General features: G+C 37.4%; 2 protein-coding genes across 8 annotated transcripts; one reads left to right on the top strand and one right to left on the bottom strand.

Annotated features, from left to right (window-relative positions):
• Positions 1-12,854: 12,854 nt before the first annotated feature.
• DENND3 (DENN domain containing 3) lies at positions 12,855-128,062 on the top strand. 2 transcript variants are annotated; one of them, XM_056823010.1, is made up of 23 exons: positions 12,855-13,369; positions 39,310-39,589; positions 46,965-47,080; positions 48,575-48,717; positions 52,497-52,608; positions 55,234-55,353; positions 66,418-66,636; positions 69,663-69,787; positions 73,582-73,737; positions 77,271-77,367; positions 82,407-82,510; positions 90,253-90,455; positions 92,001-92,522; positions 100,905-101,164; positions 105,801-105,971; positions 108,747-108,876; positions 110,269-110,376; positions 113,501-113,640; positions 115,458-115,618; positions 117,171-117,307; positions 121,698-121,816; positions 121,918-122,055; positions 124,859-128,062. In XM_056823010.1, the coding sequence occupies exons 1-23, from the start codon at positions 13,262-13,264 to the stop codon at positions 125,057-125,059; spliced, it is 3,870 nt and encodes a 1,289-aa protein (XP_056678988.1). In that variant the 5' UTR covers positions 12,855-13,261; the 3' UTR covers positions 125,060-128,062. The 2 variants fall into 2 exon arrangements, with proteins under 2 accessions (XP_056678988.1, XP_056678987.1); XM_056823009.1 differs by having other exon boundaries at positions 117,168-117,307.
• Positions 128,063-158,388: 30,326 nt separating this feature from the next.
• On the bottom strand, positions 158,389-278,450 carry SLC45A4 (solute carrier family 45 member 4). 6 transcript variants are annotated; one of them, XM_007488390.3, is made up of 9 exons: positions 278,068-278,206; positions 221,190-221,296; positions 217,477-218,105; positions 180,976-181,164; positions 176,267-176,446; positions 172,999-174,071; positions 170,471-170,570; positions 168,533-168,744; positions 158,389-164,924 (listed from the first exon to the last, which is right to left on the bottom strand). In XM_007488390.3, the coding sequence occupies exons 3-9, from the start codon at positions 217,718-217,720 to the stop codon at positions 164,565-164,567; spliced, it is 2,358 nt and encodes a 785-aa protein (XP_007488452.1). In that variant the 5' UTR covers positions 217,721-218,105; positions 221,190-221,296; positions 278,068-278,206; the 3' UTR covers positions 158,389-164,564. The 6 variants fall into 6 exon arrangements, with proteins under 6 accessions (XP_007488452.1, XP_007488453.1, XP_056678985.1 ...); XM_007488391.3 differs by having other exon boundaries at positions 277,980-278,114; XM_056823007.1 differs by lacking the exon at positions 278,068-278,206 and adding an exon at positions 224,638-225,543.
• Positions 278,451-288,358: the final 9,908 nt, after the last annotated feature.

The following is a 288,358-nucleotide window of genomic DNA, read 5'->3' as shown; positions in this document are numbered from 1 at the left end:
TTGCTGTGAAAGGAAGTTTTCATTTATCAAATATTTTAATACATGACATTTTCATAACACAACATGTTACAAAGTACATTTCAATAGTAAAAGCAGAGGTGTCAAATTTGCTACTGGTGGGCATTGAGGCCAGAAAACTCACAAAATCTGTATGAATCAGATTGAAATATAATTGGGGAATGTTTGACAGAATAAATAAAAATACAGCACAATATAGATAATGTTAATTTCTGGTCTTCCAAGTCAATATGCTGCTCACAGGGATTCTTTTCTAGAGTATCTATTTGAATTTAATACTACTGGACTGTAAAGCATTTTATCCAAATTATTTTATCTGACATTCTGAGCAACCTTGTAAAGCAGGTATTACAGAGATTATTATCTCCATTTCCCAGAGGAGGAAAATGAAGAATGGAAAAGTAATTTTCCCAAGTTCACATGACTAATACATGTCAGAGGTAGGATTTGAATCTAGGTCTTCCTGACATGAAAGCCAGTCCTCTATATACTCTATCACACTCTCTTCCCTGTCGTAGGTGATACAAAGGTAAATAAAACATAGACCCTGCGTCTGGGAGCTTACAGGTTCATGGGGATGGTATTTCATGGTGATTTTGTCAATTCAGGTTGTCTATACACATTCTCCCTTCATACCTCCAGATACTAAGCAAAGGTAATTCATATTCATCTCTAGAGAGGATCCACCTAACATTCTTCTAGGTTACTTCTCTCTTGGAGGACAACAATAGGGTACTCAGGGTACGCATCTGTTATATCTCACTCTCATGACATAATCGGTCTTACCTTCTTTTCTCACATTACTTTTCTTCTGTGGGATCCCCTAAGCCACTTCTTGAATGCAAACAGGTATAATCTATAGTTAATTCATACCCACCATGCATTTCTCCATCATGAATATGGGTTACTGCACAGTTCTTTTAGTGATCCCAAGCAATCCCTTGGTAGAAAAGATCCATTTAGTTTACAAACAGTCCCCCAACACATGCTCTGTATTTCTTGGACTTGTAATGTTTCCTGGATTTCTTATATGACTATCTTTCTAGGTTGACTGTAGCAGTCCACCCCTGGCTATGGGCAAGGGGAACAGTTGGTATGTACAGATTGCCTTAGAAGAGAGCATGCTCAGTCATGAGCATGCTCAGTATTGCACATGGCTGGGAAGGCCTCTGACCCTTGACTCCAGCTTCCCCCAGGTTAGGTGGGAACACAGGTTTCTTTGTGCTCACCTGGTTAAGAGAAACCACACCTATACCTTGTCATTAACCAATGAGGATCATCCCTATATACTGTGTATATTTGCATATCAAAGACTATTTAGCCCAGCAAGCTCCGCCTCTCTCTCTCTTTCAGGAGCTGATGGCTGTCCTTGGCCTCTGGCCAAGCTCCATCTTTAAATCTTCTCTATCTCTCTTTCATCTCTCCGACCTGTGTGGCATTAAATGTGGATCTCTGGACTGGTAAAAAGCCTACGGAAGGGTCCTTTGATCAGAGCTTAGCTGTGGCTCATGGAAAATTAATAAAGACTCATTCCTGCCACCTTATATCTCTAATTTGACTCCTTCATCCCCCTCGTGGCATCTAAAACTTCTATCCTGTCTCTATCTTCCTACCTTAAAGCTTCTCTCCCCTCTGAGGAAGCTTTATTGACTTTAATAATATTCTTCTTTATACTATTGCTTGTTTGCTTCTCTGGTCATTCATGCTCATATTATCTGCAATATGCATCCTGTGAATCTTAAAACTGTTCAGCCTCTACTTCAGAAGATTTGGTTAAGCTATTCCCCATTTTTAACAATGGGGATACTTGATCAGGAATGTGTTGAGAACTTTAAAGTTACTCCACCCTACTCAGACAATGCCTTAGGGGAAGATAAAGTTGCAAACTCCTGATTAAACAATGAAAAGTCCCTAACTTATACCTTATAGTGAAGCCAAATCCTTAAGCTAGGTGGTCTATTTTTAGATCTAATTTAGATTTAGGTCTACTTTAGATCTAAGTACCTTTAAAGGTTAAATTAGTCACTAAAAGGTCAAGCAACTTACAAAAGGCAAGCCTAACAAAAGAGGTATGAAGTTTTAGTCTAACCAGAGAAGGTGAGAACAAAAGAAGACAAGAACTAGGAATGGGCAGTCCTGGGAAAAAGCCATCTACTGTGACTGGTAGATGTGAAAATTTAGGGGAGGTGACATAAGAGAAAATTTCTTTAAAAGGAGAAGGATTGAACTCAGTGGAGGAATTCAGGAGTTCAGTGGAGGACTAGAGCTTTCTTGAGATGATTTTGTGGTGAGTGATAAAGACTGACTCGCTCTCCCTTAGGCTCAGGTCTAGGCCATTTGGCCTAGGCCCTTTCTACTATTTTCTCTCTCTCTCTCTCTCTCTCTCTCTCTCTCTCTCTCTCTCTCTCTCTCTCTCTCTCTCTCTCTCTCTCTCTCCCTTCCCTTAATTCCTTCATTTACATTAATTAAATCTCCATAAAACCCAGCTGAGTTGGGTATTTTCATATTCGGGAATTTTCCCATGGTGGCCACTTAATTTTAGATTTTAAATCAAGGCACTAAAATTTATCTTTACAGTTTGGCCGAAACCTTTACAGTTTTGGCAATTCACAGTCTTGGCAAACCACATTTTCATGGTTACAATCCCTATGATGGACTTCTAAATTTCTTTACATAAGAATGTTTTCTTGCTGTACAATGCTATTCTGTTCTGTCTTTTGAATGCAAACACACACACACACACACACACACACATATACACACAAACACAATAAAAAAAAATCTCATCTTGTCTCTTCCTAGCCATTTGAACACTAACTCCTTAAAGATAAGGACTGTTTTGTTTTTCTCTTTAAATTCACAGTGACTAAACATCATACTTTACATATAGTAAGCACTCAAAAAATGTTTTGTTGGCTTAAATAAAATGGTAAAGCTTGGAATGCCAAGGAATTAATGTTGTGGGTTACTTGTTTATTTTTTTCAATGGATTTTCAGGTCTAGGTCTTCTGAGGTATCTTAGAGCTCATGAATGAGACTCTGTGACATTCTGTGGCTTAATTCAACCAACATAGTATCATCTTTAAAGAGGAACAGCTATAGAACCTTGCTATCTATAAGGAATCACTATTCTGTTTTGACCTCATGTAAGGTATCTTCGACGACAGTGGCAAATACCACCTCACAGATCTATTTATGGTATATAGAATAATAAACCGTGCCCCCAAAGGCTCTAAATTATACATACCTTTTCACTCAAAAATATCACTACTAAGCCTATTCCCAAGGAAGTCAGTGAAAGCAACTACTTGTATGTACATATATAGTAGTTCTTAGAATCTCTTATAGCTGAAATGGAAATTGAGAGAGGCCAATCAATTAGGTAAGGGCTAAACAAATTCTGGTATATGAATGTGATAGCATATCATTTAAGTATAAGAAACAATGAAAGGATCATTTCAAAGAAACCTGGGAAGACTTGTATGAACTAATGTAGAGTGAAATAAGCAGAATCAGGAGAACAATTTATATAATGAAAAAATCATTGTAAAGGCAAACAACTTTGAAAGTCTTAAGAATCAAGGCAATGACCAGCAATGACTTCAGAGAACTCACAATGAAACAGATTACCTCCTAAGAGAGGGAATAGATTCAGAGTACAAATTGAGGCATAATTTTTTTTAACATAGTCAAGTTGGGAATTTGTTTTTTTGAACTCTGCAGATTTATAACAGGGATTTTCCTTTCTTTATCAGTATGGGGATGGGTGGGAGAGAAGGTAGATTTTTGTTGTTTAAAAAATAAAATTTAATTTTAAATTGTTTTTAAAAATTAAAATATGAACTTCCCAGAAAAAAAAAACCCCAACAACACCAGATGGACTTTGAAGTTATTAGAGTTCAAATTGCACTTATGTAAAAGTCCCTAGTGGCTTTAGTTGACCAACTCGTCAAAAGGTTCTGGCATCATGACCACATGAGTAAAGTAAGGGATACAGCTGAGCCCAAAAAGATTCTGTGCCTTTTTTCATCTTAAATCTAGGAGAACTACTTTTCTGTCAGACTGAATTTTCTATCCAAGAATCAGAATAAGCAAGTAGTTCATCCCCAGAGGTTGACCACCCATGGGTAATTAATTCTTTGTCCATAGAAACCCATGAGACAATTTTTAAAATTTTTTCATTTTTTTAAACCCTTACCTTCCATCTTAAAATCAATACTAGATATTGGTTCTAAGGCAGAAGAGTGGTAAGGGCTAGGCAATAGGGGTTAAGTGACTTGCCCAGGGTCACACAGCTAGGAAGTGTCTGAGACCAGATTTGAACCCAGGACCTCCCATCTCTGGGCCTGGATCTCAATCCACTGAGCTATCTACCTGCCCCAAGACAATTTTTTTTAAAAAATGCAAAATTGCTGTCTATTCTGTCACTTCCTTCCACTTCTGCACTTATGACAGCAGAATAGTGAAAATGGCAGCAGAGAATATTAAGCATTATAGATTATAGCCATAGGTTTAGAGTTAGAAGGAATATTAGAAGTTATTGAGTGAAATCACATCCAGTCTTACAAAGTAAGAGTTTGAGGAAGAATTTGAACCCAGGTCTTTCTGCTTCCAAGTACAGCAACTTGCCTATTATACCATACAAAGTGTTAAGGCTATCTACAAATGTGAATTGTTGGAATTTTGAATTTGATAATATTATCTAAGAACTCAGTTGACATATGATTAGAGGGAGCAAGGAGGTATGTGGACAGAGCACTGAATCTGGAATCAGAAAGATTTGAATTCAAATATGACCTCAGACATTCACTATCTGTGTGACCTTGGGCAAGTCATAACCCATGTCTACCTTAGTTCTTCAACTCTAAAATGAGGATAACAATAGAGCCTACCTCTCAAGTTGTTGTGAAGGTCAAATGAAATGATATTTGTAAAGTGCTTGGCACAGTGCCTGACACATAGTAGGTGCTTAATAAATACTTCTTTCCTTACATTCTTTTTTCTTCCTTCTTATTGGAGGAATTGAATCATACTAATACTGATATTCTTTTTGTAAGTGAAAACAAAAATATTTAAGAAGTTACAGCTAATGAGAGAAGCAAAGTACTAAAAGTTAACAAGAAGCATCATTTCATATGGTACTTGGTCTCCTTATCTAGTGGTTCTCATGGTGAGCATAAGCAAAAAAATCCCACATGAAGACATACATGTGTGACCTCTATTGAAAAAAATGAAGAGGTAAAGAAATGCTAAGAGCATAATATGATTCTCCAAATGAAATCAACATAATGACTGATTCTTAGTGAGTTTGGTAGACATAAGAGGAAAAAAAGTAATATGGAAAACATTTCACATTAAAAGCTCAAAGCAATAAAAGGACTATAGACTACTCATAATCCTCATATCTATATATTGTTAGTAGCCTTTCTCAAAAAAAATATTAGAAAGTACTGGGTAAGTAGAACACCAAATAATCATCATAAATGAAAGTGACCACATTTACACGGAAAAGAGATGACAGGACATTACTGTAAGACTCATTTCTGAATCAAATATCTATGCATAATTAGTCTGTTGACTAACTAAATCAACAACAAATTAGAATAATAAAGATGAAAAGATTTGCATGAAAAATTATAGCAAACTACTTAAATATGCTTCTGGTAGTGAAAAATGGGAAATGGGGCAAAGCCAATATGGCAAAGTAAAACTGATATTCAATATGAACAACTCTGAAATAATGTCTTACATAACATTATAGAGTGGCAGAACCAATAAAAGGTTGAGATGAAAAAATGTTCCATCCTACAACAACTTAAAAGGTTGGCAGGAAAGGCCTTCTCAACAGGGTGTTATATTACCTGCTATCCTGGGAAAGGGGAAGGAGTGGAAAAGAGGAAACATGGATCACAAAATGCCAGGAAATTATTATTAAAAATTCTATCTACATGTAACCTGGAAAAGAAAAATATAATTTAAAAATATTTTAAAGAAAAAGAAAAAAAAAGAGTCACAAGGCGACACAAAAGATACTGAATAAAGTAATACCTTTAAAAAATTGACCAAATGGAAAAGGAGGTACAAATGTTCACTGAAGAAAATAATTCTTAAAAATTAGAATTTGACAAGTAGAATCTAAAGATGCCACAAGACATCAAGAAATAATAAAACAAAGTCAAAAGAAGTAAAAATAGAAGAAAAATGTGAAATACCTCATTGGAAAAAACAAATGACCTGGAAAACAGATTAAAGAAAGGTAATTTAAGAATTATTAGACTACCTGAAAGTCATGGTCACAAAAAGAGTCTAGACATTATCTTTCAAAAAGAAAAAAGCTATGATCTACTAAAGCCAGAAGGCAAAATAGAAATTGAAAGATCCCACAGATTGCCTCCTGAAAGAGACTCTAAATTCCAGAGTGTGTAGGTCAAGGAGAAATTATTGCAATTAGCCAAAAAGAAACAATTCCGATGTCTTGGAATCACAATCAGGATCACAGACGTTTTAGCATCTTCTTTCTACATTAAAGGATTGGTGGGCTTGGAATAAGATATTCCAGAGAGCAAAAGAGCTAGTATTGCAACAAACAATAAACTACTCAGCAAAACTAAATATAATCCTTCAGAAGAAAAAATGAATATTCAGTGAAATAGAAGACTTTCAAGCATTTCTGATTAAATGAACAAAGATGAATAGAATATAAGATTCAAGAGAAACCTAAAAAGGTAAATATGAAAGAGAAATCATAAGGGATTCAATAAGATTAAACTTATATTCTTACATGGAAAGATGATCCTAGTAACAGCTAAGAACTTTATCATTATTAGTACAATGAGAAACAATATACATGGATAAAGGGTACTAGTGTGAGTAGACTATGGCAAGATGATTAAAATAAAATTAAGGGGAGAAAAATAGGGATGCACTGGGAGAAGAGGAAAGGGAGAAGTAGAATTGGGTAAATTATCTCACATAAAAGAGTCATAAAAGAAGAACTTTTACACTGGAGGAGAATATGAAGAGGTGACAATTAATGTTTGAACCTTATTCTCATCAGAATTGGCTCAAAGAGAATAATTTACAAACTCAGTTGGTACAGACATTTATTTTGCCCTATAGAGAAGTATGTGGGGAAGGGATAAGAGAAGAGGAGGGGGTGTGGAGTTGATAGATAGAAGGATAGATTGGGCGAGATAGGAGTTAGATGGAAAATAGGCTTTAAAAGACAAATGTTATAAATTATTTTATATGTAATTTGAAAAATATTTTTAAAAAGGAAAATGGGAAATGGATAAAGCAATAGACATTGACTATCATTACCACCCTTCCACATAGAAGTTTAATAATTATAATGCAATTACCACAACAAGGAGGTTAAACAAGTCCAGAAACAGCTGCAAACTGTAAATATTCAACCTCTCTACAATGTTAGCCAGCTACAAAGCAGCGTAGCACACAAAACTCACTTGCAAAATGCTAAAAAGTGAGACAAGCACTATTGTCTCCCAAAACAATGAAGAGAGATGGGGTGGGGGTAGGGGGAGTTGGGGACGAGTTTGTAGAAGGGATGATGGGAGATTCATCTAAGTCAAATCATTTTAAGATCATTTATAGGTAAAATTCAAACAGTGGTAAAATGGAACTTACTGGTCATTATTTCAATAGAAATCTCTTTTTATCATGGAAAGGAATTGTCACTATAGTATACTAAATGAATACCTGATCAAAACTGTTTCACTGGTATTATTTTAAGTTATGACAGTGTTGGCAAACCTTTTAGAGATCACGTGCCCAAACTGGTCCCTCAAGCTGCCTGTGAGCCCCCCACATTACCCTAGATGAGGAAGGGAGGAAGTGCTCACATTGGGCTCCTGGGCAGAGGGGCAGGGAATATGAAAAATGCCCTTGGGCTCTGTGGAGAGGGGGAAGGGAGCAGCCCCCTCCAACATGCCTGCTATGTAGTTGCCAACAAAGAGCTATGACAATCCCCTCTCATCATAATTCCTTCCTTCCTTCTTTGCTTCCTTCTGTCTTGCTTGCTTCTTTCCTTCTTTCCTTCCTTCCTTGTCTCCTTCCTTCCTTGCTTCCTTCCTTCTTGCTTGCTTCTTTCCTTCTTTCCTTCCTTCCTTCCTTCCTTTTTTCCTTCCTCTCTCCGTCCCTCCCTTCCTTTTCTCTTACCTTCTGTCTTGGAATCAATATTATGTATTAGTTCCAAGGCAGATGAGTAGTAAGAGTGAGCAATGAGGGTTAAGTGACTTGCCAAAGGTTACATAGCTAGGAAGTAAGCGAGGTTTTCATCATAATTTCTTGTTCTTCCTACTCTCACTCTGCCTTATTCCTCCTAAAACCTGTTCCTTTTATTTATATCTCTTCATTTCTTCTCAGCCTTCTGCTCTGTCCTAAACTATTTCCTCTTCAAAATCTTGACTCCGAAGTCAACCAATCCAAATATATACTACTTTTTACCCTTAAATACTTTTTGCGTATGTCCTATTTCTGCTCATTCCATGTCAAACTCAAAGCTTGGGTTCACCCCACCAGTTAGTCATCAAATACTTACTAAGCACCTCCTATGTGCCAATAACTATGCTAAGTAATGGGAGTAATAAAGAGAAAGCAAAAGACAGTCTGTGTTCTCAAGGATATCACTAGCTAATGAGGTAGACATGAGAACCGTGTACAAAAAAGACTAAATTGGATAAATTGGAGATAGTCTTAGAGGGAAGGCATGAGGATTGAGGAGATTAAGGAAGGCTTCCTGTAAAAGATAGAATTATAGCAGGAACTTGAGGAAAATTAGGGAAGTCAAGCAGTAGCGATGAGGAGGGTGAAAGTTTAAGGCATGAAGGATAGTTAGAGAAAATGTTGAGAGATGGAGTGTTTTGTGTGAGGAAGCTAAGGAGGCCATTGTCACATCAGATGAAAGAGGAAATGGGTCTAAGATGCAAGAAGACTAAAAGATTAGGAGGGAGCCAGGTTACAAAGGTCTTTTGAAGTCAAACAAAGGATTTTATTTTTGATCCTGGGGGTGATATGGAGGCACTGGAGTTTATTGAATAAGAGGGTGACACAATCAGACCAATGCCCTAGGAAAATTAATTTGACAGTCTACTCTCATGCTGAAAGCCACTAGAGGCAGTAATATCAACAAACTGATCAAATAAATTACAAATTCATGTTATCTGATCTTAACTAGGTTCTTACTGCTGTATAATGGCCTTTAGTTATTCCTTAATTATATTTCTATCACACTTACCATAGCAGTTTCAAACGTTATTTTTTCTTTTCAAGCGGCTTATGCCATCACCTTTCCTCTAATGCTTTGCTATGAAAATCAAGGTCATTTATTATAAATTATTCTTCCATATTGAAAACCTCAAAACCTTTCAACAGTCATCCTCTATCTCTCATCCTCCTTTTCTCCATTCTGAGAAGGAAGAAAAAATTCCTCCTAGATGTGTTTGATCCCAGTCCCTCATTTTCAGTCTCTCTCATTAGCTGGCTACCCCCTCCCCCCAAAAAACTACTTACAAACATGCCAGGTCTCCCTCCTTCCTTTATAGTCTTCACTTGACTCTGCCATTCTCTTAAGTTATTTTCCTATATCTTTATTCCCCTTTCATTGCCATACTCATAGAAAACATCATCTCTGTTCATTATCTCCTTTTCTTTTTCTCTCACTGAATTCTCATCCCTTTGTAATCTGCCTTCTAATTTACTTTATGGAAAATCGTCTTTCAGTGATTATCAGTATCCTATTAAGTGCTAAATCTGATGGTTTTTTCCTGGTCTTCATTCTTTCTTTGGTCACTATTGACTACCCCATCCTGGTAACTTTCTCCATCCTTTAGTTGCTATGACAGTACCTTACCTATCTATCAGATCTCCCCTTGGTTCCCTTTGCTAGATAATCATCCATACTCTGCCACTTAAAGAATTATTGTTGTTGCTCAGTCCAATCAGACTCTTTGTGATCAGATGACACCCTCTATGAGGTTTTCTTGGCAAAGGTACTGGAGTGGTTTGCCAGGTCCTTCTCCAATGGATTAAGATAGAAATTAAATGATTTACCTAGAGTCATGCAGCTATTAAGTGCTTGAGCTAGATTCAAACTGACTTGAGGCCAAGCACTCTGTCAACAGAGTCACCAAGCTGCCCCTGAGCATTGGTACTTCCAAAGGCGCTGTCCTTTATCTCTCTTTCTATATTTATCCCTTGGTGATCTAACCTATTCCCATGATTTGTTATCTCTATTCATATCTCAGATGTCATCTCTACTCAGATATCCACATAGATCTAGCCTAAACCATTAAACCTCAGTCATCCTTGACTGTATCCTCTCCTTTATTCCCCATAGCAATCTATTACAAAGGGCTACCTATCAGCTCTCCTTGATCACATCTCTCTCATCCATCCCTTTACTTCACTCACACAGATACCACTAATTCCAGCCTTCATTAAGTCAGCCTTTCCTTGACTATTGTAGTGTCCTAATTGGTCTTTTTTTCTTACAGTATCTCACCTTCCTAATACATCTTCAGTGCAGCTCCCAATAATCTTTCTGACAGTTCTATCTGATTATTATTTCTCTCCTCAAAAATCTCTGGAGGTTCCTAATTACTTAAAGAATAAAATGGAAATTGCCTAGTCTGCCATTTAAAGTCCTTTTCAGTATATTTCCCTTCCAAAATTCCTTCATATTACTCCCCTTGACTCTAGACAAATCAAATGATTAAATGTTCTCCAAAAAAAAATTCCAACTCTGGCCTCCAGCCCTCCTTCCTTATTTCCATTTGTCAAAATATTTATCTTCCTTCAAGGTGCAGCTCAGGGGTTCTTCTTCTGTGTCTCTTTCCTTAATACCCTTGGTGATAGTACCATCTCCCAGGATGTAACCACCTACATTTACAGCACTTGGAGTCCAGTGTCCCCAAAGTCTTAATGCTATTTTTTGTTTTAATAATATAAAAGATCTTAAATTTTAATATCTTAAAACTACACTAAGACTTTGGGGACACAATTCAGTGGAGTCAAACTCTGATGCAAATGATCCCTTTGGGACAAATTGATTTAGAAAACCACAAGTAACATTATCTACTATATATTGTATTTATATTGTGTTTTTTATTTCTTTTGGTAAACATTTGGCAAATTATACTTTAATCTGGTTAATTATACTTCAATCTGCACTTCACAAGCTGGTCTATTGAATCTGAAATCTCTTGTCAAGTCCAGCCTCTCATTTTATTGATAAGGAATCCAAGGGACAGAGAAAGATAAGTTACTTTTTCCAGGTAGCATAGGAAGTAACTGACAGAACTAAAATTTAAACCTGGATCCTCTGACTCTAGAGCTAGCATTCTTTTCACTGTATCATACTGCCTCCAACATATGAATTATGTGACTAAGTGCATGTTAAAGAAAACCCAAGATCTCAGAGCTGGAGGGGACCTCTCTACCTGACAGGGTTTTCCTCTCCAAAATTCCCAAGAAGTGATTTTCAGTCTTTTCTTGGAAAAGAAATAAGGAGAATTCACTATCTCACCAGGGTACCCCATTATACTTTTGGACAGTTTGGTTTGTTAAGATGTTTTCCCTTACAAGAAACCTAAATCTGCCCCTCTACAACTTCTGCACAGTGCAGTAATTGGAGCAGAAAAAAAAATTAGTTTCAGGGAGCAACTAGGTAGCTAGGTAGCACAGGGAGCATCTAGGTAGTAATAGGCCAGGAGATGGAAGTACCTGGGTTCAAATCTAGCCTCAGGCACTTCCTAACTGGGTGAACCTAGGCAAGTCACTTAAACCTGACTGCCTAGCCCTTGCCACTCTTTTCTTAGAAGGTGAAGGTTTAAAAAAAAAAACCCAGAAAAATAAAAGAATAAGCTTCAGATGTGAAGGGAGTAAAGCAAGACCTTACCACTTAGTAGTAATGGTATGTAGACTGTGCAGATCTGGAGGGAAGGGCTCAAATTTTAAATGATTCTGGGAATTTTCCCCTTCTTGGGGGCCTCTACCCCAAGGGAATACTATAAAGCTGCAGGGGCATGTATAGGTGTCTAGGGGAAACCAGGATTATTTGAGGGGATAGGGAGATAGCTTACAATCTCTGACAACTTTGACTTGCTTAAGTCTGAAGGCAAGTCTGGTGGAGTAGATTGAGCTCAACCTGGGAGATTACAAAACCCTGGGAAATGCCCACCAGAATGGGACAGACTTGGGCAGGAGTCCTTTCTCTTTGGGGTTTTCTTTCAGATAAAATAAAGTCTATCGTGAATCAAATGCCTTGTTCTGGGGCTCTGGGCTACTGGCTTACACCTCAATGCCTTCCCCAAATGTCAGTTATAAACATGATCACTATCATCGTTATAAAAACTTGCTGGGTCTGAATTGACTTTTCCATGTCCTTTTTCCTCTTCACCTCACTCTGTACCCTTCAAACTCTGGATTCTTCCTTAGCCTAGTGTGGCTAAAAGAGAAATGAATGGGTTAGAAGACCTGAATTCCTGTCTCACTTGTATCACTGACTTGCTGTGTGATCTTGGGCAAGTTAGTTAACCTCTCTGGGGGACTCCATCAATCAACTGTAAGGATTGCATTAGAAGACCTGTTTCCTGCGTTTAAAGCATCAGTGAACTTCTCCAGTTACATCAACCCTTGCCCTCCTTACCCCGCCCCCAATACACACCTGACCTGCCAGGGAGAAGGAAATGAAGGGGAGGCAGTTAGGTACCTGGGAAAGCAAATGGCTCTGAAGACAGAAGGCATTGAGTTGGGAGGACCTAGGTTCAAACCCCACCTCTGGAGACTCTAAGTCACTTCCCTCCCCACCCACCCTCACCACTTCTAGACTTCAGTTTCTTCATCTACAAAAAGATAGGAGAAGGGCGGGACTAAGACGGCCTTTGAGGGTCCTTCCAAAACAAAATCCTTACTTCTCAGGTAAGGGGAAAAAGCGGGGCTGGAGACGAGCCAGAGAAGGTCCGTGCGCATGTGCACGCACTGCTGTCCTTCGCTTTTCCTCTCTAGGATCTGAGGACCGCGCGAGTCCAGCGGGCGCTTGGGCGCATGCACGCCTCTACGTCTCCTCCCCCTCCCTTCTCTACCTCCTTCCTTCTCCTCGGGTCCCGCCCCCTCCCGCGGGCTCGCGCATCCCGGTCCAGCTGGGCGCGGGCACGGACACTTCTGGATCGTGGCTGCTGGCTCTCCTCCTGCTCCTACTCCCCACCGGCCCGCCTTGGAAGCCATGGCGGAGGCAGGCTCGGTGCCGCCGCACTTGTTGCTGCCCCCGGGGCTGCTGAAGCTATGCGCGCTTCTGGGAGCTCACCGGGAGAGTCTCCACGACCTGGAGCAGGTGAGCAGGGACCAGAATGGAGATGGAATGGAGTTGGGGTCCCGGCGCAGCCCCATGCCTTTTTTGGCTCACACCTTGACCCATTTTACAGAGGGGGAGGCTGAGGCCCCGAGAAACGATCTCTAGAAAAGTCCAGAGTGGTTACTCTAAGTGACAGTCCCAAGGTCACGCAGCGAGTTAGGGCAGAAGATCATGTCATACAGAGAGTAAGAGCAGAAAACCCACTGCTCTTAACACCCGTCTAGGACTTTCGGTAACAAACTTGTTTCTCTCCTTTTTTTTTCTTTTTTTGGGTAGTTGTTATTCCCCCAAATCATCCTTGTAGCAAGCAGCAGTTACAACTTTTCCTCCCCTGGGTTTTTCCGGATGCTCATCTGGTCCGCCCCACCCCAGCCTGTCTCAAATCGGATACCTTTCTTCTCCCATCCCATCCCCCTAAGCTCCCCTGGTGCCTTCCCTACCTCTTCTTCCTTCCTTGTCCCAGGAGTTGTTTATTTTCCCATTGTATAAGCCCTACTAAGTGGCACACTGACCTCGAACCCAGCCAGGATGTCTTAGTCTAGATGATCTCAGCTCAGATAGTCCCTGACTAGTGGGCATCGTAGGGATGCTTTGGGTCACCCGACTTGGTGTGTTCTTAGTGATTTGCTCTCTCTCTCCAAGAAAGCCTTCCTAGCTACTGAAATTCTGTCGTGTAGGATTCCTCACTTCCCAGAAGCATTCCCTCCTCACCCTGGCTTGTCTACTAATCACCTGTATTGACATCTTAACTCCAGGCAGGAAGATTTTTACAACCCCTCCCCCCCCATTGTCCCCACTCTGGCAAGTCCTTTAGGAGTGTGCCTGAGTTTTCTTTGAATTGCCTAAAATTACTAATTTTTTAATGGGTTTTTGTTTATGTGTTTGTATCAAACCAGTGATTTCATCAGGGCTGAGAAATGGGTTGTGGAACTTCCTTCACCAAAGCACATTGGCACACTTTTACAACTAGTTTTTTAATTTCATTTTGTTTTTGAGAGTTGCCTGGGTAGTCCCCTGAGAGTACTGGGGACTTGTCACACTTCCAGTATAGATCAGCCCTTCCTGTCCATGAAGCCAACTCTCCATCCAATATGCAACTGCTGTGTCTAAAATACGAGGTGGGGGAAAGACGCTGGGTGGCTCAGTGGGTGGAGAACCTGACATAAAAATGGGAGGTCCTGGGTTCAAATTTGGCCTCAGACACTTCCTATCTGTGTGACCCAGGGCAAGTCACTTAACACCCCCATTGCCTAGACCTTACCACTCTTCTACCTTGGAACCAATACACAGTATTGATTCTAAAATGGAAGGCGAGGGTTTAAAAAAAAAAAGCAAAACCTACATGTGCTTAATAGATATATGTTGAATTCGGATCTCTCTTGGGTCCTTTCCTTGTGTCTGTTCTCAGAGACTCCATGGTCTCCAAACCTGCCTTAGTCATTGAATTCCCTAACTGAGGTCTTCCCTTAGTCTTTCCCAGCTACAGTTATACAACAAGAAAGGACCATCGAGGATGGAGTGTGTAAATGCCGTGGTTATCCATGGAGATTGGGAAGCATGTAAGAAGCATGTGAAGGATGGAGAGGCTAGGGAAGAGGGAAGGGTTGATGCTCAAAAATTAATTCTGAGGTTGCCTTAGTATGAGAGAACCTAGAAAAGTGACAAGAAGATTGGGGCAACTGTACAATTTCCTCATCTGCTGGATGCCTGGGTTGGACGAGGTGGATTACCTTTAAAGACTTTACATTCTGAGACTTCATTCACTACAAGAATGAGGGGCACTAGTCAAGGAATGAGCCAGGAGCTTTCTTCCTGGCCCTGACACTGGGAACTTGGGAAACTTTGGCAAGATACTTGACCACTGAGGCCTTGGACTTCCTTATTTGCAAAATGAGGGTATTGGGTGATATAATTGCCAAAGTTCCTTCCAGCCCTAGGTTTCTGTGATGCTATTAGCAAATGGTCATGTTCTCTCAATTTTTTTCTTTACTTTTCTCTCTTGACAGTTTCTCTCACAGGGACCTATCTTAGACAGTTGGAATCACCTGCATCAATTTTGCTAACTTGACCCCTGAACTTTAATAATAATGCCCAAGATGTAATATTCTGGGTGGCACAGTAGTTAGAGTGCTGGGCTTGAAGTCAAGAGGACCCAAGTTGAAATTCAGCCTCAGGCACCAGCTGAATGACCTTGGTCAATAGGAGGTAGCTAGGTGGCTTAGTAAATAGAGTACTGGGGTTGGAGTCAGGAAGATCTGAGCTCAAATCTGACTTCAGACACTTAGTTTTGAATTCTTGGGCAAATCACTTTCCTCAGTTTCCTCATCAGTGAAATGAACTGGAGAAGGAAATGGCAAACGACTCCAAGAAAACCTTAAATTTAGTTGACTAAATCAATGTAATATAACATTCCTGGGGGTGGTGGTGGTTAGGGAGCCTTCAGAGGCAGGGAGCTCCGGGTTCAAGTTTCAGCTTTGATATATGTTGACTGAGTGATTTGGAGCAAACCACTTAACCCCTCAGTTTCTCCAGTCACCTCTGCTAGTTACAAAGAAGGTATTATCAGCATTGAGAAAGGAAGCTTCTTATCAGGAGCTCCCTGTGCTGTTGAATCACAGGTTTTATGCCCATCCCTGCCTCACCCCACCCTTACCCCCAGGATAGCAATCACTTGCATTTATCCTTGCCACTTCCTAAATTCATTTACATCTATTGACTCATTTTCATCCTGGAAATATTCCTGTGAGACCTGCATATTTTTTATTGCTTTGTATCAAGATCATGTAGAGAAGGGCAGCTAGATGACACAGTGGATAGAGCATTGGTTCTGGAGTCAAGAAGACTTATCTTCTTGAGTTCAAATTCAACCTCAGACACTGTGTAACCCTGGGCGAGTCACTTAACTGTTTGCCTCAATTTCACATCTATAAAATGAGCTGGAGATAATAGACAATTAATAATAATTAATAAATAACCAACCTCTTCAGTATCTTTGCCAAGAAAATTCCAAATGAGGTCACAAAGTAAGACACAACTGAAAAAAACAACAACAAAAATCATGATTGACTGATAAAAAAAGATAAAAATAAAAAAGGTAAAGAATGAGACTTCGATTCAAGAAAACCTGAGTTCAAATCCTACCTCTCACACTTACTAGTGTGTTACACTTTCTTAACTTCTTTTGAGCCTCAAGTTACCTCATCAGCAAAATGGACAGTGATAACACTTGTGGTCCCTAGCCAAGCTTTATCCAGAGATAACTATGTAAATCACTTTTTAAACTTCAAGCACCATATAAAGTCCATTGTTGTCATTATTATTATCTTCTTTATATGTGTATGTCATCACCCTCTAATTAAATTATAAACTCATTAAGATCAGATTGAATACTTTGCTTTATTCTGTCCTGGTATCAGGGTCCAGAATCTTGTTTAAATATTCAGTTGATTTTAAGTAGTCCTAAAAGGTACTTAATTCAAGTTCAAATTTATTTTACTGATGAAGAAACTGAGGCCCACTGAGATTAAAATGATCTTTCCTAAGGTTCTGGGACAGAGCCTGCATTTGAACTCAGTGATTCCAACTAGGCCCTTATCTATGCAAATAATAAAGAATCCTTGAAATGGTTGGATTATTTAAATTTACATTGCAGATCTCCATTGGACTGGAATCAATGACCAGATCTTATCAAATTTACATTTTCTAATTAGGTGATAAAGTGGCTGGATTACTGTTCCTGGAATCAGGAAGACCTGAGTTCAAATGTGGCTTCAGCCACTTACTAGCTGTGTGATCTTGAATAAGTCACATAACCTCCATTTACCTCAGTTTCCTTGTCTATAAAATGGGGATAACTATAACTTCTACTTCCCAGGGTTCTTGAGGATAGAATGAGATAATATTTGTAAAAATCTTCCTCAAATGTTCTTTAAGTGTTTCATTCATGTCTGAATCCTCATGACCCTGTTTTGGGTTTTTATAGCAGAGATACTAGAATGGTTTGACCTCTCCAGCTCATTTTACAGATGAGGAAACTGAGGCAAATACAGTTAAGTGACTTAACCAGGATCACACAGCTAAAAAGTATTTGAGACCATAGTTAAACTAAGGTCCTTTTGATTCCAGGGCTGATGTCTTTGTGGAAGCTCCAGAGGGCCACATATGCCCATTCTGCTGTGGATTTCTCCAATTTTCTCCTGCTTCCTTTCCTCCCTTTCTCCATTAATTCTCAGAGTTCTTCATAATTTTGATTTCTATTCAAACTTCTTCTAGTACTACTTGATCTTCACCATTCTTCTCTTCTTGCTAATGCCATTCACAAAGCTGGCTATATTGTTATTTTTCCTTGATGGGGTGAGTGGTATGGGAGTAGTAGCAGTATTTTCAGTGTAATAGTTTATGTTCAGTAGTAGCTCTGCTACTGAATCATTTATGCTTGTCATTCAATTTATGCTTTAATTTCATCATCTGTAAGTGACAGTATTTCTGCATTTTTAAAGGTGATTAAAGGTTAATGGAAAATGAAGGCTATAGTCATTAATCAGTCATTCATTTATTTATTTTTAAGCACTTACCTTCTGTTTTACAATCACTAAGTATTGATTCCATGGCAGAAGAGTATTAAGGGCTAGACAGTGGGGGGTTAAGGGACTTGCTCAGGGTCACAAAGCTAGGAAGGGTCTGAGGCCAGATTTGAATCCAGGATTCTCAATGTCTCTCTGTATCTACTGAACTACCCAACTGCCCCCATTAAGCATTTATTAGGCATATACTATATGCCTGGCACTGTGCTGAGCACTCAGGATTCAAAGAAAGTCAAAAGACAGTCTCCTCTCAAAGTATTTACAGTCTGATGTCTATAGGAAAATAACCCCCATTTTAATGGCATTTTACAGTGAGGGATCATAGTAGATAGAGTCATAAGCCTGGAATCAAGAAGATAAAGGTTCAAATCCATCTTCAGACACTTCCTAACAGAGTGGCTCTGTGTAAGGCATAACTCTTTAACTATAAAACAGGAGTAGTTATAACACTTCCAGGGTTGTCACAAGGATCAAATGAAATAAGGTCTGTAAATTGCTTAGCACAGCTTCCTACTTTCTTCACAACAACCCATTGAGGTTAGTAGGGCAAATATTATTGTCTCTATTGTCCCCCTGTAAAGATTAAAATTTAGGGGAGACTGAGGCAGGTAGAAATTAGTTTCTCTCTGCAAGGAATATTATATTTTTTAGAGGTTTATTAAGGATTAAGGATTAAAGAAAATACAGGATAAGGCCATAGGCCTAGATAAGACCTCACCTACATTATGGAAAGAGCCATGTCTGCTCCAAAACAGAAGTCCAAAAAAGAGAGAGCCTCAAAAGCCTTTGCAATCAGCTTAAGTACCTTCTTGATCTCGCCCACCTCAGAATTCCGTGAGATTACAAAGCATTTTGGGGAAGTGGAGCAAGGACTTGTGGGGATTGAAGTCCAGAGTTCAAATCTCAATTTTACATTCCCCCTGTTTGATCCTCTGGGAAGAAGTCTTTCCCCAAAGGATCATAAAAACATAATCAATTTAAAGATTACAATAATTTGAGGATAAGAGAAAAAAAAGAACAAAACCAATAATTGCTGGACGCATTGACAGAAAGCCAGTTAGGGGGCAGTCCCCTTTGGCATAAAAGTATACATACAAATAAATGTTCAATCAACTACCCCCAAAGTTCATTTTTGTGCAGCTTGTGGTCTGGAGGCTTCTTCATGGTGGCTTCTCCAACAGTTCAGTTCTGGATTCAGAGAGGTAGCTTCGTCTTTACCTAAAATTCTTCTCAAAAGGAATTTAAACTTTGCAATTTAAATAATAATTTTTTTTTACATTCCCCCCATTAAGAGGGTGATTGACAAATACAGAATCACTTAAGGATGCATGGCTGAGGTATGAGGTATATGAATCAATTGGCAAGAGAAATTAAAAAGATATCAGAAAAATCAATGTATACAAAAATTTGAGAAAGCAAGAATAAAATTTTCTCATAGGCCCCTATATTAGGGTCCGGTTAAATAATTTTTAATCCCAAAAGTCTGTAGGACAGAATGCAGCAAATTTCACTTACCCATTTGCAGCCAAGGCTACAGGAAGTTGCCATACTATAGGAGAGAAAAAGGACCAGATTTTTATTTTATATCTAGGGAAGTGTCATTTCCTCGTCTGATTTTACCTTCATACTCAGGGATGGAGGGAGCCAGGATGGTAGCCAACCTTTGGTACTTGTCTGTAGGTATTTTCACGAAGAGTGTGGATACAAGGAAGGCCTACATCTTAACGTCTGTCAAGTGTCACAACCCCGAGTCTCACACTAGGTTCAAGTCCTTAGTATTGGCTTAGAAGTGCATCAATCCTACCTGGATTGGTCTTTGATTTTTAGACCTGTGAGCTCTTTTGGCATTATCCAGGTCATCTCTGTGCTCCTTTTTGATCCCGTTCCTAGAATCAGACACAAACATTAATCATAGTCCCACAACAATTATCAATAAATGGCAGGTTCCCATAGTCTAAAGCTGTTTGGGTGCATATTAATAATAATAGCAAGTGTATATATATTTAAACTAATATTATTGTAGAATAAAATTAATATTGATTGTATGTACCTTAAGTACATAGAAATGAGAAAAAAGGGGAAAAATAAAATATTGTAAAAAAGGATAATAATAAAATAAGGAAAAGAGAAAAAAGGAAAAAAGAAAAAAAATTAAATTTAGGAATTCAATGTGTCAAAAGCAGAATAAAACAGTTCCACTTGTCAATGGGTAGTTATCTCTAATGCATGTATAGGATACAGTCAATCAGTCTCAACAGAAGATGCTCTCTTTACATGTGAGCAATGAATCCAAGAGTCCTTTTCTCCAACCTTTATAGATGTTGGAGTAGTTAATATTTGGAATGGTCCTTCCCAGGAAGGCTGGGTTGCTCCAATACGCTGGAAGTTCTTTATATACACCTTGTCTCCTGGGTTCAGGTCATGAAGTGAGAAGTCTAGTGGTCCGGCTTGTACTGCAGCTCTGGATTCATGTAGCTCATGTAGTTTGTGCTGCAATTCCTGTATATAGGAAGCAATAGTAGTATCTCCCCCTAATAGCGATGTATAAGCCGGGGAGAAAGGCTTAGCCCGTATAGGCGGATGTCCAAAAAGCATCTCAAATGGTGAGATGTGTAGGTCTCCTCTAGGCCTGCTTCTAAGATAAAATAGGGCCAGAGGGAGAATTTCAGGCCATTTTAAATGGGTCTCAGTGCATAATTTGCCAATCATAGTTTTAAGTTCTTTGTTCATCCTCTCAACTTGGCCTGAACTCTGAGGATGATATGGAACATGGAATTTTGGAGTTATCCCCAAGCAAGAATATATCTGGTTTAGAACAGAATCAGTAAAATGACTCCCCCTATCGGAATCAATACGTGCTGGCAGGCCAAAGCGAGGAATAATTTCTTTTAAAAGCACCTTAGCAACAAAAGTAGCTAATGCTGAAATTATTAATGAAGTATTTTCTGCTCTTCAGCTGCCTGAAGCCCTAGCTGTAGTCCATTGCTCAGCCCATACAGGTGGCACTGATCTTGTCTCTAGGGGAAATGACCGAGCAGATGCTGCTGCAAAGCTAGCAGCCATAGAAGGGCCTGAATTACTTTTAACATTAACAACTACTGATGACTTAAATTTATCACTTTCCTATAATGAGAAGGATGTGGAAAAATGGAAACAAAAATTCAAAGCAAAACATTGGTTTGCTGTCTTTCTTTCTCCTCTATTTCCCCATATCTACAACTATTATAGTTTTCCTTTTAGTGGGTAAATTTTTTGTATACACTTACAGTTAGAATTTTTTGGGGTGCAGTATGCTTATGTTTAGTGATCAATTGGGGAGACTAGTCCCCCAATCATCATCAGGGGGGATTGTGAATTTTAAAATCTCCATCTTGGTCTAGCACCCAAAAATTGTGCACACCCACACTACACAGGCATGTGCTAGTCAATGACAAATCAGAAATAACTAACTGCCCACCTGGGCTGTCCTAAGCCAAGTTTGAGCCACCGTTGGCACATGTGAGGCACAGGAAGTGACGGAGAGAGCAGACTCCGGAATTCGTTCACTTCCTGTAGACAGGGCTAGACGCCAGTTCGGGTTAGAAGCTCGAACAGGGAGGAGGCCTGCAGACAGCTTCCCTTCAGATCGGTCACGTGAGTCAAGGACTGATTCTTTCCACCTTGGCCCTTTGGGCCTAAACTCCCTCTGCCTTGGTCAGAGGTTGAGTAACCCCTTTCCTTTTTCTCCTCTCTCCTTCTCTCCCTCTCCTTTTCCCTACTCCCATTGTGATTAAACCTCCATAAACTCCATTCTGACTTGAGTGTTTCATTTTAGGAATTTCATAAGTAAATTCCTTGGCGGCCATAGTTCAATATTATAACAATCTTAAAAGGTGAAAATTTTCACCACAACACCCCGTAGAATGAAAAGCATTCATCCTATTGGATGAAGACAACTGAGGTTACAATCTTAATACAAATAAGATCTGGGATTCCAAGTCATATCTCCTGGTTCTAAGTGCAGCCCAATTTCTATAATACTATCTTGTGTTTCTAATAGAAATTAAGAGATTTGAAATGAGTGTCTTTTGGGTCAGCTAAGTGGCTCAGTGAATAGAGAGCCAGGTCTAGAGATGGGGGGTCCTGGGTTCAAAGTTGGTCTCAGACACTTCCTAGCTGTGTGACCCTGGACAAGTCACTTAACTCCCACTGTCTAGCCCTTATCACTCTTTTGCCTTGGAACAATACACTTGATTCTAAGATGGTAGATAAGGGTTTAAAAAAAAGAAAAGAAGAAATTAATGTTTTCATCTTAATGATTCAATTTATGTCTAATTATCTTAGTGGAAAAGCAGTCTTCTGTTAAGAAACCCTCTCTCTTGTTTCTTTCATTTTTCCCAGAATAGAAATACTTCCCTTCCTTTACTCTTCCCTCCTCACCCCCCAGCTTTGTGTTGTCTCACTTCCTTAAACTTGCCAAAATGGCATCTCTCCCATGTCTTTGTTTTGGAATAGGAAATGACCTGGTTTCAATGACTGTACCTCTCACTAGTTATAAAGTTTTTTTACTTTTTTGGCTGGTTATAACTTGTCTAACATAATATTATGATCCGCAGTGGATTGAAGTAGATAGAATGTATCCTTTTGAAGTATTGTTAAGTGGCATATTTAAGAAACTGAAACTAACTGTGAAACCCTCTACCTATTTGATAGAAATAGATGCCAACATTAAGTAGAGAAGCCACTTTTAGTCTTTTTCCTGCATCGTTACGTGGGGGGAAGAGGAGCAGAAATAGCCAGGTAGTGGGAGAAACGGCAGTGGGTCGGCAACCTCTTGGTTTTAAAGCCCCCATAAATGCCATTGTTGATGAAACATTTCATTTGGTTTTGTTTTTATGGCACTATTAATCAGGATGCCTAAATCATTTCCATTTGTTTGGGTGGGATGGCTATTATTCTCTGCAGCATCTTGGGCAAGTCTTCCAACCTGATGCCCAGTGTAGAACTGAAACCCCAAACAAGACCCAAAAATAATTTCCAAAGTCTGGTGCAGCCTTTCAGAGTTATTTTATGGAATGTGCATTTGGAGGCAGCTAGATGATTAAGTGAGCCTGGAAACAGGAAGACTCATAAATGATTTGCCCTTGGGTCACACAGCTAGGAAGTGTCTGAGACCAGATTTCAACCCAGGGCTCTAGTCCTAGTCTCTAGACACCTACCTGCCCATTTATAAATGTATTTAAAAAAAAAAAATTAACCCTTACTTTCCATCTTAGAATCAATACTGTGTATTTGTTCCAAGGCAGATCAGTAAGGGCTAGGCAATGGGGGTTAAGTGACTTGTCCAGGGCCACATGGAAGTGTCTGAGGTAAGATATGAACCCAGAATCTCCCCTTCTCTCTCTTTATCTATTGAGCCATCTAGCTGCCTAACCCTACCCTAAACTTTTAAAGATCTATTCAATGCTAGCCATTATTGTTTTTATTTTTATTATTGAAATTTTTAATATATATTTATATACACATATGTGATATATATGTGTGTATTCATGTGTATGAGTGTATACAGTTTGCCATTTCTTTCTCTAGCTCATTTTACAAATGAGGAAATTGAGGCAAATAGTGTTAAGTGACATACACAACTGGTACGAGTGAGGGGAGAACTAGGAATAATAGTGTCTGACATTTTAGTACTTTATGGTTTGCAAAAAATTTTGCATAAATATTTATTTGTTCCTCACAACCACCCTGTGTTTGGCCCTATTATTATCTCCCTTTTACAGAAAAGGAAATTGAACTAAAAAAGCTAAGAAAATTGCCTAAGGTCACTCAGTAAGTATTTGAAGCAAGATTTAAATTCAGGATTTCCTGAGTCCAAGTCCAGCATTCTTATCTACTATGCCAACTTGCTGCCTTGAACATCATAATTGCAACCTGTGACCTGAGTAGTAGAGGTTCCAGAGCCCCAGCTTTCTGAATAGAGAAGATGAAATTCCTGGAAAGTGTTGAGTTCTTGGTGAATTTCTGGGACCCAACTTTGTGGATAAAGTTATGGAGATTTCCTGGGCAGTTATCTAGTTACTAGAGAATTCAGGCACACAGATCCCTAAGAGGATAAGGGAAAGTTCCTGGGCAAGACTAGCTTTTGGGGGAGAAGATGACTATAAATGTGATCCCCAAAGTGGAAGAACAGCAGGGGACTGAGCCATGATGCTAGGGAACAAGAGACCAGTTCTTTTTGTTGTTCAATTGTGTTGACTCTTTGTGACTCCATGGATCATACCATATCATGCCCCTGTGTCCTCTACTGTCTCTTGAAGTCTGTCTAGGCTCATGTTCATTGTTCTTATGACACTATCTGTCCATCTCATCCTCTACCATCCCATTCTCCTTTTGCCTTCAATCTTTTCCAGCATCTGGTTTCTTTCCTGTGAGTTTTGTCTTCTCATTATGTGGCCAAAGTATTTAAGCTTCAGCCTCTGTATTGGACCTTCCAAAGAAGAGTCTGAATTAATTTCTTTAAGTGTTGACTGATTTGATCTCCTTCCTGTCAAAAAGATCCTCAAAAGTCTTCTCTAGTACCATAATTTGAAGTGTCAGATATGCTCTACTTCTTTTATTGTCCAACTCTCACAGTCATATATTGCTACTAGAAAAACCAAAGCTTTGACTATATGGACCTTTTTGGATAAGCTGATGTCTCTGCTTTTTAGAATGCTGTCCAGAAGCATTTTTTAATTTCATGGCTTCAGTTACTATTTGGAATGGTCTTTGAGCCTGAGAATACAAAATCTGACACTCCTTCCATTTATTCTCCATTTGCCAGGAAGTTATGGGATGAATTGCCAAGATCTGAGGTTGGTTGTTTTAATTTTTTTTTTAACATTAATCTTCAAGTCAACTTTTATACCCTCCTCTTTCACCCTTTTCAAGAGGCTTCTTAATTCTTCACTTTTCAGTCATCAGAGTAGTATCATCTGCATATCTGAGGTTGTTGATATTTCTCTTTAGTTCCAGCTTTTGATTCCTTCAGGCTGACTTTCTGTGTGATAATCTGCATATGTTAAATAATGTGATAATATACAGCCTTGTCATACTCCTTTTTCAATCTTAAACCAGTTGTTTCCTGTTCAGTTCTAAATGTTGCTTCTTGTACCCAATGCAGATTTCTCAAACAACAAATAAGATGATCTGGTACTCCTATCTCTTTGAGAGCTTGCCATATTTTGTTGTAATCCACATAGTCAAAGGATTTAGTGTGGTTAATGAAACAAGTAAATTTTTTCTGAAACTCCTTTACTTTCTCCATAATCCAGCGAATGTTGGCAATTTGGTCTCTAGTTCCTCTGCCTCTTTGAAAACCAGCCTAGTCTTCTGGTAATTGTCATTTTACATATTGCTGGAGCCTGGCTTGCATAATCTTAAATGTAACCTTACTGGCATGTGAAATGAGCACAATTTTTCAGTAATTTGAACATTCTTCTGCATTGTCCATCCTTAGATAGGGACATAAACCGATCTTTTCCAATCCACTGGCCACAGTTGAATTTTTCAAATTTGCTGGCATATTTTTAATATCATCATCTTTTAGGATTTCAAATAGCACAGCTAAGATTCCATTAACCTCATTAGCCTTATTGTTAATAGTGTTTCCCAAGGCCCACTTGACTTCATTATTCAGGATGTCTGGCCGTAGGTCAGTAACCACATAGTGTTGGTTATCTGTGATGTTAAAATCTTTCTTGTATAGTTCTTCTGTGTATTCTTGTCACTTCTCCCTAGGCTTTTTTGCTTCTGTTAAGTCCCTACCATTTTTGGTTTTTATCATAGCTGTATTTTCCTGAAACATTCCCTTGATATTTCTAATTTTCTTGAAAAGATCCCTTGTCTTTCCATTCTGTTTGTTTCTTCTATTTCTTTGAATTGCTCATGTTAAAAAAAAACAACACCTTATTTCTTCTTGCCATTCTACATTCTTTCTTTTTCCTTCTTTTCTCAACTGTTTGTAAAGTCTCAATAGACAACCATTTTGCTTTCTTGCTCTTCTTTTTCTTTATCATGTTTTTTTTTGTTGTTGCTGCCTCCTGTACAGTATTGTAAACCTCTATCCATAGGTCTTCAAGCATTCTATCTACCAGATATACTCCCTTAAATTTATCCGTCACTTACACTTCATATTCATAGGGGATGTTATTTAGGTCATACTTGTATGGTCTGATAGTATTCCCTACTTTCTTCAATTTAAGTGTGAATTTTACAATGAGGTCATGATCTAAGTCTTGTTTTTTACTGACTATATAGATCTTCTCCACCTTTGGCTGCAAAGTATATAATCAATCTAATTTCTATATGATGATTGGTAATGCCCACGTTGCCTTTTGGGTTATTGAAAAAGAGAGTTTGCTATGACCATTGAGTTATTTTGACAAAATTCTCTTTGTTTCTGCCTTGCTTCAGTTTGTACTTCAAGGCCAAACTTGCCTGTTATTCCAATTATCTTTTGATATCCTATTTTAGCATTCTAGTCTTCCATGATGAATGTGACATCTTTTGGGGGTCTCAATGGCTTCCCAGGGTGATAAAGGACCTCGATGGAATGCCATTAGATTATAAGCTTTTTGAGGGCAAGGACTAACTTTTGCTTCATTTGTATCCCCAGTCATTGCACAGTGCCTAGAACATACTAGATACTTAATAAATGTTTACTGATTTATTGAAACCAGGAGGATCCCTTTTTGGCAGCCTTAAATCCATTTCCCTCACAAAGAGAATCTAAATCATAAGGTGATTCTGAGTCTAGAGAACTGTAGAGATCCCTAGGGGGAAAGTGGAACTCACTGGAGAAACAGAAGAATTGTATTGATGATGATGTATTAGTTCCTGTGAGACATTTAGTTAGTATCTATATTTTCTGTGTGGTGAAGTAAAAGCTGTACTGTGCTTGATGTGCATTGCTATCTTGAATGTTTTCATGAGAGGTAGAGATGTTTTACCCACATCTCTGGTGACCTTTATTCAGGAATTATACACTGAGATTTCTCAGAGGAAACTCTAAATAGGGTCAAAACAAGCCAAAGAAATATAATTTTGAGGGGAGGTGAGCACCCCCAAGATTGAATCTTGTCATGGTAAATCCAGAGCTTAACGCACTGCCCATGAGTCACACAGGGAAAAATTGTTTATGATTAGAGCTGTTCAATAGCAGAAGTAGGCTGCCTTTTAAAGGTCTGAGCTCTTTGATGATGATGATGGAGGTATTTAATCAGAGGCAAATTTCCACATTAGGGATGCTGACCTCTTCTTTCCTTCTAAACCATCAATATTGCTATCAGGCTCCCAATTATATATGCTTGAAACATGGCAACCTTGACTTTTTCCATCTCCCTTGTACTCCCTGACAGTGAAATGTCAAGTCCTGTCAATTCCACCTTTGCAATATCTTTTTTATAATTCTTTTTTCCTTTAGTTTCCATTTCTACCTACAAGAAGCCCCCATCACTTCTCTTTTAGATAATTCATTAGCTTCTTAGTAGGTCTCCTTACTTCTCTGTTCCATTCTACATATTTCTGCTATACTTGGGGGCAAGATCGAGAGATGTCGTCTAGATCATGGTAAAGTTGGATGGGCTTCAGAGTGGTTGAGTAATTTACTCCAAAGAGTAATTACTGTCAACTCGGAGGAAAATCTTAGAGGAATGGCCCAGGGCTTTCCTTGGCCATGGGCTGTTCCATTTTCCATCAGTGATTTGGATGAAGACATAGATGGCACATGTATCAAAATCATCTACACACATATAAATAGGGGAAGCATGGTTAAACAGCAAGAGTTAATGAAGTACAAACTCAATGTGAGTAAACAGTGCTATATGGTGATAATTTGAGGAAGGGCTTCAGTAAGAGGTGGTATCCACAGAAGAGAAAGTGAGAATCCCACTATGTTCCATCTTAGACTACATCTAGATTATCATGTTCAGCTCTGGGTACTATTTTTTAGGAAGAGAATGGATAAATTGAAGGGCTACCATGTTTGAGAAGGGTCTTGAGTTCATGCATTCAGGACTGATAGAAGGGGTTCTGCAGAGAGACCTGGTAGCTTTCTTCTAGATCAAGGAAAGAAAGTCTTATGGGAGAAATATTAATTTGTCCTACTTGACACCAGTAAGAAGAATGAGGAAACAATTTTGTAGAAGTTGCAGAGTCACAGATTTAAGCTTGAGTTACAGAAAAACTTCCAAATGTTGGAAAATTAAAGATGGAAGAGATCTCCTAGGTTTAATGGCCAACTGCTTCATTTTCTAGATGAGGGAATTGAGGCACAGAGAAGTTTGATGACTTGTCTAAGATCACAATGGAAGTAAATAGCAGAGCTATAATTTGAACTCAGATCCCAAGACTCCAGTTTGATCATTCTTTCCTCTGCAATTAAAACTATCCAAGAGTGAATATGTTTTCAAGCAAATGATGAATGAATAAACAACTAACTAGTTGGGGCTGTTATAGAGGATATTTTTGTTTTCATGTGTAGGTTGGACTTATTGAATATAAGGTCTGTTCCAACTCTCAGACTGTGGTTTCATTAATCTTTAATTATACAAATACATTTAATGAACATTATTCATTGAGTCCCTACTTGTATAAAACATTTCTTAAAACACAGCTGATTTGTCACTTTGTTGCTCACAAATTCTCTACAGTTCTCATTTATGTTTTTATAATTTATGTATTTATATATAATTTATATTTTAGACTTTTCTGTTTACATACTTGCAAACCTTTGTGGTTTACAAGTCATATTCCTTTGTGAATTAGGTAAAGCATGTTATGCTTAAACAGTTGATATGATTTTGTTGGCATGGGTACTATCTCCACAAAGCAAATTTTAACCCTTTTGTGACTTATGTGAATAACCTCTAAGAATTTCTTTGACTGAAGAATTCATTATTGCAGCCAACCTGGCAACAGTTCTTTCTGATTTTAGACTGCCCTGGGAACACAGACATATGTCAAATTTGACATATGGTAAGAACTGCTAGAGTTCATGCTTAGCTGGCATAGCTTTTGAGGACTTAGGGGCCCCTCCCCACCATAATAAAGCATTGGAATAAAGTAGTATTCTCTTTATATTGTCTATGGGGAAACTGAGGCTGAGAAGGTGCTATATGTTGTTTTGTCCAAGGTCACAGAGTAGGTAGCAAGGAGAATACTTGAGCTGATGCATATTTATTCTTCTGACTGCAAGGTCAGTCCTTTCTCCTGAACCATACTGCTTCCTAAGCTCTAAATTCCTTAGCTTGGCTTAAGTTTTAAATGTATCTGTATGGAGAAGGACAGAAAAATATAGAGATGGAACCTGTGATATCTTCAATACTGAGAATTCTAAGGGTAGTACCAACTCTGCCAATGCATGCCCACCATTTTTCTGAAACTTACAGTCTTAGAGAGTTGATTAGAGCAGTGGTTCTCAATATTTTTTGTCTCATTACTCTTTTATACTCTTAAAAATTATTTAGAGCCCTTTGATTCTCATAAAAATGATTGAGGATCTCCAAATTTTTGTTTATGTGAGTTATATCCAGGAGTGTGCTGGTAACTTTAACAACTGGTTTTCTGATGAAAATGTTATATATATGACACTTCTTTTGGTCTTTTATAAAATCAATCAATAAACATTCATTTTCCAAAATTTTTACTTTTAAATTCTCTCCTTTCCTCCATCTCCTCCCCTACTCATTTAGAAGGTAAGCAAGATGATATTAATTATATATGTGAAGTCATTCAAAATATATTTCAGGATGTATTTTTAAATTTAATCTACATTATTAGTATTTTCCCCATCACTTTCTGAAATCTAGACAATCAAGAAAACAATAAATCTTGATTTATAGTTATAGAAATCAGCTGATTTCTGAGCTGTAAAGGTTTACCTTGATACTGGCTCTTAAGAGTCAATATAATCTGGATCCAGTGGGTCCATGGCTATATCTATTTTATTTATTTTTACTTTTGACAATTAATTATTTTCTTAAAGTATTTTCCCAAGGTTAAATGCTTCATGTTCTTTCCCTCCTCTTTTCTCTCCCCACCCCCTTCCAGAGCCAACAAGCAATTCTACTGGGTTATACATGTATTATCGCTCTATTCATTTTTGTAATAGAGTAATCTTTTAAAAACCAAAACCCAAATTAGATTCCCATATAAACAAGTGATAAATCATGTGTTTTTCTTCTGCGTTTTTACACCCACAGTTCTTTCTCTACATTTAAATAGCATTCTTTCTCATAAGTCCCTTGGGATTGTCTTATATCATTACATTGCTTTTGGTTATAGCTATATCTTTTGATATTTACTCTTTTAAAAACATTTTTATTATTATTATTTTTAAAAAACCCTTACCTTCTGTCTTGGAGTCAATACACAGTATTGACTCCAAGGCAGAAGAGTGGTAAGCACTAGGCAGTGGGGGTTAAATGACTTGCCCAGGGTCACACAGCTGGGAAGTGTCTGAGGCCAGATTTGAACCTAGGACCTCCCATCTCTAGGCCTGGTTCTCAATCTACTGAGCTACCTAGCTGCCACCGATATTTAATCTTATTAGAAATTAAAATGGATATTTTCAAAATGTTTATTAATTTAAAATAGCACCAAGTCCTCATTTAGCATTTCATATTAACAGAGATAACATTTTATGAAAAAAATATTTTCTAAAACAAAAAAAAGTTAGTGAGAAAAGTGGCATTTAAAAAAACCATACTTTTGCAGATCTTTATAATTGAACTACTTGATCTGGATTCTCATATTTGCTTCTGCATTTAGTTTATTACAGTATGTTGTTTTGATTGAAGTTTATGAAGAAGATTGGCTTTACAAAGGTTTGTAAGTTGAAAAAGGAAAGACTTAAAAAAAAACACCCTTCTCTAATCAATACTAAGTAGTGATTCTAAGGCAGAAGAGTAGTAAAGGCTAGACAACTGGGGTTAAAGTCACTTACCCAGGGTTACACAACTAGGAAGTGTCAGAGGCTAGACTTGGACTCCAGGTTTGACTCTCGATCCACTCCTATCTAGACTTTTAATGGGCATATAAAATCTTAGTATTATTATGAATCGAGGACCTTGTGAGATGGTTTTGGGGAATCCTGGAGTCCTTGGGAGAACTTCTTACCTGGAGAATTGAGAGTGTAAGGGATTTTCCCAGGCTCACACAATTACTATGGGTCCAAAGCAGAACTTGCATCAACCTTACCCCCTACTGCTGATCTTCATGGACTCTACAGTGAGACCAGACGTGAAGATTTTCTGTCCCTGCTCACCTCTCTGAACCTGGTCCTCTGGAATCCTGATTGGTTACTGCCTTGATCAGTGTTCTTAAGTCTTTTAGGATTGTCTGGCTTTACAGTGTTGGCATTCCTGCCTATCCATTGTGAAAAGCTCACCCACTTTATATTTCAATTTTTAATTAATATTGAGAGATTCTTTGTGAAGTAAACCTCATAAAGGAATGTATAGTTGTAACTATGAGGAGGGAAATCAGGAATTTCACAGTTAATTAGGTCAGAATTCTGATAAATTGTGTTGGGTTTCAGTCAATGGTTAGAATGGATTGCTTCCAAGAATGATGTATTTATGACCTTTCTTAATGAACAACAACAAAAAATGACTGACTTCCTCTAGTTTGTCACTAGTGAAGGCATGAACTTTGATATTTTTAAGTACTTCTTTTAGAAGCAGAAAAGAATTTTTGACTGAATTTAAAAAGTACTGCAGAAAAATAACCCTGACATGTACATATAGAGTGCATGGTTTGAACCTCTAAGGTATAAATTAATTATTGTCTGAATTCATTTGCTTAGAACAGCATACTTGGAGCTGCTATTATGATGCTCAAATGCCTAGAAATTTTAATTGCTTCATCTCTTTAACCCACTTACATTCTTTCATAACCAAATTTCTTTTTCTCATTATTTAATTCAATTTTTTTTTGTTTTCTAAATTTTCTTCTTTCCTCATCTCCTTTTCCTGCCATTGGGAAAGCTAGACACACAAAACCTGTAACAAAAAATCTTTAGTCAAGCATAACAAATTCCCAAATTAGCCATCTTATTCTCATTTTAACATCCATCACCAGGCCTCTCAAAAATGTTTGGCCTCCTTTAAACTTCTTAATTGCCTTGTGTCTGCACCACACAGATTGTCATTGATCTCTGTTCTTAATTTAGTGCCTAATTCTTTTCCCCTGTGCTAAAAAGTTTGACATAGCTTGTATCCTTATAAAAAATTTCTTAAAATTAGCTACGCTGTCAACAGCATTTGTTTAGTACTTAATATCAAGCCATATCATAATGGTGGAGGATGTTACAGAAGAAGAGCTGAGATTTCATCTTGGTTGTTGTTGAGTAGATTAGTCATGTCTAAATCTCTGTGAGCCCATTTGGGGTTTTCTTGGCAAAGATACTGGAGTAGTTCTCCATTTCTTCTCCAGCTTATTTTTACAGATGAGGAAACTGAGGCAAACAGGGCTAAGTGACTTGTCCAGGATCACATAGCTAGTAAGTGTCTGGGGCTGAAATTTAAACACGTCCTTCTGACTCCAGGCTTGGCAGTATATAATTCTGTCCAATTCACCTAATTTCTCTCAGTCTTCTCACAGATACAACCTCAATTTCTCAATGCTAGCAGAAACCTTTGAGGCCACCTCTTCTTACCTAAATAAAAATGCCATTTTCATCATATTAGACAAATGGTCTTCCTGACTTAGCCTGAAGCTTTGCCTCAGTTTCTTCATCCATAAAACGGGACCCATAATACTTGCATTTTCACTGGTTGACCTCCATGACTGAATGTTTCTCTCCTCATCTCTGCCTTTTTGCTTTTCTGACTTCTTTAAGCCCCATCTTACCCCACTTTCTACAGGAAGCCTCTCCAGATTTCTAGTGTTTTCCCTCTGTTGATTATTTCCAATTTGTCTTCTCTTTATCTTGTTTGTAATTATGTGTTTGCATGTTGTCTCTCTTGTTAGATTGTCAGCTCTGAGAGCAGGAATAGCAGGAATAATAACACTGTAAAGAGAGACAACCCTAAAACACTTAAGAACACTCATCATTGCAGAAGCCAAAGTCTAGAGGACCAAGTCTAGAGAGGTGAGCAAGGACAGAATATCTTCATGGCTGACAATGTTGTAGAGCACATATAAGCCAGCAGATAAAGCTGGCTTGTAAGATAAAGCTGGTCCAAGTTTCACTTTGGGCACATAGTGTAACCCTGGGGAAATCCCTTACCCTCTCAAACCTCTAGGCAAGCATTTCTCTCAAGAACTTTTGGGGTTCCCCAAAACCATTTCAGGAGGTCCTCCAGGTCAAAACTCTTTTCATAATAATACTAAGATGTTATTCATCTGTTAACATAGTCTAATCTTTTTCAATTTACAAACCTATGTGAAGCCAATTTTCTTCATAAACTTGAACCAAAATAACATACTTCAAAGGTCTTCTACCTCTCTTCATATCCTCAGTGCCTGGCACATAGAAGGCAGGCCCTAAATAAATGCTTAATGGCTCACTGGCTATAAACTACATACTATACCCTCATTTTCATGTAGTTGTTTATTTTTATGCCATATCTTTAAATTTATTAAAAGTCTGTACATTAAAAGAAAGTGTTTGATTTTGCCATTTATCTCTTCAGTGGAAACAAATGGTAAATGGATCAGCTTCTTTTTTGTTCTTAAATTCAGTTCCCAGCTGAGGTGAAATTGTCAATTCTGTCAAAGTTCTTCTTCACATTATTTCTTTCTTCACTCCTAGTTTTCCTTGGGAGGCTGTGCAGTATATAGCTCACCAGAGCATTTAACAATAACAATAACAATAGTAATAACTATAGTAATAATAGCAAGTCATCAGAATGGAAACCTATTCTAGGACTGTTTCTTTTGGAACCCATTGTAAAATGTGAAAAGAATAAGATGATGATAATAATTATTGTTATTCTAATAACTCCTTCAAAGACCAACCTGTCTAACACACCTTGGCAGGAAGGGGGAATCCAGAATGCCAAAGGCAGGGAATATCAGCCAGCTGGGATTTCATGTATTCCGAGACTACTATGGTAACTTTGGAGGCCTACAATGAATTGCTTTGTGTTCAAGAACCCCCAAATGTTGATGAATTGGACTCTTGATAATACTGCTGCATGGATTAGCACCACAGTCAGGATGCTGCAACTGTTTTTACCAAAGAAATAGATGGCATAATATGTGGTTGCCTCTGTTTCAACTTGGAAAATCGTCTTGACACAGAAGATAGCAGAAAAAAAATGTCACTCCTTTTTGTCCTGGTACCACAAGAAGTCAAGATGTACCAGAACAAATCAGAAACAACTATCCTTTACCTGCTGCGAGTTCTTCAGTTCAGATGATACTGATCAGTATAGAAGACAAATCCCACATAGGTATTAAATGGAAGGAAGCTATGAATGCTTTCATTGTGTTCTAATCCTAAAGCATACCAAAATTAGAAAGAGATCCTACCAGTTACAAGCAAGGAGTTCTTTATTATTCTTTTGTGAACAATATTCTCAGCTTCAAGTCACACCCGGTATATTTCTAGCCTATATATACTAATCACAAGAAATAATTTCAACCCTAAACCCAGATTAGATGAAATCAGATTGAGCTACTAAAATCGGAAGAAGGAGCAGTTGAAGAATTTGAGGTCATCAATAATCTTTACGTAATGCAAATTCCAGAAACTACCTGATAAAATTTGCTATAACTTTTATCAGTGAATACATTCTCCTGTAATATTTGACAAAGTGTAAAATGATTTCAGGATCTTCATAAAACAGTGTATTCTGTGTCCATTGCAACAGTAAGGACAACAGGATGAAAGGTGGAGTTATCAAGGAATACTCCTAAGGAGAAGCATCCCATAACACCATGGTTAAAAAAAACAACTGGTCCACACAATAGAACACCTGAATGCCATGTTTCCCAATTAAAGGCAACAACCACAAAAAAAGAGTTTCAAAAATAAAAGCATATTTGAAATTCTAGAATTCCTTAATCAGTAATAAAAGTCAAAAGGTAAAAAGATTTCCGTCAGTTGGGGAATAACAATAATTTTGGTCCTGAAGAAGACTTTTGATAATCTCTTAGACAGCAATGTTATCAAATCAGTCAATACTTAAAGAAATTAATTTAGACTCTTCACTGGAAGGTCAAATATCGAAGCTGAAGCTTAAATACTTTAGCCATGTAATGAGAAGACAGAACTCAGTGGAAAAGAGCCTGATGATGGAAAATACGGAAGGCAAAAGGAGAAAGAGACAACAGAGTTTGGATGGATAGTGTCATGGGAGTAACAAATATGAACTTGGACTGACTTCAAGAAATAGAGGATAGAAAGGCCTAGTATGCCCATGGGATCATGAAGTGTTGGACACCAGTAAACAACAACAATAAACCATTGTGGGGCATAAATGTAATGAAATGTACAATAAGAAACAACAAATGCAGTGACAAAAAAAAGAAGCATGGAAAGATTTACATGAAATGATGCTGTGTGAAGTAATCGAAGCCAAGAAAGCAATAGCAATATAATCAGTAACTATAACAATGTAGATGGAAAGAACAACAAACACAATCAAAAACAAGCATTATAAAATTCCAAAGAAGAAACATGACCCCCCAAAATCAAGATGAGACCCACCATACTCCATTGCAGAGAAAGGATATCCATGAGTGTGAAATATTAAATGTATCCTACTTTTCTTATGTATTCATCTGTTTTGCTGATTTTTTTTCTCTTCCTCTTTAAATTTTATATGGAGTGATGCTATGGGGTAAAGGAAGATGGAGGATATTTGGAAAAATTTTGTTGATATTAAAAGCAGAACTGAATTTTTATTGTAAAAGTCAAAAGATTAAGTCAACTTAAGGAGTAAAAGCAATGCAAAAAAAGAAAAAATAATTTTACATCAATCAGAATCTTTACTACAGAGACTTGAATGGTAAGGAAATTAGTGGAAGGAGAAAACACCTGAAGAAAGTAGGTATGGAAATTTTCTGGTGTGAAATTTTCTATATGGTCACAAGAAGCCCTATCCAATGAGAATGTAAACTGTATCAAACATGGAATATAAAGTTTGTGCACCATTAATTTAATGAATGCTAGATCATTTATGTCCAGGAAAATGACTCATTCTCTGAAAAACTGGAAAGCGATAGGGCTGGGTAAGTTCTCTAAGCTGCAAATGATTCACAGCATGCGTTTCTGGCAAAGAAAAGCTTCCTCACAGACATAAGCCCAATTCCTCCTTTAACAGAAGGGTTGTAAATATGCTACTAACAGGTGAGAATGCCAATGGTTCCCCCAAATATAGTCCAGTTGCATGTTCATGTACTTTATACAAAGCATTTACAGCTTGTATCACATAAAATCTATAAACACTTAGAAGAAAATAGTATATTGGCTAAGGAGCAAAAGGGATTTGCCAAAAGGTCCCACTGGGAAGAGAACAATTTATTAGCAATAGAATCATTATTGAACAAGTTACCAGACAATTCAGGAACATTTATACTGCCTTTATTGATAATAGTTTTAAACCCTTCCCTTCCCTCTTTGGAGTCAATACTGTGGATTGGCTCCAAGGCAGAAGAGTGGTAAGGGCTAGGCAATGGGGGTCAAGTAACTTGCTCAGGGTCACACAGCTAGGAAGTGTCAGGCCAGATTTGAACCTAGGACCTCCTGTCTTTAGACCTGGCTCTCAATTCACTGAGCTACCCAGCTGCCCCCCTGCCTTTATTGATTATTGCAAAAACCTTTGTTTCAGTTTAACACCTATGGCTTGTTCATGTTCTGCAAATATATAGAATAGACCAAAATATAGTGAGAACATTAAGAGTTTTTGGCTTCATGGAAAACTGTTCTCTGTTTAAAACATACTACCAACATTTAAACATGATTGCTTAAATTCAGATTGACAGTTTAAGTCCAGTATTGTTTTGTCTTGCCTTAAGTCCATTACCATTTTTCCTCAATAGAAAGGGTGGCTCTCAAATTGAGGAAATCAATCCAAATTATTTTATTAATCATTTAATATGCATGGATGCCAACAAACTCTACATTATGTATGGGTGTGCAGGGAGGACTAGTGCCTCTTGTATGGGGGTTTGCTAAGCTCTTTCCAAAACTGCTTTATCCGCTTTTGGTGTCCGTTGGTCACCCAACTCTCACCTGTGGCTCCAAGAAGCTTTTGGCATGTGCAACAGTCTTTAATAATGGGCTAACCTAGGTTGAGGGTAATTGCTAGGCTTAAGATCCAACAATAAGTTGGGGGATGTCTAACTTGTGCATGTAAAGACTTCTCCAGGTGGGATGGGAGAATGTTCTGATGCCTGTGAAGGCATCTGAAGCATGCACTGTAGGATGCCTAAGAGCTTGGTAAGACACTGAAGATGTCAAGGGAATCTACAGTATTTTTAACCATCACCAGTTGTCCTGACTTGTCTTGCCACTGGACTTCAATGACTCTGGAATAAAGAGTGAGGCTGACAACTCTGTGCAACTCTTCCTCACTTAAATCCATTTCACAATCAAGTCATCACTTTGTGATGTCATTGGTCCTTTTCAAAAAAAGAATGAATAGCATATGACTCCACCAAAAAACACTAAATAGCTTATGGAACCTTCCTCCAATGGTAATATCAAAATGTCTCTTGGAATTGTTAAATGTAAAATTCTTGATACATGCCAAGGAAAGATAGACTGAAGATATTATACTTGAATCCAGAGGCCACACTGAAATAGTAAATGAAGGCACTATCTAATAAATACTTTCGTTTCTTCCAGTCAGGACACTTTAAAGACTAATGACATAAAAGAAAAGGCAATGGTCCTGAAACCAAAAGTTAATGTAAAGAATCATGTGAAGCAATTAATGTCTATATTATACTAGTTTCATTATGCACTTTCAGATCTGTAAAATGAGCCTTTTGCTATTTGGTAAGCATCCTAATAGAAATAAATCTAATATTCATGAAACTGGGAACTAAGATTGCTGTAGAAAGATAAACAGTCCCTTGTCAAAAAGGAGAAGGAAGATGGAGCACAAGAGAAGCAGATTAAAAGCCTGTAGAAATTTTTTTTAAATAACTTACATCACTTTACCAATAGTCATGGCTGGCAAAAGGTACATATCACTGAATATGTTAAATGTATTTGTTTCTAGAGGTAACAGGGAATGGGTGGAGCTTACTGATATCTAAGGGATGACACAGTCAGACCTATACCTTAGGAAATCATTCCTGCAATTGAGCAAAGGATGGATTGAAATGGGGAGAGTTTAATGTAGAAAGGCCAATTTAAAAATTATTATAGTAGTCCAAGTGAGAAGTATTGAGGTAATTAGGGTTTGAACTAGAATTATGTGAGCTGAGAGGAGAGCATTTAGGAGATAAATTGTTCCAGTAGAAACAACAAGATTTAGCAAGAGATTCATGAGATGAGTAAGAATGAGAAGTCAAAAGAGGATTCCAGGAAGTGAACCTGGATAACCAGGAATACAGGAAAATCAAAAGAGGGCAGTGTTTCAGGGGAAAATTAAAGAGTTCTGTTTTGGACAATTTGGGTTTGAGATTTCAATGGGATATCCAGTTGGGGAATGGCCAAGAGGCAGTTGGTAATAATGTGCTTGTAGCTCAGAAAGGAAACTAGGACTGGATAGATCTGGGAATTAACTGCATAGAGATGATAATTGAACACATGGGAGCTGATGAGATCATCATTTGAGATAATATAAAGCTAGAAGAGGAGGGGTCCAGGACAGAACCTTGAGAGACACCCACAGTTAATAGGTGTGAATATCCAGCAAAGGAGACAAAGGAAGAGCTGTCCACCAAAGGAGACAGTTATGTAAATCAAGAGAGGAGAGAGTATTTTGGAAAAGAGGATAATTAACACTTTCAGATACTGCTGAGAGTTTAAGAAGGATGATAATTAAGGCAAGGACACTAGATTTGTCAAATTTTGAAGTGCAGTTTTGGTTGAATGAGTTTGGAAGCCCAATTACAGAAGGCTTAGAATAGAATGAGAAGAGAGGAAGTGGAAGCAACTATTATAGATGATCTTCTTAGGACATTTAACCACAAAAGAGAATAAAAGATATGACCATAACTAATGGGGATTTATGATCTTCCTTGAAAAAAAAGGTTGGTTTAAATGACATCTAGGGTTATTTTCAGCTTTAAATCTATGATTCTATACATTTTGAAAAGTATTGGCCAAATAGTAAAGGGCCATACAATGGTAAATTAAAAAACAAATCACACTTTTATTCCTTTTTTGTTTGTTTGTTTTTTGTTTAGGTTGCCCAGAAAAGGGGAAAGAAAAATCTTCTTTCTCTTGAGCCAGAAGTTCTCTCTGTCTTTGTACCTCCATTTATCAGTAAAGAGGATGGTTCAACAGCTGGTGCCAATTGTAATAATCTGAACAAAACAAGAAGAAGATCTTTCAGAAAAAAGAGAGAGAGGCTCAAAACTGAAAACTGGAAGAGCTCCCAAGAAGGTCAGAAAGTTACCGATATGGAGGATGTTAGTATTCCAAATGATGTGGATCTGAGTGCTTTGCCACAACTGTGCTTTCCAGGTATGACCTCTTTAATAATTAAAAGAAAAAAATTCAGTTGTAAGAGAATTTAAAATTTTTTAAGCTATGTTTTTTACTCATATAAAATAATTTATTGCAAGAAATCAGTATATGTTTAAACAAGGCTCATAGAACCAACCAGCTATTCTTTGAACTCTCTCTCCCCTTTATTCTCTGACATATAACAGCATTGAAATTAGACCAGTTAATAACCCTACAATGTTCTCTCAGTGTTCAAGAAAAAGGAAGAGTCAAACATTGTGGCAAACATCATTTTTGTCTTATTTTAAGAAATTGCCACCACCACTCCAGCCTTTAGCCATCACCACCCTAATGAGTTAGCAGTCATCAGCACTGAGGCAGACCCTTCACCAGCAAAAAGCTTATGACTCAGTGAAAGCTCAGCATTTTCTAGCAACAAAATATTTTTTAAATTAAGGCATATACATTTTAGCCATAACTGTTATACACTTAATAGACTACAGCATAGTGTAAACATAACTTTTATATGTGCTAAGAAACTCATGATTCATTTTGTTGCAATCTTTGCTTTATTATAGTGGTCTGGAGTAGACCTGCAATATCTCTTATCCATGTATAAATGTTAGCTGCTATTATTGTTATTATTACCTAATGTCTCTACTTTCACATATACTACATTTTACCAAATGTTTTGGCATAAAGGAGTTAATGTGTATGTGATTCTCTTAGCTGTATCTTTTTAAATTTGCCTTATTTTATAAACATTTTACATATTTTTATATATTTTTCATCTGTGTCCCTCTTTATGGTAATATTATCAACATTCTATTGCTTTGATAAATGCTATTAAAACTTTTGAGATTAGTTTAAACATCTCAAGAAAGCTTGACAGCTGGTTTGAAAAAGCTATCACATCCCTCCAAATTCTGTTCAACTTTTTTATTTGATTTGATTTGACCATGTTTGCCAAAGCTGCCCATAAAGCAAAGATGTTCATGTAGCAGTTCTAAGCAGAGTTTACCTGCAGACTCACCGATGTCCAGTTTGTTGCTGGACTAGAGTTTGAAGTACTTAGAGGAAGAGGGCCAAGGCTAGGCACCTCTTGTTTGTTTGTTTTTTGTTCTTTTTAAACCCAGAATCAACGCTGTGTATTAGTTCCAAGGCAGAAGAACAGTAAGGACTAGGCAGTTGCCCAGCTGAACAAATTGTTATACATGTTGGTGATGGAATACTATTGTGCTAGAAGAAATGATAAGCAGGATGAGTTCAGAAAAATCTGGAAAGACCTGCAAGAACTGATGCAGAGTGAAATAAGCAGAACCCAGAGAACATTGTCCATGTGTAAAAGTTAAAATTAATTCTAAAATATTAAAATGTTATATTTTAAGGGATTTATTAATGATCATTAGAAATCAAGGAATAAAGAGGATGCAAAATAAAGACCATGTGCCCATGGCTAATTAGCCATTTCAAAATCCCCACTCACCACCGCCATGCTCACCAACAGGGCCAAAAAGAGGCCGAGATCCCTTCACATCCTTGCCTAATATCCCCTGTCTACAGGAAGTACATAATGACAGGAAGTCAGTGGGCTCCCAGGAAATGTAGTTGGTTTTTTTTAGGGTAACAGATTTTCAATTATACACATGGTAACAGTAATATGAGACAATGATCAATTGTGAAAACTTGGCTGCTCTCAGCAATGCAATGATCTGGGACAGTCCTGAAAGACTTAGGACAGGGAATGCTATCCACTTCCAAAGGAAGAACTCTTGGAGTCAGATGGATGAAGAGCACACTCTCTTTCATAGCAGTGTTTTTATGGTTTTATTTTGGAGTTTTGATATTGTCTAAGTGTGCTCTCGTAATGATGACAATATAGAAATGTGTTTTATATGATAATAAAAGTAACATTAAAAAAAGGAAAGAACATTTAAAAAAAAGTTCTTGCCCAGGTTAGATGCCTAGTAAGTGTCTGAGCTCAGATTTGAACTCAGGACATCCTGTGTCTAGGCCTGACTCTCATTCCACTGAGCCACCTAGCCTCCCCACCTCTTACCAAGTTCCTAGAGGTTTACCATCATCCCATGGCTATGAATCAAACTACCAGGGTCCTAGAGGTAACCCTGTGGTAGGGGAAGAGAGGATCCGTGTCTAATATTTATCACAGGAGCTCCTGAGCACCCATTGTTGTGCTTCCAGTTGAGCAAAATCCACTACCATGGTACTTCTGCTCTTCACTAAAAAGTGCTTACTTAATGCAAAAGAAAGAAAAAATAGAATCCATCAATCTATGAACGTGTTTTAAGCACCTACTACATATGTACCAGGCACTGTGCTAAGCTCTGGAGACACAAAGAAAGATAAAAGTACACCCTGCTCTCAAAGTGCTCACAGTCCGCCAGAGGAGACAATATTCAGAACTATGTACAAACAGGATACATATAAGAGAAGTTGAAGACTATTTGAGAGAGAAAGAAAGCATTCAGATTAAAGAGGAAGGGCAGGAATGAACATTTATTTAGTTCTGCTATGCCAAGTGCTTTACAAATCTTATTTCTTTTGATTCTCAGCTATCCCACAAGGTAGGTGCTATTATCATCCCCATTTGACAGTTGAGGAAATTGAAGCAAACAGGGTTAAGTGACTTACCCAGGTTCTCCCAGTTGTAAGTGTCTGAGGCTGGATTTAAACTCAGTTCTTCCTGATTCCATTCCAGTGCTCTATCCACTGTGCCTCCATTGACGCTACAGTTATAGCATATGGAGGAGGACTAGGAAAGCTTCCTATAGGAAGGGCAATTTTGGCTGAGACTTAAAGAAATCCAGGTACCCTCAGAGGCAGAATTGAGGAAGGAGACAGCCAGAGAAAGTTGTCAGAGTCAGGAAATGGAGGATGTTGCAATGGACAGTAGATTGTGGGAGAATCAAATGAGGTAACATTTGTAAAGTGCTTTATAAATCTTAAAGTGTTAAATGAATGCTAGCTACTGTTAGTGGTATTCCTGGGTGAGAAGTACACCAAGGAAGCTAGCTCTCTAAGCTGAAAGTATGGAGGCTCAGTGGATTGAGAGCCAGATCCAGAGAGGGGAGAATCCTGGGTTCAAATTTGGCCTCAGACACTTCCCAGCTGTGTGACCCTGGACAAGTCACTCAATCCCCATTGCTTAGTCCTTACTGCTCTTCTGCCTTGGAACCCATGCACAGGATTGATACTAAGATGGGGAAGGTGAGGGTTTAAAAAGAAGAAGAAAGTGTGTGTATGTTTTGAGTGGAGGGAGTGTTTGATGGTGTAAGATATAAGAAGCTTGGAAAGATAGCAAAGGGTATGATTATGGAAGATTTTAAAAGCAAAATGGGATTTTATATGTCAGTGATAATCAAAACTTATCATACTTGGATCGCTCTCACCAGCAGAGAGAAGGCACACATTTATGGAAACCTGGCAGAAAGGCACATGGGTGGGAAGATCCAGGCAGGGGCTCAAGGCAGTTCGCCCTCTTGGATTATATACTTTGTTGTCCTTGGTCCTTTAAGAACCATCTATACCACACAAAACTGCTTATCTGCTATCTTTGCCCCTTCTGGCCCTTGTCATTTTCCTGCTATGCAGACCTATATCTCTTCTACTGTCAGGACAGTGATTAAGCAGTGACAAGATTTTAAACCTGAGTCACCCTTAATAGGACAAGAGGCAACTCGGTGACTCAGTGGTGACTGGAGTCAGGAAGACCTGAATCAAATGTGGCCTCAGGCACTATTTGTGTGACCCTGAACAAGTCACTTAACTTCTGTTTGCTTTACAAGAGAAGGAAATGGGGAGCCACTTTAGTGTCTTTGCCAAGAAAACCTCTTGGACAGTATGGACACAGAGTCACAAAGAGTCAAACTCAGCTGAACAAAAACAGCCCTTAACAGAGCTCTGAGAAAGTGCTGTGTTATTCTAGTGGTAATCAATTCCCTTCAGCCAGAGCCTGAAAGCCTCTCCTTTTGTCTCTCTGGTCAGTGAAGACAAGCCCAGGAAGTTCATCACTCAAGGTGGCTTCAAGCTGCTTCATTGCAAAGCAGAATTCAGTGAGCCAGTCAATAAACATTAAGGACCTGCTATGTTCCAGGCAGTGTGCTAAGCTCTGAGAATATAGATACAAAAAATACAGCTCCTGCCCTCAAGGAGCTTACAATTAATGTGGGGAAACAGTGCTCAAGAGGAAGCTGAAAGGGAAAGTTGGGGAGGAGAGAAGGTACTTGTGGGGATGGCAGAGATGTCTGAAGGAGTTCAGCAAGGTGGGAAATGAAGAGATGGCTGGCCTAAGCATCAGCCCCAGGGACAGAAGGTATTGATGAAGGAAGGGTGAGTTCCATGGGGCTGATGTGGTCTTGTAGAAGAGGTCCCTGGAGCATGATGGAGACAGTCAAGTTAGGAAATTAATTCACAGCAAGACTTAACAGGTTAAGGGGCAGTTAGTTAGGTGACTCAATAGATGGAGAGCTAGACCTTGAGTCAGGAGGTTTCAAATTTTGCCCCAGACACTTCCTAGCTGTGTGACCCTGGACAAGTCACTTAAACCTGTTGCCTAGCCCTTACTACTGCTCCTCTGCCTTGGAACTTATTAGATTCTAAAAGCCCAAGGGTTCAAAAAACCAAACACAACTCTAGAGAAAGGGTTGAATGGATGCAGAGCAAAGCGTACTATCTTTTACATCTGTGTAGTTATGGTTTTATTTTGGGGTTTTGGTTTTGTGTGAGTGTGCTTTTACTACAATGAGCAATATGGAAGTGCGATTTGCATAATAATAAAAATAAAAAAAACTTAACAGGTGAGCCTTCTCATCAGCATAGGACAAATCTATCCACCTGTTTCCTTAACAAGAAGAAATCATCACTCGGCTAGTCAAGCCTGTCCTCATAGAAGAGCAGAGCCAAAGGGCACTTCTGAGAGGTCTCACCCCTCTCTGGATAGAGCTGGGGGGCAATTTATCAAACTGTAGCAGCCGAGTTTAGCTCTCTTCCAAACAGCAGGCTCTCAGCCTTTCCTTCAGTTAATCTACAAAGCAAGTAGCTCTCTTCCAGGAAGCAGGCTTTAAGCATACAGTTGAAAGCTTCCTCTCTAAGCTGACTCTCCTCTTTCACAGTACCAGCTCTCTCCCAGCTGAGTTTTCCCCACTACGCCCATCTCTCAAATCTGAGCCCCTGGTAGTCAGTGATTTATCTTTCCCCAAGAGGGAATCTCATAAATCCACCTTTCTGATGGGTTTGAAACCAACACTCGTTGTTTAATCTTCATAGTCCCCAAACAGTTATTCGATTGACCCCTTCATCAGTTTTAACTTCTTAAGCTCTAAGAAGAGTCACACGCAGATAAATGAGTGGAGGGACTCCTGTGTCCTGTCACCATAGTCATTTTTCTGCCCTCAAACAGGTCCTTTTAGCCCTTTCATCTGAAAGGCAGTTTTCTGTCCAGATATGCTAACAGTCTATGCCTTTCCTTCATATTTTAAAAGAGAAACTTTCTTCACATGTGGATTTTATCCATTTTTTTCCCAGCTTGGCAGTTCTTTTTCTTCCCCTTTCAGTAGAGACTTTTCAGATGTGAAATAAACAGTACCTTACACTTACACTGATTGGCTGTATTGTAATGTAATTTTTATATTAGCCCCCCAAATATAAAAGCAACTAAGAGCTACAGCAGATAGAGTGCTGGACCTGGCATGAGGAGGAGGAAGACCTCAGTTTAAATCTGGCCCCAAACAGTTGCTAGCCAGGTGACCCTGGGCAAGTCACTTAAACTTTGCTTACTTCTGTTTCCTCATCTATAAAAATTAGGAAAATAATAGCATCTACTTTCCAGGGTTGTTGTGAGGCTTAAATTAAATAATGTTTGTAAAGCATTTAAAAAACTTAAAGTGCTATGTAAATGCTAGTTATTATTATTACTTACCTGTGTATTCACTTTAGATCACACTAAAATACCAAAGAAACTCCCATATACTGAATTTTTTTCTTTTTTTCCAAAGGTGGGGAAAACCAATATTAAAGCACAGTGTGAAGTAAAAGAACTATGTACTATATACTAGTAATATTACTCATTAATATTTGCAAAAACTTAAATCACAAATTAGTACACATGGGAGGTTATTAATGGGATTAATAAAAATTCACATTTGTACGGTGCTTTTCTTTACAACAACACTATGAGGCAAGTGTTGGAATCCACACCTTTCAGAAAAGGAAACTGAGAGAGGAAGGAAACTTCAAAGACAAAAGAGTGAAATTACTTCTCTGAGGTCAGAAACTAATCAATACAGAAGCTAAAACTCAAGCCCTTATCTTGTGGCTCTAAAACTCATTGTTCTTTCTGCTAAGCCACACAGTGTCTTTGATTCACAACAGTTTACAGTAACATCAGTAGCTATAGCAGATAAAAGAAGGTATATTCCTTGTCTAGAATTCTCTCCCTTCTCATCCACCTCCTGGCTTCCATGACTTGCTTCAAACCTCAATGTAAGTTCCACCTTCTACAAAAAAAGTCTTTCTTAAAACTCCCCAATTTTTGTGCCTTTCTTCTGAAATGAGTCTTAAACAAGTCACCTTAACTAAGCACATCCGGAAGATACCCATTCATATTTATTGAGGTTTGCAAAGTGCTTTACATACATTAGCTTGTTCCTGTCTAGTTTGTTCAGAGTTGTTTGCATAGGGTATCCTCCATTAGACTATGAACTCCTTGAGAGCTAGGACTGTCTGCTTTAATGCTTATCTCAGTCCCTGACACATTGTTCCGTTGTTCAGTCATGCCTGATTCTTCATGACCCATGAATCTTAGCATGCTCAGCCCTTCGGCCTCCCACTATCTCTTGAAATCTGTCCACATTCATGTTTGTTGTTTCTATGACCCTATCCATCCATCTCATTCTCTGCCATCCCATCTTCTTGTTACATGGCCAGAGAATTTAGGCTTCAGCTTCAATGTTTGGTCTTCCAGCAAATAGTCTAAATTTCTTTAAATATTGACTGATTTGATCTTGCTGTCCAGGAGAATTTTAAAAGTCCCCTGCTTAATACATGCTAGTTGACTAGTCCCTGCCCTCAAGGAGCTCACAATCTGATGAGAGAAGACAGAATATGAAAGGAAGCTGGAAAGAGTAGGGAGAGGGAACACCAAAGTACCCAACATAGGAGTATCTTATTCTGTGGAGCTGAAATCAGATGAAATTACAGATAGTGACCACAGTGAGTGGAAGTCCAATTTTTACCCTCTAGAAAGGAAGAATTTGAGAGTATACTGTATACTAATTTTAAGTGCTATGCTAATTATGAGTGCCATTTCTCTAAGAATGTGTGAGATACAAGTGACTATGGGAATTTTCTCTCTCTGTCCCCCATTTTCTTATAGGAGGACTCTGTGTAGTTCCTGAGCCCAAAGAAGACCAGGTACATTTCCTGGTTCTTACTGATGTATGTGGCAATAGAACATATGGCGTGGTTGCACAATACTACAAACCTGTACAAGTAAGTTATTTGTGGTTTACATTTTGTTGGTGTTTTGGTAGAGTTTGGGGATTTTCTTACTTTAAAGCACTTTCAAAGAGGAAACAGAACAACCTAAAGATTTTAATGCCCTGCTTATGAGAATGTGGTCTCATTGCTTAAAGAAGCAATAAAATGAGAGTCCAGAGATCCTGGGTGTTTTTTCTCAGCTATGCAATGGACTTGTTGGTGATGGTTTTTCTATAAAATGAGTCTTAGATGTGCCACCTCAACTAAGGCATGTCCTGAAGATAACCATTCACATTTAAAGAGCCCATTAACATTTGCAAAGGGTTCTAACCTATGGTCCATGGACCCCCTTATTCCCCTCCTCTTTGTCTAAGGGGGGTTTAAAGGCCCAAGAATTTAGATGGTAAAAAATCTTTATTTTCACTATTTCTAACTGATATTTGGTGTTTCCTTCAGTTACTTAAAAAGCTCATCCTTAGGAGGGGGTCTGTCGATTTCTTGAGATTGCCAAAGCTGTCCATGACACAAAAAAGATTGAGAACTCGATGTAAGATAAGCATTACAGATATTACCTCCATTTTAAGGACAAGAAAACTGAACTCATAGAGGTTAAATGACTTGCTTTAAGTTTGCCATTTCAGCATCTCTTTCCAAATCTTACTATTTTTACCTCCCTGACTTCTTTCATGGATCTCCTACTCTCTACTCTCAAGGATACCACCCTTATTCAGACCTTCTTGGTCTGGGCTATTGCAACAGTCTCTTAATCAGAACTCCCCATACTAGTCTCTCCTCTCTCTAAGCCATTCTCCATCTAGCTGCTAAAATGATTTTCCCAAAGCTTAGGTTCTCTTCTTGTCACTGCCATACTTAATAAATTCCAGTGTTATCTCATTAAGTCTAGGATCAGATACAACTTCTCTTAAAACCCTATATAACCCAGGCGCAATTATTATTAACCATAGTTCACATGAACCCCTTCATTCTCCCTACAGTCTGGCCAAATTAGCCTTCCCTTCCTATTTCTCACAAACAAGTCTCTCTCCCTTTCTCCAGCATTTTTCCTAGGCTGTTTCTTGAGCACTCCATTCTCACCTCTCCCTCTTAGAATCCCAAATTTCCTTCAAAGCTCAGCTCGAGCATCACCTTCACTATGAGCTCTTTGCTGACCTCCTCACCCCCAGTTCTGTATGCCTTCCTCCAAATTATCTTTTATTTAGGTATTTATTTTTATGCATTTTAATTGTATATATAATTATATGTATATGTATATATGTCATATGTCCATATATGCTTATGTGTATTATATGGTCATTGCTCTTTAGGTCACACAGAAAGTCTCAGAGTCGGGATTCTACCTCACGTTCTATTGGGATGTCCCATGCTCCTGATTTTTGTATTATCTCTCCTTCCTTTGCTTGTCACAAGACACCTAAAACTTATTATCCAGGGAGAGGCATAGTGCCAGAAAAGGTCAACATGTTAATTGTCTCACTTTACTTTCAGGATGAACACTGCTTCTACAATGGCAAAACACACTGGGAATTACCTGGACACACCATGCATGCTGTCGGCTGCTTTGTGCCATTTGCTATTTGTCTTATATCTCGATATCCATATTATAATGCCTTCAGAGACTGTCTTTCATGGTAAGAACTATGGCTAATTTTTTTGTAATAGCATTAGGAATAAAAGTTTTTAAATTGTTAATAACTTATTTAAAGTATTAAAATAGGTGAAGAATATCAGGGAAGATTGTCTGATACTCTGTTAAGTCAAAGGACTGCCTTCTTTTGACTTTTATTTACTTTTTCTGGCCATATTTTGAAGTTATTATTTCTACATGAATAATTTATACAGCATCCATTTATATTTTATTAAAAAGCAAAATATAATCAGCCGTGCAGAAAATAAAATGCATGTCCTAAGAACAGTTTGTTGGCAGTAAGCAGTAATGGAGGAATGAAGTTGATGCCTTGAGCTACATATGAAATAGTCATATTTCATCTATATGTGAAATGGATTGAATTTATGATTATGTATTTCCTTTTTTGAAATTTACAAATATTATTATTTAATGACTGCATGTAGGTTACTGTTAATGGTGAGAAAAACAATGAGCAAATTTATTAATTCTAAAAAGCAAACACCAGTCTATGCCTATAGTAAGAAAGAATGATGAATAAATTCCTGAATTAGGACTCATTTGGTCTTTTATTATGAAGGCAATTCTCTACTATTGGAATATGCATACAAAGTGCCTAATTAGGGGACGGTAAAGCCCTGCTGTGAAATGTAAGACACATGAAGTTAGAATATATTTTCACTTACTCATGTATGTTGAAGAATAAAATGAATAAAATATAATATAAATATATAAATAATATACATACATAACATATTGTATATAAATATAAAATATAATAAAATGAACAAAATAAAATAAAAAGAATTTAAAAACTTGAACCTTTTATATGGAAAACAAAACCAACTTTATTGTGCTTCACTTTGGGGGGAAGGTAAAAATAAAGGGTGAGGGGAGAGGGGGGAAGGAAGGAAAGAAGGAACCAACCATGTCCTTAAGGAGCTCACATTTTAAGGGAGGAGACAGCTGGTAAGTAACCTGCTACAAATAAGATGTATACAGAGTAAATGGAAAGTCATTTCAGAGAGGAGGGCATTAGCAGATAGGAAGAGGACCAGGAAAAATCTTCTCTAGAAGGTGGGATTTGGACAGAGGCTTGAAGGAAGCCAGGTGACACTTAAAAGGGAGAAGAGATGAGACAGAGCATTCTAAGCCTGGGGATCAATCAGTACAAAGACATGGAGGTTGGGGATGGAATGACCATCAAACATCAAGTAGGTCCATATTATAGAGTGCATGGAGACAACTAAAGAGTAAGTTGACTACAAAGAAGGATCTAGTTTAGGAAGAGCTTTAAATGCCAAACAGATTACTTTATATCTGATGCTTGATATCATAAGGAACCATGGAAGTTTATTGAGTGGAGAGATGACCTGGTGAGACCTGCTCCTTTTTTTCCATTTTTTATTGTCATGCAAACACCACTCTATATTGGTCGTTGGTGTAAGAGCAAACTCGTACATAACCAAAATCCCGAAATAAAACAATAAATACACTGATGTGAAAGTTGACTCCAACAGTGTTTTCTCTGGAGGAGGATAGCTTTCCCTGTCATAAATCTTTCAGGATTGTCCTAGATCAGTGCATTGCTGAGACTAGCCAAGTTTTCAATATCTTCCAATATTGCTGTTACTGAATACGATGTTCTGGGTCTGCTTATTCCTCTCTGCATCAGTTCCTGCAGATTTTCCAGCTTTTTCCTGAAATCATTTTGCTTATCATTTCTTATAGCACAAAAGTATTCCATTACCAACATATACCACAGTTTGTTCAGTCATTCCCCAATTGATGGACATCCTGCAATGTCAGACCTGCTCTTTTGGAGATTGCACTTGGCAGCTGAATTGAGAATGAATTTGAGAATAATGAGAATTTTAAGGCAGGGAAACCAGTTAGAAGGCTGACATTAGTCCAGCAAAGAGGTGATGCGGGCCTGAATCTGGGTGGTGATCAACAGTACCAGAGCATGCAGAGAGTTTAAGAACGTTCAAGAAAAGACTGCTAAGTCCTCAATTAAGAGATTATTGGTGCCACTGGAAAGAGAAGTTTTAATTGGATCATGAAGTCAGAAGCTGGATTGTGAGGGGTTAAAATCAAGTGAAAATTGAGGCAGTTGAGGCTCTGGGCATGGATGACTTTCTCAAAGAGTTTAGCTGAAAAGGGAGGAGCAGTATGGATTGTTGCTAGTGGAAATGGATAGATTAAAGGAAAGGTTTTTGGAAATGGGGTAGAAATAGACAGATTTGTAGGAATGGCAGCTAGGAATTGCAGAAAGGCAGGTTTGGTTTTTAGGAAAAGTTTTGTAATTAGAATTTTTCATTCAGCAGGCATCTTTTAAGTGCCTATTGTATGCAAAGCACTATCCACTCTTTGGGGGATATGAAACAAAATGAAAATTTGTTTCCTGGGTGAACTTACATTCTATTGAAGAAGATACAGTAGGATATTTACCGAAACTAATCAGTGCATTTTTAAAATCCTTACCTTCATTCTTGATATGGATACTTCCAAGACAGAAGAGTGGTAAGGGCTAGGCAGTTGGGGTTAAGTGACTTACCCAGGAAATCTGAGGAAGCTAGGAAGAGTCTGAGACTAAATTTGAATCTAGGACCTACTGTCTCTAGATCTGGCTCTCAATCCACTGAGCCACCTAGCTGTCCCTAATAAATACAATTTAAGGAGAGAGAAAACAGTATGTGCTAGGAGGATTAGGAAAAGCTTCTCAGAAGAGGAAGCAACTGAATTGGGCCTTGAAGGCTATGGGTTTTCAAAAGCAGGGATAATTTAGAGGAGTTTCTTCAAAGACAGCAGAACAAACACAAAAGTGAGAGATAGAGCTCATATTTAGTGGGGGAGCAGCAAGTAGACCAGTTTGATAGGAATGTCAACATTGTATGAGGGGAATTATCTGAAAAAAGTCTGGAATGACTTTATCACTTTATGACTTGACAAATTTACTTTATCCGTTATTAAATTAGATTATTCTAAATTAAATTAAACTATTATATTTTAGTTTTTTTTAGTTTCCTTTTTAGGCTATAACCATTACATTTGAAAATTATGTTACTTATCAGATTCAGATCAAAGCATACTATCTTTCACATAAGTTTATTTATGGTTTTATTTGGAGTTTTTGGTTTTATATGAGTATTCTCTAACAACAAAGACCAATATGGAAATATGTTATACATGATATGTAAGTGTAATGGAATACTATTGTGTTATAAGAAATGACAAGCAGAAAAACCTAGAATGCCAAACCTGGAATTGGGAGGAACTGAGTTTAACTTTGATCTCAGATACTTCCTAGCTGTGTCACCCTGGGCAAGTCATTTAACTCTGATTGCCTAGCCTAGAACTGATGACATCTGAATTTAGTTAGAAGCATATTATTTTTCACTTTATTTTCTTCATGGTTTTTTATGTCTTTTTCCACAGCCTGACCCATATGGAAATATGTTTTAGATGATCACATATATATAATTTATACCAAATTGTTTGCCATATCAAGGAGGAAGAGAGGAAGGGAAAGAATTTGAAACTCAAAATTTTAGAAATGAATATTTTAAATGGTTTCTACATGTAATTGGGGAAAAAACCAAAATATTATTAAAAAGCAGTTTTCTTCTGAGACATGCTCTTAGGATAAGGCATTTAACTTTTTCAAATGAAGACACTAAGAGATAAATTTTAGGCTATGATATATAATTGAGACTAATAAGGAGTATTTGGATTTTATTTTTTCTCCTCATAAAATTAACAAAAATTACTATTTTCTTTCAGTTTGTTGGCACAACTGAAACTTTGTAAGGATTTTGAAGTCGATGAGCGAATAAAAGATTTTGCTGCAAAATTGTCTTTAATCCCTAGTCCTCCACCTGGACCACTCCATCTGGTAATTAGCTAAAGAATTAATGATCCTTTTGTGGTACCTGTCATATAAAATCCTCTATTGCAATCTAACTTTGTGCTTCATAAACTAGATATGGTCAGATAAATTAAATGTAATTAAATTTGTTTTAAATTTAAATGTTCAGATAAATTAAATATAAATTAAGTTTGTTTTAAACGTTTATAAGAACTGTATCTAAACCTTACTTGGTGTACTATTTCTTTTTTTTTAACCCTTACCTTCTGTCTTGGAATCAATACTGTATATTGGCTCCAAGGCAGAAGAGTGATGAGGGCTAAGGTAGAAGAGCAGTAAGGGCTGGGCAATGGGGGTTAAGTGACTTGCCCAGGGTCACACAGCTTAGAAGTGTCTGTGAATCCAAGACCTTCCATCTCTTACCCTGGCTCTCAATCCACTGAACCATCTAGATGCCCTTGAAACCAACTCACTCTTACTCAACTTTAATTTTGAGCCCAATTCATTATCCATTTATAGTGTCCTAAATCTATATTGGTGTCCTAACTTAATGAACTGGTCATCCATCACATATCAGAAACTAGAAAATAACATTTTTCATTTATTTAAATTTTCCCTTATAGATTTTTAAACCTAGCTCTTCAGAATATTTTCCATCTCCTCTGTATTTATCCTCTTTGTAACCAGTTATTTATATATTACCTCTCCTCTTAGAATGTGTGCTCCTTGGGGGCACCTGGGTAGCTCAGTGGATTGAAAGCCAGGTCTAATGACGGGAGGTCCTAGATTCAGACACTTCCCAACTAGGTGACCCTGGACCAGTCACTTAACCTCCATTGCCCAGCCCTTATTGCTCTTCTACCTTAGAACCAATATTGGTTCTAAGACAGAAGGTAAATGTTTAAAAAACAATAAAGAATGTGTCCTTCTTGAATTTATTTTTTAATTGCTTTTGTTTTTTATTTTTGGTCATCTTAGTACTTAGCACTGTGTCTGGTATGTAGTAAACACTTAATAAATGCATACTTTTATCTGTCCAACTGAAGAATAATGTATCTCAACGGGGTAGCCCTGTAGTGTTCTGATGATATAGTCAGTATCAATCCCCTTATTTGACTGCAATATAATCTGCAAATGAGATGGACAGTAATTAGATCAGTCCTACACAGCAGTAGCAGAGACCTTATAAAATCATTATGAAAGTTGTCTGCACATGTATTAAGGATAACTGTGATAAAAATGTGAGAAGGAACTGGCCCACTTGTAACAGTTTCTACAGCACTCATGCCCGTGTCCTTTTTTTAAAATGGTTACTCAGCTGACTGAAAACTACAGTTACAAATCCCTTGTGTTTATTGTTGGCTGATTTTTTTCCTAAACATTAGACTAAAATCAAAACATAGCTTCCAAAAAAGGAGTCTTGTGCATATTTTAAGTTCATCTAAGAGTCCTTCCTAAATGTAACCATGGGAGAAACATTATATGGTGCCATTTTGCTTATTATCATTGTGAGACTTTAAGTGAGGATAGATTAAATGTTTGCCAAAGGCTATGTCTACATGATAATAAAATAAAAACTTGGAAGAAGTTAGCCAATATCTTACTTTGTGCAGCATAATTTTTTTAATAATGTGAAAAACTATTCAGAAATTTTTCTTCTTCCCTTCTTTCCATATATGGGCTTTGTGATTAACTATTGGTAGATCATATCTGATAACATTTTACTTTGTTTCATCTTTAGAATTTTGATAAAAACAAACAAACAAAATGATTCTGAATACAGCATTATTGACAAACCCTTCTTCAGGTAGTTGTTGCCATTAGTCAGTAACTAAATTAGTTATTTGATGTTCCTAGTTATAGTTTTCTTCTGTGAAATTAGACTTCATCAGGCAATCCACCTTCAATTAGTAATTAGCTTTTTAATATTTTTTCTTTCTAAAAGACAGCTATCAATATTTCTCTGAACATCACATTTTCATTCTTCAGACTTTTTTATCAAGTATGTTTTCAAGAAATGTTAAATGACAAAATTATAACCGAAATACTTCAGGAACATAATAATTTGATAAATTTGAACTCTGCTAATTTTGTAATGATTAGGACCAGCAGCTAATCTGGTTTACTTTTGCTCCCACTTTGCAAAAAAAAAAACTTGCTAAGCAAATGAATAAAAAGTGAACATTTACAAAGCACATTTAACCTCCTTAAGAGGAAAAAAGGTTTTAAGTAAAATGGGAGAATTCTTTTACATGCTTACAAATAATTTTTACCTATGAGAACAGATTTTCAAAGACTTCTATTTGATAACACATTAGTTAGTCTAGTTTGAATTAATGCACGTGCTTGTATCAGCCAAACAACAATCATTTAGTAAGTGTTTACTCTGTGCTGGGAACTGTGTTTAGTGCTGGGAATTAAAGAAAAGAAAAATCTTTGTCCTAAATGAACTAACATTCTAATGGGAATTATAATGTGGTATAATATTGTGTTTTTTTAGAAATATTCTTGAATCCAGATCTCCTTCCTCTACTACCAGTAGATTAGGGAGATTTTGCTGCTTTATATTTTCTTGATTTTTCAATCTGTCATGCTTATCAGAATCTACTGAGTCAGAGCATCAGTGTTAAACCTTCATATTGGTTATCCCAGGTATTTAACATGAAGCCCCTTCAGATAGTGTTTCCTTCACGAGCAGATCCCGACAGCCCCATCATAGACCTGGACCTTCACCTTCCTTTACTGTGTTTCAAACCTGAGAAGGTATTACAGGTAAGTATCTTTCAAAGCTGGTCAAATTTCATTCTCACTAGTTTAATGCAATGACAAAATTTCTGTATTGTATTATATAATGTCTCTGGGCCTCAGTTTCCTTATCTATAAAGTGGAGGCTTGAACTAGTAGAAATTCTGAGGTCCCAACTTTAAATTCCATGGTTCTATTGCAAATTGGGAATTTCTAGAAGAGTCCTGGGATTCCTGCATAAAACAACATTCAATTTATACCTTATTTGTAGATAACAGGGTCTGCAGGTTTCAGAATAGGGGAATTTAAAGGGTGCTTAGAGCTAATAATAGTGAAATTTAATTATTACTTAGATTTATAACATTTTAGGGCTAGAAGTATTCTTTTTTTTTTTACATAAGCTTCTTCTTTATTTTTACTTTAATTTTATTTTTTCCTCAATTACATATAAACAAAAAATTTTAACATTTGTTTTTTTTTGTGTTCCAAATTCTCTCCCTCTCATCCTTCCCTCTTTCCTTCAGAAAATAAACAATTTCATATAGATTATATATGTGTAGCCATTCAATACATTTTCATATTAACCATGTTGCAAAAGAAAATCCAGATTAAAAAACTCAAGAAGAACAAAGAAAGTTTAAAAAGTATGTTTCAATCTGTATTCAGATTCCATCAGTTCTCTTTCTGGAGCTAACTAGCATTTTTCATCATATCTTTTTTAATGTTCTTAGATTGTGGTATGGCTAAGAATACTTAAGTCACAAGGGCGTATTATGAAACAATATTGCTCTTACTTTGTATAATGTTCTCCCGGTTCTTCTCATTTTGCATATCATCAGTTCATGTAAGTCTTCCCAGGATTTTCTGAAAGCATCCTGCTCATCATTTCTTATAACACAATAATACTCCATAACAATCATATATCACAATCTGTTCAGCCATTCCCTGGCTGATAGCCATTTTTTCTATTTCTAATTCTTTGCCATCACAAAATAAATTGCTATGAATATTTTTGGCATATATATCCTTTTTCTTTTCCTTTTATCTTTTCAGGGTATTTATTGACTTAGTCATGGTGTTGCTAGATCAAAGGATATGCAGTTTTATAGTCTTTGGGATATAGTTCCAAATTATTCTCCAGAATAGTTGGATCAGTTCACAACTCCACCAACAATGCAATAGTGTCCCTATTTCTCATCATTTACAAATGCTTCTAGTGATGGTAACCTTCAGCATGTTGTAGGGATGGTTTGTGAACCTCCCCTACTTGATGTGAAGTAAGGATGTCTTTGCTTTTGGTTGATTATATTTAAAACTAGGCAAGGGGAGAGTCAATCCCATCTTCACAATGTGTAACCAGGGGACCAACCCCATTGTAAAGTCATTTAGAAAAATAAAGGGCTGTTCATGAGGCAATATACTGTGGAAACTCAGGATAGCACCCCCCAAAAAAAACCCATGGCTTAAAAACTTCATCAATTTATTGCAAAAATAAAAAAACTATGGGATTGATGGGGATATGATTGGAGTTGTAGACTCTAAATGATCACTCTGTTACAAATGTTAATAATATGGAAATAGGTCTTGATCAACAATACATATAAAACCCAGTGGAATTGCCCTTTGGCTACGGGTATGAAAAGGAAAACAATCAAACTTTGGCATTTCTGCCACTGAGGTGGAATAGATAGCAGTTGAAAGGTTGGAGTGAAGAGATTGACAGTGAAGTTAGTTGGAGGGGGGAGGGGGACTTGGAGAGTGATAGTTGCTCTTGAGTTACTCTTTCTTGGCCCTCAGAATGGAAAGAGCATCCCCTCTCTGTCTCTGGATAGAAGTACCTCTATTCCTGGATTTTTCCTAACATGTGCTCTACCTGGATTCCTGTGATCATGTCATTGAACAAAGGAATTTAAGGGGAGCGGTTTGAACTGTAGCCCTGGTCTTTAAGGGCATTAGTCCAAAGAGACAGGCCCAACCAGCTCTGAAGGTAAGAACATTTTCTTCCTCTTGCTGTCACTGCTAAAGACATTAAACTTAAGAAAGCTAGCACAGATATAGCATAGACAGGAATTAAAAAAAAACAAAACCCTTCCCCGGTCTGTGAGGCCTGGCCTCAGTTTAAAAGCTAAGAAAGACTCAAACCCACTCTGTGGCAAAGTATAGGACAATCCCTACTCCCTCTTACCCTCATACCTTCCCAATCTAAACTTGTTATTAAATTCATTTTTAATTAAATAATGCAGTCAGATATCTTTAAAAGGGTGAAGGGACCCTGAAGGGAGTAAAGGTTTTTTAGGGGAAAAGGTTCTTTGTAACCTCAAGTACCCCAAATCTTGAGATGCTCATCCATACCTCTCACCCCTTTCTCCAATGATATATCTGTCTGCAGAGTATTTTCTTTTTTTAATTTAATATATTTTATTTGATCATTTCCAAGCATTATTCATTAAAGACATAGATCATTTTCTTTTCCTCCCCCCCACCCCCCATAGCCAACGCGTAAGTCCACTGGGCATTACGTGTTTTCTTGATTTGAACCCATTGCTATGTTGATAATATTTGCAGTTGCTTTTCCTTGGTGTTTCCACTCCCATAGTTTATCCTTTGCTTATGAATAGTGTTTTTTTCTCCTAGATCCCTGCAAATTGTTCAGGGACATTACACCGCCACTAATGGAGAAGTCCATTACGTTCGATTATACCACAGTGTATTAGTCTCTGTGTACAGTGTTCTCCTGGTTCTGCTCCTCTCGCTCTGCATCACTTCCTGGAGGTTGTTCCAGTCTCCATGGAACTCCTCCACTTTATTATTCCTTTGAGCACAATAGTATTCCATCACCAACATATACCACAATTTGTTCAGCCATTCCCCAATTGATGGGCATCCCCTCGTTTTCCAGTTTTGGGCCACCACAAAGAGCGCAGCTATGAATATTTTTGTACAAGTCTTTGTGTCCATTATCTCTTTGGGGTACAGACCCAGCAGTGCTATGGCTGGATCAAAGGGTAGATATTCTTTTGTCGCCCTTTGGGCATAGTTCCAAATTGCCCTCCAGAATGGTTGGATCAGTTCACAACTCCACCAGCAATGAATTAATGTCCCTACTTTGCCACATCCCCTCCAGCATTCATTACTTTCCTTTGCTGTTATGTTAGCCAATCTGCTAGGTGTGAGGTGATACCTCAGAGTTGTTTTGATTTGCATCTCTCTGATTATCAAAGATTTAGAACACTTTTTCATGTGCTTATTAATAGTTTTGATTTCTTTATCTGAAAACTGCCTATCCATGTCCCTTGCCCATTTATCAATTGGAGAATGGCTTGATTTTTTGTACAATTGATTTAGTTCTTTATAAATATGAGTAATTAAACCTTTGTCAGAGGTTTCTATGAAGATTTTTTCCCAATTTCTTGTTTCCCTTCTGATTTTAGTTACATTGGTTTTGTTTGTACAAAAGCTTTTTAGTTTGATGTAGTCAAAATTATTTATTTTACATTTTGTGATTCTTTCTATGTCTTGCTTGGTTTTAAAGCCTTTCCCCTCCCAAAGGTCTGGCATGTATACTATTCTGTGTTTACCCAATTTACTTATGGTTTCCTTCTTTATGTTTAAGTCACTCACCCATTTTGAATTTATCTTGGTGTAGGGTATGAGGTGTTGATCTATTCCTAGTCTCTCCCACACTGTCTTCCAATTTTCCCAGCAGTTTTTATTGAATAGTGGATTTTTGTCCCAAAAGCTGGAATCTTTGGGTTTATCGTATACTGTCTTGCTGAGGTCGCTTTCCCCCAGTCTATTCCACTGATCTTCCTTTCTGTTTCTTAGCCAGTACCAAATTGTTTTGATGACTGCTGCTTTGTAATATAGTTTAAGGTCAGGGATTGCAAGGCCCCCATCATATGTGTTTTTTTTTTCATTATTTCCCTGGATATCCTTGATCTTTTGTTCTTCCAAATGAATTTTGTTATGTTTTTTTTTCTAAATCAGTGAAGAAGTATTTTGGTAGTTCAATGGGTATGGCACTAAATAGATAAATAAGTTTGGGTAGGATGGTCATTTTTATTATATTGGCTCGTCCTATCCATGAGCAGTTAATGTTTTTCCAATTGCTCAAGTCTAGTTTTAGTTGTGTGGAGAGTGTTTTGTAGTTGTGTTCATATAGTTCCTGTGTTTGTCTCGGGAGGTAGATTCCTAGGTATTTTATTTTGTCTAAGTTGATTTTGAATGGGATTTTTCTTTCTAGTTCTTGCTGCTGAGCTGTGTTGGAGGTATATAGAAAAGCTGATGATTTATGTGGGTTTATTTTGTATCCTGCAACTTTACTAAAGTTGTTGATTATTTCAATTAGATTTTTGGTTGAATCTCTAGGATTCTTTAAGTAGACCATCATGTCATCCGCAAAGAGTGATAACTTGGTCTCCTCCTTGCCTATTTTGATGCCTTCAATTTCTTTTTCTTCTCTAATTGCTACTGCTAGTGTTTCTAGTACAATGTCAAATAGTAGAGGTGATAATGGGCATCCTTGTTTCACTCCTGATCTTATTGGGAATGCATCTAGTTTATCCCCATTGCAGATGATATTAGCTGATGGTTTTAGATATATACTGTTTATTATTTTTAGGAATGACCCTTCTATTCCTATGCTTTCTAGTGTTTTTAATAGGAATGGGTGTTGTATTTTATCAAATGCTTTTTCTGCGTCTATTGAGATAATCATGTGGTTCTTGCTGGTTTGCTTGTTGATGTGGTCAATTATGTGGATGGTTTTCCTAATGTTGAATCAGCCCTGCATCCCTGGTATAAATCCTACTTGATCATGGTGAATGATCCTTCTGATCACTTGCTGGAGTCTTTTTGCTAGTATCCTATTTAAGATTTTTGCATCTATATTCATTAGGGAGATTGGTCTATAGTTTTCTTTCTCTGTTTTTGACCTGCCTGGTTTTGGAATCAGTACCATGTTTGTGTTGTAAAAGGAGTTTGGTAGAACTCCCTCTTTGCTTATTATGTCAAATAGTTTGTATAGTATTAGGATTAACTGTTCTCTGAATGTTTGATAGAATTCACTGGTGAATCCATCAGGCCCTGAGGATTTTTTCTTAGGAAGTTCTTTGATGGCTTGTTGGATTTCATTTTCTGATATGGGATTATTTAAGAATTCTATTTCCTCTTCTGTTAGTCTAGGCAGTTTGTATTTTTGTATATATTCATCCATATCTTCTAAATTGGTGTATTTATTGCCATATAATTGGGCAAAGTAATTTCTAATGATTGCCTTAATTTCCTCTTCATCGGAGGTGCTGTCCCCCTTTTCATCTTTAATGCTGTTAATTTGCTTTTCTTCCTTCCTTTTATTAATTAGATTGACCAGTACTTTGTCTATTTTGTTTGTTTTTTCAAAGTACCAGCTTCTTGTCTTATTTATTAAATCAATAGTTCTATCACTTTCGATTTTATTAATTTCTCCCTTAATTTTTAGGATTTCTAATTTGGTTTTCTGCTGGGGGTTTTTAATTTGATCGCTTTCGAGTTTTTTTCATTTGCATTTCCAATTGATTGATCTCTGCTCTCCCTAGTTTGTTAATATAAGCATTCAGGGATATGAATTTACCTCTGATTACCGCTTTGGCTGCATCCCAAAAGGTTTGAAAGGATGTCTCGCCAATGTCATTTTCCTCGATGAAATTATTAATTGTTCCTATGATTTCTTCTTTAACTAAACGGTTTTGGAGTATCATATTGTTTAATTTCCAATTGGTTTTAGATTTGGTTTTCCATGTACCATTACTGATCATTATTTTTATTGCCTTGTGATCTGAGAAGGCTGCATTCATTATTTCTGCTTTTCTGCATTTGTGTGCTATGTTTCTGTGACCTAATGTATGGTCAATTTTTGTGAATGTGTCATGTGGTGCTGAGAAGAAGGTGTATTCCTTTTTATCCCTATTTATTTTTCTCCATATGTCTATTAATTCTAATTTTTCTAAGATTTCATTCACTTCTTTTACCTCTTTCTTATTTATTTTTTTATTTGATTTATCTAAATTTGATAATGGTTGGTTTAAGTCCCCCACTAATATGGTTTTACTGTCTATTTCTTGCTTCAATTCTCCTAGTTTCTCCATTAGAAATTTGGGTGCTATATTATTTGGTGCATACATGTTGATTAATGATATTTCCTCATTGTCTAGAGTCCCTTTTAACAAAATATAATTGCCTTCCCTATCCCTTTTGATCAGGTCTATTTTTGCATTGACTTTATCAGATATCATGATTACCACTCCTGCCTTCTTTCTGTCAGTTGAGGCCCAGAAGGTCTTACTCCATCCTTTAATTCTGACCTTGTGGGTGTCAACCCGCCTCATGTGTGTTTCTTGAAGACAACATATGGTAGGGTTTTGGATTCTAATCCATTCTGCTATTTGTCTACGTTTTATGGGTGAGTTCATCCCATTCACGTTCAAAGTTATGATTGTCATTTGTGGATTTGCTGGCATTTTGATATCCTTCCTTAATTCCAACCTTTTCTTCTTCGGCTCTACCTTTAATCCAGTGATTTACTTTGAATCAGTCCCCCTTGTCCCCTCCCTTGATGTTTCCATTTTTAGTCCCTCCCTTTTTGTTCCCTCCCCCTCCCCCCTCTCTTTCCCTCCCTTTTTGTTTTCCCTCTCCCCCTCCCCGCCTTGGTTTTCCCTTCTCCTTACCCTTGTTGGGTAAGATAGAATTCAAGATCCCAATGGATCTGGATGTTTTTCCCTCTCAGAGTTGATTTCCCTGAAATTAAGGTTTAAGTAAAAAATCCTCTCTTCCTCTCCTTCTTATAGGAGTTTTATTCCCCTCCCCTTCCCACGTTAATCTTTGTGTGAGAAATATTATTCTATTTGGTCTTTCTTTACTCCCTATTTATACATTACATTTCCCCCACATGTTAGTATACATAGATTGATATAAATGTAGTCCTTATAGAAGAGAGTTTGAGTAAAAGAAGAAGATAACATTTTTCCCCTTTCCGTAATATTTACCTTTTCAGGTATTCCTTGCTCTTTGTTTTTCGGTATCAAACTTTCCACAGAGCTCTGGTCTTTTCTATGCAAAAAGTTGGAAGTCTTCTATTTTGTTGAATGCCCATACTTTCCCTTGGAAATATATAGTCAGTTTTGCTGGGTAGTTGATTCTTGGTTGAAGACCCAGCTCTCTTGCCTTTCTGAAGATCATGTTCCATGCCTTATGATCATTCAGAGTAGAACTTGCAAGGTCTTGTGTGAGCCTGATTGGGATTCCTTTATATCTAAATTATCTTTTTCTGGCTTCCTGTAGGATTTTTTCTTTTGTTTGAGAGCTTTGGAATTTGGCAATTACATTCCTGGGAGTTGTCTTTTGGGGGTTTAGTGTAGAAGGTGTTCTGTGAGCTCTGTCAGTGGCTGTATTGCCCCCTTGTTCTAGAATCTCTGGGCAATTTTCTTTGATTATATCTTGTATCACGATGTCGAGTTTGGTGTTTATTTCTGGCTTTTCTGGAAGTCCAATTATTCTTAAATTATCTCTTCTCCCTCTATTTTCCAGATCTGTCACCTTGTCAGTGAGATATTTTATGTTCTCTTCTAGTTTCTTGGTATTTTGGCTTTGCTTTATTAATTCTTGCTCTTTTACACGATCGTTGTCTTCCAGCTGCCTGATTCTGGCCTTTAAAGCCTGGTTTTCCTTTTCACTTTGGTCAAACTGGTTTTTTAGATGCATGAATTTCTTTTGCATTATTTCCCACTTTTCCTCCCAGAAGTCTTCCATCTTTTTGGTCATTTCTGATTCAAATTCTTCATGTGTTTGTGGAGAGTTTCCATTTCCTTTGGAAGGTTTCGGAGCATTTTCTTGTGTATCATCTTCTATCTCCTCTGTATTTTGTATTTTGGCTCCATAGAATGTGTCCAAAGTCACCCCTTTCTTCTTATTTTTCTTGGTATTTTGGGGCTTCTGTGCTTCTGTGGAGTTTGCCATCTCTGAATGGGGTGGATTAGCTTTTCTTATCTCTGTCTGGTGTTCAGAGGCTTTAGTCCTGGGCAGATTGTCGGTTCTATGAGCTTTCCCTGGGTTAAACTGAGTATGCCTTCAGGCAATGACTTTCACTGGAACTGGAATGGAAGGGTCAGACCAGGGGGCCACACACTCCCCCAGTTCTCTCTGTTTCCCTGCTGCTAACGTGTCCCCTCGACTGGGTCGGGTTGCTTTCCGGAAGTTGCCTTCAGAATAGCTGGCCGTGAGGCTGTTTTGTGGGCCCTGAGGGTTGCTGTTGTTTCAGTCGTCCCTGCTCTCTGCGGGGGAAGGGGCCGCGGCTTCCCAGAGCTTCAGGGCAGTGACTTTCACTGAGACTTGGATAGCAGGATCCAGCTGGTGAGGCTGTCTTGCCCGCCCTGAGGGTTGCTGTTGTTTCAGAAGACCCTGCTCTCTGAGAGGGGCTGGGCTGTGGCTTCCCGGAGCCTTGGACTCTGCGCTCCTACCCCTTAGGTCCGAGTGATCTCGGGTTCTGGCTTTTGAGGGGGGCCGTACCTTTTGATCCAGGTCCAGGTCCAGGTCCAGGAGGAGGATTCCCAGGGTCTGTGCTGTTGATCGTTTTGAATTTCGGCGCTTTAGGAGCTTATAGTTTGAGGTCTGTCGGGAAGGGTTTTCCGGAGATCTGAACTTTAGCTTTCTCTAAGCCGCCATCTTGACCGGAAGTCGCTAGAAATATTCTTAATCAGGACCTCATAAGGTGGTTTGCCATATATAGTTTGGGTTTTTTTTTTTTTTGAAACCTTTACCTTTTGTCTTGGACTTGATACTAAGAATCTATTCCCAGGCAGAAGAGTGGCAAGGGTTCTAGAGTTAAGTAATTTTTCAAGGGTCGTTTGGCTAGCAAGTGTCTGAGGCCACATTTGAACCCAGGAATTCCAATCTCCAAGCCTGGCTCTCTGTCCACTGAGCCACCTAGCTGCCCTGTACAGTTTTAATGCCAGCTGCTTGGTATGTTAGAATAAACACTCAAGGGAAACCAGTACCAAACACAGATAGCTAACTTGGTAGCAATTTCTCATTTTAAAACCACTTAAACTTTTTTTTTAAGAAGCCATGTGATTATCTAAAAAATATATTTGTAGATGGAGATGTCCTCACTCCTTTCTGCTTGCCAGTGAGCTTTCATGCTGTGACTGGAAGGGATGGAGGAAGTATGTGTTTTGGGAAGAGCAGGAAGGATGGTTGCCTAGAACTAGCACCTTGGACCAGGAGCTATTGGCTCTTGTCTGCCATCTGAATAGTGATGGTGGAATTCAGGCAGATCAAGAGAGTATTCCTGATCAGACTGAAGCACACCATAAAAGGACTGAGGGAAATAATGGGAAATATTTAGTCTAGAGAAGAGAAAGACATGATGGTTTTCTTCAAGTATTTGAAAGGCTTTTGTTTGGAAGAGAAATGAGCTTCAGGGTCAGAATGTAAACTAATGAGAGGAAGTTATAAGGAGGCACATTTTGTTTCGAAATAGTTCCTAATAATTAGAAATTTTTGGAAGGGAAATAGGCTACCTCAGGAGCTAGGGTTATATAGAGGAGTTTGGTGGCATGATGTATAGAGCCTTTCACCTGAAATCATGAAAATTCAGGTTTAAATCCTAACTCAGACACATATTATCTGTATGATCTTAGACAAATTTTAACCTCTAACTGCCTCAGTTTCTTCTTCTGTGAAATAGGGATTGTTATCTCTAGCTTCTACTATTAAGGGTTGCTGTTAAATGAGGTAAAATTTGTAAATCACTTTGCAGACTTTAAATTGTTGCATAAATATTAGCATTCATTCCAAATCCAGCAAAAACTGTTGAATACTTATTGAGGATATCAATACAAATGGATATCCATTTGCAATATTGCTCAAAGTATGATCAGGGATCCCTATAGGTTCCCTGAGATCCTTTCAGGGATCCATGAAGTCAAAATGATTTTCTTTATAATGCTAAGATGTTTGAATTAACTGGTTAATTTCTAATACAGTTATATTCTAATATGGCTAATTTCTAATCTTATATGAACAGAAAGTCTTTGGGAGTCCTGAGTAATTTTTAAAATTTCAAGGGAATTCTGAAACTTTCAAAACCTTTGAGAACTGCTGAGGTAGAGAGTATTTTTTTCAGAAACAGATTGGTCCAATAACCTCTGAAGTCTTTCCACCTTCTTAAGACTGTATAATTCTATGAAAACATTATATCTTGTTTGTCAGTAGTAACCAGGGTGTTTCCTGTCTTTGTAATGAATTCAACATCTTACATTTCTAGGCTTCTTCTGTTTAAGATGTAATATGCAATAGGAATACTTTAATGCTAGCCTTTTCATAAAATATTATGAGATAACCTATACTTATTTTGCATATTTTGTATTTCTGTATATTATTTTGTAATAAATATGCTTAAATATACTTATTTGGTTAATATTCCTAAGGTGCTATTTTTCTCAAACTCCTTGCATTTACATAAAATTAAATAAGCAAGCACATACTGAGCTCCCTTTTGTGTGTGCCAGTCATTTTGCTAAGTCCTAGAGATACAAAGGAAGGAAAAAACAGTCCCTGTTCTCAAAGAGCTCACAGTCTAATGGAGCAACAACATGCAAACAACTCCGTATAAGAGAAAGGATAAATTGGAGATAATCATCAGATTATCTCCACTTATCTTCACAACACTTGGAGTTATTACTAAGATAGAAAGGAAGGAAGGAAGGAAGGAAGGAAAGAAGGAAGGAAGGAAGGAAGGAAGGAAGGAAGGAAGGAAGGAAGGAAGAAAAGAAGGAAAGAAGGAAGAAAAGAAGAAAAGAAGGAAAGAAGGAAAGAAGGAAGAAAGGAAGAAAGAAAGGAGGCAGGCAGGCAGGCAGGCACTAGTATTCAGGGGTGTTGTAAAAGGTAGAATTTTAGCTGAAATTTAAAGGAAGCCAGGAAGTAGTGATTGGGAGTGAGGGCATTCCAGAAATGGGAAATAGTTAATGAAAATAGCCCAAGTTAAGAAACTCCATATAAGACTCCATCAGTGTGTGAATGGAATAGATTCTCAAAATTATTTTTTCTCCCCCCTAGATCATAACTTGCATTTTAACTGAACAGCGAATTGTCTTCTTCTCTTCGGACTGGGCTCTTCTTACTCTTATTGCTGAGTGCTTCATGTTGTATCTTCACCCTATTCAGTGGCAGCACACCTTTGTACCCATTCTTTCTGGACAGATGCTGGACTTTGTCATGGCACCTACGTCTTTCCTTATGGGCTGCCATGTTGATCACTTTGAAGAAGTTAACAAGGTGAGATGGAGAATATCTGATTCTATCTTTTTACCTACTGAGAACAATATTGCTAGAACTCATGAGCAAATGATAATATATTTTAAAGGATGCTGAACTCTTAAGAAGACATATTATAAAGGTGGAAAGGGAAGATCATCACTAAGGAAGATTAATTTAAGCATATCTTCAAAACAATTAATTTTAAACACATGAATGAAAATTTTACTTTTTTGTATTACAGAAATGGATTGTAATATAATCATAAACAATAATGAGGATATGTAGTAATATAAACCAATTATGCTTCTATAACTCAAACCCTACTTTTTTGCCTTTTTTCTGGTAGACTATTCCAAATCTATTTATGTCCACTTCAATATATAACATTCCAAGTGTAAGACTTAATGTCCAATACTTCAAGTATTATTTTATAAAGTTTATTATCTGACAAAACAGAACCATGTGACTAAGTTTTTCTACCTGCTCAAAAATCCCCACTCCACCAAAACCTCAACAGGAAGGAAAGAGTGAGACAGGGAACTCCAGCCAATTTATATTGTGTCAGCACATAACGAAAGGAAGTGGGTAGGATGCTGGGAGTAGCAGTTTTTCTGGGGACTGTAGTTTTTAGGGTAACAGATTCTAATTATGCTCAAGTAAGTTTTATTGAAACTATTTCCTGGTAAGGAATTGTTTAAAAATTAAAATTCTGGGGGCAGCTAGGAGGTAGAGTGGATAGAATGTCAGGCTTAGAGTCAGGAAGATGAGTCTTCCTGAGTTCAGCTTTGAATTGAATAAGATTCAAAGTTTAGCAGAGTTAGTTAATTTCGGTCGGGGGAAACTACAGTTTTTCTTCTTTCAGTTAAAGTTAATCAGAAAAAAGAAAGTAGGTTTTTATTTTTTATTATTCTTTTCAGGCTTCAGACACTAACTATGTGACCCTGAACAAGTCACTCAACCCTATATATCTTTAAAAAAATTAAAATTCTGTAACAAAATTTAGTACTTAATAAGATAGGTTATGTATAAGGTTATGTATTAAAGTTATAAATTATTCATATCTCACTATGGGCAAGTTCCATAGCAGGTTATAGAATTCAGACAAAGCACACATAAATGGAGAAAAGGTAAACTGGAACTGGTAGTCTGCCATGGCATCAGGAGATCTGAGTTGGAATTCTACTTAATATAGTTTGTTTAACTGTGGGGGAAAAAAATCAATTAACCTTTTTTTAGCTTCAGTTTCCTCACTTGTAAAATTGGGATAACAAATCATTTCTCTCCCAATGGGGAAAGTATTTGTATAAACTTATGTTTTTTAAACTTTTTAACTTTTATTTTAAAAAATAAGTATGAGTCATTACATTTTTCAAAAATCTACTGGGTTTGGTAGGCAGCATGGGATGAAGTCATTTTATAAGTGCCAGCAGTACCATAGGAGGTAAGTTCAGTGTTAGTCATACTTAAGGATATGAGTGATTGAGGTAATTGGATTTAGTTAAGTGTTAGTACTCAAATGCATGATTCACCAGGAAAAAAAAAATGTGTCCAGAAAAGGCCATTCAAATACTAATGGAAGAAACTAAAAGACGTCATCTAGCCTGGGTAATAAAGGAAAAAACCACATCATAGTATTCATGTGTTGTTTCTTTTTTTAGCCCTTAGTGAGAAACACCCTGTCTCCAGAATTTTCAGAAGGGACGCCTATTTTGGCTTTTTAACTGATGGTTAATTCCAGCTGGCTGTAGTTAAGTAAATCCTTTTAGTAAAGGGATCTTTCACATATCAGGACTCTGGAAACTTTCAGAAGTGAAGACAAATATTTTAACTAATTGAGTTCTGAATTTGTTTCTCTAATTTTATTCTCCAGTAGTCTCATGCCAGAGAAAGGAACTAAGTTGAATTCCAACAGCATCTTGGAGATATTTATAATATCTAAACAGTTATGTATGGGGGTTTCCCCTCCTCAACATTAAGATAAAGGGCACCTCTATTTAGCTTCCAGATTTAGAATTTGTTATTCTTCCAAGAACTGTGAGGCCAGAAAAAGAACTGGAGTTTGAAGCTGATATATATATACCATTTGAAAGCATAGTTTTGTTTAAAACTACTGAACCAGAATAATTCTAAACATTTTAATAGTTTAAAGAGAATGTGGAGCTGTGTAGTACAAACTATTTAATTTGTAGGCCTCTCTAATATTTATAAAATTGATCTTTAGGGAGTATAGAATTAAGAAGTGAGCAAGTACAGGCTTGTGTTCCAATGATTCTCACTGATTTTTTAAGTAAAACAATACAGACATTTAAAAATAAAACATGTTTCCTCTGTAATTTGTCTTTCTTTAGAACTCTGCCCCTCTACTATACTCAGGTGTTTTCCACACCCAAAGAGATGAGTGTAGGTCTTGGGTACTATAAGAACTCTGCTAGTTTAGGTGCCAGTTGCAGAGGTCATAGTGATAAAAAAGAAATATTTCAAGTTGTCAAAAATGCACTTAGCAGGGTTCAGAGAAAAAGATTTAAAAAATTCCACCCCAAACACTTACTGGAATCTTTTCTCCCAGTTCAGGGGAGAAGAGGGAAAGGAGTTCAATTTTGTTAATTGTTGCTATCAATAGTTTCTGATATATTAGCATCAAGATATGCAATGGTCTATGAACTAATCTGTTAAAGGTAGTTAAAATTGGGGGCAGCTGGGTGGCTCAGTGGATTGAGAGTCAGGCCTAGAGACGGGAGGTCCTAGGTTCAAATCTGACCTCAGACACTTCCCTGCTGTGTGACCCTGGGCAAGTCACTTGACCCCCATTGCCTAGCCCTTACCACTCTTCTGCCTTGGAGCCAATACACAGTATTGACTCCAAGACGGAAGGTAAGGGTTTTAAAAAAAAAAAAGGTAGTTAAAATTATTGAAATTTTATCTTAGCAAAGACCTTGATAAAATGAAATTCTTCATGGCACAATGTATTGTATTTAAATTTTCAAAGCTATTTATGAAAATATTTCATTATAAAATAACCTTTGATTTTAATACTTATTTAAAAGGAAGCAGATGGTTTGATCCTAATAAATATTGACAATGGAAATATTACATATTCCAAAGTGTCGGGTGATGAGAATGATGATATTCCAGACATCCCTTTACAAGCTGCCCAGACATTCATTCAAAGGTAAAAGTAGAAATGTTATATCTGAAAACTTTAAGAACAAATTTTAAAAGCTTAGATTTTATGGGTCATATGCTTAGGAAAATGTTTTCTGAAGTCATGGATTAGGAGCTTTGGTTTTAATTGGTAAAAATTGCTGAAGTATTTTTTTCTATAATTCTAGTGCTGGTTTAAAGTTCTAAGTGTTTGGTATAGCATTTAGCACTAAATTGTCCCTTAATCGTCAGAAAAGATGAATATATTCCTTCTCTCTAATTATAACCTCTTTGAAGCTTTAGCTAGTCTGGTATTCCCAACCTCCAGTTAGTTGATTCCAACATGGCTAAAACTAAACTTCTCATCTCTCTCTAAAACTAGCTCTTCCTTGTTATATTTCCCTCAATGGTACCACCATTTTCCTATTTATCCACAGATGCCAAACCTTAAATCATGTCTCCTCCTTTAGTTTCCTTTTTAAATCCTGTCAGTCATCAAGCCCTTTATTCTTTCCCCAAAGTTCTTTGCCTAGTTTCTATTAATACCTGGATCTCATACCTCTTGAACCTGGACTGCTGCAATCCTATCCTCTGGGCTCCTTCCTTCAGCTGCTCCCCTTCCAATTCATCTTACACATATTGTCACAGTTATCTTCCCCAAAGGTCATTTTGATCATAGATGGCTTTTCATTGCTTTCTAAATAAAAGTAACAATGTCTCATCTTTGACATTTGAAGCTCTCTCTAGGTTGGCACTAATTTAATTTTATCTTCCACTATTCATTTACCTCTTATTCTTGACTCATATCAAACTTAACTCCTCTCTTGCCCTATTTTTCCTAACTCTTCCCTACCCCTGTCTTTGCTTCTATCATTTTCTCTGCCTAGAACTCGCCTCCTCTGAAGAGAAGAAAGAACTCTGTTTATGCCTTTCTCACCTTATTCCCACATTCTATTTTGAGCATGTTATAGCTGTATGTTTTGTGAATCTCCCATTAGATTTTAAGTTGCTTAACAGCAGACGGTGGTACCTCAGTCTTAGAGCCCAGCACAGTGCTGTATACATGGCAGGCCCTTAGTATGTGTTGAATGAATGAATTTCCAAACATGTCTAACTTGCAGTATATGCCAATGTGTATAGGGGGATGGGTAGAGACAGGAGACTATTAGCAAAGCTCTAAAGTATTAACATTTCCAGGAAGGTCCTTTGCTGTGTACTGCCCTTTTCCCTTTCCCTGTTTGGTTCAGAATTAAGTTTCTCTTTCTGGGGTTTAAATATTATTGTCTACCATTTAAAAATATTGATTTTAAGCTCTTTCCTGTAGTTTTATCCACTTTGAAGGATTTAATTTCTTTTAGTCTGCTGCCATTTCTCAATTATCTTGCTTTTGGGGGTTTAATCTACAGGCTCTTAAAACCTTTTTCAATCCTAACTCACACTTAAATGAGTGTGAGCAGGATAGAGTCTGTGATGTCAACACAGGTTCCTTCTGTGGAGAATATCCAAAGGCAAATTTTGTTTTCTCCAGCTAGCTTGTTAGCTGTTCCAATAAATAATACAAGCCAAAAGCACAGTTGAAGCATATACTCATTGCCATTAATCGTGGTAATTTATAGCTAAAACATGTTCCTTATACTATATTGTATACCATAATGCATTTTGGCTGTTTGAAGAACATTTTCAGTGAATGAAAAAGCATAACATAAAATGGATACTCCATCAGTAGCAAAATTCCAAGGTGCCAGCTGTGGATCTCTGTTTACCTCCCTAAAATGCACTGTTGTCATATGGAAAGAATTGCCAGTGAGACATAGCAAATTGACATTTCTGCCCAAGATGCTACAGAAACAATAGAAAGTCTCATTGAATTAGAACTTGGGCCATTTGTGTTCTAGTCCTCCAATTACTACTAACTCACAGAATGATGTTAGGTACTCATGCATCTTTTTGTGTTTGTCTTTGAAAGCACAAAAATAATCCTTGCCTTACTTGCCCCATATGGTTGTGGGGGAAAAGGAGATAGTGGAAATGAAAATGATTTGAAACGTATAAAGCTCTATAAAATCGTAAAGGAGATTAGCAACTAAATGCAATCATGCCCTTTACAATGTACATGGCTTTCATTTTCTGTTGCTCCCTGAATATCATCTAGCAGATAATAAGTATCTATTATGCATTTTTATATTTAATATAATATTATGCTAATTAGCCAATAAACATTTATTTAGTGCCAAGCAAATCAATAAGAAGCAAAAGATAGTCCCTGCCCTTGAGGAGTTTTACAAGCTAGTGGGGGAGACAACATGCAAATGAATCTATACTAACAACCTAAATAGGAAATAAGAGAGAAGGCTCTGGAATTATAAGGAATTGGGAAAGGCTTCCTGTCGAAGATGGGATTATGTATACATACTCTTATGACATATTCTAAAATTGATTTTTGTTATTTAGCTCAGACCTGTGATTTCATTGGTGTAAGAAACTTCCTGTGATGACACTCCTACTACCAATGCAGATGGAAAACTTTATTTTTCAGTTTACAGCCCTAAGAATTTAAGTCTTTTAAATTTGTTTTTCTTTATAATTTTATTGTCATATAAATTATTATTCTAATTCTGCTAACTTCATTCCACATCAATTTATAAGAGTCTTTCCAGTTTCCCCTGAAACCATTCATTTTGTCATTTCTTCTGTCATTTCAATATTCCATTATGTTCATAAGTCATAATTTAGTCATTCCCAAATAGATGGGTCCTCCTTTAGTTTACAATTTGGAACTACTAGGGAAAGAGTTACTTTAAAAATTTTTTATATGTGACTTTTTTATCTGTTTTTTAATCTTATAGCTCTAGTTTCTTATAAGCTCTAAGAATCAGTCTTGTTCTTCCTTTTCCTTCTCTTCCTCCTCTTCATTCATAACATCAATAGTGCCAGAATCTAAAGCTAACTTTTTTGGTCAATAAAAGAGCATTTAACTTGGTTAAAAAATTAATTTTTCAGGAGGAATTTCTTTGTTTTGACTTAAGATGTTGAGTCACTATCACAGAATTTCAGAGATGGAAAAACCTTAAAGGTTGTTTAAATTGAATCTCATTTTATAAATGAGGATTCTACAATAAGCAAGCCACACTGTAAAAGTAAACTGCCCATTTTTTAAAAGGAATGAACTCCTTTAGTGATTCTTCCTCATCCTCAAGTACTTGAATGATCCTGAAATATACCAAAATGGCTAATTTACATTTAGAAAGTAGTTTGTTTCCAGAGAAGGCCATTTTGTTATTATTAGATTGTAAATTCTTTGAGGGCAGAAAGTGTATTTCCCAAGAAATAGTAGTATGATTCATAATGGGATTTTAATACATTTGTCACATGGTTAAATAAGATCAACATTGTCAACAAAAAGGTGGATTTTTTTTTTGGCTACTTTAAAAATTTGGAAATGTTGAGTATGGGAACTCCTTCCATTCATTGAAGCCCTGGCATAATGTAGTACATGATCTGTGAGAGTTGCTATGGCCAAAACATTAATCACCTTGTGATAAACTTGGTGATGAGCCTCTCTAAATGTAGGCTGATCCCTGGAAAGCAGACATGCACTATCAATGGGGCCTTGCTTACAACCCTTCCACTTCATTTGGACCCACCAGAACAAACATTCTACTGTCCTGACCCTTGAAAACCGAGAGTCATCTCCATGCCATTATGAGTTATCTGAGTTTTATAGTTATCTGATTTTAAAAGAGAGAATGCTACTAGAAAATATAATGGTAATTGTTATCAAAATATAATTTTCTCCATAAAAATCTCCTTTTTTTCTTCTAGGGTAGAAAGCCTTCAGTTGCACTATGATCTAGAACTCTCCCATCTAATGCCCAGCACAGACTTAGGTGAGGTTCAAGCACGTAGAAGGGCATGGCAACAAAAACGGAATTCTGAAATGCAGCAAATTACTTTACAACTAATTGTTAATATCTTCAGGTATGCCCTTATAACCATTTTTAAAAAATGAAAGTCATGCAGTTCAGTCCTGTTTTTAACTATACATGATCATGACGGACCGTGGCTAGATTAAAACCAGGAGTCATCAAGAGTTTGTTTTATCTGTGAATTTCAACCCTCTCTACCAAATCTTTTGAGTATGAATGTTGTGTTAACAAAATTAGGTGTCATATCCTTTTCTTACTGTGGCACTGATGGAATGCTTCTTGGATTCTTAAAAAGATCCATGATTTATTTCATCATTTGCCAGAGCATAACAACTCACGGTGCCTTCATAGATGGGAACACACAATTCATTGCTGCAACTGTCCTTTTGAGCTTTTCCAATTCTTGTAGAAACCATTAGTACTTGTGCCTCATTGGCATTGCCTTCGAGAATCTACTTTGGGTCTCTTTCCTGAAACTGGGGAAAACATTGAAGGACTGAAGTGGGGGGCTTAGATACTAACAATATTAATTGATCTAATTGATTGGTTATGATTTATGCTCCAAGAGAACCAAAATGACATCACAGGTGATATCTTTTGACTCTCAAACAAATAAATTGGATTTAAGTGAGGCAGAATTGTGCAGTTGTTGGCCCCACTCTCTCTTCTACCATCACTGAAGTCAAGTGGCAAGACAGAACTCAAGATGACTGGTCTAATTAATCATTGGCAGTCCGCTGGTAAAAAAGCAAAAATTACACGTGGTTCTTGATCTAGATAAACCAACTCTGAAAATTTGAATTAATTGGAGTCCAATGAGTTAACACTCTTAGGCTTCATTGTTATTGCAAATAATTCTTACATCTATTTTCTTTAATGTCTGTTATCATCAAGAATCTGAGTTTCCATTAGGTGTCTAGTACTGGAGTAGGTTTAATAGAATAAACACCAAAATAAATGACATTTATTTAAAGATGACTGATCAAAATGGGGATCCAGCAGCTATTTCTTCTAATATATAATTTATACCCTATAAAGAAAAATATGAAAAATATTTGACAAAATGATGCAATCTAAATATTGATTGGAAATTTTTTTTCAATCAAATTGATCTTTGCCAGAGAATGTAGACTCGCTCTTTTTCCAACTCTCTGTTCTCCCTTTTCTTTTCCAGCACTTCCCTTTCTCATTCTATAATGCTTTCTCATCCACCAGAGTCCTCTAGCAAAGGAAAAACATTAGTACATCCTTGCTGTACTCTTTCCTGATAGCTCCTGCTGTCACTTTGTGTCCTGTTCCGGGAGAGATCTGTCACTTCTCTGGATGCCACTGTAGAGGTTTCTTACTGCAAACTACTTGAAATGATTATCATCACGTAACTTTTACTAATCTTTACTCACTATACATTTTTGTTTTCCCCAGCACCCAGCATGTCATAGGCTCATAATAAATACTAGTGATTTGACTGACATTTCTTTAAACCAAATAATGATTCAGATGCAAAATTTGAGTATTCAACTTTGTTTATACTGTTTCTGAGTCCCAAATGTACATAGTTTTAATCAATTTCTCATGATTTGTTATTGTTCTGCAAAGGAGCAAAACTTTTAAATAGTATATATTTTACAAAAAACTATGACATTGATAAGTACATACAAATAGGAGGAGAAATTAAGCATGAGAAGTGTTTTTTTTTAGTGTATCTATATAGACATTTGGTCTTTAGTTCATGTTGTATAGAACTTCAAAAATTATAAATTGTTTATCTCACAAAATTTATCTTAAGAGAAATTGTGCAGGTGTTTATCCCCCTTTGCAGATGAGGAAACTTGACTCACAGTCTTATGACTAGTGAATGGCCAAGCCAGGACTGGAATCTAGGTTCTAAAGGCTCTAAATTAGGAGTCTTCTTACTCTATCTGACTGCTCTAACTTCTCTCGCTGTATCTACACATATGTGTGAAGAAGCTCTTCATTTTCAGGGCTCCAAGAAAGCCAGAGTGAAATGAGGCAGTGTATTTACTAGTAGAACTTTATAATTGGTAGCTTCAAAAATAAGGATAAAGCTTTTAAAATGTTGGGACTGCTAAAAATGAGACTTTGTTTCAGTTATGTCACAGTGCCAAATAAAGCTCAGAGAAATCCCCTGAAGAAAGACACTGAAGATTACCAAAAGTCCTAGTATTTAGTTGAGACAAAATGTGATAATATGTATATATACTTTGCATACCTTAAGGCATTACATAAATGCTATTATTTTTTCCAAGCCTAAGGGTAGTAATCAATGACCATTTATTAATTGCCTACTATATTCCAGGGAAACAAAACAGCCCCTGTCTTCAAGGAACTTACAATCTGAGTAGGATGCTTTCTGCTGATAGCAATAGCATCATCCTTCAGTAGGCGATGAAGGAGCCTTCATGCCCAAAAGAGGACCAAGAAGGAAATGCTATCTATTATTAATAATAAACTAGATCCTTCCCTTAATTCACAAGTAGCCAAAATCATGCTCTGCATTTTCCCTCTGTCTAGAAGAAGAGACTGTAAATTAGATTGTATACTCCTCTGATGTCAAACTCAATTAGAACCTGATCCCTGGCCTCATGGTGATTTAGAAAACCACAAGTTAACATCATCTATGTTGATTTTTTCCTGTTTAGTTGTACATTTCTTAATTATATTTTAAAAAAAAACCTTATCCTCTATCTTGGAATCAGTACTAATTTTGGTTCCAAGGCAGAAGAGCAGTAAGAGCTAGCCAGTTGGAGTTAAGTGACTTCCTCAGGGTCACACAGCTAGGAAGTATATGAAACCATATTTGAACCCAGGACCTCTTGTCTCAGGGCCTGATTCTCAATCCTAATTACATTTTCATCTTGTTTGGGAGACACTAGAGGGCAGGTTTACAATCTGTAGGCCAGGAGTTTGACTCCTCTGGAATACTCCAGGATGTATTTTATGACTATATGTATAAATATAGTTATACATTATAATATAGTCTTTTATATATTATAAAATGTATGCATATAGTTTTATATATAAATTTTATATTTATATAAAAATTTGAGGTATGTGTATATAAATATACAAATAAATAAATATATATTTATAAAAAACTGTCAATTCTACCTTCTTAGAATCAACTGAACGAACCAGTGCTCCTTGAGTTCTTACTCTGTGCAAATGAGAATGGGGATTAAGAAAAGGAAAGGACCTTTCTTAGCTTGGAGGAGTTTTATGAGCTTGTTGTTTTTATAAGAAATGCATGTGGAGAGAGTGAAACAACCAGGAAAAAAAAAGCAAATATGCAATATACCATGTAACTGGGAAGTAGGACTAGACTTTCTGAAGAAGATATTTGCAAAGTATACATTTTTCAGTACTGTTCTATTAATATGCAATTTATTTGTTTTTATATTATTTTATAATATATTATTTTATTATTTATAGTTATATATTTATAAGCAATATATTATATCATTAGTATATAAATGTATGATCATATATAAATTATATGAATTATCAATATGCAGTTTCATATATTTTAAGATGTTAAATAACTTATAATTTATTTTCTGTTATTAGAGAAGTAAAAAACCATCTCAATTATGAACATAGAGTGTTCAATAGTGAAGAATTTCTCAAAACAAGAGCACCAGGAGATCAACCATTTTATAAAAAGGTAAAAGTTTTAAATTCATGTTGCAGCTGTAAATATTTATATTGTGTGTAAAATAGATTAATTAAAATTATTTTATTGATATTCTTGATATTTCAGAAATATGGAGATTATCAATAAAATTATTTTAATTATTTGTTAGAAAAGCATATTTCCCCTTTGGTCTCTTTAATTAACAATGATTTTTAAGCTAATTCAACTTCTTTAGCATATTTTTATTTTCACAGAATTAAAGATTTTATGTTTATAAAGGTCTGCTTGTACTCTCATTTTAGAATTTAAGCATCTTGAAAATAACAAATGGGGCTTTCACATGCTCGGGGTGCCTAACAGGGTGCCACAGGAACATAAGAAACTATGCCAACTTTTTTATTAGTTAATCTCGCCAACATATTTTTGTGTTTCTGTATATGTGTATGTATAATTGCCCTTTATTCTAATACCTTACCTTTGCAAATAGACTAAAATAGTAAACAACAGTTTTTAAAATAATTCTTTTCAATTATCATGCATTTATTTTTTTTCTCCCTTCCACCCTCTAGACTCCATGAAAATAAAGAAATAAAGAACTCCTATATGCACAGTTCAGCAAAATAAATGCCTCCATTGGCCAGATCCAATTGTTGATCTCTTAGTTGATAAGAGTTTTAAAATCTTTCAGAATTGTTTATTTTTACATTATTTATGTAAGATGGATAATATAGCAATGTTTTGCATGCTATGTATAATCTATATCAAAATACTTGTCTTCTCAGAGGGAGAAAAGTGAGGGAAGGAATTTGGAACTCAGTATAAGAAAAAATTGTTAAAATATTTTAATTTACATATAATTGAGACAAAATAAAATAAACAATAGCAGTTAAAAAAAGCCCCAATATTTATGTTATATAATAAATGCTTCTCCTTGTTCTACTAACTCTGCATCAGTTCATGCAAGTCTTCCCAGGTTTTTTTGAAGTCTTTTCTTCCTTCATTTCTTATAGCCCAAAAGTCTTTCATTATATTCATATATCTTCCCTGTCATTCTCCAATTGATGAGTATCCACTTACTACCCTTCTCACTACAAAAATAATTGCTATAAATATTTTTGCATGTGTTGGTCCTTTTCCCTTTGATCTCTTTGGATCTCTTTTGAATCCAAAAAAGACTTTACTTGTAGATAGTAATGTTAAAAAAACAAAAAGAAATCATGATAGCTGAAACTGCCACAATACATTACCATTTCAAATAAGAATTTGCATTTCACTACATATCTGGGAAGGGCATATTATCTCAGATTTATAAGTGGGGAAAGAGGCTCCGAAGAATTGAGGCTTATTACACATAGCAGCTAGTAACTTTCACTGTAGGGATGTAAACCCAAGTCTCCTGCCTTTCCAGTCTTCTTATACCTTAAACCCCACCACATACTCTTTCATCCAGTGACCCTGGCCTTCTGACTGTTCCACAAACAATACACTCCATCTCTTGGCTCCAGGCATTTTCTCTGAATTTTGTTCATGCCTAGAAAGCTTTTCCTCCTCAGCTCTGCCTATTGACTTCCTTGGCTTCTTTTATAATCAACTAAAATGTCAACTTTTTCAGTAAGCTCTTCCCAGTCCCTCTTTATTCAACTAATCTTTCCTCTGTTAAATTTTTTATTGGTCCTATACATTGTTTGTTTTGTATATGTTTGTTCGCATGTTGTCTCCCCCAATAGATCGTAAACCCTTTGAAGGCAGGGACTGTATTTTGCTTCTATTTATACCCTAAATGCTTAGCATAATGCCTGGCAAATAGTAGCTGTTTAATAATGTTTATTGATTGTTTAAAAAAATGACTACAAATCAGCTCCGAGTTAGAGATACAAGAGCCAATAGGTATTTATAGATATCCATGAAAGCAGGAAGATATATTTGAAATTGTACACAGAATATAATGGAAACCAATTAAAAATTCCTGTTTGGATATGTTTATGATCATAGCAACAGTTTGGACATTTTTATTCTATTTTGTCTGGTCGAACAAGTTTGAACTGCTCAGACCAGAAATATTCTTTATTTAGAAAGAAGAATGAAGGGATAATGGAAACTAAGATAAGAACCTATGATGATTTAAAAGGAACCCTTGGATGAGCAAACTCTTGTCACTAATAATGGTCTATATCTTCTCTGCAACTTAAATAGAAACCAAGCCCTATATGGACTTAGAAAGCCACAAATTAATATTATCTATGTTGTGCTGTATTTTTATTTATTTTGTTAAATATTTCCCAATTACACTTTAAACTGATACAGGCAATACTTGTGAGTTTTTTCAGCAGGGTGGCCTATGGGCCTCTAGGTGACCCTTCTGGTGATAATTATCTCTTCTGAGAAGTGTCTAGGATAAGAGAGAGAGAGAGCTAGCTTTGAATCCAGTTAAATTTGAGTTTAAATTCTGCCTCTAATTTCTGTTGATTACACGGTATTGGGCAAGTCATGTAACAAATCTCTCAGTGATCTAGTTAACTCTACAAAGGATATGAGAGAGCTCAGCAAAGTGAGAAGCAAGATAGAAGGGGTTGGATTTGATAGTAAGGATTTAAGGAGAGAGGAGAAGTTTTGATGATTTAAAAGATTTCCATACAACAGTGAGAGCCCACTTGAATTTAACAGCAATATGGAGTGGTAGAAAGAGCATTGAACTTGGGGGTCAGGAGACATCTAAATTTGAACCTTACTTTAAAATTTTTTCTAGATTATACATGTGTTATGTAAAACATTTCCATATTGTTCATTTTTGTAAGAGAATAATCATATAAAACCAAACCCCCAAAACATAAACACAAATAAACAAATAAAAAATAATTTCCTTTCATTTGCATTTCAACTTCAACAGTACTTTCTCTGGAGGTGGAAAGCATTCTTTGTCATAAATCCTTCAGAATTGTCCTAGATCATTGTATTGCTGATAGTAGATAAGTCTATCACAGTTGATCATTCCATAATATTGCTATTACTTTGTACAATGTTTTCCTGGTTCTGGTTATTTCTGCATCAGTTCATATAGATTGAACCCTCTTTTGATACCTATTAGCTATGTGGCCGTGGACACGTAGTCTTTGAGCATTAGTTTCCTCATCCATAAAATAAGGATAATAAAGACTTTTCCTGCCTGCCTAGGAAGATTGTTGTGAGGACCAAATGAGATAATTTATGTGAAATGATTTATAAGTTTTAATAAGTATGAATGCCAGGTAACATGAATTTGTAGTGGAGTGAATTCTTGTGATTTTTTTGTGGCTTCTCTTTCAGGGGTTAGTGATTTAGGAGTAAAAGCAGAGAAAGTACATAATGGATGTGAGCCATGAGGGAAGCTCAGCTGTCCTTGAGGAATGGGAAACAAAAGCATGGAGGGATTCAAGGGTGGAAGATAATGCTTTGTTGTGCTAGGTTCAAGATTGTGAAAGAAAGAATGTGAAACCAGAACCAAGAGAATTGACTAGGAGAATAAAGATAGATGGGGCTATAGGTTCCCAAGAGCAAGCACTTAGGTGGAATGAATCTTAGAGGAAGTAGAAGGAACAGAAGAGGTGATCATTCAATGGACTTTCAGAGTTCAGATTTCAGGAGGGTGAAAAGGTTTTGGTGATTTTGAGGTTCAAGATATGTTCTCATGCAGTTGAGAAAGGTAGAAAAGTAGAGGTCATAGAGGTTGTTAATGACCTGGAAGGTTCAGATGTTTGAAAAATCTTTTGTATGACCATGGTACCAAGGATTGGTTTAGGTATTAGGGGATGGATTCTCTACAAGGAAATTTTTTTTATTAATTGGTTACTCTGGGCCAAAACACAGTGCTAAGCATCAAGCAAGCAAATAGGAAAAGCTAGATAATCCTGCTGTTAATAAGATTGCTCAGAAAATCACTTTAGCTCCAGGGCAAGATGGAAAGGCCCATAAGTCTTCAACCTTTAGTAGTGAAGCAAATGTCAAGACTCAGATATTAAGTTACTTAAGTAGTTAAAATGACAATGATAGAGGACTATAGGATACAGAAGCCAGGTAGATGGTAAGACCATCTCACTTGGGTTTTGGAATAGCCCAGGAGAAAGCAAAGATATAGAGCACTCTTCATTGGTAGTGGAGAGTCTTCCTAATGCCTGTTCATTCCAGATTGGTTCTGGTATAATCGAAGGAGAGGAGGATAAGGCACCTGTGATAGTGGGAAGGCTATGCTAGGTTCTGGACTTGTTGAAAAAGAAGAGAATGTTCTAGAAATCAACTGCAAAGGTCTGGATGGATTATTATAGTCAAATTATGTGAACTTCAATGAAGTTTATTGAGAGTAGCAAAAGAGCAAACAGTATGCTAATCCTGGCCCTATGTGGTGGTGTGAGATAGGAGTGGGCATCTCTGGAGAATGGTTAGTGCCAGAAAGTATAAGGGAGCATAAGAGGAAGGGGGAAAGGGTGAGATGAGATGGAGCTTATTGGTGATAGAATGGGTCTTCCAAATGGCAGAAGAGAATTTTGAACCAGAGAGTTGTACTGAACTAAAGCAGGTAAGAACTTAGAGAAAGAGGTAGAAAGGGGAAGAGGTTTTCCCTTGGAGAAATTTAGGGCTTTAGAACAATTGAAGGAAGGAATTTGTTAGTCATGAGTTAGTGAAGGGCCCTACCAGAGGTGTTTCTCAGGTGGGGTCCCTTCAATTAACTGTAATGGGAGAGGAGAGGGCCAGATCAAGGCTCATGGTAGCCAAAATAATCCTTCAATAAAGGAGCCATCTATAATGTCCATCTCCCAAAGTTCCCTTAGTTGATTATCCCCTTTCTGGGATGATTATCTCCCTCCACATCTTCTTTGGTTCTAGGGAAAACAACCTATAATTCTTACTTCTCACCTCAATCATTTGAGTCAGATCCATAACAGCCCTTCTTCATTGTTGTCCAAATGTGGTATTTAATTAATAACAAATGATTATTAAGTGCCTGTGTGCTAGGAACTGAGGTCATTGGAAAAGAAGGAAACTGTGTAACACTTGAATTTGCTTAGTTATAATTAAAATTTTCTTATGTATTTTAGGTGTTAGAGACCTACATATTTCATTCGTTCCTTAAAGCTCGTCTTAATAGAAGTATGGATGCCTTTGCTCAAATGGAACTTAGCACTGAGTCTGAGGAAGACAGGTACACTTTTTTCTTTCTTTTGTGACTTAATTTATGTCTGGGTTTTTGTATCATATTTATAACTTATTGGGATAGTAAATGTAAAAGAAACATTTCTTTATTTTAACTAAAAAACTTCATAGTAAATTTCAAAAACTGTTGTTCTTATCTGAAATCCAGAATCAGATGGAGTAACTATTTCATACTTATCTTAGTGTACTCTCATTTCTTAAGGGATTACTGAATGCATTCAATATCTATTTTAGTTAATCCTCTCAAGGAATTATAACCCAAATCAAATCCACAAAACTAAATGAATGAATGGTAGGATAGACAGTTACTTCAACCCTTCATGTTCTTTCATGCTCCTTCAACCCTTCTAAGCTCTTCTGTAACATAGTAAATGACTTTCAAGAATTCTTTTGGCTGAAAAATACATCTCCCTGTTACCAACATGGATGATGAGTCTTTCTGCATTTAAGTAGGCTAGTCATTAACAATAGACATATGTTTGATCACCAGGATCACAGGGCCCATACTTAAGGTCTTTCTAGTTTGTAGGATGGACCTTCCACAATTTACATTTCCTTAGCATATAGCCTTTGAGAGCTGATGATTACTCCTGTATGATGTTGAGAGGTTCTGCAGAACTCAAATGGATGAAGATTATTACAAGAAAATTCCATTATATATTCCCCCTATATGAAAGTTACAATTAGATGATACAATAAGATGGTCAGTGATTACTTCAAACTTATTTCCATATAGCCCCATTTTAATCCCAAATTATGTTTTTTTTTAATTTACATTGCTTAAAACTATAATAATAATCATCCACTGAAGTAGTATTCTTGGGTACCTTTGTGACTTGACAGAGGCTCTTGGTTCTTACATTAAGAGTATGTCCCCAAAGAATGAAAATTTTGCATCAGACCTTAAAGGACCAGCCTAAGCTTTTTGTTTGTTTCTGTATTTAAAAAAATGTTTTCTGTTAATGACAATTTTTACAAAGCCAAATAAAATAAGCATTTCCATATTCAAAGAAGAAGATTGTATATAAATGAAATCAAAGTCTCTTATATGTTTTGCTTATTTTTCTTCATATCTACTTAATAAATACACTCAAAACTTTCAAATCTTTCCTGCTGTGTTTCCTTCTAGGTATCCCATTATCTAATTTATTTCATTGATAGGTTTTATCCAAGTGTCCCACCTCTTCCCCACCCTCCCTGAACCAGCCTAAGTTGACCATTCACCAGGTGTTGCTTTGATCATTTATAATTAGGAAGAACTGTGTGACTCAGGACAAGTCACTTAACCCTATTTGCCTCAGTTTCTCATCTGTACAATGAGCTAGAGAAGGAAATGGCAAATCACTCCAGTATCTTTGCCAAGAAAACCCCAAATGGTGCCATAAAGAGTCAAACAATCAAAACAACTGAACAAAGAAAAATAGAAATGTTGCCATTTGTATGTGAGGGGAGAGTATATACAACAATGAAATCATGGATCATTGATGTACTGAAGTAACTACTACTATTATAACTATTAATTATTATAATTATTACTTTGGGGTCATTCTTTATAATCTCAAAAGCATTTTTATATACATTATCACTTTCGAAAGGAGTTGGTAGAGATGTTTTTATTGTACATCCAAAGGAAACAAAAATGTTATTTCATGGAACAGCTGGTCAACTCATTTAGTAATAGTTATGACAAGTACTTACAAAAAGACCTCCATGGATATTAATTTCAGTTTATGAATCAACCAACGTTGCTGAGGGTGAAAAGATAGAGAAATTCTATGAATGAAATCTTTTAAGATGCTCCCAATTAAATCAAGGTATATACTTTGATAATACGTGACTTGAGTTCAAAGGTGTGCAAAGGTTAGGATGGTAAGAAATAGATGGAAAGGCATGGTTCAGAGAAAAACAAAGAGAAACCAAAGACTTCTCTTTTATATCTTGAAATTTTTTTAAAGAAAAGAATCAATATATGCTATCTAGGGCAAGCACCAAATAACAGTTTTTCAAAAATAAAGGTTATATTTTTGCCTTGAAGAAAAATAGTTCTTATTGATGCAATGTTATCTTTGAATCACCTATTCTTAATAGGTTAGATCATTTGGCTTATAAGGGAAAAAGATTACTAAAAAGTTAGAAAAAAGAATGCTAATGAGAAAAATTAATGCTGAACATACAATGTTATATTGAGCTATTTAAACAAGTAATAGCCATCAGAAATGGAAATGAATTTCGGTAATGGTATCAACACTGATTGGTGTTATAGTTGTTCAGTTGTTTCAGTCATGTCCAAATCTTCATGAGCCCCTTTGGAGTTTTCATGGCAAAGATACTGGAGTGGTTTCCCATTTCCTTCTCCAATTCATTTTGCAGATGAGAAATTGAGGCAAACAGGGTTAAGTGACTTTTTCTGGGTCACATAGCTAGTAAGTATCTGAGGCTGGATTTGAATTCAAGATGAGTCTTCCTGATTTCAAGACCAGTGCTCTATCTATTGTGCCACCTAACTGTCCCATCAACATTGATTTCATAATTTTATATAGAAGTTGCTTAAAACTATAATAATTAATAATAACACCCTTCCACTAGAGTCCTATTCTTGTGTCTTCTTGTGGTTTGAGGGTGAGTCTTGATTCTTAAACCAGCAAGTGTGTCCCCATAGAATGAAATGAATGCAAAGTGAAAGTTTTGCATCTGGCAATGATCTGGCATTTATGAACCAGCCCAAGTTAAGAAACACTCATGATCAGATGACTGGCCATGTCATTATATCTGCTATAAATATGTTGCTACAAGAAGAAAACCAACAAATCCCTGAAAGCAACTTATTCAGCAAACAATGACTTACTTGCCAAGTGGAGAGAGATGGCACAAAGGCAACATGTATTTATGATGTAAACTTATTTGTATAATCTTGTGAAGAAAAGTAGTAAATGAGCAGTATCATCTCATGAAGGACAAGAAGCAGTGGAGCATAAAGCAAGTGTAGAGAAAGCTTGGTATGAGATCTAACTGAGCCAGGTCATTCCAGGACAAAAATGAAAAAGATATATAAAGATTTTTTACTATCCCAGATATGCTGGTGGATGAAGTAGAAGTGGCAGTAAAGAAGGGAAAAAACAGCTGGACTGGAGCAAGTATATGGAAATGAGATTTCATGCTGGATGGAGACATATGTGTGAAAGTGCTAGGGGCTCCATATGCAATGTACCCTAAGGACAGAAAGATAGAAAAAGCATAGAAAAATCTCAGACCTTAATAATACCCCCCTCCAAAAAGGGACCCCAAAAATCACAAACACTAACCTATATGCCTATGCTGCCAACTCTCCTAAATCTTTATATGGGCCATCTCTGTAGAAATCAAAGTCTGATCATGTCACCTCTTATTCAGTAAACTCTAACGGTTCCCTAGTCCCTTTGGATCAAATCTAAAATCATGTTTGGCTTTCATAACCTGGCCTCTTCCTACCTTTCTTTTTATACCTTATTCCCTTCCATGTCAGTCTGTCAATATGTTTTTGTTAAGTTCTATATGCTATGCACTATAAGACAAGTGCTAGGAATACTAGGAAAACACAGGCAGAAAGAAAGACAGTCCCTGCCCCTGTACATACTCTACAATCCATTGGTATGGGCCTCCTTGCTGTTACTCAAAAATGATACTCCATATCCAGACTCTAAGCATCTTCACAGACTTTCCCTTCATGCCTGGAACTCTCTTTCTTCCTCATTTCTGCCTTCTGCATTCTCTGACCTCCTTTTTTTAATTTAAAAAATAATTTTATTATGAAGATATTTTACCAATTACATGTAATAACAAATTTCCACTCAACATTTTCTAAAGTTGTCTTCTACTCTCCCTCCCCTCCCCTCTCCCAGAGCTGACAAGCAATTCAGCTTGGGTAAAATACATGCATTATCATGCAAAATATATCTCTATATGGTTCATTTTTGTAAGAGAATAATCATACAAAACCCAAATCCCAAAATAAAAATTCAAATAAACTATGGTGAAAAATCATATGCTTTGATTTGCATAGTGACTTCAACAGTTCTTTCTATGGAGGTAGATAGCATTCTTGTCATAAGTTCCTCAGAATTGTCTTGGATCATTGTATTTCTGAGAGTATCTAAGTCTATGATCATTCCACCATATTGTTTTTACTGTGTATAATGTTTTCCTGTTTCTGCATCATTTAACGTTGGTCTTTCCAGCACTTTCTAAAGTCATCTTGCTCATTATTTCTTATACCACAATCCATTACCATCATATACCACAATTTGCCTGGCCATTCCCCAATTGATGTACATCCATCCCTTCAATTTCCAATTCTTTGCCACCATAAAAAAAGAGCTGTAAATATTTTTGTATAAGCAGGTCTTTTCCCCACTTTTTTTTTATTTCTTTGGGATACTAATAGTGGTATTACTAGATCAAAAGGTATGTATTGGTTTATAGCCCTTTGGGTATAGTTTCAAATTGCTTTCCAGAATGGTTAGATCAGTTTAATCCATTCAACAACACATTAGTATTTCTGGCCTCTTTTCAAGCTAAAGCCTTTCCCAGTCATGGAAAATCTCACACAGAAGAAAATGGAGTGGTACAGTGTGGCATTTTATCTATGTGCTGTCCAGAACCAATGAGAAACATAGAACATAAATAAAATATGTCATCTAAGGAATGTAGGGTGGTGAGGAAAGAACATAACAAGGACCGAGTAGGCACTTACTATGTGCCAGGCAGTGCTAAGAGCTTTATAAATACTGTCTCATTTGATGCTTACAGAAAAAAAAATGGTGGAAGAGAAAATGGACTACTTAACTTAGCAATAATGGGTAGATAGCTCCTCTGGTATCCTTTCAATGTCAGGAGCAAGCCAGGAAGGCTTGTGCTGTAGCACAAGAGGTGAACAGCTTATGAATTTTTGGAAGCACACAGACAGAAGTTGCACAGAATGGGCAAGCGTATGGTATTCTGTTTTACAGATGTGAAAACTAAGGCTTAGAGAGATGAACCAATATGGGCAGTATCATACAGTTGGTACATGGCAGGCCCAGAATATGAGTCCAGGTCTTCTGATTCCTGACACCATATTGATTTGGTTGTCTTGCATCAGTGAAATTTGGTTCTCTTATACATAATAAAATACTCATACCATTTATTTCTCACTTTAATAGAAGTGTTGCCCTTATAGTCTAATGTTCTGATGTATATGTGATCTCAATGTAATGGCAGATTACAGTGAGACTATCATCTCCTTATTTCTGAAAGCTATGACTCTCTTAATGCAGCCCATTATTATTACTTGGAGTCTTTTGGCTACAGCATCATGCAGCTAATGCATTTTTCAATCCACTAAAACCTTCAGATCTTTTTTCAGAACAATTGCTTTCTAATCGTTCCCTCCTCACATCCCTTTCCACCCTCCAGTTTTGTATTTGTAAAAGTAAATTTTTTGTTTCCATATACAATATTTTATAATTAACTCTATATTTTTATTCTCTTCAGTTCAGGGGTCATCCTACTTCAGCTGGTTGGTGACTTTTTCTAAAATGTCTGAGCTAAGAATGTTTTTTACATTTTAAAATATAATTAAGCTTTATTTTAAAAGTAAAAGGTATTCTTAACTTGTGGGTGAAAATAGGTGTTTGCTGACCCCTGCCATACTCTGTTAAGAATCTTTTGTATCTTGATTATCATCCACTGTTAGCAGTTCCTTCCAGATTTGTATTATCTACAAATTTGATTAGCATGCCATCTATGCCTTTACTTAAATCACTGATACACAGGAGAACCGTATTGCAGACTTTCTGCCACATGAACTATTAACAACTACTCTTGGAGTTTGGACATCCAGCCACCTCTGAATTCTATTATGTAATTGTATGGTCATGTAGTCTGCCTTTCTCCATCTTCTCCACAATAAGAATATAAGATATTTCATTGAAAGCTTTGCTTAAATCCAGAGAAACCTTAGCCACAGCATTTCCCCACATGCGTTAACTTAGGATTTCTGTAAACAAAGAAAGTTAGGATAGGGCACCATAGCCTGTTCTTGGTAAAACTTTGTTCTTTGAAATTACCAATTCCTTTCTTGGTGTTCACAAACCATTTCTTTTGATAATCCTTCTTAGAATTTTCCCAGAAGAAAAATATAACCATGCTTAAAATATTAAACCTTTTCTGGGTCTGGTGATCAGTTAAGCCAGGAATATCTTAAATTGGATTTATTTAGCATATGCATTCTTATTCAGGGGACCATGAAATTGTGTGTGTGGGGTTTCAATTTAAATTAAAAAAATATTTTAATAGAAAGGGAACTATTTGTACAAAAATAGAGCAGTTAATTTTGTGGTAGCAAAGAATTAGAAATTGAGGATATGTCCATCAATTGGAGAATGGCTGAACAAGTTCTGGTATATGATTATGATGAAATAATATTGTGCTCGAAGAAATGAGAAGCTGGATGCTTTCAGAAAAATCTGGAAAGACTTATATGAACTGCTGCAATGTGAAGTTAGCAGAACCAGGAAAAACATTGTATACAGTAAGAGCAACATAGTTTGATGAACAACTGTGAATGACCTAGCTGTTCTCAGCAGTAAAGTAATCCAAGACCCAAAGACTCAGGATGAAAAATCTGGTCCACCAAAGAAAGGATTAGTAGAGTCTTAACACAGAGCAAAAACTTACTATATTTCTCTTTCTTTTTTTTTTTGGTTTGAGATCTTTTTCACAAATTAACTAATATGGGAAAATGTTTTACAAGATTGCATAAATATGAAATCTGTATCAGATTACTTACCATCTTAGGGAGGGGGAAGGAAAGAGAAAGTGAGAGGGAAGGAGAGAATTTGGAACTTAGAATTTTTTAATGAAAAAATTTTACTTTTTAAATGGAAAAAATTTATTTTTAAATTAAAAATATTTTCCAATTATATACAAAAACAATTTTTAATATTCATTAAAAATTTTTTGAGTTCAAAATTCTCTTTTTCCATTCTTCCCCTCCCTCCATTGAGAAGGAAAGCAATCTTAATATTGGTTATACATGTGGAGAATACAAAATATATTTCCACATGACATTTTTAAAAATTTCAATGGCAGTACCTTAATTTATTGATTTCCTTAGCCAATCCCATGTATTTTGTGCATTTAAAAACATTCTGAGGCAGGTTACATAAACAAACAAAATATCCAATTTAGAGACTTTTAGAGCTAAAGATATTAGACATTTAAACAACTGCTGAGTTTCTGAGTTTTTATTTTGTTCTTTTTGGATACAAGTTTAAACATTATAATAGTCTAGCACCATGTGCATAGTAGGTACCTAATAAATGCTCATTGATCAACTTTTTTTTTTAAACCCTTACCTTCTGTCTTGGAGTCAATACTGTGTATTGGCTCCAAGGCAGAAGAGTGGTAAGGGCTAGCCAATGGGGGATAAGTGACTTGCTCAGGGTCACACAGCTAGGAAATGCCTGAGGCCAGATTTGGACCCCAAACCTCCAGTGTCTAGGCCTGGCTCTCAAACTACTAAGCCACCCAGCTGCCCCAAATGAACTCTTTAATTACATAGTATTTTTTGCCATTTTATTAATAGTTCTAATTTCAATTTCTCTCCTTTAGTCTACTATTCACATTGATCTGTAAGGCATCATAACTTGTTATTCTTTGTTTTACTGCAACGTCTATAAAATATGGTTACTTAAAGTTTGTTTGCTTTTTCAGAATGAATATCATGCTTGTTAGCCCAAGAAGACCAACAATTGAGAAAATGGCCTCTCGAAGATTTCCCCTCCAGCAGTTAGCTAAAAGACGAATGGTAATGAGCATGCCAAATCTACAAGACATAAATATACCTGAATTACCCCCAAGGAATTCATCACTTCGGAAAATAGAAACTGTGAATAGTTGTAAAGGCAATAATACAGGTGATAAAGTGATTTATCTGTGTCATTTCTTTTCCCAAAGAGTGATAGATGCTGCTAAAACTTTCTATAATTCAGGAAAAGATCTTAGAATTTTTAGACCTATATCAATATATGTGTAGTGTATACATATTTAGATTATAAAATTATATATATATATATATATAAAACATATTTTTTAAAATACTCTAACTGAATGACACGGTAGTTAATTATATGAAATAGCTGAATTCATAAAAAGAATTTAGCTTATAATGTCAACTTGAAGTATCCAAAGAACCCTTAGACTGTAAGTTACAATAAAACAGAAATCAACAATTTGACACTTGAAACATTTTGTTTCTGTCTGAGCTGCAGCAAATCATGTACTAGTGTAACAAGGGCTTTTTGTAACCTGGCCCTGGGGGCCAACTATAACCCATATTTTTGCAAGCTTCAGCTTCCTTTCTCTCTCTCTCTCTCTCTCTCTCTCTCTCTCTCTTTTTAAGAGCTTGTGAGGTCTTTCTAAGTATAAAAAAGAGCTGGGGCACTTACCTCTGTCTGGAATTGCTATCACTATGGGTTGGGCTAGTTTTTGGTCTGGGGAAGCCTCCGATGAGGACTTAAGGATGCTGAGAAGTTGCTTTTTGTTCTCTCTGTGGGAAATAGTAGAGGGAGAATCTCAGTTCAATGTGGATCTCTGGAATTATTTCATGAGTGGATGGGACGGGGACTCTGGAAAGATTTGAAAACTGACCTCACTTCCAAATTTCTGGAACTGACCTAGATCCAGGACAATACCAGAAGAATTTGTATTGAAATTTATTGCAGGGGGTAGGGAGTTGGTAGTTAAATTATTATTATTATAATTAGTAATACTAATACTATGACTACTAATAAAAAGGTAAAGAGACAATGACACAAAAAATATACAGAAGAATACAGAAAGAACTTCGGAAGGAGACATAGATAGGATAGTTTTATTACTGTTGTATTAAATTGAATACATCATTTTTTAATACCTCCCATCTTGGAATCAATGCTGTGTATTGGTTCCAAGGGAAGAGAGGCAGTAAGGGCTAGGCAATGGGGGTTAAGTGACTTGCCCAGGGTCACACAGGAAATGTCTGAGGTTAAATTTGAACCCAGGATCTCCCATCTCTAGGCCTGACTCTCAATCCACTGAGCCACCCAGCTGCCCCTAATTAAATACATTCTTTAAGAAACCGTATATGATTTAAGTTCACAGTTTCATATTCATTCTCTTTTTCTTGCCTTTTACATATTTAGATATCCTCATTTATCAACTTTATAATAAAGGAGAAAAAAATTAAATTAAAAAATCCAGTGCCTAGGACAATACCTTGCAAATAATGAGGTGTTTAATAAACACTGATTGATTAAAATGGATTTGAAGGCATTGCCTATAAACAGCATTGGGTCTAGGAACATGGGCTGAGGTTGGTTCTATAGCCAGTGTATGTTAGAATATAAACTCACTGGACAGTTAGGTGGCACAATAATCTAGAGCACCAAGCTTTCTTACTTTTTTTTGTTATTGACTTTTAGTTCCAAAGTTGACCTCCAAATCAGTGTACACATTCAAGATACCAGAAATACATTTTCCACTGGTGAGTCAGTGTGTTCATTCCTATTATGCTGATTTTATCAACCTTCTGAGTAAAGCTATCAATTGCCCACCATCTGATAACTCTGTGCTGCTGGCGAGGTATCTCTACCTTCGAGGACTCATTAATTTAATGCAAGGGAAACTCCTGAGTGCACTTTCAGATTTCCAGAGTCTATACAAAACGGACATAAGAATTTTTCCTGCTGATCTCATAAATAGAATGGTGGAGTCCATGTCTTCTTCGGAGCGTTCCCAAGCTGAAAGGCAGCCTGAGCTGAAAAGACTTATTAGTGAAATCATGGAAAAGCCAAGAGAAGTCACAAAGGTAGATGACCACGTGAAAAACTTTGAGCTACCAAAGAAGCATATGCACCTGGATGATTTTGTGAAGAGAATACAGGAATCGGGAATTGTGAAGGATATCAAAATTATCCACCAGCTGTTTGAGGCATTAACTGTAGGTAAGAGGAAAAATATATTAGGGTTCTCCCAATTTAAACATCTTCTTGGCAGGATGGTACCTATTCAGTTGTAGCTCATTTAGAGGTTCTTCACCAATGGTGTGCTTTCAGACTTTGCTGTTGTTGGAATTGCCCACATTGTAGAAACTAAAGAGATGGGATGCCTTGGTTCCTAAGTCATCAATCCCAAGGCAGGGAGTCAAAGAGGGGGAGTTATAAAGTGGGGTTGGGGGGAGAAAATCACGCTGGGCGCCATTATGGGTCTCTGAAAGTAACTAGCCTCATCAGAAGTAGCAGTTCATCACAGCTATTTCATTAACAGTGTTTCTTGTATCGAGGGTATGATATAAAAAGGAAATGCTACATAATACCAGCTCTCATGATATGTAAGTGGAGAGAAGTTTTATGTAGTCATATTGGATTATGACTCTCAGATAACATGGTAGTCTATATAAGTTAAGACAAGTTCTCTGCATTGATTAGCTATCAGCAGGATTCCTGTGATAGTAATAATGCTTGTTTATTTTCTGTAAAGGGTGTAGTAGTAAAGTTACTGGTTTTTAAAGCAAACATTTGAATCAGAGTTCAAGTCTGAGCTCTTGGAATTACTTAATCGGGTGACCTGAGACTAGGTCCTTAACCTCTGAAATCTTCAGTTTTCTCATCTGTAAAATGGAGTTGAAAGACTAGCCATTGAGGTGGGTTTTAGGCAGCTGGATTGAGTTCATACTGGCTGAACCAATTGGTAAAATGTCACTTTGGCATTTTCAACTCAAATCAGCAATGGCTAAAAAATCAGGGCTTGAGTTATTGTTTTGTTGATTATTGAAACTTAAGACTTAAGTAAAGAAGGTGTTAATAGTGCAAATTAAACTTACAAGTGTGTTGTAGACATTGTTCCCCCACCTTTGCCACCACACCCTTGAATATCTACCAGCAACTCTTTCTCTGCTCTTAGCCTAAAATCTCTGTTCTTTGTTCTTGATATGCTGAAGAAGTAGAAAAGACTGTAGTGCCACCTTTTGGCCGCCAGAAGGTAATGATTAAAAATTTCTTTCAGACCCAGTGAAAAATACCTAAAAATTCTTACCTATGAAGAACAAAGATTATCTGGTTCTTTTTTATAAATCACCTTTACTGCCCATTTTTGCCATTCTAATAAGCTTAGGCCAAGTTGGACCTGATTACAGAGTACATCCTGTATGGAGGATAATAATAGCTCACATTGATAGAGTCTTTTGGCTTAACCCTTTGAGATAAGTAATGCAAATATTACTGTTGCTATTTCACAGCTGTGGAAATTCACCTCAGAGAGATTAAGTGATTTCCCATTTTGTGGTTGTTCAGTTGTTTCAGTCATGTTCAACTCTTTATGACCCGTTTTGGAGTTTCCTTGGCAAAGATATCGGAGTGGTTTGCCGTTTCCTTCTCCAGTTCATTTTACAGTTGAGGAAATGGAGGCAAATAGGGTTAAGTGATTTGCAGTCACACAGCTAGGAAGCATCTGAGATCATATTTGATCCCTAGAATCCTCTTAGGGGGCCTTCCTGGGGGCCTCCGAACCCCAGGCTCAGTACAGTATCCACTAAGCCACCTAGTTGACTGAAGACTTATCAATTTAAAGATCAGTAATCTTTCCACCAAACCCTCCTGGACTAGAAAATTGATAGCCAAGGAGTTAGGAGAGTCAGGTTCTCATCTTAGCTCTAGAGCTGATTAACCAAGTGACTATGAGCCAGATATCTCAGCTTTCTAGACTTCAATTTTGTCATAGGTAAAATGAAGTTGATTGGACTAGATGGACTCCAAGGGAGCTGCTACCTCTAAGAGCTTATGTTTCTGTGAGTGTGTGGGGTTTTTTGGTGTTCTTTTTTTTTAATAGAAAATGGATATCAGTAGAATTGTCTGAATAAAAGTGTCTTTGAGTATTAGACAAGAGGCTATTTTTCATAGTAGATCTAGTGATATTCTTGGAGTCAGGAGGTCTGGGTTTGAATCCCACTTCAAATACTTTTTAGTCATGTAATTATGGGCAAATCACCCAATCTCCTTGAACCTCATTTTTCTCCTCTGTTAAGTGAGGGCAAGTATTTCACTACCTCCTTCACAGAGCTGTTGAGAGGAAAATACTTTTAAACTTAATAAGTCATCATATAGACTTACGCAGTTATTAAGGAATATATGACTGAGTTGCATTGGACTGACAAGAGACTTGAGGCATGGGTACTAATTAGAAAGCTATTACTATAATCCAGGAGATCGGTAATAAGGGTCTGAGCTAGAATTAGAATGTTGGCCGTGCTTATGTAGAGAAGGGAAGATATATAAGACATATTACAAAACTAGGAATGATAAGATTTGGCGATGGATTGGATATACAAATGAGTTAAAGTGAGGAGTGTGGCATGGATGAAGAGCCAGTCAAGGAGACTGAGAAGAGAGCCATCAAAGAGAAAAGAGAAGCAAGGGAAAGCATTGACAAAATACAAAAATCTAGAGCGTAGGGAAGATCCAGAAGGAGAAGGTAATCAGTGATGTCAAAGGCTGCAGAGAATTCAAGAAGGACAATGCTAGAAAAGGCTATTAGATCAGACAACTAAGAGATCATTACTATCTTTTGAGAGTATTTCAGTTGAATGATGAGATTGGAAGCAAGAGTGCACAAATTTTGGAAGAGAATGAGAGAAGAGGAAGTGGAAGGAACCAAGTATAGTATTTCTCAAGTTTGGAAAGGAGTAGGAGGAGATATATAGAATGAAAGCTATCATTGGATTGAGTGATTTTTTTTTAATGATGTAGGAGAAATGGGTATATTTGCAGGAGCAGTGAAGGAGTTAGTAGGTAAAGATTGGATATTAGAGAGAATGGAGATGACACTGAAGGCAGTAGAGAAAAGTAGGCAATTGTTGATAGGAAATCAGAATTCAGAAAGAAGGACTGACTGTACACACACACACACACACACACACACACACACACACACACACTTAACTACATTTATACATGTATATGATATTTGTATAGGCATGATATTTTATCCTATAACAAAGATGATGTACCTTAGAGAAAAGAGAAGAATGCTAAGAACAATGTTTTGGGGTAAATGTTTGCTTAGGGGGAAGGAGAAAGTGAATGAACAAACAAAAGTAACCAAGGAGTGGTCAGATACATAGGGAGAAAACCTGGAAAGAGCTGTGTCACGCAAGCTAAAAGAGAAAGGGGGATATTTAAAAATTGTCAAGAGCTCAAGAACAGGGACTGTTAAAAGATCATTGGATTTAGCTATTTAAATATTGTTGCAAACCTTTAAGAAAGCAGGTTAGAGTGGTGGAAGTGGAAGTGGTTGTGAGAGGAGGAAATGGAGAAAGTGGGTATAACTGATTTTTTTCTTCATGGGACTTAGGGAGAAGAGATCTAAAGAATGAAAGCTAGTGGGGATGGCAGGATCAAGTGAAGATTTTTGAGAAACGAAGGAGACTTGAGTATGTTTGTAGGAAGAAGCAAAGGAATTAGGTAGGGGAGAGATTGAACATGAGTCAGAGGAAATGATCAGAAGAAGAAGCTTCCAAAAAACATGGAAGAGAACGGGACCCAGGGGACTAGTAAAGGACTTGGTGTTGGCAAGAAGGGCCTCCTTATCCTTAGAAGAGAATGGGGAGACCTTGTAGGGGTTTTTAAATGTATGGAGAGGAGGCTCATAAGGGATTACCTCTAATTTCCTCCAAGACAAGAAAGTTGGACAGGATTGGAAAAGCATTTGAAGATAGAGAAGTTTTGGAATAGGTGCATTAGAGAGTATGACAATCAGGTGTGTAAAACATGGGTCATAGAGAACAAGGCAGACTAGAGTGATTGAAGGTCACAGTGAGGATGAAAAATAGGCTTAGAAGAACAAGGCAGAGGGGGAGATGGCATATCAAGAGGTTATGATCAGAAAAAGAAATTTCAGAGTTAAGGATCAGTGAGGTGATGGCTAGTGGAAATACATAAGTATGGCAAAGCTCTTGCATGGCTGAAGTAGATTGAGTTTATAGGTCATGGGAACTAAGAGAGGTGATGAACTGGAGGCCAGGGTGCTTAAAGGGTATTCAGCATGAGTTTTATTTTGAATTCCCCAGGTAGAACACAGGAGTTGAGGTAGAGAAAGACTGTGAACTTTTTTCTTTGAGAAAGAAGAGAGTGACCATAAGTCACAAAGTAAAATGTCACAAAGTAAAATGATGTTCAGGATAAAAGGGAGTTTAACAAAGTCTTGGCACAAACAACAACAACAACAAAAGGCAGAGGAGAGTAGATCCTATGGATTATAGTTGCTGTAGATATGCATGAGAAAGCACAGTAGGGGGAGGAAAAGGAAGTTTTGCCTCAGCATTTGGCAACCCTGACTCACCTAGATTAGAGAAGAAAATTAGGTCATTTGCCAGTCATAGGGTTGGCAAGTACCATTTGACCAAGACCCCCCTTCTATAATCCTAGGATACTTTATGCAGGGACAGGGTCTCTTCTTGTTTTCTCTCCAAATTCTTGAAAACTCAGGGTGGATAGTGAAAGGTGTTGGAGTTAGCAAAAAGTTATGGTTAGATATCTGTTGGTAAATACAGAATCTCAGATCTGGAAGGAACTTCTTTGGCCAACTAGTCCCATATCTTAAAGAAGAATCTCCCTCTACAACATAGCCAACAAAAGCTCATTCAATCCTAGCTTGAAGTTCTCAAGCATGTTGATTGATTAGGTTTTGTTTGAACACTCATATAGGCCTTTATACTTGCCTCATTAAACTTTTAATTTTTTAGAATTGGCCCAGTGTTCTGTCTTATCAACAAAATCTTGTTGAATTAGGATCCCATCAGCCAATAGTGTTAGCTATTTTTCCTAGCTTGTTGCTATCTGCAAATCTGATAAGTAGATAATTTTTGCTTTTTTCCAAGTCATTAGCAAAAATGTTAAACGACACAGATTCCTGAATCACTTTGCTAGAAACTGTCTTCCAACTTGACATTGCATCAGTCGTTTTTATTGGGTCTGGCCACTTAACCCATCCCGCCGTTCTCTATCTTTTTCACAAGAAAATTATGGAAGACTTAGTTAAGTGCTCTACTAAGATCTGAGTGAATTATGTCTGCAGCATTTCCCTGATCTGCTAAAATTAGAAACACTGATTTTTTTTAAAGGGCAATAAAGTTAGTCTGGTGTGACTGTTTGTTTTAAGCTCCAAATTTTCTTCCTACGGCCTTTTCCTCTCCCACTATTAAGAAAGCAAGAAAAACAAAATCCATTACAAACATGTGTAGTCATACAAAATAAATTCCTGCAATAGCTGTGTCCAACAACAACAACAACAAAAAATAGCTGTGCCATCACCTCTTTTTCTTTAGGTGGGTGGAATATTTAATCACAAATCCTCTGGAGTCAGTTTATCATTGTTTTGATCAAAGTCTTTCAAAGTTTTTGTAGCATGACTTGCTCTTGATAAAGTCACAGGAACTCTTTGTGATTACTCCCCTAGATGTTCATTAACCATCTCTTTAGCAATGCGTTCTAGACTTTTGCCAAACATCAAAATCAGAACTCCATTCTCTTCTTGTCATTAAAAATATCACTTTAAAAACTTTTCCAGTCCTGTGATTCCTTCTCTTCCAGTTCTCTACATTTACCTATCCAGTGACTCATGCCAATCCTTTTAGTAGCCTACAGTATAGTACCCCAGGGCTAGATGAATTGCTTTCATCAGGGAGAACTAAGTGGTCCCTTACTCTCTTCTCAGTTTTCTTGTATATCAATTCCCTATCTGTCTTTTTTCTCTCTGTGTATGTTTTCTCCCTTGGCACAGAAAACAAAGAAAATAAGAGCCGTCTCTGTCATCAGTTATCATCCCATCTACTCTGAGGATGGTCTTATCTCTACTTTGATCCTCTTCTAAATAAAGCAACAAAACCCCCCACCATTTTGGTATCTTAGCCTTCCTTGGTCAATGTATAGTATACTTTTGTATTATTCTGATAGGATTATTTCACTTTTTAATTTTTAAAATGTATCTGCTCTTGATTTCATCTTCTGTACATATCTTTTTACTTACATGTATACGAGACAGGGTGAGGTATCAGTGTGCTCAGAGGTGAAGGAAGGGGAAAGGTGGTGTTTTCTCAATTTTGGTAATTAGGGAGAGAGTAGATATGTCCTCATATGAGGCAGTAAGTTCTAAGATCAGGCAGCCCCAGGTTAGGGACTAGGTAGATTCCCCTTTACCTCAGCACTTGATGTCAAGAAGTGTTACCCCCAAATTCCAAGGTGAGAGTCCTTTCCTCCCAGGTCGAGTGATAATAAAGTGAGGAATTTGATTCCAGGGTAGAGCTCAGGTACCAATGGCAGCTGGTGTGCTTGACCTGATTTACAAGGAACTGAGGCATTAGACAGAACATAACTGCTTTCATATGGGACAATAGATTCTGGAGTAAAATCTTCAAACCTGGTACCTGAGAGGAATTGGGCCCCAGTCCCTCACTGTCACAAGATTCAGTGATGGTGTTAAATCAATAACAGGGGCCTGCCTTGGTGTCATCAGAGGCCCCCAATCTGAGTCTCTGATGATGAAGTGCTAATATTTTCACCATGCTTACTCTTTTATTCATGTCCTAATATTTGTTCAAACTATCATGCCACAGTGGATTCTATAGAAAACTCTAATATTATGCTTAATGAAATTGAAGTGAGGTACCAGGTACCTCATCACCATTTTTAAGCTTATAAGTGCCTTGTTGGGTGGCTCTACACAAAGTATTTGGGGTTTTGTAGAATGACCTGAATGTCCTCTTCAAGACTTCCTTTTAGAAGGCACTAGAGCATAGGCTCCAGTTCTGTAGCATAGGATCTAACAGTTCCCATCTTTCCTTATTCATTAAACCGCTCTACTCATTGCCCTCACCTCTACCTGCAGGGCTAACCCTGAGTCATCTAAGTAGGCCTTCTTTTCAATTCTTATACTTGTACCTACTAGCAACATCAGGAACTCTTTCTATTCAGATGAAGATATCATAAAGAAACTGACAATCCCTGTTAAAGAAATGACTACATTTCTCTAGGCCACTGTATAATTAATTTTTTGGCAACCAGATATTTTGGCATTTTTTCCAAGTTTTTATTTGTGGCAGCCTAGAGATATCCCCAAAGTGGCAAGGATAGAGCACAAAATAACTTAATTCCAGACTCTTTCCTGTATGCACCTCACTTTGGCTTTGTAAGTATCATCTGGGAGATACCATCTGTGAGGGTCACAGAAGTTTTCTCAGTTCCCAGGACCCAGCAACAAGTCACACCCTTGATCTATTTCTTCTCCAGGAGAGGCAAAATGGGACTAAAAATACTACTTGATAGATAATAAAGGGAAGAAATGGCAAAACAAACTTGCCAGACATAGCTGACTGATTTCTAAAGGCTTAAAATTATTCTGCACTCTGTGCTAATCCTGTCTATGGAACTGGGTTCATCTCCTCTCTTTTAACTTTGTTCCTCTAAATTCTTCCTTTACTCTCTCCAGTGAGACAGAGACCCCTCTTAGAACTAACCCTTTATAGTTCAATAGGTGGAAAAACTGTGGGTGGGGGTAAGGCAAGAATAAATCTACCTCAAATACTCAGGAGATAAACAAAAGAAGAGCCATCTGTTTACCACCCCTCAAATAGCTGCTGCCATCGATTTTTCCAGAGTTTTTCCAACCATTGTAGAAACTGGAGCTAATGGTTTACTCTTTCACCTTTTCCAGCTCTGTGCACAGACCGCCTCAGATCTCTATTTGAGCCTAAAGCAGATTTGTGACCTTTTTTTTATCATGGACCCCTTTGACAGTCTGGTGAAGCCTCTGGACTCCCTAGAATAAAGTTTTTGAATGTATAATGCATAAAACAAAATATAGGATTACAAAGACAACCATGTAGCTTGAAATAAAAATGTCATTTTTGTCCCATCTGAATTCTTTCAAGTCTGTGGACCCCAGGTTAGAACATTTAGAGATGTCTTTTCAGATTGAATCAATCTGCTTTCAATAGGTTCTAATTAAGGGTCTGCAGAATGGCATTCTCAGAGAATTACTGACTTGAGGTTATGTGGACACAGTTACTGGCCTAGACTCCCTGACCAAGAACATTTAGTGTTATCATTCTAATAGAACTATTAACTTGAGAGTGCACGACCTCAGGTACTCCCTGACCTAGAACACTTGAAAGTTCCTGAATCTAGGTTAAGGACTTGACCTAGAACACTTAAAGATGTCATTTTCCTAGAACTAGGTTGACTAGAGCATCGTTTTGCTGTTTTGCTGTTGAAGCTTTGGGTTTTGTAGAACGTCACCATGGCTCTGATGTTGAGGAATTTCTCTTCGAAATTAAGGGCACCAGAAGCAAATTGACCCTGAAACATTCAGAGATTTCTACAACTACTGGAAAGAGACAGAGGCTGAGGCCCAGGAGGTCAATCTTCCACCGCAGGTCATCGAGCACCTAGATAAAAATGAATGTGTCTACAAACTGTCGAGTTCGGTCAAAACGAACTTTGGAGTGGGAAAAATAGCCATGACCCAGAAGCGCTTGTTCCTCCTTATGGAAGGAAGACCTGGCTATATGGAAATTTCTACCTTCAGAAATATAGAGGTAAGAGGAGTCATGGCAGCCTTGTCATCTCATCTTAGTGTGAGAATAAGTCCAGGGTTCCATATCTTACTTGAAGTTGTCAAAAAGTCTATCACAGTGTAGAACTGTGACCACAAGGAGGGGAAGAACTAGAGTCAAGGCAGGGTGGGATTCCATCACTTTATGAAAGTGTGGAAAAGTTTAGGAGAGTAATATGGTCTCCTACCCTGGGGCTGGCTGTCTTCCTAACACCCTGAAGAACCTTTCTGTCACTAGGAGTCTTCCTTACTTCCCATAGTCCTTGACTGATTTTCTCAGATCCTAACCCCTTCCCTTATAACAGCTAGCAAGGAGGAGGGCCATGAGGAGACTGTGGCAGCTACCCTAAAGATGTTCTTTTTTTTTTAACCCTTACCTTCCATCTTGGAGTCAATACTGTGTATTGGCTCCAAGGCGGAAGAGTGGTAAGGGCTAGGCAATGGGGGTCAAGTGACTTGCCCAGGGTCACACAGCTGGGAAGTGTCTGAGGCCAGATTTGAACCTAGGACCTCCCGTCTCTAGGCCTGGCTCTCAATCCACTGAGCTACCTAGATGCCCCCTAAAGATGTTCTTAAAATGTGAATGGGGTCACCACCAGACTCTTTCCTGGATGATAAGACTTCCCCTTGGAGTATGAAGCAATGGTGCTTGAGTCATTCTTTTAGTAACACAGTGGATGGGGTATTCAGGGAAGTCTATCACTTTGGATGTGAGCCCTTTTTAGGGCTGCTCATTCACCTTTGCTGTCCATCTTTCACCCAACTCTCACTTGTGGCTCCAAGAAACTGTAGCATGTTTGGACAGGGAGGGAGCAAAGTGGATAAAGAGCCAGGTCTGGAGTTGGGAAGTCTGGGGTTCAAATCTGGATTTAGACACTTCTTGGCTATGTGACCCTAGGCAAGTCGCTTAACCCCCATTTCCTAGCCTTACTATTATTCTGCCTTGGAACCAATACTTAGTATTGACTGTAAGACAAAAAGTAATGGTTTAAAAAATAATACTAATCTCAGCAATACAAAGATCCAGGCCAATTCTGTGAGTTTTATGAAAAAGAGTGCTATTCATATCCATAGAAAGAACTGTGGGAGTAGAAACACAGAAGAAAAACACCTGCTTGATCACATGGGTTGATGGGGATATGATTGGGGATGTAAACTCTAAATGATCACCCTAGTGTAAATATCAATAATATGGAAATAGGCCTGGATCAATGATACATGTAAAACCCAATGGAATTGCTCATTAGCTATGGGAGGGGTTTGGGAGGAGGGGAGGGAAAGAACAGGAATCATATAAGCATGGAAAAATATCCTTAATTGAATAAATAAACTTAAATTCTTAAAAAATAGAACTGTTAGCATCAGAATGCAAATGAAAGCAAATGATTTTTCAGTTGTTTATTTGGGCATATGTTTTGGGGTTCTGGTTTTATAAGATTCTTCATTTACAAAAATAAACAATATGAAAAAAAAAGGAAGCTGCAGCATGTGAAGCAGCCACAATCCAATAAAACCATCTTGGCAGATGAGAGTAACTGACATACTTCACCCCCATCAGTAAGTTGGAGGGTGCCTACCCCAAGCATGTCAAGACTTCCCTTGGCAGAAGGGGCAGATGAGAACAATTTGTTCCAAAGGGTCATGAAGGCAGCATAAGCAGGTGCTATGGAGTTTTGAGAACTTGGTCAGACATCTGTAAAAATTAAAATGAATATACAATAATTTCAATATTATATTTTATAAGATTTATTAATGATCACTAGAAGTAACAAAATAAAAAGATAACAAAATAAAACCATGTGCCCATGGCTAATCTACCTGTTCAAACAGCCTGCTTCACCAGTGTCCCGACTCAAGAAGGAAAGAACTAGCCACGGAAGACCACATTATTTATTCTCCTGTCTGTCAGCACATAATGACAGGAAGTCAGTGGCTCCTGGGAATCGTAGTTTTTAGGGTAGCAGATTTCTAATTACACACATCAGAGGTACCAAAGTCATCCACCTCATCCCAATCCATCACCAGTCTTCCCGACTTTGGTCTTGCCACTAGACCTGGATGACTCTGGAAGAGAGTGAGGCTGATGACTTTGTGCAACTCTGCGTTGCTTAAATCCAGCTCCTTTGCAAGTTGATTCACCCCATCGATGTCTCTGGCTCTCTTCAAAAAGAAGGGTGAACAACAATGGCACAATGGATAGAGCACTTTGAGTCAGGAGGACGAGCTCATATCCTTCCTCATATATTTATTGGCTCTGAGCCAATTGGAAAAGTCACTGACTTTCTGGGCCTCAGTGTTCTCATCTATAAAATGAAGAGGTTGGACTTGATTTCAGCTTTAAATCCATGATCCTAATGATTCTGTGGTGGTGTTATAGCTATCTCTGGTTCCTTCAAGGAATTCTTCCTCCAGGGAAGGGGTCTTTTCTCAGATAAATGAAACCAGCTAACCCAAGAGAGTGGGAGAACATGGAAAGAAATTCAGGGGCTTTTGAGACCAAGATTCTCTCTATTTGGTGGCTCAGAAAGGTCAGAACTAGAAATTAAATAATAAAGTATCCCCTCTCTGCCATTGATTAAGTCCTTACTATATACAGAGCCCAGCATTAAGCTCTGGGAATACAAATGGGAAAGTGAGACCATCCCTGCCTTCAAAAAGATTACATTCTAATGGAGGAAACAACACATATGGAAAGTTTCAAAGGTCCCTTGGTCCTTACGGTGCTTTAGTAAAGCAGATGGCAATGCCTCTTCTTTAATGGCATCTCCACTGATAAAAACAATTTCTAATGTTGAACCATTTTTTATAGTGTGAAGGACTTTGAGGACAGGAATTCTCTCTTCTGGGTCTTTGATAGATGTGACTTTAGCACTTACAGAAGCAGTGGCCAGGCTGCCTTTTCAGGTACTTCTTGGGATGGCAGCTATCGGCACTGGGTGGCCAGACTCTCAGGTTCAAGGTCCTGTACCATCTCCGTTAGAGTCTGAGGGGAAATGGTAGACATTGACCTGCCATGCCCATGCCACCTGCTGTCTCTCTCTCTCAGGGTGGCTTGCTTGCCTTTTGGTTTCAGGTTACTTGATTGGAAGTGGCTAGTACATGGATCTCTGGGGAGACTTATCTGAAGAAACAATTTCGTTGCATGAAACTGCAAACTCAGTAGCTAAGTGGAATAGTAACTAGAGTGCTAGACTTGGATTCAGGAATACTGAGTTCAAATCTTGCTTCAGATACTTACTAGCTATGTGACCCTGAACAATTCACTTAACCTCTGGTGCCTCAGTTTCCTCTTCAGTAAAAAGGGGGATGATGATAACAGCACCTACCTCTCAGAGTTGCTCTGAGAATCAAATGAGATAATATATGAAAATTGATTTGCAAATCTTAGAGTTTAGTTCATTTTAAGTGTTACTATTATATCATATATTTCCAGCATTCATGCTTAATTCTGTATTTGAGTTATACATATATATATATATTTTTATAAAGCCTTACCTTCCGTCTTGGAGTCAATACTTTTCCAAGGCAGAAGAGCGGTAAGGGCTAGGCAATGGGGGCCAAGTGACTTGCCCAGGGTTACACAGCTGGGAAGTGTCTGAGGCCAGATTTGAACTTAGGACCTCCTGTCTCTAGGCCTGACTCTCAGTCCACTGAGCTACCCAACTGCCCCCTTGAGTTATATTTTTAATGCAAAGTTTATTCTAAAACTAATCATTTTCTTCTATCTAGGAAAATTATCTATTAATATACATGGAGAACTTTACACTAGTTATGTCTGGAGTCAGGAAGCCCTAAGTTCAGATCTATTCTCAGATACTTCCTAACTGTATGACCTGGGCAAATTACTTAACTTCTCTTTCTGCCTCAGTTTCCTCATCTGTAAAATGGGAATAATCATAGTACCTACCTCCCGGTGTTGTGAATCAAAAGTGAGATAATGTTTACAAAGCACTTTGTGAACCTTGAAGTGTTCTACAAATCTTAGATTTTGTTGTTGTTATTATAGAATTTAGAACTGAAAGAGCCCTCAAAGGCCAATCTTCCCAAACCTCCTGCTAGAAATCATAAGAAGTATTAAGAAAATAAACTCTTTTAAGAGCTTATATTTCTTCATTCCTTTTGTTTATCCTTATATTCATTTATTTATTTTATTATGTTTTATTTTTATTTTATTTATTTTATATTTACAAATATAAATATTATATTTGTTTATCCTTATATTCCTCTTATAAGAAATGAATTATGTACCAATAAGTGGTATGCTCCTTATTCTCATTTTTCTGTGTTTATTAAAGCAACTCTAAGAGGGTGCTTGTCCCTATCTAGCTATTAACTCCTAAGCATATCTTAACTTTTCAGGGGCTCAGTTTCCTCAACTGTAAACTGAGAGAACTGGGCTAAATGACCTTTAGAATTCTTTCTAGTTATAGAATCTATGAATTCTTGGGCTTGTATTAACAGATGATAACACTACTGATCTTTAAAAATATTCCTTAATTCAAACAAAAATTCAATTGACTTTCTTCTCCAATTAGTTTAAATTTCTGTGTGTTTGATTTTTCACTTGGAGGGCACGGTGGAAGTCTATAACTCACCTTTTTCTCTCTCTCAATTTACAGGAAGTGAAAAGTACAACTGTAGCCTTTCTGGTTCGAAGGATACCCACTCTAAAAATTAAAACTCTTTCCAAAAAGGAAATCTTTGAGGCTAATCTTAAAACAGAGTGTGATCTTTGGCACTTGATGGTCAAAGAGATGTGGGCTGGAAAGAAAATGGCTGATGATTATAAGGTTAGAGAACTAATGGTTGAATTGTTTATTTGTCTGGCCTTTTTTTTTATCTGTGCTGATCTCATCACATCGATTTCTTTTGCCAGAATGTCAAACTGCTGAGCTCTTAGGCCCTGGTCATGTGAAATACAATCATTTGAACCTGATGTCCACTTTGCAGTCTCCTGCAGATAGTCAAGCTGTTTTTGCATTTAGATCCAAAGAGATCTTAATTACCAGAATCTTTAAAAGAACATGTTGCCCGTCTGTTTCCAAAAGACTCAGTGGCACTTGGGTGGGTACTATATCATGTGGAAAAAATAAGCAGGAGCCCGAAGAGAAGTGGGTTAGGAAATAAGATGATATGCCTTGTCTCCAGCCCATGCCCCCAAACTTCCACCTGTACTGCACCAACCCCAAGCTCAGCTTCGTTGCTCTAGTTTTGGAGTAAGTTACAAGGAAGCTTTACTGTGTATGTAGCTATATGGCCTTGGCCAATCCAGAAGAGACCTCAGCTGAGATTTTATATATATATATATATATATATATATATATATATATATATATATATATATATATATATATGTAACATTATATTATAGAGTCAATGAATTCTTGGGTCTGTATTAACAGATGGTAACACTACTGATCTTTTAAAATATTCCTTAATTCAAACAAAAATTCAATTGGCTATATATATATTTGTATATAAATTTACTTATTTATATACATATATATAGGGTTTTTTTGGCCATTTTCTGTTTTATGTTAGCTTGAATACTTAAAAGACTTAGTAAAGTCTTCAAGTTTTTTCAGTCAACAGGGTTGGACCCATTCTAAAAGACCTAATCATTAAGCTTTGCACCTAAACAGTCCATGTGCCTAAATCCATTCATTGCCGTTACATATACTTCTAATTTTTGTTAGTCTACTTTTTCCCACTTATATGTATAAAATTTTCTTTTGATTTGTGGTATGTCAGATCTATGATTTCCACAGCTTGGGATGCTCTTCCCGCCAATTCACAATCTAATGCCTTATGGCATGAAGTTGACCCAGTTAGATAGTTTTTCCATCTGAGTATAAGCTTAAGTAGACCCTTCCATAAGGGAAAGACTTTGAATATGTGCCCAGGCTCAAAAGTGTGCCTGTGGTTCCAGCCAAGCACAAAGGGACACTTGATCAAGTAGTGGCATCCCTGACTACAGTTACCCATGAACTGAACAAAAACACAAAATGGAACCCACTCTTTGTGATTTTGTAGTGGAGGTGGGGGCAGCTAGCTCATGCAGAGAAGAGAGTGCCAGGCCTGGAAGGCTCATCTTTCTGAGTCCATATCTAGCATCAAACATTTGCTGGCTGTGTGGCCTTGGGCAGGTCACTTAACCCTCTTGTCTCAGTTCCCTCATTTGTAAAATGAACTGGAAAAGGAAATGGCAAACCTCTCCAGAATGTTTGTAAAGAAAATCCCAAAATGGGGTCACAAAGTGTCAAACATAATTGGAACAAGTCATTGTTGACAGTGAAGATGGTAGAGAGGCAGAAAAGGAGGAAGAGAGTACTAAGAATCTTTTCAATCTAGGCATTATTAACTATATTATATATCTAGCCCTGACCACTCTTCTGCCTTAAAACCAATACACAGTATTGATTCTCTTTTTTTAACCCTTACCTTCCATCTTGGAATCAATACTTGGAATCAATATCTCTAGGCCTGGCTCTCAATCCACTGAGCCACCCAGCTGCCCCCACACAGTATTGATTCTAAGACAAAAGGTAAAGGTTTAAAAAAAAAAGAAAGAAATATATTGTTTCTCTAGAAATATCTTCATTTCAACACATTAATATATATAAGCCTTGGGGACAAGTATACAAAGATACAAAAAGATACAAAATAATATTTCCTACTCACCAGGAGCTCACAGCATCACTGGAGGTACTTAATTCCTGAGAAATATATCTGAACAGAGGAGATAGAAAGCGTATCCAGACTATGTTGAATGAAAGCAATTGGGAAACAACTGTCAAAAATTATTTCTATGGGGTGGAGGGGGAAACATGAATCATGTAACCATGGAAAAATATTCTAAATTAATTAATTAAATGAATTTTAGAAATAAAATAAAGAAATATTGTTTGAAAAATGACTTGTTGATGTCTACTTGTGGAGAAAGAACTTATAAATGGAAATAATCAAGATAAAGTTTTTTATATATATATTTTAAAATTGCTTCTATGTGTAACTGAAGAAATAAAACATTGAAAAAAAATAATGAAAGTAATTGGGGAGGGGTGGTCAGATGGTAGTAGTTTAAGGACTGAATTGGATAGGTTTTCATTGGTCTAACCCTACAGCAAGATTGAGCAGCATAAATAAGAGGGCTAGGAAGATCAGAGTTTGGATCTGGCTCTGAAACTCAGTGGCTCTGTGATGCTGAACAAGTTACTTAACCTCTGTCTACCTCCGTTTCATCATCTGTAAAGAGGATAATAATAGCAGCTACCTCACAGAGATGAGTCTTGTGAGAGTCAGTTGAGGACTTTGTAAACCTGAACACCCTATAGAAGTGCTGGTTATTGTTATTATTACAATTGTATTTATGCCTTTTGTTTTTAAATCATCATCATGTCTAGATATACTATCCATACCAAACTCCAACCACCGTTTTGTTTTTAGCAATGATATTACAAATTGGTGATGGTTGTGGCCATGTTTAGGGGGTGCTCATAATAACAACTCTCCCTTAAAAACAAAGAAATAATTTGACATTGGTTTGTGGATTCTTTCTCTCCTAGGATCCCCAATATATCCAGCAAGCACTGACTAATGTTTTGTTAATGGATGCTGTGGTTGGTGCGCTTCAGTCATCAAATGCTATTTATGCTGCCTCCAAATTATCTTATTTTGATAAGATGAAGATGGAAAGTAAGAGCAATATTTTTGAAATAACAGTACACAACCCTGTTTCTATTCTAATTGATATTTTGTCATATTATTCAAATTGTTTCTCTAATTTTCTCAAATGATTTCTTTTCTAGGGATTGTTTAAATGAGGTTTTATAGAGTTTTTTTCTTCTTTGGATTATTGTAATATCTTGTTCATTTCAGCATATACGTAGTTTACTTGCTGATGTTCAGTTGTGAAAGGACCTAGTCAGAAGTCATCTTTGTTATTGGCACAGCTTTCAGTAGAAACTATACAACCTACAATGGAGACTAGTCAATTCAGCTAGAAAATGGAAATGGAACTTGTTTATTTTTTAAAACCGCCAATTAATTCTTTAAAGACTGTCCTGATTTGCCAGAGCAGTTCACCGTAGGAGCTGACCCCAGGAATTCCCAAGAAGACTCAGCTCTGGGAATCTCATTTCCAGCAGGACCCAGAGAACTTTGCAGTGACCTACTCGGTGAATAGAGCACCAGGCCTGGATTCAGGAAGATCTGAGTCCAAATTCTTAGACACTTTGCTAGCTGTCTGACCCTGGGCAAGTCACTTCATCTTTATTTGCCTCAATTTCCTCACCTGACAAATGGGGATAATAATAGCTACCTACTTCACTGAGTTACTGTGGAGATCAAATGAGGAAATGTATGTAAAGCACTTTGCAGATCTTAGACCATTATATAAATGTTAGATAATGCATAATTCTTTTGTTGTTCAGTTGTGTCCAACTCATCATGATCCCATATGGAGTTTTCTTAGCAAAGATAATAGCGTGGTCTGTCATTTCTTTCTTCAGTGGAATAGGCAAACAAAGGTTAACATACAGCTAGCAAAGTATCTGAAATCAAATTTGTACTCAGGTCTTCCTGACTCTGGGCCAGCATTTTATAGTATAAAATGTAATACTTTATAAAATACAATGTTATATTTTGTATATTGAAATTTTCCCATTATACATTGTTAATTGTATAATTCTTACAATATCATGCATTATATAAATATTATGTTATCCTTTTAGCAATTTTCCTGCCTCTCTTCTCCCCATAGAAAAATAGGGTATGTTAAGTATAGGACAATAGAGAGAGAAAAGAGATCACAGGACAAATTGGATTATCCTTTAAGTCCCACAGGATGCCTCTATCCATTCTCCCAACTGAGTATGCTCTCCCTCTTGAAATTACTTGTATCATTTTTCATACATGTGTTGTCTTTCCCAGAGAGAATGTCATCTGCCTTCTGAAGAGCTCTCTGTTTGGTCTTTGTATCCTCAGCAGCTAACTCCATCATGATGTGCATGTATGCAGTAGGTGATTAATGAATGCCACTCTTGCAAACTTAACTAATTTTTGAACCATTTGCTTCACCTATTTTAGTGCCTATGTCAGTTCCAAAAACAACTTCAGAGACACTGAAGCATAAAATAAATCCCTCTTTAGGAGAAACCAGCCCACAAGCCATAGATATCTTGCTATACACACCAGGTGAGTTGGTGAGGGGAGGGCAGGGGAATTTGGTGTTTTTAAACTAACATTGGTTTAGATTTGAAGTGAAGAATAGCCTTGGGGTGAAGTGGAGAGGTGGGAAAAAACTATATAAATGTGGGCAAAACTGCTGGGCTTGGAGGAAGCTGTTCCTGTCTCTCTGTATACCCTAATCCTTCCCTCTCCTTGCACTCATGAAAACATGAGCTCCTCACAGAAGATGCTGCAGCTGTGGGCTTTTCCCAGCCCTCCTTGCTTTTTCTCTTTAAAATCCTGACTTGTTGGCCAGAAGGAGGAGTTGGGATACTCAGTGTCCCATAAAGCCATTCCATTTCCAAATACTCCTTTTGCTGACATCACTCAGCAATTTTGAAATTCATTTTATCCATAATGTCGATGATAATAGCTCACATTTATCTACATCACCCTACCCATTCCTTGGTTGTTTTAAATTTGCTAGCCCTTGGATTAAGTCTTCCCACTACCTTCTCAAACTCAGCCCCTGACCCAATCTTCCTTTCCACTCTAATCAGGACATGCTGGCTTGGCAATTTCGTCAACCTTCCCTTTAATCCATCCCAGTTAGGCATAGGAATGGTCATATATTTGATGTCACCATAACCCAGAACTCTACAAACTTCTCTCAATTTCTTATCTTTCCTGCTGTCCCTCTCTTCTTTTTCCACTCATCCTAAAACTATTTTTCATGGTCATTGTGCCCTCTAGTCACCCCATCTTTGCCAGCTTTCCCAGCCCATCATTCATATTCTGTCTTCAGTTTCTTCACTTTACATTCTTAACCTTATTGTTAACCAGAGCAACTTACACTGATCCCTCCCTCCATTTGCCTTCTCCCTTATCCTATTGCTGTTCCTGCTGTGCCAAACACTTCTTTCCTCATCTGCTTCCTGGGCTCTTCCTTGCATGCTGCTGACTGTTGCTGAACAAAAACACATAGCAACACGGAATGGATCTCTGGGTAAACCTGATCCTATCCCCTTCCATCTTCCCTGGGCTGATCATCCTTTGATCATCTTTACTTTTTTACTAACCTTGAGTGTCCATTTTTCACTGACTTCTTCCATGATGACTTAAAGCATGCCTAGATTTCCCCCCTTCTCATCGTTACAAAACTGCCTCCTGAATCTTCAAACTATCAATCTCTTTGTTCTTCAGTCTCTCAAGCTATTCTCCTACAGATCTCTTTCCTACTTTTTTAAGCAAATGCCTTAAGAAAAAAAAAACTATACTGCATTCATTCCCTCCACTTCATTGCTTCTCCTCATTTTTCAGTCCCTTGTAAAATGGTTTGTGATCCTACCATTCAACTGAAATTGCTTTTCCCAAAGTTACCTCCAAGCCCTTATTTACTAGATGCAATTTTTTAGTTCTCATCCTTTTATACTTCCCTGTATCCTTTAACACAGTTGATCACTCCTTCCTTTTATATATTCTGTCCTGCTAATTCATATTATTTTATGCATCTCCTCCAGCCTGTCTGACTGTCCCTTCTTTATTCTCCTTTGTTGATTCATTACCATTTCCCATCCCTAAACATAGATTTTCCCCAAGGTTCCCTGCTAAATCCTCTTCCCTTTTTTCTCTGTATGCTTTTTCTTCATAATCTAATCACTTTCCATTGATTCCTTTATCATCTCTAAGAGAATGATTCCCAGATCTACCTATTCTGCTCTCATCTCTTCCCCAAGACATGACTGGCCGTCTCCTAGACTTCTTCACCAATGTGTCCCACAGGCAACTCAGAATCAACATGTCCAAAACAAAACTCACTTTTCCCCATAAATCTTCCCCTTCTCCTCACTCTCCTATAGGACACCATTCTCCTTCTCTTCAACCCGGTTCAAGGCTGTGAGGTCATGTTTGTCTCTTTGCTTTATTTAGCATAGCTGATCAGGTATCAAGTTGTATCAATTCTGACTCCACAGCACTTGTTGCATCACCAAGTGGCCGTCACCCCAGTTCAGTTCTGCACTTTAGCAATAATTTACTAACTGGCCTTCTGGTTTCCAGTTTCTTCTTTCTCTAATCCATCATCCACATACCTACCAAATTGATATTCCTGAAACACAAGTGGGAACATTTGACTTTTCCTCATGAAGTTATCAATGATAACTCAATATAATATGAGAATCAATGAGAATGAAGTTTATCAAGGATAAAATGCCAATAAGCTCCTCCCAGTCTGACTCCAGTGGGACAGTCAGTCTGATCATGTCCTACCCACACCTATCTATCTTACTCGATAAACTCCAATGATTCCCTTTTTCTTCTAGGATCAAATACAAAATTCTCTATTTGTCATTTATAACCTAACCTTCTCCTACCTTTCCAGTCTTCTTCTATATTACTCCCAATACATACTTATCAGTCCAGTGACACTGGTCTCCATGACTGTGCCACAAACAACACACTCCATCTTTTGCCTCTGAGCATTTTCACTTGCTGGCCACCATTCCTGAAATATTCTCCCTCAACTCCACCTACCTATTTCCCTGGTTTGCTTTAAGTCCCAACTAAAATCCCATCTTTTAAAAAAATTTACTTAGTTAATTTAGAATATTTTTCCATGGTCACATGATTTAAAATCCCATCGTTTATAAGAAGCTTTTCTCAACATCTCTTAATTTCAGTGCCTTCCTATTAACTATTTTCTATTTATCCTGTATATATAGCTTGTTTGCATGTTATCTTCCCCATTAGATTGTAAGCTTCTTGAGGATAGAGACTGTCTTCTGTTTCTTTTTGTATCCACAGCCTTTAATATGATGCCTGGCATATAATAAATATTGATTGATTGAATGTAGCAAAACATTCACCTATAACCACTTCACCAGGAAGAATCACCATCATGTTAACAGGCTCCTTTTCCTTTTATCTCATGACTAATCACTTTCTCTATTAGTGATGAATAAGATTTCAAGGAGAGACTTGGGGAATAGAGCAAAAGAGAAACCTGATATTGATCTTTTTTTTAATTTAAAAAAAAGAATTATTTGAGGCATTGATGTATTCCTGTCTCTTAAAAAACTTACTTAAAAAAGGTCATTTGGCATTTTTGGTTTTGTTTCCTCTTGAAGTTTCTTCTTTGATTTCCTTTTTTTAGGACACCTTGATCCAGCAGAAAAGATTGAAGATGCCCATCCCAAACTGTGGTGTGCTTTAAGTGAAGGCAAAGTGATTGTATTTGATGCATCATCCTGGACAATTCATCAGCAGTCCTTTAAAGTCGGGACTGCTAAGTTGGTAAGTATTTTTCCCATGTTCTGTTCTCTTTTCACAGCAACTTTCTAGCCTGTCCGTGTTAAATTAAATTCTCTTAAATTCTGGAAATTTTAGCCTAAGGTTCCAATACAAACTCACCCTTAGTTTGGGGAAAACCAGATCCATTTTATCCCTGAAGATAAGGTGTCATATAATCCATAATATTCTGTAACTCATTTAAATTACCAGGTTATCAAGCAAATCTGAAATACTCTGATTCATAGAAAGCTGGCTTCATTATACTAGATCTGTGGTGGCAAACCTATGGTATGATGCGTGAGGGGGCACTCTGTGGGCACCCCTGCCATCATCCCAGCACAGAGTTCACCAGCATTCACAGTGATACAGGACAGTGCTGCTCCCCTCCCACTCTCCACACATGCCCAAGAACATCACCCACCCCACTAAAAGGTTCACCATCACTAGTTCATATTATATTGTACTTGATAATTGTTACAAAATACTTTTTCTGAAAAACCCTATGAGGCAGATGGCAAAAATATTAATACCCCATTCTATAGGTGAAGAAACCAAAGCTTGGAGAGGTGAAATAAAGCCTTTTTACCATACATCCAGTAATTGTGGGAGTTGAGATTCAGCCTTAGGACTCCTGACTCCAGGTCTGGCATTTTTCCTACTCTAACAAGTATACTTACTGATGAATATTATGATGCATTAAGTGGTTCAAAATCTAAGGTTAGGAAGCCAAGTGGCACAATGGGTAGGTAGAGTGCTAAACTTAAAGAGTCAGGAAAACCTGAGTTCAAATCCTGCCTTAGTTACCTCCTCATTGTGTGACCATGTCACTCAGCATCTTTTAAACTTAGTTTCATTATCTGTAAAATGGGGATAATAATAGTATCCACAACACAGGAGTGTTGGGAAGATCAAATGAGATGATATATGTGTGTGTGTGTGTATAGAACTTTGCTCATATTTTTTCTATCCAGTAATTTAAAATAAAAAATTTAATTACTTTTACGTGTTTTGAGAATTAAATCAGACTACTTCCAACCAAACTCACAAATAGAGCAATCATCTCACGAATAGGCAGCATCATTCTTCTATACTGTTAGACTGTCCTCTTTTTGGGGGGCTGCATTTTTATGTCTCAAATGCTAAGAATAATTGCTTATTTCCTAATTTGAAGAATCATCTTTGGTAATTTAATGAGTCAAATGCCTGCCATCTTTTTGGTCCCAAACATAGAACATTAGTTGATGTACCAACATACCCAAAGTCTAGACTTACTATTGGTCCTTCCAAGTTCAGGGACCTCCCTGTAAGCCATCTTTAGATCTCAGATTAAGAACTCTGATTTAAATCTTCTATCATCTAAACATCTTCATTTCCTTGAAATGACCTCTGTATATAATGTTCTCAAGATCTTTTTACTATCTTCTGGGTGCTTCCTCACTTACGGAGTCTCCCATCTCAGCAAAGAAAGGAGAGAATGGAATTTTCTCAGTTCTCCCCCTGCCCAGAAAAATTAGATTCTGAAAGGCAGAAGTGATTGAAGGGAGTGAATTCCAGGTATAAAAAGACAACCTGTTCAGTGTTCATCTGTAGTCCTTTGAATAGATTAAACTGTATGTAAATGGCTAAGTGAAAAGTAATATTTTATTGGTTTCCATCAATTAAATCAGTTTCAATGCCACTTAATACAAATTAAAAATCATTAATTTTTAACATTATTTTAAAGCTGTGAAATCAGTCAAAAATTCTAAATCTCTCTTCAGATAGAATTTTCATTTTTGTTCATTTTTTAATGAAATTCCAAACCTCTTTGCCTCTTGCAGAATTGTATGCTGATGGCGGAACAGAATCAAGTTTGGATTGGCTCTCGGGACTCCATTATTTATATTATTAACATTCATAGTATGTCCTGTAACAAGCAACTCACTGATCATCGCTCTAGCATCATGGATTTAATTGTAGAAGATGGAAACAAGGAATCTAGGTAAATTAAGGCAGAAGAGAGTGAAATAATTGGTGTATATTTTGGTAAGGATCAAAATACTAAAAAAAAAAGAAAAATGTTATAAAATCTGTTTCTGAAAAGAGGTCATAATCTAGATTGTCTTTATGACTATAAAAATAGGAAGCAATTTTTAATGACCTTTTCCCCTCTTTGCCAACAAATTTGAAAATATTAAATTCTAAATAGGACTTTAGATCTTCTAGTTCAATGGTTATCACACCCAAATAGAAATGGATCCCTGTGGGCAGCAGATGGACTTAGGAAACCGCAAATTAACATTATCTATGTTGTATTGTATTTTTGTCTATTGTGTTAAAGTGTCCCAATTACATTTTAATGTGATTCATGAATGCCACAAGTTTGACACCTCTCACCTAGTCCAATCCCAATATTTCCCAGTAAAGATGCTGGGAAAGATGAAGAGACTTGTAAAAAATCAGAAGCAAAACACAAGGCCTGGAGACAGAAGGAACTGGGTTCAAATTTTATCTCAGACACTTTCTGGCTGTATGACTCTGGGCTAGTCACTTAACCCCATTTGCTGAACCTTTGCCACTCTTCCATCTTAGAATTGACACTGAGCCAGAAGAAAAAGGTTTAAAAAAATAAAATCAAAAGCAGAACCAGACTTAGGATCCTGGTGCCTTAACTATCATTCAGTGCCATCTTATGAAGATAGGACCACATCATGGTGGGAAAGAGCTTAAATGCACAGATCACATTTATCCTCTTTCCCACCATGATGCAGTCCTGTCTAGAATAATGAAAACTTTATTTACATTGGTTCATTCACATTAAAGTTGTTAACATGAAAATGAAAAACAAAGGGGGGAAAGATAATACACTGTCTTCATTAGAATCTATCCAGAAGGGCTCTTTTGTGGGTCTCTGGTTTATTGTTCATGTTAAAAATTAACTTCAACATCATAAATTATATTTTAGCTTTTCAGTTGTTGGAGGTTTTGTTTGTATTGGACAGGGATTCTTTCTAAAGCCATTCTTTTAAGAAGATTTCAATGACTGTCTAAATGTTTCAAATATTTAGACCCTCTGACTGAAAGGGCTATTGGGAGGAGGGCACTTTGTAGACTGAAAATGTTTTAGAAGGGGCAATTATTATTATCACCAACATCGTCCCCGGAAGAGTTTAGTGTAAGTCCTTATAATAGGATGTAAAATATTGCCTACAAGTCCTAGATTCATAAGCCCCTAAGTCAGAAGCTGAAAGGTCCCCAGAAGTGATCTAGTCCAGCCCCCTTATTTTACAGAGGTGGAAACTGGGACCAAGTGACTTCTACACTGTCACATCTAGATAGTAAACATCAGAGGGAGGGACAGGAAGCAGCTGTCATCCTAACAAACCAACATCCAGGTCCTGACTTGATTAGATTTAAGTAAGTTCTTGGTCTTACCAAATTGTTCTCCTTATTCCTCAGGATCGATATATATACAGTTTTATCCAGGGATAATTTATATTCTCTCTTAAATATATATAAAAATAAGTCCTCAAATTTGTATTCTTTAACAGCAGCAGTGAAGTCTATTCATGCAGTCTGGATGGAGTAGTCATTGCTTGGAATGCCAGCACCCTGAAAGTGAATAGGAGATTTCACCTACCCTGTCAGACTCTGACTTCTATTAAACTTCACAATGGCCGTCTTTGGTGCTGTAAGTCCAGTGATGCACATGCAAAAATATGTTTTTGGAACTAACTTAGCTTTGTGGTTTTATTTAAGTTCACTCTCACTCTTCAGTCTGCAAACTGTCAAGCATTTATTAAGCCCTTACTACATGCTGGGGATTTAAATAAAAATCCGGACAGCCCCTGCCCTCAAGGAGCTTATATTCTGAGGGAGGAGACAAAATGAAAGGAACTAATTATATATATTATATATCTTAGCACTTAGATTCTTTTCTGTTTTTATTTTCATAAAACTAGTTATTCTCTCTCTGTCTTCCCTTCCCTTCTCTCTCCTCCCTCCCTCCTCCATTATTCCTTCCTCCCCTGCCTCTTCTTGGCTCCCCTCTCTCCCCTTTTCTACCCCTATCTTTTTCTGTCTCTCTTCTTCTTCTCCTCCTCCTCCTCCTCCTCCTCCTCCTCCTTCTTCTTCCTCCTCTTCTTCTTCTTCTTCTCTCTCTCTCTCTCTCTCTCTCTCTCTCTCTCTCTCTCTCTCTCTCTCTCTCTCTCTCTCTCTCTCTCTCTCCTTCCCCCCCTTTTCTACCCTATCCATCTTTCCATCTCTCTTTCCCTGACTCTCTCCTCCTCCTCACTCCTTCCCATCTTCCCCTAGTAGGAAGTTTTTCCAAGTTAAAAATCTTCATTTGTTTTAACTAATCCTCATAGCGAATGGTGTTTAAGTTCTTTTGCCAGGATGTTGCTTTTGGTGAGACTAACAGGTTTTAGTTTGTTTTGTGTGTCTAACTAAGAAGCAGAGAAGCTGAAATAGAGTTCTGGTCTAATAGTTTCCAAGACAATAACACCCAATTGTGGTTTAAGGTTTACAAAGCTCATTTTGTCTCATCTAATCCTTACACCAGCTTTGTGAGATCACTAATATGTGGGTTAATAATCCCATTTTATGGAGAAAGAAGCTGAGACTCAGTGACTTGCCCATGGTTAAATAGCTGGTAGACATCAGAAATGAGATTCAAACTTGGGTCTCTTCTGATTCCCGATTCAGCCTTTGTTCTACTTTCTCACATTTTCTCTAAACCTAAATCAAATTTAGCTTTTGCTCATTTCTCAACCGCTCGAATTAGTTATTTTAACCCAATAGTTGTCATTAAAGGTCGAATTGAGGTTCGTGACATAAAATCACAGGAAAAAAGTAGCCAAGCACAGCCTCCCTAACATAATTAATTGATTGTGTGAACTCGTGACATCCCTCAAAATGACATTACAGAGAACAGTTGCTTCCAGGGGAACACCATTATAAATGGGGATCATTCTAACAGGGACTGCGGGGTTTCACAACATCAGGCTGTTGTAACATATTAAGAACATCGTTGTAAAACAGCGTTGCTCAGGAAACATCATGCAGGGCTATAAGAATCTATTTAAACTGTTCCCCAAAGACAGTCATCAATCTTCACTGAATTTGCTGCTTTAAACATCTTCAGCTAGAGGAGGTTGTCAGGCTCTCTGCAGCGTCCCCCACGCTGGTTCCTTTCTCACTGTTTCCACTCCTGCCGGTCTATGCCCTCGTCACCCCCTGAATTACTCCAAGAGCTCCTTAATGGTTCTTCTCATCCCTAATATTGGTCGGTCAGTCAACAAACATGTTGGGGCATTGACTTCATGCCAGATACTGTGCTAAGTCCTGGGTATCCAAAAAGAAAAAAAAGGAAGAACATTGTCCCTTACCTTCAAGGAGCAGAATATGGTACATATGAGATATATCCAGGAATAAGTGGAAGGTGATCTTGGAGGGATGGGGCTGGGGGATGGCCAGGAAAGATTTCTTTTAGAATTTGAGACTTACAGTTTTTAGGTGGTTTTGGGTCTATAGCCAAGAAGCAGAGAAGTTGCAATAGTTTATTTGACAATAATATCGATTAGGGCTTTAAGGTTTGTGAAAGTCATTTTGCCTAATCTAATCCTTACACCAGCCTTGTGAGATCACTAATATGGGGGTTAATAATCCCATCTTAGGGAGAAGGAAGCTGAGGCTCAGTAACTTGCCCATGGTTATACATTTTAGAATGGAGAATTTAGAATTTGAGAATTTAGGATTTGAGCCAAATCCTGGAGGAAGCTAGGAGGTGGAGGTGAGGAGGAAAAGCATTCACTTCTTATCTCTCCTTCCTTATGCTACCAAACTAATCTTCCTTATTCAATTCAATAAACATTTATTAAGCACCTACTGTGTGCCAGGTACTATATTAGCTGCTGGAAACTCAAAGGTAAAAAATTAGTCTTTATCCTCTAGGAACTTACTGGAAAGTCTTATGCAAATATCTGGTCATATCATGTACTTGGAAGAGGAGGAGGAAGCAGGCATTCATGTAGTACCTACTATGTGCTAGGCACTGTGCTAAGTTCTTTTACAAATAATATCTTGTTTTATCCCATGGTAGAGTCGGGAAAACTGGAGCTCAAATCTGGCCTCTGATGCTTATTGGCTTATTAAGTCACTTAACTTCTGTTTGCCTCAATTTCCTCATCTGCGAATGGGAATACTAATAGCACTTATTTCTCAGGGTTGTTTTAAAGATAAAATGAGACAATAATTATAAATCTATTAGCATGGTGCCTGGCACATAGTAAGAGCTATATAAATATTATCTATCATCATTATTATTGTTGTTATTGTCATTAATTTTGATTCTCATTACAACCCTACCCTAAGGGCTATTATTATCCCATTTTACAGTAGAGGAAACATAAGCAAAAAGATTAAATGATTTGTTCAGGGTCACACATGTTAGCTTAAATATCTTCAATGGATCTTTATTGGCTGACTTGTAAAATTCAAACTCCATTACTTGTCATTGAAGGCTTCCCATAGCAGAAGAATGCAGCAGCCGGGCAGGGCTGGGGCTGAAGCCGGAGAATGATCTTAGGAGGAGCTAAAAAGCCTTGGAGAAATGTGGCTTAGAAATCATTATCTAAGCTATCTTTTTTTTTTTAATTTGAGAAGTTCTCATCCAATCTAGTGGTTGCCAAACTGTTATAATTAAAATTATTTTCTCTGCTAAAAGTATTATATTTTTAGAGGTTTATTAAAGATTACAAAATAAAGAAAATACAAAATAAGAAAGCACATGCAACCTATATCTTGCCTGCTAGGTAGAGAGCCGTGTGCCTAGAAGTGGAAGCTGAGAGAGAGACAAGTAGGTGGTACAGTCAGTTTAAATACCCCTTTTGTTCTCTGCCCAGATGAGGACCTCAGTTGAGATTTTAGGGAATTCTGGGAACTACCAAGAACTTCTGGGAATTGAAGTTTGGGGTTCAAATCTCCATTTTACACCCTCCTTCATGTCCTCCATGGCCTCGTCAAGCTAAGTTTTCCTGAACCCCTGGATCATGTCTTGTGTTTCTCCTTGTGCTTTCTGCCATGCTGTTCCTTATACATATTCAGTCCTTCCCTGCCTCCCCTTATTCAGACTTTTTCTTGGTCTTTTTTTTTTAATAGTTGTATCCAAAGATCAGTTTCATATATATATAGATAAAATTTTATTTCACATGTGTATATATAATCTTATTTCATATATATGTGTGTGTATGTATATATATATGTGTGTGTATGTGTGTGTGCATATATATACATATATGTATGTATATAGTTTGTTAAGTTACTTTGGCCAACTGCCATTTGCTTGGATGAATCAGGAAGGCAGTTCTGCAGTGAAGCAGACATTTAGGGGCCAAGCGACAAGGGCATCTGCCAAACCCTCTCCAAAGTGAAGCAGGAGACAGTTGAGATTCCTTGGTCCTCATCATCCTTGTGTAAAGATTAAAATTAATATACAATAACTATTATCCTTTATAAAGTTTTATTAATAATAACTAAAGCAAAAGAACTGCCTGAACTCAGCCCAGTCACAGGTCAAAGAGTGAGCCTGTGGGAGGAGCTACTGCCACTTAAATATAATCACGTAATCACACAAACATGGAGGCACTGGAGAGATTAAAGGGAATTTTGGGAAATACTAAGGGGCTTCTGGGAGATGAATCCAAAGATTCTAATTAATACACTTGAAAGCCTCCAGGGATCTCTGCCACCCCCTCCATGATGCCCGCTGCCGCCTCTCCTCTTCCATCCTCCAGGACCACCTGATTTTGCCCCATTCTGACATGCCTCCTGCGAGGGACACATGGTAGAGTTTCCTGGGTTCTCATCTCTCCCTGCTAAACTCCACCTTCATGAGGCCACAGATCGTACCTTGATGAAACTTCTCTCTCCCAATACCTCCTGTTATTGTTCAGTCATTTCAGTCACTCCAATTCTTCTTGACCCTGTTCAGGGTATTCTAGGATGTGTTTTCTCAGAAACGTGGGATCTGGATGTGCCCACTGTGAATGGCTCTTTTTTCTTTTTCTTTTTCAACACTATAGGTATAGGCCACAGCATTATGGTTGTGACAACAAATGGATTTTTTCGGCAAGAACTGAAAATTGATGAGCTTTCTAAGGAAATATCCACCTCCTTCCTCTGCTTCCAGCTGGTTCCCGAGGTACTTCAGAGCAGTTCATTGTGGGACGTTATTGCCAGAGCCAATATTGCTTAGCCGTAAAATGCCAGAATAAAAACTTCCTACTCTTACTTGTATTTTAGCAAGATCAGGTCTGGGCGGCATGTGCTGGACACACGGACATATACGTCTGGAACATAAAGGATTTCTCAAGGCCACCTCATCAAATTCAGCTTCAAGACTGTTCTGAAATCAGCTGTATGATCAAAGTGAAGAACCAGGTATAAACCTTGTCACTGTCATTCGTCAGAATCATGGGGTCAGTCCCAGACCAGGGGCACCGCTGTAGAGAGCTTTCCATTCAGGACACAGGAGATAGGGAGAAACCGTAGATTATTGAGTGTGGGAGGGGTTAACATGATTAGATCTTTAGAAAAGTCACTCAGGCCACTCAGTTAAGGCTGTTGGAATTGGGCAAGACTGAATGTGGGCAGATCAGAGAAGAGAGTGTTGTCTTGGCCATGCCAGGAGATGCTAAGCCTGATCTAGAGGCGATGGTAGAAGAGGAAAGGAGAGGTTAGAGAAACTCCGGAGAGAGAAATGTCAAGATCTGGCACCAGATTGGCTATGTGGGGAAAAGTCAAGGATGACACCAAGGTTCTAGACCTGGGCGATTGGAAGGATGTGGTGGTACCCTTGGTGGTTAGAGGGGATCAGAGACAAGAGTTTGGGGGAGAGATGAGTTTTGTTCTGAACATGTTGCATTTGATACGTCTAGTACAAAATGCCCAGTAGGCAGCTGGTGGTGAAAGGCTGGAGAAAATAAGAGAATTTTGGGTCATGTGAGCCATGGGTACAACCACAATTTGTGGGATAAAAGTCCACCCTAAAAATCCCATGAAACAAAAACTCACAACAAAAGTGAGGAGCAGTCAGACAAGCGGGAGGAGAACCAAGTGAGAGCATCCAGAAAAAGGGTGAAGCCGATCCTGTCCAATACTTTTAGAAGGGTCAGGAAGGATTCATATTGAGAAGACGGTGATTAAGAAATCAAATGCTTGTTCCTTCCAAAGTCAACTGGATAAGGAAAGTGAAAGAGCTTTAGAAAAATGATTAACAGTCCCATAAAACATAAGAGGGAACCGTGGAATAAGGGCAAGAACGTCATTCAACCATATGACTTTGAGGAAATCATTTCTTCATTCTGAGATGGTTTCCTCATCTGTTAATTGGGAATAATTACCTCATGTCACAGAATTATTAAGGGAGAAGTGCTTTGTTATCTGGATATATTTAAAAAAGTATTTTCTAAATATAACCAACCCATTGCTCAAAACTGAGGTTCTGAGTTCACATGGTCTGGATTCAGTCTTGGAGACTTCTCAGTAATTTTCTCGGATATACACACCATGTAGGATTTACAACCAGGAACATCAGGATTTAATTCATGCCTAGCTCTCCCTTAAAAAAAAAGGGAAAAGAAGTGTTCTCACGAACACAATCAGAATAATAAAAAGTTAATTGTTAAGACAGGTTATACTTAACTCAATAGAAAATCATAGGACTCATACTCAACTCCATAAAGAGTCAAAAACATTTTCCTTTAAAAGTTCCACCTTCTCCAGGTATCTGCACTCCCCTGGATTTACAGAATCCCCAAATAAAAAGATTTAAATTGTTCCTTCTTCAGATGTCATCACCGTTTCTGCTTTGGGGTGGAGATGGGAAGGAGAATGCATTCTCTAAATGTATCTTCATCATGATGGTGATTATTTCATTGCTATTGTTTTCCCCACGTGCCTTCTTGCTTATGAGAATTGTTACCTTCAACATTTAGATCACCTTTGCCGATTTTGGTTGTGGAGGGCCTATTCCAGAATTAATCAGTTCAGAATTATTATCGTGTTTTCATTTGTACTGGTGGTGTCTGCAACTGGAATGTAAGTTCGTAGTAGAGAAGGAGCTCTATCATATATATGGTGGATAAAATGCTTTTGGATGATGGTGGATATAAAATGCTTTTTTAAAAAATATCAGTTCATGATGGAGTCTTGAAAGCAGATCAAATATAACTTTTTGACTTTCTTTTTCTTGTTTTTTTGTTTTTACTTTTTTTGGTCTGTTTTCTTTTTCTTTTTTTTCCCCTCTGTTTTCTTTTAAAATGTTGCTTTTTAGGGGGCAGCTGGGTAGCTCAGTGGATTGAGAGCCAGGCCTAGAGACGGGAGGTCCTAGGTTCAAATCTGGCCTTAGACACTTCCCAGCTGTGTGGCCCTGGGCAAGTCACTTGACCCCCATTGCCTAGCCCTTACCACTCTTCTGCCTTGGAGCCAATACACAGTATTGACTCCAAGACAGAAGGTAAGGGTTTAAAAAAAAAAAGTCACTTTGTCATTTTCAGTCATATTCAACTTTTCATGATCCCTTTTTGGTTTTTTTGTTTGTTTGTTTGTTTGGTTGGTTTTTTTGGCAAAGACACTGGAGAATTTGCTATTTCCTTCTCTAACTCATTTTACTGAAAACTGAAGCAAACAGAATTAAGTGACTTGCCCAGGATCACACAGCTAGTAAATGTCTTAGATTATATCTGAACTCAGATATTCTTGACTCTATTCTTGGCCACCATCCACTGTACCTTTAGCTGCAACACAGCTAATATGGAAATGTGTTTTCAGTGACTTCATATGTATAATTTCTGTCAAATTGTTTGCCTTCTCAAGGGAGGTAGAGAATTTGGAACACCAAATTTTGAAAAACAAATATTTTTTTTTAAGTTTTACATGTAATTGAAAAAAAGTAATTTTTTAAAAACCCTTACATTCTGTCTTAGAATCAATACTGTGTATTGGTTCCAAGAAGAGTGATAAGGCTAGGAATGGGGGTTAAGTGACATGCCTAGGATCACACAGCTAGGAAGTGTCTGAGGCCAGATTTGAACCTAGGACCTTCCATCTCTAGGCCTGGCTCTCCATCCACTGAGCCACCCAGTTGCCCTCCCAATAAAAATATTTCAAAAAGACAATTCTCTTATCCTATCCCTAGATGTTAACTCATGTTTTTCTTCTTCTTCTTCTTCTTCTTCTTCAGATCTGGGTTGGCAGCAAAGGACTGTCCCAGGGGAAATACAAAGGAAAAATCTATGTGATTGATGCTGATAAGAGAACTGTAGAGAAAGAGTTGGTGGCTCACGCTGACATGGTAAAGGCTTTGTGTTCGGCAGAGGACCGATATGTGCTGAGCGGTTCAGGCAGAGAAGAAGGAAAGATTGCTATTTGGAAAGTTGAATAATTTTTAGCACTTTCAGATGCATTTCCTACAGATTGTCAGTAGGGTGACCAGAAAATAGGACCATTGAGGAGTATTTTAAACTCTAAAATTTGTACCTTTGTGGTTGCTGTACATTTATCACATTTTTTTTAATGGAAAGAAATGGAAGAACCTTTAGAAGTCCTTTAGTCCAGCTCATTCATTTTCAGAAAAGGGAAGTTACTCATTTAAAGTCATAGAACTGTGACCAAACTCCACCATGATATTGCTGAGACAATCGCCACTTTTGCCAGGTTAAATTCCACTCTGGTCCCTTTCCTGGTATAGCAAATGGACCAAGACTTCTATTTGCTCCAAGATGATCCCCTCAGTGAATTCTTGGCTGTGCTTGAAAATTCTAGTAACAATGGTGCTAGGACTTGTAAGAGTCAATTGGAAAACTTTCTGACCAAATCCTAGAGAGACTCTGCCGTGTCCAACCGTCAGACCGTGTCGTGGGTCTACTTGCAGAGCCACAGGTTTGTGATTAAAAGCTTTATGTTTTTATTTAAATTTTAGATGAATTTCATGAGCTTGCTTACTTTTGTCATTCAGTCTTCCATAGCTGTCACCCGTCCCCATCTAAGATCAAGCTCATGATTCCCCTGTGTAGACAGCCCAGAAATGACCATTGGAGCTGGCTCTTTGGGTTACACACCTATGTCCAATGCCCAAGTTTTTTAAGTACCTCCTCACTTGTGTCATGAAGGAAGCTTCATAAATATTTTTTAGTTTCTATACTCATTACTTGAATAATAAGATTCTTTCATAAGGGCAGCATTTTAAAAGCACACCCATAAAATTTACTTTTAAATATTGTATAGCCCTCGGGTTGGGTATTAATCTCACCTACATAGAAGCTGTCTACCAGGAATACAGGGACAACTTGAGGGTTTTTCTGTGCTTAATTACATTTGTATATGGTGCTGCAAAAATAAAGGAGAAGGGAGTTCTGGGAAGAGTACATCAATGTTAAAATGTTGATATTTCAGTAATTCAATTATCTCTTTTCACTGGTCTCAGTCTCTCTCTGATTACAAACTGAACTTCCTCAGTTCTTTAGCAGACAGTTTCATAGGTTGTTATAACTACCCCACCACCACCACCACCACCCCCGGCCCAAATACCCTGCCAGCGTTCTAGGAATGATAGTTGTACTTGACTGGGCTAGTGCTCAGACTGCAAACACCCAGCTGCCTTTAAAGGTATAGAACTTATGTGACCCTGGGCAAGTCACTTAACCCCCATTGGCTAGCTCTTACCACTCTTCTGCCTTGGAACCAATATACAATAGTGATTCCAAGATGGAAGGTAAGGGTTTTTTAAAATCAATCAATCAATCAATCAATAAATGAGCAAACAAACAAATAAATAAATAAATGAAAATAAAAGTATGGAACTTTGGGAGCTTGCCTTTTTCTGGCACGACCTTCAAGCCCCTCTGGCTCACCGCCATGCCATGAGAAGCCATGATAGAAGGACTTTCATGGAGATTGAAACAATTTTTCAAAGAATTCTTATGGTGGAATGGCATTCTTTTATTGGCAAAATCCAGGACAAAGTCAATGTGATGGAAACAACTGGTTTTGGGGGTCCATTGGAAGGATTTCTACTTTGGACATGTAATACTTGTAGTATTAGAGAGAACCCCATCCCCATGTGAGTATCCATCGCAGGTATTTGCATTCCACCTGCCATTGGAACCCTATTTGGGCGCCACTTGTCACAGGTTCCCAATGAAATGTGTTTAGTGGATGGAAACAAGATTTGCTTTTAACAAACCTGTTTGGGACTCTCCATTATGTCAGACATAATGGATGAAAATAGAAATCTTGAGTCTAAGGTCCATATGTCCAGGCATTATGATCCAGGTATTTAGACAAAGCCAATCATTTTCCCATTTTTTTCTTTCTCCTCCCACCACCTCCTCGCCCCAAAGAATCCAAAATGTTGAGTTTTTACATACATGACCTTTATATGTAGGTCTTCCTAACCCAGTACCAGTAATTGATCCCTCAAAAATAGAACACTGGGTGATAAGAGTGGCTAGATGTGGTACAGTGAGTAGAGGGCTGGACTTGGAGTCAGGAAGACGTGAGTTCAAAGCCTGCTTCAGACACTTCTTAACTTTGTGATTCTGGGCATGTCGCAACCCTTTAAACTTTAATTTCCTCATCTATGAAATGGGGATAATAAGAGCACCTACCTCCCAGGGTTGTTGTGAGGATCAAATGAGGTAACTTGTTAAGCACTTTGCTATCTGTCGTTATCGTCAGAGTGATATTCCTTATCTCAGAGGATCAGCATGAGAAATACGTGAGACAACTTATGTAAAGTGAACACATCGCTGTCGCTTTACAGAAACTTGGTTCCACAGAAATGACATTAGGCATGGACACATCAATCAATCAATAAGCATTTAAGTGCCTGATGTGTGCCAAGCACTGTGCTAAGTGTGCTGGAGATATAAAAAGAGGCAAAAAAGGGGCCCTAGACTCAAGACACTCAATGAGCACTCGCTACCTAATAATGTTCTGGCGAGAGAATGGTAAAATCTGGTTATAATGACAGTGATATTATTGCTGGATGACCTCATCATTGCCTTTTCTTATGAGGTGTGCCTGTAAATGTGTCTGAAGCTTAGGGTTACCATAATGTAATAGCTGGTAATTTATGAGGATGTTATTTCAGTGAAAGTATAACTTTCCTATTTTAAATCATGAATTCTATGCACACAGAGGGTGTTTTAGCTGTTACCAGCATTTTAAAAATGGTGTTTTGGAGACTTCCAGCCTTACAGATGATTCTACTGGATTCTGAGATGAAGGGAAATAAATGTGTTGTGTCCAAGGTTGTAAATAATTTTTAAAAAAGAAAACTGCTTTTGTAAACAAAACAAAATCTGAATAGTTTAAACTATTTAATAACATGCCATGTATACTTCATTGACTAAACCTATCTCCAATAAAACATTTATTTTATAAATATTGAGAACTGGTTTCTTTATTTTCTCTAATTTTAGTTTCAAAAGTAAGTCTTGCAGTTGTATAGTATTTGCTATAGTGATGAGAGCACTGACCTTGGAGTCAGAAGACCTTGTTTTAAGGCCCTAGTTCTGCCTTAATTTCTTCATCTGTAAAATGAGGTTAACACAAATGAGACAATATACCTAACTTCTTTGTAACTTGCAAAGTCATTTTTCATGGCCCCATTTGTAGTTTTCCTGGCAAAAGATACTGGAATGATTTGCCATTTACTTTTCTAGGTCATTTTGCAGATGATGAAACTGAGACAGGGTTAAGTGACTTGCCATGGGCCACAAAGGTAGTGTCTAAGGCTGGATCTGATCTCAGGAAGATGAGTCTTTCAGACTTTAGACCTGGCACTGTATCCACTGCCACTGTATCCACTGTAAGAGAAAGGGGGAGAGAGAGATAAAGAGAGAGAGAGGGAGAGAGGAGGAAGAGGGGGAGGAGGAGACGGAGAAGGAGGAGGAGAAGGAGAAGAAGAAGAAGAGAAGGAAAGAGAGGGGAGAGGGAGAAAGGGAGAGGAGGGAGGGAGAGAGAGACAGGGAGAGGTGGACAGAGTATGTGTGGGAAGAGAGAGGAGAGGAGGGGGGGAAGGAGAGGAAGAATGCATATTTGTGTGTGTGTGTGTGTATATATATATATATATATATATACACACACACATACGTATATGTTTAGACTCATATACACATATGTATATGTCATTATTGCTGATAATAACGCTGGCAAAAAGTATATTTTCCCACCAGGAACACCAGCTACCTACCATATCAGGAGGACTGGCCCTCGCTTTGTGTCTCCAGATGCTACATAAGCCCTTTCCTGATCCACCCAGCTGGTAGTGCCTCCCCACAGCCCTTTCTGAATCTGACACCATAAAGACTGCTTGAACTTTACACATGAAGAAACTGAGTCTCAGATAAGAAGGAACTTGACCACCGCCATGCAACTAGGGATGGAACTGAAGCTTGACCATAAGACCCCTGACCCCGAGACCTGGGCTCTCTTCATACCTCTAGGCTAAGGCTTGTCACCAACTTATTAACCTTAACTTCCAAGCCACTTGTTTAATGCTCTTTTCCTTACTTCCTGCTTTTGGCATCTTATTTCACAGTGATTATATTTGAAACAGATGACACAGGAAGATGAAAGGCTTTTAGGAATTAGATCATTTATACAAAGAAGAAAAATCTCAAGACTTTCGTATGAGGGACTGAATGTTTGAGTTAAAGAGAACAAAATTGGCAGGTTTTGTATTTATTTAAACACTCTCCTTTGTGCTGCTTTGTTTGAACAGGACCCTTTTTGTCCCTTTAGCTTTCTCTCTTTCTACCCTCCAAAACGATTATGAATCATTATGAATCATGGTGTTATGGAATGGATTGAGATGAGTTTAAATTTATTAAGGGGACCTTCAAGGTCACAGCCATCAAAAACCTGGATTCCATCAGGCTGCATGTGTTTATCTTAAAGCAGAGTAGGATAGATTTGAGTATCAGGAGTCTAATTTTAGCCCCACAATGCAGAGTAAGAGGAGAGAGCTCGAATATAAAGCAGGAATGGCTTGGTGGCTTTGGTGAGAAGCTTGTGTTCAATTTTATTTAACTGCTGCCCAAATTGGGAGGCTGATTACACAGTAATGCCTTGAGGACTAGCCCCAGAAAAGGTGCCTCCATTGGCTTTTTATCTCATTTAAGGCATTTGGTTGGATGTGGTCATATTGCAGCTAAAAAGTCGAGAGGATTCCTGGGATAAAAGCAACTTGGAATCAATATTATTGTTGAGTGTCCAGCTATGTCTTTCAGACCCATCTGTTTCTTACAGATGTTTAAGGAGATAGACAAGGCCAATGGTACACAGACTGAACAATGAAGATCTTTCACTCCTGGACTTTCACCCATGTTGCATTCTTTTTGTGCCTCTTTTGCTGGACCCTTTCCTCTCCCTTCATCACCATATTCAATTAGTTGCCAAGACCTGTTGGTTTCCACTTTTACATCCTCACTCCAATTCGTCTCTTCTCTACTTCCATGGTCTACTTCCTTGTCCCGGGCAAATTGAGGCTTGGCTGGACTGTTATTGCCACTGCCTACTAATCTCTCCAATCTATGCACCATATACCTGTCAAAATATCCAGAGGCTCATCCCTAGTCAAAAGCTTCCAGGATATGGCAACCTCTGGGCTAAAATACAAAGTGATCAGACTCTAAGTTGCCCCTCCAGGCTTATTCCATATTATTTCCCTACAGTTTGCTTTGTGGTCCAGCCAAACGGGACCACTAGTCTGTGAATTCAACATTACATCCTCTTGTCTCCATTCAAATAAGCTCACCTTTCTCTCTGCCAGTCTGAGAACTTGTCTTTCTTTAAGGCTTAGCACAGGTATTGCAAGCTGGAGAAGTTCTTCCTAACCCATCTGGGTATTTGTTAGTGCTTGCTCCTGTGAATATAGGATTAACTCTCCCCTTGTCCATTTTTAAATTAATCAACAAAAGCTGAAAACACCCCTACATAAGTCCACAACTTACTAAAGTGGGTGACAATTCCAGAAGCAACTGACCACCCCCTGGACAGTCCTAAGCAAATGTAAAGACTGCAATTGGCTTCTGTAAAGTGGAGGAAGGGACAAGAAGTGATGTGGGGAAAGGACTATAAAAGCTCTGAACTTCATGTTCAAGGGGGTCTTTGGCCTGAATCTTGGGCTTGGAGGATCTTGGACTGGGACTGCAGCTTGGAGCTATGACTTGGACTTAAACCTATGACTCTGGCTCTTGGACTGCTCCTGGATCTTCTCCTTCGGAGCTTCAGCATGGGTGAGTGAGAAGCTGACCCTCCTTTCCTGGTTTCTGGAGAGATTAGTTCCAAAGAGGCTTCCCCTTCTTGGAGGAGGCTGTGTGGGTTGAGTCCTTGTTTAATTCACCACTGAATACTCCAGCTGAGGGGTTAACAAGCCCTTGTAGGTTGAGCCCGGGATGGAGCAACATTTAGGGTGATAGGCTAGACTTCTTACTCTACCCTCTTTTACATTTCTCTACTTTCACTCTTTCTACCTCTTTGTAAATAAAGCTACTGAAAATCAATTTGACTTGAGCTGTAATATCTTTAAATCAGTGACCACAGTACTATCTTAAAATGTTCATATATTTAGTCAAACCTTTAATTTTAATTCCTTACACTCCCTCCTCAAATTATCTCATATTTACATGTGGCATCCCCCAGGAGAACTTAAGCTTTAAGAGTTATACATCTCAAGGGTCTAGCACAGTAAGCTTCCATCAAAGGTTTATCTGTTAGGTTGGTTCTCTTGTAGCACTGAAATCTTCCTAACTTGTATTAGTCATTTATTAATTTACATCATGTTCCTTCTAGACTGTCACCATCATCTATTCCCTTTGTAGAAATAAGCACATGGTTAGTATTAGGAAATGTTTAACAATATGTTTCAAGCCAGCTCTTTTTTTCACATTCTTTTTTAGTATGGACTTAATCATCAACAAAGTGAACATTTTAGTATTTGCTATTCAAAGAACAAAAAAAGAATTGTATATTAAACTGTTGATGTACATGGCTTTTTAAAAATATGTATTACATTTAATACATTAGTACTAAAATTGTCCTTTGTGTCTTATTCTTAATTTGTTGTTGTTTTCTCTGTGTAATCCTATTTTATTGATGTGCTTTTCTTTGCTTTTTTAATGTAGCTCTAATTGTTACCCACCAATTCAGCCCTCAAACAAAAAAGAAAACATACAGTCATACTATGCAAGTCAACTAGTGTTTGAAATTTTCCATCCCGATATGTACCTCATCCACTGCCTTTCTGTCGATAAGAGGACGGCATGCTTCACTATTAGGCTTTCAATGTGTTTAAATGGTTACTGTCTTGATCAGAATTCTGTTGTCTTGCAAAGTTTGAACTAGCTCTTAAAGAAGGGCAGGGATGGGGTTTGGTGGAAAGAATAGGTGTGTAGACCTATTTTCTTTCAATGGGAAGAAATAAACATGATCATGTCGTGCTCTGACTACACCAGACCTTGCCCAGAGTGCTGAGATAGGCAGAGATGGGGGAACAGCCGTAGAATGGCTGAGAAGACTTGGAAAAGAGCTCCTCTTGTCAATGCCCTATATTATGTGTCATCTCATTCTTCCATGCTGCGTCTTATCCAAGGCCACATAGGTAGCAAAGATTTGATCGTACGTCTTTTAACAGTCTACTTGTATTTTTGTTTTTATTTAAAAACTCTTACTTTCCATTTTAGAATCAATACTGTGTATTGGTTCCAAGGTAGAAGAGTGGTAAGAGCTAGGCAATGGGGGTTAAGTGACTTACCCAGGGTCACACAGCTGAGAAGTGTCTGAGGCCACATTTAAACCCAGGACCTCCCATCTCTAGGCCTCTCTATCCACTGAGCCACCCAGCTGCCCCCTTCTACTTCCTGTTTTTGTGGGGGAAAAGACTTAAACCAAAGAAGGAGAAGTAATATGAAGGTGATTTGAAGGATTTGGGAATTGTGAAGGCCAGAGACTGAATTTACAGAGAGAAAATTGGGGATGATCTAAAGACTCAAATTAAAGGTACTTTATTTATTTAAATTAAAGCTGTAGCTGAAAAAGACCAAGAGCACAAGCCCTGGAATCATTTTCTTGGCCCCCAATTTGTTCCTGCAGATCAGTCCCACAGAATATTAAGTATCAGCATCTAAGGGTAACCTTGAGGTTGGATCATATATTTCCTATTACTAAAGTTCCTGAGGCCCCACCACTGTGTGTCAAGTCGTGATTATCAGTTGATATCAATTAGCCAGATTTATCTTCTTTTTTTAAAAAAAAATACATATATATACATATATATATATTTAATAGAGTAGCATGGTAGGAATAGTTGGTACAACACTTTCCTCCCGCAAATCTGACACATCCTTTCACAAGCATACATAAAGTAAGAGAAGATGACTAGAAGATTAAAGAACACTTGTGGCAAAATGGTAACTCCTAGCTCCTAGAAGTCACCAAGATATTGACTGTATGTAAATGCGAGCACATAGTAGGTACTTAATAAATGTTCATTGGTTTAGGTGTAGCTTTTCTGCTGGGCTTCTTGGATCTACCTTTCTCCATCCCATCCAGGCTGTCCTGCTCTCCTGATATGAACATGGCCATTGGTCACTGGCCATTGTTGTTGTGGGAACCCTGCTAGAATTATGATGAAAAAGTCCGAATTTTCCAGGCCTCAGAAGTTCATGAAGTCCTCCTCCTGCAAAGGGAGAAGGGAGGGTCCAAGGCAAAGGCTGTGGTGATTTCCTGCCTGGCTCCCTAAGCAATTCTTCTTCAAGGTGAAAGCTGGAGGCTTTCTTCTTCCAGATGCTCCCAGTTCTCAATTCCAAGCTGTCTCCCTGGTGTTTTACAAGCCCCTAAAAGCATAACCAAGTCCCTCAACTAATCCAAAACAGACTTCCTATTATCCTTAGTTAAAATGGCAGAGATGCCCAGGCCTTGTTAATACCTAGTAAACAAACCAAGATGAGTTTTTTATCTGTTAGAGCTTTCAGAAGAAGGCTTTTTGTCCCTTACTTTAGATGGGAAGGGATAATTGAATAGCTCCATCCTGCCCTCATAGGTGCAAAGAAGAGAAGGACCTAAGAAGGAGAACTTAAGCTGAAAGGAATAGGAAAAGAAACAGGAAGGAATAGGAAAAAATAAGAAAGGAATAGGAAGAGAAGACAAGGTAAGAAAAGGTAAGAGGTATATTGGTAAATGTTTAACAACTGACTCTCCAAAAAAAAATGCATGACACACTTTTAGGTTTAATTTGCATTATTATTAACATTTTCTCCATCACTTTCTTTAGTCTACATCTGCCTGTTTTGTTCAGCCTGTGAACTAAGAATGATTTTTATGTTTTAAAAAAGTATTTGCCAAATAAGACAAAGTTATTTTATTAAATTAAGATCTTTACTTAAAGTTACAGTGGTGAATTAGACTTGACCCACAGACTCAGCTTTGCTGACCCCTGATCTAGATGTTCAACAGAGAAATAAATTAGACCCTTACTCTGAAATGTTTGCCAACTAAATATGCATGTTATGTGAGCAATGAAAACTTAACAATGTGCTTTTAAAAAAAAAAGACCCTCCCAATCAGCTTTTCAGTTGGTAGGAGCTGGTACCACCATGCCTCTGATTATTAATACAATGGAAACAAAGTTAGGTGTAGCTATTAAGATGTTTATGAGATTAGAAGGGGAGTGGTGAAAAGAGAGACAACTCTGGAGAAAAGGATGACCACATGTGGTTTGCCATGTTCTACAATTCCACTAGCAAGAATAAGAAGATAAAGGATCTTTCTTCCAGCAAATATGGAGAACAGAAATGATTTTCTAGTAGCCTGCATAGTAAATAATGTTGGTATTTCTACATAAGTTTAGTGGATGCCATCTACTCCAAAAGTGTAGGCTACTCCTGACACTAAAAGAGTAAGTCAGTGAACTCAAGAACTTCTCCTTTAGGCTCCAGATTATGCTGGAGGAGAATGTGTTCTTCCAAAGGGAAAAAAAAAAAGAAGAGGAAGATCCTCATTGTGAACAGAAGGAAGAAAAGCCTGAAGAAAGAAGTAAGTTGCAGTTAAATGGAAGGACAACTTATGGATATTCCTTGGAGAAGCAAATATAGAAACTGATACAGGTCTTACTGTATTCCCAAAGAAAAGAATATTATTTCATGGAACATCTAGTAATTTCATATAGCAATACCTATAAATGGTATTTGTTTTTTTTTAATGGCTACCTTGAAAATAATTGCTGCTAATGGTAAAAAAAAATTATTTGTTCTCTTTGTCCATTCTGAATTTATACTTGTGAAAGGGAATCCTTTATTCCCTTTGTCTATCCTGCATGAACACTAACCTAAGTACCCCTACTGAGGTGAATCAACACAAGCTTGAACTAGGTGGAGGAGCTCACAAACTACTTAGTGAATTCATACCCTATGAGTGTTCACCTCTCCAGACGGTAAGATTTAGAAAATTCACACCCTTAGATGAGAACTTCAGAAGGTGAGAAGTCAATCTCATTGACACTGGCCCCTGGGCAGAACTAGACAATTTGGAAACTGTGATTGGCCCCTGTGAAGAGGGGAAGGTACAAGAAGCTACTATAAAAGCAAGTCCCAAACTCCCTTAGAGCAGATTGTCTTTGAGAAGATAGTCTGAAGAGATTTTCTTTTGGAGATAGTCTTAGATAGTATTTTGAGGGAACTTCACAGATAGTCTTAGATAGTATTTGAGGGAACTTCACTAGAGACTGACTTGGATCATGGGCTTGGAGCTCAGCTTCAACTTAGACTCTGATACCTGGACTACTTCATTACTTGAGTGAAAGGCTGACTCCTTTCCTAGTTTCCTAAGAGACTGGCTTCCATCTTGGAGGAGGCCATGTGGTTTCTCACTACCAGCCTTCCTGGTTGAGAGCTAATTAATCTCTGCCTGGATTAAGCAGACCTGAAGTAAAACATTTAGATTGATAGGATAGATAACCTCCCTAACTTCTTCACATTTCTCTCCTTTTTTTGTTTTCTCTCCATTTTATAAATATTTGTAAATAAATTTGACTCAAGATATAATAAATATTGGAGACCACATAATTTCATAAAATTATTGTCCAACCATTAAATTTAGCCCTTACCTAATGCACTAAGGATGAAGAACTGAAGAAATTCCACAAATAAATAAGATATTCAAATCAAATCACCAGATACTTTGATGCTTTTGTGACTTGATGAAAAGAAGGAATAAGTGAGAATGGTAAAAGAAATAGATTAGAAAGCACACAATGACAGAGGACAAAGAAGTAGGTTACATGCAAATATTCCACTTTAACATCATGTATACCTTCAACGAGGGAAAAAAAAAAAACTAGATTCATGTAATGACCAATCATGATCTCAGATGGTGATGCTTCTGATCAGAAGTGAGATATTATCAATGCAATATGAGACAAACAAAAGATTTTAAAATCTTGGTGCACTAAGACTTTTGGGACACCTGCTATTAATAGACATGCTTAACAACTTCCTTGTTACAAGGGAGGATTCTATACTAGTTGGAAGGAGGAGAGAAATTAGTGAGAATATGTCAGCAATATTTTTAAAGTATTAAGTTTAAAGTATTTTAAAAGTATTAAGAAACATTAGCAACGAGGACCAGTTGGTGTTGGATATGGTGAGAACTGAATAGCATGGAAAATGAAATTGATTTTATTTTAACAAGGAAGAAAAGTTTCATTATTGATGTGGGATTTATCACTGCATCAGCTGATGATTGTCCAACCACCCAATTACTTGTAAAAGGAAGGACCAGAACTAATAAAAAGCTGGAAGAAAGTTAAGAGTGTGAATTCCACACCACCCTCTACGTCAGCTAATGTAACTGTAGGGTTAACAAGAGGAGATTTAAAATGTGTGAATAGAGTGGTTTGTGCTGGGTGATGTCTTTAAATGTGTGAACTCCTATTTCAGTGGGTCAGGAAAAGAGTAGTTTGATTGGTTGGCTAAATGAGTGAGCCAGACTCCTAAGGTTTCAAATAGCAAAGGTACTTCAATAGTTGACTTAGTCTTAAGGAATTCAGACTAGTGGGTTCTTTGTTTGGGAACTGAGGATTCCAGTTTGATCAATTTCCATAACAAACCATAAAAGATTCCAAAAAGCAGCCTGGTCACCAAACAATTCACTAACTTGAAGGTTAAGAAATATGGCAGCCAAAGGCTATTCGGGCAACCAGAAACCAATTGAGAATGTAAAGTTGTTTGTAAAAACTTATGAAGGAGAATCATAGGTAATTATGAAGTGTATTGCCTCATAAAGCAGCAAGAAGTAGTGGAAGATGAAACCTTAGTTTAAAGAAAGCTTTGGAATAGATACAACTAAGAAAAGTCATTCCAATGTTCTTTAAGGATTAAAATGGAAATCCCAATATTAAACAAACTATTTGACAGAATAGGCCAAGAAGGAGTTCTACCAAATTCATTCTATGACACAAACATGGTTCTGATCCCAAAGCCAGGCAGGTCAAAAACAGAGAAAGAAAACTATAGACCAATCTCCCTAATGAATATAGACACAAAAATCCTAAATAGGATACTAGCAAAAAGACTCCAGCAAGTCATCACAAGGGTTATCCACTATGACCAGGCAGGATTCATACCAGGAATGCAAGAATGGTTCAATATTAGGAAAACCATCCACATAATTGACCATATTAACAAGCAAACTGACAAAAATCACATGATTATATCAATAGATGCAGAAAAAGCCTTTGATAAAATACAACACTCATTCCTATTGAAAACACTAGAAAATATAGGAATAGAAGGGCCTTTCCTAAAAATAATAAACAGTATATATCTAAAACCATCAGCAAACATCATCTGCAATGGGGATAAACTAGAAGCCTTTCCAATAAGATCAGGAGTAAAACAAGGATGCCCATTATCACCTCTATTATTTAATATTGTACTAGAAACACTAGCAATAGCAATTAGAGAAGAAAAAGAAATTGAAGGTATTAAAATTGGCAATGAGGAGACCAAGCTATCACTCTTTGCAGACGATATGATGGTTTACTTAAGGAATCCTAGAGAATCAACCAAAAAGTTACTCTAAATAATCAACAACTTTAGCAAAGTTGCAGTATACAAAATAAACCCACATAAGTCATCAGCATTTTTATATATTTCCAACACTTCTCAGCAGCAAGAAATAGAGAGAGAAATTCCATTTAAAATCACCCTAGACAATATAAAATACTTAGGAATCTATCTGCCGAGACAAACACAGGAACTATATGAACACAACTACAAAACACTTTCCACACAGCTAAAACTAGATCTAAACAATTGGAAAAATATTGATTGCTCATGGGTAGGATGAGCTAACATAATAAAAATGACAATCCTACCCAAATTAATTTACTTATTTAGTGCCATACCCATTGAACTGCCAAAAAACTTCTTTACTGAATTAGAAAAAAACCATAACTAACTTCATTTGGAAGAACAAAAGATCAAGGATATCCAGGGAAATCATGAAAAAAAAATGCAAATGAAGGAGGACTTGCAGTCCCAGATCTCAAACTATACTATAAAGCTGTGGTTATCAAAACAATTTGGTACTGGCTAAGAGACAGAAAGGAGGATCAGTGGAATAGACTTGGCATAAATGATGTCAGCAAGACAATTTATGACAAACCCAAAGATCCCAGCTTTTGGGACAAAAATCTATTATTTGATAAAAACTGCTGGGAAAATTGGAAGACAGTGTGGGAGAGATTAGGTATGGATCAACACCTCACACCCCACACCAAGATAAATTCAGAATGGGTGAATGACTTGAACATAAAGAAGGAAACTATAAGTAAATTAGGTGAACACAGAATAGTATACATGTCAGACCTTTGGGAAAGGAAAGATTTTAAAACCAAGCAAGACTTAGAAAGAGTCACAAAATGTAAAATAAATAATTTTGACTACATCAAATTAAAAAGGTTTTGTACAAACAAAACCAATGTAACTAAAATCAGAGGGGAAACAACAAACTGGGAAAAAATCTTCATAAAAACCTCTGACAAAGGTTTAATTACTCATTTTTACAAAGAGCTAAATCAATTGTACAAAAAATCAAGCCATTCTCCAATTGACAAATGGGCAAGGGACATGAACAGGCAGTTCTCAGCCAAAGAAATCAAAACTATTAATAGGCACATGAAAAAGTGCTCTACATCTCTTATAATCAGAGAGATGCAAATTAAAACAACTCTGAGGTATCACCTCACACCTAGCAAATTGGCTAACATGACAGCAGAGGAAAGGAGTGAATGCTGGAGGGGATGTGGCAAAGTAGGGACATTAATTCATTGCTGGTGGATTTGTGAATTGATCCAACCATTCTGGAGGGCAATTTGGAACTATGCCCAAAGGGCGATAAAAGACTGTCTGCCCTTTGACCCAGCCATATCTCTACTGGGTTTGTACCCCAAAGAGATAATAAGGAAAAAGACTTGTACAAGAATATTCATAGCTGTGCTCTTTGTGGTGGCCAAAAATTGGAAAATGAGGGGAAGCCCATCAATTGGGGAATGGCTGAACAAACTGTGGTATATGTTGGTGATGGAATACTATTGTGCTAAAAGGAATAATAAAGTGGAGGAATTCCATGGAGTCTGGAACAACCTCCAGGAATTGATGCAGAGCGAGAGGAGCAGAACCAGGAGAACATTGTACACAGAGACTGATACATTGTGGTACAATCGAAGGTGATGGACTTCTCCATTAGTGTCAATACAATGTCCCTGAACAATCTGCAGGGATCTAAAAAACACTATCCACAAGCAGAGGACAAACTGTGGGAGTAAAAACACCGATGAAAAGCAACTGATTGACTACAGGGGCTGAGAGGAAATGACTGAGGAGAGACTCTAAATGAATACTCTAGTGCAAATACCAACAACATGGCAATGGGTTTGAATCAAGAACACATGTGATACCCAGTGGAATCGCACATGGGCTATGGGAGAGGTGGTGGGAGGGGGGAGGGAAGAAAAGAAAATGATCTTTGTTTCCAATGAATAGTGTTTGGAAAGGACCAAATAAAAATTAAAAAAAAAAAGGATTAAAATGGAAACAGGATGATAAACAAGAAAATAAGATCAGCAAAGATTTTATAACAAACTTTTCACTATCCAGGACAGTGCGGAAAGGAAACTTGACTAACAGTTTGTGTGTGGGAGGTCCAACTGGGAGTGGCAGTTGGGTCTTGTGACTAGCACTTCCTTCCTGCCGGGAGAGGTCTTGCGTCCTGGGGTTGGAGGAGAGAGGAGCTTGTTCAGCCCAGTCTGGAGTGGCATGCTCTTCTTGGTTCAGCCCAAAGACAGACTTCTGAAGGTTAGAATTGTTCTTGTTTGCTTTCTATGTACTGCTAAGATTCTGAATTAGAACAACGAGAGTAGACGGGAGTGGGACAAACTCTCCGCCAGCCTCTGGGGCCTGGCCTCAGGTCTGAAGCTGAGAAAAACTCTAATCCCAACTAGTTAAACTTTATGTTATTGAATTCGCAGTCAGATAAGTGGACTATCTTTTCTGGTCATAGAGGGAGCTGAACTTCAGTTTCAGTCATTCAAAGACAAACTGTCCTTATTGGACCCCTGCTGTTTCTTCTCAGCAGGGGGCATCTCCCTTCCTTGCCTCACCAAGCAGTGTTCCCTCTCTCCCTTTAACTCCTCCTTACCCCTATACAAACCTCCCATTATTCCCCAATTATCCCCATTTTCCCCAATTCCCATTTCCTTTCCCAATAAATATTACAGTTTTTGGCAGAGCCAGGTAGGTTTTCCAACCTATTTTTGTTAAGAACTTGGGAAAAGGAAGCAACTGGAGGTTTCAGAGAAGTTGGGCTTGCATACATTTCAAAAGCCTGTGTGACTGTGAAAAGTAACCATTTTGAGAGCAGTGCTGAGTGCAACTAATCTGCCTAGTGATACCACACCCAAAAGAAACCACTCCTCCTGAAGGGAGGAGGGGACTCTTAAAGGGCCAGACTTAAAAACATTTTTTCTGTTGCAAAAAGCTTTTCAAGATACAAGACGGCAAAGAAACTATTACTTGCCATGGTTAATGTAGCCTGTATTGCATGTTTCTTTTATATGATTTTTGACTTATTGTTTGTCACGATTCCGGATTATATTTATTTTCTGCTTAGCATCTATGAAAGTTTGCAATGGCTGAATATAAGTATGTATCTCTTGATTTCATTCATTCCCACATATGCTGGAGCATTATTCTTAGTAACCAAATTATACCATGCCCTAAAAATAGGTGTGCATCTAATTTTTGGGAAAAAAGCAAAAGATAATGAAATGGCTGTGACAATTTTAGCTATAAAATAGGAGATGATGCAACTAAAGGAAATAATGAAACAACTGACTGAGGAGAAACAATGTGGCAAAGGTATTAACACACAACAAGACATACCTAAAAATAACAATGTAGTTCAGCAAGAAAATACAGATGGGGCTGAAGGTGGAATACCAATATTGTCAGTAAGAGATCAGACAAGCCTACAACCAGATAGCGGCATAATTCATATTAAAACACATAAACCATTTACAACAGCTGACCTTGAAAGTCTGAAAAGATGGATGCCTTCCTGGTTTTCAGAACCAATGAGATGTTTAAAAGAATTTAAAAGAGCAATTAGGCTTTATGATCCAGATTTCCAGGACACTGAAATTCTTTTCTCAGAATTATTTTCAAAAAGGGAAAAACAACAATTCCTTGATGAAACAAGAAAAAATCCAAATTTAACATCATGGCCAGAGGAAGGAACAGACTTAGAGTTATCTAATAATGAAAATCTACGTTACCTAAGAAAGGCCAGAGAAGATTTATTAGAGGCAATGAAAAGTTTTTCAAAAAGACCAGATACTTGGGGAAAATTTGAGAGATTGAGACAGGAAAGTGGGGAACATCCATCAAAGTTCCTCAATAGAGTGATTGAAGTAGCAGAGGATGTGCTTGGATTTGAAAATTTAACTGAACAAAATCTCCAACACATAAGGAGACAATTTGTGAAAGGCACTAACACACCTATTAGATCATATTTTAAACTTCAATGCCCAGATTGGGAAACACTAAGTCTGGAAGATTTAAGAAAAACTGCAACTTACATATTTTCAGGTCATAAAGAAATGCTAGAGAAAAAGGATGAAATAATAAAAGAGCTTAAAGCCAAGCTCAAGGAGGCAAATAGCAAAAGTAAATGTAAAGAAATTGAAGAAATAAAAAATCTAGCCACTCTGCAATCATACAAACCCACAAGAAATTATACACAAAGTAATCAAAGGAGAAATTTACCCAGATGTTTCCTCTGTGGAAAAATAGGTCACATGGTTCGAGACTGTTATTTAAAGGCACAATTATTCCAAGCTAATAACAAACCGAGGTCTTGGAAAAGCAACGTAAAGTATAGCAGCAATAATACACAAACATTGTTGTGATTGTAATTGCAAGAATTCATTGCAAGCACCAGATTTAGAAACAATGGAGAGATACATCCAACAAGGAGCGAAACCACGTTATTCTCAAGTAGTCTCAGGTGCTGCCAAACAAAGTCAGTTATGAAGCCAGGTGCATGGGGTAACATCTAAAAGGAAAAATGGGAAAGGAAAAAGGAAAAAGGAAAAGGAAGGAGACTGCATGCAGATAGAATGTGGGGTGCCAAAAGCATAAAATAAAACTAAAGAACAGATAGAAGAAGAAATCCAATTAGATGATGATGTAACTGAGATTAAAGAGAAAATTTTTGGAACAGTGGAACAATCTACAAAGAAAGAAGAAGGAACAAAAGTGGCAACAGTCTGTAATACACAAACTGTAAATGAATTTATTGAAGCACATGAGCAAACAACAGAAGGGTCCAACGAGGGGGAAAATGCAATAACAGAGAACATTCAAATTAGCAGACCTCCTGGAGACAATGACTCTGAAAGCAAGAATGCTATTACAAAAAAAAATACCAATGATATAGAAAAGTCAACCTTAAATCCTTATGCAGAAGAATTCCAACCAATAGTAACTGCACAAGAAAAAGCAAACACAAACATTGTCATGCCATCCTTAAGTCTCCATGATAATGCAAATCCCTTGCAAACTGATGATGAATTGCAAAATGAATGTTCAGAGCAACAAGAAAAGTCTGTAGCAGAAGAACAAAACTGGGATTTGAACAAAATAGAAATAGAGGCACCTATGGGCCAAGTGTGCCAACAAAATGAGAACACAGAACCAAGAGTCATGATAAAAGTTGGTAATGAGATCTACCCAGCTCTTATTGATACAGGAGCAACAAAATCTGTTTTAAAAACATCTCCTGAAGACAGCCAAATCACAAGTTACATCCAAGTTAAAGAGCTTGCAAAAGACTTGGGGAATATAGAGATCACCAAGCAAGAGTCAATGCAAGACACGAATCACACAGAATCACTATATTCAATAATGTTTGATTCAGAAAATGAAGAAGACCAAGAACCTTATGAATATATCAAACCTTATGATCAAGATCACAAAGCTTTACAAGAGGGAAAGACAGATAATTACATTAACAACTCAAATCAAGAACAAACGATCCAGTCAGAAGAGTTAGTTAAGGAAATGAACTACACAATCACAATAGAAGAAATGCTGGCAGCATTGGGAGTCAAGAATTATGAAGAACTTTGTGAAAAGTATGTGGAAGTGGATAAAGTGGATAGAGACACTAAATTTGTAGTACAAAAAAATCATATACCTGATCCAAAACAAAAGGAAGAAGAAGCAAACAATGTAATGCTCCTATCACATCTTCCTTTCTCTGACATAGAACTTCTCACAAACTAGACTGTCAATTAACAAAATACATACAAGCTTTACATACAAGAATAGCAGAATTGCATGAAATGGGCTTGGTACAACAAACAGTACTCCTGGATTACAATTTGCACAACATCAAACCAGGAGACATAGTATACTTAAAAAATTTCAATAGAAAATTGGCTACAGACATAAAATGGACGGTACCACATGAAGTATTGCTTACTACCCCAACAGCTATAAAAGTTGCAGGGAAAGACTCATGGTTTCACTGTTCCCACGTGAAACCAGAAAAAGTTCAACACCACTGTAACAGACATCGAAGATAATTAGACAACAGATAGGGCTGAGAAATGGAAACAAAAACTAATTAACATAAAAAGTACAACACAAAGAAATAATAGTGACACATAATGTTCGAGACAACTTTCCAGCCCAGAGGAAAAGCAACCCAGAGGAAAAGCAACCCAGAGGAAAAGCATCCCAGAGGAAAAGCATCCCAGAGGAAAAGCATCCCAGAGGAAAAGCATTCCAGAGGAAAAGATTTTAAACCAGCCCAGAGGAAAAGCATCAAGAAAAGATGCTAGAGACAAGAAACAAAGAGGAAAAGCTGAAATGGACAGCTAAGACTTTGAACTTGTAAATTTGTTTATATTAGAGGACAGATGGAAAACGAGACTTATGTGTAAGACTGAGTATGTTGAAATAATAAAACAAAAGTAATTTCACATATCAGGGAAATAGCATGCATCACTACATAACATGAAAGAAAGAAGAGATCCATCAGTCAACATGAGAAGTGGAAATCTGAAGAAACTTGATAAGTAGTAATTCAACACAACACTATTAGACACAAAACACAAAATCACAAACTGACATTGAGAGACCTTGTTTATATAAATAAGGGTCTGAAATCGTATTTATGCAAAATGTAAATATGTATATAGTTAGTTCCATTGGGTCTTGGGCAAATAGAAAGATCAGTAGATATTTCTATTTGACTGACATCATGATGTGGAACAATGTGTATTGTTGTATTATATGTAAATTTCTGTAAAGAAGGTATTAGTTTTAGTTAACTTAGAGTAAGTAGTATTAGCACTAAGATTCAATTTCTTGTAATAGTTTTGTTAGACATTTTGTACTGAATTTAATGTAAAACCCCAAAATTAACCTTACCCTTACTTTCCTGCAAAGAATCCTTAGAGTAGGTTTAGTAAATTGGTAACTATAATATAAATATGTGACCTTGGGAAGGTCACAACACAATAAAGGGGACGATTGTGGAAAGGAAACTAAACTAACAGTTTGTGTGGGAGGGGCCACGTGGGAGTGGCAGTTGGGTCTTGTGACTAGCACTTCCTTCCTACCGGGAGAGGTCTTGCGTCCTGGGGTTGGAGGAGAGTGGAGCTTGTTCAGCCCAGTCTGGAGTGGCATGCTCTTCTTGGTTCAGCCCAAAGACACAGGCTTCTAAAGGTTAGAATTGTTCTTGTTTGCTTTCTGTGTACTGCTAAGATTCTGAATTAGAACAACGAGAGTAGACGGGAGTGGGAAAAACTCTCCGCCAGCCTCTGGGGCCTGGCCTCAGGTCTGAAGCTGAGAAAAACTCTAATCCCAACTAGTTATTAAACTTTATGTTATTTGAATTCGCAGTCAGATAAGTGGACCATCTTTTCTGGTCATAGAGGGAGCTGAACTTCAGTTTCAGTCATTCAAAGACAAACAGACCTCTTTGGACCCCTGCTGTTTCCTCTCAGCAGGGGGCATCTCCCTCCCTTGCCTCACCAAGCAGTGTTCCCTCTCTCCCTTTAACTCCTCCTTACCCCTATACAAACCTCCCATTATTCCCCAATTATCCTCCTGTTTTCCAATTCCCATTTCCCTTCCCAATAAATATTACAACAGTATAACCAATACCATTAGATACCATTGTCTCAATATGCTTATAGAAGAGACAGAAATGGAACTACCAAGCAATTAATAAATATCAACTAAGTGGCTAGTCCCAAACACTTGTGCTAGACACTAAGGCAACAGAGACAAAAATTAAAAAAAATTATCTTCAAGAACTTACATTTTAACAGGGGAGACAAAGATGAGAAAAGGAGATCAGACTATACCAGTTATACATAAAGGAAATCCACTTTGTAGGCAACCCAATTATAAAGGTATTGAAAGACTATTTCACAGGTTATCAAAAGGACAGAAAGGTATCAAAGGCATGGGGAAAATCTTCAACCTTATTAATAATGAAATAAGGTGGATGAGAGATCATGACCTAGTGAGCTATATTCTTACTTTCCCATTTATACGAAAGGTCGTCCTTGATTAGATCTGGACAGTATACAAATAGGCTTTCACAGTTGATAAATTACAATGGACTATGTCATTGCCATCAAAAGATGAGCTGGAACACTTAGATAATAAAAGTATTCCATGTTCTTATAATTTATTGAGTAAGAAAAGGTATTTGATTCAGTACAGAAAAGCATTTCTCTGAAGGCTTTCTTACAAGCTGTCCTCTAGCCATTCACTAATATCATTCAAGATTCCCTGAAAGATAGAACAGAAGTAACCTTGTTTACAAATCCACTGCTCATAAATAGTAGGCAAGGCATAAAACAAGGAAATATGTGCTCACCAGATAGGTTTGCCACTATGAAGGGAAATTCAGTGCAGATCCAAATTGAAGAGGGATTTCCCTGTGAATAGTGAGGTCCTGTAGGAATTATATTAATTGCATCAAGCCCTGGAAAATTTCAGGGTCCTAAAAAAGATCCATGACCTACTCAGAAAAATTTGTCCTGATCACCTACACAGGAAAGATTGAGAGGATGAAGAATGTCTCTTGCCCACATTACAACATAAATGGATGCCATGTTTGTCTTGACTAATCGACTATTTCTGTCTATGGGGTAGGGTTTGGGAGGGCAACGAGGTGGTACAATGGATGGAGTGCCCAGGGACTGGAGTCAGGAAGGAGTTCAAATTTGACATCCTGCATTTACAAACTAAATGACCCTGGGCAAGTCACTTAACCCTGTTTTCCTCTGGTTCTTCATCTATAAAGTGAGTGGAAGAAGGAAATGGCAAACCATTCCAATATCTTTGCCAAGAACATTTCAAACAGGGTCATCAAGAGTCAAATTTGACTGAAAACAACCAAACAACAACAGAAGAAGTAGACCAAAGGGAATGAAAAAGGAGCAATGTGACTAGCAAGCAGCTGTACCAAATTCAGAAGTTAACTTGGTGGGACAAAGGTAGCATCTACTCCCTACTGACCAAGGTCACATGGGAAATGTATGTATCCAGGTCTTGGGGGGAATGGTTTGTATTTTTGGTCTTGCTATATCTTCTCAGTAAATATTCCTTTGTGAAAACTAATTGGTGTTGATTGGCTAAATAAAACTAGAGCACTATTCATTGGAGTACATAGTGTATATGGAGGTATATAATGGAATACATACAAAAGAGATGCTGATTATAATAAGCAACTGATTTTGAGATGAGAACATCCCAGAATGGGATCTTGGATTGAGGGCACTAGGATACCCCAGAACCTGGAGGAGGAGCAGTGGCTAGTCATGCTCTTGGGGAACCTACCTTATCAAAGTGAGTGGATTCCCAGTGGATTCCTGGACCTGATATGGAGTAAATATTAATAACTATGAAATAAGTGAGAATATGAGAAGGGTTAAGAAAAATCCAGGCAGAATGCTATAAGACAATTGAGGAAGGAGAGATGGCTTTTAGATATGGGGATCATAATGTAAATGATTTATAATTTGGGCTATGAAAGAAGCAATAAATTTTAAGGGATTTCTGGTAGAGCGTGGTCTATCAATATATCCACTCAAGGAATAGAAGGGAGTGCCAGTATTTTGTTTTGGAATAGGAAGTACATGCAGGGGAACAGTGTGAAGCAAGTCTGGAGTGAGCTGGGTTCTGGGGAGCATTGAATGTCAAAACAAAGAATATTAACCTATTCAGTAGGCAAGACAAAACTACTGAAAGTTTTTGAATAAAGAATGGAAAGAATTAGAGCTATGAAGTAAGATTCCCTGAGCAGAGAGATATGAAGAATGGTTTGGAAAAAGGAAGTCTTAGAGGCTAGCTACTATAGCAAGTAGACATTTCCCATGTGGGCAACCATTAGGATAATTGTGGTAAATGGTAATGAGGACCTAAATCAGAGTGATAGCAGTGAGATGAGGAAGGATACTGAATAATTAGCAGGATTTGACAACTGACTAGATATTGGGGGAGAGGGAGCAGAAAGAGTCAAAGATGAATCTAAGATTTGGAAGCATAGGTACCTAGTGGTAATATTAACAGAAATAGTGAAGTCAGGAGGAGGGCAGATTGGGAACAAAAAGGCTGAGTTTGGTTTTGGACATAGTCTATCTTCTTTTTCAAACAGCTTCTTATATGTCCAGCCTAAGCTGAGAGAGACAGACAGGGAGACAGAGAGACAGAGAGACACAGAGACAGAGGCCCCAATTGAAGTCAGGAAAAGTTAGATATGATTGAAAATGACTTAACAACAAATGTGCCTTTACCTGGGACAGATAGTTCAAATGGGTGATGAATTGGACCTGATACTGAACAGGATGAGAGTGGGTTGCATTGTTTTTAGGAAATTAAAGAGCTCCTTTAATGACCCCAAGCCTCATTTTGCATCTGAGTTTTTCCATCTTATACTCTAGAATCTTTTGACTCTATCAGGAGGTAGAGAGTACATTTCATCATTAGTCCTCTGGAATCGTGGTACGCCATTATGCTGGTTAGAGTTGCCAAGCCTTTCAAAGTTGTGTGACTTACAACATTGTTGTCTATGTATAAATTGTTCTCTAGTTTTGTTCACTCTGTACCCTATTATTTGTCTTCATAGGTATCAAAAATCATACTCTTTATTCTTTCCTTGTCCCTTTTATTCTTGTTACAGCATAATAGTATTTCATCATATTCATATACCATAACATGCTCAGCTATTCCTTAATTGATAAGCACCCCCTAGATTTCCAATTCTTTGTCACTACAAAAAGAGCTTTTTATGTTTCTATTGACTTCTTTCTTTTCTTTTCAAAATTTCCACATAGTTCTGGTCTTTTTATCAGGAATGCTTGGAAATTCTCTATCTCATTAAAAATTCTTTTTTCATCCTCACCCAAGAAGATTATACTTGTTTTTGTTGGGGATTTATTCATCATCATAAACCTTTGCCATCTGGAATTTTATGTTCCAAGCTCTCTGCTCCTTTATGGCAGTGACTGGTCAATTATGTGTGATACTTATTGTGGTTTCTCAGAACTTGCATTCTTTCTTTCTGGCTGCTTGAATTATTTTGGATTTTAACTCTAATGTTCCTGAAAATGTTCATTTTGGGTATTTTTTTCAGGAAGTGATCAGTAGATTCTTTCTTTTTCTATGTTGCCCTCTGGTTCGAACAGATCTGGTTAGATATTTTTATGATTTCTTGAAACATGATGTCTAAGTTCCACTTTGTTTTATTTGGTTATGACATTCAGCTAGTCCAGTGGTTCTCAAATTTGTTCTCCTTGATCTGTTTTCCAGGTTAGCTATTTATGCTATGAGCAGTCTTTGATTTTCTTCTATTTTTTTCAGACTTTTGGCTTTATTTTTGTCTCAAGAAGGCAGTAGTTTCTATTTGATCTACTTTATTTGAAGGAAATGTATTGCTAAGGCAAGTTTTTGTACCTCATGTCAAACCTTTTAATTCCCTTTCCAATTCCTTCTTCCATAGTTCTCATTTCTTTCTAAATCATTTCTTCTTAAACTCATTCCATTTTTAAAAACCTGTTAAAGTATTTGTAAAAGTCTTATCCCATTGGAGCAGCTAGGTGGTTCAGTGGATAGAGAGTCAAGCCTAGAGATAAGAGGTCCAGGGTTCAAATGTGGCCTAAGATACTTCCTATCTATGTGATGCTGGGCAAGTCACTTACCGCCAAATGCTTATCCCTAACTACTCTTCTGCCTTGGAACTTATCCTTAGTGTTGATGCTAAGACAGAAGGTAAAAGTAAAAAAAAAAAAACCATACCTGAAAGATTGAAGCTCTTTCGGGAATTCTAATTGAATTTATGCCCAAGCAGTGTTTTTCTTTGAGCTTTTGTTTTTTAGATACTTTGGAGACATTCTCTTCTTAGTTTTTGTTTCAATTGTCCTAGTAACCATATATATAGGATTTTTCTTTGCTTATTCTTCCTGTATTCAATATTTGCTTATTCTTGAGGTTTGATGGTAGGGTCAGGGTCTACACACTTTCGGAGGAAAAGTTGGGACTGGTCTAGTGCCACATTCTTGAGGTATTGAGTGTATTCTGTTATTCCAAGATCTCAGAAACAACTTATGCTAGAAACCTTTAATCTCACAAAATGGTTTGATCTAGGCTGAGTGGCTGCTCTGTGGTCCGAACTCTCCAAGTCCATAAGCCGAGTTTAGATTGGATCAACATGCTTATAGGATTGCCACTCAGTAACCACACATAAGCTGGAAACCTCTGTTGGATTCATAGTTAAAGAACCTTTGGTCTAGTGTTCTGGCCCTGGTGGTATTCCTCTCTTTGCTTCTCAGTAACTTCTACCCCTTGTTCTTGGTTCTGCCCTCTGGCATCTGGGCTCATGGAACTAAGCCTCATTGACTTTTTTCCCTATATAGTATCTAGCCTTGTGGAACAGGAGAATGTAATCAACGTAGTTTACCTAGATCTTAGTTAAGTATTTGGCATGTAATTCTTATGGGAAAGATGGGGAGATTTGAGCTAGATGCTAGAACAATTAGGTGGATTGTGATCTGGCTGAAAGAATATGCCCTGCATTCTTTAATGGATTTATATCAATTTGGAAAGTGACTTTCAGTGGAATGTCTCCACAGGATTATGCTGGGCTCTGTGCTATTTAAGGGGGAGGGGGAGGGGAGCCTGGGCTTCAGCTCTGTAGGGAGCTCATCCCTTATAAAGTCTGGGCACGCTGCTCTGTTCTTTTGCCCTTACGTCTAACTGAAAGATGCTGGGGCTTCCATTCTCAACATCCATTTGTTCCTCCCCTTACTGATATTGGGGGACCAGGAGAGGGCAGGGCTAAAGTCTCAGGCCCTCACCTACAAACTCCCACTAGACTAAACCTGAGGATCTCTTTGTGAAAGAACTGGAACCACTTCTCCCTCTCTTAGCTTGAGGCTGGCAGGTCTGGGGGCTTTGATGATTTTAGGGAAAAAAATCTGGTCTCAGACACATTTTAACTGTGTTACTGGGCAGGTGTCACTTAATTTCTCTGCCTCGGTTTCCCCAACTATGAAATGGTGATCATAATAGCACTTTTCTCATAGGACTGGTGTGAAATTTTAGGGGGAAATGAGCCAAGAGAGTCAGGCTAGGCAATTTATAGACTCTCTAAGATGGGAATAAAACTACCCCAGTGGGAGGATGAGTCCTTGTACAGTATTCCCAAACTATAAGGGACATCCAAGGATCCTCTGTACAGTACGTGTACTGCCACACATACTTGACCATGAGCTCCTTAAATTTGCAAGAATCATGGAAATTCAATTGAAAGAGATCCTCAGCAAGCACCTAATCCAAGCCATACTGAAAGATGGCCCCATGACACTCCACCCAGCAAGTACTCAGCTAGCTTTGCTTCTTGAAGACCTCAATTTCCAGTTCAGCTCTGCTATTTCCTAGGTTAAGTCTGGACCTCAGTCTTCCTCTCTGTAAAACAAAGGTTGACCCAGCTATTCCATAGGACCTCTATTGATGGGTCAAGCTGGAGAGCTCTCAGGTTGGACAGCAGGGGGTGCTGCGTCCCTACTCAAAACCCACACCCTAACAGGCTCGATGGCTTTCTGTGGGGCTCCAGAAGGGGCAGCCACAGACCTAGAGCCAGGTCCCTTCTAGCTTTGCCCCTTCCGGTCCCAAGCTGCTGCTTTTCTTTCTAATACACTTGTTCATTCTTTGAAATACCTCTGGGTACAGATTTCGGGGTCAAAAGTAAGAGCTTTTTACATTTCCCATAATTATATACTACTTTAAAGTTTGTAAAACACTTGGTACCCATTATCTCATTTGAGCCCTAATTTAGTGCCCTTCTAAGGAGAGGTAGTTATTGTCTTCCTTATTTCACAGATGAAGAAACTGAGGTGAAGAGAGGTTATTTGTCTAGGGTTAAGTGACAGGGGCAAAGTTTAAAGCTAAGTCCTCCTGATTCCAAGTCCAGTTCACGCTAGCCACTGAACCCCACTCCCTGTACCAACTCTGCTGGCTATGAGTCATCCTAAAAGAGGGAGGCCTCTGCAGACACAAAAGCTTCCTCTGCTTCCCCCCAAAAACTTAGCAGTGGAATATCTAAAAAGTGCACTGAATGGATCTGCGAAGTGGGCCCATGAATGCATGAATGAATGACAAAGCACTTACTATGTGCCAAGCACTGCTAATTCCCGGGATATGAAAATAAAAACAACTACTTTCAGGGTACTTAGAAGGATTACCGCTAGAGTAGAGGTGGTCAAGGTGGAGTATTTTGGTTTAAAGTGACCAGGGATAAAGTGAGTGGGACATTGGGGAATAAATGGCAGTTCTAGGCTGAGAAGCCAGTTGGAAAGCCAATTGCAGCAATCCAAGTAAGAGGTGATAAAGACCCAATCCTGAGGTGTGGTTTTATAGATGGAGAGAAGCAGACATGTGAGAGATGTTGTGAAGGCAGAAGACACAAGCTTCGGCAATATAGGGTGAATGACAGTGAGAAATAGAGCATGAAACTGAACTTTCCGACCTGGGTGACTGGGAGGGTGGTGGTGTCCTCAAAGGTGAAAGGGAAATTTGTAAGGGGAGCAGGGAGAGTTTGGGAGGAAAAATTATGAGTTCTGCTTTGGATGAGTTCTGTTGGAAATGTCTACAAAGGCATCCACTATGAGATCTCCAAGTGAATGAGTGAATCTACTTCAGTGGGAAAGTAGGACTGGTTAAAGAGATCTGAGAGTTAACTGCATATATAAATGAACTCAAGGGTTCTGATGAAATCACCAAGTGAAATCAGAGAAAGAAGAGGGGCCCAGGAAAGGGCCACAGAGGACCCCCATGGTTAGTGGGCTGACCTGGATGAAGATCTGGCCTCCCCTACATGGCTGGCTCCTATGGCACAGTGAAATATTGGTCAGACATGTAGGAAGAGAACCAGGAGAGAGTAGTATCCCAAGAACTGAAAGAGGAGAGAGTAGATGGAAAATGATCAGTGCTTTCCATACCTGTAGAGAGATCAAAGAGAACATAAGCTTGAGAAAAGGCCATTAGATTTGGCAATTAAAAAACAATTATTTGTTGGATGGATGGATTTCTGAGCGAGGAAAGGAAGAATACTGGGAGGAAATTAGATGATGGAAAAATAGATGATATCAATTTTTAAAAATCTGGTAATTAAGGAGAGAATAAGTATTTATTAAGCTCTTGCTCTGAGTCCTGTGCTAAGCATCTCTTTGAGCCTCACATCAAACCCTATGAGAAGGGTGCTGTAAAATTTAAAATTAAATCTCAATAATAATATTATATTTTAAGCAATTTAATAATGATCTTTAGAAATAAAGGAGTTAAAGGATGCAAAAATAAAGACCACGGGCCCATGGCTGATCAGCCTGTTGAAAATCCCTCTCACATCCTTGTGGAGGTCACTGGTAACTTTGGAGAAAGCAGTTTCACTTAGATGGTGAGGTTGGAAGCCAGAATATAAAGGGTTTAGAAATAAGTAATGGGAGAAAGGAGGGCAGAACACATAAATAGATTTCTCAAGCAATTTAGAGGAGATAGAGATAAGAGAGAGGGGGGCAGTAGATGGGATGAGATTGAAGATGGGGCAATAGGAATGGTAGTAATGATGATTTGCTGGAGAAGTTAGAAGGGAATGGGATCACGGCAGTTGGGTGGTTCAGTAGATGGAGATCCTGGATTCCAATCTGGCCTCAGATGATTCCTAGCTGGGTGACCCTGGACAAGTCACTTAACTTCCATTGCCAAGCCCTTACGAGTAGAGTATTGATTCTAAGGCAGAAGGTAAGATTAAAAAAAGAAAAAAAGAAATGGATCAAAGCCATAAGGAAAGGCAATTTCTTCAACTGAGACTAAAGTAAAGCAGGAGGTGCTGGCTCCATATTGCATCTCCAGCCCTGCCTGGTTTCAAGCAAGATGCCCTCCTAAGACAGACTCTTTACTTCTAAACTCACCACCCTGCTGCTAACTCAAACTCTGATTGACAGCCTCTCCTTCAGCCTCCTCTTCCCTCTGCCTGGAGGGTGGGAAGGCACCGTCACAGGCTTTTCTCAATAATTTCCTTTCTAGAAGGCAGAAACGACTCTCATCTCATTCCACTCTGCATCTACTGTTCCTCCAGGGTCAAACTCCACAGAACCAGATGCTCCCACTTTGGGTGGGCACCCCCATTCCTCATCTCATTCTGGTTTTCTTGCCTCCTTTTTGTGTATCATCTCCCCCTTTCGATTGTAAACTCCTAGAAGGCAGGGACGTAGCTCAAAGCCTGGCACAGATCAGGCCCTCCATAGATGTTCTTTGTATAATATACTGATTGAATTGAAAGAAAGATTTCTAAGGGATTATAATGAAGAGTGGAGAACTGGGAGGACTTACCAAAAGCTCTGTTTTTTCACTGAAATACAAGGTGATGTCCTTAGCTGAGAAAGAAGAGCAGGTACAAAGGGAGGCTTAGACATAAGAACGTTTGAATAGCAGCTGAAGAGAAAGGGATAATGAATTGGGTTTAGGGAAGCCGGGAATGATCAGACACCGGGCTGCAGTGAGGGCAGAGTGGAGATTAGATAATGCTAATTTGTGGCAGGACCAGTTGGCAGGCCCACACTTTACACCAAGGGAAAATATTTCACGTTATCAAATAAGATAATATATGCAATGTGCTGAAGAAATATAGGTTATTAGTTTACTCATTGACTCCTGAAAGTTCAACTCAATTTTATTTTCAGGTCTTTATTCTCTTCCTCCCCCTTCTCTTCTTAGGAAAGCTAGGAAAACCAAAAATAAACCATTACAAATATGTGTAGTCAGTTAAAACATTTCCACGTTAGCCATGTCCCTTCCAAAAATGTCTCAATCTGCATCTATCTGATAGAGTGTATCACTTTTCTGGACCAGGGTAGGATAAATTGTAACAGGTCGTTTGGAATTGTGGTTGGTCAGTGTGTTGATCAGGGTTTCTAACTCGTTCAAAGTTGTTTGTAGACACAGAGCTTTAAACATGACCATTAAGGCACAAATTGGTTTTGCCTGACTAGATGTCTGAAAATTAAAGGATAAATCTTTAGGGTAGCTGAATCTACTTTCTTTCTCCCTCTCTTCTAAATCCTTATTTCTCAAGCAAAACTGCTCAAGTGAAAAGTTTTTTAAATTGCCAAATCTAATGGCCTTTTTTTTTTAAATTAATGGAACTCATTTACAAGTGTCTCAGTCCCTCCTTCCCTTCCATGCATCGTAGAAGACAGATATAGAAATTATGTCTTTCATGTTTCCATTTTTCAGTTCAGTCTTGTAAAAAATAGACTCGAATACAGGACTACAATCCCCACAAGCCTTTGCTCCACTTCCCCAGAATGCCTTGTAATCTCACCTGGGCTGAGATGAGAAGGTATTTAAGCTGATTCAAAGGCTTTTGTCGCTTTCTCTCTTGGTTTTTTTTGGACTTCCGTTTTGGAGCTGGCGGTCTCTTGGGTGATGTGAGGTTATTTTGTCTAGGCCTCTGGCCTAGGCACATGTTTCTTACTTGTATATTCTTTAATCTTTAACCTTTAATAAACCTCCAAAAAAATATAATACTCCTTGCAGAGAGAAACTAATTTCTACCTGCCTCAATCTCCCCATCTCCCCTAAATTTTAATCTTTACAGTCTCTGGCAGTAACTTTCACAATTTATTCTTCAAGTATTAAATCTATAAACTGTTCTCTTGGTTCTACTTATTTCACTGTCCATTATCCTATATCATTCTTCCCAAGGTAAAAAAAAAAATTAACATTGTTTTTTTATGGTGCAATAGTATTCCATCACAATCATATACCACAACTTGGGCATATCCTCAATTTCCTGTTCTTTGCCACCACAAAGAGAACTGCTATAAATGTTTTGGAAAATAGAGGTTCTTTTCTCCCCCTCAACCCCCCTGACCTTCTTGGGAGCAGATCCAGCATTACTATATAATTTAAAAAATGGATTATAATTCCAAAATGCTCTCCAAAATGGTTGGATCAGTTCACAGCACCACCAACAATGTATTAGTGTTCCCATTTTTCCACATTCCCTCCAACATTTATCATTTTTTGCTTTTGCCATTTAGCCGGTCTGATGGATGTGAGATATCTTAGAATTGCTTTTGGTTTGCATTTCTCCAATTAGGATTGATTTGGAGCATTTTTTCTCCCTATTCCTATATGTGGCTTTGATGTCTTCATCTAAAAACTGTATTTTTTGCCCATCTTTCAATGGGGGGATGCTAATGGTCTTTTCTCAATCTTTTTTTCATGCCTTCTTTGCAGCACTGAGTTATTTTATCTGCTCCCTTGGTTTCATTGTCACGTCTCCACAGATGATTTCTAGATCTCTGTCCAGTTCTAGGCTCTCCCCTGAGCAGTAGTCATACAACCACAACTGCCTATTGGTCATCTCAAATTGGAGGTCCCATAGACATCTCTGATCCCTTCCTCTTTCAGATTATTTCAACCACTGTCCCTCTCTCTCTCTCTCTCTCTCTCTCTCTCTCTCTCTCTCTATATATATATATATATATATATATACATATATATATATATATTTATTTATTTATTTAATAAACACACACATCTCTATAAACACATACATACCCCACATTTCCTGATTATTTACATACTACCCTCCCCATTAGACTGTACACTTCTTGAGAATAGGGAGTTGTTTTTGCCTTTTTTGTAACTCTAGGACTTAGCAAGGTGCCCAACACAGCAGGTACTTATAAATGCTTCTTGACTAAATAGATGAAGAATTAACCTTGTTCTGCTTGGACCCAGAGGGCAGAACTAGATGGAAAAGGATGAAGGTACAGGGGGAAAGATTTAAATTGATCTAAGGAGAAACTTCCTAAGACTTGAAGTTTTCCCAAGGTGGGAAAAGACTATCACACAAGAACAAGGGAGCCTATATTTAGCCAGTTGGAAGGGACCCCTCATTTTATAGATGGGCAGACTGAGGCTCAGGATAAATGACTTGCCCAGAATCATAAAGGTAATTAAATGTCAGAAGCAGGATTTGAACATGTCTTCCTGATTCCAAGTCTAACACTTTCCACTATGGCATTTTGCTGTCCATGTAGCATGTTCACCTTCAATGCAGGCATTGGAGACAGGAAAACCTGAGTTCTTCACCTCAGGCACTTAGTAGTTGTGCAATTCTAGGCAAGTTGCTCAACTTCTATCTGAGTCAGTCTCCTCAACTGAGTAAAAATGGGAATTAGAGCGCTCCCAAGATTCTTGGGAGAGTCATAAGAGCTTGCAAACCTTGAGTGCTATGTAAATGCTAGCTATAGCATTTGAATGATATCATTCATGTAAACATACATGAATATAAATGCACTTGTATATATTTATGTAAATATATCAATATATTTGAGATTAGATTATGGCATACACATCTATAAACATTTCATATATAATCATCACATTTGTGTATACTATATAATGCCACACAAATATATTTAGATATGTGCATTTTATATATATATAAATGGGAAGAGCTAGGTGGCACAGTGGATAGAAGAGTACAGGGCCTCAGACATTTCTTAATTGTATGATTCTGGGCAAATTGCTCAACCCTAGTTGCCTTGAGTCCTCATCTATAAAATGAACTGGAGAAGGAAATGGGTAAAGCACTCCAGTATCTTCCAAGAAAACCCCAACGGGGGCATGAAGATTTGGACACAACAGAAATGATGCAACAATAATGGTAGGTATTTTGGGGGAGATAAGTTTAGCCCAAGTCTATTCTGATGAAGCCATACAGGGAATATGGGCTTGAAGCTAAACTCCAATTCAGGAAATGTCTAGAAACCTTGTTTGCTTCTTTGATCTGTATCATCTTGGGTGCTGGCACTGCTTTTTCTGGGTACTCAGTGCTGTGTTCTTTAAGGGATAGGGAAGAGTCTGCTGTATCGTTTGGCCAAATCACTATCTCCTCCTCTGAGCTTTATGGGTCTAGGGTTAAAGTGACCCAGCCTCTAGGTGTCCTTGACCCATCTCTGGTCAAAGATTCAGTTTTTGGTCAACTGTCTGGGTTTTTAGGTACTGGAAGATAAAATTGGGGACTGGGATTTTAGTCAGCATTAAATTCATGTCACTTTTGGCAATCAGTAGGTCTTTAAATGCATACAAGATATTGAATAGAATTACAAAGGAAACTAATTATATTGAAATACATAAAGCTCCTAGACCCTACATTAAGAAACCTAAATTTTATTCCAATCAGAACCTCTCATTTTAGATGAGAAGGACCATCAAGGTGAAGTGATTTGTCAGTCATACAGAAAAAAGAGGAAGGACTGGAATCCAAGAGGTACTTGTGTCCAACTTGATGGTCAAGAGGAAACCATTTTGGTTTCGGTGGGAGGGGAGTATTTTAGTCAGGAAAGCCTTTTTAGAGCCCATAGCATCTAACTTGGAAGTTTGGTGATCGCATCAGAAGATAGGGGTACAGGCAGGAAAAGAAGGGCTATATGGGGAGCCAGGGAGAAAGCTGGAAGCAATGGGGAAATGCTTCACTTTTAAAGGTCAGAGCCCCACCCAACTTGTATTCTTATTTTACTTATGAAGATGGAAAGGACACACACCCAGCTCATTAACTTACTGAAATGTTTATTAAGATTCAACTGTAGAATAACGGACTGGGACACATATGTGGAGTGTATGTCTAAATCCACCCCCCCACTCATAAATGAAAGTAGATTATACAAACAGAACAGAAAGTGCAGAACAGTAAAAACAGTCAGTCATGCAACAAATCTTTTACCTTAAAAAATAAATCCCCCCAAAGCTCAACAGCATAGAAATAAATGCAACATTGTGCCAATGATGCACTCAAAAAAAATTTGTCATCCATGACATTACTTTGCTTTAATCCCTTTTTCCTCATAAAACTTAACAACATTATGTGTTTAACACACACATATAACATTGCTAAACTCAGCAAGAGCTAGTATAGTGCCCCAACTTAATAAGTTGATAAAAAGTAGTTGTCATTACCACCAGTTCACAACGGAACTAAATATTTCTGTTATGAGATGCCTATATGCAGCTTTTCCATGGACATGAGGCATTTAAACAAGCTCCCAGGAGAACACCCATTTCCATGTTACATAAAGAACTGAAAACATTAGTGGGACCAGATAGCTCCTTGAGAAGGGTGATGGGCCCTTGGCCCTGGGGAGGACAAAAATGAAGCAAAAATCCATCATCAATTGGAGAAGCTTCTCAAATCTAACTTGAAAACTTTTGGCAGCACAAAGAAAGCCAATGACAGTCTTGACGGGCTGGCAGGTTCTCTCTGGCCACATGAATGAGTCTTGAACTTGAATATGCCAGGATGGTATAACACTAACAGCCCTATTTGTTAGCCATAAATGAAGAATTCAATCTAGGCTCTTTCAGGCAAAGAAGCAAGGATGGCTCTCTGGTGCATTAGGAAGATCTAACTTTTGCAAATATGAAAAAGCAAATACCAGAGATAAAGAAAATTCAGGTAACGGAAAGTTTGTTTTTTAAATATGATTTTGGATTGTCTCATCTGGGAGTACTGGGGAGTAATCTGACAAGTATTACTACTGGTGTCTTAACAATACTTTTTAAGGAGGAAAGCTTCACCAAAAACATTCTACTTCACCCAATGATGCTAAAATACTGCATTTAGAAGGAAGCACTATTGTCCCAATGTAACATGGAAAACATACGCTCTGGCCAGCTCACTTTCAGGGTAAGACCCCTTAGATCTAATTTACAAACAAACAGTTTGGTGGGTCAAATACAGACACAAAATAGAAGCAAAGTCTCTTCCAAAAATTAATAATTTGGTATTTCTTTCACAAATATATATATATATTTATTTTTTTTAAACTCACACACACAAACACACTGTTCCAGGGATCTGTCTCATGCAACATTTGGTGCTCTTTTCACTTGTTTGGTAATGGGACTGGCTGGCAAGAGAGTTGTCATTAGAAAATGTTCCAAGCTAAAGATGCTAAAAACATTTGAAGTTAGCATTCACTTTGCTGCTCTTTGTATATATTTTTATGTAGTCTACCTGGGGAAAACAGCATGGTCTTTTTTATATGTCAGTGAATGTGATGTAGAGAGACCTAGTGGGAATACTTGGTCCTAACAATAGCCTAAACCTTCATTTTTAAAAAAGATGTGGATCTTTTAAAAGACTGCTATAAACAAATAACCATCTCTCAAAGCAAGAGGCACGAGGCGAAATGCCCTCATCAAATAATATTGCCTCTTTTGAGTTAACCAAGATACTTAAGCAATGTGAAATGATTTAGAAGAGTATTACCCACCACCTTCTCTTTGATACTCAAGCAGTGCCACAGAGGGTAACTAAGTGACAGGAATGACCTTTCTTTACTCATCATTCCTTTGTTCTTTAACATCAGCGGACTGATAGCAAGTGTCCAGTTGGCTGAACTGGTCATAAAATTGCACCTGAGAAGGCCAACACAGAATACTGAAGAGTGTATTCAGAAGGCTGACCACCCACTCCCCCCTTGAACTAAGAGACTGAAATTAACAGAATTCTCAGCTCATCACACTCATTCCAGTCCTTCAGGTAGACAAACTTTGAAATTGACCCTTTGGAAACAGGATGATAAAGCAAAAGGGGGACTTTAAACTTAATGACTTGGATGGATACTTCAATCCCCTTTATCTTAATCTTTTCCCATTACTGGAGGTTTAGCTTTTTAAAACAAATTTTTATAAAGTTTTATATGAAGCTCACCTATATAGGACAGGGAGAAGGAAAGGGTCTTAGTCCCTAAAACTGACCAATGCTAACTTATTTTAGAATTGAGTATTTCTAATGCACAGAAAGGAATTAAGCAATTGAAACAGGCAAGAGAAATTCCCATTCTGTTGGCTAAAATAAATTTTTCTGGGCACCTGCTTAACTCTCAATGTGTTCTTCGGCCACCAGAGTCGTCAACCCTGAGGATCCCTAGCGAGTCAACATTTATATTTTTGTCTTCATAAAACACTAGGCCAGATGCTGGCTAAACCAAGTGTTTTACCCAGTGCAGAGTACAGGGCTTATGTTAAGCTACTTGAACCTTTCAAAAAGTACAGTAACAGTCAAATCAGATTTGCTGATACAGAAATAAAATCTTTTTCTAAGTTAATAGTATACAGAGAAATTTTTAAGGGAAGCAAAATCACCCCTACCATTAACCACTAATGCTCAAATCTGCTACAGTACATATTTTATCTGAAGTGTAATTTTAGGATACATATAAAATAAGACAACATCCTCATTCAGGCAGTTACAAATCTGCTGTGGAAAAATGCTAACCTCCTTTCTCCCATCTCTTAAGACACAAGGTGATTACATGCTATTAGATTTAACAGTACAACCTTTAAGTGATGACTGCCATTGAGGGGCTGAGACAAAAGGATTCTCCAGTATCCTTTGAAGTGAAGGGACATATCCTCTCTATCCCAGGCATGGAGAAAGGGGAAGAATAGAAGGAGAATCAGAGGAATATTGGTTAATGTGTCTGCCTCCCTGAAAGCTAAGCTGCAGAGCTTCAACAGTTACCATAATCTTTTTGACTTCAAACTGCAAGGCATTTCCCCTTTTGTTTCTGATGTAGAAACTAGTTAACCTACATAGTACTAAATACTTTGGTTGCAAAACATCTGAAAAAGTTATAGCTTAAAAGTTCTACCAAAGTGTGCAGCAATTTCCTTCTGCCCATGTTACCAAAAAAAAAAAGAAAAAGGAAAAAAAATAAACATATTGACGATGACTAAGTGCCACAAAGCACATTAAGAAAACTTTTCATGAATATTCTTTTGTAAAAAGATGTTAATCAAAATGCAAGTTAGTTTTATAAGACCTTAAAATTTGAATATGCCATGTTTCTTTTTATTTTTGCCTTTGTTTTATTTAAAAGACCATGGTCCAGAAGATGGTTTGAATGTCAGGGGTCAAAATACAGGTGGCCACTATCCTCTCTAGGGAACAGCTCAGTGGATCCCACCTGTTGGCAAGAAACAAAACTGAAAACTAGGGTTTCTATACCCCAACTCTCTCCCTCTTTATGAATTAACATTGTTCATCCTTAAGGTACCACATCAAATATCATATTTACAACCCACAAAATGCCACATTCTACAGGCACCAGGGCTCTGGAAAGCAAAGGCCCATCTAACTCATTAAGAAGAACTCTAGGCATATTAAAAATATAAACATACTGCTTGTGTCCTTATTCCAATTTCTCCCTCATCCATTTTCTGAAAATTTTTGAAGGGTAGCACCTGTAAGTAGATCAATAAACCTTTAACCACCTGACCATGCTCCGGTCCTCCAAACCAAGAGTCAAAAATCTTGATAAACAGTATTTTCAAGTTGTAAAGTGATATGAAGAGAGTCATATATCCCAACCTGCCTATGGAATCAAGCCTAGTGAGAAACTCCTAAGGTTTCCCTGACTACAGCACCTATTCCAATGAATTAAAAGTGATAGAAAAGCCTACTCCTCAAAGGGTAGCTAGGGTACTTCAAAGAAATTGCAAGGTATTCAGCAAGGTTGTAAATGCCTTCAGTAGTATTGTTGGTTTTTTGTCCGAGCAAAAAATTCACATACACATAAAGTTCTAAGTTAAAAAAAAAAAGGTTTAGAAAACAGTCAAGCAACATTTGAGACTTTGAAAAAGTCCTGTGCAATTTGGTGTCTTTGTGAGTTAGGAAATTCCAGCAATTTAACACAGCACATTCGTGTTTCTGGTGGGAGTCTAACTTAAATGAACATAAGACTGAGAAAGCTATTAGGAACAAAACAAACAAAAGAAACATTCCCATCAGCAACTTTTACAGACACTGGCAAGAATGTAGATTAGATCAGTACATTAAAACATATTCATTCTCTTATATACACTGAAAATTCAAGTAATTGATTTTAAAAACTTCTTAGTTTTTTCTTGAAATATATATTTGCTTTTGAATGATCATATTGCAGCATGATTCACATGCATTTTAAAGTACTTTATTTTAAAAACAACCACTTTGAGGCAGCAGTACCACAATTGTCTCAATTGATCAGTTTAATCTGCAGCAGGCTCCCCGGCTCTCTTCCCTGAAATCCATATGCTTGCTCATCATGGCCACCTCTAACAAGAAAGAGCAGGAGCTTCTGTGTTGACAGAGAAACTGTGGTTGGAGAGAAGTTTCCAAATAGCAGCTGCATTTTCTACTTTACTCCCACTCTTGAGTTTTGCTTGTATATGAAAACTGTAAATACTAAAGGTTCTCTTAAACATAGAAAACAGAGCAGTCTTTCCTTTTGTTCTGGAGGGGAAAAAAGAACAACAAAACAACAAAAAAAACCCATCTGGTTGCCTTAGAAAGTCCCAATTTCAAGGTTCTGCAGCTGAGAGGTCAGTAGAGGCCCAGGGGCTACAGCAGATGTAGTTGCCTGCCCACTCAGCAGCAGGCAGGGCACATGCTCCATTTCTTTTTTTTTTTCTGTAAAGGCCCAAGGTCTCCTTAGACATGGATTCTGTTATCACAAGACAATTCCACGCAAATCAGAAGGCCTTCATGCTGTTGTAGTGGTGGTAGGCCTTCAACTCAGCTCGCATGATTTCCCCAACAAAAGGTTCAAGATGATAAAAAGTGCAATTAAAAAAAAATAAAAATCCCCACCCTCCCTTCCCCAGAGGGCTGTCACACATTCTGGGAAGCTGGCTATTATAGGAGAACACCTTCTACCCCTTCATGGTTGCTTCAGAGATGATTAGCATCAAACAACAAATCCCTCACAACAAACACACAAGCCCATACACCCAGACACAGACACACAAACACACTGCAGCACATTCACCAGTTCAAATAAAGGGTCTTCTCTTAATGTCATATCACAGCATGTTCCGATGATGCATTAAAAACAAACTGTCCTTGTCCAGTGGGCATTTCAAACATTAGATCACCTGGGCTGCTCCTCCCACCTTTGGTATGTCCCCAATCCCATCTCCCACCCCCCCTACCCCAATCCCCTGGGCCTAGATCAGTCAGTCTTGAGGGAAATGTCCATTGCTATTTTTTTTTTAAGAAAATGACACTTGTGTCTTGTTTTTTTCTAAATTGATTGCAAAGAAAAATATGCATAATAGCTGCACCAACAAAATACGGTGAAATTTGACCAAACATCCAAATAACTATAGCAGTCAGATTGATAGTTGTTTGTGGAAAAAAATTCTGATAAAAGTGTCTATTCAAGTTAAACTAGCATTATCTGAGGGACTCAGATGAGATTTCATAAAAGTTGTCAAAATAGCTTTCTGTTTGAAATTACAATCTAAAAAAGGCAAAATATATCTTAATTTTTTCTAAATTGCTTATTGTCTATACAGCAACATGTTAAAAACATGCAGAACAATAAACCTGCAAGTTCTGAGTTATAGTTGGAATCAAAAAGTCTTATTCTTAATTTTTTAAAAAAGTGTTCATAAGTGACATGGGGTTGTTTTTCTGGTTTTTTTTCTCCCCCTGTTTTTGTTGTTTTGTTTTAAATTGTGGAGAAAGCAATCAGTTTTATGCATTTGCTTACTGGTTCAAACTTAACCTAAAAGACTAATGAATTTGAGTGCATTTTTGCATGAAATCTTATTTATGCCATAATTTAGGCAATAGCAATTATAGAATGTTCAGAAACTTCTCTCCCCCCCTCCCCTTTAAGACCATCTCCACACTCAGGCCCCAGTTCCTGCTCGGAATGTATGTCAATAAGAAAGGCAGATTCAGATGACTGACTCGCTCTCTACTGTGACGTGGGATTCCTCTTTCCGAGTGAGCTTTAAAACAGTGGGTTTCTCCTCAGTGTTGCCACTCTGAACTGTCTGCTGAGAAGACAGTCCCTTTTGCTCTTCCTTGGACTCTTCACAGACATCAGGATAAATTACCAGGAACGTTGCTGACAAGAATCCCAAGAATGATCCCACGGATGCCACCATTGGAATAACACGGACTGTCCCTACTGCATCCACCACTCCACCTAGTGCAGAGGCTACAAGGATTTGGGAAATATAAACCTGGCAGGAAAGGATTGCACAGTCGATGCCAAATCCACGCCTTGAATTTCCAGGGCTATGCTGCACATACTGCAAGGAAAGAGAAGAGAGGAGAGATAAGACTGGAAGGGCTCTCCTTCACTGAGCAAAAACTTTATTAAATACCTCTTATTATGCAAAGACCAGTGCTGGCTATCCAATAACAGACAGGACACATACTCTGCTCTAAGGAAGTGCATACACTTCATTAATGGGGCAAAGAGGAGAAACATACACAAATAACATACTACAATGAAGATTGATATCTCCGAGGATGAGAGACCCAGCCCAACTAGTGCTGAGAAATTTGAGCATTAAGGGAGCCTTCCATTGTGAGGATGCCAAACACAGAACTGGTCCCAGAAGAAAAACGAGAAACAACAGAAAGAAGAAAATTCAGGTCCAATGGAACAAAGAACTCCTTCACAATCAGAGTTATCCAAAAGTATAAAAGAGAAGACATCAAGAGGTGGTGAATTCCCTCTCTGAAGGTGCTCACCTGAAGGCTGGAAGCCAGGTTATTGGGGATTGGTTGGAATAGACAGCCTCTAAGATTGCATGTGAATCAACCAGGTGGCTGGAACATTGCTTAGGAAGGGGCACAACCTGAACCAGACTGGGGAAATCTTAAATTTTGGAGTAGGAATTTGCATTTTGTTTGCTAAGCAATGATTTTCTGATGTCCAAAGTGGTGTCCTTAGCAGTATTACTCAGGTAGTTATATAATGAACAGATTTGAGAAGGGAAGGACAAAGAGAGGCAGGGAACTTAGGTCATTATTAAAGGGCAAAGAGCATTTGGATCAAATCTAATGGAAGCGGAAGCAGAAGCAGAAGTGTCTGGAATATACAGATGATGCGGACAAAAAAGTAAACAGATAGGGGAGGTCATGAATTTGGAGCAAAGGCAGGAAAATAGTGGTTTTGGAGATGACCTCAACTATACAGACATCTGCAGAAGCTCTCCTTTCTCTGGAAAGCTGAGCTTTTAATAACTTGGCTTGTCTTAATGAGAATTTCATCATTTAAAAGGTTGAAGAATCAACAGAAAAATTATTTGGATCCAAATTTCACTAATATAAAAAAAACTATTTGCCAAGGGAAGAGATAATGGGCAAAAGTCCTCACTAGCCGTAGGTTTTGGGAGAGCAGATTTCAAAGTAATGAAAGGTAGAATTTCACAGCCTATATTAAACAGGAAAAGTCAGCCCACAAGGGATAGAAAACTCTCTGGAATGAAGTTTTGAACACAAAGGGAAATAATTCCAAGTAGAGTTGTCTGATGCAGATACACAGACACCTCACCAATAAATTATATCTTAAAACACATACAGAAAATGGAAATAAGAGAAGGTAAAAATGATTAATACAGAAACATAGCCTGGTCTTGTAAGAATATCAGGAATGATACCACTCAAAGAAAGATAAAACTGGAGCAAAAAGGCCAAGGAAAACAAAAGGAATCTTGGTAGTAGCAGAGGATTACAAGAGAGAAAAGGCCCCTGCTTTGGGCAGCTGGGAAGACTCCCAAGGAGAGACAGAAAGCACACCACCACAATTATTTTGTTTTTGGCCTTTTTTTTTTAAACCCCTGAAAATAGGAATCACCACTAGACAGTAAAGGACAGATCAATTCTATTTTAGCCATATTTGTTACTTGAGATAAGTAAAGACATAAGAGAACCCCTAGTGTTCTTTGAATAAGTCAAGTCACCTTTCCCAGAATAACTACACCTTTGAGTGCTGCAATAATGATCAAATGATACATGAAAGATTAAAGAATGGAGATGGACATCACAGGGCTAAAAGTAAATGTTTAGTAGGATCAATATATCTAGAATTCAATTTCACAAGTACAAAATGGGGAAGGTATGAATGTACATTAGCTTGAAAAAAGACTAGATGATAATCAGTAGGGATTTGTTTTGGGAGTTTGGTTAGACTAAAAGGCCACTAAGATCTCTTCCATCTCTAAAATTTTAATTGGTTGTGGAGAAAGAGGGAAGAATAGAAGTACAATTCCCAAGTCATGAATTAAGTGCCATAGTGTCATCATAGAAATAAAATAAATGAAGGGAAAATGGCAAGTTCTGGGGTGACATATTGTTTGAGGCATTCATGTGATATCTAGATAGAGACATTTCATGAGTAGTCTGAAATCTACTAGAAGCTAAACTTCTAAAGGAACTATAAGAAAAATTTGAGGATAGGGATATAGATTTGGGAATCATCTACAATGAGATTACTGAAGGAATTGATATGAGCATAAAAGTAGAAGATACAGCGAAAAGGACCAATGACAGAATCTTTAGGAACACCCTTATAAGAAGGGGAAAAATGAGGAGTCAGCAAAAAGATAAAAAAGGAGAACCCTGAGGTTAGTGTCATAGAACACATGAGAAGAGAAGTCATCAACAAGAGGAGGTTTTGGAGAATAATAGTGAATAATAAAATAAATCAAGCCTTGAAATACTAACACTAAATCTGAATCCCAAAGTGATTAAAAAAAAGTAAAAGGACCTATATGTACAAAAATTATTCATAGTAACTCTTTTTGTGTTGGAAAAGAAATGGAAATTATGGCAATGTCCATTAACTTAAAAATGGCTGAACAAGCTGTGGTAAACGATTGTAACGAAATATTGCTACAAAATGACATGTGCAGAACATTGTACACAAATTATCAGTAACATTGTAATGATGATCACTGAAATACTTAAGCTACTCTAATCAATACAATGACTCAAGACAATTCCAAAGGGCTCATGATTTTAAAAAAATGCTATCAGTATCTAGAGAGAACTGATGATCTCTGAAGAGACTTGAAAGCATACTTTTTCACTTACTTTTTCTTCTTGTTGTTTTTCAAAACATGTAATATGGAAATGTTTTACATGACTACATATATATATATCATATTGCTTGCCTTCTCAATGGGTAGGGAAGGGAGGGAAGAGAATTTGGAACTCAAAATTCTAAATATGATTATAAAAATGTAATTAGGAAATATTTAAAAAATCAAAACACAATATGAAAATAAATAAATGCTTGGAGGCTGACAAAAAAGAGAGAAAGTCAAAGGAGATGAAATTGCCCCAAAAGGCTATTAGAAGTCTTGACATTATAGAGAGATATAAAGAAATCCTGATCTTGATGAGAGTGTAAAGTGAGACTATTATCAATTTTCAAGCCTAGACATGAAAGGGAAGCTTGAAAAGGCAGAGTAAATCCTATGCCAAGGAGAGGTTTGTATATATGCTTGTTTTTGGATAAGGGAAAACTGAGCACATTTATGGGATGAGAGGAAGATGGTGAAGATACAGGAAGAAAAGGAAGTGAGGTCAGAGTATACACATACAGGGGCTAGTTCTGGTGGTTGGTTCAAGTACTCACTATGCTATAACTAGTCATATATCCTTGCGCAAGTCATTAACCCTTTTTTTATAGGTAAAAAACAAGAGAACTGAACTAAATGATCCAATTTCTAGGCTTATTTTAGAAGTAAGACCAATGGAAGCAATTTGTTTTCAGTTTCAAAAAACCTGGCAGTTATAGAAATCCATCTAGATTTTATAATTGGAAGAGTCAATATAGCAGTAATTTGTATTCCCCATCACAATATAGACGTGTTAATGATCTCAGGAGTTACTTTGCACGCACCTGTTTAATCTCATGATATTGTCCTAAGAGTACATAAGGACAGTAGGATATGCTCATTGAGACGATGCCCATAGTGCTGATCATTATCATAGCGATGTACATGTTGGAGAAAATGGCCATCACTGCAGTACCAATGGAAAAACCCAGGGTTCCTAGGATGTAAATCACTCTTATACTAAGTTCATAGTTGTCCAAATACTTCTGTAACAGAGCTGAAAAGAATGCAAAATGCTATGTTCAAAAGTCCATTAAACAAGATTTTTACAAAATATCCAATCTTGATTCTTAGTTCTTCTCTAGCTGAAGAAACAATACTCATGAAACATTTTGCAATGAGGCTATTATTTTAAGACAATTCAGTTTTACCAAATAAATTTGTGACAAGTAATTTTATTACACTCTTTCCAATGGAAAACTTTCAATCTCAAATCTTCAAAACTCTCACCTCTATATTGATGACTCTCCTATGTCATCTTTAGACTTGACCTGATCTCAGAACTAGGCAGACAGAAACATACTAAAATATACATATAGTTCTTTATGTTCAAATGCCTAATCAACATTCACAATGATATCTGTACCATCACCTCAAGCTCACTAGCCTTAAAGTTGAACTCACACTCTCTATTGGGCCAGCTTCCTTTCCTGACTAAACTATTTAGGTCAATGACACCATTTCCAATCAGGCCTCTTCCCCCTTCCCACTGCCATTATTCTGATTATAAGGTCTTACTGCCTCAATTACTGCAGTAACCTCCTATTTTCTCTGCTTCCACTTATTCCTCCCTCCACACAAAGGCAAGAGATTTACCAAGTTTCTTCCTCTACAGAATAAAATGTAAACTTTTAATCTTAGCTAATAAGATCATCCTTAAGCCTTCCAAAAACTCATCTCCTTCTATTCCCTTATAATTCTTTGGCTCCAGGTATACAAGACAATTTGCTAGTTCCCCCAAACTGTCTTTTGCATTCATTCTTTTCTGCCTGGAGACATACTGCTCATCCTCCACCATAAGTTATGCTTTCTGGGTCCTCAGCTCTACTATTTAAAACTTATTGGCTTTCCCTTCAAGGTCCAACCTCAGACCTGTCCCATCCTTGATGGGACTTATTACTCCAGTCCAAGTTGGATCTCCTTTCTGCTAAACCCTTTGGCATATAATGATTACATAGTAACGTGTGGGATTTCTTGCATTTTTCTTTAACTTTTCAGTTTCATCTTCCCAAATACTATATATTGTAATCCCCTTGAAGAGAGGGACCAAGCACTCAGGACAACATAGGTATCCAACAAAGATATTTTTCTACAATTCAATACCTAACGCCATCTAGAGTTCAATCTCTGTAGTCTTTCCTAAAATGGTGCCCATCACAAGATTTTAGAGTAAGCAATCTACATGCATTTGTGGTAAGCATTTTCCCTTCTCCCTCATCTGTTGAAATCACTTGGTGCCCAATATTCTGGTAATAAAGGTTTGTCCAAACTTAGTTAGGCTAGTACATGGACGGCATGACATAGAGTTCACTGCTAAACCCATATTCAAAAGTCTCTAAAGCTTGGTAAAGCTGTCAGAGCCTGAAATTTGCTGGTATAATAGCAAGAGTCCATCATCACCTTTGTACCCAAGATAAAGGTACTGGAGGAGGGGTTTAGCAGAATGCTAAGCATTTGATGAAATAGCACCTATTTCATTCCTACCACAAGACTACAGAACTTAGATATAAAGACTAGGTATCCAATGTAGTTTTAGGAAGACATGTAAATGCTTACAGATTGTTTTGGGTTTTGCAGCTGTTCATAATCAGCATTCTTAAAAAAGAAACTAAGTTTTTATTATGGGAGTATGTTTTTTGCATTCCTGTTCCAGTTACCTGGGTACTGAGACAGTTCCATCTGTAAATATTTTTTTTCTACACTTTCCCTTTAAAAACACTCACCTGAGCAAATAGCAGCAGTAGTGGCATAGATGACTAATCCCCAACAGCCCATCTTCACGCCTGCATTATATGCTTGCCAAGCGGTAGAATTTGAAGGTGCCTATAACAATTAAAGATTTGGAGTTCAAAAGGATGACACTAAATCATTATATTGCATAAAGGTAAATCCTAACACAAGCACTATATTTGAAAAGAAATGGTGGTAAATAATTATGGTGATAATTTAATCACTAGTTTGTGAAGCTAGCAAGGATGTCATTATTTTTCAAAATATTTTAATAAGCCCTATTCTTGTTTTATTTAAAGAATTTTCTGGAGGTAGGTGAAATAGGATTATTCTTCCTATTATGTAGATTCCCTGAAACCAGGTTTTTTTGCTTAGTTTTTACCACCACAAATAATAAAATCTTAATAGTTGGAAGGAACTCTCCTGTCATGATTATTCAGTCTAAGTCTCTTACTTCGCTCTTGTGGAAACTGAGGTACATCATCTCCTAGTCTAAACCTTTTTCTCCCCACAATAATCACATGCAGAAACTTCCACATCCCTAAATCCTAAATGAAATTCAAAAACAATCTCTAAAACAAAAAAGTAAAAACCAGTTTGAAAATACAAGCCCCCTAGCTTTTAGAACTGGGTATTCCAAGAGGCATAAAAGATGAATGTTACTTCTTATGTTAAAACTAAACTTGCTGGCAACTATATTAATGATAGAGAACTGCTTCCTGCACTTGGTCTTGGAATCAAGAAGACCTGAATGCAAATCTACTCTGACACTTCCTAGCTGAGTGAGGCAAATCACTAAACTTATTTGCCTCAATTTCCCCATCTGCAAAATAGGGATGATAGTACCAAGATCTTAGAATGTTCTGAATAACAAATGGGATTTTTAAAGTATTATATAAATGTGAAATTTTGGGTGTGAGGTAGACCCTATCAAGACATTAGATTGACTGGAACTGATCTAAGTTGGGCAATTAGCACTATATAACTGAGGAGGAAATGTTGGCTATTAGGGCTACCATCCTTCTCCTGGTTCTGCTAATGGAAAGTTTTCATCATTATCTGCCACCTTGATCTGCCCAACCTTCCTACAGAAGAATGGTGGGGTTGTCTGCTTATCATCCAATGTTAAACACAAATGATAGCTTGAGCTAATCCTCAGACTGCATGATTAAGGTAAGCCAGTTCCTTTACTTTTTGTATTTACAAGTGTGTTTGTTGTACAAGACAAACTGAGAAAGGACCCCAGGACAATTACTAGATGACCATGAACTGAAAAATAATTTCTTGTTCTCTGAAGAACAAAATAGGAGGATGTGGTAGGAAAAAAAAATTATTTACCTATATTTTAAATCTCCCTTACCTACTTTCTCATTTATTGTATTGCTTTATGTTCAGAATGCTGGCCATAGCTTAACATAAGGCATGATTTATTTTGTCCCTTATTAGAAATGAGAAGGGGTTGAAAAAAAAAATATATCAATTTGTTAAATGAAAACTTTCAAAGCTAGCATACCTGGGTTTCTCAGATATAACCAAGGCAGCTGTCTCTTTCTTGGGTTCCTTTAAATGCTTTCTGAAGTTTGGATTGTTATCTTTCAGATGTGACTGGGCCTCCCAATTTGATCCCATGTATACAATTCCCTAAACCCAATATGGATACATGCATTGAAAAAATTTGTCTCAAATTCTTCTCCTGCTTAATGTCAGTTTCCTTGACTGTGGAACCTTGAATGGGTCTTGAAGTGATGTCTGACCCTTGACCTCACTAAAGCATCCTTTATTTCCAAACCCTGACATAGCTTCCTTCTATTTCTATAGCTATATTAATATGCTAATATATTCACTGATATAAAACTTAAACAATCTGCCTGCTAACCCAAATCATGGTCCTGTTTGTCCTACAGTAAAAGCAATTGTCAACACCTACTCCAGTTTGACCCCAAATTCAGGGTTTCATCGTTTTAGATTTTCTTTCCCTTAACATAACATCCTTGCTTTTCTTTCATGGTCAGCTTTCTGGTGATAATCCTTTCTAAACTCTTAACTTGGGCTTTGAATGACAAAGCCATAGCATGGATAGGTCTGTATGTGAAGCCTTTATGTTCCTAGTATCAATGAAGAAAAACCAGTGGAGGACTAAAGTCTACCCACCATATGGTTCTTTTTATACATGGAGTATTGAAAAGTCTTAGTATAATTCAAATTCACTCAAGGAATTTTGACATCCATTTATTAGAAGCTGATTTTATATATATATATGCTATGTTGGCCAGGTATCCTTAACCTGAGACAGGTAAACTTGTTAACTTTTTAAAATAAATATTGTGATAATTATTTCAATATAACTCATTTTCTTTATAATCTAATACATTTTGCTTTAATTACTTTATAAAATATTATTCTGAGAAGGGATCTAGAGGGTTCACCAGATTGCATAGTACAAAAAAGCTTAAGAACTATTAGGTTTAATTATAGGAAAAGTATCTCAGACTCAAATATATAAAGGATTCTGTTAGCCCACCATAGGGTCACCCTCAAAGATGACTTGGCCCATAAAATCTGTATAAAACACTGCTTCAGCAATGATAGAAAACCAGGTCACAAGGTGACAAAGGCAAAGCCTCTTTAGCTCCTTGGGCATCTTCAACATGGACAGCCATAGCAGTTTGACTGTGGTCTCAGTTTCTCCTTCCTCACTCTCGGAGTCACCACTGGAATTGGTTGTACCACTCTGGTTCCTTTGTCTGCACCTCTGACGATTTCTCTTTTGTATATCATAGATGTCATTCATGCTGCGGGATGACTTAATCAATACAATGGCATTAGCTCGTCGGAAACGGTAACGGTGAGATCCTACTTTGCCATAGTATGAAAAGGTGCAGGAGGCCTGTCGGTAGAACATGTGCCTTCTCCTCCGAATTGAGCCTGAAGTATTAGAAGTCTTCAGGACCATTTTAGAGTTTCCATTGATGAAATCTTTTGGTGGGGAGCCACTGCCATTTGGGACTTTGGCTTCATTCAAGTGATTATCAAGCAACATGTCATCTTCTTTTTCATTTTCCCTGAGGAGAGTAGACAAACGGCTCCGTTTGCATTTCATAAGCTCTTGGCTGGTGCTTCGGGGAGTGTTAGGGTTCGAAGAGTCCTGAAAAATGGAGGGTTCGATGTCATGAAGGAAAAGTAGCTCTGGCTCAATTTCCAATGTTGCATCAGGCATGTGAAGTACAGAGTCACTTTTACTTCTTACAATGTCCACATCAAGATAGTCCAGACTGAGCTCATGCTGAGACTGTACTTCATCAGCAAACAGAGGAACCCCATATGGTTCTCCGTCATTAATTACATTCAAGCGGCTGAGGGGGGGGAGGCTGCTACTGTATTTGACACTGGAGAGGGTATCTGCTTCTTCGATTCGATCTTGCTGAGGGCAATATTGCTCTTCTTCGATGCTAAAAAGGTGGAGCACTACAGACACTGTGAAAATGATGGCTGCAAAGAAGAAGAGGACTTGATATTGGGTTTTAAACCAGTAACCCAAGAAGGTCTGTGTCCAATCCAATCCTCCCAGCACATAGCCAATTGCTCCTCCAAGACCTAAGGGAAATAAAAGATATGAAAATCAGGTTAGAAATCTCTATGAGACTCAGAGGAAGAAATTCATGTGCAGGTCTGTAAACATGGAAGAGTAGAAATTTGAAGGACAATTGATGGGTTGAAACAACTAAGCAGAAATTCCAAATACGTCTTAAGAAAACCTGTACATTTTTTTCAGGTATAGTGAAATTTTTGAGGCAACATAGTAGAGTAGGAAAAAAATACTAAAGAGTAAGGAAGCTTGGATTTGTGTCCCAGATCTACTCACTTGCTAGTATGCAGGCTGGCCAGTCCTTCCACCAATCTAAGTTTCAGTGATATCTTATGTAAAATCTGTCCTCATACTTCTTAGCTGTCTGACCCTGTACAAATCACTTAACCCTCACTGTCTAGACCCTTGCCACCCTTCTGGCTTAGAACCAATACACAGTATTAATTCTAAGATAGAGGGTATGGGTTTTAAAAAATCAAGGGAAAGACAAATAATTTCTGATAACAGGGAAAATAAACTACAAGATTCAATTTAGGTAAAAGAGAAATTTCAGTTTTAGGAAATATCTCATCTACTAAACATTAACAAAAACATTAGGCCAATAGTTGTTTGTTTTTCTAAATCAAATTAGGCCCTAAGGCTACTTTAAATATGAGTAATACTATTAGGTCAGAAACTGGTTAACTTAATATTTTCAGACCTAAGCAATAATTTATTTTTCTTAGCACTAAACATGTGATTCTGCATAAAATCTCTTGCTTGGAGATCTTCAAACTCCCAACTGAAAAGGGTTAATTATTAAGTTAAAATTGAGCAGACACTCCTATTGGAGAAAAGCAAACATTAAAAGAAAACAAATATTCTACTTGTAGAGGTATTTCTGCCCCCTTGTTTTTAGAAGGTAAAGGAACTTTATTCTTTAATTTGATTTTGTTTTGGAAATATGTAAAACAATAATTTATGAATATTTTTATGTAGAGGAAATAGTTTAATAGACAATCATTTAATTTAAACTCTGACTTTAATAAAGTCTATCATTATGACACTTTAGATTCCAAGGCTACTATAGGAAGAGGGAATCTTAAAGATGCCCTTTTTATTAATCTACTACATGTTTCTATTTAATTTCTATGTAATAATCTAATGTACATTGAGTACATTACACTCTACATTTTCTAATTTTAGTAATTCTAAAATTTCTAATTTTAATAATTCTAATACCTCATCTATAAGAAGTGATCAAGGAACAACTTCTGGCAGAAGTTCTGGCAGAAAATTATTCAGATTATAAGGAAGGAAAATGACACTGTAGCTAGCTTTCATTTTTTACCACCTCACAATGACTTTTTACTTCATGGCTTTACTCACTTGATGCTAGTAAGAGACTTTATATGCTTTATTTGGGTACTGGAAAAGTAGCAGTGAGCAGACCTGGGCCTGAGTCTTGGGTCCCGCCACCTACTATCCATGTTCCCTTAGGAAAGACAGTTTACCCCAATGCTGTCTCAATTTCTTAATCTTTAAAATGATATCCAAGTTCCCTTCAAATTCTAACAATCTGTGATATTTCATGATTCTATACTGTTTTCTGGCATGATTTGTTAATTTGAGAGCTTCTACCAGTACTACAGACAAAACAGCATGAATTCAGAGTTGAGATTTTATTAATTTGCTTTAAGATATGACTTCAATAGGAATGATTTACATTTCTTATTTTATACTTAGTGCTTTATATTATTTTATCTTGTTGGACCCTCACGAGAGTTGAATAGGACTACAGAATGGATATTCTGAGGCATAGGTAAGTACAAGCTATTATCTGAATTTCACAATTGAGCAAAAAAAAAGGGGGGGGGCAGGGAATCAAAGGTCGAGTAGCTAGTAAGTGGCAAAATAACTAACCACAAGTCCAAGATTCCTTCAACTATGCTGGGCTTACTAGAAGTAAGAAACACTGGTGTCTTTAGGCCTTGAGGACTTGAACCAACTTGTGCTGATTTTTAAACATGCACGAAAGTTATCATCTATTCATTTCCTTCATCCTACATCTAAAAGCAAATGAAGCCAGGAAGTTTAGTCTCTCTTGACTGTGCCTCAGTTAGGAGAATACAAGTTATACTGACTCTTAGATTCCCACCTAACTCTAACATCATAACCTTCTCTTACAAACTTTGTAACACCAAATAAGAAAAGAGCTTTCTACCAGCTGAAAAGGCATGGATGTTAAGTGCCATGTCTTGCTCTTCGCTGTCCACGACATCCAACAAGTAGGCACGAATTGGCCCTTCTGTTGCATCTGCACTGAAATCCAGTATCACAACACCAAGCACTGTGAGGACAATTCCAATAGGATGCTTATTTGGGACATCACCAAGGGCCAGACCTAGACAGAAAAAAAGGAATCAAATCAGTCTTCAAATGTGAAAAGGAATCAAATCAGTCTTCAAAATCTTCAAGGTTTTGTCAACTCAAGGAATAGGCATAGGCTACTTAAAAGTTAATCTCTAAGAGGGAGAGAGCCAAGAAAACACTTACTGGGATTATATCTTTAACAGACAACAAGGGAATCTGCATTCTTTGGCATAGATTCTTGGAAGAGAGGAATAGTTTGGGACTGGATTTTCTTCTGGCAGTAAAGTTATGCTTACATCCAGTAGGCTCACTCCTGCCTTGCTATAAAATGCTCACTGCCTCTCAAAAAATATCAAATTTTCTTCTAACAAAAAATATAGAAAATGTCAACTATTCTAACCATTGTTAATAAGTTTTGTAGTTGTGCAATAATAAATCGAGGAGGGAGAGTTTTAACATCAATTTTCAAGAGTGACAGAAATATGCTATTTCACTTTTTGTCGAGTATCTGAAGTGGCCCTGTGACAGAGACTGGCACATAAGAAAAAGTGCCAGGCTGAAGAGTGTATGTATCACACTGATGGGGGAGGGGCCCCAGGAGACTGGAATCTTGAGGAGAAGACTCCGGCTGGTAGAGGAGGGGTTCTCGGTCTTGAGATGCATGATTGCAGTTATGTGGGAAAAAGACTTTCTCCTGAGGGTTACCCACTTTTCCTGCTGGTGACTGGAAATCTTTTCCCCCCAACACTTCCCAATTGAAGGGACTTTCTGAAGAGACACCTGAGCAGACTTTACTTCAGCTCCTGTTGCCCAGGGGTGAGTCAACCTGACTTTCTCTCAGAGGGCTCAGGCTGCCAAGACCTGAGTTACCCCCAAACTTGAGGAGGGAGAAAAAGGGTTTTAGATAGAGACAGGGACTCCTTTTCCCCACATTATTTCCCATTCTTCCCTGCCCATTATTCCTTTTATATTACCTGTGTGAGTTGACATTAAAAGTTATCTGTTCCCCAAACTGAATGTGAGTTAACAGATCAAAAGGACACCTTTTCGTCTCCAGTAGTGAAGGGGGGACAAGAGCAAACTGGGGAGAGCAGCTTTAGCTAAGGAGGGAAGGCAGAAGGGGGAAAATCTTCAAATTCCCTCTCCTCTCTCTGAACTAACCCTAAATATCAGCTGTCTCCCCTGTACCCCACTTTGTGAAGGGAGGTTCTCCACTCATTCCCCCTCTCAATACTAAAAATCTTCTGTTACAACTTATCCTTTTTTTTTTAAATACAGCCCTGAGCTTCGGTACATTGTTTACAAACTATTACTTAATAGGACCAAAAAGTGGGAGAGTGTATTTGAAAATCTTTTGCTTTTCTCAAGTATAAACTCAATACCTAAAGCATAATTATCATGTGCTTAAATAATTAAAAAAAAATTCCGACATTCTATACTCAATACTGCTTTGTGGAATCACAAATTCTTAGGACTTCAGAGGTCACCTAGTGGTAAACTGCTCATTTTACAGATGAGGAAGCTGAGGCTCAGAGAATTGCAGGGTAGGTCAGTAAGAGGAGCAGGACTAGTGCTTGGAACTCTTTCCCTTCTGAACTTAGACATATAACATACTGGAGGGAACATTATCTCTGGAGTTGAACTGACATTCAAAAGTACATTGGCGGGAGCAGTTGGGTAGCTCAGTGGAATCAAGCCTAGAGATGGGAGGTCCTGGGTTCAAATCTGGCCTCAGACACTTCCCAGCTGTGTGACCCTGGGCAAGTCACTTGACCCCCATTGCCTAGCCCTTACCACTCTACTGCCTTGGAACCAATACACAGTATTGACTCCAAGATGGAAGGTAAGGGTTTAAAAAAAAAGTACATTGGCCATTCTTTTCAAAGCTTTTAAGATAATCCCTTGCGGAGCTGAAGAACTCAGATGATATGGTGGTGGTCCTATGGATATTAACGAAGAGACCTAGCAATGAAATGTTAGAACTGTGTCTCCAGAGGCCTCAAGTTCAGAGCTTTTCCCCCTGGGCTTAGCTGTTTTTTTTTTTTTTTTGCAAGGGCAGGGAGGGAGAGTCAGAGAGAAGAGAGAATAAAAGTGGATTCATTAAAAAAAGATCTCAGCTTTAGCACTAAATAAGCTGGGCCTGGCAAGGAATGCTAAAGGGGGCCTTTTTCTATATAATAAGGAAAGGGAAGATCAAAGAAGAGATAAAAATTAATGCTGCTTGGTTAGATGGGATGATGATGAAAACCACAGATTCACAGATCAGAATTGGAAGACTCCTCAGTAAACATGTAGGCCAACCGTCTCTCATATTACAGAAAAGGACCTGGACTCCCAGGGGTGGTTTAAGTGACTTGTTCCCAGGTAATAAGCACCTGGGGAATGATTAGAACCCAGACCTTTTCTAGAGGCAGTGTTCTTTTCACTGTCTGATGTTTTCAATTCAAAGTGACAAACTTTTTTATTAATACCTACTTTGTGCAAGGTACTGTACAAAGAGTTAGAATAGTCCTTGTCTTCAAGAAGCAGACATTCTCCTGGGGCTAATGAGGGTCATGAGACAACATATACTTAAGATTAGAAATTTCTAATTTAAATTAGAAAATTAGAAAAGCATATACAAAATAATTTGGAGGAGTAGAGTAGCACTACTAACTAGGGAAAAACGAAGTGGCACTTGGTCAATAAGCCTTGGGATTCCAAGAGGGAGAGGTGGAGATGGAAACATTCTGGGAATGGAGTGGGGGGTGGGGGGCAGATAGCCTATGCAAAAGGAAGGAAGGAAAGGTACTATTATGAATTGAGAACATCAAACGGCCCATTTGCTTGGAACATAGGACATGTTGAAGAGGAATCAATTGGGAATTAAGTCTAGAAAAATAGGGTGAACCCAAATCACGGAAGGGTTAAATACAAACAGCAGCTGCATCTGTATTTTATCTTAGAAACAAAAGGATGAGCAGACATATAACCCTTGTATTTTAGTAAGACCATGATTGCAGTTATGTGGAAGATGGAATGAAATGGTAAAGAGAACAATTGCAGCAAACCAGGCCAGAAGTTATAAGAGTCTGTATAAAGATGTCAGCCACATGAGTAGAGAGGAGACAAGATATGAAAGATACAGCGAGAGCCCGGTGTCCCTGACAGGAGAATATTTGGGAACTGAATGAATGTCTAAATGAAGATACCCAAGAAGCTAGTTGGTGATACAGGCCTTGGGGCTTTGGAGAAGACTGAATTTGAGTCACCTGCTTAAGAGCTAATCAGATTACCAAGAACAATTAGAGATAGAAAAGCATTTCCAGGACAGAGTTCTGGGGCACTTGCTTAAGATGCTGAGAAGGAATGGTTGGACAGGTGGAAAGAGAAGGAGAGAAGGGGAAGACAGGAAGAAAGAGGGCACAAAAAGCAAAGACTAAAGACAGGGACAACTATAACTTTCTCATTTTATTTCTGGCTGAGGTAAACAATATTTGGGCTAGGAAGGAGAGAGCATACATGACTAATAGAGGCTGATTCCCCAGCTAGGTAAGGAGACAAAGTTGATCCTTTTAAAATTTGTACTCATAAAGTTGTTTTTAGCTCCTAGTTACTGCTCCTGAACTCAATTTGTGAAATGAGGGCTTTTTGTACCTGTATTTCTAATTAGGACTACCTACAATTTACTACCTACTCTTGAATAAAGTTGATCCAGAAATTAAGGAAAATTTAAACCTCTGTATTTTAGGAGAATCTTACTAAGTATAAAGTGTTTCAGGATCATGATAATGAAAGGTGTTGCTTCAAACTAGGGCTTTATTTTTATACAGTTACCACCTCTCTTTGATAAGAGCTCCCAAAGCAAGAATCATCTCCCCAGAAACTGTTACTTTAGATAGAAAAACAAATATTAAGCTGGGTTCTGGAATTTTTCAATATGAAGCATAAGAAAAGGAGAAGGAAAAAGAAGATAATTTTGAAATAATGCTGGAAACAGGATGTGTTGTTAGATATGCGTTAAAAAGAAAATGGATCACAACAGGAAACATTTCCCTGTGAACAGGTTCTTACAGTTTTCCCATGTGAGGGCCTGGCTGAATGTATTGCAAACCATGCAAATATTATGCTGGAAACCATTGTATTAATAATAACTAAGATGTGGCTGTTGCAAAGAATTCTGTAACACACTCAGAACAGTAACCTGCTTTCTGAATGAAAATAGTCATTGAAAGTCTAAGACCTTTCACACACACCCTGTTTAGCCTGAATCATTTTATACTAAGAACAATATTACTAGCTCAAAATTCTATAGGACTTTCCAATTTATAAAAGCCCTTTCCTCACATAATCATGTGAGGTTATATAAAAAAATATTTTACAGATGAAAATTAGGACAATATGACTTGATGAAGGGCATACAGGGAAATGAGTTCTAGAATCTAGTGTTCTAGGTTCAAGAAAAAGTCTTTCAGAGACATTATCTCTCATGGTGAATGAGAAAAGTACTAAAGCTCAGTAACTTTTTCATGAATATTTCAGGGGTACATCTTTTAGCAAAGAGATAATTCACATATTTACCTAAGGCAGGACCATTGAGGAAAAGTGCAACTCCAATGAGAACTCCAATGCAGAGAGCAAGAATGAAAGGCCGCCGGCGGCCCCAGCTAAGTGTACATCGGTCACTAGCAGAACCTATCAGTGGAGTGAAGATGAGGCCCAGGATAGGGCTAAGGAACCAAGTGAGGCTGTAGTACTGTTCCGGAAGACCTATAAGGAAACAAACATAAGTATACATAAAACAATCTTAATACACCAGGCTTCTTGCTCTCATGGTGTGTGTGTGTGTGTGTGTGTGTGTGTGTGTGTGTGTGTGTGTGTGTGTGTGTGTGTGTGTATGGGGGGGTTCCCCCCCCAAGAGGATCATAAAACCATAAAGCATAAGCCAAGTGTCTACTGTCTTTTCTAATACAGTATGCTAAATTCTATAAAGGTCCTAACATTTCAGAGATCATTTCATCTAGTCCCTTCAGGATAAAGTAAGTAGGACATATTCATATGGTACTTTTACAGTTTATATAAATCACCTCACTGATTCTCAAAACAACCTTGAATTTTCAAGTATAGTATTCTCTTCTTATAGATAGAACAAGGGCTTAGAACAGCAAAGGCAGCTGCTATAGGAATTCACTGTCTTCATGTGGAAGCACTTTTGAGAAGGTCCAGGTTAAACTAGATGTGGACCCTGAGGTTGTGTACGTTTGATTGTGTAAAATGTGGATTAGATGATCTTGAAGGTCTCTTCCTCCGCCTTAACAGTTTATGCTTTATGAAAAAAAAAAATCACTGAAGTAAAGAACGTAAATTCAGAAAAATTTCCCCAGGATACCATAACTCTTAGTGTCACCTTACTTGTCCTCTTTTCTTTAATGAAGAGGGAAAAAACAATCTCATTAAGTACTTAGTTATGTGCAAGGCATTGCACTAAGTGCTTGGAATACAAATACAAAAGATAGTTTCAAGTTTCACATTTTAATAAGGGAGATATTCCTAATCTTTGGTCATGTTCTCTTTGCTCAAATACTTCTGATATCAAAGAACTCACTATTTCCCTAAGCAAACTATCCTGCTTTGGGAATGATTTAATTCTTAGGAACTGCTTACTTATTCTTCCTTATACTGAATCAAAATAGAAAGTGTTTCACAATAAATTTTATACACAGATTCCAGTTGTCCCCCCCTGGAGTCATTAGCTCTTGAAGAGGTAAATGACTTTCTTACTATTATAACAATGTGGTAACTTGCTATCCAATAGAACCACATGCACTGGTCTATTTTTATCTGCTTATTTTAAAAGAGAAAAAGATACCCTCAAATCTTAAAACATTTAGTTTTAATTTGTTTTGATCTGTCTTGCATGTAGTAGGTCCTTCATAGGAGTGCATGTCTCTCTCTCAATGGAAATAGAATCATCTACTCTGTAAGGCAAGTCAGTTCTCTAATAGCGCATGAGACTGAAGCAGCACTTAGACAATTTGTGGGAGGAGACACAAGCATTTAAGCAGGAATAAGTGTCCTGGAACTCTGTCCTCAGCATCTCATACTCATTCTACAAAACTGTAGGTACTCCTCACTCCCTCTAGGATTCTAGAAGTCTACCTACAATGGTTTGGTGAATCTGAAGAAGATCTTGACACACCATGTTAGAATATGGATGTAGTCTGGCTTTGTCTCTCAGGCTATATATATATAGGATACTTTTTTCTAGTTGTTCTGCATTTGTGGACTCAAAGTCCAATTGCTTATTCTCACACTAAATGATAGTATTTGATGTTGTCTTGCAAGCAAAGCATTAGGAACATAAAGAATGAAGATTATATTTGGCATTTCATCCAAAGTAATCTAAAAGGAGAGTAGGAACTGCTTTGGCCTGTGTTGGCTTTAACTTGTGCCACCAGTCTTGTAACATCTCCTTTGGAACCCAAAGCATTGACCCCACGATCAGAACAGTCACACTTCCCTGGACAAAGGCCGTGTCATTTTGCAAGCTACTCTGTAGGCCAGGAGAAGGCCAAGTTAGATATAGAATAAAGGATATCGAAGCCAGCTCCCACTTGCAACTAAAGAATTCATTCTCATGACGGGCACATACTAGTTGCTTAATACATGCCTGTTAATTAATATTGCAGATTTGGAAATATGGATTAAATGTACTGCAAGTGAGAGTTCTTGAAATGTAAGAGGGGAGTAGGAGTGGCAATACTCAGTAGTGAAGAAGGGAGAAAGTAGCATCTTTACCATTTTGTATTTTTTAAAAAATTACACACACACACACACACACACACACACACACACACACACACACAATGAGTTCATATAATGAGTCTTAACTAAAACCAAGGTAAAACCAAGGGAATAGGTCTACTCCATACACTGATCTTAGTTGCTGCAGTAGCTTTCTCTCTCGTTTCCTCATAAGGGACTTTGGATGTTGACAGTATCCTGACTTGACCTGGATTAAGATGCCTCCACAATAAGGGGGACACTTGTTATATATATCCAGTCCCCTGAAAGATTTAGAGTGGCCAGGGCAGCTTGATCTCTTTTCAGAATTGCCTCTTCATAGATTAATCAACTATTCTCTGAGAAGAGTTCTTATAGTTTCTTCCAATAGAGGAAGGTTTCAATTATGGACTTAGGGACAGCGAGTATAAGATGGCAGAGCACATCTGGTCAACAGTACACATCAAAAAAGATCTAGGAGGTTCAGTGAACTACAAGTTAGGTGGTACAGCAAGTAGAGCACAGAACCAAGAGTTAAGAAGGCTGAGTGCAAATGTGACCTCAGACATCAGACACTTCTCCTTGTTGTATGACTCTGGGCAAGTCATTTCACTTCTGCCTTAGTTTCCTCACCTTTAAAATAAGGATAAAAATAACACCCACCTCTCAAAGTTGTTAATGATCAACAAATAAATCATAGTAAAGCATTTAGTATAGTTCCTGGCACATAGTAAAGGCTATATAAATGTTATCATTGTTGTTGTTATTATTAGTATTAAAACATGGCAGCTTTAAAATTGTAACCTCAAGCTACATTAAGAGTCAAGGTCACTAAGTAAGGAGACAACAATCCAATTATATTCTGACCACATCTAAAATACTGAATTCTATTTTCAGTATCATTTTTGAGAAGAAAATGTCAAGTCAGAAAATGTCCAAAGAAGGAAAATGTCCAGAAGAGGATGACTGGGATGGTGAGGGGATTGAAGAAAATTTTCATTTAATTCAGTATATTTAAATAAATTTTTATTAAGCATTTTTATGTAAGAGGCACTGGAAATAAAAAGATACCTATTAAGTAGTCCCTGACATTAAGGAGCTTAATTTCTAATTTGTTTATATTTGAAGCAAGTATACATAAGAAAATATTAAATAAATACAAAATCATTTTTGGGGGGTGAGGGATGATTGAAGTATGCCTGGCATGGGAGATGGCAGAAGCTCAGACTAAGAATGAAGTTGGGGATTCCAAGAAGATGTGAAGTCATTCTCAGCCCAGCAGGAAGCTTGTACTAAGGTGGCAGAAAGAATGCCATCTTTTGGGAATAGCAAGTAGCTCAAGTTAGTTTACAGGTAGAATAAATGAAAAGGGAATAATGTGAAATCAGAATGAGGACGATAATGATGATAAGAGCAGCAACAGATAGTACATATATAATGCTCTAGAGTTTGGAAAGTCCTTCATCATGAAGGCAAATCCTGGAAAGTAAGTGCTATTATCATTATTCCCATTTTGTGGGTGAGGAAAAAGTTTGCCATATGTCACCAATTAGTTAATTATATGAGGCCAAATTGGATCTTGGGTCTTTCTGATGTCTAGCTACTGGGTCACACAGCTGCTGCACATTGGTGTGAAACTATGAAGAGCTTTAAATGTTTGCTAGGGGAATTTGTATTTAGAGAATGAGGAATCATTGAAGCTTCTTGAGCATAAGAATTAGTAAATTTTGTTGCAATGTGAAAATGGATTGGAGAGGCCATGCTATGTAAGGATAGAGAGAAGGAGCAAGAAACAGTTAATCTAGAGGAGAGAACTAGGAGAGAGTTGTGATAGCACTTTTCAGTCCTAAAAAGCAGAAACAATGAATGGCTAGAACTTACTGAACCACCAATGAGAAAACAAAATTCTTAATAATATAAGCTATGTAAAATTGGAATGGTGCCTTTGGGAAGTAAGTCTCTAACTTTCAAGAAAAGAGCAGATTGACTCTTTGTGGGTGATGGTATTGAGGAGGTTCTGGTTAAGGCACTAGTTGGACTTGACGGGCTTCTTAGGCTACTTCCAACTCAGTGTCTTGGAGGGAGCAATAACATCACACAAAACCAGGAAGTACAAGACAACAAACTGCTGTCCTATGGATGATGTCCTTTCATTTGGCTACCTTCCTTCAAAGTCCCAAGAGCAAAGAAACAGAGCCTTTTGTTCAAATGGCAAGAGAAATAATCCTCCTACAGAAGATGAGGCAATCATTTATAAAGGAAGAGAGAAATGCCTTTTTAAAAGGATAGCTTTTTTAAAAATATTCACAACCAACACAAATTTGTCCTTTCTGATTTCATCCTGAAATTGAGGATGCTGGATTTCAACACAAGATGACTCTAATTCTTGGCGAGAATGTCACATTCAATAGTTGTAGAAGTTTTCATGTCACTGCTATTTAAAGCATCATTGGGTCAGATTATACAGACTTAGGTCTTGAAATGTGAGAAGACAAAATGTTATTGAGTGGTATGATACATAGTGATCTCCAGTTCACTGTAAGAAAAGGTGACTGAGAAAATAAGCTCAAAATTGTTATTCTTCATGTATATATAAATCTGTGTCTATTTAGACTTCTCCAGATGATTATCTATCTATCTATCTATCTATCTATCTATCTATCTATCTATCTCTCCATATATACACACACCAACCATGTTACACAAGCTCTTTCAAATATAGTAATGGTGAAGTCACTTTTAAAAAATCTTGTCTATGATTTAACCTCATAACTTGAGGTAGGATAATTTCAAAATGAAAGCACCCTGAAGTAATTTATAGTCCAGGCCTAGAATCTTATTCTTTGGCAAGAGCAATGGCCCAGGAGCTGATCCAAAGTTTGCCTCTTACATTTACCTGAGTGGCCATCCTTAAATCTTCCCGAATTTCCTCATCTATAATATCAGGAAAGGTAGATTGCATAGATTCTCTTCTAAATCTAGACCCAAAATTTTTAAAATCCTCCATTTTAAATAAGGAAATAGGCTCTGATAGGATAAGTGATTTACTGAGGCCAGTAAAAAGCAGAGTCAAGGCTTTACCCACAATCTAAGTGTCCTCAATATAGCTACACTAGTTTAACTCTTTCACTGCTAGGTGGTAAACGGATTCTTAGTCTAGCGAGTCTGTATCATCTCTTTAGATTGTCTCCTATCCACATTTCCTGACTCATCAAGTTCTCTTTATCAAAATGTTCTTGAAATCTTGATAAAGCCTTTCTTAATGGGATAAAATGACTTCAGCCTTTCTGAATTCAATCTCTTTATATACTTAGTACAATTTACATTTCTCTCCATATAACATGCTGCCCTCATACATGTACTTGCCATTGCTAATGTAAATATGCTTAAAACTGTAGAACCAGAAGATCTTAGAGAAAAAAGGCCATAGATTCAGAGGGAATGTACTTTCATGACTGTATAATTCCAACTCTCCCATTTTGCCCGAGGAAATTAAAAAGGTACTTCTGAACATTCTACGACTAAAGACAGGTCCATTGTGAACCTTCTACCTTCTAACATATATCCAAATTGGACATGGTCTTAGTAATCACCCCATTTTCAATTCTATTTATTCAACACGTACAATTCTGTGTCCACATTTTCTTTATATATATTTATGTCAGTGTCATTAAACATAAATTCTAAGACTGCAAAAAAGTTGATATGACTGTTTGGTCCAGAAGAGTTCAACATTTAGGAGCTAAGGGCAAATGCTTTCATTAATAATTAATATGATAGTTTCTGCATGAATAGAGCAGTGCTGACTTTGGAATAAATGATGCTGACTTTAGTTTGGATTTGTCATTAGCTAAACAAGAGTTCTGGGTTGATGGCTTATATTGCACCATTCCCACACACCTACCTAAGGCTTAGGTAAGATGGTTGACACAAGTTAGGCTGCAATCCAAAAACAATTAATAAATGTCTCAACTTACCCTCTGGATACACATAGACACAGCAATATGGTGTAGTGGTATAACTCCAAGGGTAATGCATTAAGAATCAGGAGACCTAGGTGCTAGTCTCAGATCTATCAATAACTTGCAAAGTATGTGACTTGAAACGAGTCCTTAATTTTTTCATCTATTATAAATGAAGGACTATTTTGTTTAAGATATGCTTGATTTGGAATCAGAAGATTTATTTAAATTACAACATGGCTGCTTACTATATCCATATCACCTTAGGCAAGTCTCTAGGTCTCACCTTCCCACCTACTTCTGTTTTTAAAGAGTGTTAAGGTTTTGTTTTAGTTCTTTCAGTCATGCCTGACTCTTCATAATATCATTTGAGGTTCTCCTGGCAAAGACACTGGAGTGGTTTGCCATTTCCTTCTCCAGTTCATTTTACAGATGAGGAAACTAAGGCAAACTGGGTTAATGACTTGCCCAGAGTTACACAGCTAATAAGTGTCTGGGATTCAATTAAGGTATTCCTGACTCCAAAGCCCAGCACTCTATCCCCTTTGACACTTAAATGCTGATACTAAGGTTAGATTGCTTCTTTTCCCACCATAGTACCTCTGTTACTACAAAATGAGAAGGCAGATAGGCTTGAGGGGCATTTTGTATTTTTGTTTGTGGAACTAGCATGGTCACAGGACTCATAAAATTCCATTGTTCCCCATGTCTTTGTATGGGCTGTCAAATGGGTTTCTCTTGTCTGCCTCTTGGTCCTTTACTTTCCCTTCTAGCCTCTCCTCACTTGTCACTTTAAGTTATATGGAGAGAAATTTACTTTACATATATTAAGTATGTAAAGAGAGTGAATCCAGAAGTGGCCTGCAGGGACAAAGAAGGCTCCATAGAAGTAGTGACATTTTGTAACACAGCAGCATCAGGTCCTCAGGTTCTAAAAAGCTCACCCAAGCAAGGAAGAGAGAAGGATACAGTGGAAAGAATATGAGCTCTGGGGAAGAGCATGGTCTGCACCCAGGTCAAGTCAATGCAAACCTCTCTGGGTCCATTTCTTCATACATATAAATATGTGAAAATAAGTTAAGACTAGGGAGGTCCTGAAGTTCCTTCTCTAGATTCCTCATTCTATGAAGTCACCCTCATCACTTTCTGGAAAAGGAAATGATGCTCAGAAAAATAAGAAGGTTGTGATGGTAGCAAGGACATGAGCCAGAATTTGAGCATGAGTCTAATGCCAGATGACCTGTAAGCTCTACCAGCAATGATGTGGCTATGGGCAAATGTTTTAATCTCTCTGGGCCTGTTTCTTGACATAAAATGGAGAGGTTGAACTATGCATCCCATGAAAGCAGCTAGATGGTACAATTAATAAATGGGTTGGGCAGAACCTTATTTTGACCCTGATGCAATGAATGTTATATTCTTTATATTATGTCACACTGCCTCCTATACCATAGTTGACTGTTCCTTAGAAGGCCAGAACAAGCCACAATTTCTCTGAGCCTGTTTCTTTTCCTAGGTTAATAAAGTGGAATTAATAGTCATTCCATTACCTATATTATCTCACAGGCTTGTTGTGAACCAAATGTCTTTCAAAATATAAAACAGTATATAAAATGAAGCTATATTTATTTCATTAATTTAAGGATCTGTGATTTTTATAAAAGTGCAATACGGCTCCATATCATACACATACATCCTAAGACCTACCTGGGATGGCTGAAACCAGGGATTATAAGGACACCTGTTAATTCCATATATATATATGTGCTCTCTCCCCCAGCTTCTGCCCCTGGGCTCTGAGCTCAGTGGCCTCCAATTCCTCCACTAAATGAATAAAAATATAAATGAGTGAAGCAAAAGAACTGAGGACAAGTGGCTTGACCAAAGGTGAAATGATGACTAAGAGCTGCACCATTACTACAAGTTTGTTTCTTTATACCTTAATTGTAAAGTGATAATAAGGGTACCTATGAAACTCCAGTGGCCAATTTTCTGCTAAGTCTACCTCTTCACTTAATTAGGATGGTCTTCAAAGCTATACATACTTAAAAATCTATACTACTTGGTGGTACCTATTTGTGCTATTGCAGCAAGCCTTCAAGGATTCAAAAGCAGAGTCACCTTCAGACTAATAATTTATCAGAAAAACACATCTTATTCATTAAATCCTAACTTTTATAAATTTTTAAAGCTCAATATCATCTAGTATCAGTATCATAACACCGCAGCTAAGCGGTAAAGTAGATAAGAGTACCAGGGCCTGAAGTCAGGAAGGCTCATCTTCCTCAGTTCAAAACTAACCTCGGGCACTTAATAGTTGGGTGACCCTGGGCAAGTCACTTAATCCTGTTTGCCTCAGTTTCTTCATCTGCAGAGGAGGAGCTGGAGAAGAAAATGGCCAACCACTCCAGAATGTCTGCCAAGAAAACCCAAATAGGGTCACAAAGGGTCAGACATGACTGAACAATATCATCATCCAGTATTAAAGACATACAATCTTAAAACTATGTTTATTTTCTCTTCAATCCAACCCTTTCAAAAGGATCTAAAGACTTCAAAGAAGAGAATGAATTTTAAGATTTAAAGATGGAAGTGTCATAAAATGTCAAAAGAGTTCATTACTAGCTTCAGCAGGATTTTTAGTTTCTTTTTGACAATACAACTTTAATTGCAGAGTTAACATTTCCAAAGAAGCACTTTAAGCATTCTAAAAAAGCCTCCATGTTACAGAGACGGTGTGATTTTAAGTTGTGACCTAAGGTCATATCTGAACTCAGGAAGATGAGTCTTCGTGACTCTAGACCCTGGTACTCTATTTCATTTTACCACCTACCTGCCCTTTTGATATCACTGGATGAAACAAAGCTTTAAAAATACAGGTGATTTGAATAAGAGATAACTTATAATGGAACAATGATTTCAAATTGGAATCAGAAGATTCAGGATGGTTTCCCTCTTGTTTGTTGCTTACTAACTTAAGACAAAATGGTTCACAGAATCAGAGATCTAGGGCTAAAAGAGGTAAATCAAAGGTTACTCAGTTCAACACCCCTATCATTTTTCAGGTGAGGAAATTGAGGTACAGATGATTTGTGGCCCCCAGGCCACAAATGTAGTTGATAAATATGGCAGAAGTAGGATATGAACCCAGGTTGTGATTTCTATCTAGAATTCTTTTCATCATGCTATACTTATTTTTCAGGTCATACTGCTGGATGGAATCTTCAGAGACTATTTAATCAGTTCTCTCATTTTATAGGTCAAAAAAATAATATAAAATGGATGCCAGAGAAGGGAAAAGTTCTTGGCTAGTTAGTGGCTGAGCTGGGAAAAGAACAAAGGTCCTTTAAGTCTTAGTCTTGTGCGCTAGTCTATCATGCTCTGCATTGTTTTTATACTTTGGGTTCTTTGCTCATATGCTCTATTCTCCATTGGAAAAGAAAATCTATCATCACTACTGCTATTTAAAAAAAGACAAAAGATAGAGAAAGATGCTCATTTTACTTCAGCAAACAGTACAGGGCTGAGGACTACTAAATAACTATTCACCTTTTTATACTTTACCTAAAAAAGTAGGATAGAGTGTATTACCTCTACTTTACAAATGGAGAAACCAGAGCTCAAATAAATTAGGTGATTTGCCCAACCTTACAAACAGCCAGGAGATAAAGGAACAGGTACACAAACTCATGTATACTGTATTCATATTTAGAATTTTTATTCGACCAAAAAACAGTCACAGGAAGACTAAGAACCAGGGAGAAAATCATTGCTGCCTACAATGCTGAAAGGGGTGTCACTTGGAAGAAGGATCAGACTTCTTCTGCTTGATCCCAAAAGGAAGTACCAGGCATAATGAAGGTTATGTAGAAAGAGATTTTCAGAGGGAAAAACTTCCTCATAATAAGAGTTATCCTAAAGTTGCAAAAGTTGTCTAGGAAATTCTTTCTGGGCAATTTAAGGAACTCAGGCATAAGTTTTATTTATATACCTTTTCATCTTATTAACAACTTTATCTAGACTCTAACTCTACTGGCCTGCTCCCACAGAAGTAACTTCACATATAAGGGAAAATATACTAACATTAGACCTGACAAAAACCAGAATGCATTAACTTAGGTGATACTGACTTGCCATCACTGGTGATTTTCAAATATGAAATTGATGAAAACTGACTGGGATATAGGCTTCAAGTAATGATTGCATTAAATTACCTTTAAGATCCCCATCAACCTGAAGATTTTATGGACTATTTTGCCAAGAGTGATTAACAAGGAAAAAACCTTCTATGACTCTTAATTGAATGTAGTATTTTCACATATCTCATATGATCATCACAAAAGCCTTGTGAGAGAACCAGGGAAGTTATCATTAAACATTTTTTTTTAAAGCCTTACCTTCCGTTTTAGAATCAATACTGTGTATTGGTTCTAGGGCAGAAAACCACTAAAGGCTGAGGCAATAGAATTTAGAAGTTACTTGACCAGTCACATAGCTAAGATAGTACCTAAAGCCACATTTGAACCCAGGACACCTCCCCTCTCTAGACCTGGATCTCAGTTCACTGAAAGCCACCCAGTTGCTCCCCTATCATTTAACATTTTGCAGTTAAGGCCAGCAAGGGACAGAAAAAAATTAAGTGCCTTGACTTAAAAACTGGGAATAGAGCCCAAGCCTTTTGACTCCAATCTCTTTTTGCTCCTTTTGCCACAATATGGCACTACTTTTCCTCTAAAAGAAAAGGAAGCCCTGGAAAAGCAAGCAACTGGTACACATTACCCCCCTCCAAGTCAATTCAGCAAAACAGGGTGCGAGTAACTAACTTCCGGCCTCCAACACAATCCACGAGAAAAAAATTTTTCTTTTACTAGCAAGTCAGTGCCACTGGGACTCTTGGGATATGGTATTTCCCAGCAAAGTTATAAACAAACAGGACACTGGCTTATAGTAAATAATTTTTGTTTTTTTTCCAGGCAAAAGTTGAACAACAATAGTGGGACCAGCCAGACTTGCAGTTCACAGGAAACACTGACTGTGTCACCACTAGTCAGAGGGCTGTGTGAGGTCACAAACTACTGGAGAGAAAAGCTTAAGCCATGTGCTATAGTTTCTATTATTCACAACATCTTTTTTGATAACCTTGTACTTTTTTGGGGGGTGGGAAAGTTGCCTACCAATATTTAACAAAAGATCTGAAATAGGAATAGGAACTTACATTTTTTCAATAGACAAAGCTTTCCATATCAAGATATGTTTGTATGCTCTGATAAAAATCAAATTTATGATGAGAAATTGTGTTTGGGGTGGGGAAGGAAAAATATTTAAGTGACTTCTAATGAAAAATAATTCAATACAAATTGGATGAGGATAGTTCTTGCTAATTCTTCATGAGACACAATTTTTAAATGTCCAAAGTATATAGTAATTCAAGAAAAAGCAATGAGCATTCTTCAAGTACTTAACTTGGAAAATATTTTGGTGGTGCCTAGTACTAACAGAAAAGATTGTGTTGAGTTGACACTTTTCATAAATCAGAGATCTTACAATAACAGAATCTTAAAGCTGGAGGGGCCCTAAAAGATATCCTAGTCCAACTACTACCACATGTATGAATCTCCTCTATTAAGTTTCTCATAAGTCATCCATTTTCTGTTTGAACCCTTCCAATGAGTGCTAGAAAATCACTCTACCTTCAGAGATAGGCCATTCCATTGTTAGAAAGCCTGTAGTAGATGCATCTTAAAATGTTTGTTAAAATAACTTCTGATATTGAACCTGCCCCCATCCCCAATCTCCCTTTGCCTAGGTTTCTTCATTCATAAAAACACATTTAAAAAATCCATACCTCTATCTAGTTTAAAAAAAATGTTAAGAAATAAACAATATCCCAAGATGTTCAATGGTATCTGAAGATGAATATGTAAAAAAGATAAAAGATGAGCCTACTTTGTAGGCTTTCTATGCTCACAGCTGAATGATTTTAGAGCTGCAATATCAGTTAAGATATTTTAAAAATGTATTTATTTTTATTAATTCATTAACTAATCTATTATTTATTTATTAATTTAAAATATCAATAACTTCATACCACAAGTCAGTATTTATCCATCTAAATCTACCCTTCCCCTTGTTATAAGGGATTTTGTTTAGCAATTTGGTTTAAGAAAAGATCTTCCCAATTCCCTTCCCTCTCCTTAAAACAAACTGTTATTTTGTTATAATTATAGGCTTTATTCATTATTTTAATATACTTAGTTTACCCTTAATTTCTCCAATTCTATTGATGGCAAAATAATTCTTTCATTTACCCAAGTCTGAAAACTAGAACTTCTTTCTTTCTCATTTTTATCCCATTACTTGCCAAATCTTGTCCATTCTTCCTATTCAACATTTCTCATCCATCATCTTTTTATTTATACCATAACAACCCTAGTTCAGTCCTGTATCTTAACCATTTCAATAGTTTTCTTATTCAACATCTCTACCTTTTCCTTTTCCAAACCATTTTCTACAGAGCCATCAAGCCAACAATCCAAAAACTTAAGACAGCCCCTAGGAGGAGGAGTAAGCCCTAGAAACTAATGAATCATTATGTCCAGCAGAGACACAAGAGCCTGAGAAAAGTTCAGTAACTGGGGGCAGCTGTGTGGCTCAGTGGATTGAGAGTCAAGCCTAGAGATGGGAGGTCCTAAGTTCAAATCTGGCCTCAGACACTTCCTTTCTGTGTGACCCTAGGCAAATCACATAATACTTATTATCTAGTCCTTACTGCTCTTCTGCCTTGGAACCAATACAGTGTTGATTCTAAGATGGAAGCTGAGGGTTAAAAAAAAAAAAGGTCCAGTAACAGAGTGGCATTCCAGGCCCAGTCTTGTAGTGACTACCTGGTAGTATAAATCCATTAACAGGACAAGATGCCCAGCCTACTGCAGCAGCTATAGAGCCCTGGTGAGTAAGAAGCCAACATAGTCATCAGACAGTAGATCCCAGGGTGGAGTGGGGGTGCTGTTAAGTCTTAGGAGTTGCCATGCTACAGTCACTTGTATAACGTAAGTTTGTTTTCACTCTTCCTTCCCCTCCCTTCTCCTAGACTTTAGGTATACTTGTGGGAAAGTGTGCCCTTGGCATTGGGAGGAATGTTTTTAATCACTATTTTTGTTGATAATTGAATAAATACCTTTGTTAAAACTAAGTCTACTGATTGGCTGCTGTGGGAAGCATTCAGTTTGGGGAGACACCCACAGACTGGGTTGCTCATAGCTCTAAAGGTCATTAATAATAGTAATGATAAATGCAAAGAAAAAAACTTCCAATAATGAAAGTACTTCAGGCAATGAATTCCCTATTACCTGGGTTTCCATGAAAAGGTTAAATGTCACATCAGAGACAATGCATGGGGATACATGCTTTGGGCAAGAGTTGAACTAGATTAATGATCTCTTAGGAAGAGCATTCTCTTCCATTTCATAGCTTCTCTGATTCTTAGAGTTCTGAGTCTAAACCTGTGACTGACAGCAAGTTATTCAACTTCTCACTCTAAGAGGCACAGATGCCCATAGCTAGAAAGCATCATAAAGATCATCTGGTTCAACTATTGCTTTCCCTATTTTTAGATGTGAGGGCTCTACTCAGAAGGAAATTATGTTCAAGATCACATGAGTTAAAAGATAGAAGCAGGATTCCTGACTTGGAATAAAAGTACTCTTTCAACTGTGTCTTGCTTCTATTCTAATGAATAGTATCTTTACTATTTATATCATAGGGTTAAAGTGAGGATCAAATGAATAATATAAAGCCCTTCATAAACTGTCAGTCAGGTTATGAATATCGATTGCTATTATAGTATGGTTCTCATAATAGAAGGGAGTCATGCTTCAAGTCACACTAGTTTTGTTCCAGATCAAACATGTCTCTTAAGTCTCTTCTGAATTTAACATTCTGTGATTCCATTCAAGTGTTCCTAAGTTAATATACTCAAAATCATTAAAATTTCAACAGCTTTGATCCAAACAAAGACTTAGTATACATTTTTTCAATAATAGATCATGCCTCAATAATTTTTCAGTGAATGCTTGAAAATATAGTATGGAAACCTCTAGAAGGTTACAGTTTCTAAGGATTTCAAAACTTTGGCACATAAAAAACTCAAGTCTGTAAAATTCTTTTCCATTACAATGGAAAAAGCAGACTACCATTTAAAATGTAATGTAGGGGAAATCCTTTAATGTACTTCATTAAGCTACAAAAATATTTTTTATTTCATTTTATTTCCATTTTTTGCTTATATAGCAACTTCCAATTGATAAATTAATTTAAAATAGGCATAGTGTACTAGATTTAAAAGAGGCTATAGGTTCAGATTCTTACTGCCAGAAATGTATATCTTGGGCAAATGAGTTAATTTTGTTTCAGCCTCAGTTCCCTAATCTACCTACGTACCTGAAAGGATCACTGTGAAGAACAAATGGAAATGGTCTTAAAAGTGGTTTGGAAATCTTTGCTGGATAGTATTTAAATAGAATTCTCACCTGAGGTACCCTATCTGATAAAGAAAGTATGAGTTGGTGGATACAGTGGTATATTTTGAATCAGAAAAGCATTAGTTCAAATCCTGCCACTGCTACTATATGATCATTGCTAAATCATTTAGCCTCTGAGTCTCATCTAAGTTACAAATGGCTTAGGACACATTGTTGTCTGCTGATATTAAAGAAAAATTTTTTAATCAATGTTCATTAGGGATTTTGTTCTGTTTTCTTCTTTTGACTGATTTAGGTACCAAACCTATGTTTCTATGATAGAAGGAATTTGGCAGGACCCTTTCTTTTACTATTTTTAGTTTGTGGATATAATAAGTGTTTTTTGAATATTTGACAGTATTGGCTAACAATCCATCTGTTCCTGAGCTATTTTTCTTTGGGATTTTACTCATGGTTTATTCAATTTAGTTTTCAAACTAAATTTTTTCTACATCTTGTTCTGCTAATCTGGGTATTATATAGTTTAAAAAACATCTGAGAAGATGTCAGGCTTATTAGCATAGAGCAGGGGCTTATTTTTGGTTAAATTATCTTTTTAAATTTTTGATACTGGTAATTTGCATGACATTAGATAGGCACATTATAAGCACTATCAAAGATCAGAGGTAAAAATTTTTTTCACCTTTTCTGATACTCTTTGTTCTCTAGGGAGAAGGATATACTTGAAAATTAAAGTGAAGTAAAAAGGAAACATCTATCATTTTTAAATGTTATTAATAATTTAATTAATACATTTGCTATAGCTGCCATTATTCATAAGTTAACTAGCATTTATTAAGCATATATGTATGTATGAAGGGGGGGTGAGAGAGACAGAGAGACAGAGAGACAGAGAGAGAGAGAGAGAGAGAGAGAGAGAGAGAGAGAGAGAGAGAGAGAGAGAGAGAGAGAGAATGGAAAATCACCTCAACTCAAGTTCACTTTTAACCTTTTCATACTAAAAATAACCTCACTGGTTAATTCCTTCTGGAAGTTGCATTTTAAGACAAGTGTCTAGGTTAGCCATGCCTTGGTCCCTTCTCTTCTGATTCTTTAGACTTTGTCCACAACCTCCCCATGCCCATATCATGGGTCTCTTCTTTGTCAGTCAATAAGCATTTATTAAGCATCTACCATGTATCAGGTACTTTCTTAAGTGCCAGAATTACAAAGAAAGCAAAATAAAAAAGGGAAGACCTAGCTCTCAAAAGAATTTGAGGCTACAGGGGAAGACAATGTGCAAATAACTATGTACAAACAAGCAATATACAAGATAACTTAAGAGATAATCAAGGAAAGCACTAGCATTAAAGAGAGGTTTCCAGGAAAGTGGGATTTTAGCTGAGACTCGGAGGAAGTCAGGGAAGATAGAAGATAGTTGAAGTAGGAGAAAATTTAAGGCATACAGAAAATAGGCCCCTATCACTGGATCAAAGAGCACCAGCATGAGTTACAGAGGTGTTCAGGAAGCCTTGTCCTTTTGGTGTGAAAGGTATACTGGGTATACCTTTCACACTAGTCAGGTAAGACTAGTACTAGTACTAATACTAGAATTGGATAACTCTGGAAGAAAGAGTGAAGCTGACAACTTTGTGCCCCACTTAAATCCAATTTATTCTTGAGTTAAAAGACATCACCTATGATATATTTTTGATCCTCCTTGAGTAGGAAGGACAACAACAACCAGCAACAGGGGGTTGGTTGTGGGATGAAGGTTGGTGGTAAAATGGAGAAAGATAGGAAAGGGTTTTAAATAACCAAAAGAGGGAGTTTAAATTTTATCATGGAATTTTGTTCTGACAAACCTGCACTTTAGGAAGATAAAGTTGCTAGCTGCCAAGGTGATTGAATGCAGTGGGGAAAGACAGGAGGCAGACAGACCCATCAGGAGGCTACTGCCAATATTCAAGGAGTGAGGTGATGAGGACCTGCATTGGAAAGGTTGCAGTGTCAGGAGAAAAGAGTCTACTTAAAGAGATGGTGTGATGAAATAAATGGAACCAGGCAATAGATTGGATTTGGAAATGAGGAGTCCTCCCCCAAAGTAGTTCTTTGTTATTAGAAAAAGCAACACATTTTTCTAATTTCCTTGCAACTACCCTGTGAAGCATAAGAATTATTTCCACTTTTAAAATGAGGAAACAGAAACTAAGCTAGCAGAAGTTACTTTTCCAATGTGATACTGCCTACTAAACAGATAAGTGATATTCAAACAAATAAGGTCATCTTATTAATATGCCACTTTTCTACACAGAGAAAAAAAATTAAAATTATATCAGATCTCTCAGCCTCCCAATTTTTTTCATTTTAAAGATTTCTGTCCAATGGCAAGGAAGTGCCCTGACAAGAAGATCTGGTTACATGGCTTGAATATCATATTCTAACCTTCTGACCTTGACAAGTCACTTCCCTTCTCAGGAGGGTGGCTGTGATCAACAAATGAAATACTGAATTAAGCACTTTTCAATCTTTCAAGAGTATAAGTATTCTTTCTATTAGGGTAACAGTAAAAAGAATACTGGATGAATATATAGATTCAAGGCTTGATTCTGTTACAAAATGGTAGGGGAGGGACAGGAGATAGTCTGAGGTGCTTTTTCCTCTCTAAGCTTTGGGGTACCCCCTTCCCTATTTTACAACAAAGATTGAGAGAGATGCTCTTGGTCTCTTCCATTTATTATTATTTGCCTATTCTAATAAGCTTTAGTGATCTCCTATAATTAATTTATAAAATGGGAAGAGAGTGAATAGGTATGTCTGTTATGAATCCTACTTGCCAGAAAATATCTTTGGTTTAGATAGCTGTTTGGGTCTGGTTTTCCAATTCAAGAAACAAACGAAATTAACTGACTAAATCCATTTGTTCAAGCACCTTAGAACACTGGTGCTTTCAAATGAATCAAAAATAGACCCACACAGCCCTCAAATCTTATATTGGAGAATGATACAACATTCCTAAAAAGGTGAAATACCGATATAGAGAATGCCTGACTTAAAACACTGGCTATAAATTTGTCTAGATGATAGAAACTCACTATTTAGTTATAGTCTGAATGCATTCTAGGGTAATGGACTTAGGACAGCAAAGTGGATTTTAATAAGATAACCTTTTAAAAGTATTTTTATAATCTTTATAGGAAGTTCAAATTAAGCATTTCTACAGAGAAACAGTTCTCTCATTGCCTAATACAACAATTTCTTAGGAGAACATACTCTAGGGCAGTGGTTCTCAACCTTTCTAATGCCGTGACCCCGTAATACAGTTTCTCATGTTGCAGTGACCCCAAACCAAATAATTATTTTGGTGGCTACTTAAAAACTGTAATTTTGCTACAGTTGTGATTTGGAATGTAAATATCTGATAGGCATGATGTATTCTCATTGCTACAAATTGAGAGGTTGAGGACCGCTGCTCTGGGGTTACTTGTGGGTGATGAATATTTGTCATTAAAGTGTAGAAAAGAGTGACAGGTTCAAAAAAGAAAAAACCTTAACCCTGACCAAAGGACTATGAAATTGCACATACCCTTTGATTCTGTAATACCACTACTGGACCTGTATACCAATGAGACATCATCAAAAAGGGCAAGAGGGGGCAGCTGGATAGTTCAGTGGATTGAGAGCCAGGCCTAGAGATGGGAGGTCCTGGCTTCAAATCTGGTCTCAGACACTTCCCAGTTGTGTGACCCTGGGCAAGTCACTTGACCCCCATTGCCTAGCCCATACCATTCTTCTGCCTTGGAGCCAATACACAGTATTGACTCCAAGATGGAAGGTAAGGGTTTAAAAAAAAAAAGGCAAAAGATCTCATTGTACAAAAAGGAGCTCTTATAGCAACTCTTCTTGTAGACAAAGAATTTGAATTTGAGGGGATGTCCATCAATTGGGGAATGGCTGAAGAACCTGTAGTATATGTTGGTGACAGAATACTGTTGTGCTATAAGAAATGATAAGAAAAATGATTTCCGAGTTCAGAAAAAGCTGGAAAGATTTACATGAACTGATGCAGAGAGAAATAAGCAGAACCAGGAAAAACACTGTAACAGTGATAATGATCATCTGTGAAAGACTTAGCTACTCTCAGCAATACAATGATCTGGAATAATTCTGTAGGAGTTATAAAGAATACTATCCAACTCCAGAGAAAGAATTAAGCATACTATCTTTTGCATTAGTTTAGGGTTGGTTTTATATGAGTTTTCTCTTACAGCAGAGGTAAGTATTTTTTGCATTCTAATATATGTATAACCCAGATCAAATTACTTACCATCTCCAAGGAGGAGGAGGGAAGAGAGGGTAGGAGACAATTTGGATCTTATAATTTCAGAAAACCTATGATGAAAATTGTTATTACATGTAATAGGGAGGACAAAATATTTTTGAACTAAAATAAAACCTATTCACAACCTATTTTGCCCATATATTTGAATATACTTTCACTTGAATAGATATATTTCTCCATAAGACTTGGTTTTAAAATTGTATTTGGCTCCAAGGACATTTTTAAACAATAATTCTTATAAATTAGAAAGAGTAGACAGAATATTCACTAGTCCTGGACAATAATAATAATAACAATTGGCACTTACACCTGGCCTGGCACTGTGAAGCTTGTAAGGCAAGCTGATAAAAACCTTATTATTAGCAGGAAAACCATAGCCCAGAAGGTTAAATGACCTTTCCAAGGTCACAAACTGGGAATTCAAGAGGCAAGCCTCAAAACTGATGTTTCTTGACTCCAAGTAAAGTAATTTTGCTTCCCTAGGCTTGTTTAATAAGATCACAATTTGAAATGAAAAGAAAAATGACAGATCATCTAGTCCAGCTCCTCCATTGTCCGAATGAAAAAAGAAAGGAAGGAGCAGGACGGGATTAGATAATGTACACTCCCACAGGTCCCTTCCAATTCAAATTCTATAACAAGATCTACAAAACACATACTGGAAGCAGAATCAGACCTTCTGACTTGGAAGTAAAAAAAAAATGAAAAAAACATTTAATTAGGTGCTAATTTTGTGCCAACCAAGTGAGAACACAAATACAAAGGAGAGAGGGGCTAGGAGCATGAGACAACAAATATAGAAAAAGCATGATGGTCAATGAAGGATGAAATTACAGGATGGTGAATGGAGAGCCCCAGAGTACTTATAGAAAAAGAACAGGAGAGGAAGCTAGGTATCTCAGTGGATGGAGACTAGACCTAGAAATGAGAGGTCCTGGGTTCAAATTTGACCTCAGACACTTCCCAGCTGTGTGACTCTAGATAAGTCAGTTAACCCCCACTGGGTAGCCCTTACCACTCTTCTGCCTTGGAACCAATACATAGTATTGAGTCTAATATGGAGGGTAAGGATTTAAAAAAAAGAAAACTAGTAGGATCACAATTAAGAGCTCTGACGTGAGATGGGCTTAATCTATATATGGTCTACTAACCTCAAAGCTTTATTGGCAGTGCTATCAAATAATGAACATAAAAAGATTTTTGTGATAGATTTGTGTCATCTTAATGAAATAATTAATAAACTTAGGAATCTACTCTTAGCAGCTGGTGCCTTCTTCACTCTGGACTATCCCTCTACCATGCCTGCTCCCTTCTCCTACTCTTTCTGGAGTTCTTTCTAGGACTTCTGTTTTGAGGACAGGCCTAGGCCGATAATGTTTCATTTGCTTTTTGGCTTGCTTGAACCTCAGCTCCAACACTATATCCTAGTCCACGTAGCTTCCTCCCAGTTCAATCTCTTTTTTTGACTGCTTTTTATGTGTTTCTCCCATTACTGGAATGTAAATTTATCTAAGGACAGTCCACATTTATTTGTATCACTGGTACATACCACAAAGTCCTAGTATAGAATGTGTATAATAAATACTTGTCTACCCACCAAATACACTTTAAATACTCACTTACAAAATTATCTGGTCTCATTTCAGAGACAAGAAGTAAATCAGTGACCTACAAACAGGCTGAAATGATGTGTAGGTTAAAGAAAATATTAATTATACAGAATTGTTCAGAGTAGGACTTGGCCTCTTGGAGTGGAAGTAGTATCACACTACCCCCTTTCCATTTCTTACCCCCACTTTGACCATTGCTACCTTCCCCATCAACTGCTGGATAACAAACAAAGCTCTCCAATGTCTCCAATTGTGTTCTTACACAATTCAGGGAAAAGAAAAATAATTGCAGTTGTCCCACACTATATTGTGGTTTTCTTATGGCAGCTTCACTGGATCATGGATTAAATTCTGTATCACGGAGTTACATGCATCTCAGCACACTACTGGCTGATGGAATGAAAAGCAAACAACCACAGCACTGTGTTCTGTATCCTGGGTGCTGATTAGCTCAGTGACTATAGGTTAATATGAGTGTGGAAAAGGGTTATAGGAGAGTGGGAAGGGTTTACAAAGCCCTAAAAAAGCCTACAAAGTCTTAAAATAAATATAATAAAAATAAATATAGCACCGCTACTTTGCAGATTTTCCTCTATTGCAGGGGTCTCTAGAACATAAGTCCTGCAATAGGCAAAGGATCACTGTAATAGTGGATTACATGAATATACCGAAGTTTTCTTTTCTTTGAAGCATATTTTAAAACACTAGTTAGTGGTTTCCAAATAAAAGGGAGATTTTCATATGTGCAAATTAAAATAAGTTATAACATGAGAATCTTGCTTCAAGCCACCAAGTTAATATAATATAAAAATAGTTGTGGAAAATTCTACTTTCTCACAGGTACAAAAGACATGGGTTTTATTCTAAGAATATCAGGGTTGGACAACATTATCTTAAAAAACAAACAAAAAACCTTACCTTCTGACTTAGTAACAACTCTTAAGATAGAAAAAAGAAGTTGTCACTTGCCCAGGTTCACACAGCTAGAAAGTGTTCTGAGGCCATACTTGAACCTAGGTCCTCTCAACTCCAGGTCTGACTCTCTATCCATTGTGCCACCTAGCTGCCCTCATAATTCTTAATATTCACGTTCTTAGGTCTCTTCCAGCTCTGATAGTCTATGATTCTATGAAAAACAAATATAAACCACAACCAATGAATGTTCTACTCTAGTAATCTTTATCACCTAAGGAAAGAACATTTCACTGGCCTATGTCTAAGAAACTAAGAACTAAATTCCATGTTACTACACTTGTTTTCACAAAATGTTGAGATTAGTTCCCTACTTCTATTTTACTGAGTGGGTAATTAATTCTCTGAGCTTGCCATTACTTGTAATATGGAGATAACAATACCTAACACAGCCAGAAGAGAAAACATTCTATAACCATATAGTGCTATAGAAATGTGTGCTAAAAGTATTGTTCTGTATCTCGGAAGAAAACATGAAAAAATAAGTGTATATATACTATATGCACCACTGTCATTGATGTGTAGATATGACATATTCTTCTTATTGGGGGAAACCAAGATCTGACCATATAATTCATTAGTCAAATACACATTTCAAAGCTGTTTTTTTCTCTTTTATTTAATTTTCTTTCCCTGTCTACTCCCTCTCAACACTAACTTTCCCTTCTCCAATATAAACACACATAATTTCCTGAGTCCAAAATGAGAACAATAAAATGGGGAAAAACTTCCCCCTTCCCAAGGGAAAAAAATTATCTGGAAAAAATCCCAGAAGGATTTAAAAATCTGAGAATGGCTGCTCCAATCATGTTGGATATGACTCACAGAAACTGTGGGCTTACTTACTGTTTCTATTCAAAGAGGACTATTCTTGCTCTTTCTGCTTCCGCTTCCAAGCACACTATCTTTCAAGATGTAGTGATCTACCCTCCCCCACCTCACCTATGGAGCCAGAGTCAGAGCCAGCTTGTGCCAGAATCAGGGGAACCTCTAGAGTGAGCAAGGCGCACCTCTAGGTCCTTGGGAACTGACTAAGACCACCAAAGACCTACCCCTGAGAGCAGCTACACCTGAAATCCCAGTGGGAGGGGGAGCATAGACCATGGGCACTCCTGAGAAGGCAATGCAGAGAAGAGCCCGAAACAGAAGCTGCTGTGGAGATTCAAGAGCTTGCCTCAGGCAAAATCCTTGTTCCTTAACTCCATACACAGAGAACCTGCCCAGCTCACTCAGATTTCTGACTAAAAAGGGAAGGTAAAACCTCCACTGTGATGGCAAATTGCTCACAGGACCAACAAACACTCTCCAAGAAAAACAAAAAAAAGGCAGTGACCCTCGAAAATTTCTACAGAGGAAAAACCCAGGCTACAGAGGAAATACAGGTGGAAATTCAAACACAGACAAAACCTTCTAAAAAAAATGGAAATTGTCCACAAGCTCTGGAAGAATTTAAATTGGAGCTTATCAAAAAGATGGAAGCCTTCTGGCAAGAGAGGTGGGAAATGGTTGAAAGAGAAAGTAAAAAAATTAAAGCAGAAAACCAGGCCTTAAGGACCAGAATTGAGCAACTAGAAACCAATGATCTGGCAAAACATCAAGAATTAATAAAGCAAAGTCAAAATAATAACTAACTTTACAATGTAGATGCCTAACAAAAAATAAAGTTACTCTTGAAAGCAAAAAACAAACAAACAAAAAAACAAAGAGGACTATTCTTAATCAGCCAGCATTCCAGAGCACCCCCCCTTAGTTTTGTTCTGATCCAGCTAATTATGCATATTTTTTTCTCAGATGAATAAACTTGTGCCACAGAAGTGGCAAGGTTAAGAGGTCACCTTCTCTTTTAAGAATTCTACAAAGATTATATCAAATTTACATTAAACAAGCATTAATTGGATTATCTACTTTGGCATGGTCCTAGGCTAGACTTTGGAGGGGCTGCAAAATTGAACCTCTCCCAGTTCTACTCCTCATGGATATTCTAATCAATATACATATGGGAGATGAAAGGCATATACAGAAAATACCTAATGGAAATGATCTGACTTAAGACTACACACTGATACTCAGAAGGGCCCCTTTATCTGCAGTTTGGCTTCCCATTGTTATCCAAAGTCAAATGCTGAAGCTTCTATGGCAGTGAATGCAACTCTTTTAGAGACTAAGTGCCCAAACTGCATCATCATGTAGCATGTGAGGGGGGTGTGTGTGTGTGTGAGAAATATTCTCAGGAATGGGGGTGGGAGGGTGTGGTAGTATAGGAATAGAGAGGGGACCAGCCCCCTTCAGCATGTGAGCCATAGGTTCCCCAACATGGTCCTATGGTTTTGGTTACTCTGGCCAAGAAGTATCTGTGGTGCGCCTGAAGCAATGATGGTCCTTCATTTTCACTTTCTTGTTTTTATTTATTTTTTTTTTGGTCTCGGGTGGGGAGCCTCAAATAGATCCTAAGCAAAGGGAAAGAGCAGGGAAAGAATGCAAATATATATGGGATCAGCAGATATTTGCTTAATTCTGGGGTTTTAGTCATCCAGATAGGTCTTGGAATGTATTTCCTTCTACAACTATAGGGCCCTACTGTACTATTAAAGAAAAAAGCAATGTAGTGCTATTTTTCTCTTCCTGACCTGTGATTTCATTAGTACTGGAAACTCTTAGTGTAGAAAATCCATTCACTAATGTAGACTGAAACCTGTCTATTAACTTCGACAGTTTTGGTGGAATGCTTAGAGATAAGACTCTTTAACTGATTTTATATAGTTAAAAAATGACTTTTGGCTCAATATTTATTATAAAAATTCATGATAGATCTTTGTCAAAGATCACAGGAAGAACTGTAAAGGTTTTAAAAAAACTACAACCTAACCTGTACTTGAAGAGGAAATCACTCTATAATATACATGACAAGTGATCATCTAATCTTGAAAACTTACAGTCAGAGGAAACCTTGTGAGTCCACTTCCACTTGTATATTAGTCCACTTTGGGATGGTCTCTAATATGAATACGTGTCTTCTTTTATCAAGCTTAAATTACCTTTATGCAACTTTTTGCTCCTAATTCTTTCTGGATGAGATCAAGCAGAGCAAGCCTAGGCTTCCCTTCCACATATAAGCCCTTAAAATATTTGAAGACCACTATCAAACATCTGAGAATAATCTCTTCTCTTGGCTAAGCAACCCCAGGTTCTGTTAGTTCGTAGGAAACAATCTCTAATATGACTAATTCTATCACCATCTCGGCTTCCATGGTCTTTATTTTCTCAGTCAATTGATATAGATAGTTCAACTATTATCATATGAGGGTCTGAAATTTAATGTTAAAAGCCAACCTTCATGAATATAAAAACTTGAGAATCATTGCTCTAGCCACAAGTATGCCATAATTGGGTAATCTGAACTTCAAAATTCTTCCTCATCTCTTATGCTATCCATATCCAGAGAAAGAACTGTGGGAACAGAAACATAGAAGAAAAAGATATGATTGATCACGTGGTTCAATGGGGATGTAATTGGAGTTTGATGTTAAAAAATCACTCTACTGCAAATATGAATAACATGGAAATGGGTTTTGAACAATGATACATGTATAACCCAGTGGAGTTACTTGTCATCAGTTGGGGGGGGGGGATAAATGTGGGAAAAAATTCATGTAACCAAGGGAAAATATTCTAAATAAATTAAAAAAAAAAATTCTTCCTCCAAATGTTCTTCCTTCTGATTTTCCTTATCTGTTATTGGTGTTATACCATCCAAACCCCCAAAGGCTGCAAGGCACCAAAGCTCAATGCAACTATTCTTAAATCCAACTCTAATTCCCTATATCTTATCATCAGATCCTATCAATCCTCTCTAAGCAATTCCTCCCATTTCTACCTTTTTCAAATTGCCATTACATCCTTCCTTCTCCAAGCCCTCATTAACATTTCCCCAGAATGTTAAATCATCATCATTATCTCATTTCCTTGCCTAATTACTTCTTTTTCAAGGATTCTTCCTATGAGATTCACCTTCCTAAAGCCCAATTCTGATTATAACACTCCCTTGCTGAAAAAAAAGAATAAAGGTCAAGTTATTTGCCATTCAAAGGACTTAAAAAGTTCCACAGCACTATTTGTCAAAGGACAGGTGAGATCACTTGTTGGGCTCCTGCTGCAGGGAGAATTCTCTGTAGAGGTTGTACTGAAGACTTTGTTGGAGTTAAAATTGGCACTTTAAAAATTTATCTAGAGTAGCTGATTCATGTAACTGACTAGATGGTGAACCAAATCTTTTCTCTGATCCTCACAATCCCTTCAAAACCTCCCAATACAGAAATTATACATCTTTGATAAAACTTCCATTGTCTTCATGGTCTAGAACACTAGGAATTTCAAAGGAGGTTTAAAAAACAAAATAAAACAAAACCTCCATGAACTACTCACTCAGTAACCCCTCCCTTCCTCCACTGCTTACCATGACACACTAACCAATCCACCCCCCACCCCCCTGCATGCAACAAAAGACAACCTCACATCCTACTACCCTGCCCCTCTTTTCCAGTGCCCTGAAGACTTATACTCTAAAGTGCAGAAATTTGCTGAGGCTTCAACAGGCAGCACCACAGCAGCATTCTGTGCTGTAAAAAATCTCTTCAAGAGATCAGAGTAACACAGGGAAAGGAACAGGACTCCTATCTCTCTTTCCTTCTCTCTGAGCCTTGGAGATCCAAACTCTGAAGAAAAGAAATCCTTTCAAGCTGCAATAGCACCCATGGAGCAATTGCTCTGTACTCTAAGACCAAGGAACTGAGCAATCAAGAGAGAATGAGATGGGATACTTTATGTATGTGGAGCTGTATAGCACTCTACCAAGCCTGAGGGCAAGAGCCCAGCATTTAGCTTGGGCCAATTCTTTTCTTCCAAAAGTCACCTGGTGAGCCAGACTTGCCCATGATGGAAGAAGGTTGACATACTGTGGGGAAATCAATATCAGAGGTTAAGTCAGAAAGTAATTAACAGGGGGAAATAAAGGGAAAAAAAGACTGAAATTACTAGATCATAGGAAGAAAACTCAAATACCTTGAAAATAATATACAAGGAAAACATTACCAGCAGAAGGAAATATAGCCTCCAGATCTAGTAAATCACTTCAGTGCAAAGAAAATGATTCAACACTTAATGAGACAGAGGACTCTGTGTGATATGAAGAGAACATGGAACCACAACATGCTGTTTCTGAATGGTCCAAAGGAGAAATAAGAAATGTGAGTAGAATATATGGCCCGCATAGCAGATGAGAAAAATTAGAATCTGTGAGGGCAAGTCTCACCAAAGAAACAAAAAGAGTACAACTTGGTAGCAATGCAAATAAATAAAGAAGAAAAGCAAAAAGCATAAATTAGCATTAAAAGAAAACATGTTTTCTATTTAAGTAGACAAGATGCATAGACAACCAAAGGATTATGTCTCCCAGAAAAGCACAAAAGGTAAAAATCATAACACCATAATGTAAGACATAATACAAGAAAAATACTCAGAACTTTTCAGTGCAGAAAATAAGACTGCATAGATCACCTCAGGAAAAAAAAAGCTATCTACTCAAGCAATTTTAAGAGGAAACCATAGAGAAATAGTGAGGTGGAACAGTGGACAGAGTACCAAGCTTGGAATCAGGAAGATCCAAGTTCAAATGTGACTCCAAACACTTTAACTATATATTCCTGGGCAAGACACTTAGCTTGTTTACCACAGTTTCCTCATCTGTAAGAAGAGAATTTTAAAAAATAGAACCTACTTCCCAAGGCTGTTTTGAAGATAAAATGAAATGATAATTTTAAGGCACTTTAAGGATTCTCTGGTACATTTTTGTTGTATTTCAGTCATATCCAACTCTTTGTGACCCCCATCTGGAGTTTTCTTGACAGTGATACTAGCATGGTTTGTGGTTTCCTTCTCCAACTCATTTTTTTACAGATGAGGAAATGGAGACAAATAGGGTTAAGTGACTTGTAGTCACACAGCTAGGAAGTATCTGAAGTTGAATTTGAACTCAGATTTTTCTGACTCTTGGGCTGACCCTTTGGACCCTCTATCCATTGTGCTATCTAGTTGCCCATATAGTCTGGCATAAAGTACAATGCAAATGTTAGCTATTATTGTTAATAGTGACAACTCTGAGGCAAATAGTATCAATGTCATTCCTATTATCAAGAGGAAAATAATAAAACTTAGACTTTCTAAGTTACTTGTAAAGGAGCCTGTAGCTACCGAGTGACATAAGAGGAACTAACAGACCAATTTTCTCACTACAGATCCCATGATCTTTTAAAAACTCTGTCATGCTTTAAGTCACCAGATTTTGTGCAGTCAAATTACTATAAACACAATGACAACTATTTCTTCTTATGAATACCCTGTCAACAAGAGTGTAGATAGCACTCTAGGAATGTGATCAAAAAATACCTTTTTTTATCTGCAGTGGGTGAGTTGAGAATATAAAAAGTCTAATCTAAACTTCAAAGAAAAAGTGTCATCCAAAGAGAGAGTGCGGTAGAATGGCTAACAGAGAAAATAAACGGGGCAACATAGTATAGCACAGATAACAGCACTTAGGTCTAAGCTGAAGCTCTGACATTCCCTCTCAGTAGTTACCTTCCCTTTCTCCAGCCTCACTCTATCATCTGTAATGTAAGATTATCAGATCAGATAGGCTCTAGACGAGACACCCTAGAGACTAAGATTTAAGTGCAGAGCCCTATTTTAAAATGATGAATCAACAATAAAAAAGCAAAGTCAGAATTAGAGAAGAAACAGAAAATGGGAAGTGAAAAAGTAACAAAAGAATTTAAAATTTTCAGTGAAGTTAAATTCATATCCAAAACATGTGAATGACAAAAATCCTAAACTCAAGACTTTAGGATCTTTCTCAATTCTAGTGCCTTCCTTCTGATTATCTCCAATTTATATTGGGAATAGTTTGCCTGTACAGTTATCTGTGTTGTTACCCACTACTTTGTGAGGCCCCATTCCTAGCACCTAGAACAGTGGCAGGAGGATAGCAGATGTTAAATAAATGTTTATTGACTAGATGACAACTGAATTCCAGGGGCCTGAAAATTAGAAAAAGTGATGGCACAAGCCTTGAAGAACTTTTCAAAAGGGGAGGCAAGCACGAGAATTTCATTCTAGATATGAAAGGAGTGTCTATACTAATGCTCTTAAGTAGGTATCACAGGGAAGATCCAGGAATTAGTTCAACTAGTGTGGGGAAAACAAATTTTAAAATTAGTGACAAATAGAGGATCAATGAACAGAGAAGTCCAAGAATCAAGTCAGGAGTTCAAATCTGACCTTGGGCAATGACACAGATCAATGACACAGATGCAGGGTGAACTGATTTCTGGACAACAAAGGCCTGGATAGTTTACTGAAAAAGGAGAAAAAAGGAGAAATTTCCAAAGAGCAGGCAGCAGTGGTGTGGCTTAGGCTCCAGGAACAGAGCAGAATCTCAAATTCAGCAACTAGCTCAGCCTTCAGAGTTAAGGGATAAAATCTCAGAATAAATGGGAGCCTATGTTACTCTGAACTAGCAGAGATTCCTAGCTGGCAGATAGGTGCAAAGTATAGTAGCATAATTTTGTTGCTCTGATTGAAACCCAGATTTTCCCCTGGATTAGACTACTTTGGGACCACTGAACCCTTGTAGGTCTCCACCCTATTCCTGAAATCCTGAAATAACATAACACTCAATACACCAAAAAAAATAGCAACAGGCCCATCCTAGACCTTCACCATAGAAGTGCCACAGAGCCCAGCTCCAACATCAAATCCTAGATCATGAAATAGAATGGAAGAATGAGCAAACAAAAAAAGAATCTCAATCTATGTGTCTTATGTAGCCCCCCCCCAAAAAAAATTGTAAGGCATCTTAGAGCAAAAACAAATGATCTGAAAACAGACTAATGGAAAAAAATCTAAGAATCAATGGACTATGTGAATGCCATGACCAAAAAAAACAACAAACCTAGACATCTTATTTCAAGAAATCTTGAAGCACTGAAAAGCTACCAAAAGGATCACACATAATTTAGCAGCCATCACTATAAAGAAGCATAGAACTTAGAATGTCATTTTAGAAGGCAAAGTATATGGGGGGCTTATGGCCTACAATAACTTACCCAGTAAAAATGAGCATAATGCTAGAGAAAAATGGACCTTTAATGAAAAAGTGAATTGACTTCTAAATGTGTCTGATAAAAAGTCTAGAGCAGCATAGATACTATGAAGTTGAAACACAAGGGTAAAAAGAAATATAAAAAGGTAAATGTAAACAAGGATAATTGAATAAATAAGTATAAACTTCCAAATACAAGTAGGTAATAAAAGTATCCCTTTATTATCAGGGGACATAGGAGTCTAATTAGACAAGATCTGATAATGATTTGGTTATATCTTGATGATCTCAAGAATGGAAAAAAAGGAAGAGGAATACATAGAGGCTGAGGGGAGTGAGTGAAAAGAGAAAGAAAGTCAGTGTGGGGTGAGGTAAGGTATATTTCTAAAAAAACATTTCTGAAAAACAATTAAATAGAAGAGTTTAGTTGAAGAGAGTCTTGGACTTTGGATATTTTGTGTTTAAAATGTCCAGAGAATATCCTGTTTTCTATCAAGTGGATGTTTTCTTTCCCAAAACCTCTACTTTGCTGGGATCCCTTCTATATTCCTCTTGTCTAGAAGGTTGAACTAGCATCTCTACCTTTTCTCTTATCTCTAGTCTATCCCTACCACTAATACTAAGCTCCTATCTAGCTGCTTTCAAATAGGGTAGATATCTCTGGAACTATTTTTCTTTATCTCTCCTTCCTTTTACAAATAAACTCCTTTAAATAAAACACCCCCCCCCATCTTTTCCATTCAATCCCTTCCCTTTTTGAGGACAAGGGGGGGATGGAGAAGGCAAAATGAATTCTATTTTTTAAAATATTTTAATATTTTATTTCTCCCCCAAGAACACGTAAAAGCAATTTTAACATCCAAAAAAAAAATTCCAAATTCTCTTCTTCCCTCACCCGTTCCTGAAACAATCTGATAGATACAAGCGCAATCACATAAAGAATTAGTCATTTTGTGAAAGAGATCTTGAACAAAAATGAAAAGAAAAGTTAAATATAGTATGTTTTGATCGCCATTGGTTCTTTCTATGGAGGTAGATGGTATTTTTTTTAATCCTTTCCTTTCCTTTTAATCCTTTTCCTGGTCTTGAGACCAGATTTAAACCTAGTACCTCCTATCTCTAATCTCTAGGCCTGGCTCTCAATCCACTGAACCACCCAGCTGCCCCAGTAGATGGCATTTTTCATCATGAGACTGTGGGATTGTTTAGGATCTCTGCATTGCTGAGAATACCTAAGTCATTCACAGTTATTCATTAAATAATATTTCTGTTACTTCTGGTTCTGCTTAATTTACTTGCATCGATTCATTTAAGTGTAACCAGGTTTTTCTAAAATCATCCTGCTTATCACTTCTTATAGCACAACAGTATTTCATTACAATTATATACCACAACTTGTTAAGTCACTCTCCAATTGATGAACAACCCCCCCCCCCCGCATTCTTCCATTTTTAAAACTTTTTTTTAACCAATTACATACAACAATAAATTTCCACAAGTTTTCCTAAGTTATATGATTGAATTTATCTCCCCTCCCTCCTGGTGATGGTAGGCAATTCAATCTGGGCTATAACATGCTTAATGCAAAACATGAGCATAAAACCAAAACCCCCAAATAAACAAATGAAAAATCATATGCTTTCATCTGTATTCGAACTCCAATAGTTCCTCCTCTGGAGCTGGATAGCATTCTTTGTCATAAGTTCCTCAGAATTGTTCTGGATCACTGTATTGCCAATAATAGCTAAGTCTATCACAGCTGATTGTTCCACAGTGTTACTGTGTACAATATTTTCCTGGTTCTGCTTATTTCACTCTGCACGGAGTCCATGAAGATTTTTCTAGTTCTTTCTGTTTCATTCTGTTCATCATTCCTTAGAGCACAACAGTACTCCATCGGCATGACATACCATAATTTGTTCAGCCATTCCTTCAATTTCCAATTCTTTTAAATTACAAAAAGAGCTGCTATAAATGTTTTTGTACAAATATGCCATCTCCTGTCCCCTTTTTTTGGATCTTTTTGGGATACAGATGTAGTAGTGATATTGCTGGATCAACGGATTGTTTTAAGACTCTATGGACATAGTTCCAAATTGCTCTCCAGAAAGGCTGGATCAGATCATAACTCCACCAACAGTGCATTAGTATCCCAATTTTCTCACATCTCCTCCAACATTTGTCATTTTCCTTTACTGTCATATTGGCTAATCTGATAGATATGAGGTGGCTTGTCAAGAGTGTTTTCATTTGCATTTCTCGAATCTAGAATGACAGAGCATTTTTCATGACTATAAATAGCTTTGATTTCTTCATCTGAAAATTGTTTACTTTTATAAATTTGACTATGTAGTTGATAAATGAGATTTTATCAGAGATAATTGCTGTAAAAAATCCCCCCACCAGCTTTTTGTTTTCCTTTTCATTTATTCCCTTGAAGAGAACATCTGCAATGGTTCCCTATTTCATTATTTAACAGAAACTGCTCCCTCTCCAAGGATACCTTTTATCCCTCTTAACTATTGCATCTAATGGCCTTTTCTCAATCCCCACCCTTCTTGATCATGACATCTTGACACTGCTGATCACCTTCCTCAAGAATACTCTCTTTTCTGGGCTTTTGTGATATAGTTCTACCTTGGTTATCCCTACCATTTATATAATCACTCCTTAATCTCTAACTACTGAATTTTCATCCATGCCATATTCATTAATCATAGGTATCTACTCTCCAGGCTATCTGGAAACATCTTTTCCCTCTGCATAATCTCACTTCCTGATCCAAGAAGTTCCTAGGGTTCAATTATTATCTTTAAAAAGGATTAAAAAATCCATATATCCAGTCCTTTCTTCTCTGTCTCATACAACCATTGGACATTTGAAAATGGATGTTCTCAAACTGGTATCTCAAACCAAAACAGAACTCTATTTCTAATCCTAAACCCACCTCATCACCAAGGTTCTTCAGAATTGTCACTGAATCCATTTGCTCACTTACCCTACATATTCAAAATTGTGAATTACCTCATCTTGGTGTTTCTCTCTTCATAGCATCTGTTGTATACATCTCTTACTCTCTACTTATAGTCACAATATTAATTCAGTCTCTCATCATTTTTCAACTAGACTGAACCATAGCCATCTAATTTATTAATTGCTTCTCCCCACTCCAATCATCCATCTTTTTTTTCTCAAGGATAGCACAGATCATTGTCAATCATTCCCTGGCCCAACAAATTCCAAAGGCTAAGTATTGCACTAAGATAAAATATAAAGTCTTGTTTATAGTTGTTTATAGTTGAGACAAAATAGGCATTTATCAATTGTCTGATTTGGTTAACTGGTGGGGAACTCCTTCCACTAGGTAGATCAAAACTTATTTATAACATATGACCTCAAAGAGGTTCAGTAACTTCCCCATGGTCACTTATTTATGTGCAATAAGAGAAGTAGATATCTGTATCCCATATTACATTAAAGTTATTACTTCCTAGTACATTAAAGTAATATGTACATTACATGCCAAGTAGAATACTAGCACTTAAGAATCTGTATCATCACTGTCTTTTAAATAATTTGTTTTTTTAAGGCAATCTAGTTGTATTCTTATAATTTATATAGTAGGACTTCATTTTACATGAACTTAAGACATTCAAATTCCGGTATATGCAACTGTCAATCATGAAACAATAAAGAAAAATATATAAAATAAAAATTTTTGATTACATGCTAAATCTATACTATTTTCCCAAGTGGCGTAAAGTCTCTCAGCAGTTTGCCTAATCACACTTGTTCTTGTACTGAGAAGCCTTAGTGTGAGTCATTACATTATTTTACACCAAACATAAGTTCCCACATCAGTCTTTGTAACAAGTCGAATCTGTGCCAGAGCAGAGCCTTCTCTTTGTTTCGTTAATACTATTTGGCCCCAAAGTATGAGTAGTTAAGTGATGCTGGTAGCTTTGATAAGCCTATGAAAAGTTATAAAGTACCTAGAGATGTTCCTAGAAGAATACTTATTAAATAATGAGATTGCTATTATGAGTGATTTTCAACTTACATGAAGGGTCTTGGAAGTCTTGGTCATGTAAAACAAAGTCCTACTGTATACTGGGACCACTGATTTGGGTCTTCATATAAAAGTCAAGGATGTGGTATTTTAATCATCTTTGAAAAAATTAAAGCCTACTAGGAAAAATATGAAGGTATAGCTATGAATGTGATAGAATGCAATAAGAAATGATGAGGAAGCAATGCACAAAGATTTATAGGAATTGATCAAGAGCAAAATATGCAGAACTAAGAAAACCATAATGATAGCAAAAATGTAAATGAGAACACCACCAAAAGGAACCCAAATTCTGAGAAAATTTTAAAATAATCCTAGAGGTCTTGAAAAAAAGATGATCTACCAAAATTTCTTCTCTCTAATGTCAAAGGGAAGAGCTACAAGGACAGAATGTTTTTCCTTATTATTGTTCTTTTTCACAGGGAAGGGTTCAAGCTATAGATAGGGGCTAGAGGTAGGAAATGACCAATGTGGAGACAGTAGACATCAAAATAAAACTTATATAATATATAACAATAATATATTATATAATAATAAAATAATTCTTTTTAAAAGAAAAAATATCCAAATAGAAGTTTTTATTTATAACTAGCTTTCCCGACTTCTAGCTTACTAATTAACTATGATTTATACTCTTTTCCCATACTTAAATTACTATAGAATTTGGAGTTACAAAGGACCTCTCTCCTACCCATTTGAATTCCTACATTTGGTGACAAATATCTCTCCAAATTAATACAGCATCCATATGGGGGGAGTAGGAGTTCCAAGACTTATATATCCAAGAGATTTATTAAAGAGGTTTCTTTATTGAAAACTGTTGTAGGGTCCCGTGGTTCTTCAAATCTGCATCCAGACTACAAAGAGGTAGTGCCAGCTTCTTCAAAAAATAGCTTCTTACAATGGCTGAACAAGTGTGATATATTAATTTAATGGAATATTATTATAACATAAGAAAAGAAGATATGATTTCAGAGAATCCTGGGTGGTAAGAAATAATACAAAGGGTAGTGAGCAGAACAACAAGAACAATTTATATGACATAACAACTTCGAATCACTTTTAAGAACCTTGATCAATGCAATGACCAATCATGACAACAAAAGACCTATGAGCAAGCAAGTTAACTACTTCCTGACAAGATGCCAGCAAAAGACATGCTTATTGACTGACAGACATTTTGGGGCTTGGTCTTTTTGCATGTATTCATTTTGTATAACTGTACTTAATTTGTTGTAAAGGGCTCTTCTTGTCCAAGCTTTTCATGTTAAATATTTTTTTAAAAAGCAAAAGGGAACACATGTTAAGAAGAAAATACAAGCAGGATAGTTTGAAAATAACAGGAAGAATAAAATACATTTTTCAAAAAGCCAAGTGATACAAAATGTAGATTTACAATTTCATATAGTTTTTGTGCTTTGCTGTAAACAGGAAAATGCTTTTTGCATGTGTTTTAAGATCAATATAAAAAACCTAATGGTTTCTTAGCTTATGTTTGTAAATAGTAAAAGTCCCATTTTCTGGCCAAATATTAGATAACATCTGTACTTTAGGCAGAGTTCTAGAGTAACGAATGGTGGGGAGCAAACTGTAATCTATTATACTTCTGCTTCCAGATCTGTATTTTGGCACCTTTGAGACAATAAATGCTTAAAGGGCATGAGAACATGGGATAAATATTTCTTCCTTTACTAAAGGTGGGCTAACATTGGGAAATAAAAAATGTCCTATCTATGAGTCTTGTTGTTTGAAAACGGGCAGATACATACATATCTAGGAACTGGTTTTTGGGTAAATGTAAATAGGAAAGAAATTTTCACCTGGTTTTAGGGGTGAAAGTGAAAGAATAAGAAATTTGAGTATACATAATAGTAGCCAATTCTAAATTGACTTGCAAGAGAATAACCTTCAGTAGTTCCCTCAGAATGATAAGAGGTGCTGATGGCTCTGTCCCTTGATATGATATAGGAATATTAACTCAGATTCTATGAAACAGCATGGAATAAATTTTCAATCCTAATAAGGCCTTTATACATTAAGATAAATAAAGTTTAAACATCTGTAACACCTACACTTTGCAAACAGTTCAGCCCTATAGAAGAGATATGACTATTTCATAGGGATGTTGTAAGGACCAAATGAATCTGTTTATCTGCAGGCAAGTGCTTTAAAAGCAATTTATGCTGGAAAAATGTAAAGGATGATTTTTCTTAATGGAGCACTCACCATTCACATCACTAAATCCAACTTACCTATACCACAGTTTAGGAAAATTATGATAGCCTGATGTCAAACACATTTAAATAATCATCCTAGTTCTGAAGTTGTGTGACTATCACCTAACAGTTTCCATTTTTCCATTTCCAGTTTGTAATACTCCTGCTCTGAGTCATGCGACAGTGCAGAAAGTGAAGGTCAGGTCCAGTGACCTGCTCATAGTTAAAACACAATGAGATGTACATGTAATTGGGGGTGGGGTTGAGGGTGGAATACAATAAAATATCACTGTGAAAAAAAAATCTATAAGGGGATGGGTAGGAGAGGACATTTAGTCACAGAAAAGCCTAAGTGATAAAATGCAAGGAACCATTTATGGCATTTTGGCCTCAAAACCAATGACCACATCTTTTGCTACTTATTAAATAAGTAGAATAACTTAAAAGATATTACTCACTTAATAAAATCATTTAAATTCCATTTACATCATATCAAGAGGGGACAGACAACACTTACCAATTTGCAACAATATCGGTGTGACCCAAGCCGTTTCCATGGCATAACAGAATTCCCTGCCAAACATTACTGCCCCATGCATCACCCAAAGGCGAACTGGTATGCGGTCTATGGATCCTTCGCTAACTGTCTCATCACGGTTCTCATTTTCCTTATTTTCAGATTTCTGAAGATCTGGGGCTGGTGCAGTAAGCTCTTGGACTTGCATAGACTCCGAGTCGGCATTCTGAGGAGCCATTTTCATTACCACCAAAATATATATCTTTATTCTATCTATATAAATAATACTATCATATATCTTTAATGATAAATTAAGGTGTCTTCTTTTTCAGCTTGTCACGTTCCTCATGCAGGTAACACATTCTTCTTTGTATAAATGGGTATCTCACAACTTCTCACCTATGTCTGAGACATGCAGCAAAACAGAATGGTATTTGGTAGGACTTTAAACATATGGCTTGCTGGTTTACTGTGAATTAGAGTTAAAAATCCATAATTGCCATTCAGTTAATACCAGTTTCATCATTATTATTGAAGAGGTGCTGAAATTATTTTTCTTGCTACAAAGAAGTGGAAAGGTATCAGAAAAAGGTGGTCCACTGTTAATCCCCATCGAGTGACTGATTAATCTGCAAAAAAAGAGGAAAAAATAACCAGAACAAGTCAGTGAAAAAGGAAACAGCTAGAATGGCCTATGTGGCTCTTTAATAGATTCTGCTTTAAGAATCCCTCTCTTTTCTTGAGTTCCTAGTTGGCTAACCCTCCACATATCCCATGGTATCTGGGTACTTTAAAAGCTATCTGGTAAAAATTCTTTGGCCTCAAGAAAATCTATATGAAGAGAATAACAAATAGATGTAAAAGAAGTAAAACATTTTCTTTCACAAAGATATTTTAGCACAGTGGCAAAAAAACCCCACTGGATTTAGCATTAGGTTCTAGATTAATATTGTGCTCTGCTACTTTCTGTGTGATCTGGACCTCAGATTCCTCATCTGTGAAAAATTAATTTGGAGTGAACCCCTAGGGTTTTTTTCCCACTAGAAATTCTAAGTTCTTTTTCTGTAAGTAATAGATGAAAGAAAATGGAAGATATAAAGGAAGGATGACAAGAGAAATAACCTGTTGAGGGTAAGAGTTCTTTCAATCTCCTAATACTAATATAATCCTAATAACAATATAATAACTAATATCTTCTATCCAGTAAGTATTACACTGTATAAACCTATCCATCTAATTCAAGTGGATAAACAGCTCTTTTTAATACCCATTAAGGCTTGGGGGGGGGGGGGGGGAACGACGACGACGACTATTATTTAGGTCTTCCAAAGAAAGATGAAACAAATAAAATCAAGTTTGGAAGCCTATCCAAAAGGCCTGTAGGTAAGTTCTCTGCTAGGATAACCTCAAAGTTTGCATAGTTGTGATTCTTTCTAAAATTAATATTCAAATGTCACTCTGAGGGCCCGCCAATCTTTATTTTGTGGAATTAAGTTTTATTGAATTAAAAAAAAACTTTGGTAAGACATTTAAACCTTGATTAACTAGATGGCAACTAAATAGAGTATTTTCCCCAAACCTTAGCCCCCAATCAATGTATTTTGTATTTAGGAGGAAGAAGCAAATCTTCATTAAGAGAAGATAGTATATTCTCACATGTTCCCAATACACTCTCGCCTTCTCCTTTCCAGGGCACTAGATTTGCAACCAGAAGACCTGGGTGCACAGTCCAGCTGTGCTACTTACTACTTATGCGCCCTTAAGTAAGTCACTTACCTTTCTTTCTACAACCCCTTCCATCTCTGAACCTATGAAAGCCTTTGAAGATATATAATGACTTGAAGTTAACATAGACATAACCTAATCTAATACAACTATGAAAATATGATAACAGTCTTTAGGAATGATAAGACTCTGGCTCAAAGGAAGATTAAATGAAATTATTATTAAAAACTTAGGAAGAATATAAAAAATAACCCCCCCAAAAATGTCAAGGGGTAAAAAACAAAATACATTTTCTAGTTAACCAAAAACCCACATTCCATATACATTCCAGTTAACTGAGGTTCTACCATACAGAAACAGAAGAGACCTCAAAATATCATACAAATGACCTACTTTACAGGATTTCTATGAAGTATTTTGTAAACATTAAAACATTATGTAAACATAACTTTTTTTCAGTCTTGCCCTCTAAAATCAGTTAAAGCTTCAGTTAGACTAAAAACAGATAAACTATGGAGTCCTCCCAGATTCCAAGTGAACAACAAATAAAAAGTTCTGTTTCAAGAAGGTTCTTTCTTCTTGTTTCCCATCTACTAAATCTGAGACATTTCTAGGTTTCTAATGATTACTAACTTCATGTCACCAAAAGATGAAAGACAGGCAACAAGCCTTGATTACACTTGGAATCAATTAGATGGTAGAATATGAAAAGTTTCTCAGGGCTCCTTACCAAACTGCTTTATAATGATTAACAAGTATGTTATATTTTCAGCAAGATTTCTTAATGAAACTTCTCCCAGATGTGATACAATTTACAATGTGTTATACTATATAAACATTTGCTTCCTAATTCTGATGTAGAACTGAAAAAAAAAAAGAGCACTTGGTTTATTAAGTTTCCTGTAAGAGAAGGTTATCTGTACAAAGATGATGTTTATTTGACAGGGTGCCTAAGTGGTACTCCTAATGAAGGACCACCTTTTACAGTCAATGCTCTACAAAGAATTTCTCAGTTGCCTGTTCTAAAAAATTTTAGTTTTAAAAAGATTCACATAGTAACAACCAAGGTCCCAGTTAAGGTCTCTTCACACAGTTGATAACCTGAAATTTTAAATACTCAGCGACATGCTTTCATGTCTGAAAGTTTTTTACTTTACATGTGAATTCAGAGGAACCAGGTATTATATAAACACTTCGTCAGGGTCTTATTTAAAAGCACATGGCTAAGAAAAGTCTTTATTTTATAATAGCTCAATATATTAACAACAACAACAGCAACAACAACAAAAAACAAGCAGAAGATATGGGCACCCAAATAAAAACTATCAAGTCTGTCACAACTTGGGCTTTGCAATGTATTATTACATACACTAGCAGAACTTTTAGATATGAATTCATTATTACTAACTTAAACAAAAAGGAACTACTAACATTTAGAAGAAAATGTTTAAATATATTTTTTATTTCACTTTAGCCTCAATTTGTTCTTTTAATATCATTTTTCAGATTTCAAAAATTTATTTTCTTTAATAACATAAGTTGTAGAAATTTAACATGCTATATGATCAATGTTTAAATATATTTAACAAGGAATGCATAAAATTTCTCAAATTTTATAGCATTTACCACTCAGCTGATCTGAACCCTTTGGTGGCAAGTAAAGAAATGGAGACACAATTCCAACAATATAGGGCTTCAGAAATGTGTCCTTTACTGCATGGCAGTGTTGGTTCCCTGGTAGTATAGCTCAGCTAATAGGGACAGACCCCTACATGAAAGGAGCAGGGATATTCCTGGCAAGGAGCCCAGCTGAACAGCAGGGTTAGTTTGCACCGTAGATAAGTGGGCAAGTAGAGTTGCCTGGAATAAGTCAAAGCCAGTCTCCTCCCTACCAAGGTAACCTTCTTTTGGAAGTTATACCCAGGGTCCCCCCAGAAGTATTATTACTTAGGCATTTATGAAATGGGATGAATTTGGTTTTTGTTTACCTGTCATTCAAGCAGTCTGGGCATTAAAACAGCTGGCTTCCCTTCCTCAAGTAGTACAAACGTGGAGGCACAGTAAATAGTTTTTACACAGGTAACTTCACTGTCATCTATATTGGTGAAAATGACAAAGCTTGTTAGCATCTTCAGTTTAAAAATTAATAAATACATATAATAGAGTTCACCAAACACTCTGCAACTATATGTGGTTTAATCATGTGTGATATTACAAATTGAGGATACTAGTAGAACATGAGCAGTTTAGCATGGTTTCCAAGCAGTCTAGGTAAAGCTATTTCAAAAAAGCTTAAGTAACTTTCCTCAACTATGATTTTAAAAAGGAATTAGCTCCTAAAGAGCAGCACAACCAAGGAGGGTCTGAATCTTGGTTTTGTTAACTTACTGCCCATCTGTGCCTGAGCCTAAAGGCCAGTCAGCACATCTCTATGGGTCTCAGTTCCTTTTTACTAATTTTCTTTTATATGGTGAACTTAGTAGACATTAACAAGCATGAACCTTTTAAATATATAACAGAACAGAAAAGAGGATTTTATCTAAAAAAATACTGGTTACATTTTTATTGAAATAGATGCTAAATGATGATTGTTCCATTTGTGTCTCCTTCTGAACTTCCTGGGCCTCAGTTTCTTTTTCTGTTAAATAAGGTTTTCTCTTAGTTCTAAATTCTAAAACTTTTCCTCAACTGAGAAGAAAAGTAACTTTCAACCCAGTGAAAGTAATTTTGCAGCTTTCTTTAACAACAAACATCACATGAATTCAGTTCACTATACTTAAACCATTCCCTGATTTATATAGGGCACCTTATAGCCCTCTCCTAGAAGATACTATTTGGCAAATTATTACTGCTATTAATTTTAACAATGATTCTCAATTTCGTTTCTTTAAAGCACAAGGGTTTCCTATAAGTACATTGATTGACACACTGCAATTATCTTGCATTGACTATATATTTTCATTTCCTTATTTGTTTATATGTTATTTTCTTCCATAGCACAAATTCCTTGTGGGCATGGAGTTTCTCTGCCTTTGCATTCTTACTCTTTATCATAGTGCCCAGCACATTGCAGACATTTAATAAATGCTTGATTAACATATGAATGTTTCACAGACATTAACTACAAATAAGTTTAACTGACCAGAGAACAGCAACTCTTAAACATAGCAATAACAATGCAAAGCTGATAATATTATGTCTAATAAGGCAGTCAACACATGAATACCAATAATATTCACATGCATTCCAATAGAAATAATGTTGAAAAGATGAGAAAGTTTTTTGCAGCTCAAGTACACTCAACTCAACAACATTTAATAAAAGCTTATGATACACAGAGGTTCCCTGTGTTCGATGTTCAATATGCAAAAAACAAAAGTTAGTCATGGCCCTCAAAAAGTATATAATTTAGGACAGTGAAACATGTAGAGTAGTAAAAAGGTACAGAAGAGGAGTTAAATAATAGTTTGAAAGGTCTGAGGAAAAGACTTTTATAGCAAAAGATTTTTAAAGCACAGAGATCAGGAAAGTCTTACACTAGAAAAGGTATCTTAGCTGGGTAAGAGAAATTTAGTGGACCAGTACAATCAAGATTGTGGTGGGAAGTTGACACATCCAATGGAATCAATGCAGGAAAGTCAGGGAAATTAAATAATTCAGCTATACAAGATCAGTCAGTGTTGAAGAAATTAAGTCTAGAAATAGTGCTATACTATTAAATGCCTTGGAAAAAAAGGCTAAAGAGTCTCTTATCTCATTCAGCAGGGACAGTTGTTCTCACCCTGGGATTCTCTCACCCTTCCTTCCTTTTCCCCACTTCCTCACCTTCATTCTACATTCTTTACTTTCCTAGAATTGACAACAGATGCAGTAGTTTTTCCTCCACCATAAAAAAGCCTATTTTCACTCTCTGGATACCAGGCTGGGAGTAAGCAGGAAAAATGAAGCTAGGGTAAGGGCATATGATTTCAAGGCACATCTAACTTAAAATAATGACACTCCTGAGAACCACAGAGCTATTAGTTAAGTTTGTTGGGGGGAAAAAATCAACTTCTCCATAGACACTGCCCTAGCACCCCAGCACCCATCTTGCCTTAAGATTCCCAACAAACAGTCCTACTTCATTAAATGGTTCATATTGCAAATTATCTACTCTTCTCCCAATTAAAACTATAAAAACATACAAACAAAAAACACCAAGAGGGAGGCAAAGCTAAGAGTTAGAGTAACATGAAGTTCTAGAAAATGCACAGACTAAATTCTGACAGGGAAATCCAAGTCACAGTAATTTTTTTCCAGCCCAAGTTGGCATAAGGAGACAAAGAAGTCTATGAATAGACAAAAGGGACAGAACCTGACCAGTAGGGCCAGTAGAGTATAGTAACAGAGATTTTATACCAGGGAAAGAAGAGGTCCCAGATCCATACTGGGGCACCACAATGACAACAGGTACCATCTATCATCTTTCATTCATTATAAGGCATATATCAGCAGGCCACCAATCCAGGGAGAGCTGAGAATGGGACATACACTCGGGGAAAATATAAAGTCTTAGACTCCATAAAGAAGGAAGAACAGGTTCAGAGAAGCAAACAGAAGCTTAGACACCAAGAGCAGAGCAAGGTCTCCATTCCAGCTTCTAACCTAGATTGAAGCCTACAAAAGAATAATCCAGGGCAGAAATTCTAGAACAAAAAGGGAACCTGCAGTTCTGTCACTCAGAATACCAGTTGGATGATACTGGTTGAGCTCAGCAGCAGCAGTCTACTACTATTCAGACCCAGGTCTAGGGCAGTTCTGAAGGACTTAAAGAGAGAAAGAACTATAGAAATGCAAAAGAAAAATATATGACTCATTTATATTATCACTTGCATGAATAGGTATATGGATTTGGGGTTTGGGCTTTAGAAGATTGCTCTATAGCAAAAATTCAATTCAAATACAGGAGTGAAGAGAAAACATAAAAAGGTAAACCTGAATAAACAATATAATAATCAAATGCTTACCCCCTCTGAGCCCTATCATCATCCAGGGTGAGGAATCTAACTAGACAAGGCCTAAAAGTGGTTCTGTTGTGTCTTGACAATCTTAACCGGGAAAGGATTTCATTGGGGGATGAGGATGTGGGAAAAAGGGAAAGAAAATTATCTCACATAATAGGGGTTCACAAGGAGACATAACATTTCAAACAAGGCAGAGAGGGAGAGACTGCTATTTCAACTTCACTCTCCTCTGAACTGGGCAAAGGAGAAAAAACACACACACGCACATGTGCATGCGCGCGCGCGCACACACACACACACACACACACACACATGCGCGCATGGAATGGGAGAATTAGAGAAGATAAAGGGAAGAGTTAGTCCTAAGAAAAATATATTCTATACAAAGATGTACAAAAAGAGGATGGTTTCAGAGAAATTTGGCAAGACTTACATGAACTGATGCAGAGTGAAGTGAAGAGAACCAGAAGAAAAATCGAAACTGACAATATGCTAAAGGAAAACAATTATGTAAGAATTAAGGCCTTTGTTAAGTATAGTGAATAACCACAATTACAGAGGACTAATGATAAATGTTCCCCACCCACTTCCCGAATGATGAAGGACTCAAGAGTATAAAATCGGACTTTTTTTTTGGACATGGCCAATGTGGAAATTTATCTCGTTTTATTATCTGTATTTGAAACAGGGGCTTTGTTTTCCTTTTGTTTGTTCTCAATTTGTAGGGAAAGGAAAAGAGGTAGAAAAGAAATTTTTTTGTCGATTGAAAATGATATTTAAAAAACACATAAACTTGTGGGCAAATTTACATAACAGGCATTTTAGTTTTTGGTTTATTCCAAAACTTCCCAGAATATCTGGGGAAAAGTCTAAGTGTGAGGGATCATTAACAGGAAGATCATGTGTCTAGTCTGTGTCCCAGACCACAGACTAGATAGGAGAGACAACTTTTCAATCTTTTCATAATTTCTTCCATTTCTACATCAGAAACACACAGATGAGTCTCTAAAAGTTCAATAGTTTTATCTTAGTGGGATCAAAGGCACAGGGAAAAGAGCAGGAAGAATGTGGTAAGTATGATAGAAAAAGGCAAATTAATTTGAAGAAAAAAGAAACTGAGGCACAAAAAAGGGAAGGGGGCTTGCTCACAGATCCAACATCTGTACTGGAACACAGATCTCTATTGGCAAATCACTCTATCTGGGTTTCCACTTCCTACATAAAATGAAGGAATTAGCTAAAGTTACTTCTATAAAATCCTACTATAAGAAGACTTTGAATCCATCCAATGTTCATTTTATTACAACATTGGATTTTTGCACACATTAACAGAATAGGCAAGTCAGCCTATTATTTCAATCCAGCACCATGTAAAAGCTTTGTATTTTAAAAGAACCAAGAATTTTGTTTTATAAATTTTATTTCCCCCAATTACATTAAAAACAGTTTGCAACATTTTTCAAAGAATATTTAGTCTCAAATTCTCTCCCTCCCTCCTATTCCCCCCTCCCCAAAAAGCACTCAACCTTGAGATGGTAAGCAATTTCATACAGATTTTACATGTACAATCATAAAACATTTCCCTCCTATTAATTCTTCTGTGGAATTAAACTTGAATTAAAAAAAAAAGTGAAAAAAGTTTTGCTTTGGTCTGTATTATGACTACCAATTCTCTTTCACTGGAAGCAGAAGGCATTTTTTTTATCATTATCCTTTGGGATAGTTTTGGATCATTGTATTGCTGAAAATAGCTAGGTTAGTCACAGTTGTTCATTGTGTAGTATTCCTGTCACTGTGTATAATGTTCTCTTGGTTCTCTTATTTCACTCTGGTTCAATTCATGTTAGTCTTTCCAGGTTTTTCTGAGCTCCTCCAACTTGTCATTTCTTATAACACAATAGTGTTCCATTACAATTATGTATTATAACTCACTCAGTCATTTTCCAATTGATGTGTATCCCTTACTTTCCAACTCTTACTTTCCAATTCTTTGCCCCCACAACAGAGCTACTTATTAGTATATTTTTGTACATATAAGTCATTCTTTTTTGTTTTTTAGGGCTCTGGGATACAAACCTGGTAAATTGTATTGCTGGGTCAGAGGGTATGTACTGTTTTATAGCCCTTTGGGCATAGGCTCAAATTGATCTCTAGAATGATTGAAACAATAAGAATTTTAAGAAAAATTACTGTACAAGAACAAAACCATAAGTTGGGCCATAGTGTTAATTGACTGGACAGATAATACTGCCTTCACACATACTCCCCAATTGCCAATCAACTATATATTAAAACCTTAATAACATTGAAATCATGAAAGAATAAGTATCGTCTCCCCAATATTTAAATTTCCTGTAAGTTATTTTATAACTATAACTAACTCTTCTAAATTCTACTTAAAATCAGCAAAACAGATTTCCCTAGGCAAGAAAAAAAGCAATCTAACTTTGGGGCTTGTTCTGATGATTGTTCAAGCAGTCAGTGACAATAATTTTGTTATGATTCTCAGATGCATTCAGTCAAGTGAAACTACAATTGTTCAAATCAACAACTTCCTCTATTGTCCTGTTTCTAATTTCAGGGTAACTAATGCCAAAACACGTGACTTCCTACAATTTGTTATGTGGAAAAGCTGGTTGTAAATTTTTTATGATTAGTTTAAGTTATCTCAATATATATCTCATTTTTTCCAGACAGACCGAATGAATGGTCCTCATTTCTCTCTAGGTTCCACTCATCTTTTTTCTGCACCATCACACAGCAGACTTCTCACCCCAGAAGTTCACCGGGAAACTACATTCTTTTCCTCTGCTTGCTTGGTTTCCCCCCCAAATTCCATTTTAAGGAGAGAGCCTAGCTCATGGGTGCCAAAGATAGCACAGAGTGCTCTGTGGACACACGCATGTCCTCCCTACCCCTCCAGAATTCATTACTAGAAAGGCAGAGGGACTTGGTCAGAGCTGCTCCCCTTCCCCCTCTCCACCACATTTATTCACACACAACGCCCACCCCACCCCAACAGCCCATTGAGAGCACACAGGGAGTAAGGTGGGCTGCTCAAAGGTGGAGCACTGGGGCCACTCCCCCTCCCCCTCCCCCTCTCTATACTAGCTGAGGACATGCCACACTTCACCCACCCCTCTGCCTAGCATCCCAATGGGAGAGTTTTCTTCCTTCTCTGTGTTATATAAAGGGGGAACAGGATGTGCCCAACACTCATGGTAGGGAGGGGCACGGCACGGCACTCTGTCTCTAAAAGGTTTGTCATCACTGGCCTAGCCCTATTGGGAGAGGGGGTGATGGACACCATCTACCCACCTCACTGATTTCAACAGGCCAAATGGTCTATCCTCACTTTGAAAATCACTGGCACATCAGTGAGGCTCTGAAAGAAACCAGAAGCACGTGAGGAAAGAGTATATGTAACAAAGATACATGAAGGTAGGTCAGAAATGGAAGATGGAAGTGTGTGAAGAAAATGATTAGTGGGTTAGGTTGACTGGAAGAGAGGTGTAGAAAGAGGAGTAGCATTAAATAAACCTGAAAAAGATAAGCTTGAGCCAAACTGTTGAAATTTTGTATTTTAACTTAGAGATAATACTCCAATTATTGAAGATTCCTGAATATGGCCAAATCTGTTTTATGAATATCATTTGGTTGGACAATGAGGGGATGCCCTTCAATTGGGGAATGATTGAACAAATTGTGGTATATATTGGTGATGGAATACTATTGTGCTCAAAGGAATAATGAACTGGAGAAATTCCATGTGAATTGGAATGACCTCCAGGAATTGATGCAGAGTGAGAGGAGCAGAACCAGGAGAACACTGTACACAGAGATTGATACACACAATAAAAAATAATGGACTGCTCCATTAGTGGCAATGCAGTGATCCTGATCAACTCAGGGATTTTCGAGAAAGAACACTATCCACATTCAGAGGAAAAACTGGTAGTAGAAATACAGAAGGAAAACAACTGCTTGATTACACAAGTTGAAGGGGATATGATTGGGGATGTAGACTCTATATGACCATCCTAATGCAAACATCAACAACATGGAAATAGGTTCTGATTAAGTACACATGTAAACCTCAGTGCCGTTGGCTACGGGAAGAGGGGGGGGGGGGAGAATATGATTCTTGTAACCAAGGAATAATGTTCTAAATTGACTAAATAGAGAAATATGCCCTCAGGACATATTGGGATCATGTATTACAGTTAAAATAGGACCCTGTTTTACAAAAACTCAACATATACGAATTCAGGTATACCTGACTTGCAATTGAAACAAAAACATGTAAAACACAAAATTTTTAATTATAGACTAACTACATGCCATTTTCCCAAGCAGGGTAAAGTCCCTCAGCTGTTCACCCAAACACACTCATTCTCACTCTAGAGAAGTGTTAGTCTGAGTCATTACACTGTTTTGCACCAAACATCAGCTCCCAAGTGTGTCTACATCAGAGCAGTGTTTCTCTTTCATTAATGCTATTTAATTAGAAAAGTCATAAAGTGTCTAGGTATGTTCATATAAGAAATAACAATGTTCATTATTATACATGACTTTCAACTTAGGTAAAAGTCTTCAAGAATATACTGGTAGAGTAAAATGAGATACTATATATAATGCTTACTATGAGCCGGGAATTATGCTCATCATTAGGGATACAAAAAGTCAATCCTTGCCCTCAAGGAGCTGTTGCAACCTCCCCCCCCCCCCCCCCCCCCAGGGAAATAAAAAAAATAAATAAATCTTGCATGCTCTCTTCGTAGCAATTTTTAGACAGAAGAATATAGCAAAGGCTGAGCAAATGGAGACTCACCCAGGATCACATAGCTGGAAAGGGTCTGAAGCCAGTTTTGAGCCCAGGTCCTCCTGACTCCAAGTCTGGAGTTTTTATCCACTTATCCTACTTAGCTGCTCCTCTAAGTAATTCTGAACCCCCAAGATGCCATTCCCTTATTCCTATCCCCTTGAGTCAACTCTTGCATCATCCTACTTTAAAACCACTCAACTCCTCTCTATTAAGTTCCCTGGAATGCCTGTGCCATGGACAAATCTTCTTAGATATTTTTCTTTTTTATTCTGTCTCTTTTCTGGCACTCACTGAAACCAGGCTTCTACACTTTCAAGCACTGGTTGTACTTTCACTCATATTCCTGACAAGATACTCCTTCCTTCCCACTGCCACTACCACCATCACTCAATAAACTCTCCTTATTTAAATTCATTTAATCTATTAACCAAGCAAGCAAGATTCTAGTGGCTACTATCTACCAACCTCCAGAATATTCTCCTTCCAAGAGTTCAGAGCCTGGCTGAAAGTTTTTCTCTCTACCGCAACTTCTAACCTTACACCAAGGGGCATTCTTTTTTCTCTTCATAACCTATTATCATTCCTTCTCTCCTTGCAATTCCAACCTCTGTTCTTCATCCTCATCATAATCTCCATTTCCTCCACCTACCCTTGATTCTTTCCCAGGCCATCATAGTGCTTGTGCAACCAACACACTCTTCTCTTCCCTATCAGGACTCCCTTGGTGACCCAGGATCACATGTGTCAATACTTCACTCTCTCCAAACCTCTCCCTCTCCCCAATCAATCAGTTGTCAAGTGCAGACAATTTTATGTTATAAAATCTCAGATAAGTCCCCCACCCCCTAGCTCCATTCTCTCCAGACAATGCAACCAACTTGGTATAGGACCTCATCACCTCACATCTGGGCTACTGCACTAGCCTACTAAGCTGGCTTGTCTGCTGCAAGTTTCTCTCTTTTTCAGGCCATCTCCTATAGCACAGGTCTGACTATGTCACCTCTCCACCCAAACTCAGGTGGCTCTCTTACTTGCAGGATCAAATATAAAATTCTTTGCCTTTTAAAGCCCTTCATAACCTGCCTTCCTCTCTTATATTTTTCACCTTGTTACTCCCTCCTCCAATTCAGTGACATTGGCCTCCTTGAAGTTTCTTACACATGAAACTCCATCTCCTAATTCCAGGTATTTTCACTGTCTTTCTCCCATTTGTGTAATTGTCTTCCTCATCTCTGCCTCCTGGCTTCCTAGGCTTTCTTCAAGCCCCAACTAAAATCTCAACTCTTTTCTCCCTTCCCTTCATGCTAGTACCTTCCTTCAAGAGACTATCCACAAATTATCCCATATATATTTTGTTAGTACATGGTTGCATGTTAATTCCATTAGTAAAGCAGTAAATTCTGCTGAAATCAGATTGTTTTTGTCTTGTTCTTTAAATACCCAGGGCTTAGCACACTACCTGACATAGCATATAGTAATATATGCTTGCTGACTGACTAAATATCCTTTTGCACAAGTTAATCCTATCTAAATGATTAAATGTAACTAGAGTACTAAACATTGGGGTCGTAAAAATGAGATAAAAGAAGCTTTAGCAGATGGCAAAGGACCCTTTCTCCCCAGTTGTCTTAAGATATCAGAGAACCCTGAAGTAGGTAAATAGGTCTTTCCTGGAGAGACATTAGTCAGAGCAATCAAGTTATAAGTAAAAAAAGGAATAAGCTAAGATTAGATAATTTCCAAAATTCCTTTCAGCTTGAAATTCTATGATTGAGATGTTAGTCTATCTTCACTTCCTAAATAGAAATTACATATTAGCTTATGATGTAAATAAGTAGGTCAACCACAATGGATAAACAAAGGAAGGTTCTTTTGCCTTAAATCAGATAACTAGTAGGATTACCTTATTTTTTGCTCAAACAGGAAGAAAAGGTTTTGGGGTTAATTAGTGGCCAAGTGGAATGCAGTGGTAATTTGCATATCAGTAACTAAAATAATGGAGTTCAGAATTGTAAGTGTAAGATTCCCAAGGATACAAGTTCTTTTCTGAAAACAATCTGGACAGAAAGAATCACAGAATCTTAAGGGTTGGAAGAGACCTCAGAGTGGTAGACCTAGTTCAGTGAGTAGAGTACTTGAACAAAAAAATTCCCTCCAGTGTACACCTCCTTGTCTTCCACCTCCAAGTAACTTCCACTTGAAGACCTCTATACAACAGACTCACTACCTCCAATGAAAGCCATTTCACTTTTAAATAATTCTATCTTTTTTTTTGTGGAACTGAAATTTCTACCTATTCCTTTTGCCTCTAAGACCAGATAGAACAATAAAATGGTCCAAATACCTGAAGGCAGTCATTATTTCCCACGTTCCTACAATTGATGTTTAAAGTAAGTAGTATGACCTTGAGTCTTCTCCCATTTTGGTTTCTCTGCTCTGGACATGCTCTAGCTTATCTGTCTTTTCTAAAATATGGCACACAGAACAGAGCATAATATTGTTGATGTGGGCTGAACAGTCTAGGACAGTGATGGGAAACCCTTCAGAGATGGAGTGCTACCCCCCCCCCCACTGCATGCCATGTTATGCCCCTCCCTCACCACCGTCAGGTGGACCCCGCCCCATCCCTTATCCCATACAAGAGAAGGAGAAAGCAGTCCCAATAGGCTGCTAGTCAGAGGGGTGGGTGATGTGAAAAAATGTGGAAAGGGCGAAGGGAGCCACCTGAGTCCCTCTGCCTTTCTAGTAATGAACTGGGGGTGGAGGTGGGGGACGGCTTCATACCCACCGAATGGAACTTGTGTATCATCTTTGGCACCTGTGCCGTAGGTTCACCATCACTGTTCTAGGGCTATTGTATGTGCTCATTATGGATTTTACTTCTCTTAATGCAGCTTAATGTAAGTTTAATTCAACAAGCATTTAACTAAGCACCTACTATGAACGAAACACTAAGCCCAAAAAGCAAAAACTGAAGGGGTTCTTTTTTGGACTGCCATGTTATATACTATAGGGGGAAATATGAGATGTAATATTATCTGGTCATAAGAATTGTAAGGTCCAGGGGCTGGTAAAGAAAAGAAAAATAGATGGAACCATGATTTAGGTATAAAAATATTACCATGAAGTTAGCAAAGTAAGAAAAAAATTAGTTGTGACATTTATTCTTACTAAAAACAAGACATCCATTATGCTGAATCAATAACCATTTGTTAAGCCACTTAACAATGAAGTGCTAGGGGGAATAAAATGAGGTAAAAATAGTCTCTATCTTCAAAAACCTCATATTTTAGTGGGAGAGAAGCATGTTAAAAAAGTTCAAATATTATTGCAGTGGAGTTGTGAGAATAAGAGTGTGAAGATTAAATTAACTCTCCCCTGCCCATTTTTAGATTTAATCACCAGAACCGTATACATCCCACTTACACTTGAGTGGCGGAGGTCTGTGAGCCACGTGTGCGATAGTGCGTGATGAATCAGAATCAACGAACTGCTCCCAGGCAGTTCTAAGCAAAGCTTTACTGGTAACTAGTGCACGTAAAATGGAAGGAAGTCACAGGAAGTGATGAAAAGAAATAATCTTTAAAAATGCCAAGAACTTCCTGTGAAGAGGTCTTCAACTTGACCTTCGAGGAGCTCTGACTGAGGACCTGTGGGGTGAGTGAAGAAAGGCTGAATTTCTGAAGGGATTAGCCTCAAGAGAGGCCGGCCTACCCTCTTGAGAAAGGTTTTCTGTATCCTCAGGTCCTGGGCTCAAGGCTGAGGACCCGCCAGCTAAGGACTAATTAGCCCTGCCTGGGTTGAGCCAGGGGTTGGATATATTACCCTATCCTCTCTCTGATTTTTTTTACTTTCACTCTTTCTATATTTTATAAATGAATTGTTACACAAAAGACATTTTGGAATTGATTAAATTCCTGGCAACCCTATTCTTAAATAATCTAGTCCAACTTTTCATATTAACCTCTTATATTCTGACTCTTACAAGAGAAAGGGATTCAATGTGTTAAAAAAAAAAGCACAATGGCATGTAATGGAAGTATCCTGATCTGGAACATGTAGACTTCTGATCTGTTAATAGAGGAACTAGAATGCATTCAAAAGGCACTAACTGGCTAAAATAAAATGTGTGTTGCTCATTTTCCTCCAGCTATCTTTTAATGAAGACATCAAGAATAAGTCTTCAGTAGAGTCAGGGGTCCCAGATCTCTAGCTCATCAACTAGGCCTTCTCTGTTGTATCTATTTTTTTTCCTACTTTTTGGTGAAGGAAATTGAAGCTAGCTAATACCTGGCGAATATCAAAAGAAGGAACCACCATAAGGAGAGGTACTATATTCTATGCTTGTATATACCAAAAGCCAGACAGTGAAGAAAAAAGTGCCAAGAGTTATTCCCAGAACAGTGAAGCATAGCAGACACCCAGACTCATCCACGCAGCCTCTGTAGCACATTTAGAAGTAAATTTAGTGGTTGAACTCAATGAAGAAACTGATGAAGCCTCAGACTCACTCTCTGAGGCTACAGTGGCAGAGGGCACAGGATTTGTGTCAGTTCAAACTTAGCCATTTGTTATACACTTCAGAAATTAGCAAATACTACAAATTAGATATTGATTTATTGTGTGGTTAATTATTTAGACCAGTGGTGTCAAACTCTAACAGAGATATGGATCCCTGTTGGCCACAAACTAACTTTGAAAACCTTAATTCATATTATCCATGTTGTATTATATTTTTATTGTTATATATAGTTAAACACTTCCCAATTACATTTTAATCTAGTTTGAACTGCACTAGGGAGTCTGATAAAGAAAGTGATGAAGAAAATCTTAATTATGTAAATAAAAGTATGTCCTGTGTAGATAGGGGTATGTATGTCCCCCCCAAGTGTTGGGGATTATGTTCCAACTTCAGCTATACATTCAGAAGTAAATACCACTTTGATAAAACTGATATTAATTGGTTAAGTGAAATTGATAATCACTGAAAAATAGCAGTGGGGGAAATACACAGTGGAATGAGAGCTTGGGGCAGGTACTATTCCAGAAAAAAAAAATAATCCAGTGATTAGGACAGGACATGGCAAATGTTTTTCAGTTGGTTTCAGTTGTGTCTGACTCTGTGACTCCATTTGGAGTTTTCTTGGAAAAGATACTGAAGTGGTTTGACACTTCCTTCCCCAACTCATTTTACATCCAAGGAAATTGGGGTAAACATGGTTAAGTGATTTGCCCAGGATCACATAACTAGTAAATGTCTGAGATCACATTTGAACACATGAAGATGAGTCTTCCTGACTCCAGGTTCAGTATTTTACTACCTATATTCTCCACAATTTCCTCAGGATACCCCTGAAGATACCCTGAGGGAGGGAAGTCCATACTTCCTTACTCAGTGGGGTTGAGTACAGCTATAGATAAGAACATTCCAAATTCAAAATAGCCTTTTCCTGGTCCTGATTCTTTCTTTCAGTTTACTTCTCTTATTATTTCACAGTTTAATACCACCTACTTCTTTAAGCACTCTTTACACCTTTCAATGTAAGTATACACTATGGACTATCCTAATTTGAGTTACTCCTTGGTTTCCTCTGAAACATGTTTCTAAAGTAGATTTTCTGGAGAACTGACTTTGTTTTGTATTATAATTGCTATTATTATATTTCTTTCTTTTGTGTGTGTCACACCATATATGTATGGAATGTCTCCTATATAGTGCCTTCTTTCTCCCAATCATTTTGTAAGAAAACTCAGGACTTTGAACAGCAACTCACCCCCTTCTCTTAATCTATGTTAATAAAACACATAATGGGAATTTAACAAATGCTAATTAACTGAAAAATAAAGAGGATGCTGTTTTCTTTGGTTTGGTGTAAATATGGTTCTGATAAAAGACACATTCTCTCCAGATGGTAACAATTTAAACATTCCAATAAGTACTTTTGGAGTAATTCAGATGGTTGAGTGGAAAAATAATCTGGACCCCTCAGACACTTATTATCTGTGTTGACCTTGGATAAGTCACATAACCTCTATTTGTTTTTATCCATGGAAGAAATGGCAAACCATTTGTCAGTATCTCTGCTAAGTAGGGTCACAAAGAGTTGAGAGAGAGAGAGAGAGATGAGATCGATCTGTGGGATTGTAAGACACCTGTGTCCATGGCCTAATGATGGACTGTGTTTCACTCAACTGCATAAGTAAACTGCAGTGTAAGTACCTGTCTGTAACATATGCCGATTTAGTTATACAATGGTTAAGGACCCTAACAACTTTTAGGACATTTACTTTTTTCCAATTATTCCCTAACTGTAGAAGCATTTTCCCCAAGGCTTGATACTTGTCCTCTATACCCTAAATTATCTACTAATTTTGGCCACCATTTCCACTATCAGGAATAGCTTTATCAAGTCCTGGTCTGTCTTAAACTTCAATAATCCATCATCAACTGCTTATTGAACATTTCCAACTAGATGTCCAATAAGCTATCCAAACCTCAATACATTCAAGTGCTAAACTCATCATCTCCCATCCCCATCCTCAACCTAGTTCATTCAGACTTCCTTACTAATGTGTAAGAGCACCATCTCTCCAGTTACTTGTTTGCATGCTCAATGTCATCTAGACCCAACTCATTCATCCCATATATCCAATAAAAAAAGCACTAATTTGATCATGCCATACTCAAACTCCAATGACTCCTTATTACCTTTGAAGATAAAAATAAACTCCTTTGTTTGGCATTTCAAGTTCTTTAGAACCTGACCTTTTACTTTCCAGTCTTCTTACGTATTACTCCTCTCTGATCCATCCTGACTGTACTTTTTGCAATTAGGATGTTTCTTCTCTACTGTCTTTGCAATGGCTCTCTCCTCATGCCTGTAAATATAATCCTTTACCCTGGAGGTATCCTGGAATGCCTAGTTTCTGAAAAGACTTAGCTCAAGTGCCTCTGACTACATGAAATTTTCTTTCCTGATTTCCCCAGCTGTCAAGTCCTTCAAAAACCCACTTTATAGTCATTTTATGCATATTATGTACATGTTATAAATATTCCCCATCCCTATACCCTGAATATAAGCACATGGAGAATGAGGACTGTTATCATTTTTCTATGTAGTTTAGCATAGGCAATAAGTGTAGTACATACTTTAAGCACTTACTTAAATGCTTAAATGATGACTGATAATGAGTACAATATAAGTGTGAGGAATAGAATTAGATGACAGTATCGGAAAGGAGACTCAAAAAATCTTTTTAATCAATGAAGATTTTTAATTGCAGAAAATTCTGTTCTCTATGAGAGATCTTTGTTCTATGATAGATCAAGTCTTCTGTGTCACAGTGGAATTTGATTCAAAGCCAGTAGACACAGGGAAGAATATAATTTTCAAACTGTGCCTATATCACAGAAAAGTCTATATTCTACCAAGTACAATAAAAACTCTACTTCTCTTTTTGACTCTCTTTTTGACTCTTTTTTAGTTCAACTAAAAAAATTTAAGTGACTTTCCCAGAGTCACAAAGCTGTTAGATACTAGGGCTAGAATTTGAACCCAAGTTCCAAGTCTAGTGTTCTTGCTGGTTTTTTTCTTCAGCAATCCATCCACTAACCTTAATTGCCCCCCAAAGCTCTATCTTGGATCCTCCTCTCATTTCCCTCTATAGCATTTCACTTGATGATCCCAACAGCTCCTATGGGTTTAATGATTAACTCAATGCAGATGATTCCAGATTTATATAACCTTCCTCTCTCTTCTGAGTTCCAGTCCAGTATTACAAACTGCCTTTTGGACATGTCAAATCTAATATCCTGTAGGCATATATATCAACATTTAAAATAAAACTCTTTTCCTCAAACTGTCCCTTCTGAATTTCCCTATTACTTTTCAGGGCTCTACTATTATTCCAGTCAACAAGTCTTACAATCTCAGTGTTATCCCTGACTTTTCACTTATCCCACTAACTCAATCTGTTGTTAAATATGGTTTATACTGTCACCACATCTCTCCTGTTTCTTTCTCTCTATTCACACCTGTGTTCAGACCATTATCATCTCTCTCTACTTGTCAATCACTCTGATTGTTCTGCCTCATTTCTTCACAATCCATCCTCCAAAGTTCTGCCCACATCACACACACCTCCCCTATTCCAACCACAGTTACCTGCCAGATGAAACATAAATATCTGTTTAACGTTTAAAGCTCTTCATAACCTGGCATCTTCCTTTTTCCAGTCCTCTCATACTTTATTCACTCACCTCCATGAATTCCACAACCCAGACACACTGGGCTACTTGTTGTTTCATTACACTCCCTCCCCTGTCTCTGTGCCTTTGTACCAGCTTGTCTCCTATGTCTAAAATGGTCTCTCTCCTTTCTGAAGTCCTGACTTCCTTCAAGATTTAGCTCAAATCCCACTTTGAGGCCTCTCCTAGATCCCCAGTGGGTAGTACCTTCTTCCCAGCTAAGATTATTTTCATTTACTCTGTATATCTTGTTCATGACTCTCCCTCCCTTTAGACCTGGGCTCCATAAGGAAAGGGACTATTTTTTCATCTTTCTTTGTATCCTTAAAAGTCTGGTGCCTGCTATACAACATGTACTTACTAAGTGGTTTTTGAATTAATGAATGCTTTAAGTGGCACTTATTTTCAAAGTTTTCTTTAAACACATAAACAGTAAGGCTTTATCACCCTTTATTAGTTTTGGATAAGCTTACACACCAAATGAAAGGTTTTCTAGTTTACTATATAGTTTGTCCTCATGTTCCAGGTACTGAATCTTGCTAATTTTTCCTTCATAGCATTTCTTCCATTTTTTAATTCCTTTCAGTTTCCAGAATCTTAATCTGTTCCTTTCTCACCAGATTCCTTCTACCCCTTTCGTATTTTACCAGTACCTAACTAGTCATCTTTTTTATAGTTCCTCTTCTCTAAACTACTCTAAATACCAGGCAGATTCATCTTTCTAAAATAGTTATTTTTAACAAATCATGGGAAAAGAGGTAAAATGGGGTGAATATATATATTTCACAAAGAGTGCACAGGGGGAAGAGGGAGAAGGCCAATACTATGGACGAGAGGAAGAGGTTGGTGACAGGTAATACTTAAATCTTACGCACATTGGAATTGGCTCAGAGAGAGAAAAGAGAAAAATCAGATCCATTGGGGCAGAGAACTGTATTGTGCCCTATAGAGAAGTAGAAGGGTTATAAATGGGGAGCAATACAAGGGAGACAGAGGTTGAGGGGTCATTGAATAGGCTCTATAGTAAAAGGAGAATAATAAGGGAGGGGTGGGAAGGGGAGTAACATTAGGGAACGGAAAAGGAGGAGAATGACTAAAAACAAAAAAGTTGAAAAAGAGAATAAGAGGGATAAGAAAAAAGGCAAAATCAAAAGAAGAAATCAAGATGGGGGACACACAGAAAGTAATCATACCTGTGAATGTGAATGGGATGAACTCACCCATAAAAAGGAAGCAGATAGCAGAGTGGATTAAAAATCAGAATCCTGCCATGTCTACAAGAAACACTTGAGGCAGGTAGACATACACAGGATAAAGGTAAATTATATGGGCAGCAATTGAGACAAAGAAAGCAGGTGTAGCAATTATGATCTCAGACAAAGCTAAAGCAAAAATAAATCTCGTTAAAAGAAGGTAATTACATCTTGATGAAAGTAAGCATAAATAATGAAGAAATATCAATAATCAATATATATGCAACCAAATGGTGTAGCATTCAGATTTTTAAAGGGGCTTAGGGAGGAAATAGATAGTAAAACCATACCAGTGGGAGACTTCAACCTTCCCCTATGAGAACTAGATAAATCGAACCAAAAAATAAGGGAAATGAATGAAATGTTAGAAAAATTAGGATAGCTGTAGAAAAATAAATGCAGATAAAAAGAAATATGCCTTCTTTTCAGCAGCACGTTACATATACAAAGATTGACCATGTACAAGGACATAAAAACATTGCAAAAAAGTAGGAAAGCAGACCATAATACAGTAAAAATCATAATCAATAAGGGCTTATGGAAAGGCAAATTTGAAATTAATTGGAAACTAAATAATAATAATTCTTCAAAATGGATGGGTCAAAGAACAAATCAAAGAAACAATTACTGATTTCATTGAAGAGAATGATAATGAGGAAACATTATCAAAATCTATGGGATGCAGCCAAAGCAGTACTGGGGAGGAAATTTATATCCCTAAGTGCATATATCAACAAATCACTCCTCTGTTCAAGAGCCTTCAAAGGATCTCTAGTGAATAAAGTGCAAAAGAGGGAAATAACAGTTGTGAAAAGGAAAACATTACTGAGTATCATGAAATGAGATGAGATGAGTTAGCTGTAGTACAATTAAGACAAGTGATTTGCCCAAGTCCTTCATAGATTAGAACTGAGTGATCTTAGAGATTTAGTTCATAAGTTTTATTAATAAATGGCACAGTCTTCTGACATAAGCTAATACCATGATGCTCTATTAGGCCATTAATGCTATACAAAGTATCACAAAATTTTGTCCATTTTCCCTTTTTTTTAAATATTTTTTTCATTTAAAATTCAATATGAAATTTCTTAGGGGGAAAAAAAATTACTTGAAGCACTCTCTTTATAAATAAATCAAGAACAATTCCACATTCAAGTTTATTCTACTGCGTCCCAGGAAACATTTGGGAATTTGCATTAGGGTCTAGTAGCTAGAAGAAAAAAGAGAAATTCCTTTTCATTTCAAACCTTACAAATACAAGACACAGTTCTCTCTCAAAGGGTTATGGTTCTCCAAAGTGGCATTTGAAATTAGCTTTGTTTTCAATGACTATCATGTAAAAAGAAAGTAACTATCTAGGAAGGTCAAATGTGTTAAAATACTGGACTCAAACTATTACCATATCTTCAAAAGGAAAAAATAAAATTTAAGCATCAGATTCCCTAACAACTGCTTACTATGGTTTAAAGTACCACAAGTAAGGATGTGATTTTGTCAGAAACATTAAGCTCATCTGGACACCACCACCCATTTTCTATTAGAATGAGGAACTTTAAGGGTATCCCTGACAGTCATTTGTAGCCAAGTGAAACAGAATCCTAGACATGAGACAAGCCTTATACATCTAGTTTAATCCTCTCTTATTTTATTCAGGTGGATACTGAGGTCTGAAGAGGTTATGTTACTTTTACAAGGTTATAGACATTAGAGGCAGTTTGGGGGCACAAGACTTGAGTCTCACCTAGAGAACCTATAGAATTTCTCCTTTCCCGTACCCCCAATCTTCAAATTCATCTTCTGGCTTTGCATAGGCCCACTCCCTCTGGTCTACAAGATGTATTATGCTTTTGATAATAAACCTTGCCATGTTCCTTCTGTTTAATGACCAGTTCTCTGGATAAAATATTGAATCATATAGAGGGTGAGAGGTAGCTAGAACACAGAATATTAAGAGTATGGGACACATTGCAGCTGGCAGTGAATGACCTCATTTTAAAGATGAAAAATCCAGAAAGGAATAGAACTTGGCCAAGGTCACATTTCTAATATAGTAATGGCATTTTGGGGTCCTGCATTTTGGAGTCTTAGTGGGGAAAAAGCTTACTATCTAATCTTATTACCACTACCTCAACTCTCTCCATTCTACTCCATCCCACATTGCTGCCAGTTATTTTCTTTAAATACAGATCTTAACACATCATTTGTCTCCTCCTCCATGAACTCTAACTGCTTTATTACCCAATTGTCATAAGAAATGAACTCTTCATCCTAGCTTTTAAAATTCTTTACAACCTGGTTCCAGTCTTTTCCAGTCTAATTGAGTATGACTTTTCTTCCTTCATTCTACAATCCAACCAAACTGGCCTTTCTGTTCCCCATACATTTCTGAAGCACAGGCTGAGCTATCTGTGTGACCTTGGGCAAGTCACTCAAACCACTTGCCTCAGTTTCTTCATCTGTAAAATGGGGATAAAAATGGCACCTGACTCCAAGGATCAAATGTGGCAAGTATCAACTGACAGAATATTTGTAAAGCATTTAGGAAAGTTTTTAGTCCATAGTAGATGCTTAATAAGTATGTTTGTTTCCTTCTTTCTATTCTCAGGTTAGTTTCAGGTTTCTATTCTCTCAAGTTTCAGGTTAGTTTGTCAATAAGCATTTATTAAGTGCCTATTACATGTCAGGCATTGGATGTACAAAGAAAAGGAAAAGACAGTTTTCTATATATGAACAAGATACACAGAATAAATGGAGGATAATCTCAGAGGGAAGGCAGTGAAAAGGCATGGAGTCAGGAAATGGGAGTGTACTGTGGAAAGAACAGCAACAATAGGTTCCCCCTAAAGGTCTGTCTTGACCCACCCTCTTTTCATTTTTTACAATCTCACTCAGTGATCTCATCAGCTCCCTAATGTTAAGTTAATTTCTAAAAAAATAATTCCCAGATCAATACAAAGACTGAGTTCCAGTCAAGAACCTAAATTGACTTTTGAACATCTCAAACTAGATATACCATAGATATCTCAAACTCTACATTCCCAAACAAAAATCATCCTTCCCCTCTCCAAATCTTCCCTTTCCCAATTTCAAAAGCACCCCATCTTCCCAGTCATTAAGTACCACAATTGTAATATCTTCATTCAACACCCCACTCTCAACCCACATATCTGACTTTATCATTTCTATCTTTTCAACATCTCTCAGAGGTTTCCTTCTCTCTACTCACATAGCTAGCCCTCTTATCCATGGGGCATGTTTATTGACTCCTGTCCCCATGCCTTTGCACTGGTTATTCCCACCCAGTGATGGAGAGTCTTTTGGAGACAAACTGTCCAAATTGAAAACCTCAGGCCGCATGTGAGCTGCCCCTTTACCCCAGACAGGGGAGGGAGGAAGTGCTCCCATTGGGATGCTGAGCATAGAGGTGGGTGATATGAGGAATGTCCTCAGGCACAATGGAGAGGAGCAGCCCACAATGGCATGCTATATCACATGTACCATAGGTTCACCAACATGGTTCCCACTAGACCTCTGCCTCAGTGAAATTCTCATCCTTTAAATTTCAGGTCAAGAATAACCTTCTATGGAAGCTCTTCCATACTGCCCCAATTGTTAATGGCCTCTGATACAAACTCCCTCGGTATTTAAATTAACTACTTTCTAGTTATTAGTATTTATTCTCTTCATGTTTATTCTACACACACACACACACACACACACACACACACAACTACTAGAAAGTAGTAATCATTTCTCCTTCCCTCCTGACTTCACTTGGTAATCATCTGCTCCTGGGGATTTAATTATCATGTCTATGCTGGTAATTTTCAAGTCTACCTATCATGCCTCTCCTCTGACTTCCAGTCTCCAAATGTCTTTCAGGTATTTGGAGCATCTGAAATTTAGTATGCCCAAAATGGAATCTTTCCACCTACACACTCCAAACTCCCTATTACTGAGCACACCACCATATTTCATCTACTAAAACATTCTCAACACCCATCAAATTAAAAAACAAATGAACAACAAAAATAGTATTATATTAAATAAAAATTGCCCTAAAAAAACCTCCACATATTGTTTCTTCCATGATACACAAAAAAGCTATCCAGCCTAGTCCCATATGTTGATAAAGGTGAACAACTGAAAAGTACAATAAATATGACAGGTTGTTTGTAGAAAGTAGAGGGTAGAGGGCAGGGCTAATTAAAAAGTAATTTGTTTTTTAAAAAATACTGCCTTTTAAAAGCTTAGTATAATCCATTCCATTTACAGTAGTATCTTGCAACTATGGAAACAAGATGCTACTTTAACTGTATAATTCGGAAACAGAAGTAGATTAGTTACTTTACATTTAGGTACAGTCAAATAACAGGTCAAAATTGACTTAAAGTTGTCAAAATTTTTAGGACAAATTAGTATTTATTTGGAGTTTTAACCATTTGGGATCTTGAAATACCAATAAAAATAAAAATACTCAACATGTCCATCATATTGCCAACATGGAAAATTGAAATAAGATTTAAGCTTGTATATACCTAAAATTAGTAAGCAGTTAAACAAAACCTTACTAGAATTAAGAAGTGACTTCAAAGGTTGAAATAGCTAAGAAGTCAAATAAAAGGCTAGTAAAACAATTAGGGACATCAATAGTACTAAGGCATCAAACCAAAACTATTTTCTAAATCTGGGTTGTCTATACTGGCAATTTAATGCTACAGGAGAAAAGGGAAAAGAAAGTAGCAGTTGTCAAGGAAGTACAAAAATTATGCCTGATTCTTTGTCTATTAAAAGTTCAATTTAATTCAGGCAAGCAAGGGATGGTGTTAACTGGGAATAAAGAGGAAAAAAATGAAATTGTTCCTTTCTTGAAGAATCTTACATTTCACTGGAACAGAATTGCCAGAAAGGGTCATCTAATCCAGCACTCATTTTAAAGATGAGAAAACTGAAGCTAAAAGGTTCTAGCCAAAGCAAGGTAGCAGTGATGGAATCTGGACTTGAATTCAATTAAAATGAGTCCCTCTGACTCTAATATAGAATTTTGTACCACCTAAAAACAAAACAAATTACCTAAAAATGTCTTGCAGAAGGGCAAAGGCTAGGCAATGACGGATGGTTAAGTGACTTGTCCAAAGTCACAAGGCTAGGAATTAGAGTTGTTACTATGACAAAAAGTAAGGATTAAAAAAAAAAAAAACTTCCTAGCTCTTTCAAGCCAATCCTCATAGCATGATCTTAAAATTAAAAATTAAAATTTAATACAGTTTCAGAGAGCATCAGGATTTTTGTCATATCCCACTATTGAAATACTAAAGCACGTAGATTTTTTTTCCCCAGAACATTTGCTTTCTAGCAATTGTTCCCTATCTTGCACTTGAGGATTTGATATCTCGACTAAATTTCATCTTATTTAGATCAGGGATTCTTTGCCTTTTTTTGCACTGTGGAACTTTTAAATGTATAAAATAAAATATATAATATTAAAAAAGGAAAAAAAATAGTCTTGCAGTTCAGGTCCATGAATGCAGAAACAAACAGCCCCCAATCTAACTTTAATAATACCTGAAGTAGTCACTAAATCACAGAGAAAGATTTTAACTATGTTCCATTTATTATGCTAAACATATGGGACTGTAAAATAAATACATTTTAAAAACACTTCTTTGGTGATCTCCTCCTTAATATGGGAGAGACGACCTCATATTCCACCTGGTATTCTCTGAGCACTTTATTTGGTAATCTGATGCAATTAGGTAATATTGTATATTATAATTATTTACATTTAGATTTAATGTTTTAAAGCCTATAATTCCATTAGGACAAGGAACTTTTAGTCTAGTACAATGCTCCAAGTATAGTATTGAAAAAATCTCAGAAGTTATCTAGTTTAACTTGTACAAGAATGTCTCCTACAACATACCTGGATTAAGAACATTAAGTCTTTAAGGATTTGAATTAAGTATTTATCAAGTACCTGATACATGCTAGGCACTGAGTATAACAAGACAAAGCTAAAAAGTCCTTGCCATCAAGGAGCTTACATTCATCTGGGGAAAACAACATTAAATACAAAATATATATACAAATTAATTTCCATGGAGAAGGCACTGGCAACTCAAGAGGATCAGCAGAGTAACTTTCTATAGAAGGTGACATCTAATTTGAATTCTAGGATTATGAGACAGCGAGTAGGAGCAACACTCAGTACATTCTGATAGGAGATGGGATTATTATGGGTAAGAGAGCGCAAGGACAGTTTGGTTTTAACCAAACTGGTGAGGACAGTTTGAATCCTACAGTTAATGGAGTATCACTGAAATTTATTTAGTAGAGAAGTTGAGGCTTGTGCTTTAGAAAAATCACTTTGGTGGCTAGGGAAGATGGATCTAAGAATGTTAAAAGAGAAGGCTAATTAAACAGTCCAAGTGAGAGATAGATAATAAGGTATCTAAAATTTGAGTAGTGGCTAAGTAGAGAAAAAGGAAAGGATGAAAGAGGCATATATGTACAGACCAAGACTTGGAAACTTGGATACTGGGGGACTTGGGGGGGTGAGAAAGAGACATCAAAAATGGCTCCCAGTTTGCCAACCTATGACCAGAAAAATAGTGATTCTCAAGAGAAAAGAGTATTAGAGAAGAGGGTGCAATTAGGTGGCTCAGTGGATTGGATTGAGAACCAAGCCTGAGATACTTCCTACCTGTGTGTCCCTAGGTCACTTAATCCCCATTGCTTACCCCTTTCCACTCTTCTGCCATGGAACTAATACAGAGTATTGATTCTAAGATGGAAGATAAGGGTTTAAAAGAAAAAGTAATAGGGAAGAGGTGGCTAGGAAAGCCAGTCGGGAGGATCTGGCTTCAAATCTGGCCTAAGATACTTCCTAGCTGTGTGACTCTGGGCAAATTGCCTATCTCTTCCTTAGAACCACAGAGCCAATACTTGTGTCAAATCTAAGATAGAAAGTAGGGGTTTAAGAAAAATAGTAACAGAAAAATTTTATTGGGAGTGGACTTGGTGAGAAAATAAGTTCTTTGCACTGTGTTGAAAGTTTGAAATATTTTTAGGATAATCAGTTCCATATAAACAGCAATTTAGGAGAGAGAGTAGGATAGGACTATGACACTTCGATATGGCAGTCATCTAAATGGATAATAACTGAACCATAGGAGATAATAAATTCATTGGGAAAGAACAGCATAGAGACAACGCTCAGGAGGTATATCCACAATCAGGAAACAAAATATGAATGATGATCTAGTAAAGTAGTTTGATGAGGAATAGTCAAACAGGGAGAAGTGACATGAAAACTTAAAGAGAATATCAAGAAGCTTATATTCTAGTAGGAGAGATAAAATATGGTAGCAAATAAGCATAACAAATTAAAATGCATAAGAGTACAGTGTTATGAAATCAGATGAGCAAGAGATTACTTCCAGGAGAAAGCTAAGGAGAGGAGAATATCATACAAAATTCCCTAGAGGGCAGCACTTCAATGAAATGTTCTGCATCATATAGAATATTTAATAAATTTCATACCTAAGTAGTAATTAAGTCAAACGGCTTTGCTTTTCAGTTGTCCCACATAATCATATGTAGTACAAACTACCTTTGTAAAATTGTGATCACATCAATTTTTGTTATAGTTATTGTGTGTATGTGTGTGTGTTGGGAGAAAGGGCTGTCATAATTAAATCAAAACATTAATTCCTCTCTCAACAATGTTTGTATATGGTTTTAAGGGAGGAAGGTGATTTTAACTCTACTTGTATGTGTGTGTATGTGTGTATGTGTGTGTATATATATATATATATATGTATATATATATAAATATGGCTTTTCCCCAGATTAAATCTATATTGACTTTGAAAGTGCCAAGAATTGGTTTGTTTAAAAACTCCTATTTAGAGAAAGCTTCACCTGATGCTTAAGGTTAATGATTTCTATTTAATGAGTGAGTCATATTTGTGCTATTTACAAGACAGTCATGGTACTTAAGCACACAAAAATGTGGTTTAAAGTTCAGCTGTAATAATTTGAAGTATCCTATAATATAATGTAATCAGTTATCAGTTTATGTATCCAAAGTCCACCTTCGCTATTCCTAAATTCTTTCATTTATTGTCTTGAATCATTTGGTTTTCAGAGTGGTAATTTAAATGACTTTACTTTTAAAATATTTCCCAGTATGGAGATTTCATAAAAGTAAGCCAGACTTGCAATAGTCATGTTATAGGTGCCTTAAATAGTCAAAACTTTCATATGCCTAAAGTGAATATAATATTGATCAGTTAATGCAATTCATATTGATTATGATTATGATTATATGATTATGGATTATCCATATGATTATGGAGCTAGGGCTCACTTAGATTCTATCAATGATAGTCCAGTGCTCCTCTGACTAGTAATAGGGGACAAGTCAAGAATCATTTATCAAGCACTTATTGCTAAGTGCTGTAGACACAAAGTTAAAAAAATAATGAAGACACACACAAAGAACTATGTACAAAGAAGATATATACAGGATAAATTGGAAAATGTTAGATAGAAGGCACTATCAATCAGAAAGGTTCCATGTAAAAGGTGGGACTGAAACTTTAACAGAAACAGTTATTCTCTTATTCGCCAGTGACTAGAGGTGAGAATTTCTGTTGTCAAGTAAAAGGTTGCTATGATCAACTTGCTTTTGTCCTTTTACCACAGGTACCAAATTGAAGTTACTTTTTATCATACATTAGATGAAGGTATTATCCCCAACTACATCTTACTAGGATCAAACTGCAAATCCAGGCACCATCAAGGAAATGAGGCCTCAGGCAATGCCATAAAAAAATAGCAAGAGGAGGGCACCCTTGCCTGGGGAACAAAGCCATAATTCCTGAGATCAGAAGCAAGTTACCTGAAATGATATAAAGGAAAAAGCAAGGGTGATTCAAAGTAAACCTCTTGAGATTAGAGTACAAAAGAATTTAAGGTAACTGAAAACATAGAATCTTAAAAAAAAAAAAACCTCACACTGAGGCAATTCAAACTTATATGCATCAAAATAATGTGTGCATAACTACACCATTAATGTGTACAAATTTTCTCAGGCTACATGTCATAAGAAATGACAGAAGTCTTCTCATAACATTAACTTAAATTTTCCATGCAAATTCAACTCACATAGTATTGCTTTTGTGGCTAACCTACTGGAAAAGACCATCTACAACAGGTACTTCCACTTTCTTTCCCTCACTCTTAATTCCTTACAGTCTGGCTTCCATTTATCATTTGTGTCTTTTTCTCTTCTCTGTCCACACTATTCACTTGGTGATCTCCTCAGCAATAATGGATTCAGTTTTGAATTCTACATAAAAAATTCTTGGATCTATTTATTCAGCCCAAAACTGTCTGCTAACTTCCAGTCCCTGCTCTCCATATCTATTTGACATCTCAGAATGGATGTCTCCCAAGTCTTGCAAACTCACCATGTCTCAAATTGAATTGTTACCTTTCTTTTTCCTTACTGACACTGAGGCATCAACATCCTCCCAGCAACCTAGACTCACAACCAAGATTTCAATTCTTGACTTCTCACTCTCACCTCTCCTATCCAAATCAGTGGTCAAGGCAATGAAACCCTGGTACTAGTTTTACAGGTTCAAACTCAGATTTAAGTTAAAGGATTTACTCAACATCATATAGCCCTTTCAGAAGCACAATACAACAAATTAAACCAACTGAATGTTTTAGCACACATTTTAGTACTCTCATTGGTCATGGCAGACCAGTCTATATTCTTGCCAAGAAAACACAGGACAGTAGGTCCACAGGATCATGAAGAACAAGATGATTAGCATTTAGCCAATAATGAAAACTTGTGATTGTATAGATTTGTGTATAAGGGCAGGAGGTGGAGTAGAAGATGAAAAAAACAGAACCTAGAAGGAAGCTCGGTTTTTAATCTAACAAATCCACTGCTCCACTATCACAAGATGGGGGAGTCAATGATTTGATAGAAACTCTCATAAGCCTGACTACACTAAAGTGCTGACTAGCTATTTATCCTAGCTCATCAGCATGAATCAGCAGCTGATAGTGTTTGGGGGAGGGGAGAAAAGCATCAGCTGACCAAATGGAAGAACTGGAGTATTTAAATATATGATCAGCATTTAAATGAGGGATGGAACCATCACCTGCTACATACAGCCTTGGTCCCAGCTATGCTTATGATGATAAGCTGACATTTAGATAGCATTATTATTATTAACATTTACAAAACATTTCTTAACACTATTCTTCACAATAAATCTATGAGGTAGGAGAGAAACACAAATGAGAAAAGTGAGGTTCAATGAGGATGACTGACTTGTTCATAAACTAGCTGGGATTTAAAATAAGGGCATTTGAGTTGGCTTTTTGGCCACAATTTCACAGTTGGAAAGGACTGCAGATGTTAGTCAAACCCAAATCTGAACAGGTATCTGCTCTATAATATTCCTGACAATATGGGATCAGTCTCTACTTTTAGACTTTCAGTGATGGGAATCTCCATCTCACAGGGAAGCCCATTCTGGACAGCTCTCATAATTAGGAAGGTTTTATTACATTAAGTCAAAAGCTGCATTTATGCAATTTCTTCCTCATTACCCCCCACAGTTCTTATCTTCAAGACCAAGTAAAATGACTCTTCTAATATCTGATGACAGCTATTGAATTCTTCTCTAGCCTCATTCACATCTTCATCTAATCCACACATCACACCTAGTTTTCTCTTCTTCAAATGATTACACTAAGAGACCATCCAGCCCTGGTCTAAAACTGGTACTCTTAAAACTATCTGCATGTTTCCTCAAGATTAAAATGATCATATATATATGATCAAAGGTAGAGAGCTGAAAGGATCATAGAACATCATTTCATTGAGGAGAAAAGAGAGATCCAGAAAGCGTACTTGCTAAAATGACTTGCTCAAGATCACACCTACCAGGTCACAGCAGAAATTTGAACCCAGATCCTGATTCCAAATTCAGCATTTTTTCCCAAATATTTCAATAAAGATACTCCATAACTTCATTGCATTTGAACTCAGGTCTTCCTGATTCTAGTATATATAAGTCTAGTATATTCTGTCCTTTGAGCTACCATACCAGCTACTTCTCTCTTACCCAAGTTATATTATTGCCAAATTGGCCTACCTGCCACTCCCCAAAGATGATATTCTGTCTCGCCCTATGCCATTTCTCAGGCCATCTCCCATTTTTCCAAGAGAACACTCTTCTTTCTTTCTTCTACCTCTCTTCAGTGTGCAACCGAAGTGTCCCCTCTTTCTAGAAGCTTTCCAATATCCCAATTCTCCACCTAAATTAGTTTGTATTTAATATATGTATTATATATGCATATGTTTATGCATGTGGATGTATATATACATGCTCCCTCTCAATTATAAACATGCTATGGACAGCTGGGTGGTACAGTGGATAGACAGAGGGCTTGGAATCTGGAATATTCATCTTCATGGATTCAAATCCTGTCTCAGACTCTAACTAGCTATGTGACCCTAGACAAGTCACTTAACCCTGTTTGCCTCAAGTTTCTTCATCTGCAGTGTGAAATGGAGAAGGAAATGGCAAATCAATCTGAGCCACAAAGAGTTGGACATGACTGAAAAAAATGACTGAACCAAAACATGCTCTATGTAGCTTTTATATTTTATTCCCAAGGCCAAGAACACTGCCTGTCACATTTGGCACTTGTTGATTAAATGCCAAGAAGCAGGGTATACGGAACTAAATAAGAGCATGTTCTAGTGTAGAATTGTAGGGAAGGTGGGTTTTGTTTTCCTTAATATAAGCTGAATGATTTTTTTCAAATGTGTTTTTAAATTTTGGGCATTATTTTCACTTTCTTCTAACTTTATTAGTGTTCTATAAACTGTTATTGTTTTGTCACAAAGTGACACCTTATTATGCAAAGCACACTAGACTTGAGAGTCCATGTTTGGACTTTGATGTTTCTAGCCAAATGATACTAGGCAAAACCCCAACCTCTCAGCCTCACCAAACCTATAGAAAGGTCAGCTATGGTCACACCTTCAAATGTTTGGTTTTCTAAAGAGTTGTTTGGTTTTTAAGGTTTTCTTAAGCATCTTTGTGGCACTCCCCTCCCCCCCAGTTTTATAGTCAAAATTCATGAAAATTAAGGGAGCAGTTGCTCCCTTGGATAGAACCCCAGGCCTGGAGACAGGAAATCCCAAGTTCAAATGTAGTCTCAGACACTTCCTAATTATGCGACCTAGGCAAAAATTACTTAATCTCAATTACCTACCTCTTACAACTCTTCTGCCTTAGAATTGATACTTATAATGGATTCTTATACATAAGGTAAGAATTTAAAAAGAAAGGAAACAAACAGTTGCCTAAAAGGCAAAATATACTTTAAGATATTACAGAAAAGTGAGGTTTCTGACCCCCAAGACATTCCAAAAGCTTGCCAATAATAGAGAAGCTTTTATAAAAAATGCCCAAAACAATTCTGTTGACACAAAATTAACTGCTGAATTAAAGGTTGCACTTTTAAAGACAACCATTGTAAACAATGTCTAAGCTTATTCATGTGTAACAATTGCTTTATTTCAAAAGATAAAGTGCTTTACAAATAAGCTACACTAGGGCATTTTAAAGATATGTTACAAGATATTAGTTTGATGACTTGCTTTTAATAGGGAAGTGAAAGTTGCCAAAGCAAAAGTTTAAGAAATCATACATGAACCAAACCATATAAATGCTGAATGTTAGTTTATCAACTATTTCTAACTATTAAAATACTTCAGTTAGCAAAGAGGGCAGAAAGGGGTGGTGAAGCTTTAAAGAAAGTACACAAACTTTTGCTCCAGCTGTTCTGCTGTTATATCTTTCAAGCAGCAGAAAGAACAAAAGTGACAGAAAAGACATTTGGGGGATTTTTTTTGTTTTGTTTCATAAAAGAAAGAAATTTATCAACCATTACATTGAAATGCTAAATTATATCACACACTTGAATATGCAACTGTGCTCATGAATATGCATATATGCATGAACACACAGTCCTGAAGATACAGCAACCTGCTGATTTTACAAAGGAACTGAACCAATGATGCACCACCAGCTTTGAATTATACTCCCTTGGGCAGTGTTTTTTGAAAAAATCATTTTAGACCAATCAGTATTCTATTGTGCTCCATGGGGAGGACATTTTTGGTACTAACTCTCATAACTGGGAGTAATGTTAGAACAGTTAGCATTTATAGATCATCTACAAAGTCTGCAAAATGCTCTATAAATATTACAAGAACCTTGAAAGGTAAGGTTATTATCTCCATTTTACAGATGAGGAAACTGAGGAAGGTGATTAAATGTTTGGTGGGGAAGAGAGAAAGGGGAGGTGCAAATAAAAGAAAAGTTGCTTGATGGAATCAAAGATAGCACAGATGGAGGGGTTGCTTTTGGCATAGAGGAGTCTCATATAAAAGTTACAGCTAGTAACTGTCAGCAGTTGGATTTAAACTTGTCTTCCTGAGTTCAGTGCTCTATCCACTTTACCATGTAGTTAGGGAACTTTTTCAAGAAATGTACAAATAGAATCTTAGAAATGTGGAGTTAGAAGTACACATCACACACACAAAAAAATCTTGCCAGAAGGTTGTTTTTTCTTAATGGGATTTCCATTTGAGTTGTCATGGCCCCAAAATTCTCCACAAGCCTGGAAGAATCAAATTTACAAATAATCCAAAAAACAATGAAAATCCTCTTGCGAGGCTTACTTAGACTGCAGAACACTAATGATAAATTATGTATGAGAAGTAGCATGAAAGATTATCAAAGATTCATAAGACCAGAAAAGAGATAGCCAGTCATGTATCAAGAATGAGACTTAAGATGTAGACATACCAATTGGTAACCTAAGAGTAGAAAGAACACAGGTGTTTTTAGCAAAGCTCTCATTCTATTTCTTCTACTTACTAGCTAAGCTGCCATAGGCAAATCACTTTCCCTCCTCAAGAGTCTTAGTTTACACATCTACATTTGTAAAATAAGGATGATTCTTATATTATTCTACCCATAAGTCCATTGTGAATAAAGTTTTCAAAGCCTAAGTACTAAAAAAAAATCAACTATTACAGTGGTATCCATAACATTGAAAGAATCAAAAGGCCTAAAAAAATTAATTAGAACTTTCACAGGTTAATGGAAAACATGGCTAAGATTCACAAAAGATGAAAAGGAATCTAAGGTATACAAATGAAAATGAAATGAGGGAGCTACCAAAGCATCAATAATCTCCATTTAGAAAAAATAATCAGATTAATTAAACCAGAGTTCTGTTAAGGTTCTTTTCTGTAACAATGAAGAATCAAGTGCTTTTAGTTGGCATTTCACTTCAGTATTTTCTTGTAACTAGATCTCTATTCTTCTGCCTTTCCTTTTCCCTGACTTTTACCAACCATGTTTTGGTCTTCTTCATTACCTCTGTCCATCACCTTCCTTCTGGCTTTACCTAACCTGATTCCCGAAGTCTACCATTTCAATACTGTCTTCATTATTTTACACATTGTACAAATCACCAAGCCCAAATGAATTACATCATAAAATAAAATGGCTTTATAATAGCTGAACCAATGTTTAGAGACAATAAACCTTCCTTTCTTCCAAAGACCATGGAAAACAGAAGTGTCAAAAGATTGGAGGAAAAAAAATTGCTCTACTTTTCAAAAAAGGGTAGAGTTTGAAAACTAAATTTCACTCAGACTCCTGATGAATTTACAGAACCAATGTTTAGAGAAAGGATGGTTGGTGAACATCTAAAAAAGCAGTAATTATTACGAAGAGCCCAAATGTCTTTGACAAGTTATGCCAAACTAAATTAACTTCATTTCTTTCTTTCCCCATTTTTTTCTTACAAAAGGTTTACTTTACTTAGCCTTAGATTCAGGGAAATGCTATAATGTTTAAGCAAGGCATTTGAGAGAGTCTTTTGTGTTAACCTTGTGGATAAGATGCAGATAGTCTTACAATTAGGTAAATTCAAAATTAGTTTAATGACCCAAACATGGATGGACGAACCTTCCTGGATGAAGAATGGCAATGTAGTGCCTCTGAGAAAGGTCTTTGGACCTTGTTGTTAGCATTTTTATGGCATTAATATTTGTATATTAAACAAAGCTGAGTTAATAAAACATTTAATAGGTCAAAACCAATTTTATAAACTTAATAGTTAATAGTTCTAGCATAATTATTGTTGTGAACTTGAATTTTTTTAAAAATCAATTTCGTGGAGATTTATGGTTCCATACAGAATGGAATCTGCTGTGGTTACAACAAAGTTCTTTTTAAAATTTAAATTCAGAATAAAACTTAAAAAAAAAAACATACCATTTCAGAAACACAAGATATGACATACTAACCAAAATATTGAGCAAAAAAGCTAAGGCCATCAGGCTTCATTAAGAGATTTTAGCATCCCGAATAAGTGAAGTAAATGCTTCTCTGCATTCTCCATTGACTTAACTACATCTGGTGTTCATTTCTAGGCATAACACTACAGGAAAGCCACTGATAAAGCAACACATACCCAGGGAGTCAACTAAGATAAAAGGATATAATAATGAGGCTGTGTTGAAAGAATTAAGGATGTTTAGATATGGTTACTGTCTTCAAGCTTTTCAGGGGCTATTACATGGAAAAGGAATTATATTTGTTCAGCCTGGTTTCAGAAGCTAGGTGAGGAGCCATGTCTGTGTGGAGTGTGGAAAGAACACTGGCTTTGGAGTTAGAAAATCCAAGCTCAAGTCCTTCCTGTATCATTTACTACTATATAACTTTGGGCAAATAATTCAATTTTTCTAGGCCTGTTTCTTTATCAGCAAGATGAGGTTAGACTAGATGGTCTCTAGGAAACTGTTATTCCTAAATATAATATCCTATAGAGTCAGATTCCAACTTAATACAAGGAAGAATGATTCAGGTACAGATTGTACTAGATGGCCACTGACATCCCTTCCTACTCTGACTCTCTAGTGGAGAGACTAGACAGAGTAAAAGCAAGGGGTCCAATTAGAAAATTATTACAATTGGCAAAGCAAAAGGTACTCAAAAATTTGATTAACTCAGAAATCTGAGCCTATTAAATACAAAGTGGTAGCAAGGGGAAGATGTGTTGCCAGAGGGCCTGTGTTCTGCCACTTAATTTGTGGCCTTAGGAAAGTCACTGTATATCTCTTTCTTTGGGCCTCAGCTTCACATAAAGAATGTAAAGGTTAGAAGAGATGGTTCTTACCATCTTTTCCATCTCTAATTCTCTTATCTCATTCCTTACTTTTGAAGCACAAAAGACTCAAGTCCCAATTCTAGCTCAGTACAAGTAGCAGACTATGACCTTCTGCAATTTATTTAACTCTCCTGGGCATTAGTGTTTTGCTCTGTAAAAAGCAAAACTGACCCTCTCTGACCCCTCTGACCCTCTGCCTGTCTAAGGGCTTGACTTTCCCCATCTCTAACAGGGAAGTGGAGAATGAGGAATAAACGATTTAAGATTCTTTCAGCTCTAATATCCTATCTTTCTATTATCAATCTATCTATTGTCTATTATCAATAGGATGACTATCTTCAAGTTAAGGTTTTTTGAATACTGACTTGATAAATGTTGAGTTACATTTCATAACTTCTGAATTTTTAAAAATTGTGTTCTAATTTCTTAAATTAGTAAAATGTCTTGAAATTGGATTTTATTTACATTTTAACCTTGAACCCATTGGATGAAGCCTTATTTAGGTTTGTCCTGTAATAACATAAGATTCAAAATAAATTTAAAAACACAAATATAGAATTTAAGTGTTTGTCAAAAGTAGTATATGCTTATATGAGCAAGGCATCAAGTTTTCATTCACACATGAAGGCACTTAGATCTTTTGCTTTTGGAATGGGAGTCATGCAAACAATAAACTGATTATTGCTGCTCTTCCAGTGGCCTGCCTCAGTGATGAAGGACTTTGTGTTCTGGGTTGATGAAGTAGTCTCCTATGTCCTCTGAAGGCAGCTAGGTATGTCTGAGGCAAAAAGGCTACTGGTCTAAAAGAAAGGCTTTCTAGAAAGAAGTAACTACTCAGGAAATTTTAAATGGAAGGCCAATTTCTGCTCTTATTCTCTTTCCTTCCTCTGGAACTTTTTTCATGTCTCCCTCATGTGAAATTACTATATAAGGGATCCAAATTCCAGTTCCAGCTCTTTTAATATACTGGCTCTTTTATTTACTACACACACACACACACACACACACACACACACACACACACACACACACACACACACACACACACACACACACACAGGAAGAAAACTACCTGATCAAGATGCTCACAATTTAAGGGAGAAGGTGGGATAGTAGGAGGGAATGAATAAGATGTAAATAAATGATACAAAGTAGAAATCAAACACATTCTAAAGAAATGACATGGTGTTTTTCAAGTAAAGGATTGTAATATGAAATAAAAATTTAAAATTTTTCCAGCTTGGCCCTAGGTAGCAGAATCTGGAACAAGGTAATTGAAGTTGCTTCTCTAGGCAGATTTTGGCTTAACAAAAAGGATTAATTTCTTACAACAAAAAGTGAAATAGGTTGTCTTGAAAAGTAGTGGGAGTTCTCCTTCACTTTATGTCTTTCAAGCAAAAACTACATGTCCACTTGTTGGGTGAGCTCTTAATCAGATACAGGTTTAGCCTGATATTCTAATTTCCCATTCAACTTAAGTTTGTGTGAAAATTTGAAAGAGGAATAATCATTTCCAATTGGGGAGGGAGAATAGTAGCCACAAAAAGAAGAGATTTCTGAGATATTATATGGGTATTTCCCAGGTAATGGAGGCAAAGTCTACATGGAGCTGGAAGAAGACAAGCAACCAAGTAATAGTCCCAGTTGACTGAAATTCCTAGAGTACATAAATGGGAGTAGTGTTCAGTCATAAATTGAAGTCAGGCTATTAATGCCAGGCTAAGGATTATTTTATTCTACAAAAAAATGGTAGGATATTACCCAAGGAAGTGACCTATGCATTTTGAAATATTATTGTGACAGGTGAATAATGGTTTGGAGTGGGGAGAGAATAGCGGGATGAGGAGGCAAGATAGAGACTGTTAATTGAACTGAGGCCTGAACTGGGATAGTGACCACATACATGTTGACAATGCCAATCTGAAAAAGCCAGGCTGATAAAAAGAGTACAAAGTATGGCAAACAATGAAAATATTGAGTTTATTAAAATAAGCATGATTAATAACTTCAAACTGAATGTAGATTAAGAATAATTACAATGGGAAATTAGTTTTATGTTTTGGCACAGCTCATCAACTCTTCTATTATTCAGTACCATCTCTCATTTTCTGGGCACTACCATCATAACAGACTTGAACTAAACTGCCTTAGAAGCTCTTTCTCATTAACAATACCAATATCCTTGCCACACAGTTTTATTTTTCTATATATATTCCTAGAATTTTGCATACAGTAAGCACTTAAATTTTTTTTTCTTTCATTCACTGAGGCTCCTCTTCCTCTGACATATCCTATTTGACAGCTTACTATTTTGACCACCATCAAACCATCAACTTCTTTCTAGATTTCTCATAGAACTTTCAATGACCACATTTTCTCAAATATCTCCCCCCTACACTGCCAGATGTATAGCATACTACCTACATATATATATATAGTTGGAGAAGGCAGCAGCTCTCAGCTGAGCAGTAACATTTGAACAGAAAGAACGTATATCGGCATTAAATATCCTTATTAAAAACTGGCAGTTACTCCTCCCTGGGAGCTAAGGATAGTGATAGTTATATACCATGGACATCTCAGCTAACCATAAATTATTAAGAGACTCAGATTGAAATACTTGAACATTAAAAATACTAAAGATATATAGCTGAACTACCAAACAAATAATTTTATAAAATAAGGAAAAATAATAATAACCAAATTCATCTGGAAGAACAAAAGATCAAGAATGTCATGGGAATTAATTTTTTTTTAAATGTGAAGGAAGGTGGCCCAGCAGTATACGATCTTAAATTATAAAATTATCAAAACAATATGGTACTGGCTAAGAAATAGAATGGTGGATCAATAGAATGGATGAAGTATACAATATAAGGGTAAATAATGGTAGTAATCTAGTATTTGTTTAATTTGTTTAAAGGATTTGGGGGTTAAGAACTCACTATTTGGGGAAAAAAAACTGCCAAGAAAACTGGAAAACAGTATGGCAGAAACTAGGTATAGGCCAGAGATAGTGAAACTTTTTTAGAGATCACGTGCCATGCCCCACCCCAAACTGAGTTGTGTCCCTCTCCCCACCTGCCTTTCCTCAAATAGGAGAGGGAGAAAACACCCCCATTGGGCTGTTGGGCAGAGGGGTAGATGAAGTAAGGAATGTCCTGTATATGGAGGAGAGTTGGCTACTCCTCTCCTCTCCAGCTCTATCACCTGTGAGTTGCTCATCTTACCAGGGACAGGGGAGGGAGGAAGCCTCCCATTGGGCTGCTGGGCAGAGGAGTGGGTGAAGTAAAAAAATGTTCATAGATACAATGGTGGGGGTAAAGGGAACAGCTCGAACTAAGTCCCCCTGGCTTTCTAGTAATGAACCTGGGGGTGGGGGGTAGGTGGCATGCATGCCCAGAGAGGGCTTTCTGTGCCCTCTTTGGCACATGTGCCATAGGTTCACCATAACAGGTATAGACCATACCAAGACACAGTCAAAATGAGTATATGATTTAGACATTAAGGGTGATACCATAAGTAAATTAGGGGAACATAAAATATCTATGGAGAAGGGAAGTTATGACCAAATAAGAGACAGTGAACATTACAAGATAAAAATGAAGAATTTTGACTATATTAAATTTCAAAGCAAAACCAATTTACATCAAGACTAGAAGGGAAACAAATGGAGGGAAAATTTTATAACAAATTTCTCTGATGAAGGTCTCATTTCCCAAATATATAGTGTTTTAATAAAATTAGGCCTCTTAGTCCTTAAGATTTTAAAAGTTTAAGATTCCTAAATAGGTAGATGAGAAGAGAGAGATAGAAAGGGAGCCCTAATCTAACTTTCCACATGTTCCTCCAGCAGACCCCAGCACGAAAATTTCTTGGTACAATGATTAGCCCTTTTTATAACCTCTTGGCTCCCTTTGTCTGACCTAGCCTCTGGGTCATATTTAGCCTCATGCCAGGTACACAGGTAGGTAGTCGAGAGTAGTTGGCATCACCTACACAACCCCAGAAAGGGGGGAGGTTAAATATTCTTTGCACACTAGAGAACTAAATCAAAGTTATAAGAATAAGCTGATTCATTCCCCAAATGGTCAAAGAAAAGGATAAGCAGTTTTCAGATGAAGAAATCAAAGCTACCAATAATCACACACACACAAAAATGTTCTAAATTGCTTTTTTCTTTTTTAAACCCTTACCTTCTGTCTTGGTTCTAAGGCACAAGAGCTAGACAATGGCAGTTCAGTGACTTGCCCTGCTAGGAAGTGTCTGAGGCCAGATTTGAACCTAGAACCTCTGGTCTCTAGGCCTGGCTCTTAATCCACTGAGCCACCTAGCTACACCCCCCCCCCCATCACTCTTGATTAGATATGCAAATTAAAACAAATAACTCTGAGGTACCAACTTATACCGCACATATCAGATTGGCCCAATGACAGTAAATGAAAATGAAAAACATTGGAAGGGATGTGGCAAAAAATTGGGACACTAATGCAACACACTAAGACTACTGAATAATGATGGTCTCCTACCTCAGAAGTATTGATGATGGAGTTATAAACTGATCCTACTGTCCTAGAGAGAAATTTGGAACTATTCCTAAAGGGCTATAAAACTAAAGATACTCTGATCCAGTAATACCATTACTAGATCTATATCCCAAGGAGATTAAAAAGGGGAGGGGGAGGAGGGTGGATCTCCTTTTACAAAAAAATTTCTTGCAGTTGTTTTTGTGGTGGCACAGAATTGGAAACTAAGGGGATACCCTCACTGGAGAATGAGTGAACAATCCGTAGTATGTGATGATAGTATATTATTGTGCTGTTAAGACATGATGAATAGGATGATTTCAAAAAGAACTAGAAAGACCTATGCCTATGTGAACTGAAGCAGAGTGAAGTAAGCAGAACCAGGAAAACATTATACACAGTTATAGCAATATTATAGAATGATCAACTGTGATAGATTTGGCTACTCTCAGCAGTACAATGATCTAGGACAATTTGGAGGGATTTATAACAAAGAATGTTGTCCATAGCTCCAGAGCAATAACTATTAGAGTCAGGATGCAGATCAAAGCATAATATTTTTCACTTTATTTGTGTTTTTATTATGGGGATTTATTGAGAGTATTCTCTTACAATAATGAATGACATGGAAATATGTTTTGCATGACAATATATGTATAACCCAGATCAAACTGCTTACCATTGTTATCTGCAGCTTGCAAAACTCTTTAAAAATTCCCATTTAATTTCTAATGCCAATCCAGTATATATTGAAGCTGCAGAAGGGGAAAGTGATATGGAAGGTATACCTATACTTTATTCCTCTCAATTTGAGGAGAATTGTTTGTACCTAACTTTACATTTTAGATTGAGTCACTGAAGCTTTCCAAGTCTTAGTTGGGGTAGATCTAACCCCTCACAAAGGAATGAAAAAGCATTTATTAAGCACTTAGGTAGATCTAACCCCTCACAAAGGAATGAAAAAGCATTGATTAAGTGTCAGGCACAAATCTAGACCTGTTCCCTCCAGCCCAAAGTGGAAAGAGGAGGCAGAGGCAGTTGTATGGAAGGCAAAGAGAGAAAGCATGGTGTGTTACGCTAGATACATATAGTAAGCTCTCACCAATCCATGTCCCAAAGCAAGAATTAGAGGACTAGACAGGAGGTAGATTGGCAAGAATGGAACAGCACGCAGATATACCCAATGCTTATCATTTTCTTATGAAGTTTTTAGATACTATCCCTTTACCATGTCCTCACTTTCTCTATAGTTATTACACAGTGAAAAACTACTCAATAAGACTGGGATCATTGGCCACTAAATTCATTCAGAATAACTGGATCCTACCTCCAGTACCTACAAGCTTATGTCGATCATAGGGCAACCCAATAGAAAGTATTGGAAGGGATGACATAACACTGGGTTGAAAGTAGACTTAAATCATCTTACAGATCTCCTATTTAAGCCAAAGGTCATGTGATCATAATCTTTACAATGACCTCAGAGATTCAGCTTCTTCATCTACCAAATGAGAATATATTACCTACTTCACAGAAGAAAGCACACTGTAAACCTTAAAGTTCTATATCATTATAATTCCAAAACCACTATACAAATGTAAATTCAAACGTTTATCTAGTAACTACTATATGAAAAGCACAGTACTCAGTACCCAAAGTATAAAAATTTAGCTAGTGGAGAAAAGGGACCAATTTTCATTTATGCCATTCATTTTAAGTACTTAAGTTTGTTGAATTGAAAAGATAGCTCCACTATTGTTAAGTTTTATTTCTTTAACTAGAAGACTAATAATAATAATGATAGCCATTTATTTAGACTCTACTTTGTGCCAAGAACTGTACTAAGGGCTTTACAAATATTATATTTGGTTCTCATAACAATCCTAGGAGGCAAATGCTATTATTAACCCCATTTTACAGTTGAGGAAGCTGAGACAGGTAGAAGTTATATGACTTGCCCAAGAGACTGTGAAGCCTTATTTAAACTCCAGTTTTCCTACCTTGGGCAGCTAGGTGATAAAGTGTATAGAGTGCCAGGCCTGAAGTAAGGAAGGCCTAAGTTCAAATCCTGACTCACTTACTGGCCCTGCGACTTAAAATGAGTCATTTAAGTGAGTGATTTAACTGTTTAGTTCTCTTCATTTGTAAAGTGGAGAAGGAAATGGCAAACCACTGTAGAATCTTTGCCAAGAAAACTCCAAAAGGAGTTACACAGAGTCCAATAAGACTGAAAACAATGAAACAGCAACAATTTCCTATCTTATGAATACTCAGTGGCCTATCCACTTCAAAATCTAGCTGCTTCAAGGGAGAGTTATATTTAATTTCTCATGTATCCCTTAGAACATATAGTTGTGAATACAAGAGGTGAGTCTCCTCTTCCAGCCCTTCCGAAAGTAAAGAGAAAATACTAAAATATTTTAACATTAAAAGCACAAGAAACTAGGTTTAATGGATCATTAATCACCAAGTATATGACACTTAAAATACAGTAATAAGGCAAGTCATTTTGATAAGTATTTATTTAGTAAATGTTTTACTGTTAGCCCTGGGGGAGTTAAAGAGTAAGATTCTTTACCAAGGGAGTTTACAATAATATATAAAGGCAATCTCAAATAAAAACTACAATGACATAAACACAAAATAACAAAGATGAGAAATGTCAAACAAGTTAGAATTAAGGGAGGAAAAGAAAGGGAGATGTGACAGAGGTAGCTGCTGTTTGATCATATGCATGAACAAAGGGAAGAAAGCAGCAAAATTAGAAAATCTCTCTTCTCTCTTTCCCTTTCTTTCCCTCCCCAACTCTGAAGATTACAGAAGTAACATATTTAGCCCTTACTTGAAAAAAGAATTTCTATCTTCCATACAACCTTAAGAGCCAGAGAGGGGGAAAAACAGTATTCTTTTACTACTATTCCAATATTTCTTACCTGGGTGGAATAAATATCATATGCAAACATCAAAGCCTAGGCCTTCTTTAACATTAAAAGTGAGAGTTCTAATTTAATTTTGCTCAGAATAGTCCATTAGAAACCAATTTGTATTGCTCTGTGCTAAACCACTGACAAACACTTATCATCCTTTAAAGAAAAAGGTATACTATGAAGTAAAAAAAATTAATTTCTCCAAAGAAGCCAATATAAATAAAGAAAAGTTATTACTGATGAAAAAGGTATCATTGGAAAGAAAAAAAGGAGGGACTAGATCAATTAACTAATGATTCTTTTTATCAATTCATTTCATACCGGGATCATAGTCATAAAATAAATAAAAATTCCAATTTATTTGGCTTTTACTCTCTTCCCTTTTATTCTCCAATAATTAATCAAAAACTTATCTGAACTTTACAACCATAAACTGACATCACCCACAAGACTCTTATCAACATACAGCTGGATTGCTACAAAAGTTGACCAAACTGTCAAGAATTAACCAAAAGTTGATGAACTAGTTTAGTGAAAATTTTATACACATCCCCATCTAGAGAAAGCTGCAGAAAGAACTTCTCTAAAGTAAGATGCAAAATATTTAACTCATCTCCCATACTTTTGGAATGATTAACCATTCATTATACAGTTAGGTTAAAATCCTGGCTCTATAGCAACTACTACTACTGACTGACTGGCTGTGTGAATAAAGTCACTTAACTTCTCAAGATCATAGCTTCTTTATCCAAAAATACTGAGTTAAACTTTAAGCTTCCTCATGGTTCTAAGGTTCCATGATTCTGTAACTAAAGGTTTATTTTTAAGGTAAGAAAGAACAAAAGCTCTTCTACTTCACTAGAACAGGCATTTCATAATATTATTTTTAAGTTTGCTTGAGAGCTATCCCAATGTAGAAGAAACACTAGATGCTACATTTGAAGAGTCTGAAGTTCTAACTTCCACTCCAGGAGTGGAGCCCTATTCTGTTCACAAAGCTCCGATCAAGGAACTAAAGTTGGAAAGATGAGTAAACCAAGAAGCATGATCAGTATAAAAATCACGCTCTAGAGAGAACCTCCAAAAACAAACCAAAAAAATGAAACAAATAACTGCAAATTTACTCAAAAGGAAAAAAATTATTTTTCTACAAGGAGAACATAAATATCTACAAGAAATGAAACAAAAGATAAATATCAAATAGCTCTTGAGGAAAATTTTAGAGGAAAATAGTTTAGAAGAAAATATAAGTAATGATGTCTCTGAAAGCTAAAATAGATCTCACAGAAATTGATTACTTCATAAAGCACTTTAAAGTTTGCTAAGTGTTTTACAAAGATCTCATTTTCATTTGATTCTCACAACTCTGAGTAGGTGCTATTATTAATTCCATTTTACAAATGAGAAAACCGAAGCTAAAAAAAGGTTAAGTGACTTGCCTCAAGTCACACAGATATTAAGTGTCTGTGGTAGGATTTGAAACCATGATCTTAACTCCAAGTCAACTGTTCCACCAGGCTGATAGGAAAACAGGTCAAGGAGAAATAATGAGTCATCATACGCCCTGAAAATCATGATAAAAAAAAAGAGCCTGAACACTATGCTGCAAGATATGATCAATGAAAACTGCTCAGATCCATTACACTAAGGCAAACATTTAAAGAATTCAAACATCTCCTTAGAGGAAAATCCTAGAAATATCAGTCAAAATTCATAAGAGGAAAATACTACAAACATCCAGAAAGAAGAAATTCAAATACCAAAGAACCAGTTGGGACCGTGTAAGATGTGGAAGCTTTTAATAAAAACCAGAGACCTGGGAATACAATATTCCAAAAGAAAATAGGTAAAGGATTACAATCAAGAATAACGTATCCAGCAAAGTTGAGTATAATCCTACATAAAGGGAAACAGATCTTTAATGAAATAGAAGGCCTTTCTAATATTTCTGATGAAAAAACCAAGACTGTATAAGAACAGTGAAATGTACATGTGAAGTCAAAAGTTGGAAGGAGATGTATGACTTGGTGTGAATGTTTTAATAAGAGGGAAACAAGTAATCCCACAGAACCTTAATGTCTTCAAAGAATATTAAAGCAATTAAATAAGAAAAAGGGGTCCTAGGAGAGGACTGATTCTGTTTTGAGAAAAAAGGAAAAAAGTCAGTAAATAAATATTTATTAAGTTCTTATCACTTGCCAGGAACTGTAATAAGGATACAATGAAAGGCAAAAGCTCAGTCTTCAAGGATCTCATTCTAATTGGGGGACACAGCATGCAAACAACTGCATATAAACAAGATATATGTTCAAGGTAAAGAGGAGGTCTCAGAGAGAAGTAGGGAGGGAGAACTGGGAAAGGTATGCAGAAATATACTAATTTGGAAAGAAAGAAGGCAGAAAATATTTCTCATAATTGGGAATGTGAAAAAGGTTCATTCCTAAACGTCTGATAATTTCATAGGATTTCTTATATTTTGTTCTTATTCCCTTGAATAGGATAAAAAATAATTTGGAGGTATTTTTAAGGTTTTTCTAATTACTAAAACAAAAACACTATAGTATTTTTTTTAAGTTGTTTCATTTTTGAGACACTTTTTTTGTCCAGGAATATATAAATGTCTCATCAAGGAATTAAGTTTTAGGAAGACTTAATACACGTATTCTTTTCTAAGAATTTTTCAAGGCATGATGAAGAAATGTTATTTAATTGGATTGTGGGTTTGGATTTTTATTTTGTTTTGTTCTGTTCTGGTTTTGAGGCAAGAATGGTTCATAAGGGGTGTGAGAAGTATATGCAAACATGGAGGAAGAGGGATAGGGAAGAGACATCACTTCACTCTTATCTAAAATGTTCAGAACAAAGTGGAGTTGAAAACAGTTTGGTGGAGAAATACATAAGATTCACCAGATAAACAAATGGGAATGGGAGGGGAGGGTTTAAGAGAGAGAATATTACCAGATAAGGAATAATTAGTCACAAGCAAAATACATTACCTGACCCTAAAGGGAGTCAAGAAAGAACAAAAAGGAAAAAAAAATTAAAGAACTAGAACCTAAATAGATATCCATTCATGAAGTAATATCTGAATAGACTGTAGTATGTGAAGGTAATGGAATATAAAAAAATATGATTTCGGAGAATTCTGAATAGGAAAAACTGATGCACAATGAAATGAGTAGAAACAGGACAATGATCTACACAAGGACAAATGACTCTGTAAAGAAACTTTGGAAAGACTTAAGAACTCTAATCAATGCAGTGACCAACCATGTCTCCATAAGACTGATAAACATGTTGCCCATTTGGAACTATGCCCAAAGAGCGACAAAAGAATATCTACCCTTTGACCCAGCCATAGCACTGCTGGGTCTGTACCCCAAAGAGATAATGGACACAAAGACTTGTACAAAAATATTCATAGCTGCGCTCTTTGTGGTGGCCCAAAACTGGAAAACGAGGGGATGCCCATCAATTGGGGAATGGCTGAACAAACTGTGGTATATGTTGGTGATGGAATACTATTGTGCTAAAAGGAATAATAAAGTGGAGGAGTTCCATGGAGACTGGAACAACCTCCAGGAAGTGATGCAGAGCGAGAGGAGCAGAACTAGGAGAACATTGTACACAGAGACTAATACACTGTGGTATAATCGAACGTAATGGACTTCTCCATTAGTGGCGGTGTAATGTCCCTGAACAATTTGCAGGGATCCAGGAGAAAAAAAACACCATTCATAAGCAAAGGATAAACTATGGGAGTGGAAACACCGAGAAAAAGCAACTTCCTGAATACAGAGGTTGAGGGGACATGACAGAGGATAGACTTTAAATGAACACTCTAATGCAAATACTATCAACAAAGCAATGGGTTCAAATCAAGAAAACATCTAATGCCCAGTGGACTTACGCGTCTGCTATAGGGGGTGGAGGGGAGGAAAAGAAAATGATCTATGTCTTTAACGAATAATGCTTGGAAATGATCAAATAAAATATATTAAAAAAAAAAAAACATGTTGCCCACATATTTTGGACAGAGTCACTGTATGGATTAATTTTGTTTAACTGTGCTTTTTAGAACCAGAAGTTCAAAATCAATGATGAGCATATCCAAGAAAAGTCAATGATAAAATGAAAGGTCTTTAGCAAAGAATTGGAAATCAAATTAAATATCCATTAACTGGGGAAGAACTAAATAAACTGTGGTATATGAACTAAATAAAAAGATAGAGAAGTAGTATAGGTAGACTTGTATGAACTGATGGAAAGTAAAGGATGCAGAACCAGAAATGATTTACAACAATATAAATAGAAAGCACAACAAACAATAGAAACTAAGCTGTAAAACTATAATGACCAAGCTTTACTCAAGGGATATGAAAAGGAATATATTTCTTCAGAGAGGATAGAATCTGTTAAGAATGGAATATTGCATAGATTTTCAAGGCATTTTTTATTGTTTGTTTTGCTGAACTTTAGGCTAGACTGATTTGACAAGAAGGGAAATGAAGGGCAGAAATGTGGAAAGAAGTCTAGAAAGGTAGGTTGGTATCATAACTGTAGAAGATTTTAAATTATAAATGGAGTAGGCATTTTATCCCAGAGTTAAAAAGGGAGCCACAGGAGCTCTTGGAGTAGGCCAATGTGGTTTAGAAATGTGGGCAGCTATGTAGAATAGCCTAGAAAAAAGGGAAAGCTGGGCTGAAATTCAGCTGTTAACTCTGAATCTCAAATTTCTTATCTATAATATTAACACTGCACACCAACTTTTGCAAGGATAGCACTTTTAACAAGTGCAGTTGGGTGAAGTCTATGGATCCTTTCATAAAATAACATTTTTAAATGTGGAGTTACAAAAGGAATCAATTATATTGATATATATATATTTTTTAATTTAAGCTCACAGTACCAAGTTTAAGAACCTCTGCTCTAAATGAATATAGGATCTCTGGATATACTCTTGCTAAAAAGCAAAGATCTTCATTTACTCCTTTAAACAGAAAGTACATACAGACATATATATACACATACACAGAAGGTCGGTGTTTACTATAGTGGTATTATACCACAAGCAACTAATATTTCCAAAATATTCTCACAATATTTTTATCAAAAGGACTTTTTTCCCCCCAATTCTTAAAAGGTCAGTTTATGAAGGCAGTGGATAATACAATTGTAATATTAAGGATCATATAAATTTCAAGTATCCAATTATGAAAATACCTTCCTGTCTTCACTCATTAAAACAGATTTACTAAACTGATAGAATCTCCTTTATGTCATAAAACTATTACATAATAATTCAGTCTAGTGTCTTCCTCCCAACCTAGCACAGCATCTTGAACACCATACTGACCAACTTCCTGGAAGGAAATAAGCACTTATTACTAAACAGCATGCTAGGCTTTATAAATATTATCACATTTAATCCTTACAACAACTCTGGGAGGTAGGTGCTATTTATTAGTCTTATTTTACAACTGAGTAAATTGAAAGACAGTGAGGCTTGTCCAGGCCATATAGCTGAATGTCTGAAGTTACACTTGAAACTCAGGTCTTCCCAAGTCTTGTTTGGCTGCCTCTAAACAACTTAAGTAATTTAGCTTCCAGTCTGTTTAGCTGCCTCTAAACAACTTAAGTAAGAACTTTCATGTATTTCAGGGTAAGTGTTCTTCAAAATAGAGGTTGGGGCACTTATTAGAGACTACCAGGGTAATTAACTCCTTTAGAATTGCAACCAGGTTAACATCAGTGCAATCTTCCTTTTTCCCTGGCTGATCAAGTCTCACACCATTTTCCTTTAATACAGATAAACCAACAATTTGAAGATAATTATAAAAGGGAAGATGGTCTCAAGATCATCTAAAGAAATCCATATATCTACACAAAACAAAGGAAAAGGTAGTGAACCCTGTGAATTCTTGAGAGAATGTGAAACTATTAAAAGTTGTTCATGAATGGCTTAAGAAAAAAGTTTAAGAAAGAAATAAGAATTATGAAAACAATAATTATCCCAAAGTAGAATGAGCTGCCTTAGGAGGGAGTGGGTTCTCCTCCATTGGGAAGATTTCAAAAAAATATGATAACATTTTTGAAGGATGTTGTAAAGGCATTCTGGTCAGTTAAGGATTAGACCAAATGACTTCTAAGATGATATACAAACACATATAAACATTAAAAAGGTTAGGTAAGATTAAGGAATGAGCAAATTGTGCTACATGAATGTGATGCAATTGTTACTGAACTATAAGAAATGATGACTATAAGGAATTCAGAGAAGCATAGGAAGACAAATGAACTGATACAAGGTGAAGTAAGCAAAATCTGGAAAACAATATACACAACTACAATAGGGCTAGTAGAAAGAACCAAAAAACTGACAACTATTTGTTATCTTATTCCAATGACTAAGCCCCACCTATACTTCAAGTAGAAGACTATACACTGATCAGATTGCATATACTAATCAGACTTATTTAATATAATGGAAAGTTTAAAAGAACCACTTTCTTCTCTTTTGTGCTTTATCATTAGGTTTGGCTTGCTTGGGTTGGGATATATTGGGAAGTGAGGATGATTTTTTTATTTTTATTTTTTTAAACCCTTACCTTTCATTTTGGAATCAATACTGTGTATTGGTTCCAAGGCAGAAGAGCAGTAAACACTTGTCCAGGGTCCCACAGAAGGGAAGTGTAGGAGGTCAAATTTGAATCCAGGACCTCCCATCTCTGGGCCTGGTTCTCAATCCACTGAGCTACCCAGCTGACCCCCTGAGGATGATTTTTAAATGAGAGAACCACTAGAAAATAAAAGTTGGAAGGATAAGTAGGTAAATTATTTCATCTCATAGACTGAGTTATTTTTGGAGTATGTTTAACCCATTCTGATCACTCTTGCTTCCCCATTCAACACTTCAGATTTTTTGTTGTTCAGACATTTTTTGGTTGTATATAACTCTTTGTGACCCCATTTGGAGTTTTCTTGACAAAGATATTGGTTGAGTGGTTTATCATTTACTTCTCCAGTTCATTTTACAGATGAGGAAACTGAGACAAACAGATTTAGTGACTTGTCCAGGTCACACAGCTAATAAAGTGTCTGAGGTCATATTTGAACTCAGGGAGATGAGTCTTACTGACTCCAGGCCCGGCTTTCTATAAACTGTGCCACCCAGCAGCCCTGAGATTTGTTTACATGTTAACTAGGAACTATTGGTATGTTGCTTTGTAAAGAACAGAGCTGAACCTGTATTAGGTGCTCAATAAGCATCTTGTGACTAATTCTGTTCACTCCTAAAAGATCTGTGAGAAAACATATGCAAAATGTTGGTAGTTATTATTCAAAGCAAGGATTATATTAAAAAATAATAAACTGTTGAGCAAGAAAGGAATTTGGAGGTCAATCATCTAAGCTAGCCCACAAACTTCACATTAAGAAAGCAAGACTTAAAGAATTAAAATGACCTATCCAAACTCACCAAATTTGGAAGCAGCAGAGCAAGGCCTAAAACCCAAGATTCTCTGGCTTTCAGTTGGGTGTTGTTTTGGTTTTTTTCATACTGGTTAACTAAATTGTGAATATTCAGAGTCAGAATGAACTTCATAGTCCACTGTCCTTAGTCAAATACTCATTATACACTATGCAATTATTTTCCCAAATGTAAGATGATCCACTAACTCCCTCAAAGAACAACATATTTTACAAAGGTATGTTATTGATGTTTTTGGAGGAAAAGTGTTAGAAAGAAAGCAGAAAAGTGGGGGTGGGGTGAGTTATATACAGACAGAGGCCTTTTATCTAAAACCATATAGCAAACTGTCAAATTTGTAAGAATTAGAGGCATCCCTCGATTGATAAACAGGTAAAAAAAGATATGAACAGATAGTTTGTGAATGAAGCCATCAAAGCCATATTATAGGTATATGAAAAAATGCTCTAAAAATCACTACTGATTAGAGAAATGCAAATCAAAATAATTCTGAGATACCATCTCACACCTATAAATGGCTATAGTGATAAAAGGCTAAATGATAATGTTGGAAGGATATACAAAAATGGGGACACTAATACCCTTGGTGAAACAGAATTGGTCCAACCATTTGGAGAGCAATTTGGAATTATTCCCAGAAAGTTATAAAACTGTGCATACCCTGAGACCCAGTACTATTATTGCTGGATCTGTTTCCCAAGGAGATTATATCAGCTGTCTTTGTGGTAGCAAAGAAACTGAGGGGATGCCCATCAATTGGGGAATAGATATAGTACAGAATTGTGATGGAATATTAGCATGCCATAAGAAACAATAAGCAGGTTAATTTTTTAAAAACCTAGAAAGCTCTACATGAAACAATGAAGAGTGAAAGTAGTAGAACCAAGAGAACATTATATACAGTTACAGAATTAATATTTGAAAAATAATTTGTGAATGCCATCTCCAGAAAATGAACTGAAAAAAGAAGCATGGCAACATGAAAGATATATATATTTATTATTTGGGGATATGGGGTGTGGTGGGGCAATACCTTCTATGGTATAAGGAGGGAAAGGCTCAGATACTTGGGAATATTATTTAAAACAATTTTTAAGGGAAAAAAGTTATTTCTTATCCTCTGAATCAGTAAACATTTAAATTCTTTGAAAAACCAGGGAGTATTTAATAAAGCAAGGACTGAATGCATTAAGGACAGTTTTAAAGAACTTCACAAGACTTAGAAATGATGCAAAGTGAAGTGACCAAAACCAGGGGAAACAAATTATAACATTGTAAATAACATTGTATACATTGTAAAGATACAAAATTTTGAAAAACTCAAGAACTCTGATCAATAACAAAATGATCATCCACCAAGACCTGTGATGAAATGTGCTACTCATCTCCTGACAAAGAAATGGTTAAGACATTATTTAGGACATGATCAATGTAGAAATTTGTTTTGTCTGATAATGGATATTTGTTATAAAAGTTTTGGGTTTTTTTCCTCAATGAGGAAGGACACTCACTGGAAAGTAAAAAATTGATTTTAGTTTATTGAAGAAAATATTCAAGCCTTCAGTAAATCATTTCTAATACTACCCCACCACCTGATAGGTAACAATTTGGAAATGACTCTAAATTGTTAAAGTTTTTCTTTTGGCAAATTCCCAATGCAATTTAAATCAAGCAAATTTTCCTTAGGGGAGTGTTAAAGACCACAAAGCAACAACTTTAACAATATGTCTATTTTTAACAAAAATTTATAATCTTAGACCTAAAAAAATTTTCCCACTCAAAACAAATTTTGAAATCCTCACAAATTTTAGGGGGATAGGTGCAAGCTGAGTAGCTCAGTGGATTGAGAGCCAGGCCTAAAGGCAAGAGGTCCTAGGTTCAAATCTGACCTCAGACAATTCCCAGCTGTCTGACCCTTGTTGGGCAAGTCACTTACCCCCCCCCCCCCATTGCCTTGCTCTTACCAAGCACAAGATCAAGCACAAGAACTGCTTGATCATGAGAGTCGGTGGGGATATGACTGGAGATATAGAGTCTAAATGATTACCCTAGTGCAGATATCATTAATATGGAAATAGGTCTTGATCAATGACACATGTAAACCCAGTGGAATTGAGCATTGACTACGGGAAGGGGGTAGTAGGAGGGGAAGGAAAGAATATGAATCATGAAAAATTTTTCTTAATTAATCAATTAAATAAAATTAAAAAATTAAAAAAAATAAAAGTGTGTGATGGGAAATAACGTGTAGTAATCCCAGAAAGGTAGGTTGGAATCAGACTATAAAAGTGCTAAGTGGCAAAAGGCATTGTATTTTATCCTAAGGCAACAGGGAGCCACTTCAAAATTCTTCAAGGGGAGTGTCATGGTCAAATCCATGCTTTAGAACTATAAATTGTCAACTTTGCAAGATGTAATAGAGAAGGGAAAGCCTGAAAGTCAGGAGTTCCATTAGGAGGTTGGTGCAATGACCAAAAGATGATGAAGGCCTAAACTATGGTGATGACCACTGCATGGAGACAAATGAACAATGAGCAAGAATTGTTGTGAAGAAATTAACATCATTTGCCAAATGACTGAATGAGGGGTGAGAGCATGAGATGCCATGAAGAGTCAAGGATAACTTCAGGATTTCTAATGATAATCCATGGCAGTGCACTCAAGAGAACAATGGAAATTTGGAGAGTTCAGGAGGTTCTGTTTTCCAACTGTTTGTTTAAATTTAGTTTCAGGCAGTTAATGATGAAGAATGCACTTAAAAACATAAGTGAGACACAAAATAAAATGTGAAAGTATTCAGGAAAGGAACAAAGTACTATGAGAATTTAAAAAATAAATGAGATCAATCTTCTGGCTCAAGAGATCAGGGAATGAAAAGGGAGCATTTGAATTTGCCTTTGAATCACATGAAACAAGCATACAAAACACATTTACTTCTCATTCTCCTCCCTAGGAACACATTTTTTTTAAAAACTCTTACTTTTGTCTTAGTATCAATTCTTAGATAGAGGAACAGAAAGGAGTAGGCAATTGGGATTAAATAACTTGCCCAGGGACACATGGCCAGGAAGTGTCTCAGGTCACATTTGAACCCAGGTATTCCTGATTCTAGGCCTGGTGCTCTATCCATTGTCCTACCTTACTGCCCTGAAACACAATTTTCAAATAGCATTTCAGTTAGCATCCACAAGTTTTATACAACACAAACAGCTTTTGAAAGTGATGTTCTTATGATTACCATAAGCAATTACAAATTGTCTGTAATCACTCCAGTTTTATCCATTTCACTTCACTGAATATCAGTCTAAGAGGACATTAGAAAGATACCTTTAAAATTACTAGGCCTATTCCCTTTTTTTTTTTTTATGGAGGAGACATTGAATCTCGAAGTTTAAGAGTCATGAAGAAGGTCATATAGTCAATTAGTATTAGTCACAAACCATTCTTGCACAATACTTAGAAAATGAAGTTTTGGTCCCTATACCATAGGATTGGAAAAGACAGGTGATGATGATAAAAAGGTAAAGCATTAAACTTAAGTCAACCTAATATCCCCTTTTATACCACCATTCCACCTGGAAACCCATTAACCCTATAAACACCTTTTTCAAGACCACGAACCCAAAGCATGAGCTTTAATGCTCTATTTTCCTCATCATTCTTCATCTGTAAATACATGCCAATCACTTCAATTGTTGCAAGACTCTCCTTTCCCTACAAACCAGCCTGGATCAAAAGTGTTTTATTCCTTCCTAAAGAAGACTAAGGGGGGGGGGACAGCTGGATGGCTCAGTAGATCAAGAGTCAGGCCCAGAAATGGAGGTCTTGGGTTCAAATATGACCTCAGACACTTCCTAGTTGTGTGACCCTGGGCAAGTCAATTAACCCTCATTGCCTAGTCCTTATCACTTTTCTGCCTTAGAACCAATATATAGTATTGGTTCTAAAGCAGAAGTTAAGGGTTTAAAAATTAATTAAAAAAAGAAGACTAAGATAAGAAACTTGTTCTTTTCCCAAACTTTCCCTGTCCTATGCTTTTCCTCACACAAATATCTCTCACCCTCTTCCTCAATTCTGAAGAATAATGTTAAATGGGGGGCAGCTGGGTGGCTCAGTGGATTGAGAGTCAGGCCTAGAGATGGGAGGTCCTAGGTTCAAATCTGACCTCAGACACTTCCCAGCTGTGTGACCCTGGGCAAGTCACTTGACCCCCATTGCCTAGCCCTTACCACTCTTCTGCCTTGGAGTCAATACACAGTATTGACTCCAAGACAGAAGGTAAGGATTAAAAAAAAAAAGAATGTTAAATGGGGAGATAGTATAAAACTTGCAGCACTGACTGCTCTCATTACAAATGCCCTTTGTAATTAGAGCAGACACACCTGGAGGTAGATGGCCATATAATGACACACAAGAAATAGGATCACAGAAAAGCCATAGTGATACCATTCCTCTTCCTTACTCCATCTCCCTTCTATCTGCACTGCCTCAGTGTCCCATTCCTGTCTGTCTCTTGGAACCCTGAATCTATGAAGATTCGGTTCAATCCCCTTGTGCAGGAGGCCTTTCCCCTGGTCCTGCCACCTGGTATGTTTTTTGGCTGGAGTCACATCTTTCTGAGTTCACATCCAGCCTCAGACACTTCCTAGCTGTGTGACCCCTAGTAAGTCACCTGATTACCTCAGTTTTCTCATCTGTAAAATGAACTGGAGATGAAGATGACAAACTACTCCAGTGTCTTTGTCAAGAAAAGCTCAAATGGGGTCATGACAAGTTAAACTTGACTGGAAAAAAGGAACAACACATATGGGTATATTATCTCCCCATTAAACATAAGCTCCTTGAAGGGAAGGACGGCTTTACTTTTGTTTTTGTATTCCCAACACTTGGCACAATGTCTGGCAAGGCAAATACTAGGTATTTAAAATGTTTGTTGATTGACTGGATTCACCTATTTAGGGCTGGAAAGGAATTCTGAGGCTATCCCATCATATCCCCACATGTAATGAAGAGGCAACTTGAGCCTAAGGTTAAGTGACTTGCATAAAAAAACCACATTAGATAGGATTTGAACCCAGATCCTTCAATTTCAGAGCCAGTTTAAGTGACAGGACATGCATAGTCCTCATACCCAGGAGATGATGAAAGGCTTCCAGGATGTTAGGTATATGCTTTGGGAAGGATCCAGTGGAGGACAGGGATAAGAAACAAATATGAAAAGATGTGGATAGACTTTGATCACAATCCATTTAAAGATGATACCCAGTAGCTACTACATCACATTGCATAGAGTGTTTTTAGAGATCAAGTCCAACCTTCACTTTACAAAAGGGCAAAGGGGGAGATGGAGTTAAAAGTGTAGCATTAAAAATCAATGTAAAGTGACTTCATATTTATAACGGGTTTGTATTTCTTGCCTTCTCAGTGGTTTAGGAAGGGAAATTTGGAATGAAAAATGAAATAAAATTGAATTTTTTAAAGGAAAAAAAATCAATGTAAAGTCAAGAAGTCTCTCTCATACATCTTCTTTACTAAGATGTCTGTGTAATGATACTGTCTCCCACTTCAGAAGCATCCTCCTGACCAATTTTCTGAAATACTATTTCTTTTCTGTATGACAATTGAATATATACTTTAGAATAATGAATTTGTTGCCTGAAATATTTAATTGCTATTTATTATTACTGAATCTTTCATTACATTTACAGTCTGCACCAGCTCTGTGGAACACTCTTCAAATCTATCCACCCATATATATAAGCATCTGTAATCACATGCACAAGTTGTGTGTTGCTTCAAATTTCTAGTATTGTAGTATCTATGTCTAAAAGAAAATCACTACCTTTAAAAACTGAAAAGGATTATAATTCAAAAGTTAAGATGGAGTGGAATCACATTACTATTCATATTTAATAATCATTCCATATACATGTTGTCTTATTTTCAAATACAAATGTACTAATTCCTAAGACTATGGCACTCTATTTTCCCCTACTGCTATTACTGATGACATTTCATATTTCAAATTAGAAATGTTGCTGAAACTAAAGGAAGACAGCTAACATGTTTGGCTTATTCTCAATGCTGCTCAGAAGATTCAAACTCAAATTTCCACTTCAAAAAGTAAAACTCTCTTAAGGACATTCTGGCTGTTCATAATCAGTAAACATTTTTACCTATATATCCCCTCTTCTCAGATATTCTATTCTGCCTCAGACTAGATGCCTAGTCTGGGTAATTATTGCAAATGGATAACCTATACTATTTCTTCTTTTTCAGAATAAAAACATTAGAAGGGCAGTTCAATGGATGAGAAATATAAGGATTTTATGGATTAAATAGTTTAACCAATGAAGAGTATTTAACCAGTAATTACCATAAAGAATTCAAAATTCTTGGTCATTACATTTAATAGGGAGAGAGGGCAGAAGAATCTCTCTCTAGAACCAGGATATGTTTAATAGTGCTTTCCATATCAAGACCATCAGACAAGCTGAAGATGGGAAAGGAGACAAAAGTTTGGTGGGTGGCAGGTTCCAGGCTGATATTAAGGATTTGGAGGTCTCCTTTCCCCTTGTTTACTGAAAGAAGGGGGAAGGCATACTACCTCCAACCCCTTAAGGTCAGACTGTATAAGTGTGGGGGGGATGGGGGAAAGAAAACCAGACTAAATACAGACTACAAAATGAATCAAAAGAATCAGTGGAAAAGGAAACCCTGTGTTGAATCTCTCAGGTGGTTGGCTCTTGGGTGGAACCAAAGGAATTGGGAAAATCTGTTGAGAATAGGGTCTTAACTAGGTAGGATTTGGGTGGGGAGATGTGAGCTTGGTGTGTTCAAGGGCAAGCCAGTTATTATAGGCTGGAGGAGTTAAGTGTGTCAGCCTTTAAGGAAAAGACTCTTGCTAAGAAAGCTTCCTCATCAGATAATTGGGGAGCAATGACATGATAGCCTTCCCCTAGCAAAGTCAGGGAAGTGGACAGGTAATGTAAGGTGGCCCCTGGGGGGAGGGGGGCAGAAGGTTCTACAGCAGCAATGGGGGAGGAGGCGTCATGAGAGAAGGTAGTGCAGCAAGTCCCCTTGCAGGGCTTGAAGGGGAGGAGGCAGTCAGTGAAGAAAACTCTTGGAGGGGAGACATAATGAGCAATGGAGAAGGCTGCGGGGGGCACTTGGGAGTTAGGCACTGGAGAAGCGTCCACTGCTGGAGCTGGGGGAGTCGGAATAAAGAGGATAAAGCTCTTTGGTGGGAGGAGGGGAAGAGAAGAACAGCGGCATAAAATGTTGAGAAAGGGACAGTGGAGAAGGCTCCATACTTCGGGGTTGGGGGCGGGGAGACAGAAGACAGGCAGTAAAGAACGGAGGGCAGAGAAGGCTCTACGCTGTAGGGGTTGGGGGTGCAGGCGGTGGAGAAGACTCAGGCTCCACTGCAGGGGTAGAGGGAGCAAGCAGTGGAGAAGTGGGGGGAAGGCAAGGCTTCACTGCAGGGGTTGGGGGCCAGGCAATGGAGGAAGGAGCAGCGGAGAGGACTCTACTGCAGGGATCCAGGGAGCAATGAAGAAGGCTCCTCTGAAGGAGAAGAGGTTGATGCTGGGGGGTTGCGGGGGGTGGGGGGGAGGCATTGGAGAAGGCTCCACTGCAGCGGCTGGAGAGGGTCAGCAGTGGAGAAAGTTCCACTGCAGGGGCTGGGGGGAATTGGGGGGTAGCGGTGGAGGGGGGGGGGAAATGGAGAAGGTTCCACTGCAAGAGCTGGGGGAGGGGGAAGCAGTGGAGAAGGGGGGACAATGGAGAAGGGTCCCCTGCGGGGGTTGGTTGGGGGCAAGTAATGAAAGCTACCCTGCAGGAGCTTGGGAGACGGGTCATACAAGAAGGGGTGGCAGTAAAAGCTCCCCTGCAGCGGTTTGGGGAGGAGGGGGAGTGGAGAAGGCTAGAGGTAGGGGAAATGCGGGAGGCAGGTAGTGCTGTTAATAGGTTAAAAAAAACCAAAGGCCTGGGTGAAATCCAAGGAAACAAATTCAGGCTTTTCGAGGGGTGAGGGGGCATCAGGGAAGGACGTGCGAAGGGACCGCCCGCTTGGGGCGCCTGGTGATTAAGAAGCAGGAGCGAGAAGTGATGGGGGGGCGCCCCCCAAGTCAGGTGGAGAAAGGAGGAGGGGTAGGAGGCAGTAGTGGAGCCCGCGGGGGCGGGAGGGAGAGAGCAGCATAAACACACACATACCAGCTCCAGCGGCCGAGGGCGAGGCCAGGGCCGAAGCCGGACTGAAGGACGGACGGACACGGTCGGGACGGGATGGACTGCGGGTTACCTGTCTCCTTTGGCCGCGGTGAGAAACAGCCGAAGCGGGCGGCGGGCGAAGGCGGCTCCGCGGACACCCGGCCCCGGGCCGAGGCCAGCAGGGGAGCCCCCGGGGCGCAGCGGCGGGACGGCAGCGGGACAGCGGCGGGGACTGCGCGGGGCTGCGCGGGGCTGAGTCGCTCACTCTGTCGGTCGGTCAGTCAGTCAGTGTGTGAGCGCGCGCGCCCGGCGCCGAAGGGAGGAGCGGAGGGGGAGGGGAGGAGCGGCGACGGCAGCAGCAGCGGCGGCGGCGCGGCTCCCGAGGCTGCGGCCGGCGCGCGGGGACAACGCCGCTTTATCGGGTCGGAAACAGCCGCTCCGCGCCGCTTCCGCTGACGCAGCGCCAGCCCCTGCGCCTCCTCATGACTATGCAGCAGCCGCCGCAGGCCGCGCGGGGGAGGGGGGCGCGAAGACGGGGCGGGGCCTCGGGTCGGTGTGCCCCGCCCCCAAAAGAGGCCCCGCCTTAATCCTGGCTCTGCCTCGTCCATTGGCTCTACAGCCAGGGATGCCCCGCCCCCTGCTCGCCAACCAAGTCGGTGGGGACGTCAAGCCCCTCCCCTAACCCCCTCCTTTTTAGTCCATCCTCTCACACACACACCCCCACCTGAGGGAGGGTGAGCCCCGCCCCCAGTGTGCTCCCTCCCCTTCTTATTCTACACACCCCTCGGGTCTCATCTTAGGGGAGGGTGACTTCTTCCCCCGGGTGTGCATGAGAACATCCCCCCCAACAACAACTGAGCAAGAGCAAGCTCCCTGAACCCCCTTAGTGCCCTTATCCTCTCCTGCCTGCTCCCTTTCCCACAGAAGGAGGGCAAGTCCCACTCTCTGAAGGTATCCGCTCTTCCATAAACAGCACCTCCCGCCCCTGGAGGGGCAAACCCCGCCCCCATTGTGCCATAAACAGTCCACCTCCCACCCTAGGTGGGGCTAGCCCTCCCCTCTGTGGCCCGGGCTCCCACAAGACCCTCACAAAGCTCCTCTTCCAAATCTCCCTAGCTCCCCAACCCCCACATCCCTCTTCACCCCCGCCGCCGGACTTCCTCTGTCCTTCCCTGGCAACCAAATCTTGCATCATTCCCAGACTGAGGTGAGAGAAGATGACCTCCTCGGTCCAGCTCTTGTCCAGATTGTCTCAGAACCCCTCATCTTCCACCCTTTATCGGGGGCAACGGTACATACATCTCTATTGGACAAAGCATAGCATGCTGGGGCTGATACAAATAAGCAGTCCAGTTCTGGTAAAGCTCACTGAACTTTGAGTCAAGGTGACCCAGGGTTGATAAGTAACTTGCCTACTTTGAGATCGCGGGCAAATCACTCAATCTGTTCTGGGACTTAGTTTCCTTACAGGTAAATGGGGACGATGTAGACTGCCCTGACTACAGAGTATGAGGCTCAGATAAGATTATGTATTTGATAGTGCCTTGAAAAGTTATACTTGAAAAAGTAAATGAAAGGCATCAGACAGGAGTGTCTCATTAGATCACCTACAAGGTATATTCTAAGATCTATTCTTTCTATTTTATTTAATACACTGTCCTAGTTCCTAAGTTCATAGGTTTAGAGAGAACATCAGGTCCAGTTTTCCCATCTTGCACTGAGGCTTAGAGAGGTTTGATGACCTTTCAAAGTTACACAGCTATGAAGCAGCAGAAAGGAATGGGAACCCAGGTCTTCTGACTCCAAATCCAGTTCTCTTTCTACAAAAGAAAACTGCCTCATTTTGTATCTTCTTACTTATACACAGGATCCTGCACTTATGCGGTGTCCCAAAAGTGTTAGGGCCATTTTGAGTTTCCTCAAAGCAGATCTGATTATGTCATAGACACAATATCCCTACTCAATAAACTCCAGTGGCTCCCTATCACCTTCCTGTTCAAATATAAAATCCTCTGTTTGGCTTTCAAAAGCCTTCCTAACCTTCTTTCCCAACACACACACACCCCACTCCCTGGTCTTCTTATACCTTATTCTCCCTCTACTTTGAGGTCCAATGATACTGGCTTCCTTGATATTCCTCAAAAACACTGTCTCTTGGTTATGATGTCTGGCTGTCTCCCATGCCTGGAATGCTCTCTCCCTCCTCATCTCTGCCTCCTGGTTTCCCTTGGAGAACCTAGGGAAGCCTGGGTTCCTTCAAGACCCAGCTAAGATCCTATCTTCCACAGGAAGACTTTCCCCCATCCCTCTTAATTGAGTGCCTTGCCTTTGTTAATTATTTCCAGTTTATCTTATTTATAACTTGTGTATTGTACACAGTTATTTATACTTTGTCTCCCCCATTAGATTGTGAGCTCCTCAAGGGCAGGGTCATCTTTTGCCTTTTTTTGTATCTGTGGAGTAGGTAGTAATAGATGCTTATTGACTAAGACTTTTGGGACACCTTGTTTGTATCTGTGGACTTGGGTAGGTTCTCAGTTTATTTGAAATGACATTTCCTTCTGTTGTCATATGAATATCCACCCACCCTCCACTAAAGTTTTTCTGCAGTACCTCTTGCGATCCTCAAGTTCTATAAGGCTATCCTAAGAAATCACAAGCTCTGGTAGGTCCTATCAGGCTGAAAGACCTGGTGACAAAGTGTATGTCTGTCTTCAGAAGAACATCCTTGTTAAGTGCAAAGATGCATATCATCAGATGGTTGGCCACAAGAGGATTAATTTTTTGGACCCAGCACCTTTTGAAGACAACCTCTAAAATATGGAAGAGTGGCCATCTGATTCAGTGTAAGGAGCTCCACATGGAAGAAATAACAATCTTTTGCCCAAGTATAGGACCCACAGCTAGGGAACCAACTATTCTCTTACTTCACCCTACCTTTGGCAATAGAAGTAGACAATTGGACTGCCGAAATTGGGAGTCTGGAAGACTTGAGATCAAATCCTCCCACACATTATTATCATCACAGGTAACATTTACATTGCTTTTTATGTGCCAGGGACTCTGCTAAGTGCTTTACAAATATTATCTCCTTTTCACAACTACCTTGGAAGGTGAGTGCTATTACTATTCCCATTTTAATAATAATAATAGCTGGGCCAGAGAGATGGCTCAAAGGATAGGGAGCCAGACCTGGGGATAGGAAGTCCTTGGTTCAATTCTGGCTTCAGACACTTCCTTGCTGTGTGACCCTGGGCAAGTTACTTAACCACAATTGCCTAACCCTTACTGCTCTACTGCCTTGGAACTAATACTTAGTACCCATTCTAAGACAGAAGGTAAGGGTTTTTAAAAATAAAAATAATAGCTAACACTTATAGAGTGCCTACCATGTACCAGCACTGTCCAAAACACTTTACAAATTTTATCTCATGTGATCTCCATTTGATGAAGATGATAAATTTTGTCTCATTTGATCTTCACAACAAACCTGGGGAGTAGCTATTATTTCCATTTTACAGATGAAGAAACTGAGGCAAAGAGAAGTTAAGGCACTTTCCCAGGGACACACAGCTGGTAACTATCTGGGGCTTGATTTTAACTCGTGTCTTCCTGACTTGAGACCCAGAGTTCTATCCACTGTGCCACTAATTGTCCCATTTGCTAACTATGTGACCCTGGGCAAATTATTTAATCTCTTTCTTCCTCAATTTTCTCATCTGCAAATGGGAACAATAATAGCACTTACCTTCCAAGATTGTTTGTGAGGATAAAAACAGATAACATATGTGCAACATATTGCAAACTTTAAAGTGTGAGCTATTATTTTCATAAAACTATCTTGAGGAAATTCATAAATAGTTTTATAAACTACTGTTTATAAAACTATTTATTATATCAAGTATACAATTGTCCCATTTGAAGGACTTTGGGTATTTTTATTCCCACTATACAGATGTTGAAACTGAGGCTTAAGTAGGTTAAATGACTTGCCCAAGGTCATACACCTAGTACATGTTAATGGCAAAACTCCAACAAAAGTTTCTAACTCAAGTTCTAGCCCTCTCTCTAGCATGCCTTGCCTTTTCAAAGGATAGTGGAGAAGAACCAATTTATTTTGATGTGATGGCAATATTATTATCTATCAAATAAGGAAATTGGACTAGATGGCTTCCAAGATCTAGAAAAGCTCTGGATCCTATGATCTTTTGCCATTATTATCTAAAGGAGAAAATTTCAAGAAGGACAAGGAAGCAGAGAGAGCAAAGAGGATGCTTGCAGAAAAAGGGACATTGTACAGGAAAGTAGAGAAAGCATTGACCTAATAGCCAGGAGACCAAGGTTAGATAGGTTCCAGGCCTGCCATTAGTTAGCTAAGGGACCTTGGGCAAGTCAGTAAGTTATTTCCTTTCTTTGAGGTGCCATTTGTAAAATAAGGGCAGTTGTACTAGATGCCCTCTAATTACCTTAGAGCTCTATGAATCTATGGCATCTGTGGTGACCTTGGAGAGAACAATTTCAACAGAGTGGTACAAATATGAGCCAGGTTGCAGAGACCCAAGGAAAAGGAAGTGTATAAAGAAGCAATAGAGGCAATAGGTACAAACCACTTATTCCTGGAATTGGGCAGATGAGAACTCTAGTTCTAGTCTAGCTCAGTGATAGAGAGCAACAGAAGGCAGTTGGAATCTGGGAAAGATTCTCTCAAGAGCTATGTGTGCTTGTTTGGGGGGCAAAGGGGAAGGAGAAGGTAGAGAGAGAAGCATTGTAGCTATTGTAAAGGAAAGAGATAACTGGAGAATATCCCTCAGAAGTAAGAACAGGATGAAATCAGGGCATAGGTGCAAGTGTAATAAGCCTTTAAAAGAAGGAGGGCCACTTCTCCTTTGAACCAAGATGGAAGAAGTACAGTATATCACAGGGTATAGTGGAAAGGGTAAGGTGACAGACTTGAAGCTTGGAGACCTGCTTTTGAATCTCCATTCTGATCAATATCCATCAATAAACATTTATTAAGTTCCTCCCATGTGCAGGGTGCCACGATAAGTTCTGGGAATACAGAAAAAAAAACCCACAATCCTTGACCTCAAGGAGCTCACAATCTAAGGTATACTGAGTCACTTACCTCTTAGAGCCTTAATTTCCTCATCTGTAAAATGAGGATTCTAAGAGCTATCTTTTCTACCTCAGAGTTCTTGTAAGGAAATTGTAGTTCCAGCATTAAAGTACTGGGGGGAAACTCAGATTTCTTAGGGCTATAAAAACCATGAAGGGATGGAAGTTAGGAAGGAGTACCTTAACTGTTGTTCAGCCTTCGTTTTTGAAGAGGACCAATGGCATCCAGGGTGATATCTTGACTTGCCAGTGAATTGCATTTAAGTGAGGTAGAATTGCACAAAGTCATCAGCTTCACACTTTCTTCCAGAGTCACTAAAGGCCAGTGGTAGGACATAAGTCAAGACACCTGGTGATGGCCTGAAATGTAGTGGATCACCTCAGCTTTCTGACCAAGCTTGAAGCACTCCATAGACCATACTTCAGAAGCTGCCTTCATGGCTTTTGGAACAAATTGTTCTCATGCTCCCATTTCACCAGGGGAATTCACATGCTTGGAGCAGATCTCCCCCTAACTCACCAACAAGTGTGTGGCCGCAATTTGGTAAAGCCTATCAGTAAAAATGGGTTTTACTGAGGTGTGGCTACTGTGCATGCTACAGCTTCTTGGAGCCACAGGTCAGTTAGGCAAAAGGGAGACACCGAAGGTGGATGAGCAGACCTAAAAAGGGCTTGAGAAGCCCTCAAATCAGAGATGCTAATATTCCCACAACACTCCATGGACCCCAGTTCCTTACTAAATGGCCAATGAAAGAAGTTATGGCATTTGTTGAAAATGAGAAGTCAAGGAAGATGGTAACTTTGGAGGTTGGAGATGAAAAAAGAATGTTGTCCTGCTCCAGTATTCTTTTACAAGTGGGTGCTCCTATCTGGAATGTACTCCCTAGTTACCCCTCCTGGGTAGAATCTGTAGTTTCCATCAAAGCATAACTAAGGTCCTACTCCTCCTTGAGCCCTTTCCGGATCCTTTCAGTTGCTAAGGCTTTATCCCTCTTGGGAATTATTTTGATTTATCTACTTTTATACATCCACCTTCCTTACAGTGCGAGCTCATTGAGGGAAAGGACTGCTTTTCTTTTTTTGTTGTTTTTGAACCCCATTATCTCTCACAATGTCTTTCACCCTTAATTAATGTTTACTGAACTGAATTGAACTGAATACGTAAAATAGCAATAATGGACCATAGGACCATAAGATCCATCACTTTACAAAGACAGACCTAAAGTCCTGATTTGTAAAAGTACAAATGGCTACAAAGTAGATGTAGCCTGAGGACTGGCAGCAGTGGTCAGCCTGAATTAGAACCTTTTGCCAGGTAATTCCTACACAGTGACTGCTGCATGACAGAATAATATAATGAGTATTTGGATTATCCTAAATAATAGGGTGTTAATTATCTTTGTTTTGCTCTCTGGGCAATCCATCTGCTATTACTAATAACAGCAGAAGCATCAGCAATCAGTGACAATAACAACAATAATAAAAAATGTCAACTGAGTAACCACCAGGTGTGAGAACCAGGCCCACTGAAAAAACTAGCTAAAGGAAGGGACTGACAAGGTATTGAACAGAGACCAGTAATGGACAGCTGGGTCCTCCTTCCCCATGAATTCATGCTGCATTCTCCACCAACAATGCCTTCTTCCTTTCCTGATCTTCAGTTTCCTCATCTATAAAACAGGAATAATAATAATGGTATACTTGCCAACTCCACCTACTCACAGGGATGTCATGAGGATTCAATGAGATAATATAGATTATACATTTTGGGGCTCTGTAAACTTTGAATGCTCTACAAGTATAAGGGTTATATTTTGTAATTTAATTTCTTTTTTTTTGTTGTTACATTTTAAGTTCCAAAGTTTCCCTCCCTTTCTTCCCACCCTGAAGAAGGAAATGCTACCATTTCACACTCAATCTCTCTCTTTCTTTCTTTCTTTCTCTCTCTCTCTCTCCCTCTCCTATGCATACTTCTAGTTACTGGTTCTTTCCCTGGAGGGAACATTCACAGTTATTCTTCAAGGGGGTTATTAATTAATTAAATTTAAATTAAACAAATAATAACAGTAATAGCTGTTATTATTAGTAATTTACCTGTAATTAGGAGGCAAAATGACATACAGTGGAAGAACACTATACTTGGAGTGTTTTATTGAATTCTGCCATTAGCATTTTATCAACTGTGTGACCTTGGACAATTCACATAATCTTTTTGATCATCAATTTTCTCAATTGTAAAATAGAGATGAAATACACCCAACCACCTCTCTAAGATTGTTATAACCATCAAATAAGCTGGCTTATGCTAAACATTTGAAATCTGAAAGCACTTTATAAATATTAGCTATTAAAAAAAACAACTATCTTTTTCACCTATCCAAATTCTACTAAAGAAGCCTCCTTTCACTTTCCAATTCTTTGTGCCACATGTAAGGGAGGAAGTTCCCAAGTAGGAATCAGACCAAGAGAGGTTAACGGGGATGGTGAGAGTTCTGAAGACTATGCCTTATGAGGATCAAAGAAAACATACCTAGCCTAAAGAATAGAAGGGGCATGGGAAGGGAAGACATAAGTTCTCTCCCAAAATTTGAAGGACTGTCATATAAATAGAAAAAAAGATTCTGCCTAGCTCCATCTCTATCTGTATGTTTCTTTCTGTCTCTCATATTGTTCCCCTTCTCAAATTTTCCATCTTAGTCAAATTGGCCTGCTAGCTGTTTCTTATACAGGACATTACTTCTATGCTTTGTAAAAATCACATCAACAAAGATTTATTAAGCAGGTACTATGTGCCAGGCATTATACTAAGCCCTAGAGACACAAAGAAAGGTAAAAGCTAGACCCTGCCCTTCAGGAACTCACAAACTAATGGCAGGAAACAACATGGAAACAACTACTTATGAAGCATATTCAGGATTAATTGCCGGTAATCACAAAGGGGCTAGATTAAGATTAAGGGGTAACAAGAAAGATGTCTTGTAGAAGATGAAATTTTTAAATTGAGACTTGAAGGAAGCCAGGAGACAAGGAGGAAGATAAATCCAGACATAGGGGAGAACCAGTGAAAATACACAGAGTTAGGAAAGTGTGTGGTATCTAGAATTCCTTCCTTCCTCACTTTTTTCCTCACATCTAGGAATCCTTCATTTCCTTTCAAACACAACTTGGGCACCATCTCTCTTGGTCCTTTTTTTTTTTTAAACCTTCTGTCCATTTCTTCATGATCCCATTTGGGGTTTTCTTGGCAAATATACTGGAATGGTTGGCCATTTCCTCCTCCAACTCATTTTATAGATGAGGAAAGTGATTGTCCAGAGTCATGTAGCTAGTGTCTAAGGGGTAATTTGAACTGTCCAACTAGATAAACTCTAATGACTCCCATTATCCCAAGGATCAAATGTAAATTTTTCTGTTTAATTTTGAAAGGCCTGTACACTCTTGGTCCCAACTTCTTTTCGGCCTCATTGGGCTTTACTCCTCCCCCCAACACTTTGGCCTTCCCTTTGTGCCTCACACTCAACACAGCCTAACTCTGTGCCTTTACAATAATTAGAGCTAGTGTTTATGAAGTAATTTAAGGTTTGCAGATTGCTTCATAAATATTATCAATTTGATATTTAAAACAATCCTGAGAAGTAAGTACTATAATTTTTCTATAGTGGAGGAAACCAAGGCAGATATAGATTAAGTGACTTGGCCAAGATCAAATAATTAAGTGTCTGGAGTTAAATTTAAACTCAGGTCTTCCTGATTCTGTAGAAGTCAGGAAGAAGATTAAGAAACCCCTTGATGAAAGTGAAATAAGAGACTGTAAAAGCTGGCTTGAAGCTTAACATAAAAAAAAAAAAAGATCTTGGCAACTGATTGCAACATTTCCTGATAGAGGGAGAAGAAATGGAAGCAGTGTCAGATTTTATATTCTTGTGCTCAAAGATCAGATGGTGACTTGCTCCTTGGAAGGAAAGCTATGGCAAATTTGGAATGTGTATTAAAAAGCAGAGATATTACCTTGCCAACAAATGTCTGTATAGTCAAAGCTATGATTTTTCTAGTATTAATGTATGATTGTAACAGTTGGACAATAAGGAAAGTCGAGGGCCACAGAATAGACACTTTCAAATTATGGTGTTGGAGATGACTTCTAAGAGTCTCTTAGAAAACAAGATCAAATCATTCTATTTTTAAAGAAATTAATTCAGACTATTCACTGGGGTGACAAATACTGAAGCTGAAGCAAGAATAATGAGAAGACAGGTCTCACTGGAAAAGACCCTGAGGTTCGGAAAGATTGAAGGCAAAAAAGAAGGAGATGGCAGAGGAGTAGATGGAGAGACAGTGTCATGGAAACAATTTGGACAGACTTTGAGAGAGTGGAAGACAAAAGGGTCTGCAGTGCTATGGTCCATGAGGTCACAAAGATTCAGATACAATTTGAACTGAACTGACCGAACAACAATTTCCTGCCTCCAGACTTAAGACTCTATCCACTGTTACCTAGTTCCTTTAAAAGACAAGTACTTCAAGGAAAGGCTGATTTAGGAACTGAACAGCTGGTTTATAGATAAATCTACGAATAGGTTTTAGACTTTTGTTTGATAGCTTCAAATCTTGGAATTTTGATGGGAATGTGACCAGGAATGGAGTATATCCAAGAAAGGTTAGCAAAAATATATTGATGTTTTGCAAATCTGAACAAAAGGACTTTAAAAAGGAAGAGGAGAGAGTAGTGTCTATGTATATCTATCAAGCTAGATACAGAGAAAGCAGCTGCATTAACATAATAATATTAATAGCAGCAGAGATGCTCAGGAATTTACAGGAAACAAACATCTCCAAAAGAAGAGCAAACCACCAATGGCCTTAGTTATCTATAATTAAGCATACAAAGAATGGGTAAGAAACAAGGTAAAGTAAATATAGCAACACAGAAAGGCAAATCTGATCTAAAAAGGTATTACTGAGTCTTTGTGGAATGGAACCTATGACTGGAATAAGATTCTAGAAGAGTATATAGTTAGCTTACCCAAAACGAACAAGAAAGGTAAAAGGAGATGAAATAAGGGAAGACAAGCAATATTTTATATCAAGAAGGTATGTTGTATCATATATATGTGTACATGTATATATATATGTGTGTGTGTGTGTGTGTGTACCAAAATCAGAGCATTTGATAATTTCTCAATTTGCATTAATGACCATTTCAGCCTTCCAAAGGCAAAGAAACAAATGAGAGGAATTTTTATTTTAGATCTGATTCTCATGAACAA

This window comes from Monodelphis domestica, chromosome 3 (assembly GCF_027887165.1).
Source record: "Monodelphis domestica isolate mMonDom1 chromosome 3, mMonDom1.pri, whole genome shotgun sequence".
NCBI lineage: Eukaryota > Metazoa > Chordata > Mammalia > Didelphimorphia > Didelphidae > Monodelphis > Monodelphis domestica.
This window is presented reverse-complemented; position numbering and strand designations above follow the sequence as displayed.

Excerpts from the sequence above, each read along its gene's own strand:
- SLC45A4 (XM_001381654.4), bottom strand. The coding sequence starts at position 217,720 with ATGAAAATGGCTCCTCAGAATGCCGACTCGGAGTCTATGCAAGTCCAA. Across the intron at positions 174,072-176,266 it reads CATCCATGCCTTTTCAGCTG|GTCTTGGAGGAGCAATTGGC; the intron begins GTAGAAAGCTCT and ends TATTTCCCTTAG. Across the intron at positions 170,571-172,998 it reads TCTTTGAGGGTGACCCTATG|GCACCTTCAAATTCTACCGC; the intron begins GTGGGCTAACAG and ends TAATTGTTATAG.
- DENND3 (XM_056823009.1), top strand. The coding sequence starts at position 13,262 with ATGGCGGAGGCAGGCTCGGTGCCGCCGCACTTGTTGCTGCCCCCGGGG. Across the intron at positions 55,354-66,417 it reads AACCTGAGAAGGTATTACAG|ATCATAACTTGCATTTTAAC; the intron begins GTAAGTATCTTT and ends TCTCCCCCCTAG. Across the intron at positions 113,641-115,457 it reads AAGTCGGGACTGCTAAGTTG|AATTGTATGCTGATGGCGGA; the intron begins GTAAGTATTTTT and ends TGCCTCTTGCAG.